We start from the raw sequence: 243,793 nt of genomic DNA on the forward strand, positions 1-243,793 counted from the left end.
ATGCTGATTTAGAACTCTAAAGTGTAAAGTCTAATGTTGATTTAGACCCTAAAGTGTAATGTCTAATGCTGGTTTAGACCCTAAAGTATAACATCTAATGCTGATTTTGACTCTGAAGTGTAACTTCTAATGCTGATTTAGACCTTAAAGTGTAACATCTAATGCTGATGTTGACCCTAAAGTGTAACGTCTAATGCTGATTTAGACCTTAAAGTGTAACATCTAATGCTGATGTTGACCCTAAAGTGTAACGTCTAATGCTGATTTAGACCCTAAAGTGTAACATCTAATGCTGATTTAGAGCCTAATGTATAACGTCTAATGCTGACTTAGACTCTAAAATGTAACATCTAATGCTGATTTAGACCCTAAAGTGTAATGTCTGATGCTGATTTAGACTTTTGATGCTGACTTAGACCCTAAAGTGTAACGTCTAATGCTGATTTAGACCCTAAAATGTAACATCTAATGCTGATTTAGACCCTAAAGTGAAACGTCTAATGCTGATTTAGACCCTAATGTATAACGTCTAATGCTGACTTAGACCTTAAAATTTAACATCTAATGCTGATTTAGACCCTAAAATGTAACATCTAATGCTGACTTAGACCCTAAAGTGTAACGTCTAATGCTGATTTAGACCCTAAAATGTAACGTCTAATGCTGATTTAGACCCTAAAGTGAAACGTCTAATGCTGATTTAGACTCTAAAGTGTAAATTCTAATGCTGATTTAGACTCTAAAGTGTAACGTCTAATGCTGACTTAGACCTTAAAGTGTAACGTCTAATGCTGATTTAGACCCTAAAGTGTAAATTCTAATGCTGATTTAGACTCTAAAGTGTAACGTCTAATGCTGACTTAGACCTTAAAATGTAACATCTAATGCTGATTTAGACCCTAAAGTGTAACGTCTAATGCTGACTTAGACTCTAAAATGTAACGTCTAATGCTGATTTAGACTCTAAAGTGTAACGTCTAATGCTGATTTAGACTCTAAAGTGTAATGTCTAATGCTGATTTTGACTCTAAAGTGTAACATCTAATGCTGATTTAGGCCCTAAAGTGCAACATCTAATGCTGATTTAGACTCTAAAGTGTAACTTCTAATGTTGATTTATGTTCTAAAGTATAACTTTTATTGCTGACTTAGATTCTTAAACTGTAATAATTTAGATTCAAACACTGTAATTTCTTATAATTTTACTCTAAATCTGTAACATCTGTTGCTAATTTTGACTTGAAACTGTGACATCCAATGTTGATTCTAATTAGTTATGATTATTTAGGCTCTAAAACACTGAATTCTAATGATTTTTACACTGAAACTGTATTGTCTAGAGATGACTTAGGCTCTACAACTTTAACTTCTAATAATGATTTAAATGCTAAAACTGTATCTTCTAGTGATGGCTTGGGCTCTACAACACTAACATCTAATGATTAAAACTTTAAATTGTAAGTTCTCTTGATGATATAGGCTCTAAAACTAATTTCTAATGACAAATTATGCTCTAAAATAATGCTGGTTTAGACTCTAAAGGTACTGCCTGTACTTCAGTAAAATTAATAATTTTAATTAATTTAATAATAGTTGTCTGAGTGCATAATTTTACAAGTCTGTAATTATTTCTCAAAATTCTTATATTTGTTTTGGAATTAATCTCACATATTAGACTACTCTTACATGTTTATTTAAATCATGCCTACCTCTGTTTTGCATCGGCAATTGTCATATTAGTCATAATTGTATTTTTTTCAAATCTAACGTAGCTTGTGCTTTCAGGCTGCATTGCATTGCAGCTAAATGTATACTTTGTCCATGAACTGTGATCTCAGACTCTAAAACCCTAATTTTATAACTTATTGTAATGCTATATTTATAAGCATTTTCCAACACTTTCTTTGGTGACTCAAGAGGCTTATAAGAAACTAAGCATATTGTATTATTTGTTTTTGATTGAGAAACTGGCATTGAACACTATGGAGACACTCAAAAAGCGCTTACTTATGTTCTCTGACGAGGCTGAAGTCAGCTTTTTATTTGCTAGTTCTTGTTCATATTTTCCCGTTCCACCTTAAATGGTGTGGCTGTTATTAGTGCCAGAATGTAACTGTTGCACCATTTAAGGCGGAATGTGCATATGAACAAGAAGCTGGCAAATAGGAAACTGACTTCAGCCTTGTTGTTCTGTGGCTAAAATCAGGCCGATATTTAACATGTACTGTCCTGTCTAACGTAGAAATTACAGACAAAAACTGATTTTATGCAGTGAAGTTGGCTGTTTGCTGTAAATTCCCAAGCTAATGGTGACGCTAATAATGCACTGAATTCACTTTAGACAGAGATTAAATTATTAGTGTAAACAAAATGAGGGCTAAATTAAATGTTTTAAACATTACAGATGTCCTGAGTTAAACTGGCATGAACACACCTAACTATGAAAAACTAATCCTGCCCGAATAGGGCTTAAGGCTACTCATAAAAAAAAATAAATAAATAAATAAAAAAATGTTGTGTCCTGTGAATGTTTTATTTACCTTTTTTGGTGGCATTTTTCTGAAATGAAATGACCAAACAAATGACACACTTTGGAACTTTACATGCTGCACTACTGAAAGCACTTCTCATAGTGGTATACTATTTTTTACATACTATTTAGTGCGGCAGTATGCATTTTGGGACTTTGGGCCAGAGGCTAATGTTACCAAATGTTTCAGGGTGTTTTTTGATCACTGGAGCAAGGGGTGTAAAGAGTACTGTAAATCCCTACTCAAGTACAAGTACTGTTACTGTAGTGATAATTTACTCAAGTACAAGTAAAAGTATTAGTAAATAAAATTACTCAAGTAAGAGTAAATGAATAGTTCATTAAAAACTACTTAAGTACTGAGTTACTTAGTTACTTTTTCGTATTTCCGCTGTCACAACCTGAACATATTTCTGAGCTGACTTGGCTACATCACTGGAAATAATCTGTACAGAAAAACACTAAAGCAAAACATGATAATATGTGGGGAAAAAAGTTCTGCGAGCTGAGATTGATCACAGTCCACTCTGCTAGTGCACATTTACACACCTTTCTGTGACCTGTGTAAGGAACAAGGTTTACATTAAACTGCATGCATTTCATGGTTAGATGATTATATAAAACAAAATTATGAGTAGATTGCTTAATTAATAGTCTAATTTTAGTGAGAGTCCTGCTGCCCATCAACTCCCTGGACTCTAGCTTACGTTAACAGGTATGACCCTCTACAGATAGTAAACACATTCACAGCCTTCCAACTGTATATTTTCACTGATCTCTGTTAAGAACATTTCTACCGTTAAAATCAACAGCAACATCAGCAATTTACCCAGCTTCGATTTTTTACTGTAATATATTTCACCAGTCATCGAGCTGATCACTTCATACAGAATCAGAGATTATTGCTGCATTTCACAGTTACACAGCTACACAGCTTCTCACAGTTAAAGACAAACACCAAGGCAGAGAGAGACAGACAAACAGAGAGAGAGGAAGAGAGAAAGGAGGGGGGGGGTAGATAGATAGAGGAAGAGAGAGAGAGAAAGAGAGGAAGAGAGAGACAGAGAGAGAGGAAGAGAATGGGGGAGAGGGAGAGAGAGAGAGAGTACGACAGTGTTTTAGGGCCACTGTTAATAAAAATAAAAATAGTAGACTTCGAGAATAAAGTCGTAATATTTTGAAAAAAAAATTGTAATATTTAGAGAAAAAAGTTGTACGGTACGATATTTCGAGAATGAAGTTGTAATATTTCGAGAATAAAGCCGTACTATTTTGAGAAAAAGGTCATACGATTACAACATTAAAGTGGCATTAATACCAGGAAAGGTCGCAATATTGTGGCCAAAGGCTTTGCAAAGGGAAGGCAGCACCTCACCATGTTAAAACAAGGGGTGTTGAGGAGTTGGTGGAGTTATACTTTCATATAGATTTCATCCATAAAGAAATACTCAGTCTCCCTGTCTCTCCTGGCACATCAGCACGAGCCTGTTATTAGTATAAGAAGTGGCTGAAACTGTGCAGGAAACTGTGTTTATTTAGAATAAAGAGCAAGACAGACTCGGAGGAAACTGTCTGTCTGTTTTGTTGAAGGAGAATCGCAGGCAGGGTAGTCTACACAGCAATCGGTGGCTACATCTCCGCGCCATTTCAAAGAGGGCATGAAGTTTCACAGACAGTGAGAATGATAATCAAAATTAGCGATCTACAAAGAGACTGGAGTGAGTGGAAGTCCGGCGTGCCAGAATAGCAACCGAGACCCCAACGCGTTATGGCAGCCCCCCTACAGTTAGCCTCCAAATATTATGATTTTTTTCTTGAAATATTACGACCTTTTTCTTGAAATATTACGACTTTATTCTCGAAGTCTACTGTTTTTATTTTTATTAACAGTGGCCCTAAAACGCCATCATAGAGAGAGAGAAAGAGAGAGAGAGAGAGAGAGAGAAGACGGGAAGAGATCAGATCAGGCCAGTCGACAGCACAACAGAATCACTGTGCAGAGTTTACGAAGAGCCTGTATTAGACTAGATTTCTATCTCAGCCGTTCACAACCGTTTATCTACAAAACAGCAGCTAAACTAGGCTATAAATGTACGCAACAGATTTTAAGTTTAATAAACAGAAGCATTACAAAAGAAAGAAGAAACCTATAAACACAGTACCTATTTAGCTCAGATCAGCTAGCTCGGCTAATGCTGCCTCAGGCTTGAGTCGAGTTGTGAAAGTGGATCTCAGGAGATTTTGTGTTTGGCGGCTGATAATAATTCATGTGAAAATGAATACAGATAACCGTTTGGATGCGGTCTGTGCCTTGTGTGTGCTGGTTTAGGTCTCCTCTGTCCTTGTCCACTAAATTGGACATCTCTGTAGTGTTTTTCTTGCCGGAGCTGCTGTTTTTTGATTGTTGAATCCTTTAAATTTAACAGCGCTTTGTTATTATTGGGTGATAAGCTGATACGCTCATCATGTATTTTTACTCTGTAACGTTATGAAAATTAATGTAGAAAAATACAAGTATTTCATTAAACATGAACTCAAGTAAGAGTAAAAGTACTATGATTTAATTCTACTCCAAAAAGTACCGTTACAGGGACAATTGTACTCAATTACAGTAACGAGAGTAAATGTAATTCGTTACTTACACCTCTGACTGGAGCATAGGTAACATTAAGGTTAGTTAACCCAAATCTTTACTGATCTCAAGTTCAAAGACGCTCATCGAGGTGAAAGCTGAGGATAGTGAGGCTGGTGATTGGAGGATACAAACACAGCATGATTTTTTTAGGCAAATGCTCCTTATTTTTGAATGGGCACCTCAACACAAGCATTAACAAAGGCTAAAAGAAGGCCCAGAGCCATTTAACACACAACAGGGTTATCTAATTTGCTGGCAAAACACATTACCCTCAGTGTCGCACTTTCATAATAATTTTTTTCTCCCCCAAACGGTATAATTTTTGGGTGGGGAAATATTGGATGGGCCAAATCCCACCCATCCCACCTGGTTCCCATGCCAATGGTTTGGTTTGCTTCTTAGTCAAAAGGCTCTTACTGTTAGCCAGTTCTTTGACATGTTAAGTGGCCAAACCAAGATTTTCTGACTCTTAATGTTAGCTTACTACATTCATTACTGTATGCATTACTACTATATCATCACTTCTAGTTCTTAGGTACTAAGGTTTTTTCAATATTTAGTTGTTTTTCAGTGTTGTTCTTCAGATTCTGCAGATACTGAAATAAATATAAAATAGCCCGTATGGCTAAAACTTATTTGAAATGTATGCCAGACTGTAAAATGTAACAAATATCAAAAGGCTACATAATAAATAACCTGCACATTTTTCTTAACTTTTTTTTTTTTAAGTTTAACTTTAAATTTTTTTAAGAACTGCATTTATGAACTCATATGAACTTTCATCTTATGAATGTTCTTTTTTTCTTATGTTGTCAGAATCTGGCTGTTCTGTTCACCTGAAATACACATGAGGTCCAGACCCCTCTATCCAACTCTAATGGCTTTCCAAACTCATTAGTGCTTATTACTGATGGGTTTAATGTGACAGACAGCAGGCAGACAGGTCACCCAGTAACCCCCGGCAATGCCTACTTCCAAGAACCAGCAGAATATGGAGAAAAGTAAAAGCATATTAATCAAGCTGTCTAGAGGGTGATTAGGTTCAGTTTGTTCAAGTGTATAAAACTGTTTTTTTTTCTTTAAGGTAGAGAGTAAATAAATACTGTATAATTCATGAAACTGTGTTTGTGTATATGCCTGTGTGTTTGTGTGTGTGCATATGTCTGTGTGCGTATCTGTGCATTAAAAAATGTGCGTCTATGTGTGCTTACATGTATGTGTGTGTGTGTGTGTGTGTGGTTGTTAGCGGAAGTTTAGCTTGGCTGTGCCTGCAGCCCGGGTGTTAATTATTAAGCGCGCGTGCTCCCTCAGCCTGTGGAGATTCAGTGGAGTATTCTCCTCTCAGTTCCTCAGAGAGCACACGCGCCTCTCCCTCGCGCGCACAAGGACACGCGCTGAATTTTTATGACGTTGTTTTTCCCCTCGCCTTTGTCAGGGCGGCGCGAGCTGCAGAGCGCGTGGTAATTGCAGCTCGTTTGTAAACAACAGCGGCACACGTGACAATGCTCCAGCACCTCTAATCAAACCGCGCAATTATCATCACGTCAGAACGAGTTATCGCTCAGAATTTCAATGGAAATCACATCCAGGAGCAGCCTTTACACAATTTAAACACATTTCCTGCTGCCTGCGCTCATTTCAGCTCTGTCTCTTTGGCACTAGAGGCCAGGGGGGAGAAGGTGCCTCCTCGTTTTTCGTTAGATGTTGCTTTATATATATATATATATATATATATATATATATATATATATATATATATATATATAATGTAGCTATAACATGCTGTTTAAGGTTATAACCTCTGACCTCATGATGACCTCATTTGATTAGGAGTCTGTAGGGAAAGGTTTAATCAAGACAAAATCTCAATTTGTCTTGAATATGTTGCTATGTTTCAGAACTATTTTTAAAAATACAATCAACACTCAAATGTAACTCAAGGAGTAGTCGATACATACATACATCATCTAAACCACTTATCCTTCTGGGTCGCGGTGGGGTGCTGGAGCCTATCCCAGCTGTCATTGGGCGGAAGGCAGGATACACCGCACACACACATTCACACCTAGGGGCAATTTTGCATGTTTTTGGACTGTGGGAGGAAATCGGAGTACCCGGAGGAAACCCACGCAGACACAGGGAGAACATGCAAACTCCACACAGAAATGACCCTGGTCGCCTGGCCGGGAATCGAACCCAGGCCATTCTTGCTGTGAGGCGACAGTGCTGCCCACTGCGCCACCGTGCCGCCCGAGTAGTCCATAGACAATGCTATTTCTAGATAAAGTTGTATTTTTGCACTTATATAGTCCCCTTTTTCATTTTGCTCAACAAAAGGATATATGCTTTATTGAATATTGTTAAAGTTGATTAAAAGCAATACTAATGTCCCAAAATTAACACAGTTGAATTGCCACCTTCAGATCAATGCAGTTATACACATAAAAAACACATTCTAATCAGTTTACACATTTAACCAATAATGGTCAGCTTAGCACTGCTTACTCTCACTGTTAATTACCACACACACCAAGACTCAAAGGAAACACTCCCTCAGAGCATGTAGAGGAAGCACTGGGAGGAACCAAGACTCAAATGGAAAAACTCCTTAAGAGCATGAGGAAGAGCCACTGAAAGGAACCAACACTCAAAAGAAAAACTCCCAAAAGCACAAGGAAGACCACTGAGAGGAACCAAGACTCAAAAGGAAACAGTCCCTAAGAACATGTGTAAGAAAAACTGGTAAGTCAGCTAGCAGGTCCACTACCTGCTACACTGGATTACATGGTTTCACAGGCATTTTTTTATTTAGCACTACAATTACTGTGAGTCCTGTGAACACTAAACTGAAATTGTTTATAAAACAATAAGAGAAACAAAACGTGACGTTTCTCAACTCAGAACAGACATTATGACAGAGATTTTGTGTTCTCCAGCAGCTCTTTTATATTTTTATGTTCCCACCGTCTTTCTGCTGACAGACAGGGAGAGGTCCTTGTCTTAATTAAGCTGTACATTATGCCTTAATTAAACTGTAAGTTGTACCTTTAATAAGCCGTAGTTGACTCATAAAAAGCTGTAGCTGTATCTTAATTAAGCTGTACTTGTATCTTAATTCAGTAAAAGATGATCACAAGTCAAAGCCACTAACTCTTTTAAATCATTTTAGGGTTGGTTCAGCTGAGTCACACTGAGTTGCACTGCGCTGAGTGGAATTTAAGATTAAGAGACCCTTATTAGTCCCACAACAGGGAAATTTCACTTTCACTTAAAGCTGAGTTTAGTTTAATCGACTTGAGTTTGAGCTGTGCTGAGCAGAGCTGAGTTTGAATGGAGCTGAGCTGAGATGAAATTAATTGAGTTCAGTTCAGTTTAGCTGAGTTGATTATAATTGAGCTGAGTTTAGTTGAGTTGACAAACAGCTGGAAAAGAAGACCCTTCCGTATTTTAACATAATTTATGCTTAGGCCGAATTTTGGAAAATAGTTTAAGATAACATGACTTAGCTCAAGCTGGTAAATGGTGGTGTAGTGTATTAGAGTTATGCACGTTACCTGAAAATGTGCTGCCCTCACCCCTACTTTAACTAGAGTTTTTCTCTCTTGAATCTGTGTGATTGCTGGTAAAAGTGTTGTTTATACACATCAGCAAAGTAAATAAATTGTAACATAATTCATTATTATATTTCTTTGTACTTGCTTAGTCCATGCCTGTCCACTTATTCATAAAAGTTCCATGACCAAAAATATAAGACAGCAGAATAAACCACACATGAGTATCACTCTGCTTGGCTGTGCTTGGTATGTGGAGGCTGTTTGTGCTGAAAGTCGATACGGCCAGCCTTAGCAGTGTTTCAACCTGGTCCTCTTTAACACGGCTAGTCAAGGGCACTTAATGCTTCTCTGACCTTTCTTTACCTCGCTCTCCCTCTCTCTATTTCTTTTTTCTTTCTTTTTATCTCTCTCTGCCACTCTCTCCATTTGTCTCTCTCTTTTTCTCTCTCTCTATCTCTTACTTTCTTTCTCTACCTCTCTCTCCTACTTTCTCTCTTACTGTCTCATGTTCTCTTTCTTCCCTTTCTCCCTTCCTCTCTTTCTCTCTCTCTCTCTCTCTCTCTCTCTCCCTCTCCCTCTCCCTCTCCCCCTTTCTCCCTCTGGGGATGTTATGGTTCAGGAACATAAGAAAATCCTCCATGTGGATCATCACCCCTCTCTCTCTTTCTCTCTCTCTCTCAGTCTCTCTCTGTCTCTCTCTCTCTCTCTCCATCTCTTGATCGTATTTTAATGGGCTAGAAGAGTCTCAGTCTGAGTGGAATATCTGGGTCACACGTTCCATTTACACCGTCCACACACAGGCGCACACACACCCACACGGGCACAGTGTGTGCCTGAGTGGCAGGGCTGTATTGTGTAGATGATGAAGCAGTACAAGAGGTCAAAGGTTATCTGTCACCTCCTGCCAGAGGGAGCACACACAACCCTGCTGGCCTTAGCTCTTTAAAAGTGATCTGAGATCAGCCTCTGTCAAACCCCACACACTGCTGACTGCACACCCACTAACCACACACACTGCTAGCTCCAAAACACTACTGACCACACACCCACTAAACACACACCTTGCCAACCCTCACACAATACTGAATGCTACTGACCACACACCCACTAACCACACACACTGCTAACTACTACACATTACTGACCACACCCACTGCTAACCGCACACACTCCTGACCCCACACCTACTAACCACACACATTACTAAATCCCACGCACACACATAGTTAACCCCAACACACTACTGACCACACAGGCACTTACAATACATACTGCTAATCTCCACGCACTACTGACCGCACACCCACTAATCTCACACACTGCTATCCCCACAAAAAACTAAGCTCACTTACACTAATTACACACGGCCTTAGGAGTCTGTGGCCCGAAATTCTTGTTACTAGCAGAAGCTGCTTCACCAACAGTTTTTCCCCACTGTACGTCCTGCTACACACAGCTAAACCCCACATGCTGCTGACTGCATACCTGCTACCCAACCACACTGCTAAACCCCACATGCCACTGATTGCACACCCACTAACGGACCACGCTGCTACGCCACACATTCACTAACCACACCCATTGCTAAACTCCACACACTGACCAACACCCACTAACCACACACACTGCTAATGGCCACCTACATGTAGCCTAATATGTATATCATATGTACCCCCAAATGTAGCCTAACATGATGACAATGGGATTGTATGTTTCTAGCATCGTATGTTTCCAGGGTCCAATGCTCTGAAGGTCTAAAGTTCCAAGAGCTGTACATTCTCTCAGCTCTTTAGATGATACATCATTCAGTATGATACATTACAGAAACTTATGAAATGTCACCAAAGGTCACATAGGGGCCAAGCAGGACTGTATTTTTCAAGTGTGTTAGTTAGCAATGTCATAGTTTTTAAATATTAATGGTGCAGTCCATTCAGGAGGCAGCTGTCTACTAAGTAGGCAGCATTTTAAGGCAGCATTTGCATGCTCCTGAGACAAAGGCTGTCCCATTAAGAAGGTAGCATAAGTCAGCTGTCTTCTAAGATTTTTCTAAATAAATGCAGCAAATGCTTATTTTTGACTGCCCTTTTTTGTTTTGTATGCTATGCTTATCACAGTCACATCAGCATAAGTGAATGGTGGAAGCTAAATTTTACACTAGGTACACAGAAATCAGACAAAGCTGGATGAAAAACGTTATAAAATGCATACTAGCCAGCTTAGCTGATTGTGTGTGATCCTTTTTTTCCTGGGTGCATTTTGTACAAAATTAAAGCAGTTTTATCTTAATCCTTATTCACTGAGGTAAACATTTAACTTTAAAATTGGCCTTAACTGTAAGCTACTAAGTGACTGCGAATAAGCAGATATTACCTGCGTAGTGCAGTAAAAGTTATGATGTGTGATGCTTCTGAAGAGTGTGCCGAATGCGATGCCTACTGAGGTTCCTTTTCAGTTAAAATGCTGCCCAACAAGAGAGGAACCTTAGAAAGCAGTGAATAGTAAGGAAGTTGTCTCCAGAATGGAACACACTATAAGTAATGGACAAAATGGATATTGGGTCAAATGGCCATGATTTTTGAGCAAGCTGTTCTCCTGAAGTCTATATTTATATTGACACAATCCCTTGCTGCTCAATGGGGCCACTTGAGCTGATATAGTAATGGAACAGCCCATGAGATGGCATCTGGGCTTCTCCAAAGAGGAAATGGTGTAAGTAAATTGATGATGATATGCTTAAAACAGTACAGAACTGGATGATAGATATAGATGTTCTCAGTGATGATGTGGTCAAATATTCTATTGCTAGCATGATTGCCAACTTAAGTAATATTTGGCAGAAAAACACTAATCACTGAATAGATCCTGAATAGATGTTGTTTAACCACAGTGTGTTTGGAAGCAGCATGTACAAAACCTAATTTCAGATGTTATTTACTAAGCATGTGTAACTATATGTTTAAATTTGTAAATGTGTAAATATGTAGATATAGAGATATGGATGCTAATCTACTTAATCATGTTGAAGAGATATGATGGGCTGAAACCTGGAGTAATGCAGCCTTGTTTCACCAAAAATATCAAGGAATATAGGGCCCTGGGAACATAGGACAACATCTAAAATTACACAGAGGGAACACCAGAAAGAAGAGGGGCCTAGGAAAAAGAGGGCCCTGGAAACATAAGGCTGTTTCCTACAAATGTAAATTAGCAAATAAGAACATAGGACCCTGGGAACATAGGTCCCCATTACAATAATGCTGTTGGTACACATGCATCATCATTCATACAAATAAAGTTAGATAGAGTGACAGTGTAAAGTATATTTGCCATCACCAATTATATGTTTATGTACCAAAAGGCCAAACGAGACATACCTTATGTAAGAAAATTATTTGCACCAATTATAAGCTTAAAATGCTTGCAATTAGCAGTAATTTAACGATTATAAAGCCTACTAAGGTTTTTTTCATGCTTTTTTATGACGACAAAGGATAACAGCTAGATGATCTGCACAATATGGTGGCTCCATCTGAACATTCCACGCAGTGTGATTTAACTTCACATTCCCTACTGGGCATTTCAGATGCCTTAATCATGCCGTTTTAATGCACATTTGGGTATTAGTGGCAAAGACCTGATGTAGGTGACTAAAGTGAGTGGGTGTTGGGATGAAGCTGGGTCACAGTCTGGTCTTACTGTTTGTACAACGCTGAGAATCACCAAATGCTTCCAATTCTTATGCACTTGATGATTTCAGTCATGAAACCCAAAGGACTTGCTGCTAATGAGTCATGCATCAAAATCCCCAGTGCTGAATTAACACTTTAAATGTTCATTATAGTCCAGCTGGAATATTGTAGGTGTTAATTCAACATTGTAAGCATTAATATGATACTGTAGCTGTTAATGCAATGCTGGGGATTTTGCTGTGTGGCTATTCTGATGAACAGATACTGTAAGAGTGTATGTAGAAAGTCAGACTGAAGTTGACTGTCAGTGGCTTTTTATGAGATTATGTGGCAAATGCATTCAGACTATCCAGATTTACATAGTCCAGGGCTATTGAGATGGAACAACACTTTTTTTTAAAGAACTAAGTTAAGATAAAGTAAAAGTTGAGCGATGGGGCATCATTTTTCTGCTAATTTTAGTGCACAATTAAATTTTTTTTAACACGTTGAATAAAAAAAAAGACATAAAATTTGAGATGTGCCATAACACATAACACATTTACACAGGCCGTGTTTTATTTTTCCCCAGTATGTTAAATTCAGCAACAGTGATTGTGCATTAAAATGTACAGATGTTCGTTGCCTGTAGAGAATGTGTGCTTTATTTCTCTTAGAAAATCAACAAAACGTATTTTGACCAGGAGCTCCCAGAAGTGTGTTCAAAATTCACCAAAACTAAATTCAAAGCAAAACTTTCTTCGCTACTGTAGCCCACAATGCAAAATCCTTGATTGTGATGATTTCCATTATAATGAATGTAATTTCGTACATGACATTTTTTTGTTGTCAAAACGTTAGTGTGACTGGGCCTTGATTCCCTCAGACCTGCTGATTGTGTAGAGGCAGACAGCAGTATCTGACTGGAGGAATATATTAATTTTCTGGGCGTCTGCTGAGGCTGATTAATTACTCAGTGATGGTCCGGCTCTAAGTGATCCGAGAATATCAAGGGAATTTCCTTCAGCACACAGTAAACACTCACCCACCAATCAAAACTGCCCTTGTCCACCCTGTGTGTGTGAGAGCAAATGCTTAAACCTCCTCATTCATCAATTACCCAGAATCCCCTGGTCTGTCAGGATGAGCAGGAGGTACTGACGCTCACGCTTCGGGCACCACAGCGACGGCACCTGGAAAACCAATCAATCAACACACACGATCTGCCAGAGCCATCCCCATTGAGACATATAAGCATATTCACACACACACATCTCACAGGAACTGCCAGAGCCGTCCCCACTGAGACACGCACACACAGGTTTGTTTTTATATCTTGTCAGTATGTGGGGACATACATATGTCCCCTATGTATTATATATATCTTCATATCTCCAAACATATCTACATATCTCCAAAATGATCCAAAAAATAAAATAAAATACAATAATAAAAATTTGTTAAGTTATAATGGAAGTTAATGTAAAAGATTTCTTTTCAAGTAATTATGGACCATTTCTATCAGTTCATTGAAAGATGTTCACATAGGTGTAGTTGTGTCTTGAATAGGTAAAAGTGATTATAAACAAGTCAAAGCTGCTGTTTTCTTTAAGATGTTCAAGTTGAATTGAGATAAGCTGAGTGGATTTGAGTTCAGTTGTGCTAAGTTTAGTTGGGTTCATCTGAAATGAGTTCAGTTTCAGTTCATTTAAGTTCAGATCAGTTTAACTCAGTTCAGTTCAGAGTTGAAATGAGTTGAGGGGAACTGAGTTGAGTTGCATCTGTGGAGTTGAGTTGAATTAAGATGAGCTCAGTTAATTTGAATTGAGTTTGTTGAGTCTGGTTCAGTTTCGTTGAACTAATGTGCATTGGGCAATGTTCAGTTAGCTGAGTTGAGTTAAAGTGAGTTCAATTTAGTTGATGCTCATTATGAGATTAGCTCAGCTGAACTAGTTGAAGTCCCTCCATATATCTCTATCTCTCTCTCTCTCAGTTCAGTTTGGAATATTTCAAGTTGCAGTTGTAAGCAGTTAACAATAAACTGAAATAAGAATGAAAAACAGAAATAGAAATATATATAAAATACGATATAAGATATTTACAATGTCAATAGACATCAACAGTTTTTTCCTGGTCTCTCTCTCTCTCTCTCTCTCCTCAGACTCTGAGCTGGTGCAGCGTGTTTTCCAACCAGATGTCCTGTGTGTGTGTGTGTGTGTGTGTGTGTGTGTGTGTGTGTATGTGAGAGGCCATGTCCTCTCTCCATTCCCCATGTTACCTGCCTGTGTGTGTGTGTGTGTGTGTGTGAGAGAGAGAGAGAGAGTGAGTGTGTGCTGCTCAGCCTGTCACACTGCATCAGCGCTCTGCTGATTACTTCCAGCTCGTCTCCTTCGTCAGGAAATGATTCTGACACACACTCACACCCTGCTCTCCGCACATCAATATGCGTGCCGAGAAAAAAAACGCCAGACAGGAAATAAATAATGAAAAAGGGGGTGAGCTTCAGCTCTTCCCTCTCTCTCTCTCCCTCTCTGTCTCTCTCTCACACACGCACACACACACACACACACACAAACACTTTTCTGTCTCTTTCTACAGTTATCTTTGTATCACCTCTGTGTCTCTATCACTGTCGTTTATCTGACTGGGTAGGAGGATATTTTAACTTTAGAACTGAATAGAGTTTGAAAGGGTGAGAGTTTATTTTGAATTTGGAAGTGAACAGAGTGTTTTTTGACTGGCTAAAGCAAAGTTTTATGTTTTCAATTGAATGGTGTGTATCTGAATGCTCAGAAGAACTTTGAAGGTGAATAGAGTTTATCTTACTAGATAAGAGGAAACTGAGTGACTGGGAGAGGGAAAAAATAACTTTGGAATTAAAGAGAGTTTATCTGACCAGGCTAGAGGAAACTTTAGAATTAAATAGAGAGTACTGGACCGGATGAGAGGAACTTTTTACTTTAGAACTGAATAAAGTGAATCTGACTGAGTGAGAGGAAATTTCAATTTTGGACTTGGGTTCTCATCACTGTCAGCAAAAAGTCCTGCTTTTAAAACCACTCAGAGTGTCTATCACTCAAACAAGCCCCTGTAGTAAGTGGCGATGTAGTTTGCTAGCTTGCTATGTTTCTCGGATACATAAAATGGACATTAGAGAGAATGGGCCTCATTTACCAACTGTTCTTAAGAAGAAATTTATTCATAAAAAAACCCACTTACAGAGTTTTCACAAAGATTCTGACATTCACCAATGTTTTTTTTTATTTGTTCTTAGGTAAGAACAGAATCTACACACACTCAAGAGCACAAAGTCACATTATTTTTCTAATACTGTACATCTCTACCCTCTGTCTGTTAGGGCTCCTGGGGCTTTAAGCCCTCTCCTGATAAGCCTAGTGCTCTGACTGGTCAGCGCTCCCTCTCTGTTCTGACTGGTCAGCTGCCAGAGCGGGCAAAAGTGGTAGGGGCATGCTGCTACAGGCGGCCAATAAGGATTGTGTTATAAGATTGCATCATCTTGTAACAAAGGAAAAGGGTAGCTGAAAGACGTAGTTTGTGTGTGAGAGAGTCCCTCTGGCGTGTACTTTGAGCTCTGTAACTTTGCAGACTGTACAAAAAGCAACATAACACATTGAAGGAAAGGGAAAAAACAGAAAAGCATAATAAGAGCCCTTTAAAGGTACGGCAGAGTCATTCCATTCATTCAAACCATTTAACAAAAAGCATGAATCCTGTATCAGCTGCCTCCTGTTTTTGAACTAGATTTTAGAATTGTATTTTGCCAATAAATAAATAATGCACAATTTTTTTAACTTTACTATAAATAATTATAATATATATAATTATAACATTACAATTCTGATGCAATTGAATCACCACCTTCAGATCGCTGCATCACCATGCATATTTACGCCCCTATTGCATTGTTATCTATTTCTTTCTTTCTTTCTCTCTCTCTCTCTCTCTCTCTGCTAAGAGAGGGCTGAATGTGTCAGAGCTAAATGATGGAGGAAAGTGTACTGCATTCCATTCAGTGAATGAAAGAGAAATCTTCAAATCACATCACTGTTTCTGGCCTCGTCTCTAAATGCTGCTGCCTTTCTGCCTGTTTTATACAATAGGACCATGATATTATGATAATGAAAAGCGCGGTAAATTAATTAAACTGATTTACCAAATCTGATAATCCACACACAGACAATACGACAGACGACAGAAGCCCAACACACACACACACTTCTGTACAATGAGGATTCACACACACACACACACACACACACACACACATACACACACGACAGATTTCTTCCTTCCTCTTTTTTCTGTCTTTGTTTCTGCCCAAAACCTCCCTAGAGGCTGTGTGAGTGTGTGTGTGCGTGTGTGTGTGTGTGTGTGTGTTTGTATGTGTGTGTTTGTGTGAGTGTGTCGGGGAAATGCCATCACATGGCTCTGTTCCAGCTCCAGCAGTGTGAGCTCTCTCCCTGAAGGGATTAGTGAGAGAAAGCCATGTACCTGCAGAGGGATTCACCTTACAAATTCACCTTTACCTCATTCTACACCCTCACCTCCACCTCACCTTACCAACTCACCTTTACCTCACTTTATACCCTCACCTCTACCTCACCTCACATTCATCTCACTTTTACACCCTCACCTCTACCTCACCTTACAGACTCACCTTCATCTCACTTTACACCCTCACCTCCACCTCACCTTTCCAACTTCCTTTACCTCACTCTACACCCTCACCTCCACCTCAACTTACAGACTCCACCCCCACCTCACCTTTCCAACGTCCTTTACCTCACTTTACACCTTCACCTCTACCTCACCTTTCTAACTTACCTTCATCTCTCTTTACACCCTCATCTCCACTTCACCTTACCAACTCACCTTTACCTCACTTTACACCCCACCTCTGCCTCACCTTACAAACTCACCTTCATCTTATTTACACCCTCAACTCTACCTCACTTTCATCTCTCTTCACACTCTCACCTCTACCTCACCTTACCAAGTCACCTTTTCCTCACTTTATACCCTCACCTCTACCTTACCTTACAGACTCACCTTCATCTCACTTTATACCCCCACCTCCACCTCACCTTCTCAACTCACCTTTACCTCACTTTACACCCTCACCTCTAGCTCACCTTACAAACTCAACTTTACCACACTTTACACCCTCACCTCTACCTCATCTTACAAATTCACCTTTATTTCACTTTACACCCCCACCTCTACCTCACCTTCTTAACTCACCTTTATTTCACTTTACACCCTCACTTCTACCTCACCTTACAAACTCACTTTATTTCACTTTACACCCTCACTTCTACCTCACCTTACAAACTCACTTTTATCTCACTTTACACCCTCACCTCCACCTCACCTTACAAACTCACTTTTATCTCACTTTACACCCTCACCTCCACCTCACTTTACCAACTCACCTTTACCTCACTTTACACCCTCACCTCCACCTCACCTTACCAACTCACTTTACCTCAACAGTTGTTTTTTAACAGCCTAGAAACTCTAACTATGGTCTGGATGTCTTTAAAAAACTTAATAAGCCACAGCATATTTGTAAACCTGAAACTTGAGATTGGTGGAAATTGTTACTAAACCAAATATTTTGTTTCCATTGAAGCTAGCATCAGCACCACTAAGGCAAGTGAGTTAGCAGCCAGCCAGCCCTGGAGTAGCCAGCCAATATCGGACCCCCCGAATACCAAGAGATATTTCACACACTCGATCTTATCTTACAGCCTCACCTCTACTTCACTTTATAAACTCACATTTCTCACCTTACAGCCTCACCTCCACTTTACAAACTCAACTTTATCTCACCTTATAGCCCCACCTCTACCTCATATATACCTCGCCTCTATTTCACCTCACAGACTCACCTCTACCTCAGATAGTCATCATTATCTCATTTTAAAGCCTCACCTTTACCTCACCTTCTAGCCTTACTTTACAGCCTCACTTCTTCCTCATGTTATAGCTTCACCTATAAGTCACCACACAAACTACCTCTACCTCAACTTATAGCCTCACCTTTATCTCACCTTATAAAAATATACTTTTACCTCACCGTACAAACCCACCTAAAATCCTCACCTCTAGCTCTCCTTATGGCCTCATCTCTGCCTAGCGACAGCAAAAGACAAATACAGCACCTAGCTATGTAGCGTAAGTTAACATTGCTGTTTACTGTGTAAATGGCCAATCACACAACTCTAACGGTTATGTTATAGTCTCTCAAACACACAGCAGTAGGCCTACTTGTTAATTTGTTTTATGTTGAGCTTTTAATGTAATCTTCTGTAGAGTTTTATTTTTAACAGAGTGTTCCAGGGGGCCTTTGGCTGGGAAATGGGAAAGATAGGAAAACTTTCCCTGGATAGTTCTCTGAATTTTGAGTATTGGTATTACAAGTCCACCAACTATACATTTTCACCATGATGCATAAGCTACAGGTCATTTAATTACACAACAGCATTCTATAGAGCTTGCCCAACCTCACAGTAGTTATGAAAGAACACATTTTTGGGCAGAGCATCAATGGGGAATTGGTGTAAACTTCCATTATTTGTTAGCTACATTAGCCTCGTAGCTCCAATGCAAAAACAACAGAAGAAAACTTAAGACACCAAACATGTCTTGGCTGATTGACTACATTTGGGCTAAGGGGGGGGATGATTTTTCACCAAACTGTTGCATGTGTGTGTGTGTGTGGAGGCTTATGGTGTCTCTGATGTTCTCTAATCCGAGTGTCCTGTGCATTCCTGATGCTTTTATCAACTTGCCATCGGCCCCAACACAACCTCAAACACCTTGCTACTCATCTTCCTTCACGTCCTCTTCTCCACATCATTTTCTGCTTTTCTTTTCACAGAAAACAGTGATTTAAAAGTCTACTGTAACCTGTATTTGAATGAAAACAGTAAAAGATATGTGATGTTTCATCTTATCAACTTCATTGATTTTTATAGACATATACTCATTCTTAAACTGATGCCTGCAACATGTTGCAAAAAAGTTGAGATGGGCATTTTAGACTAGGAACAATTTGAAATGTTCAAGAAACATCCTAAACAGGAAATGCAATCATGCTTAGGTATAAAAGGCTGAGTATTTTATGAGTGAGGATGGGTCAAGGCTTGTCACTTTCCCAAGCCAATATTAACAATTTTAAGAACTTCTGCCGACTTCTCAGGGTTCATCTGAAATGGACTGGTATACAGTTGAAAACATGTTTTGTGGTCAGATGAGTCAACATTTCAGATGGAAACATGGACATCATGTTCTCCAGGCAAAAGAAGTAAAGGACCATCCAGACTGTTATCAGCGTAAAGTTCAAAAGCTAGGGTTTTTCATGGTATGGGAGCTATTATTGGGTAACATCTGAAGGCACAATTAACTCTGAACACATTTTGAGCACCATGTTCTGCCTTCTAGACGACGTCTTTTTCAGGGACGTCAATGTTTATTTTAACATCATAACTCCAAGCCCTTCAGCACTGGATTGATGGCCAATGGTGCCAGAGATTTTAGTACTTTGTCCAATTGAAAAATGTCCAGAATTTGAATTGACCATGGTTGTTACATCACAACCATGAAAATAGTTCATATGACTATGACTATGACTGCATATGACCACCTATTTAGCTTACAGCAGTTTTGCCCCACCTATTCAACCTATGGCAGTTTAGCCCCATTCTGTCCCCCTACAGCAGTTTAGCCCCTCCCATTCCTGTTGAATTGTTGTTCCTGCAGACGGTCTGTAGCAGAGTTTGTAGAAGTTAGTGGAAGAGTGGAAATTGTGGGAAAATGATTAAATGTTGTCCTGATCCTTGCTGTCCGGAAGCAAATGGATCATTGCAGCCTTCCAAAGAATCCACACTTCTGAAAGGAGTAGCTAAACTTAATTTTTTCCTGTGTCTCTGAGGAGTTCAGTCCCAACTTAACAGTTTGTTCCACATTTCAATTTTCACTGCTTTTTGAACAAGACACAATATAGGACAGCCAATTAGAACATATCACTGTTGTAAGAAGAAACCCTCGTATCTCCAAAATGGTAACTACTTTTTATGTAAGTCAATGGAACCAGACTTTTTACGAAGTCATTTTGGGCCGTTTCTTTTAGTCCATTCTTCATTAAATTTACACACAATGTAAAGAGCAATAGGCATTTTCAAATTATGTCAAAAACTTAAAAAAAAAGATTTTCTTCAGACAGCAGCGATATGACATATGATATATTTTACATATCAGTCTTAAAGACACAGTAACACAAATAGCCTGTTTAACTGTAATGGGTAAAGAGACTTCAGAAATGGCAAAGAAAAATGAATTATGACTGTTTTTGGTACATAAAACCATATAAAAGCTATAAGTGGAGCTGGAAGAAATAAAATACAGAAAGATTTAGGATATGTGCCCTATAAATCTCATTACTGAATATGAGTCTACTAATGAGTTGGTACACACACACACACACACAAACACAAATCACTGCACATGTTCAGTCCTTCATATAGTCACTGTCCAAACTAAAATAAATAAATAAATAAATAGTACATCCATCTTTGTAATTCTCCCTTGTTCTACATTATTTGTGGAAAGATTTTCTGTTGGAATTAAACCTCTTTAGATTAACTTGCACAAAAAGCAGAATGTTTTTGCCTTCTCCTGTAAAGCTTTTCGTTGGACAGTGATGATATGTATGTAGTATTATTTTGATTCTAAATACCCAGTTACATGCACACAATTTACACACAAACACCCTCAGGCAGCTCTCGTACACACACACAGACACACACACACACAGACACACACACACACACACACACACACACACACACACAAACACACTTTCTGGCCTCTTTGTCCCCTTCCCCCCTCACATCATTCAGAAAACAACCTCTCTCTCTCTCTCTCTCTCTCTCTCTCTCTCTCTTTCTCTCTCTCCCCTTCTCTGTCTCTCTTTCTTTCTCTTCCCCTTCCTCCATCCTTGGAGCATCTCGCTCGTCTCGGTTAACCCCCCCTCGTTTATTCCAGCGTGACGAACCGCAGGGGGATTTGAGTTTCTCTCTTTAAAGGCGTGTGCCTGTGGGAGCCGCTGGCGTCTCCAGCCTGTGCTTTAGTATTCCACAGGAAAACCAGGCTGAGGACGGCGCGCATGCTTTTGCTGCCTTTACTCCCTCTCTCTCACTTCTCTTTTACTTCCTCCCCCCCTCTTCGCCTTCATCACTTAGAAAAGTGACATCCCTGCAAGTGAAATCTTCTTAAACCTCAACATATATTTCTCATTATGAAAAATGGTACACAATTATTTGACTGATTTATAGACATTTTTACTGAAGTAGAGAAATGATCTTCCACTGGCAGATAATTTATTTAGAAATAAAGCATGAGGAGAACTAAATTATCTAGATATGGAATTTGATATTTCTCCACATATAGAAATATAGACTAATTAAAGGACCTTGCATTTTTCCTGTTTTTTCTTTTGTATGTTTATGCATCAGATGTCATAATTCATTTTTACACATACCACTTACAATTAAACAGGCTGTTTTTGTGCATTTAAGCCTGAGTTGTTTTCATTGGCTGCCCTATATTATGTCCTATTCAAAAAGCAGTCAAGGCTGAAACGCTCTGTGTAACTTCTGCATGAGTGAGTAACTGATGTTTATGAGTAAATGTGTTGTTTTTTGTGACATCACAAATTCACAAATTATAGTGTTCACAAATTACATCAACATTCATTTCAGAAAAATGTAAATTACTATTCACAAGTCTGGAATCATTTGCCATATTAATAGTTTTAACTTCTCATATAATAATATTCTAGACATTGGAACTTTAGTCTGAATACTAATTTTATTGCAACTTCATTCTTGGTTTTCTACAGCTTTCTCAGTCGTTTTGCAATCTTCCACAGCTCTGTTCATCATTCTGGACACTTCTAACGCTTCTGCAGCAAAACTGTATTGAAAATAGTTATTCCAAACATGATATGAATTAATGTCTAGAAATAATATTGTGATAATCTGATAATGAGAAATAATTGATATATTGACTAGATTTAAGGTGATTTCCCTTGTAGATATATTCTAGTGTGGATGGTTTGCATTATAAGTGAAATCGAGGCTGAGACGCACACGCAGGTGATCATAATGTTTAATTTTACAAGTGAGAATAATAAAAATTATTCCATTATTCGATGACATCAAATTTTTTTTTGCACACTTTTTTGTCTTTTTTAATTTGAACACATAAAAGCATCACAACAACAATATACAAATTCTCAGTAATCTTTAAAACCAAAAACACATTTACACATGCAACATTAGGGCTTATGACTGTGAGTAATTATTGAATTCTCCAGGTTGGAATGTGTCAATCTGCTCTTATTCTAATAGACTAATGCAGATTTACTTTATGCGTTCATTTCTCCTGTTGAGACTTTCCCAGACACTTTACGCTTGAAAATGCTGAATTCAGATGTTTTACTGTTAACGAGAATTTCTTTACTGGTACCTCTATTTACCTTAAGACAGCTTTTGTTGGAAAAAAAACATTTCAACACAAAAATAAGAAAATAAGCAGTACAAATGATCATTGAAGGGGAATTTCACCAATTAAGTATTTTGCTATATAATACTATGCACTGCATGCACCTCTTCACGCTGAATGGGTAACCATTTCTTGTAATGACTTTCTGTGAGGGACTTTTAGAGGCATTAAACTCTTCAGATATCTGGTTCCTATCACCACCACGGTGTACAATTCTGACTCTGCTTCTCTAGAATCGAGTTTCACATCAAACCACTCTGAATGTTTTTGTTCACATCTTAACATTTAATTTTGCAGAAATTAAAGAAAAATCTGTGAAATTCCCCTTTAAATGGTCAGTAGTACCGAACCAGTGTAAATCAGAATATTACATTACAAAAATTAGGAACATGTAAGACAATATGTTCTTCCTTTTATCATGAAACCCAAAATATAAACAGTCTGGAAAAAATAACAGAAAAATCTAAGCGTATTATGGTGCCTAAATTAAGAAAATCTGGGAAAAAAATGGCTGTTTTTTCTACTGCATCCATTCTGAAATTCGGAGGAAGTGGAGGCCGCTGGACTTTGTGGTCAGATAAAATCACTCAAGAAAGAAACTTTACGGAACAAAACAAGGCATAATCACCTTCCCGATTATTGCTGCAGGTCTAAAAGCTCTGTGTGGTGGTGTTGGGGATGGGTGCCGCCCCGCTGGCCTCCATTGGTATTGTTTATTTATTCCAGGTGGTAATGATTGTCTACTGAGTCCATTACATAAGAACGGCTGTAACTGGCACAGCCACGACACTGAAACACATTCATAGACACCGAAAAATATACATTATGATACTGTCGAAAGGTACAATAATTACACAGGAAAAGAAATTACAGAGTTAAACCAACACCATTTTGTCGCTTATCTTTTCCCTTCGGCTCTCTCTCAATTTCTCTCTCTCTCTCTCTTTCGCCCACTACTGGGGTTTGGTTTCACGTTCTGGGAGCCCCACAGGAGTTTTTAGCAGAGAGTCAGAAGATGGCCTGGTGTCTCCTGGGTTTGGGCCTAAAAGAACCACCGGAACGCTTCCCCATTACTCACCGGCGTCCTCTAGAGGAAGAGCAGAGAAAGCAGAAAGTCACGTTACTACGGCGAGGAAAATGGACACTTTGCAAATAGTTCAGATACCAGTGACAATGTATGCTGCTGACCACAAATGTGTTCTTTAATAGTTACTGATGCAAAAATGGACAAGCTTTACAGAATGCTAAGTTAATGAGAAACTGTAATCAATTTTTATAGGTATTTCTATTACAATACCTACAATTAGAGTGTGTTATTAATTTTAAATGCTATTAATTTGTACACATGTGAAGGGTCACACTGTTGTTGGGTAATTGAAATATTGATTGATATCAGAAAGTTCAGTGCTGTTTTAACATCACTACCTATTTAAGCCTCTGTTTGTCTCTCCTTCTGTCACTGTCACCGAGTTATTAGACTTTACTGATGTGGCCTGAGGCTAAGTTACATATTATCATGCTTTCTGTTCATCCTCCAATATTGGTATAGATGGCAGTTCAACAGGCAAAATTATTGCAAATCTCTTGCAGTAGCTGGTGGAATAGACTGCACTTAACTTAGCTAACAACATAGCCTATTTAACAATGAGATGTTTATCCCTAAAAACCTCGAGTACACAACAAACTACACTGGAACAGTGTGACCTTTCACACACATACAAATATAACTTGAAATTAATAACACACTCTAAATGTAGGCATTAGGACAAAAACATCATTAGGTTGATTGGAATTTTTGAGGGCATTCTGTAAAGCCAACCTCACAACAGGAGCCAGAAAAACATCTGTTGGAGAAGTAAGACTAAGTATTTATACCTGGTTGGCACTTTCATCTTTATTTAAATATAAATAGAAAATTCATTTAAAAATGCATATTAATTCCTATATGTGTTAAGGTACATGTTAATGTATGTGGCCAAAAATGTGATTCTGATAAGAGTCTTTATAAACCTGGTTTGCAAAACCCTATATAGGTTTTAGTGAAACGATTTTCTGCCGCGAGTCACGAACAGAATCCCATTTTGAGCCGATTTAATTCACTCTGCCATAGACCTGAGGAGCCGAGGACTTGCAGACGCACCAAAATAATAATTACCGCACGGCAGCGACTCGCCGTCAATTCCCAAAGAGCGACAATGAGGCGTTTAATTACAGCGTCTCCATCTGCGGCAGAGAGGAACAGCGTCTCCATCCGAGCTAAAGACACCCCCCACCAACTCTCCACCAACCCCCACCGCCTGCTTCTCTCTCTCCAAACTCATTTGGCAGTCAGCACATAAAATACTGAGGTTCCTGGCAATCTCCGTGACCAATTAGCACACCGGGGGATTATTTGTGCGACGGAGGGAATTACTGTACGCTGATCAGAACCGAAATCACTCCAACCTGCTTACGAACGCGCTAACGTCTCTTTCTGCAGCTGATGGAACTTAAAGCGGATGGCTAATGGTGTAGCAATGGGCTTTTAAACCATATTTGCTATCTGAATATCTGCATTTTTAAAAAGTACTACTGGAAAAACAGAACAAGAAAAAATATTTTTTCAGTTCAGAATATAAAATGAAAACATGAAAAGTTTAGCATTGTTTTATTGCATGCTGCTAGCATGCAGATGTGATGCCTACAGAAAAATAGCTTAGCATAAAACATTACACTCTACAAATTCACACTTCCTGTAGTGCACTGTAATCTGTCTGAGAGAGCGCAGGCATCGTATGAACATTATAGAGTTTTACAGAATGCTTTTTAAATGAAACAGCAGAAGCCATATCGCCCTCTACACTTCCTGTGATGTATTACAATCTGTCAACATGTCCGTGTGTGTGGTATGAGCATTATAGAGTGCTTTTAGAATGAAACAATAGAAGCCATATCGCCCCCTACACTTTCCGTACTGAATTATGAGTCAGAATAACCACATGGATCATATGAACATTAAAGAACATTACAGTAAACAACACATCAAAAAAAATCATGTTAAATGTTCAAATCAACATTACCAACATTTCACTTTTCATGTCAATTACCAAAATGATTCTTCAAAGAAGCACCATCGCCTTTATTTCTAAGACTGTATTTGCAGCAGAACAATAGATATTTGTTAAAAATACTGTGCACATGCAAATTTCCCCTCTACCCCAGCCAGCTTTTCCCAGCATGCTGTGAGTGGGAGGTGAAATTCATCAGCACATGGAAGTAAAATCGCAAGTAAGAAAGGGACTTTTTCAGGTGGCGTCTGGAGCTTGGAGCTGAGCCTTATGATAATCTAGACCAGAGTAACAGTAATATGGTCTAATGGAGGGATGATGATGGACAAACATAGCTTAGCAGTTATGCCATTTATCGAACATAACTATATATAATCAAAGACAAAGAAGACGTTAACAGTACACAAAACAGGCCGGCAACCAGTTTAGAACGACATTCACCATCACTGTGCTAGTAGTCTGCACTGAAAGAAAAGTTGTTGAATTTGCAAGATTCAAATGTGTTCATCAGCTCCACACAAATAAAATATATTACATCAACTTAAGTTATATTAAGTACTTACATATAGTAATTATGTTGATGTAACATATTTCACTCATATTGGGTCAATCTGAATGACATACATTTAAAGTAACCTTTAAGCAACTTTATTTTTCAGTGTAGTCATAACTGTATACTGAACACTACTGCTGCAAAAAATGGCCAAAATATATTACTGCAGTTAAACCGCTGCGTGAAAACTTGTGCTCTCACATGATGTGATAGGCTATTGCAAACATTACCTATTGCATATCTGCAAGTAGCCTAAATATAAAACTCTTCGGTATAATCAAAGACAAAGAAGATGTTAACAGTACACAAAACAGGCCGGCAACCAGTTTAGAAGGACAGTCACCATCACAGTTCATCACAGCCTTTGTAAATGAGCAGCATTGTGGTCGTTTGGACAAAAAATTAATTTTCCTATTACCCTAAACGTAGTCAATCAACCAAGACATGTTTGTTGACAGAACTTCTTTAGTTTTACACTAGAGCTACAAAGGTAATGTAACTAACAAGTAATGGAAGCTTATACTGTGCCAGTTAGCACTGGTCAAATAACAGATAGCAGTACAGATAGCAGTCATACAGTGTCAAAAACCACATAAGCAAGTCTATTTCAGATTACTTAACAACTGGACATGGTTTGAAGCAAGTATGCAATGGTTTAAGCATGCAGTTAGCACCATGCTAATTGGTGAGGTCTGTGCTTTCATCACTTATTAGCTGTATTAGCCTTATAGCTCCAGTGCTGAAAGAAGCAAACTTCAGACACCAGACATGTCTTGGCTGATTGACTACTAGGGGAATGAGATTTTTCACCTGAATATTGCTTTAAGCAGGCATGTGCCACTGCGTTAAAGTGTATTTATGTGTTGGTGTGTTCAGCAAAAACTTCTCTACGCCAGCCGTTGAGCTTTACGTTCAGATCTGAAGTTTGAGGCCGCCCCCACAGTAACGAGAGCAAGAGCACAATTAGCCACTTAAGCAGCCCTGAGCCGCTAATGGGGTCATTATTCAATTACCCCAGCTAGTTCGTTACAACCGCTTATTTGTTCTTTCCACTTAATTAATGGAGTTTTGGTTATACTCTGCTTGTGTGGAGTGCTTTGTTTGTGTGTTTAAATGCTCTGTTCATGCATGATGCTGAATTATTTGGCACAAGAATAACCCAGAAAAATGGGTGTAACATTGCATTCATCTGAAGGTGGTGATTCAACTGCATCGATTTTAGAATCTTACAATCAATTATGATCAATTCTAATATTTATCAATGAAGCATGTGTTCAACTTATCACATCATCAAACTTTGTTTTTATTGCCTATATTTCAAACATTGTTTTTGTTGTCTACATTCCTCTAGTATGTAAATAGTTCCTTGCGTCAAATTTACATAGTATATTCTTTAAAATGATTCAGAATTTTACCAAAATAATCAAATCGAATCTAATCAAGGCAAAATTTGATATTTCATGATAATGGATAATTCCTTAAGAATTGTAATCAAATTGCATCACTACGAGGTCAGAGAGTTGCACCCTTACATGTTACTGATCGGGGAAACCCTAAGGCAGTTACGCAAATAGAAAACTGCAACATTTCACACACAATATTTATATCCATTGCACAGCCAGAGCAAAACTAACTTTCCAACTTGCACTGAAGTCCCCCAAAACTGAATGTTGAAAATTTGCCACTTCAGAACCCTTCCATCAAGTACTATAAAGAAAAATGTACACATTCTATGTGTGCATCCTGAGGTCGAACAGCTCTTTCTGTTTGGTCTGTTTTACAAACAGGATTTATGTAATTAATTTTATTTATTTATTTAAGTTCTATTATACAAATGCATTTATATGTTTGTAATAGCTGTTTGAATTGATGTCGGAGCTGCTATTACACATGTTGCAACGTTTACTATGTATGAATTTACTAAGTACACATTGCTCTTTCCAAATTAACTATGTTGAGGAAGATTAAGTTCACATTTAATCAAGAATCATACGGTTCTACTTCTAACAGACATTAACATACTTTACCTTCCATGCATATCTGAAGCCTGGTAAGACTACAGTTTATTTAAACAGTCAGTGAGGTATCTAGGACTTCCAGGAATCCTAGAGTGACCTTTTCTTCCCCACAATAGTCAGGTCAAGTCAAGTCAAATTTATTTGTATAGCGCTTTTTACAACTGATGTTGTCACAAAGCAGCTTCACAGAAATCCATTAAGGACAAACATGAAATGTAAATCCTCCAGGTGAGCAAGCCAGTGGCGACAGTGGCAAGGAAAAACTCCCTCAGAGCTGGGGAAGAAACCTTGGGAGGAACCAAGGCTCACAAGGGGGACCCATCCTCCTCTGGTCAAACTACCTACAAAATTATTATACTACTAATATTAATAGTAATAGTAGTAGTAATAGTTAGGAGTTAGTAATAGTAGTAGTAATAGTTACTAGTCTCACCCAGGAATCAACCAATCAAAACATGACTGGTTGATTCTTCTGTCACCTAATTATGTTGGTAGTTAATCTAATATTTAAGGCCTTCAATCCAGCTCCTGAAATCCTAACCAATGGGAAAGCTTCTTGACAGTATCTACCTAGATATCACAGCAATAAAAATGCTGATTGGAAAATTTTCTGTTGAGCATTTCAAGCTTTTAACCTTTTTGTTTCCAACAAAAACTTCACAATGAAATAAGAGTATTATCATGATACTTGCAGAGTTTAAATACAAAAGTGTTACAAAAGTTTAATACAAAATGATCATATTAAATAAATGGGTATTAAAAATTACAGATACATATTTTTTGTTCCCAGAAATCGTTCACATCAAAGAAGGCCTAAAGAGGTCCCCCACTGTGTTTATACACACACACACACACACACACACACACACACAATTAATATCAATGAGATGAAGCCATTACATGTGCAATGGGAGAAAATAAGAAGTCTGACCGAATTAATCTAAGCTGGCACATTTCAGCACAATATGGGCCATTAAGCACTAAAACCACTGTTTAAAGTGTTAAAGCCATAGTTCAGAGAAAAATCTGTAACCCAGTTGAGTTTCCTGAAATACATTTAATCAGCCAAGACATGGTTAGTGTCTGATTTTTGCTTCTTCAGTTTTACACTGGAGCTACAAGGGTAATGCAGCAAACAAGTCACATAAGCTTCTTTTTCTGTCCTTCTTGGTTTCTTTCCTTCTTTTATTCTTCTTTTGTTCTTTCCTTCTTTCTTTTTTCATTTCCTTCTTTCTTTCTCCCTTCTCTTGCTTTCTGTCTATCCTTTCTTAAACACCAGTAGAGAGTGTTTAGGTAGATGTGTACGTTTAGTTATTGATCAGTGTGTGGTTTATGTTTAGATATCGATCAGTACGCGGTGGCCGCGTGGCTGGCCGTTGGTGGTAATAGACGGCCGCTGTTTAGGTGTTGAGTTAAAGGCTGCAGTATTGATTAAGCTGAGGCTTCCTGAGATGCTTCTGCTGCCTTTCACTGCTACTCTATTTCCCTCCATTCTCCTTCCTCTGCTTTTCTTTCTTCTGTTTTTCCCCACTCTTCTCCTCCTCTCTGCTTTTTTTCACTGCAGTGACCAGCACAAAGAAGGCTCAATTAGCACGGCTCTCTGCCAGCTGCACACACACACCCAGGACCCATCACAGTCACTCCATCAGCCGTGTGTGTGTATGAGAGAGTGAGAGAGAGAGAGAGAGAGAGAGAGAGAGAGAGAGAGAGAGAGAACTTAAAGAGAGAGAGAAGGGAAAAGCTAGATAAATAAAGAGAGAGAGAGAGAGAGAGAGAGAGAGAGAGGTAAAGGAGAAAGAGATTTCATCTAATTTGAGAGCAGTTACACACTGATCACAGTTACGGCCTTACCACATTAACAGCTTAACCAGTTATACCTTGACCACAGTAACAGCCTGACTAGTTATACTCTCACCACATTAACAGCCTGACCAGTTATATTCTGACCACATTTACAGCCTGACCAGTTGCACCCTGACCACAGTAACAGCCTGGGCTGGGTTTCCCAAAAGCAGGGCTGCACAATATGGACATAAAATGAAATGTTCCATAAAGCTGTTGGATATCACTCTATGATATGAGAAGCCATAAATTAAGTTTTCAATAGTGTGCCTCCGACAAGAGGCGATGCAAGCACAGACTTTTTTGCTGTGTAAACAAAAATCTACCTAACCTCTCCTTTATTTAAATAGCAAAATTAGAAAAGCCCATTCACTACTGTGCAAAATAAAAGAAATGAAATACTAACAGTTACATTAGAACTGCAAGCACATTTTTGTGCACTTAAAGGCAACACAGCATTATCTCAACAGCCTTTTCTCCTTTTCTATAAAGACTACAAAAGTACACACACACACACAAACATTCTAAGCCACTTATCGCCCTGGGTCGCAAGGGGTACTTGAGCCTATCCCAGTGATCATTGGGTGGAAGGCAGGAAACACCCTGGACAGGTCACCAGTCCATCGCAGGGCAGACAGACAGACACATACATTCACACCTAGGGGCAACTTAGTATCTCCAATTGGCCTCACTGCATGTCTTTGGACAGTGGGAGGAAAACCCACACAGACACGGGAAGAACATGCAAACTCCACACAGAAAGGACCTGGTCGCCCAGCCAGGGAATCGAGGCCACAATAATAAATAAATATATTTATCTTTTATATAGACACATAAAAATGAATACATATTTTTGTTTAATTTATTGTTATTATTAGTTTTTAATTATTATTAAATATGCTCATTGTGACAGTAGCCATTACTGCCTCGCACACATTTTGCATGTGTGTTTTGTAATTAGTCGTTTAGCTGAATGCTTAAGCTATTCGTTCCCTATGTGGGACAGCAGGGCTTTTGGCACTCATTAGGCTTCTAACAGTTTGTGCTGGCAAAGAGATGACATGTATGAGGCAATTTGATCTGTTCTGTCATCACAGCTCTTAAAGATGTATTTATCGTGAAAACTCATATCACGATAACAACAAAAATGAAGTTTATCATGCAGCCCTATCTACCAGTTAAGATGATCTTAACACTAAGATGCTTTTGTGGAAACTAATTACACCCTGATCACATTAACAGCCTGACCAGTTACAACTTGACCAAAGCTACATCCTGACCACAGGTAGAGCCTGATCACAGTTACAGTCTGACCAGTTACAGCCTGAGCAGTTACACTCTGACCACAATTAGAGCCCAAACAATTAGGGCCCAGACACAGCAAAGCAACAAGGAAGAAACAGTGACAACTAAGGCCAACTGCTGATCGCCTTCCATCAGCTCACCATCGCCTCTCGTCTCCTGCACACACCACAGAGACTGCAGCTGACAACCGACATGCACAAACTTAATGTGCCTGTGCAAAAGAGATCAACTCTCTATAGCAGGAGCTGTCAGTAATCTGTAAAACTGTAAAATCGCAACATGCAAAGTAAAGAATATATAGGCACTGTGTAGGTAAAACAGCCACATAAAAGTGAACGATTGTACATTATACATTAAACCGTGAAGTACAATATGCAATTGGTACATATTAATACTTATATGAAAAAGTAGAAAAAAAAGTCAATGACATGAGTGAGTGTCTCATGCGTTAGGTTATGTTAATGTGTTATCTGTCACAGCCTAAACACAGTTACTGCCCGAGCAGAGCTACAGCCTGATCATGGCTACAGCTTTGCCACTCGGGGTGGGCAATATGGCAAATTCGTCTCTTTAATTCAGTATTTGTAAAAATAAAAAAAAAATGTAAAAATAAACAAGAGAACATAAGTTCATGGCTGATGATCCAGTTCAAAGAATTTGTACTTAATTGGACCATGAAAGAGTAAAATGAACCAATTTATAATGATATCATCGTATCACCAGCCACCCCCACCCAACCCACTGACCACCGACATTCCTATATCAGCCCTAGAGCCGGCACATCAGAACCACAAATCAGTCTGACTGATTGAGGCCCACAAAAAAAAATCCTAAAGAGCAAAGACAGACTCAGACAGCAGCATTGAAATCAGACAGAGCGTGTGTGTGTGTGTGTGGGGAGGGGGGGTTGCTGGGGTCTTGATAGCCATTGACACTGATTGGGGGTGGCAGGTGCACTTAATGGCGAGGCCTTGCGTGTCCTGCGCTGATTGAGGTGTGTGTGTGTGTGTGTGGAAAGATGCTGCTGACTCATAATCAAGCCCTAATCCCAATGTCTATAAGTCCCCACAGCTGCTTTATACACAGAGCTGTATTTTTATCAGTATATTGTTGATATCAGGGGGGCCAAAGTTAAAAAAAAAAATAAAACATACAAAGTAAAAAGGATTCAGAACAACTGTGCACGTACTGGTAGACCAAAACTGTCACCGTTAGATACACATTACTAAAAGCTTTTATGTTTGAGAGATTCAAGCTCCACTCTTGCTTTGTCTGAAAAATTCCACGGGTGTTTCTAGCCATTGTTTCACTTTGAGAAGACAACTTAACACTATGAGTCTGAAAGGATGTGTAGCTGTCAAGACGCTGTTACTGAGAAAAATGAAGAAAACTGACAAATTAAACAAAGAAATGGCTGGTGTTCTCAGAACAATGGATTGACCACCCAGAGCCTAGACCTCAACATCACTGAATGTATTTGGGATATTTGGATCATGAGAAGCAGGAAATGCAACCAACTTTAAGACTAAACTTTGGAGATGTGGAAAAATATTCCTGTAGATTTCTTTGAAAAATTGAAAGAAAGAAAAAAAAAAGAATGGAAGTTGTAATAAAGGGAAACCGTAGACACAATAAATAATAAGAATACTAAGGATATGATATTATATTTAGTTGCTGAGACTTCTGTGTAAATGTTCTTTTAAATTGATGTTTTCTGCGTTTTTCTTGACAGTGACAAATGAATGACCTGTGCCAAATGGATATTTTGAGTGTGAACTTTGACTGCAAAGTATAGTATCTATCTATCTATCTATCTATCTATCTAGCTAGCTAGCTAGCTAGCTACAGTGCCCTCCACAAACACTGGCACCCCTGGAAATCATAAGCAAAGTGAGATGTAAAAAATATTCTTAGTTACTTATCCTTTTCATGTTTAATTCAAAATAGCAAAAATCTAACCTTATTTGAGGTAAAATAATTAAAAGAAAAAAGTAAATCTTGCCATGAAAAAAATATTTCTCTTAAATCTATATGTGCCATATATATATAGTTTCCACCCCTAGAAATTCTTAAAAGTGAAATATAACTGAAGTATGTTCCCATTTATATTTCATGTTCAAAAAAAGTTCGCCTGAGTTATTAGGAACATTTACATGGTCTGCCATAACTTCCTGATTCACTGAGCAACATAAATGAATATATATGAAACACAGGCCAAATTCCCTCAGTTTTTGGTCATTATGAGAAAGACCAAACAAAACAGCACAAACTGCACAAATCAGGAATTGGCCACAACAACAACCAAAAAATGCCATTCCACTATCAGGGCAATAACTAAGAAGCTTAAAACAACTGGAGGTGTTAAGGATCAATCTACCAGGAAAAGGACATGACTATATTGACCCAAAGCACAGTGAGGAGGCTGGTTCGAGTGGACAAAGAATCTCCAAGGATCACAGCTAGAGCGCTGTAGACATTAATTAGGTCTTGGGGTCACAACGTCTCCCAAACTACAAATACCACCTATTTAACTGTAAGTTTTTTGGGGGAGTTGCCAGAGGAAAGCCTCCGGTGTCAGGCAAACTCCAGCGCCTACAGTTTGCCAAATGTTACTGGAATTTTCAGTGGGACTGTGTTCTATGGTCAGATGAAAACAAGCCAGGAAGATTAAACTGGGCCATAGTTTGTATCTTCCAGTTGGTTAATGATCTAAAGCACACCTCAATATTAACACAAGAATGACTCACTGATAACAGAATTGAGGTTTTGCCATGGTCACCCCAGTTCCCTGAACTGAACCTCATAAAAAACTGTGGGATGAGCTGAAGGGGATAGTCCACATTGTACCTCAAATAAAAGTTAGACGGTCACCATCTCTCTCTCTCTTTCTCTCTCTCTCTCTCTCTCTCTCTCTATATATATATATATATATATATATGGTGTGGCTAACAACGCTGATGAGAATAAAACTGAAAACAATCCCCCCACTGCATGCCAGAGGCAGAAAGGAGGACAAAAACGAGCTGTAGAAAATAAATAAAAAAAACAACTGACAAGAGTGAAGAAGAAAAAAAAGAAAAAAAAAGGCATGCTGTGAATTCCCAGTGTACAGTGTGCTGTAGACCCCCACAGCCGGAGAATAAATTAGCCTTATGAACTCAGGGCTGACAGGCCGCAGCGCTGGAGACTCGTCTGCAGCTACGCTCTCTCTCCATCACTCCATCCCTGCCTCCAACAGCCTCTCTCTCCCTCCATCAGCCTCCCTCGCTCATCCCCCCACAATCAGGCTCTAATCTGCCCTCATCACACCCGTGAGCCGCAGGGGAACCGGGTTATTCTCCGATCAGAGAACGCTCAGGAGCCTCCACCAGAGGAGAGAGAGAGAGAGAGAGAGAGAGAGAGAGAGAAAAGAGTAAGGAAAGTAAGGAACAGAGGGAGTGAAAGATGGAAAAAGAAAGAGAGAGAGACAGACAGATTCAAAAAAGACGTGTTACAATGCACTGGTGCTGGTTGAAAATGAATGAGGGGGAGAGAAATAGAAAGAAAGACACTGAGAGAAGAAAGAAAGCAAGAGAGAAGAAAGAAAGAGAAAGAGAGAGGACAGAGGGAAGAGATTAGTCAGTGACAGTGGCTCATTTGGAATGAGTCTCTGTCTCTCTGACTCAAATTCAAATGGCTTTATTTGTATGAACTAGAATTTCCCTCTCCAGCCTCCGCCCATAAACGTGTCCTTTCGTAGCTACTGTTGTGAGGTTGGACAAGCTGTGTGAAAGGTCAGAGTGGTAGTACAAATCAGGTGTAGCTTTTTGTAGTGTAATCAAGGTCTTTTGGGCACAAAAACTGAACACTTAGTATTAGTCTTAAGGTGGCACTGTACCACTTTCTTTTTTCCAACACAACATTGAAACCTTGGGTACTGCCTGATACTGAACCATTTTTTTAAGCTTTAAATTGAGCTATTTTTAATGGAAACACTTCAGTTAATAGGTAATTCTACATATTTTTCAAAATTTATGTATAATTTAATCATTGAGATGTAAAAAAAGTCATTCATGATGTCAAATGGTTCACCATAGAGAAAGTTTGAATTTTTTTTACAGTGGTGGTGATAGAAACCAGGGGTTGTAACGTCTACGACGCAAATATTTTATTTACTATCCAAAACAATTAGTGAATCTACATGTGTCTCCTGAGTCTTCAGAGGTAATGCTGATAATGGTAAAAGTGTGGTATACCTGAAAAAAAAATCTATTTTGCCTTACAATGCTCTGCATGCACCTCTTTGCCATGAATAAATGAAAAAAAATACATTCCAGGCCAAACTCCTATCTTAAAACTTACTTAAACCATGTAATAGGCAGCGTATTTGTAACATTTCATGTACTAACTTTCTGTAAGGTAGCTTCTAGAGGCATTCAACTCTTCAGATATCTTTTCCTTATCACCACCCTGAATAATTTCTCTACAATGTAGCATCTCACATCAAACCACTCTAAATGACTTTTTTACACCTTAACCGTTCAATTATGCAGAAATTTTGAGAAATCGGTGGCATTCCCCTTTAAGACGATCTACTACTCAAACACTCCACTACCCACGTAGGAATACACAATACACAGCTAACTGACAGTACAAAATCACACAGTGTGAGTGTTATTTCTGGATTTTCAAATCCAGAAAGTTTTAAAAAATGATTAGTAAATCAGGACTTTTATAAGCAAGTTTTGAGTTCATAAGCACGTTTCTTAAACATTATAAGTTCCCATGTTGAAAACCATTAAGATGCCTGAACTCTATACTCGGAGGGAAGCGTAGAGCCTGTGTCTTACAAGTGCCGATGAACATCAAGCTGAAGCTCATTTTACACACTATTCATATAGATTTAATGAAATTAAACTTTCAACATCATTTAGTTCATTTGTCACGTTTGATAACTAACTCTTCAAAATCTCACTGTTTTCCAGCTAAAATTTACTGTAGCTAAAATATGTTTGTAAACCATTAGCATGTTGATGTAACCTCTAATCATCTACTACTGCAGAGAGGGAAAAGTGTCTTTGAATATTTTTCAAATAATGCCTTATAAATTTGAGAGATTTGTTACAGAATTGGATCAAATTCATTCATTTCTCCCCACCAAAGAAATCAGCATCCAAACCAGCATTTATTGATCCTGTTATTGGATCAGTGCCTTCTCTAATTTAACATAGCCAATATTATCAGTTATTGAAATGCTCAGTTATTTACAAGAAAGATTGCAAAATATCACAGCATATTTATACCGGTCAGGCCCTAGCATACACAGTCATACGGACATATATATTAACATAGCAACAGCATGAGATACCGCTTCTCTCTATCTCTCTCTCTCTCTCTCTCTCTCTCTCATTATAACGCTCAGCCCATACGTTACTCTGACACACAGGCATTATTTATTAATGTATGGACGCAGATCCAGGCCACCTTCCACAACCGCATCGCTTTGGAGCAAATTCTGACAGGTCTTTTCAGAAATAAATAAATAATGCTCTCTTTCTCTCTCCCTCTCTCTCTATCCATCGCTCTCCCTCTATGTCCTTCTCTCTGTCTCCCTAACATACACGCACGTTTTCTCTCTCCCTTTCTCTTTTCTCTCTCTTTCTCTCTGACACAGAACTCTCCGTTTCTCCTCCTCCTTCTCCTCTCCCGCCGTAATTGCAAACACATTTCACACTCCGGCATGGCCGAAGCCCGGCCAAAAAAAAAAAAGCCCTGAAAAACTCAAGAACACCGTAAGGTCAGCCAATCCAGCTCAGTTTTCCCTCCTTTACGCGCTCCGTTGCTGCGTTTTCAGGTTTTCGGCCTCTTCGCCACCACTACGACTGATCTATTTTAAATTTAAACATCTTGAGGTACAAAAAAACATAAAATGGCCTTGTGATTCCCTGTTGGTGGAGAGAGACAAAAAAATCTGAGGTTGAGCAGGTTAGAGCTCTCAGACACTCGGGCCATAATAAATTCAGGTCCAATATGAATTTTGTTTCTGACGTCAAGATTTTATTAAATTTTCAAAATTTTATTAGACATGTCCATTCTGACTAGTTCTGATATTTGAGTATCTGTAAGACTTACTGAACTCATATTCAGTTAATTTTGGAGAACAAATATATCAGTTTTGCCTGAATTTAATGTGTCTTGATACAAAAACAAACTGGTGATAGCAGGGTGAAAAGTAGCTCAAGTACATTTGAGAATGTCTTGTTCAAAAAAAGTCAGGGGAAAATGTTTTAATCACTGCAGCAGAGTAACAGGAGCTGCTCCTTCAGCTGCGCTAATGAGCTAACACTAGACCTAACTAGTGTAGCAGTAGACTCGTCATCTTCCACACAGTGTTTTCTCCTCAGTGGATGATGTGATGACATTAAAGCTGCAACTATTTAATATTTTCATTTTCAAATATTCAATCAAATATTATTTCAAATATTCAAATATTCTATACAAATAAAAAAAAGCAAAAGCTAATTATTATTTTTATTATTATTATTATTATTTTACCTGGCACAGCTTGCAAGACTCCATTCTTAACTATATCAAGTGACAATATCAGTCTTAAATAGTAATTCCACTTTTTTTCCAATTTTCCTGATGATTTAGAGCTCGGCGATGACCAAAGATTTGTCACGATAAACAAAATTCATATTGTTCAATATCGATACATATCGCAATAAATGTCAAATCACTGATTCTTTCAAGATTGAAGGCTGATTTTTGCTCCTGAGTGCTTAATTACTGTTTTAAACTATCCTTTATGGTCAGAACATGACGAACGCTTGCCAACATTTCACAAATCTGTCGTGGGAGAGCGGGAGAAAGTTTCTGGTGAGCTGTTTTTATCAGCTGGAAAAGCATGGCCACAATTTTCGTAATAGTCATAATTTAAGAAAGAAAACATTATTTTTAGCTGTCTGGTGACGAGTGCTAGGCTATCCCATTACAAATGCTAAACAAGTGGCCAACAACAGTGCTAAACTGTTTAGTTTCTCAACAACGTCAGCTTAGTACGAACAACACGCACCAGTACGCACCACACAAACAGAGTCCTACTTTTAGGTATGTTTAAACTGAAAGCGGTACTTTTGTGTCTTGTTTGATCTACAATATCATCAATTCACCATGTTGTGCAAGCGAAGCAGCACTGCTTCAAGTTAGCCAGCTGCTAAAAACAGCTAGCGTGGGAAGCTAGCATTCTACCGCTCTCCAATGCCACACAGCATCCTCAGTTCACTTTCGTTTAAATCAGAGCTGTATCTTAAATGAACCCATTTCTTTCTTTCACTTTTGTTGCTTGTGAATGCACTAACACTAAAAACTGTTCGAGCACTGTAACAGCACTGTAGTTGAGAGGAGCAGAGATGATTTAATACTTCTAAAGCTTGTTAGGATGTTAGGAAAGATGCTTGGATCCTATCACCACCACTGCGAACAATTTTGACTCTGTAAGTTTCTCTAGCACAAAGTATTTTATATGAAACAAATCTGAATGCGGAATGCGACAGAAGTAAGGGTAGCACTTTATTTGAATATCCCCCAGTAGATTATATATAGATGCTGAATTTATTAACAAACTATCTGTTGAAAGTCAGTTGTTTCTCAACAGTGTTAAGGTGAGGATTAATACCAGGAATAGGTGTAGAACCAGGGTGAGGGTTAGGTTCAGGTTTTGGGTTGAGGCTAAAGTTAGGGTTAGCGTTACCCAAAATAAGTTTCTTACTGCTCCAGATTGCTAACTCGCTAGCATGTTCTTAGTTGTATTTATTGCTGAGAATAAGTGACAGCCTACAGGCCAGCTGGTTTTCCATTGTAGGAAAATTACTCTGCACTGCAATTTTAAAGCACTGAGTTTAGTGTAAGCACCCGTGTAAAGCGTTTTTAGCAGCTTCCCCTGTTTATCGACGAGAGCAAAATCACTAGAAGCAGTCACAAAATTTTCATATCACTCAGGCCCTAATTGACAAAGACCACCAAAGACTGTAAAATAAAAATGTAAAAAAAAAAAAAAGAGTGGTCTTTGGCCATGCAGTTTTATTTTAACGTACACGGCTTCACACGTTCACTTTTACAATTTTTCAATACTGTATTGAAATCGTTACACCCTTATCAAAGATGGCCAAAAAATTCCAGCTTAGCCCTCCAAGCTAGAGGGAAAAAAGAGAAAAGTTTAGTGTGTGCAGTGGGCCCTAACTGATGGCTTATATATTGCCTGTCACTCCATTCTGCGGGAATATTGGGGCGTTGCCGAGCTCAAACCTGGAAGGTAGAGCAATCCATCACCAAACACACGCTGGGGGAGATCTCATCACACAGCCGCCAGCCAATATCCCCCCGAATAACACGGCCAAGGCCAGAACCCAGACATTCCGCTCATCTATCCGCTCACAGACGCGATTGCTTTAGCCTTGCATCCTGCACACACATACCTATAAAAAAGTGTGTGTGTGTATATATATATATATATATATATATATATATATAAAATAAAATGTGTATATACATGTATATAAATAAAATATATAAAACATCTAGACAGATGAAATTTGTCTAATGTTTTTTTGTAATTTGTAAATTTTGTACATTTTAACAGTACACCTGGATTAGCCACCCACACACACACATGAACAATACTGTAAACCCTGCTGACCCAACCACACAACCAATCCATTATTAGAAAATAAATAAATAAATAAATTTTTCAGGTTAATACCCTGTCGAGTACACATAAACGCTACTGCTTGGTTCTGACTGAAACACAAAAAACTAGTGTGGGGGATGTTTACAAGCAGATTTCAATGATTGCACTTTTCAATGATTGCACCTTTGTAGCTCCTTACTGGTGTACAGTTACATGCTGTAGCCTTTCTGGTGATTTACAATTTTGTGTTAGTCATCCACTAGCACTTCATTAGTGGTCAGTTTCTGACCACAGAGCCTCTCTTGGCTGGATGTTCTTGGGTGGCAGATCACTCTCAGCCTAGCAGTGACACTGATCTTTGTAAAAGCTCCAGCTGTACCTGATACACTCTACCTGATACTAGCAGTAGCATGCTGCTACCATGTCAGTGTCACTGTTGTGCAGAGCATGGTCCACCACACAAATAATATCTGGTCAACAGAGTTGTGCATTGCCAATCAGTCCAGGCTGAAATGTGGAACAAACTATTAGGTTGAGACTGAAATCCTAAGGGCCGTGGGATAAAATAAATTTCAGTCGCTCTATTTGGACCCTTTGAAAAGGTCTTCCCACATTTTCCACCCCAGTAACTCAGCTAACTCGGTCTGCAGGAACAACACTCTGCATCACTTCAGCAGGAACTGGGGGTCTGAACTGCTGTAGGTTGAATAGTTATGGCTAAAGTCCCATAGGCTGAATGTGCAGAGCTAAACTACTGTAGACTGGATGGGTCGGGCTAAACTGCTGTAGACTGAATCAGGCCTATGTACGAACTGTATGTACTGGGGAGTTTTACCAATTTACCACTTGACCAATGTGTATACACTACATAAAACTCTATTCAAACTCTTTTAGACAATACAATATGCATCCATAGCTTATGATATACAAAAACAAAGTAAAATAAGTAACAATTTGACACATTTCAATTCACTGATTGAGTGCCAATATGGTTCTAATGTGATGCAATTAATGTTCAATTCAACATACATTGATGTGTCCAGGTTTTTACTCTGTAAGGAACCATTTCAAAACAATTCTTAACTGTCTTTATTTTGTTTGAGAATTTCCCATTGTATTTACTCTGTATTGCATTAACTCATTAAAAAAAAAGAATGGTGTGGTTGTCATATTCTCTTATGACAGCTATCATAAGTTCTCTATTTCTGCCCTAATGGGCTGTGTGTGCAAAGCGGGTTATCTATTAGGAGCATTGTAATGTGTTGTAATTGTAATATAAAGACCTGACAGGTTGTGCTCGACTAGATAGTGAATCTTCCTTTCCAATCTGCTTTTCTTGATTTTACATCATCTGCTACCACTAAACATATTAGCAGTGCTGACTAGCACGTGGAACTGACTGCCACATCATGCAAAATCAAGGAAAACGGAAAGGACTTCCTCACAATACTAAATAACTTAAAATTACTAAATGCTGCCAACTTGGTATTGTGTATCTGGATTCCAACATAGCTAGCATTTGCCTGAATGTGTCTTGTATAGGGAACATGTCCTTGCAAATAATTTATTGCTTCAGTTAGTGCCTTCAACAAGCTAGAAGTGTGAGGTAGCAAGGTCTGAAATATGATGTTAACATTAGAGTTACCTGTTCCATTTTTAGCTGCAGGCTCCCTTTCAATTAACATTAACACTTTGGTTAACCTAGACACTGTCATCTCTCTGACTCATCTCTCATTTCTCACTCCCTCACACACATAAGTGAATTGTGGAGTGCACTGATTTTTGATGGTCACATCAGTTTTTAGTCATTTTTCTTTTAGATTCAAACCGGATCAGAGCTTGTAACTTAACGCAGCTGTATTGTGGACAGCTGGACCGATTTCAAGCAGTTTTTTCCATACACGGTTAATATATTGTATTTCCAGGTGAAAGAAGCTGAGCTGATGGCTCTGGAAAGAGTGTGTTCACGGTTTTGGTGATGAGAGTAAACTCAGTGTTTGCACTGTGCAGCTGCTGTACGTGGGTTTTTCCCAGAGAAACACACTGACTCTTTAGAGTGTGATTAGTGTGTGTTCTGGGAAAAGGCACTGATTTAAGGAGTTTATTAGCACCTGTGTGAGGGATGTGCTTTGGTGAATTCAGGTACAGTGAAACGACACACAGCATCTTAGTCTCCCTCTCTGTTAAAACAATCACCATCCCAATTCAAACAAAACACCAAGCATGGACAAATTCACAGGCAGAGCTTACATGATCCAGTCACTGTATAAAATCCACATCTATCTTGCATGTATATCTTCTCAGTATGAATGTACTACACAATCTGTTCTGTTTCATAAAAACAGAACGTTATTTACGTTATTTACAGATCTACAGGCTATACTCTTTAATATTTGACATTAGCCTAGAAGTGTTAGCCTAGCACTATAGTATGTTATCATATTGAGAAGTGAGAATGACAAAATTGTCTACGTAAACAAATACTTTGGATCGAAGCATTTCGTGGACCTGGCTTGTAATTAATTCATAAATTATTTGACTCACTACTCACTCACTCATGTTTAGCAGACTAAAGACTCCTTATAAGGAGGAGCTAACAGCACGCCAGTAGCTTTAATGCTTTGTCAGGGTGGTGCTTGTGCTTTACATCAACAAGACTGTCCTTTTATTCTAAATAAACTTGTTGCATACACAGATGTTTTATATTCAGCAAATGACCACTGTTTCATGGACTAATTATTCACAAAATGATAAATGGCCTCAGCTTACATTTTAGTAAATTATTATTTTCAAAAACAGTTTAGAACACTGTAGAAAGTAAAAGTGTGTAATTTGACCTGATCTCTATTGAGTTCACGCTTCATTTGTGTGCCGGTGGAAAAAAAGACTTTATGCATAAAAATGCAACAGGACAAAACAGCTCACGTTTGGACAGACATAAGAGACACATCTAGCACAGCCTTTGTGGACTGAAATGCAGATTAGAATGGACGTGTCTGTTATGAATGACAAAAACCCCTCAGAAACACTTTCAGTGTGAACTGGCCTTAAGATTACCTGTTTAGGCCCCTCCTGGTCTGAAAACCTGGCAACACTATTGATTTGTGTGTGTAAGTGTGAGTTTTTGGAGGTGGGGGCTGTATGTGTTGATGTCTGGATCCATGAATCAAAAATATGTTCCACAGTCCATGTGACCAATGCAGCAGGCTTGTGCTTGCAGAGCTTAAGACCCTTCACATCGGTTCAGCTCATCAGTTAATTATCAGCCCATTATTAGCATGCCACGAGCTGACTTTTACTCAGACATGCCCTCTCTGTGCCCTCTGAGTGCCAATGCTAACACCTACACATTCACATCCAGGCCTGGAGAGCCAGCTGCTGCAGCCCAGCAGATCAAAATAAACCGATAGTTTGGTGAAAAACAATTTCTAGTTTGGTGAAAAATGATTTCTTATCCCTACATGAAGTTGATTAGCCAAGACAGATTTGGTGTCTGAAGTTTGCTTCTTTATTTTTTCACAGGAGCTATGAAGCTAACATAGACAACAAGTAATGGAAGCTTATGTGTAGGGTTTAAGCACTTCACACCATGCCAACTTCCAATGCTTGTCAGCTACATTAGCCACATTGGTACAGTGTAAATAAACAAAGTAAACTTCAGAGACCAAAAAGGTGAGGTGTTTGGGGGGGCATTGCTGCTGTAGACGAGAAAAGGGTTTTGTAAACTTTGAAGAAAGAGAAAGGGAGAAAGAGAGAGAGGGAGAGAGAGAGAGAGAGAGAGAGAGATAAATCATGAACTTCAAAAAAAAATATCCAGCTCTTTCTTAAAGTGCATTCAAAAGATGATCGCCATGTCTGGAGATAGAAATACAAAGAGTTAAAAAGGAGACCAAGAATGTTGTGTGTGTGTATGTGTGTGTGTGTGTGTGTGCACTCCTCTGACTCTGATATTTGACCTTCTGAGAGCAGGCTGCCAAAACACAGCCAAGTGGTCCAGGCCACCATATGGCTTTGTGCCACTGGGGGCAGCGCAGCGTGTCCCTCACAGGCTCCCGTATGCTAATGCGGGGAATGTAATTACAGTACAGTATTCCTGACGGAATTCCAGATACAATTCTCCTACACAAACCTGCCAACACTAGCACACCATCGCAGATTCAGCCCAAATCTCTAATTCATCACCATACATACATTACATACACAGAGGTAGAGCTTTTAATTTTATTTTAAACACTCAGAATTGTTGTTGTTTATTGTATATTATATATTAATGTTGCATTTGCAATAGATTTATATTCTGTACCAACAGGTTTGAGTTTGTCAACTTTCTTCTGTTTGTTTTGATGTCAGAAAACTGACAAACTATAAAGAATAATTTTTCTTTCCTCAACACAAGACTCAACGAAAACGTTTCACCAAATTTGAAGCATAATACAACACATCCTCTTCTACTTGCAAACACAAATTTAATGGAACGTGCACTTTCCACACAATTTCTCTGCTTGTTTTGGTGAGCTATGAGTGAAAAATAATTCAACACAACAAGATGGTTAAACACTCTGTTGCTGGACTAATGACTTTCTAAGCAATGGAGCACTACCCCAGAAATAGCTTTTGTGCAAAAGTAATGCAAAATTCGGTCCTCCCAAATTTGGTCCTCCCTGCTTCTACTGATCTTTAAAGTGCTATGAGAGCTGATAGACTTTCTCTAAGCTGAACCAGAACAAGTCATTGCCAGGCTACTGTGCTAAAATATCTGCATTTTATTCATTTTGTAACCTGATAGAAATATATATTGTATTTCTTTGTTGCTAATCCAGGAAGATTTACTCCCAACCTCTACATTTTATAAATGTATGTATGGTGTATGGATATGTATGTACCAACGTATGCATCTGCATCAGTATGGTATTTGGTTCAATTTTGAACATGCTTCTAGAGTGGCAATCTGTAAAGCTGTAGTTTGCGTGCACAGCTGCACATCTTACATGCATTCCCTGTTTAAAAGGCTGTGATTGGCTATCCATACATCTGTGAGCATGCACTTCCGAGCAGTTTTTATCAGTCTGACGGGAAACACAATTTTGCAAGCAGTTATTATGCATGCTATGAAAACAATGAATCCTTCAGAGCAGGATGTTTACCTTATACGCCGAAGAAACATGGCCGCCCCCATCTTGTTAATTTTATTTTTTAAACCTCAAATTATCAGCAGTGACCGTTGGCTTTGGCGTATCACTGGAGTAGTTTAATTTTATTTTAAAATTCAACTGTTTAATGCTGTACTTATTAAAGAATTTTACACATACTAACTGCATTGATTTGTGTTATCTTGGCGTGTTTAGTGTTAGACTGTTAGTACCTTAAAAACATTTTCGCTCTTAAAGACTTTGTTTAAGTTTTAGACATTTAATTGTGCAGATGTTTTCTAAACAGGCTCTGGCTTAACGCTGGTGAAAACGTCTGCATACGGAGCATTGCACATTAGAAATAACATGTCTCAAATTCTTACACATGCGTCTTCCATTCTCGTGTTCTTGCAAGTTCGTTCTGGCAAGGTAAACTATCAAGAACAAGGTAACAGCAAGTCCATTCTTCCCGTTCTTGGTACTGAAAAAACACTCACTGTTTTTAACAGCAGACAGTATAGAGAGGAAGTTATAGGATTGTTAAAAGTTAAAGGATAAAAAGAGCCACTTCCTTTAAATGGCCAGGCCTGAATACGGTGAATAGTCACTGTGCTGAAAACAGTTTACGAAATTCATGGCATCGCATCTATAAAAGTTATTCAGGGGTTGGAACCTTTTAGTAGCTAGTAAACGAGATATCCTCTGCATTTTGCATGTCAGTCAAATGGCCCTTTCCTTTCAAAATAGGTGCTTTTTGAGCACAATACGTAACAAACCTCAAGTTTTAGCATCTAACTCAAATGGCTTTTTTCCCCACTGTGTAACAGCAGGCTACAGCAGACTGAGCAGTAATTGAAATTCAAGCATGCGCAGAAAAGTTTTTTCCCAGCTGCCACAGCTGTCCTTGTTGTTTGCTTAAATGCTCCACCCATAAATGTGGACAAGCTTTACAGAACACTGGTAAATATTCCATTCAATTTAATGAGGGATTGTAGCAACACTGTAAGAACCACAGCGAATCTTTACCATACAGAACCTCAATGAAATAGTTTTGCCTGAACTGTTTCCCTACAGAGATGCCTGAAGACAGGTGTAACTGAAACACACAGTCAGCCTTTGGTGAATCACTCAGTATTTCACTCCGTTTTTGAGGTCAGATATTTTGCAGCAACAATATTCTAAGGACACTTTCTCTTCTTCCAGTGTGAGCAGCTGCTGAACAAAGAAAAAAGGTGGTGCCTCAGTCTGAGAAACGTTCAACGATGTCTTAAAGTACAACAGCCATCATTTCACATCTTCACATCAGGCGTGTGATGAGAAAGCGCATGTTCCCAATAAATCTACAGTAAGAAACAAGATCTGTCTAGATTCAAACTCATTACTGACCTTACAGAACCATTTGTCAGAATCACAGTATTTCATCAAACACAATATGTACAAATGTACATATTGCTCCACCCACAAATGTGTTTTCATAGCCACTCTTGTGAGGCTGGACAAGCTTTACAGAATGCTAGTAAAAATCACATTCAACCAAATAAGAAACCATAACACACAACTTATATTTAGAGTGTTTTTTTCAAATGGTATTTATTTTGTATGTATGTGAAAGGTCACACTGTTAGGATAGTTCAGATGTAATAGTGTAGCTTTTAGGGATAAATATCTGACTAATAGTCTAAGCAGCTTCAGCTGTTTTAGCTTTGTTAGCTAGCTAAGTTAGCATTGTGCCCTACATCGCAAGCTATGCTAGCATGTCTAAAATTATTCTAAGGTTTTGTGGCCCAAATCCGATCTTTTTCTTCATATGTTACACAGGTGTGTCATCTGTGTGTCAGTGTGAACAGCAAAAAACGCATTGAATCTGACATTTTCAATTCCGATTTGAGACGCTTTCATATGAGGTTCTGAAATCCGATACGCATCCGATATGCAGCAATGTGACTCAGTCTGACCAGCCAGATCGGAATTCATGCGGCTTTTATGTCAATCCAACTCAACATTCGTCAGAATTTCGTACTGCTGAGACCTCCTAAACATTTGGGGTGATGTTTGTGTACAATAGAAGAGATTTATTCAAAACCCCTCCGTGTCTGAAGAGATTTTGAAAGAAATGGCTGAACGCAGCCGCAGGAAAACGAGGCGGCAGCATCAAGGAAAAGTTACAAGTCTGAAAGCAAAAAGTGGCCCAAATCTGATTTTATCACCAAATCCGTTCACAATATTTTTTAAATGTGACCTATATGTGACATTAGACTGAACAGATCACGCCCCTAAACTGACCTGCATGCACAAAAGAACAATGCTTCACGTTGCTTCACGTGGTGCGCTCATCCAGAGGTAAACAATCATTTCTTTAAAAGAATCTGAGGACACGAACCAAAGAAGTGACCGTGGCCTTTTTACAGCGAACCCAAACACATTCTGGTGATGAGTCCAGCTGTCAGTCACCGAAGCTTCATAATCGCTCCTGTGATGCTGGAGAAGATGAAACTGAAACCTCTGGGAGCAACTTGCGTTCATTGGAAATCATGATTGTTTACCTCTGGATGAGCGCACCACGTGAAACAACGTGAAGCATTGTTCTTTTGTGCGTACAGGTCAGTTTAGGGGCGTGATCTGTTCAGTCTAATGTCACTTACAGGTCACATTTAAAAGATATTGTGAACGGATTTGGTGATAAAATCAGATTTGGGCCAATTTTACCTGCTGTGTCAACACAGCCTAAGAGATTTATTCACAAAGTATTTCCCAAGTTGTTTTCAGCTACTGCCATTGTGAATCTGTTTATCACTGAAATGCATCCAATCATAAGCATCATTTGCAAGCAAATCTCACCACCGATGCTGGTAGTACCAGTAATTACAGTAACATTAGCACTGGAGGATGCCTTCAGCTGACTATACCGGAAAGTGTTTGCGGAAGAACTACAGATAGGTCCATATGCAGCAAACTGGTAAGCTACAGTTTCCTACAAAACAAGACATAATGTAGTGAAAGCAAAGGAGTTGCAACACTCAGCCACTGTTCTTGACACTGGACATCAGTGATGAAAATTGGAAAACTAAATTCACATGATTTTCATATGAACGTTTTAATCACACAATGAAAAAATTGTTACTGAATTACTGAAAGTAATAAATACTTTCTGTTGAAGCTTATTTTGTACACTTATATAACTATACCAAAATGAGCTGCTGTTAAAATGGAAAAATATTTTTTTAAGGTCAAATTTGAGAAAATAAGACTAAAAAGTGATTAATAACGATTAAATATACAAAACATTGCAATTAATTATTTCAGTCATTTGACAGCCCTAGTTTTTACAATTACCACAGCATCATCACAATCCACATCCAGTAATTATAAACAAGCACCATCTAAGGAAGTCATCAGACTGACTGACAAAACAGCGGAAGCCTTATAAGAAGTTCAATAAAAGAAAACACTAGAAAGCTCTATAACAGGGTGATGTGTCCCCAGTGCCCTGTAAAAAATCAAATAATAAGTTAACAGAATGTGAGACACTTACCATTTGCAGTTCAGAGAACTCAAAATTTAAAGACAGCCTTCTTATTTTTTAAACACATTTAATTTATGTTGAGTTTACTGCGCCTAGGCTTTATTTAGACGTCACTGGCATCAAAATAACCAAATGTCTGCCACTGCTAAACTAGTTGGCCCTTACAATAGCAAAGACAATTTCATTGCTGATTTGGAAATTAGCCTAATGGAATGCTGAATGGAGTGAGGAATTTTAGTCCTCCCTTGCCAACGCCATATCTGCTCCCCCACACCAAGCTGAAGTGAAGTTGTGCTGGAGGAATGAGTTAATGTAAACATAAATTTCTGCCATAAACTATGGATGTTAGTGATTTACTGATTTACCATTAAATAACATACATGTACACACACCTTCAACAAATGATTTCCGTTCAAAATTCAGTTTAATTTCTGATCATTTGTGGTAGCCCTACTTAATGATGCACAACTCTGGGTCTTCTGGAGTTAACTCCTACTCTCAGCTCCTGCTGGTGGATGACCACCTAATATTTACTGATGGCGCCAGAGCCACTGATAAAGGGATACAGCAGAGATTGAACCATCATTTAATCACCAACTAATGGTTGATTATCGGTCAAAAGAATCTGCCAAAATTCACATCCCTAGAACAAACATTTCAGCATCTAGTAGTGGGCGATAGATTGGTTCATACTGTGTACTAACTGAAATTGTTCTTAAGGTATTAGTTTTGTCATAATACCGGCATGCAAATAAATGCAGACAATACGACGTACAAACAATGCACAATATGCTGATTCCCTTATGTAGTGAGCTGCAGCCAGATGTAAAATAGCCAAGTTTATTATAAAAGAAGCAACATCAGATTGTAGTGAATTAATGAGTTAACAGGGGAAAAGAAAGTGCAAGGAAAAGCCAGTCTCTTGGGGTAAGCCGTTAGACATCAGCCTAGCATGAAGACTAGCCAGCTATCTGTGTGTATGCCTATGGCGCTCCTTGCTCAGCCAGCTGCTTTAGGTGAAACAGGCTAATAACGGGCTACAATAAAAAGAAAGCAAAACACTTATTTATGTCGATTGCTGAGTTTACTTTTACTTATTTAAACGTTAGTTAATATTTGTTTCAAAATGCAGTGATGCCAGCTTTCCTTGAAGAACAGCACACATTTGGATACGTTTTGGAATTTACACATGCTTTACGAATGCAGGAGCAGGAGAACATTTTGCTTAAATCACAAACGATTTGAGACTACGAAAACTTTCATGAATGCAAAAATTTACGTTAAAAAAGTGTTTTAGAAATGATTTGTGCACAAATTTGTTCTGCTCACGTTTCATGAATGAGGCCTTACGTCTCTCTTTTTTCAGTTTTTCCTTTCTATCTCTCTCTTCCCCATTCTCTTTCTCCTTCTCTCTCTCTCTTGTTCTCTCTCTGTCTCTCTCTCTTTCTCCTGGGGGGATAGCCTCACTTCCTGTGCCAGTGTTCTGGGCTTTGAGGCGTGGCGGGCGGCGAGAGACCGTGTGGGTGTATCGGAGCGCTAACACGCTAACGCTAGCGCAGAGAGAGCAGATTGCCGGCTCTCTGAAATGTTAAATCAAAATGCAAAACAGCAGCGGGGCCGCCCGCCTGCTCTCGACAGATTCTCCAACATATGTGTGTGAGCCGCACACTTCTCGGGGGCCTAAATTAGGAGCGCTGATATTTTAAGGCAGTAAAGAGCGCTCGCCCTGTCTCCCTTCTGTCTGTAAAACTCCTGCTTCGTGCTGCGCTGTAAATCGCATGCTATCTGTCTAAAGCCTCCTAAACAGATGTAATCTAACTGGCCCATGTACAGACAGCATGAGTTCATATAACGTCCATGCACTGACCCTGAAAGCGATACAAATACAAATATATTTTTTAAAAATACAAAAAACATCTAATTTATCTAATACAGTTTGGTCCTTTACTCCAAATGTAGTCAATCAGACAAGACATGTTTGGCTTTACACGAGAAGCACGAGGCTAATGAAGCTAACAAGTAATGTAAGATTATACCCCACCAATTGGCAGAGGGCTAATAGTATTCCTAAATCACCACACATTTGCTTCAAACCGTGTCAAGTTTGGCTATTAACACCGTTTTTAGATACGTAATGTACTATTTATCCATGCTTAATTAGCCAGTGCTAACTGGCGAGGTATACACTTCTATTACTTGTTATATACATTATCCACACAGCTGAAATGTAAACCTAAAGAAGCAAACCTACCAATATGTAACAATATAATTTCAATACCAGTACCTTTGCAACATGTCACAATATTATCGCAGTACATAGAAATATTAGTTATTATTAATATCACAACACTAGTAATTCTGCAATAGCTAGCAATATTATCACAATATCTATCATTATAATCACAACATGTAGCAATATAATCACAATAATTAGTACTTTGTCCATATCATGCAGCCCTATCTGCTGCTAATGACAGTAGGGCTCCCACCAGGCTTAACATGCACTTTATTTGATTTGACAAAAGCCGTTAACCCTTCCTGCTGGCTGTGGACCCCTGGTAGCCACGGGTTTTCCAGCCTGGTGCTACGCCTGCAGGCAGGATTCCAGTAACCCTGCAGCTCCGGCCTCAACACACTACCACACAACAGCTCACAGCACCACCTCACACTGGCTATAAAATATTCACACCTGAACACACACAAAGAAAAAGAGGAATGGAGCCGGATAGGGCCAAAACTAACACAAATCACAATGGCACTGTGCATTGTACTTTATGATATCGCAATAGTCTGAAATGATTCTCGTATTTCTGTAGTTACACATTAATATGATGCTATTCTCACCATCTCATATATGTATAGTATGTTGTATCTTGCAATTTGTTTTTTATTCCACGTAACATGTTATGGCTTGCATATCAGCTCATGCCTAGAGCAATCTGGGTTAGCATATTAACTTGTGACTAGTGAGATAGCTAAGCTATAACTGAAACTGGAATCTATAACATATTACCATTTACATATTAACATAAGTTACATTTTCAGACACTCCTTATTGCTGCTTCGAAAAAAAATGTATTGAATATGAGACACCACCAGTATATTGTGTCGCTAACAAATGGGCCTTTCTTTGCTCGCAAAACAGCCTCAATTCTTCGTAGCTTGGATTCATCAAGAAAAACATTCCTTTGAGATTCTGGTCCATGTTGACATGACTGCATCATGTAATTCCTGCAGATTTTTTCAGGTGCACTTTCATGCTGCAAATCCCTCATTGTACAACATACCAAAGGTGTTCTGAGAAGGCCACCGAACAATTTTAAACTCATTGTTAAATTCAAGGTTCATGAAACAGGTTTGAGATGACTGTTGCTTTATGAAATTATGCATTATCTTGCTGGAAGTAGCCATTAGAAGATGAGTAAATTGTGGCCATGAAGGGACGGTCAGCAACAATACTCAAATAGAGTTTGGCATTCAAGCAATGAATGACTGTTATTAAAGGGCTCAGAATGTGCCAAGAAAACATTCCCCACACCATTACACCACCTCCACCAGCCTGGACTGTTGACACAAGGCAGGCTGGGTCCATGGATTCATGATTCATGAGACCAAGCTGTGTTTTTCCGGTCTTTCACTGTCCAGTGTAATACTCTAACATCTGGCATCAACAGAAATTTCAAAGTCTAAATCACTGAGATTACATTTTTCCCCCATTCTCAAGGTTGATGTGTACGTTACCTGATGCTGCTGGCACATGTCTGCATGATTTTATGCACTGCACTGCTGCCACATGATTAGATGATTGCATGAATGTGTAGGTATACAGGTGTTCCTAAGAAAGTGCTCACTGAGTGTGTATATATGTAAACACATATTCATATACAGTACATATGAATACATTTATGTGTACATACACACGTATATACATGAGGGACATCTTGCGGTCAGTGTGCTGTGTCAGAAATGATTGGTACAGTGCATTCTCAATATATTTTACTCACTTTGTTCTGACCAGGTAAGTTTCTCCTGCAGACAGAGCATTTTTCCAGTGCTGGGAGAGGAGCTTTCTCCCATGAGGAGACAGTAAAATCTCACACAGTTAAATTTTCTGGATTTGAGAGGTTTGAAGCTAAAGAAGACACCACACATATCTTGGCTGATTGACTAGAGTTGGGGTAAGGAGAAGCAACTGAGGGAATTTATTATTACATTTTTGTTAAACTCTCGCTTTAATCAGCCACGCAGCATCAGCTTGCTAACCTGTTAACTCACTGCTCTGTCCTACTGACCGTAACTAGCAGAAATAAATTAATACAGTATTCCTTAGAAAGTGCTCAGTGAGTGTATGTATTAACATGCTTTTAAATTAGTTTTAAGACAGAAGCTTTCTGGAACGCATGAGATTTGAAAGATTTAGTGTGAGACCAAGAGATCTGGCTCCAATGTGGGAGGTTTACAGTGTGAAAGGAATGTAGTTTTATACTGGAGCTATGAGGCTTATGTAGCTAAGAAGTAATGGAAGCTTATACTCCAAAAATGTCAGTATACTATTTTTATCTATGTTCCATACCTTTGTCCATTTTAATAGATAACAGTATGTCATACAGTGTCAGAAACCACATAAGCAAATTTATTTGAGATTACATGATTTGAGGAAAATTGGAAAACTGTGCATCATTACTAAATGAAAACTAATGAATGGTTCTAAATCAAATATTATGCTCTATGAATCACTCACCATAACGTCATAAATGTTCTAGACATTACATTTCAACTGCATTTTGAAAACACAATGTTTTCCAAGAGCTGTATAATACAGTATGCTACAGCATTATCATGTGACCCCTTACTGACTGTCCTGCTGACCTGACAATTATACAATGATATTTCACAGCACTTTCAAGAATGGAGATAAAAGGGTTTGGAGGATAACAGCATTTATTTTATAATAAATTAACGTTAACTCAACACTGTGAAAAGAACGTGGAAATGGTTAGGTCTTTGACATTAGTTTAACTCTGAACACACAAGCTAATGAGCTACATGGCATCTTATTAGCGTCAGTGTGTCTGAGGCCAACATCAGACGTTGTTAGAGAACACTGTAATTTTCCTATATTATCTCAGTTCACATTAATGTTTAACCGTACAGCAGGGCTACACGATATGTATATGTACACATCTACATATTTTATTGCTAAATTTAACACATTGGAGAAAAAAAAGAATAAAATGTGGCCTGTGCAAACGTTATGGCACATAATTCTCATTTTATTTATTACCTAATGTTAAATGTAGCAAATAAATACAAACCGTGCACTAAAAATGCAGAAAAAATGCCATATTTAACCCCCTCAGGTTCTATATGTTTCTCTGTCTTTGTGATAATGCAGCGCATAAATACATCTTATCGCAAGATCATACATGACTCACATCTGGAGTTATGAGGCTATAAAGAGATGCTGAGATACAACATCAGCTGCCTCTAACTGTGTGTAATAGGTGGATATGTGTGTCTGTCCACATGTTGTGTGAAACTGACCAATGGACTTAGGAAATCGCTGAGAACTTCATTCTTCATTCAGTTGACATCAGAGACACACAATGTCAACAAGTAGCAATGAAGATAACAGAGCATTTTGATATGAAACATATGGGTATCATGTTATATGCAAGTGCCTTTAAGGCTGAATTTAAGAAGATAGGCAAAAAATTGAGAAAATGCCCTTTGACCTAGGAGATGATGTCAAATGAACAAAATATGCAATTTTGCATATACACATATAAACTAGGCAGTCAAAGTTTTCACATAATGAAAATAATGTTACTGAATAACTGAAAATACTAAATATGTTTTGAATACGTCTTTTGCCCACTCATACAGCTATAACAAAATACACTGCTTTACAATGGTGTTTTATCATGTTTAACCACACAAAATTATGTGATTAATCATAATTAATTATTGTCATCATTTGAGAGCCCTAAAGGTATATAAATGCCCATTTGGCTCTGTTTCTTACTGTAATAAAGAGCAGTATAAGAATTTAAAATATGCAGTCTCATGCAAATCATGCAAACTGGTCTAAACTAACTAACTAAACTGAACTAAATCACTGCCCTTTCGTCCAGAAGGTCAATTTTAACTGTGATTTTTTTAAATCGAGTTTAATCAAGTATTCCTGACAGCTCTAGTGATTACTCTGCCTTACACCACAATCACAGTTTATAGCAATTTGATCACAATATGACATTTGTCCATCTTACACAACCTTAATTTAAAACATCTGTTCCATAAATGATGTGGCACTGCAAAATGTGATGTGTGTAGGTTGTTAAAATAAACCTGTCTTAGTTTATTATTACAAAGATAACATCACATTTTCAGAACTATTCATCCAGAAATCCAGATAATTTGCTAGCTTGCTAATCTTCGCCTTACTGCAGGGTTCACTAGGCAACATCATACTGACAGACTGTGGCATTTTTCTTCATTTTAATGTTGTTGCTTACTGGTCATAAAAACAATTGCATTCTGGCCCTTGGGCCATTTTAGACAGTTTTACTTCCATTGTTTTAAAACTGTTGTGTTTTTTACACTTAGTGTTATTTTTTATGTCATACCAGCTGCCAACAGAAAATAAAACTATAACTATAATCTACACTAGAATGTTTCGAACCAGGTTTTCATTTTATTTCATTGATCGAATTCCACCGATTTTTAAAATTTTTCTGCTTCTGCTCTAGAGAAAATGTTCTGAGACAACTGTTCATTGCAGTGGTGATAGGAACCAGACAAATGAAGAAAGAGAAGCCTCTAAAAGCTCCCTCACAGAAAGTTATTACGAAATGGTTATTACAAATGTGTTATATTGTGAAATGGTAACAAATACGTTGCCTGATACCTAAGACTTTGTTTAATGAACACTTGGAGAGAAGGTTTCAGCCTAAAACGCATTTTTATAACCCGTTCATGGCAGAGTGGTACATGAAGGGCATTGTAAATCAAAACAGTCTCCAATGAAAACTTACTTTTTCAGATTTCCCACTATTTTACAGTTGTCAACATTACACATAAAAACTCAGACAACACGTGTGGGGCCACTCACGGTTTTGGATAGCAAATAAAATGGCTATATATGTGTTGAAGACATTGCAATACCTGGTTCCTATGACCACCACTGTAAAGATATTTGACATCACACTACTCTGGCTATCTAGGTCACTAGCCTGTTTTTCTAACTGTCCGTGCAGGCTAAAACGGTCCAGAAGAAAAAGCATGATAGCTTAAAAAAACTGTCCACCATCAACAATGGATAGTTACGTCAACTAGTGCATGAAATCATGCAGCATTATGTGTAATTTAATAAAATTCTGCGATTCCAAATTGAGTTGAGGTGATATTTCAGCGTCTGGCTAAATCACTAAGACTGGCTCAGAGCTCAGCGTGTTTTTCTTTTTTTTTTTTTTTAACAGGTTCTCTGTAATGACGAGATACCTTTTAACTTCTCAGCCAGAGCCGGCATCAATTATTTACAGTCATCTGTTTAAAATTTAAAGCGCCACACATTAGCGTTCACTGCACCTGCACTTTCACACTGTCCACCCCCTCACACTCTCTCACACACACACACACAGCGTCCAGCGACAGGCAGCTGGTTGGCTTTCCCAGCTGAACCGGAGATGTTAAATCAGACCTGGGCCGAAAAGACGACAGGCGGCGGCCTGTAAGGTCAAAGGTCATCCGTCTCCGATTACACTCCGGCCTTAATTGGTGGCAGCGGCTAAAGGCGATAAATCCTTTAACAGCCATACTTCACCGTGGGGGGCGGGGTGTATTATATCTCCACAAATGGAAGCTGACAGAAAATCCACCGCGCACAACACTCGCAAAAAAAAAAGTCAACGGCTCTCAGAGGCATGCTGGGAAATGGGCATAATTAAGAGATCTGCTTTACCGCTCACTTCTGCCAAATCACACTGTCCTGACAGCAGCTTAAGGTCAGCCTTTAGGAGCCAGGCTTAACGCTAGACAAGGGTATTTACTCTCCTTCTCCCTCTCTACCTTTCTCCCTCTGTCTCCCTTCATTTATCTGTTTCTCTCTCTTTATCTCTGTTTCTCTCCCTCTGTTTCTGTCTCCCAATGCTTCTCTTTTTCCTTTATGTATCTTTTTTCTCACTCTCTCTTTTTCCCTCTTTCTTTTTCCTTATCTACATTGTTTCTTTGTCTCACTTCGTCTATCTCTCTCTTTACTTCCTTTGTCTCTTTCTATCTTTTCCTCTCTCTCTTTATATCTCTACCCTTTCCTTTGCTCTCACCTCTCTTTCCTCTCTCTCTCTATACCTCTCCCTTTTTCTTTGCTTTCCCCCTCCATCTTTCATGACCTTTCATTCTGTTTCTCTCCCTTTCTTTCTTTGCATTCTTTCTCTCATTCCTTTCTTCTTTTCCTCTTTCACTCTCTTTGCTTTCTTTTGTTCTGTCCTTTCTCTTGCCCTCTCTCTGGCCTTCTTTTCTTTCTCTTTCCCTGTACTTCTCTCTTTCCTTCTATTTCTGCCTCTTTCCTCCTCTCTTTATTTTCTTTTCACTTTCCCTTGCTTTCACTCTTCTGTTTCTCCCCTCTGTCTCTCTTCTCCTGTATTTCTATATTTTTCTTCTCCCTTTGTCTTTCTTCATCTTTCTTGTCCATGTATCTGTCTCAATCTCTTTCCTTTCTTTCTCTCTTTTGTCTTTCTGTCTCTCTCTATGTCTCTCTTCCTGCCTTGCTTCTTTTCTTCTCTCTCTTTCCATTTTATTTCTCTCCATTTGTCTCCCTCTTTCCTCTCTCTCTCTCTCTCTCTCTCTCTCTCTCTCTCTCTTTCTGACAGATTAACCTGCAGTTTAAAGCTTGAATAAATCCAGTACGGCGCTGGAGATCGGCACATCTATAAGGAGGCCTGTCCCTCAGGCCCTTTCTTTCATTTTTTTTCTTCTTCTTCCCTCCTCTCTCTCCTCTCTCAACCCCCCCCCCGCTGAGATTGGCTGTGAGCGCTCTGCGTTATCTCCAGGGAAGCAAAGGTTGCGGTGGGGGAAGGAGGGAGGGGGGGAAGGCCACACATTCGTCCTTATCTATTCTGAGCACACCTAAAACAAATTAGAGCTGCCCGGCACTGCCGCCGCCGCCGCTTATTTGGCCCCCTTGCTCTCATTAAGCTGCGGCTCCTGCCCGCTCTTCAAGGTCCTGCCACCAACCATTTTGCGGTGGGTGGTGGGGTGGGGGTTTGGAGGGGGTCGTTTCTTTAAAGCTCAGCGCTGGGAGAGCGCGGTACAATGGCTGAGCAACCTTTTCATTACACCGCTTCTAACCGCGGCACCAGCGTGAGGACAAAAGCAAAGAGCATCTCCCACGTCTCCTCCAGCTCCATGCCTTTCTTCCCCCTGACATCAGCCCAAAGCCCGCGGAGACCGCTAATTGTGCTGCCTTTTTCAGGGTCTTCTATTCAGTTACCCAGAATTAGCGGTCGCACAGCTATTAATTTTTACTGCTCAAATGGCTACTCAAAAACACAGCTGATCAGTCATCATTTACCATAATTTAAAAAATTAGATTCCACACATCAATGAAAAGTGTTTCATTGCTAGCTTCTGGCAGCAACCATTAATTTAAAAAGCTACTCGTCATTTGCTGAAGATTCAAGAAAAAAACACAATGAAAGAAAATGAAGGACAAAGAAAAGTTTTAAATTACTAGCTTCCTACTAGTCATTATTTACTGTAGTTTTAAAAAAATGCTCTGAACATCAAAGAAAAGTGTTTTATTGCTTGTTTTCTGGATCCTCATCTTGCATGCTAACTACTGCTAACAATAGCCACCATATTGTTTTACTAAAATTAGCTGTTCCTGACCCATCTGCTGTCCACAGCGCCAACTAGTGGATGTATTAGTGAACACTTCTAGACGCCCCCACACAGCAGGAGTCTAACTCTCTGACTTTTCAATCGGTTTATGATTCTTTAATTACAAAATTTACACATTAAAAACAATACACCAAGTCTTTTTTTGAAATATGTTTGAGTGCATGCTGTTTTGAATATTATTATAATTGATTATAATGAATTATAATATCCGAAATAGATGTCCTTGAATCACAACCATCAGATGCATTTTTACACCCAGAATGGTTTCTATCCAGAGTGCTTAGTACCCAGAATGCTTTCTTTTCCTGTTTCTTTGTTCACCTCACTCTAGAACTCTGTCAATCATATCACAGATCCCCCACCCCTCCCCCACTCGTGGCCTGTCAAGGCCAAGCCATTGCGTCCTCTGAGGCTACTGTGTGCCTGGTTAAATGCAGCAGTGTTTTCCACTACAATCACCACCCCCCTCCACACACACACACACTCCGAAAACCTGAAGAGCGATCTCAAATACTCGCCTCATTGTCTCTTGGACAAGTGACAGCGACGCTTGTGCAGATTTCCGTTCTGTCTACATCTGACAGCAGGAGGACTGAGTGGAACGTCAGCATCTTACAGCCAGAATCCTATCAGCATTAGGGAGGTAACCAAGATTACTGCTTGTCATGGAATTAGGTAGAACTCGGAGTATGCAATACGGTAAAAATATATCATGACACTTGAAGATGATACTCAATAGGAATGTGGATTCTGACTGATTTTGATGTTTGAGTTAAGAGTTAGAAAACATATTTGTTTAATTGCAGCAAAGAAAACAAAAAAACACACTGATGTTTATGCCTGAATCATACAAAATAATCTTAAAAAATAATCATACAAAATAATCTCACAGCATAATCAATTGAAATATTGAACACATAGCAAAATAAGATGTTACCTCTTTTTTTTAACACTATGTTTTCCCCTAACTTCCTATGATGCAACTGGAAGTCAGGGATTTCAGTATTTAAATACTGGCACCGTCAGTGGCGTAAATACACTGTCAGAAAAAAAGGTACTATGCAGGTACATTTGTCTTTCATCAAGGTACAAACAATGTAAATGTACCCTTAACGGTACAACAATCATTTTAAGTTATAGCTTGGTCCTTCACATAGGTTTGTCATAACCTAATATTTTAAAACAGAACGATGAAATAGAAAGACAGGAGACAAGATGGGGTGTGTGGAGCCAATAAACTTCAAATTATATCATTTCAATGGAACATGGTACAATTATGTTCCCTAACTGAAGGTAGTGAAGACGTACCCTCGAGGGTACCACCCTAGTGACAATAGGGGTACCGTCCCAGTGATAGTTTTGTATTTTTTTCTGAGAGTGTAGGAACTTACAAGCCCCAGTACAAAAAAAAATTAATGGGTCTCCGCTTAAAAACTACTTTCAATTAATAAAAAATGACAATGTAATTTGCATGTTTATTCTTTTGTTATGGTTCAAAAGAGTTAAAGCTCTCAAGGCATGCCACTCAGTAACATCTAACGATAGACAGATAGATAGCTAGATAGCTAGATAGATAGATAGATAGATAGATTTGTTAGTAGTTATTTATTACTATGTAGGTTAGATGAATACAGTTTGAAGAACATAGGTTCTTCCATCACATGGATTTGTTCAGTTCCACTAGCAGCACAACTGTATTAGTTCATTGAAGGATGGACTATATAAAATAGATATTGGATAGTAACTGTAAATACTGGAAGTCTTTAAGGAGAGGTCTGGAAATGGCTAAACTAGCACACATTAAATCAAAATGGACAGTTTTTTTTGTATATATTCTAATGTTAGTGTTTTCATAACAGATAACACTTTCTTTCCAGACAAATGGCTTTACAGATCACTTTCTCAGATGCCTGAAACTTCTGCACAGTAGTATGTACATTATGGTTTTATTGTTTTTTTGCAATAAGAAGTGATTTTTGAACTGTATGAATGTATCATGTGACACCAAACAGCCAACCCTAATTACCAGCGAACCCAGTGTAAATAATACAATTATATTTTTAATACTTGGAAACATGTGATGATAACTCCTTTCAACTCCTTTCACATTGCCTCATTCTAATTTTTATTTTATTTGTCCCTTTGTTCATTATTTGTCAACAGTCTGTGTGCTTGTCTGATCTGTTCAGTATGTTACATGTCATACATGTGTGCACTCACCAAAACAAATTTCTTGTAGGTGTAGCATACTTAGCAAAAAAAAAAAAAGATTCTGATTCTGACTCTACAAATTTAAGTTTGTATGCACAAAAGGGTTACACATGATTCAAGACAGTTCTGTTCCTAATCCAAACACTGAACATAAATGACATTGGTAAGCTAGAGTCTGTAAATCAATAACAGAGATCATCTTGGTCGGTGGTGGATTAATGAGATATTCACTGATGGAGGGAAGCAGCCTACACCGATAACCAGCTAGAGATCAGGTGAGTACAGGAGGCTAAAGACTGATCTGTTGCTCTGTTGTTGAATTAGTTGTTCTCATCACACTTTCTCTTTCCCTCTCAACTCCACCCTCCTGTTTTCATTCATTTTTTTGAGTTGTAAACACAAACCGCGATGCTGTAGGCTAGTTAACTAACTAAGCTAGCTCGCCAGCTATTTCTAATGCACGTCTTCGATCTAATACCGTTTATTATACTGTGTCAGAAGACCATGTCAAAACATTAATCATGTGAGAGATTAGGGGCAGAGGGGAAGGGGAGGGTCTTCTTCACAGATTAATGGATGTTGCTGCACAATACTCTAGTTTCTTTCATCTTTAGTTGAGCTGGCCTGGACGGTCCAACTGACAGGTTCCGATAGGCAGTTTGAGCCTGAAGGGGCCCAAGGGGCTGGTCGCCGCAGGCCCCCCTCCACCATGAGCACCAGTGCAACTGCCCCACCCTCCATCCCCTCAGTAGTTACGGCACTGTGTACATCACTAAGGCATGATACGTATTGCAATACTGTGTTTTTCTGTGGTTTGAAAAGTTGGAATGGACAAAATTCTACAGCAAAACAGTAGTCACACTTATAAACGCTATGAGCACAATGATTTTTTTTACTTTTATTCAATATTTCATAGCATCACTGCATCCAATTAAATGCAATCAACTCTCATCTCTCGACAGTAGGGAGAAACTATAGACAGCTACAGCATTTTGGAGCCCCATCTAAATCTGTTTTTTATGATGTCTGTAGTCATTCAGTCTTCCAGAAGTACTGACAATGCCCATACTTAGAAAAGTAGACTGTGTACATACTTTACTGCGATCAATAAAATATCACCATATCAGCCACCCCTATGTAAAGTTATAGATGAAACCTTGCAGTTCGTCACATGCCACTTTCTCTACATTGGAGCAGCACTGCTTGGCCAGAGCTTGGAGATTCTGTAGAGATTATGGACTGACCCTGGAGATATACAGACCCCTAAAGAGTACAACACGGTAAGTTTAATTTACATCAAAGGCATCAATCCCCAAATCTGTGTGGGCTAAATGGGGCGGCATGCATTTTTAATGCTCATCGATGGCAGGCCAGACTGTACCAGGCACATTAAACCCTTCTCTTTAGACACGTGCTATGTCCGGTAAATGGATAATTTGTGAGTGACACATTGCTATATTGAAGATATACTATGTACAATTTTATTACACCTTTTAAAAGTAAGGAATTGTGCAATAAACCAAAGCAATATTTCACTGCACAAAGTAGTTTCTGATCCTTTTCTATACATATCTATGTTCTAACTGTATAACACCTAAGGGTCATATACACAGACACTTTCACAGAGGATTTTGTTCTGTGATATGATTAATCATACAGTAGAACTTTTCAAAACACGTTTTTAATGCTCAAAATCTCACCCAGCATGTCTTTAGGCAATTTCAGCTTAAATAATGAAGTCTGTTTGCAACGTACGTCAATTCAAGGGAATATGTGCTGGTCACAGGGAAAAACAGCAGACTAAGGCACAGGTACATAACAGAGCAAATATTATTTAGCTGGACTACATAATGTTTTTAAACATTTTATAATGTGTGTAGTCTTCCTTATTCATAAAGAGTTGTGGGATCTCTCAGAATTCCACTGTATGAATCTTGAGATTCTCTCCAAAACAGTAACACAAAAAAGACATACAATGCCTTACAACTGGTGTTCCTCAGGGCTATATTCTAGGAGCACTCTTTTTCTCTATGTATAATAACGAATTGGGATCAGTGATAAGCTCACAAAGATTTTCATACACTTACTACATGGAGGATACACAATTCGCCTTGCTTGTCTTTCAGTGGATAAACTGATTTCTTTCTGACATCTCCTCCTGGAAGGAGAAATTCAACCATGACAAGACAGAACCGATCTACATAACCGTAACACATTCTCAACACTGGACCTTTCAAAAACCATTGATGTCCTCAGTGTTGATCCTTTATATACTGCTAATTCGCACAGTTTCCATAAACTTGAGAATTTTCATGATTAACACAAGGAAACTGCACTCAAATTGCTGACAGAAGTCGTAATACAGTCAGTAAACTTCCATGTTCCATGTTACCCACGTTTATGAGTATATAAATCCTGTATACTTGAGAAATTTACCAGTTTCAAACGCAAACATCCTAGGGGTAATTAACCTCTTGGACCCCCTGAATGCCTCAAAAACAAAACTGGTTCTGGAAATAAAGTTATGCTATCTATTAGGAGAAAAATAGACGCTTAAATATAAATTCAGGGAAAGGTCATTGTTTAGCCTGCTTCACTTGCAGTCTGTCTCTGAAACCTGATCTGATACCTCTGATACCTCTGAAAAACTTTAAAGCTTGCCCAGTTTCCCAAGAGTTTGGTAGAAAGAGCGAATTGTTACTCAATTCTAAAACTGAAGACAAAAGAGGAGATGTGTAAGATTTAGTTAATGTGTGGAAGAGTGCACTAACAAACTAGAAAAGAGCATTTTCAAAAGAAGAACTGTTGAACCAAATATTTTGTTGCCATTGAAGCTAGCACCAACACAGCTATGGTAAGTAAGTAGCCAGGCAACCAACATGGGAACCCCAAATACCAGGGTGTATTTCGTACACTATGGTGATGTCATAGTTTTCTTGGTTTCTGAATGTTACAACTTGACACATGCTGTTCAAACACAAAACAAGAACCTTGGGGTGATTCTGTACAACCACTTAACCAGCTTGGAACATGATTTTCACAACCAGATCCTGCAGATTCCTATAGCACAATATTTAAAGAATACGATTCTTCTTGTAAACAGATGCTGCCCAAGTTCAAGAAACTCTACTGGCTGGTTTTCCTTTGCTCCCCACCACACTTTTACAAAGTGTCCAGCTCTCAGCTATTGGCCAAGGTTCTCTCAAGTCACCACCTTACTGAAATTATTCCACTGTCTCCCTGAAGCAGAAAAGATCAAATACAAAACTTGTCATCTAATTTCAAGCCTTGAAAGGCCCAGTTCCACACCATCATATACAAAGCAATCTTCAGAAATAAACCTCAGCATGACAACTTCATTCTCCACTTCAGGACACCTAGCGTGGCATTCCTAAAAATCTAAACATGCTTGCAAGGAAAAATCATGCTGCTTTATAGTCCATACACAGACAAGCCCCATCTCTGAACACCTTAGGCTCTGAACTCATTAAGCCTGAATCACTACTTTTTTCTGTTCTTCTCCAGGTTTAGGTTTAATCTGGGTCTAGGAAATTGGCCACTTTTATCATTATCTTACCTACTGAACTCACTTCTGCTGCCCCCTGGCCAATCTTGACCTATGAATCAAACATAATGGGCTGTTTTTTTGGACATGGATCAAACCTTCAACTTAGGGTTGGTTTCCCATACAGGGATTAAGCCTGGTCATGGACTATCTTTTCCTCTTAATGGAAAACCTCCATTCAAAATCATGCGTCATCCAAAACTAGGCATGACCCCTGTCCAAGAAACCAGCTCTATATTGCAATGCCAATGGAGTCCTACTAATAAAATTCTATGTAGTCTACGTTTATGCTTAATCTGGGTCTCGGAAGCCAGCCACTCATGTATGATCTATATACTTTTGGAAATGCACATGCATTTATAGAGTATTTAGGCATTTACAAATGTATCCACATACTATGAGGTCCTCATTTAGTAAATGTAAATGAGACTTGCTGTTGCTGTACCATTTTCCTTGGTCTATTGTTGCCTTTGTGTTTTCTCATTTATATCTCTTTACCATAAATTATAATTGCTGTTGATCTTGGTAAGATAAGACACTTGCATTGTCTTATAAATTGCGTTATAAATATTTCAGATTCTTTATGTTCTTTCTATAACTTGTCCTTATACTGGATGCACATGTTTTTTGTAAATCACTCTGGATTTTGTCTGCCAAGATTAAGGAGCAGTTTCCCAGCCTGCTCAGATTAAGCCTGCATGGAAAAAGAATTTTAATGAGGAATCATCATCGGCATTAGGACTAGGCATGAACCAGTATAGTGGTATGTATCACGGTTTCTGGGCAACGGTAACGGTACGGTTTTGGTATTTTTGTTTTAAAGAACAACATAAAAACACGTTTTAAACAACAAATTCTTTATTTTGCCTATAAACAAATACAACTTTCAATTCAGCATGACTGACTAGGCCTGGTTTCCATCTCTACTGTAAGAAATCAAGGCAAGAGAAATATTAAATTTGTGATGTGATGTTTTATGGAGATCGGGAATTACTTAGCTGCTGAAAGAGCGGGAGAGGACACTATAAAGGCCACCAAAAATCAGAAAGCTGCGTCACGTAGCGCCATGTAGAGGAGCACTGCTGTAGAACACCCGTAGGAAGAGCCAATAAAAAGCTAGTTTCAAGTTTATTTTTTACACCCTACTCGTATAAACTGAATAAAACAAAGCGTTTAATAGCATTTATCATGCTTGGCATCCGTTTTCTACCTCTTCACAAACTGGCTGTTTTCAAGCTGAAAAAGGCTAGGCTAGTATTGTAAGCTGAGGTAATTTATCATTAGTTGGCTGGCTGCCAGATTTTCTGAGCACCTCCGCATCAGTGCTAGTGTGCGGAACTTCATTAAAAATTAATCATTAATATTTGGACACCGCGTGATGCAGCACATTCATGTGTGTGTATTGAACCAACTAAACTATAAGGGACATAGTGAAGGGTTCGACATCTTACCGTGTACCATTGCATCCCTAATTAGGAGTGTGTTTGGAATATAGATATGATAATATATCATGGATAGGCCTGTATAAACACAGGCCGTATTGACATTTACAAAAGTCATTTTCATGCCATCTGTATTCACAAGTAACATTTCAACATTTACAAGCTCAACAAGCTCAACATTTACAATATCCAGCGTGGTAAACATTTGTTAATTTTGGTTTTAGTTTTAATTGAGTTTACTCTTTATTTATTTTTTATTATTTGTGCAAAAAACCTGTGTAGTAGAAAGAAGGCTCCTGTCCACTCCAGTTTCACTCTGGTCCCTTCTGCATGTTCATTCATAAGTGACTTTCATTCATTAGTTCATTGTCTGTTAATGTGTATGTGTGTGTGTGAATTAAGTGAGTATCCTTTCTGTTGCTAATGGCCTTTATTACTTATGTGCAAGTTAGTTTCACTTTTACAGACATGGTTTAGTTTGTGGTTGTAGTGAGTTATTAGTTTGTTGCCTGCTGTGAGCATTTTGGTCACATGTTCGTAGAGCTGTTTCGTGATGGTTGTATTATAAAACTTATCATATTATGAAGTAACTGACAATAGCCAGCCCTAACTGGCATTTATATATAGTCTACAGACTACACTTATTGTGTGTTGTAAGCCTAGTGTTTTCAGGTTTTCCAGGTTTTCTTTGGACACAGCAATACTGCATGTGCAAAATTTGCACAAGTGCTACATGGTTTACAATGACACATATCAAAGTGTTCAAAAAATTAGAGATAAATACAAGACCGGTACATTCTTATACCTAAAGCACACCCAGTCTTAATAAAAACAAAAATAAGCAAGCAACAATGCACTCATATCTGTATACATCTGTGTACAGGTATCTGGACGACAGCCCTGATTATGATGCAAAAGATGATGAAAAAACTATTCATATATATACACACACACAAACTTGTGCGTCTCAGCACCGCCGTGCATTGTGTGCAGTAAGCGGAGACTAACCTCAGGCAGACAAAGGTAAAAGCTCAGGAAATGTTAGCTTAGATGAGATGCCTCAGCTAGACTAATCCATTCTACAGAGAGAGACAGGGAGGGAGAAAGAGAGAGAGAGAGAAAGAGAGAGAGAGAGAAAGGGTAAAGCTAGAGAGGTAGAGAGAGGGTAAAGCTAAAGAGAGAGAGAAAAAGCGTAAAGCAAAAGAGAGAGAAAGAGAGAGAGAGAGAGAGAAATGGTAAAGCGAGAGAGAGAGTGCAGCTAGAGAGAGAGAGAGAGAGAGAGAGAGAGAGAGAGAGAAAGAGAGAGATGGTGAATGGTGGAGCGGTGACACGGGGCAATCCTCCAGGGTCCTGCATTAGCGCGCTAAATTAAAGGGGGTATTAGATTAAATTGGCTCCCCGATTTCAGGGGTGTGAGTAAAATTCTGATTTGCATTTTCCTCCGCTGCTTAAGATATAATTAGTTCAGGGTGATTCCCATGTGGAAAACACTGACAGCCAAAATCGAAGTGACTGCCTTTATCCCCCCTGCTCCAGACTGCAGGCACAATCTGCTAATGTTTACACGTGTGTGTGTGGTGGTTTGAAGCAGTGTGACTGCATATAGGTGTACCAACATGTTACTCATGCATATGGTACTCATGTGTTAGCATGTGAATATTAGCTGTGTAGAAACTGCAACTCCATTGATTTTAATAATAATAATAATGTAAGCCATTTGTTGCGACAAAATCTTATTAAAATCTCTTTCTCTTTTTAAAATCCATTAAAAAAAAGTTTGCATATTGTTTTTATTGTCTATATACTTCTACTCTGTAAACAGTTCTTTAAGTCATATTTGTGTACTATAGGGATGTCAAATGGCTGAGATAATTCATTGTGATTAATTGCATTTCTGTGTAGTTTATCGCGATTAATCACTTTAGCTGATTTGCTGAAATTACACCCTAAAGAAAGATTTTTTTCTTTTAAAAAGCAGTGCACATTATAGCTATTTGAGTGAACAAAATAAAATATATAATTCAATAACATTCATTTCCATTGTGTGAATGCAGGGTTCACAAGAACTGAGCATGAAACTCACGTGAATGAACACATGGTTTACATGGTGATCATGAAAACAGGGTGAATGCAGCAACCACTTTTCTTCACAAACTTTTCATCACTAACTTGGTTTTGTTTTGTTTTCAGGGAAATTTGAGTTTTATACTTTGCTATTGCTTTGTTAGTCCAGCACAGTCTGACAAATCAGCAATAAATTTTGCTTGTAAATGTTACTTCAGACTTGATGTACTTCGGTGACAAATAAATTCATAAGGGAAACATTTAAAGCTGTATTGGAATGAGAAACCTACAGCCATGGGATCATAACAACAACATGCAACATAGCATGGAAAAAACTATGTGCAATCAGCTGGGTGTTAGGGTGGAAGTGTCAAACTAGGAAAATGTGTTAAATGTGTTAGGATTCTGAAATTGTAGTGCTGTTAATGATTTATCATTTTATCTATTTTTTTAATAATTCAGATTTTCTCCAAAGTAATTAGTTATGCACCGAAATTTCAGCCACCAAAACATTTTGGCAGAAAATTGTCAATAACAGTACTCGGTTTTCGGCTGAAAGAGATTTTTAACCGAAATTTTAAACAGAAAATAATAAAGATTAAATAGGCATACGATAAAGTGTCAAAATCTAAGTCTTTATTATATAATAGCATTATGCATCGTTTAATGGAAACTAAGTTGAGATATACTGATTAAAAATGCTGTTTGCGCTCTTTGCTCTTCTGCGCCGATCAGCACAAACGCGTAACAGACTGAAAACATCAGCCATGTGGATCTATTTGTTTCTATGAGGGACATCAGACAAGCAATTTTTAATCACCATTCTTGCAAAGTATCAAGAGGGGATACAACACCCAAGAACTTCTCCACTGCTGGCTTGTCACCTCTTGAAAACATAACAACCCGCTCCAGAAACAACAGAAGTAGAAAGGAAAATTTATCCTAGAATGCTAACGTAGCCACCTGTATCCTCAGTTTTGAAAACTCACAAACAACAGTGGCAAAGTGCAAAGTTTGACTAAAAAAACAATGGAATTCATTGCCTTGGATGATCCGTCATTCTCTGTCACCAAGGTCAGATTTTGTGACACATACTGTAGTCTACGTACTATAATAATTTTAGCATGTTCATTGAACGTAAACCACTTTTATTTATTTATTGCTTTTTTTGCTTTTTGACCAATTGTGTGAATTGTGGTTTCAGTTTATTTTCATTTCAGTGGCTCGTTAACATTAGTTAAATCAAATTAAACTGATTTCATTACCTTCGTAATGAATCATAATTAAACCGAATCATTACGAGGTGAGATATGTACAGCAGTGGTGGATGTGCTTTATCTAGGAGTATACCATAGTAATCTAACATGCAAGGAAATCCAAAGATTTCGTTTATTTATTATTTATGATCTGTGCAGCAATTTCACAACATAAGTAATGTGAATCAGTGAAGTTCAGATGTGCTACGTTTGAATCGACTGAAATTATCCACCAGTCTGCATGTTGCACATCAGCGGGTTCATTTAGCCCACAAAATACACAGTAGCTAGGTTTTCGTCCAGCTGTCAAATTAAATTCAAGCATATATCTGAAATGTCATAATAAAATGTGCTCATTTGGCTGCATTTCCATCAGCTCTGACAAGACAATAAAAGTCTCTATGTCACATTTGTAAAAAAACATTTACTGATAATATGGAGTTTACAGAGAAATCTTTAATGTTGAGCAGCTTCTCGTCACTGTTGTTTTTAATTTTACTGTTGTATTTAAAGCAACTAGGCTGTAAGAGCACAAAGACAGAACACACTGGCCTTAGCGGTTCTATAAAAACAACTGTCAATAAGCAGCAGCACCTTTGGTCTATTTATTGTCCAATAAATTTATTTTTTATTTTTTAATAAGACGTGTTTGAATTTCTTAAGTTCACTAGAATCTGCTGACTTCTGTCAGGTTTCACAGCTCTAGCTACAAAAACGTAAACACATATTACACTTGCTTTTTATCACCAAAAAGTTTAATCACGTCAGGTGTTTTTATTCAAAATGTTAAAACGTGCATAAAAATATGCAGATGAAAACCTAGCTGGTGTTTCTGCCAGTTTATTGTCTGTCAATTTGAAAACTTTTCTGATAAAACAGCCAGTTTAGCTGTAAAGACATCAGAATTGGAATTGGCAGTAAAAAAAATCATGATACAGCTGTATACAAATTACAAGTTTTGTTGATTTTCTAAGTGTAAATAATTTTCTGCTTTACAGAGAACAAACATTTTGCAAATGTTAGCACACAATTTCATTTATTTGCTAAATTTAAGTAAAACAGAAAAGTATAAAATGTGCCATTACTTTTGCACAGACCCCATTTTATGTTTATTTTTTCCAATACGTTTAATTCAGCAAATAAACAATAATTGTGCAATAAAATCAGCAGCAGTGTGTTCCCTGTAGAGGGTGTGTACTTATTTTCACAAAATCAACAAAACATCTAATTTTTCCAGGGGCACCCAAACTTTTGCTAGTGTTGCTGTCTAGAGCACATTTGCTCGGGGTGCTCTTTTGTTTGTGTACGACCATAAGAACACCCAAAATCGTAATCGTGTGACCATACGTACACCACTATTCATAATCGTCTGAAGGTGTGGTGGTCCGTTCCTGTGTGTTTTCTTGGCTATGTGTGGGGGCAGATGCAAATCAGCCCTGTGGAAAACGGCACTGAACACCTTCTGATTTTTAGCAAATGAACACACACACACACACAAACACACACAAAACACGTTTGTGTTGCAAGGTGGAGGCCTCATTTCTGAGAATAGTTCACACTCTTCCAGACCAGGTAAATGCAGAAAGCTTCTGATTCCTCTCTGTATCTCAACCACGCTTCAGTTCATAATTACAGAGCAAAGACAAAAATAATAATTACAGCAGGATCCCAGCGTGTGAATTACACAAATAAGTCTGCAGACATACTTCAAAAAGTAGTCTCTATTTGGGTTTTTGTTTTTTTTCCTTCCCTCTCCACCACACCCCTATTCAGCTCTTTTAGAGAAACGGATGTTTTCCAACATAGAGTCCAACCGCGTATTAGCTGTGCAGCGCTATCTTCCTGGACACCTGTTTGAAACACCTGTTAGTACACGATACATGAAGTAAACATCCACCGACGGCCCTCATGGCAAAAGAATTCCACCTTAAACTACCTGAAACACTTCCCATATAAAAAACTCAGGGCTGTTTTTGAAAGTGCACCTCTTCCACATGTTTCAGTCAACAAAATCAGGCCTCCTCTTCTTAAAGGAATACTCTGGTGTTTTTCAATCTAATCTCGATTAGATGCTCTTCTGCATCTGTAACATACAGTTGACTACCATAGGCAATAATTTCAACACACTTTCCTGTACTTAGAAAAGTACAGAAAACCCACAGACTCAAAACTCAGTTAGAAGCCAATGGGCAGCTGCTGAATTCTTGAATAAAAAGTTGGAATACGTGACTGACTAGCAGGGTAATAATTAGGGATTTACTGTTCATGAATTATGGCCGATTATGATTTCTTTACAGTCAAATTAAACATATACAGTGATTTTTATTAGCCAGACAATAAAAAAACACTATTTGATCTTTATTAGGCCAAATTCGCATTTTAAATGGTTCAATTTTAAATCAGTCGCCTTCTTAAATGAGTCGACTAGCTACTCTAGCTATTTGGAACAAAGAGTCATGTATAATTATACTATGACATATAAGAGTTGTAGCAGCATTCAAATTAAAAAGTGCACTACTTATTATTATTTCTGTCACAACACAAATCTGCCAAAATAAAAAAAGAATCTGATCTTCCCTGATTCCATCTCTACTCACAATGCATCGTGAGACTGTGATATCGAAATTCAAAAACAAGACACTGTGCATCATAGGATTGTGACAATACATTGTGGAGAACTGGCTAGTTCTAGTTGTTATGCCGTCTTATGTAACTGCATTGTTGGAACACCTAAGGTTGCAAATTCAGAGCATTATTCAACAACTCACTCCATCACTTCTGCCTCCCAGCACTAGTAAAGCATGCGACAACAGGATAATAGTTATCATAATTCTTCATTAAGATTTGGTGAAGCCAGTATCATATATCGAATCAAACTGCGGGCGAATCAAAAGTATATCATTACATTCCTATCAACCAGTTCCATTTACACATATCCATGTACTCAAGCAAATGTAGATGGGTTTGTACTTTCCTGAGTATTTTCAAATGATAATACTTTTAACTCTACTCAAGGGTATTAGTGAGTGAAGTAATCTGCTTTTTCCTCTGTTCCCTTTAGTTGCAGATACACATGTAAACTAATTCTAACGTTGTGCTAGGGCTATAAAACTTAATGTCTCAAAAAATAAGTAAGAATAAACATCAAAAAAGTCATGATAAGGTCAATATTCAAAATGCATCATATTTCAAAACTAGTAATTGAATTTTAAGGCAACTTGATAACTTGACATTTGACAAGAAATAACTGTCTATTTATAATTACAGTATATTTTCATCAGTTAAAACATCATATTCCCAAAACTTAAAATACTAACTAAAAAATACTAAAATATGTCTTTGTTTATAAAATATTTGCTTAAAATATGTACACTATAATAGTAAACTTGAAAATAAAGTTTGCATATAACTTGCAGTAAACTTGGAATAAAAGTTGTTGTATGTATAATATAACAGCGATATGAGATGGCAAACAGACATATGGTGCCTGCTGCTGACATTTCCTGAGCCATTATGTTTTCCAGTGGATTTTGTCTTGCTGCTTTGACGATGTAAAATACAGCCATAAAATTAAACATGGCTGCTGACTACGTAGAACGATGACACGACTTCTGACTGGACAAGCAGTGTTGCTCTCAGTGGTCAAATCAAAATCAAGCACAGACACAGCACAGACATATCTTTTTCTTGTTTTAGGTGGGTATGCATTAAATCATTGCTTTTAGTGCTATACGCACCTCTACACTACTCACTACTGGGTTTAGGGCATTCTACATACGTCTAAGCACTAATAGGCCTCTCACTCTCTTCTGAGCATTTCTCTTTAACCGGCTTTGATTGAAACCACTGCCAATGCACAAAACTAGGCATCTGGGTGCCTCCTAGCAGAGCAATGTTGGATGATGAAGGCGGGGCTTAAGCTTGCACACCCACACTCAAATAACAGACTAATCTGTACAATATGATGAGAGATCTGCAGAATCAAGACTTTTTCAGTTAACACTTTAGTACGAGGGTCCAAAGTAGATACTTCGCAGACACGGAGCTTGTCTTTAACTAACATTCAACTAAATGTCAATGAAATGCAACTGAACTTTAAGCTGAATGTATCTGATTCTATTAAATCTAAACCTAAACCTAATCCTAACATTATCTTCCACTCAAAAGCTAATACTAATCCTAGCCCTAACCTTACACTGTCAAAAAATGTACTGAATACGTTTAGGTACACTGTTCATTGTTCAGGTACATTAAGGTACAAACAATGTAAATGTATCCTCAAAGATACAAAAATGCTTTTAATCTCCAATTGTGTATCTTCATTAAGTTTTACAGGTACACTACATTCACCTTCCCAGGGGAAAAAGGCATTATTCTACCTTTTTAAAATGCACTGAAATCAGCCGTGATGTATTACATGTAGCCTACCAAGTGGTACTTGAATAAGGATCACTATACTTACATTTTTAAGTGGAATCACTCAAATAAACTTGTCATGCCTCCATGGTATGCAAACCTATTACTGTAAATTTTGCATTTTATCGTCTGATAATTTAAAGTGTTTTCTCAAGCATATCTACTCTTTCAGCTTCAATGGCCATGCAGAAAGCAGTGTGCTTTCTACATGGCCATTGAGGAGTGAGGAGAGGTGACATCAATGTCTGGCCTGATTTTGTTCTGTCTAAAGGTGTTTGCCAATGAAATATGTTGTAGTTTTTTATATTAAAAAGAAGTAAACAGAGAAGTTAACACCAACGCAATGGACAAATACTTGAGTATTCTGATTATTTGGGCCAGTGCTAGACTGTAGCACTGGAGTATTCCTTTAGGAAAAAGCTTTTAAAAAAGATAAGTTTCTGAATAGATAAATAAATACCGACGTAGCAGACAAATACTTAAGTATTCAGATTATATGGGACAGCCCTAGACCGTACGCTATACATACCGAATCAGACTTGAAAAATGCCGGAGTATACCTTTAAGGATAAAGCCAAGCATTGACCAACCCTTCGTGCAAAACCCTCAAATACTGCAACTCCTCCTGCCCAGTTGAGCCTGCAGCATGTGCCTGCACAGGTGTTTTGTATTGTGTGCAGCAGTGACCTGTAATTATTTAGCAGGTTATCTGTGTTAAGTGGGGCTTTCTACACAGGAAATAAAAGTCACGTGAATTAGAACGAGACAAAAATCACTAGGAACATGAGAAATCAGCATTAAACCAAAGACCGCTGGAAAAAACAACCTTATACATCTGCTACAGACCCAAAGCTAGAGCTTAGCAAAACGCAACAATATTACATTTTTCCACTTCTTACCCATACACAGCACAGCCAAGCAGAATAACACTGAGAGCGTTTTAGCCCAGAGAGAATACACGCTGCCACTCAGATTAAACCTAATCTGGACTAACTGCACTCTGTTCAGCTTTAATCTGTACACCAATATGTAAAAACAGCCTCGGTGCTCATTTACACATGCAGCACAACCATCATTTCTCATTATTTTCTCCTTTCCATACAGTCAAGTGACAGAAAGAGTGCACTGCAGTAGAAAATTAGCTAATTAAATTGCTTAAGAAGGCAATATTAATTGATATTTGGAAATATAAATTCTGATAACAAGATAACAAATGTGTGTCTATTTTGTACATCCTATATATATATATATATATATATATATATATATATATATATATATATATATATATATAAATATATATATATATTGTTCTGTAATTCATGCTCTTTATCCAAATAGAGATGCCTATTATTGATGTACTGCTTGACAGAATTCATCATTTGGTTAGATATGATACGGTGATGTCTTGATTCAAAGTGTTTTTGTGACAGAAAAAACAAGGAGTGCCTGAAAATTTTAATTATGTTAATTTGTTAATGTTAGTATGTTAAATGTTCCCATTTTCAATGTACTAGAACTTGCAACATTATAATAGTATAATACTTGAAACCTTAACATGGCACAGTGGAGTTTAGCCTGATCCATCAGATTTCCTTTCAGAGTGTTTATATGCTGCAAAGAAACCAGTAATGTATCAAACGTCATATCCACAAGTTAATACGTTAGCTCTGATGTAATGCACTAGCCACAAGCTAACACGCTAGCCACAATATGACACAATACACTACATTATCATACACTTCAGTAAAAGGTGATACAATATGATGTGCGATACGCTGTATTATTAAACAGTTTCAAAAGTTTGGGTTCCTGGAGGCACTGTAATCAATCGTATGAAACATTTAGTGAAATACTGGTAAAGGCTCTTGAAACAGAAAAAATGTAAAAAAATGTTAATGTAGCATTTTACCCTGAATTAGCTACCAAATGCAATTAATGAATGAACGCCAACATTTCCAATAATATGTTATTTCACAGATTGTACAGTAAAAGATAAAGAAAGAAATCTTCTCTTTGTGTGTGTGTGCGTGTGTGCCTTTGTGGCCGGCCTCTCTGATCTCTCTGTCTCTCTCTCATCGTCTTTGCTGCAGCAGGGGCTCGTGGGATATCGATTGGCTCTGTCCAGAGATGGTTTCCATAATTGGTTAAAATGACCAAGTGCAGAGAGGGACGATCTCTCTCTCTTTCTCTCTCTTTCTCTCTCTCTCTCTCTCTCTCTCTGCTGAAAACCATTTCCCAGCTCAGCTTGGACTGGAGCCAAGCCCGAGGTTTGTTCGGATGCGTTCCAGCCGCAGCCTGACTGGCAGCAATTAGGGGTGTCTGAGCCAAGCTCAGCTTGCGCTCCACACAAACACCCCTAATTACTGCCAATTAGGCTAGGCGGGTAGGCAGATTGGAGAAGCCGGGGGGATGTTCAGGCATGGGTGGGCATGGAAACAATTTTCAAGGGCTTAGAAACGTGACTGGAAGGAAAGGTTAATGCTCTGGAGTGTGTGTGTCTCTGTATGTGTGTGTGTGTATAGGGTGGGTGGGGGTTTCGGGGGAGGAGAGGTCTGATTAAAAAAAAAAGGTTAAGAGACTTCCAGACCAATTTTTTTTAAACCCCAATTCTGATCAAATTTGTTTAACATTGAATATTTGAATCCAAGTTTATAATTTTTTTATACATACAGCATCCGATCCAATATGTATTTTGGATCGGATGCATTATTTTCGCAAATAACGCATCCTATCTGATATTCGTATTTTTGTAGATAACACTTACATACATACATACATACATCATCTAAACCGCTTATCCTTCTGGGTCGCGGTGGGGTGCTGGAGCCTATCCCAGCTGTCATTGGGCGGAAGGCAGGATACACCCTGGACAGGTCGCCAGTCCATCGCAGGGCTAGATAACACTTATGATCCAATATGTATTTTCGCAAATAATGCATCCTATCTGATGTTCGTATTTTCTTAGATAACACTTATGATCCAATGTGTATTTTCGCAAATAACGCATCCCATCTGATATTCGTATTTTCGTAGATAACACTCGCGGTCCAATGTGTATTTTCGCAAATAACGCATCCTATCTGATGTTCGTATTTTCGTAGATAACACTTACAATCCAATGTGTATTTTCGCAGATAATGCAGTCAATCTGATATTTGCATTTTCGTAGATAATGCATTGATTCAGTATTTGTATTTTTGTAGATAATGTCTCCAATTTGTTATTTGTATTCTCACAGATAATGCATATATAACAGATCTAATGTGTTATTTCTATTTTGGTAGATATCGCATTAGATCTGATGTGTGTATTTTTGTACATAATGCATCCAGTCTGATATTTAGATTTTCTTAGATAACACATCCCATCTGATATTATGTATTTCCGATACAATATTTGTATTTTTGCAATACAAACAATTCAATATTTGTATTTTTGTAGATAACACATTCAACCCAACATTTGTACTTTTTCACACATTGAAGATGCTACATAAAAATAAATTCATTGTTGTAGAGTCTGTAATGTGACAATAAAAAAGTTCAGTTAAGATAAGCCAGGCTGTTTAGCTAAGATATGCTAGGCTGCCATTACTTTAACATGAAAAAGGCACATCATTACTTTTCGTGCATGTATTATCCACATGTAAATACAGTGCAAATAATAAGATGGATCGGGCTTAATATAGCTTTATAAAGGGTTGGGCGATATGAACAAAAATTTATATCATAATATTTTCCAGTACTTTAACTATAATAATATAAAATCATAAATAAATAATAATATATTTAGAGTGAAAAAGACCCCTAACGTCTGCAACAAACTAATAAGCTGCACCAGTGACATAATATGTAACAAGGAAATTTTATACTATTATGTACTAACTAATTTATTAAAATATGCCTTAGTCTGCTCTGATACCAGACTTTCTGATCAGATCAAGACATCCTAAAAAAGGGAAGAGGCTTGTGGGGGACGAACGGGGTGTTAGTTTTACCTCCAGTGACGATCCAGGCTTTTTCTTGAGCTCTTCACATTTGCGGAATTTGCAGATTTGGTGTCCGGTCTTGCGGTTCCGACAGCTGCTGCAGACGCCACAGTTGATGAGCCTCCTGCAGGGGGCGCACACCCCACACCTTTTCCTCTTCTTCTTGGCCGGGTTCCCAGCGGACGCGGAGGAGGAGGAATTATTCTGCGGGCAGTCTGCCAGATTGGCAATTTGAAACGCACTGTCTGTAACGGCGGCGGAGGCAGCGGGGGAGTGAAGGGCTGTCATGACGATGACCCCGGGAGGTAATGAGATGCCCCCTAGAGCCGGGATGGCGGAAAAAGTCCCGACGCGTTCAGGGAGATTCATTATCTCTGCTTCGGCGGCGCCGCATTTCAGCTTGTTCATGCATTCCCCCGCTAAAGGCCGGCAGTGTTCCGGGGATAAGGTAGAGAGGAAATTATTATTTGCCATTTGCAGCGTCTCCGGCTTCCCCGGCCTCGGGGATTCGTTCCGATGCACACCGGTCCTGTTGGGGTTTATTGCGGCCGATTTCCTCCCCCATAGCATGGCGTTGTCACAGTTCCACGGGGACACACCGATCCGGGCGCTGGGGAAGATAGGCGTCGTGATCCGGGCGATTTTGGCAGTCTGTGGGAACCCGCCGTTGGTTTTGTAAAAGTTTGCAAAAGACCTGTACCGCTCTATTTCCGCATTATAATCCAAAAGCTGGTTTAATCCACCATCCTGGAGGCTGTCCTTCTGTAAAAGAGAAACGTCCGCGTTCTGTCCACTCTCAATGCAAAGCGCATTGTTTAAATTCGACATGACTAGAGCAGTTTTTGTCACAACTTCAGTAAGAAATGTCTGGAGATTTTTAGAGGTAGGGCTTCTTCAACACCGAGCTGGTTAGAGACAATGAGTTACCATCCTGGTTCCAGTACTAAAACAAGAAAACAACAATTACACATGCATCCATTGTGGCCTTTACTTTCATGTTGCCAATTCATTTCTTTTCATTCATTCTTTCTCACTGCACCTTTATGGGATATCTCTCCCATTCTTTCATTTCTTTTCATTCATTCATTCTGATTGCACCTTTATGGGATATCTCTCCCATTCCTTATCTGTTGACCCTAATGTGAAAGCTCCAGCACTGTTATCCAATATACAATCACAGCAAACAAAAATCAGATGTGGTCAATAACAGCCATCACTGAAAATGTTGAACGTTGAGATTAAAAAAACTTTCTGCAAGTAGCCGAAAGCTTGATAAAACATTTAGAAAGAAACACAACAAAAGATACACCGCAAAACTCCACTATTTTGTTGACATTACAGCACAATATCAAATCAATCCAAAAGATCCAAATCCTGTCAAAATTGTATAAGCTACCAAACCCCAAGCAGAGCAGCATCCTGTTTGCACTAGAACAAAACTGCACAAGCCTTTTTACAGATCAAGCCAAAAAAAACAGCATCCATTATATGCATTTTATTTGCTGCAAGTTTTTTTTTTTTATCAAGGACAGTGCCTTTCGATAAACAGTTTCAACAGAACTCTAATTTTCATCAGACCAAATGTTAAAAGGCATCCTAAAACAGCTTATACTTAAATATACCAAACACAACACAGCAAACACAGATGCCTTAATCAGACAACAATAATACATTAATAATAACATAATAATAATAATAATTAAGGATGTGCAATGATATCGGAATCATATTGGTACCAGAAAATAATTGCTTTTAAAAAATGATCACCATCAGACAGTTGTTCATTTGACCAATGTTTAAAGCCAACACTTGCTTGAGCATGGAAGAGCATGATGTTCAGGTGACGCCGGGCCACTGTGCTAAAAATATCAGTTTCTTATTCATTTTACTGCATGCCTATTCCTACAGAAATAAATCTTACATTTCTCTGTAACGCTCACCCAAGTAGCAACAATTTATACACTTTATAATGCACAGTATATCAGTATTGGTATCAGCAGCTATCATATGATATCGGCATCAGCCCAGAATTCCCATATCAGTTCATCCCTAATTTCTATGATTTACTGTACTACTTTATTTATCAGGGACAGTGCCTATTAATAAACAATATCAACAGAATTGTAAATGAGCCAAAAAATTCAAAAGATAGTAGATGTTAAAAGGTGCCCTAAAATAGCTTACATTTACAGCATTTAAGCAGAGAAATAAACCAGCATAACCCAGATGGACCAACATATAGTTAAAGTAGATCTAAGCATAAAATAAAGCTGTAAAGATGATGAAGTTGTGTGAATTCTGGTTATGCATTGTCTGCTGTTTCACATTCAACCAATGACACAAAGACAGCCGAACGCAAGCCAAGTCTTAGACCTTGACAACTGTAGTGTCAGCTGCCTGGAGGGAGGAGGTGGGGGGGGGTGTCCATTTCCTCGCTTTCTCTCTCTCTCTCTCTCCCTCTCTCTCCCTCTCTCTCTCACTCCGTCTGGGTTTCGTTTCCACAGATAAAAGCCCATTAGACACATCTCCATCTCCCCCCTCTCCTTACATTACCTTTCCTCTGGCCTCTCCTCTGTTTAATTACCCCGAAAGCCGTCCGTCCATTGCGTACAAAAAAAAAATCACTTCAAATTCTCAGGCTCAGAAATGAATCAGAAATAAAAAGGCACAGTGGAGAAAGAGACTGGGTGGCCTTTGGAGCTCACACTGAACACTAAAGCACATGCAAGACAGAAATAAATGATGATAAATTACAATTTAAATGGAAAATTATCTGGAATTAAACAGTTAAGCATGCCTGATACTTTTTTCTATACATTTTCTCTAAGAAACACTTTATTTGACACATGCATATACAATTTCCAAACTATAACTTGCAATGTGAATGCAAAACATGCCACCATTCCAAACTAAACCAATAAAACAGTAAGAATATCATGCTAATAATACACCTAACTTATGTTAACCTATGTATGTTAACTGTTAGACTTTTCTCGGTTTGTTTATCACTTTATCATTATCAACACAGCTCAATGAACCAAATGCTCCAGTCCGGGCTATCGATTATCAAACTTTACAGCAACAGCACGATATTGGCTAACTGTCGGGGGGCACGAGAAGAGATACAGCCCACCCGAGGACTGCTCCAAGCATCCCAACAACCCCAAGAGCTTTCGCCTAGCCAGTATTCGGAGCAAGAAGAGCAAAAGGTCAGAAACACTGAGAGATTTTAGCGTCACAACTCTGGTCTAAAACCCAGGACACAGACAGAGAGAGAGAAAGAGAGACAGACAGATGGAGAGAAAAGGCTGCAGCTTTCACGCTAAGACTAAGAAAGAAAAAATGGAAGAAGAAAAAGAAGAAGAGGAGCATCACCTACCTCCCCTCGATTCCCTCTGAGAATCCAAACCAGCGGCTCACTACAAAACCCGCATTTTCACTAATTTCACACTTCCGCCAGTCACGAGAGATAAAAAACAAAAACAAAAAAAAACAATAAACACATACAGAAAACCACACGCGACCAGCCGAGCAGCTAGCGCGCGAGCAGACACGGAGCACAGGGAGCTAGCTGCTGTTTCCTGGTCCGGGGTGTGTGTGTGTTTGTGTGTGAGAGAGTGTGTGTGTGCGTGTGTGAGCGCGTGGATGTGTGAAAGAGGGTGTTTGTGCGCGCGCGGGTGTCCGTGTCCGTGTGTGTGTGCGTGTGTGTTCCAGCGCTGTGTGTGGCTGATTGGCGCTGCGCTGGGGACGCTGGGATGCGCACACCTACCGATCATTGGCTGGAAATGACTGGAGAGATGAGGCGGGGGGGTGGCGAGGGGCGAGAAAGTGAGAGAGAGAGAGAGAGACAGACAGACAGACAGACAGACAGAGAGAGAGAGAGAGAGAGAGAGAGAGAGAGAGAGATGGGAAAGCTAAAGAAATAGAGAAAGAGTGGGACAGAGAAAATAGGGGAGATAAAGAAAGAGAAAGAGGGAGATGGGAAAGCTAGAGAGAGAAAGGGGAAAGCCAGTCAAAGATAACGATAAAGAGGAAGGAAGGGAAAGAAAGGAAGAAAAAGATGGGGTAAGAAAAAAGAAATAAAGATGGAAAGAAAGAAAGGGAGAGGGAGAGAAAGCAGGGAGCTAAAGAGGGAGATGTGAAAGCTAAAGAAATAGAGGGAAAGAGAGAAAGGGGTGAAGAGTGAAAAGGGAAAGCTCAAGGGAGAGGGAGAGAGAGAACACTAAAGGAGAGAGAGTGGTAGACAGAGAGGCTAAAGATATATGTATATATATTTATACATATATATATATATATAGAGAGAGAGAGAGAGAGAGAGAGAGGAAAGCTAAATATTCTCTCTCTCCCTCTCTCTCTCTCTCTCTCTCTCTCTCTCTCTCTTCTATCCACTGGTTCCTGTTGGTGTGGTACTCAGATTGTGTTCCTAATAGAGATTCTAGAAAGAAAAATGTAAAATTAATTGAAGTGGAGACGTCATTAAGATAAAATAATTCAGTAATAATAATGATTTTTTCTGTCTCATCAGCACGTGCATGTCATCTTTTCTCCCTCTCTCTCTCTCTCTCTCTCTCCCTCTCCCTCTTTCTGGTGCAACCATTTATTCTGATTGCCCTTTTAATTTGAAATGACCTGTAGAATAAGATTTGTGATCCCATGGGTGAGTTTTAAAAATATATATTTTTGAAGAAAAAATAATAAACAACAACTGAATATTCAGGTTGGTTCAGATCAAATTTAGGCAACTTAAAACCACCAAATATTGGCAATTTCTATCTTTTTCATAATCTTACAATTATATTATTATTTTTCAGGGTTAGGTAATAAATGCTGTAAACCCCTTTTGTCTCATTAAAGACAAATTAAAGACATTAAAGACATTCATGAAACTTCTGCACAATAATGTAGCAAACTTATTTCAGTTTTATGTGTTTTTTTTACCACTAAATGCTGATGTCCTCAAATCCCTTGTCATTTCTGTAACACCAAAGGTTTTAGAGAACAACACAATTTTTTTAAACAACTTTTTAAATAAAAGTTTATGTGGTTACCATGGAAATGAGAGGTGCCGAAGCAACACATGGCTGCAGTGGCAGTGACGATTTATGTTCTAATAGTTGATCCACTTACAAGGGAAAATGGTCATCTCTTTGCTTAATGCCCTAAATCTCTGGACTCTGGACCTGTGGACTCTCTGTGGACTCTGACTTTGGACTCACATTCTGTGACATTCTCTGATGTGCTCAATGTCATCATGTTGAAAATGCAAAGTCACACAGCTCGACTTACTTCCATGGACGATGTTTTGTTTATCATTATTTTCCAAGAAATTCTAATGATGTTGTCATGTGTGTTTTGCTATGAATTTAACGTAATTCCACAGCTCCACAGTCCACAGTTCGGGATTCTATTTAATTCAATTATTTATTTCCACAGCGCTTTTTGTCATGAAGCAACTTCACAGAATTCCAGGTCCAAGCCCCCAGTGAGCAAGTCAAGGGTGATAGTGACAAGGAAAAACTCTGAAAACAATAACAATGTAAAAGAATGACAATGAAAATATAATTTATGGCTGCCATAATGAGAACATATAAGTATGAACAGGTAAGAAGGTCAGCATATTGTGAGATAGGCGTACAATGTTTATGAATGAGTTGTTTAAGTAAAAGTTCATGCCAGGATCAGCCAACACCAGCCCAGCAGTCCAGGGAAGTGAAAGACATAATGGGCCATTCACTAGTCGCCATGTCATCCAGCCAAGGTTTTCAGTCTTAAGAGGAGGTTGAAGGGGCATGCAGGTGAGGCTTTTGGCATCGGTCACACGCACATGCAGGAGACTCCATAGTGGTCTAACTGGCCAGAGGGCAAGCAAGCAGGTGCACCCAATCAAACCAGACAGGAGAAGCAATGGCAGTTAGAGATTCTGAAGACAGTTATGTGTCTCATTGGAAATCCTGCTGCACCAGCAGGCGTTAGAACATCTCAGAAAATGGGAGAGAACAGAGAAAATTAAAGAATATAGATAAATGATTAAGCCTTGTACGCAGTAAATAATAGCATCAACAGGTCTGCAGATATAGTTCTGGATTTGTGAAGGTCTGGGGATGTGAAGCACTGTTGTGAAGTTGTGACTTTGTGGAATTATGGAATTCTGCGATTCAGAAGTTCTGGAGTTGAGGACTTGTAAAGGTATAGGGTTCTAGAGTTGTGGAGATACAGGGATCAGGAGTTGTGAGGTTGTGGAATTGTAGTGTTTTGAGGTTGTGGATTTCTAGGATTCTAAAGTTGTAGAGTTTTGTGGTTCTGGAGTTCTGAGGTTGTGGAGTTAAGGAGCTTTCACTGGGCATTTCTGGAGTTCCAGAGTGGTGGAGTTCTGGACTAATGAGCTCTTTCTGAGATTCAGGATTTGTGCAGTTCTGTAAATTTGGAATGGTGGAGTTCTGGAGTACTGGGTTTCTTTGGGGTTTTGGACTCATAAAGTTGTGAAGCTGTGAAGTCCTGGGCTTCTGGAGTTCTGGTTGTGGAGTTGTCGAGCTCTCTGTAGGGCCTAGATTTGTGCAGTTCAGGAGTTTCGTAGTGGTTAAGTTCAGAATTGTGAAATTGTGCAGATGTGGAGTTATGGGGTTCTGTTTTAGTTGGATTTTGGTTTGTGTGTGTCTAAAAGCATTTAAGAGAACTCCAAGGAGTTATTAATATCAGGCTGAGTTAAGCACAGCCAGCATTTAGTCTGCAGGAATCAGATCCAGCAAAAGTATGTTTAGGAGACAGAGGGAGAGAACTGTGGCCTGGTGCTACTGATTAAGTCCACTTGAGACTATATGAGCATGTGTGTGCATGTGTGTGTGTGTCACTCTTTCTTTAATTTTCTCCATACATTTCTTTCTTATTTGTGCAGGAAACCAGATCCTTTTTAATAGAGGCATGTATTATGTGAATTACTCTAGACTTCTAATTGCTATTTGCTATACACTAACTTTACATTACAACTTGCATTTTTAATTGAATTACTAAATAAACACACTGGACAGCTCATTTGCTGACAGTGAGAAGTATGAAATGTGATATGATGTAAATGGTAAATAGCTGCAGTTGAGAATGACCAGTATGTGAGCAGTGAGCTGAGGTTAAAGAAATATTTCAGCAAATAATCAAATTCTCCTAGTTTTCCTCCTTATGCCAAATGTTGCTAATCAGCCAAGACAGGTTTGGTGTCTGAAGTTTAGTTCTTTATTTTTCATACTACAAGGAATGGACGCTTACACCCCACCAATTAGCACTGTACTAATTGCATGCCCAAATCATCATATACTTGCATCAAACTGTATTGAGTAGCTAAGTCATCTCAAATAGACTTAATAATAATAATAATAATAATAATAATAATAATGAATCTATTATTACTTCATATTTATTTTAATCATTTCCTGACTTCAGGGACAGAATACAGACTGTAAAAAATAGCATCTTCCATTCTCCATTTTTGCTGGCTGTTCAGTCACCAGTGTGTGTGAGCCAAGTGAGGAGTGTGAGACTGCACTGCTGAAGGATCCTCACTCTAATCTGAGAGGAGTGTGTAAACACATAAGGTAAAGAACACAAACAATATTGGAAAAGGTTCCTCAGAGAAATGAGGAGATTTTGGGGGGGACTGACAGAAGGGATTGTTTTGGATTCTACAATACATGGAGGAGATCATCCTAAGAAAGAGAGAGAGAGAGAGAGAGTTGATCAATCGAAAGCGAGTAATACTTTCTTTCCTCATGTAACAGATATGAAGACCTTAGAGAAAATTCTTTCAACTCAGTTAAAACTTATATCCCATCATTTAAGGAGAAAACACAAAACACAAAGTTTGAACACAAGGATGTTCACAAGTGTACTTGACACAAGAGCTCCTTGGGTCAAAGGTCAATGATCGACCTGTTGATGTTGTTTCATCTCATTGGGACTACATGATCTGGACTGGACATGTTCGGGTGAAGAGAAGTGCTGAGCTGTCAACTGATCACCATCTGGTGGTGAGTTGGATCAGATGGCAGGGAATGACTGGCAGTCAGACCTGTTAGACCCAAGTGAACAGTGAGGGTGTGCTGGGAACGACTGGCAGAGGCCCCTGTCCAGAATGATTTTAACTCCCGAAGGAGGTAGAGGACATGGAGTCTGAATGGACCCTTTTCAAAACCTCCATTGTGGAAGCTGCCAGGTGTAGCTGTGACCAAAAGCTTGTTGGTGCTTCTCAGAGTGGCAACCCAAGAACCCACTAGTGAACACTCAGCAAAGGCAGAGAAACTCTGATTTCAAATGAGGATATTGTTGGTTGGTGGAACTTCTAAACGCAAGAGACATACCTTCCTCATGGGAGTCAAGGCCAGAGGTTTCTGGGGTGTCACTCCATTTCCCTGGTAGAGGCCACTGAGATAGTTGGCAAGGCACCAAGGGTGGATGAGATTCGCCCAGAATTGCTTAAGGCTCTGGATTTTGTGGGGCTGTCATGGCTGACACGCTTCTGTATACGTTAGGTGTATGTCACATGGACCTTGGAAACAGTTCCCTTCGACTGGCTGGCTGGGACGGTGGTCCCTATTTTTAATAAAGGGGACCAGAAAGTATGTGCCAATTACCAGTGTATCACAATGCTTAGCCTCCCTGGAAACATTTATGCCAAGGTGCTGGAAAAAGACTCAATACCAATAGTTAAACCTCGTACTGAGGAGGAACAATGCAAGTTCGATCCTGGCCATGGAACAATGAACCAGCTTTTTTGTGGATTGTTGAGGGGCATGGGAGTTTGTCAATCCAGTCTACATGTGCTTTGTGAACTTGGAGAAGACTTATGGTGTTCCCTGAGAAATTCTGTGGGATGTCCTCCAGGTGTGTGAGACCAATCGGTCTCTGTATGCCTGGAGTGAGAGCTGTGTCCATATACTCAGCATTAAGTCAAGCTCATTCAGTGTTGGACTCTGCCAAAGTTGTGCCTTGTCTCCACTCCTGTTCATGATATTCATGGACAGGGTGTCATGGCATAGCCAAGGTCATGAAAGCATTATGCGTGGAGGCCGTAAGGTGGCATCTCTGCTTTTTACGGATAATGTTGTTGTTTTGGCTCCATCACATGTATGCCTCCAGCGTGCACTGGAGCAGTTTGCAGTTGAACATGAAATGGTTGGTATGGTATGGATGCTTTCTGTATTGCAACCATGACCCTAGTTGTATCAGGTGGGTTAAGAAGATGAAGATGAAGATGAAGAAAGCATAAAGAGAAAGGAGAGAAAAGGTGAAGAGAAACAGAAGGAAAGTAGAAAAAAGAGGGAAAGCAAAAAGAGCATGAGAAAGAGAATAGATAAAATGAGACAGACAGGGAGAGAAAGAAATAGAGAGAGAGACGGAGAGGAGAGAGACAGAGAAGAGAAAGGGAGGTAAGAGAAAAAGACAAGGAGGAGGGAGACATGTGGAGAGAAAGAGGGAAGAGAGAGAAAGAAAGTGAGAAGGAGAGAGAAAGGGAAGAAGGACAAAGAAGAGGAGAAAAACAAGAGAGGAGAACCATAGAGGAGAAGAAAGGGAAAGAAAAATAATAGATTGATAAAAAGGAGAAGGGTGAAAGCAACATGAGAAAGTGAGAAAGACAGAAAAGGGAAATAGAGAGAAATAGAAAGACACAAAAAGGAAGGAGACAGAGAGAGACAAGGAGGGGAAAAGAGAAAGAGGAGAGAGAGAGAAGCATGAAAAGAAGGGAGAGAAAGGGAAGAAGGATGAGGAGGTGGAGAAAAGCAGAAGAAGAGAGAGGAGAGAGAACAGGGAAAGAGAGAGGGAAAGATGAAGAAGGGAGACAGTAGATGGAAAAAGAGAAACAGAAGGGAAAGAGAAAAGTGATAGGGGATAGCAAAAAAGAGTGAGAAAGACAGAGAGCAAGAAAGAGAGAGACAGAGAAATGCAGAGGCAGATTACACTCGTCTTTCAGTGTGTCGTCCTCAGGGCTGTTTATTTAGAACGCTGCCTCATTTCCTCTTGCTGCCTGAGCCGATACACACACCGCCTCACCTAGCGCATTAGCCGTTAGCCCTCCACCACGTCTCACACACTTGCACACACACACATACACACTAGTACACACTTTCCCCCTTCCATCCTGCTCTAATTGGAGTGAGCACACATACTTCCTGCCAAACTGACTGCTAACCAGCCCTGCTGCTGTCACCCCACACACACACACACACACACACACACACACACACAAAGCAGCCCACACACTCTCCTGTTGCATCACCGTGCTGTATGTGTGTGTGTGTAGTGCAGTGTGAGTGAGCGGGAGATAAATTAGAGGCAGTAATGGAGACGGATGCGGCCCCGAGCGGAGCGGAGAGGGATTTATCGAGGCCCGGGAGCGTCATCCCTCACAGCCATCCACAGGCTAATTGTCCAGCTTTATACTGGTGTGTAATGGAACTGTGACGGTCAGCGTTGTCATATTTATCTGTCTTAATGTTAGGTGCTTTCTCTCTGTATTACTTTCAGTCTTACTCCATCACATCACATCACAGCAGGCTGCATGATTTACACACAGATCTTTAAACTGTTCATGTAACTTACACAAATTCATGAATTGATATTCATTCATCTTTATTACAATTCTTTGATTCTTTAACCTGTTTGCATAATAGCAATGTACTGTGTGTGATCCCAAAGTTATGAATCAGACCACTCAGTGTCCAGGTACGGTGCAGGGAAGAGAAGGAGAAGAGCAATAGACAAAAGGAGGAGAAGAGGAGAGAAACAGGAGGATGTGCGAGATGAAGAGAAAAGTAGACAGAGAAAGGAGGACACACACACACACACACACACACACACACACACATACATACATACATACACAGATTCACACCCCGCTAAAGCCAGAAGGTAGATTCCCAGATGCCGCCAGCAGTTTTAGTATTCAGTAAAACATCCTAAAGGAGGATTTGGAAGCTGCTGCCTTAAGGTAGCGAGATAAAGTCTAAAACATTTATCATTATATTTGTATTATTATAATATACCCCTTTTAGTTCCCCAAGCCATGAGAATAGAACAGTGAAAATTAAACAACATAGTTTGGGTACAGTGACAATAACACACAGGTATATGTGCACAGTACCCAGCACAGTACAGCGCATGACCTAAGGCCTGTCTCGTGAAGCATGTTCAACTGAATGATGGCTATGATAACCTGTTCAATGGCTAACTAACTAGACAATCATCACATTGCATTGTGCAAATTAATCAGCTAGCTAACTTGACATTGTCACACTGCACTGAACAATTTGCTTTTTTCTGGTCACGTGTAGCAACACCACCGGTAACCACTAGACGGCAAAGAAACAATTAGTGCATTCCACTCTGGAGGCAGCTGCCTAACTAGTCACTGCCTTCAAAGGCACCTCTCTTGTTGGGCAGCACTTTAACCAAACAGGAACTTTAGCAGGCATCGCATTTGGGACAGTGCTTCAGAATCATCATACGTCATAACTGTGTTGTACACATTTTATCTGTTTACTCGCAGTCTCTTGTTAGCTTACACTCACCTCAGTGCATAAGAAAAGCTCTGAACCTGCAGCAGCTGTTTTCCTGCATTGACACAGTTGTGAAAATTTGTATATGAAGAACAGGCTGCTTTAAGGAGTCGTATCTGTTGTTATATACTGTACTCAGCTTCCCAGATAAATACAGATAATCGTACTAGTTTGTAAATCATTTCAATTCCTTCACTGTCCTCATCCATCATAATGAATCTACTTTATTTCTAACACACAAAAGGATAAAAACTACGTATAAAAAAGGACTGCACACAAACTGTTCAGCTGGCTAAAATGCATTCTATTTTATGCATTCTCATCTGATATATGAGCTCTTAGTCTGAAATTTAGCTGTCATCATAAACACTGATGTGACTGTGATAAGAACAGCAATACAAGACAAGCAGAGCAGGCAAAAATAAGTATTTGTGGTATTTATTTTAAAAACACTTTATTTCTGAACCTCTGCATCATCCAGTATGTTAAAGTATTTTTCGTCGATTAGGGGGAATGTCAGTCTACAGCGCTGGTTCTGCCGTGTTTCCCCTCCACCACATGCTGGGCAAGTGAACTGCTTTTAGTCGTTCAGCTCGGTTTCCTCCCTGTGACCGCTCCTCTTCCTCAGCCCCTCAGACAGCGCCTCTCTGCTGCTGTAATGTTAGTTCCTGATAACAGAAAAAATCTCAGAGTATTGAATCAAATTGATTATTATTTACATACAAAAACCGCTACTAAACAGTGAACAGCCAATATTTTAAACTGGACTCTCTCTTTTGAAGAGCCAGCGTGTTTACACAGCTAGCCCATTAGCTAAGCTAACTAACGTTAGCTTTACCCAACGAGTTACAAACGCAGCCTATCGGGTCTGACAAGCTAACTGCTTTACACAAATACAACAATCAATCAAAACAGTAAAGACAGAAGCCAAGGAATAACTTACATTTGCAGACTCCTCAGTCAACAAAAAACAGCCACTTCGTCCGCCATGTTCATCAAACTGAAGCGATTGAACTCTCGGCGAGTAGGGTCTGACTGCAGAACAGGAGGCAGCAGTTCCAGGAGCGCAGTTTCAGGACCGCAATTCCAGGACCCTATGTTTTCGCGACACTGCTCCCTAGCGAGGTGGATATAAGGACCGCGTTTAACGCGTGTAAAAGATGGATGATGACAGTCGGAGTGTGAGCACAGAACGTGAATCAAGTTTTATGTAATTTACGTTAAAATGTTCTGATGTTTTGAATTAGACAGCAAAATTAACGTTAACTAGCAAACTACATAGTAAAGGCACTATACGCAGTTATCTGTTAGCTAGATTGCTTCAAAACGAACTGTTAGCCTGCTTTTTTTGGAACCATATACTAATGGTATCATATACTAATTATTACCGTAATGGTTATGATAATGAATTCTACCCAGCACATTAATTAGAACTCAAAATACGATAAAAGAATGTCCATATAATATATGTCTGTCCACTGCATTAAATCAGCGTAGCTTTTTGTCTTCAGTGTAAATACTTAATACTTACTGTTCTACCATTTTAATTAAGCTTAAATAGTCTTACTAATTAAACTGTCCTGACTGTCTGTTTACCCCACTATACGTGGTGTTCATTCTTAATAGTCATTATATCAAAATGTGTACAGACCTATGACCTATGACAAAGACTTGCTGTTCTGTATTCTGTATTGGTATAACAGTATATTTAAAAAATATTGTTTAAAAATTATACTTTTTCCTTTGGTAAGCCATCATATATGGCCTAGCTGTGCTGAAGAATTTATCCGTGCAGCAGGCTGAGCAGGTCTTCCTCTGTGCTCCAGTTTATCACCACAGGTAAGAGTAGAGAATGTAACTGTTTTTACATAATGCTATAAAATATTGGTCAATGCTTTAAATTAAAAAGTATTAACGTCAATTAATGTACCATTTTTTAAATTTGTTTCTGTTAAGTGAGCAGTGGTTATGTTGTCTTCTTACTATTTCAGTGAAGTGGAGGAATTTAACAGAGTGATAGATAAACAATTGAAGAAAGAAGGGAGACCATTCCATTGGTAGGTAGTGCTGTAACCTAATTCACAAAGTGAGGTCTGAGTATTGAAATTGAAACATCAAATGCCAATAACATTAGGTTTTCTCGCATCTCTCTCTCTTGCAGGAGTCGTTGAGAAACGATCCCAGTTTTAAATGTCTCTTTTTAACCCATTTGCTTTTTTTGTCTGTGTGTGATTGAGGGGGATTATGTCTAACTTGTTGAATCTTGTTGGTTGGTATTGTTGATATATTAAATAAATATTATGGCACCAAAGGCTTTCTTGTGTCTCAAATATCTGGTTGAGATTTAGTGACTGTAAAAGCAATATGTGCAATTGATTGTATATTTATTTTTACACAATTACACAAAATGCAACTCTTAATAAACAAGTTTCATTCTGAGACAAAGTAGTATTTGGATGCAGTAAGCCTTTAAAACCATAAGTTAGATAAAGTAGTAGTATTTGGGTGGAATAAGCCTTTAAAACTATACATTAGATAAAATAGTAATATTTGGGTAAAATAAGCCTTTAAAACTATAAGTTAGATAAAGTAGTAGTGTTTGGGTGGAATAAGCCTTTAAAACTATACGTTAGATAAAGTAGTAATATTTGGGTGGAATAAGCCTTTAAAACTGTAAGTCAGGTAAAGTAGTAGTATTTGGGTGAAATAAGCCTTTAAAACTATAAGTTAGATAAAGTTGTAGTATTTGGGTGGAACAAGCCTTTAAAACTGTAAGTCATGTAAAGTTGTGGTATTTGGGTGGAACAAGCCTTTAAAACTGTAAGTTAGATAAAGTTGTAGTATTTGGGTGGAAGAAGCCTTTAAAACTGTAAGTATTTATGTAGACAGGAAGGAGCATTGGTCATCCACTTTGCTTGGGGGCAGTGTCGCAAAAATATATGTCCTGGAATTGCAGTCCTGAAACTGCTGCCTCCTGTTCTGCAAGAATATAGTATAGGCTCTCGGCCAGTGAGCAGGTGAACAGTATTGTGGGATTGCCTTCGCTGAGAAGGATACATGCTATGCCGCCTTCATATTTTCTCAAAATAATGCACCTTTAGAAGACAGTGGCCTTATGCTGCCTTCCGAATGGGACAGGCTTAGTCTCGCAAGCGTGCAAATCCTGCCTTAAAATGCTGCCTACTTAGACAGGTGCCTCTCTATTGGAACGCACCAAAAGACTTCTCTTTAAGCTACATACTGTACAGTATTTGTGGATAGCTACATCCAGGAGTCCATTGTAATGTCTTCTTGCATAAATTTATTTTGACTGATCAACTGTGGTCAACAGATAAACTATAATCTATTAGTTTTCCTCCACAAATACCTTTGAACATGAAGAAAGAGAGATCAGCTTTACCATTTATCAAATAAAATTAAGGAAAGTCTTCATTCTCACAATTGGATTCAGTCATCATCAGATAACATTTTATTGTTAACATTTTTATATAAATAAATATAAAAACTTATATATGTTTCATATATGATTATATTAATAATCTAGAAATGATTTTGTAGCTAGTTGTGTTCTGGTTAAACAAAGACATGAATAAGGGCATAGCCTAGTAGTACTTAATACAGTTTCAGTGCACATCACATAGTAACCACTAGATCGCTAGCTGCCCAGTTATCCCTACAATCTCAAAACATTGTGCACCGTTTTGTTACAGTGTGCAGGTTGAATGATATGTTTTGTTGAAACGGTGTGAAACAGTGTGCAATTGGCTTTGAGGTACGTTTTCTCTCATTTGATGGGCGTGTCAGAGTGTCGCTGGTGTTACCCAATCAGCAGCAACGTGTATATAAACCTCACCGTATTAAAAGGCAGTGCACACAATGGAATCTAATGAAGTCCTCTTCAAATGTGTCTGCTACAGCTTGGTGTATACAACATTTGTAGACGCAGAAGATGTATTCTGAAGTATTAAACATGTATTTAAACCCATTTCAACAGGCTCCGAAAATTCTTTGAAAAAGACGCAAAGAATGGCCGCCTCAGCTTCCATAGTTGCAGCATTTGCGTAACACTGCAGGGTATTCAATGCACTACTGTTTCCATTTAAATAAATGTTATGTTTTGTTGAAGCTTAATGCATCCCAGGTTACGTATGACAAAAGCATGCTAGTGCTAGCCCTCCTGGAACCCATACACATTGCATTGCATTGCCTACAATTAGAAAAAAATAAATATGAGAGTCCAGAGCAATCTGGCTGATTTTTAACCAGACAGAAATTGGCTAAAAGAATTGGTACTGTGCGGAACACAACTTGGTGCTGATTAGATTATGATATTCGGAGACATGGCAAACTGTCTAGAACAGTCACAGCTAATGTAACACTAGCTGTGTTTACATGCAAAGATTTTTGCCAATCTGATTGAATACATGCCGATTACAGATTTAGACTGAGGTGTTTATATGCACACTCTACTCAACAATCTGATGGAAAATCTCCGTTCACATGCACACTACAAGCAGTCAGATCCAAAATGACACGCATGCGTAGAGTACCACTTAGTGTAAACGTTATTATGACAGCGAGCATCACGTGAGGTCCTGTTAGAGTGAGACAAGTTTTCAGCTGGCATGCTTGTGGTTTTAATTGCTTTAAAACTATGGCAGAAAACGTACTTCACATGTATTAAGGAACCGGCGAGAGGAAGAGGTCATGTTCTGAGACATAAGCTGGATGCCTGTCCCACTGCCGTCTTTTAAAGTTCAGAGTATAAACTTCGTCTCCTCTGCAGACCAATTTCTCCTCGCACCATGCTGAACATTCTAAACTTTCGCAATGATGCGAACACACATGCACAGAATGTACTTAAACTTTCCGATTGGGAATGTAATCGGATACAGGGATTTACATGTTTATTATTCTTCTATTTAACGGATTATTTACAGGATTACCCACCTCGTTCAATAGAATAGAAATTGTATTCCTCATTATTAGGCTACATGTAAACATAGCTACTGTGGTAGAAAAATTCTCCTCTTTTCCCCCTTTGATGGTGCATCATCCAATCGTGTACAGTCTTGTATTGCAGACAGAAAAAACATCCTTTATTTTATTATTATTTATTTTTCACACTTTCTCACATTTAAACAAACTGAAAAGTCAAATGTACAGACTGGAAATACAGAAGGAAAATTGAATTATTTAACTATTTAACTGTAATCAGGTTGATAAGCGTGATTAAAGAGAGTAACAACTCCAGACTTCTCAGGGTTAAATTGAACACTGGGGTTAAACTGATCCATGTGATCCATTACACTATCCACCCCCAAGTGGGCTGTGTGCAGCAGGCTATAGAACTCTCTTGGTTTATGTGCGTCCTGTGAGTGATTCACATCTGCACTCTGAACTTTTTCCTAATAGGGACAGCATCCTTTTTATCATTTTTCTGTTTTTTCCATTTTATAGAAGAGACATGTTTGAGGCAGAGTCCAGAGGGACACACAGAGATAAAACATTACTGCACTTTCCATCCACGGAATTAGGACAAATACCAATTCCACAACCACCCTCTCCCCACTCAAAAACAGTGTTTGAGTGTTTTTATCAGTCCTTTTTAACCCCTTAAAATCCTAGACTTATTGCATATTAAGGATTATTATTCAGTAACTAGGACTTCAATGCAAACTGGCTGAGCTATTCATAGGTTATTGAAGTGTGTGCCTGATGTTTGGGCCTGATGGTGGGCCCTGGCCATTTAAGGGGTTAATACCCTTGATTTCAGAGGGAAATGCTGGAGGAGCAGGTGTCTAAAACATTGGACCATATACTTTCTGCTTTTTCTGTGAGCCCAAGAAAACACACTAGCTACCATGCTTCAACCTGCATCTCCTGCATTGGAAGGTATGACGAACTCAGTAGAAAAATGGTCAAAAAAAAAGGGTAGAGTGAATAATGACGCTGAATGTAGGAATGTGCTGGAGATGTTTTACAGAGCCATCAGTCAAGCTTTATTCCAGCATTCAGCCTGACCAGAGACAATTTGCTCTGCTCAACTGATTGTCCTGAAATGTCTCTCTGAATCGGAAGGGTTTTCTACAAATACTGTTGTTTATGTGCGTAGTAAATATTAAAGCAATAGCTTCACAAAAATCTAATTACACAGATCCCCGCCTTATCCTAAATATAGTCAATCAGTCAAGACACATTTGGTGTCTGAAGTTTGCTTCTTTAGTTTTGCCCTGGAGCTAACAAGCCAGTGTAGCTAACAAGTAATGGAAGCTTATACCCCAATTAGCATGGTGTTAACCGCACGCCTAAATCATTACACACTAACTTCGTGTTAAGTTGGTACATCATCTCAAATAGACTTGCTTATGAGGTTTCTGACACTGTATGATGTACTGTTATCTATACAAATGGACAAAAGTACATTAGCATAGCTAAAAAACAGTATTAGCAATCTTGAAGCTGGATTTTTTTCTATTTTGTCTTTTTTATTGATAACCAGCAACTGCACATTGAAATTAACCCAAAAAGCCTGTAAATTTGAATGAATTATTTCCTACTCATCACTCATGAAGACAAACAGCAAAACTGCATGGGATCGCAGATTCTGGACTCTTTTCTACTCTTCTGGGATTTGATTGCATTTAGCCACAAGAGTAATAGTCAGGTCAGGTAGTGATGTTGAATGATCAAGGGTTTAAGGGCTCTGTATCATGAACCCTACTCTAGCTGATTCCAAAAATATTGGATGGAGCTCCATCACTTCACAGAATGCAGTTCCACTGCTCCACAGCCCAATGCTGGGGCCTTTAAATCAATGCTTGACATTGGGCATGGTGACCTTATACCCATATATGGCTGTTGCAGAGCATCCTCTTCTATTGCAATGCTGTTTTATATTAGTGGAGTAGTGTCCCCCACATTCAGCTTCATTCTCTCAGTAGATAAGTTGCTGTTGTGTTTGTATAATTCAGTTCACTTTAGTTTTATTTAAATATGGTGTTTTGCACAAGAAATCCCAATGATTTCTAATAAAAGGTTATGAGCTGATGATTCTCGGTTACATCACTGTCACTCTAACAATGAACACACTCTTTGAAAGCATTACTCACATTTATCCGTGTTATTACTGTAGCACCATTAATCGAGCTCAGTCAAGTGTCTTTTGACAGCCTCGACCAATTTGAGCTACTGAAACTAATTTACACGTTCTCTCTATTTTAGAATTGTAGCACAAAATGCGAATAAACTAAGCAGTAATGCCATTTTTTTATAAATGATACGATTACCTCAATTAATGTGAGCCATCATGGTAGAACAAAATGTACGGCTGAACTGTCTGTCTACTTTTCAAAATTACCTACCTTTTGGCGACAGCACCCTGCTTTTTAATCCCATAAACATGTGGATGTTTAGTCCTTCAATCCATGGGTGGTTAGCTCTAAAATGTGTGGGCATTTAATCTTTAAAGGCATGGATGTTTGATTCTTAAATGTACGGGTGCCTAAGCCCTTAAACACCCAGGTGATTAACCCTTCAATACATTGGCATTTTTAACCTTTAAATGTAAAAGTGTTTAACCTGTAAATGCACTGGTGTTTAACCCTTAAATATATGGAGTTGAACCTCTTAATGCATGAAAGTGTAAAACTGTAAAGTTGTATCGACAACATCAAAGAAATATGATGTTATATTTTGAAACTTTGTTATTCTGAAGAAATAAATGAGGAACAAAAAGAAGAATCATGGGTTATTAGTGACCTGAAGTATGTATTTAACCCTAAGGGCTAAACATCTACGCACTTAAAGGGTCTAGACACCCATGTATTAATGTATTATTTAAATACATTTAAGAGTTAAACACTTATGTATTTAAGCGTTAAACACCATTGGTTTAAGGGTTAAATATCCTTGCACTTAAGGTTTAAACACCCTTTAAATTTAAGGGTTAAATACACATGCATTTAAATGGTTAAATACTTTTATATTTCACGTTAAAAAACACTTATGCATTCAAGGGTTAAACTCTGACACACTTAACTGTAAAACACTTTTGTATTTAAAGGTTGAACATCCATGCATTTGAGGGGATGAAACACCAATACATTTAAGGATTTATATCTAGGCATTTAAAGGTCAAACACCTATGTATTCTAGGATTAAATACTCATGCATATAATGGTTAAACATTCATTTAATAGTTAAACAATTTTTGTATTTAAGGGTTAAACATCCATGTGTTTAAGGTTTAAAAAATCACGGTTAACAGTGTATTTAAGTGTTAAATACTGATGTGTTTAAATGTTAAACACTAATTCATTTAAGGGATAAAACACCCATGTTATTATTATTTAAATATTTATGCATTTAACAGTTCACCATTCTTGCATTTAAGGGTTCAACACTCATGCTGTAACTGTCCAGATGTATGCGGTTAAAATCAGAGAACGAGGCTTTACTTGTTTGAACATAATCCAAAATCATGGTCATACAACAGGCAGAGGTCAAATACAAAAACGAAAAACATAACAGGGACAGGATTCAGCAAACAGGGTTCGAAAATACAGAAGCGCAGTACACAGTAAGGCAACGATAACAGGAATGACCGCTCAGTAGCTCTAAAGACATAAGCAATACCTCACACAGATCTCGTCCAAAGTCCGGGCTTATATGCTAACTAGGTATGATCACATGATACAGAGAACAGGTGAAACAGATCAATATTCAGGTGAGGATGAGCGCTGACTGGTGGATGGTGGTGGAGCCACAGCCACATGATCTCCCAGGGAGTTCTGGGAAATGTTCATAAGAGAGTACTGAGCCGGAGGGTGCATGACACATTTTTAAGAACTAAACACCCAATGATTTTAGGGTTTAACATCCATGCATTTAAGGGTTAAACATTCACACGTTTAAAGGTTCAAAAGATATTTTGTCATATATACATACTGGACTAAATACAAAACTTATATCACGATTACAAAGTTATACATTTCACTAATTTGCTGCAATGATTTGTATACAAGTACTGCCATTTATAACTTCTGTACAGTTTTAAGTTCTGATTAATGATTAATGATTGGTTCACGGCCATTAATGGTCAGTTAATGGTTTATTAAATTTATTATTATAAAGTGTTACCATAAAATGTAGAAATTGGGACTAGATCTACATTACTTAGCATTACAGAGAAATTTAATATTTTTACCTTTAGGGTCATAAATGTAGTGAAATAAATAAAAAGCAGATGTTTTGGCAGAGAAGCCCAGCATCTCCCAAACATTCTCTGGTTCCAGAGTACAATACATATATCGGCAGGAATCAGTTTGAAATTAAACGTGTTTAAGTGTTGAACACCCCTGTGTTTAAGGGTTAAACACCCATGTATCTAGGGGTTAAACATTAATTCATTTTAGGGTTTAACATCCATCCCTTTAGGGTTAAACTTTTGTGCATTTAATGGTTCAACATTCAGCATTTGACAGTTAAACACCCATGCATTTAAAGGTAAAACACCCATGCATTTAAGGGTTAAACACCTATTAATTTAAGGCTGAAACACCCGTGCATTTAAAGGTTAAACATTCATTCATTTAATAGTTAGAGTTAAACACTCATACACGTAAGGGTTAGCCACCCATGTGTTTAAGGGTTAAACATCTAGGCATTTAAAGGTTAAACACCCACATATTTAAGGGTTAAGTACCCATGCATTTAAGGGTTAAACACCCATGCATTTAAGGGTTAAACATTCTTGCATTAAAGAGTTAAACACTCAGGCATGTAAGGGTTAAACACCCATGTGTTTAAGGGTTAAATATCTAGGCAGTTAAAGGTTAAACACTCACGTATTTAAGGGTTAAACACCCATGTGTTTAAGGTTTAAATATCTAGGCATTTAAAGGTTAACCACCCATGCATTTAAGGGTAAAATACTCACTCAGTTAAGAGTTAAATACCCATGCTTTTAAGAGCTAAACGCTCATGCCTTTAATAGCTAATCACCCATGCATATAAAGGGTAAATAAGCATGCATTTCAGGGGTTGTATGAGGATACAAGAGGCAGCGGCTTATAAACTCTGTAAAGTTAAGATCAGTTCAGTAGCTGTAGCTGGGATTAAGAGATGCAGCAGGAAGCCCAAGTGTGCGTGTCACCTTCAACCACTGCTGGGTACAGAGACCAAATTAGAACTTCCACGACACAGTAATATTTATACACACTGTAGAATCTGTTTGTGTGTGTGTGTTGTGAGTGTTTTGAGGGAGAAAGGGCTAGGCCTGAAGCAGTGTGGTGTCAGTCAGTGGTGAGGGATGACAAGCTAATCTACAGGGGAAACCCACACACACACACTGCAGCACAGACAGTAGTCAGAAAACACACGGCAGCAGTAGAGACTTGTATGTGTGAACATGTGCGCATTTGGTCTGTGTGTGTAAGCGTGTATGAACTACCATATCAAAAGTTTGGAACCACTTGCCAGATTAATAATAATCAACAACAGTTTATTTATTCAGTCTAGATACTAATGTTATAAACTAGACACCAAAATAAAAACCAATGCTTTAATCACAACATAACGTATTTTGGGAATAAGTTATGGCACGGTTAAAATTGGTGAATCTTCTTAAATAATAAACTGCGATTATATATTCATAGTAATCTCTTGTCATAAAATTACTATAAACAGCTATTTGTTTAGCAAGATTTGGTGACCACTTTTCAATTATGAGGTATTCACATTATTTTGGTATTTTGACACTATAGAGCTTTCTCAATTAAAGTGGAGTCATCTACAATTCTGTTCATCTTCAAAAAAGTCTCACAGCATTCTACAAATTATTTGAAATCTACAGAAGATTAACATCATGCTGCAATCATTTTATGCATACATATGCATCAAAATGATTTTATGTTTTTCACAATAGTGATTCAACCCTGTAAAGGTAGTGTATGTGTATATATGTGTGAGTGTGTATGTGTATATACAGTGGCCCCAAATATTATGTCTGTGGACGTCTGTGGCATACTTGACGTGTATTCAGTTCAAGTCCAATTGGGCATCATTTTAAAAAGAACATTTCATAATTTTCATTTTTGGCAATTATTCCTTAAAATTTGCATCTGTTGTGTTTCGGGTCATTATTGTTCGAGCAATTTCTTTCTACGGTTTTTTAGAAAGAAATCCAAAATGCCTTTGTACACTTCTCAGTTCAGAATCCCATCGATGAACACGAGCTCACCAACACCACTGTTAGAAATGCAGCCTCAGACTTTGATGATTTTGCTTCTGTGCTTTACAGAACTCTCTGTGCAGTCTGGTTGGAATTCCTCTTGAGGCTTCCTCTACACAAAAAACTAATGCCATTTTGTTACACATTTTACAAAATAACCTAAATGACTTCATTAAAGGTTAACCATACTCAATGTGTCCAAATACTTTTGTGGCCACCGTGTATATATACCGTGTCTGCGTGTGTGTGCGCAGGTATAAAGCTGTGTGCTCTGCACTGTAATATAATGAGAAGACTCACTCTCTCCTTTTTCTTTTTTTCTTCTTTCTTTTGCACAGTGGCAATTAATTGCGAGTGCGATGATGGCGGGTCATTACCGCTCGGCTCCTGCAGGAGCGCCGCGGGGCGCAAGGGAACAGCCAGCTATTCCCAACCTCCCAGCACACACACACACTCACACTCTCTCTCTCTCTTTGTGAGGAGGCTAGGACAGTTTCGGCTTTTCAATTAGCGGATGGAAATTGCACTTCCGCTCGGCCCCTCCGGAGCGATTAGGTATTCGGAATCTTTCGTGCGGTAAGTGCCAGATATCCTGATAGCTCAGGATTACGGCAGGCCGCTTATTAGGGTGAAAGAGCAGCAGCTGGGGGGACAAGGGAGGGGGAACCAGACCACCAGGAATGTAAAAATACATCGATTTGAAAAAGGGGATTCAATTGCATCAATTTTGGTCTGTATCTCTTTTTATCAATTATGATAACATGCAGTATTGAAGTACGTGCTACTTTTTGGAGATCTATCCGTCTATATCTATATATACATAAACATCTTGGATTGGCTCATTCCGGCTCCGCTTCACCACGACTACACCTATTCATAACCAAACTTATTAGCTTATTCTGGACCTATAAACCTTATTTCCAAAAAGTTGGGAAAGTATGTGAAATTCAAATAAAAACAGAATACAATGACTTGTAAATCCACTTTGACCTGTATTTAAATGTAAACAGTACAAAAACAAGATACTCATTGTTTTATCTTATTAAGTGCAGTTTTCCTACATTCTGAAATTGATATCTGAAACACATTTCAAAAAAGTTGAGAAATGGACAATTTACACTGTGAAATGTTCAAAAACATCTTAAGTGACAACCAAGAAGGTTCTAGTTTTTTGAGCATGGATTAGTCAAGCCTTTGCAAAACAAAATGCACCAGAACAACAGAACAAGAACCTTGAGGCACTTTAAAGCTAAGGCTGTATTATGCACAGCGGAAGCCATTGTCAACAATGCCCAGAAACGCCACAAACTTCTCTGGGCTTGTGCTCATCTGAAATTCACTGACAAATAATTGAAATGTGCAATGTGGTCTGATGGGGAATACAGTAGAGTCAAGTTTGTCTCACTCACTTATACCAACCCTGGTATGTTTTTATGGTCTTTTATTCCATTGTGTAAATAGTTCTTCCAGTTCCAGTTAATTCTGACTAGTAACCAAATACAGTTGTATACAAAAGTTACCTCTGGCCAAATTACATGTTTTGTTTATTTTTATAGTGGGAAGATGTAAACACAACTTCTGCAGGAAACAATTTAAAAAATAACATTTTTGCAAGGAAATCTGCACACAGTTATGCTGGCATGCTGCGTGTATGCTGGGCAGAAAGGCAAAGCAAAACTCCTATATGTATTATAAGTATTATTTATTTGACAAGACTAGGCAAGCCTAGTTTTGCTGGACGGCCATTAACTGCACAACGTTCACCACTCAATTGTACATGGTACAGGATCAAAAAAAAACTTGAATTATGCACAGGGTGGCAAATTAGTGTTTAATCCATATGTCCACAGTGTCTGGCAGATTCGCAAATTGTACAAGCCGTGTACACAATTATTCTACCAACATATTACTACTTGCTCAACTACTACTACTACTACTACTACTAATAATAATAATAATAATAATAACTAATAAGTTATTAGAACATATAAACCCCATTCCAAAAAGGTTGGGACAGTATGTGAAATGCAACTAAAACAGCAGTGATTTATAAATGTACTTTCAACTGTATTTAAATAAAACAGTACAAAGACAAGATATTTGATGCTTCATTGTATTTTTGTAAATATAAGTTCATTCTGAAATTGATGCCTGTATCATGCTCCGCAAAGTTGGGACAAGGCAACGTAAGTCTATTAACATGGTTAAGTGTTGAGAAAAAAAATTAAAAGAGGAGATGCTAGGGGATGAGGAATTACCACAATACTGAGAAAGTTAAAACACAAAGTTGTCAGAACTTGTTCCACTAACATTATCCTCATCAAAACCTGTGCAATTAGAAAATTAAAGAAAAACATAGACTCTAATAATTTTATTCATGTACCCCCCAAAAAAAGGCCCCAACACATAGGGTAGTGAGCAGTAAATTAAACCTTGCTTTACTCAGTGTAAGGTCACTAAATAACAAAACACTTCTTATTCAAGATCTTATTACAGAGCATAAGCTTGATTTTGTGTTTCTGTCACAAACGTGGTTAACTGAAAATGGCACAGCAACTGAAGCTGCTTCTGAAAACTACAGATTTCTGCATACAGCAAGACAGGACAGACAAGGAAGAGTGACAGGTATTTATAATAGTGACTTTAACTGCAAAAATACCTCTATTGGTAAAATTTTGTCTTTTGGATATGCTTCAATCAACCTTTTTAGTGACATTTCCATGTCACTAATTGTAATATATAGCCCTCCCAAGCGAAATAGTAATATTTTGGCAGAAATTGTGGAATTAATATCAGCTATAGCCACAAGCTATGATAAAATTCTTCTCTCCGGGGACATTAACTTACATTCTGATAATCCATCACAGAGTATTGCAATAGAAAGGATCTCCACCTACAATAATGCTATGAAAATATCCAGTCACACCTCTATAGTTTAATTAATAAACACTAAACAAACACAATACCAAAGTATTTTTTCCCACCATAAACTGACCAATTAAGCCAAACTTTTCTGCTAGTGTGCCTCATGGTGATTTATCTTCTAAAACTTGTGAAGAGTTTGCAATTCATTTCCAAAATAAAATAGCCTTGATAAGACAGTGTAGCTCAGCCAGCTGAAACAAGCTCTGTAACCTTCCTGATAAGCCTCCTACATCAGTAATGACATCTTTCTCTGTTATCAATTATCAGGAGATTACAACTGCTATAAACAAATTAAGTTCATCCACATGTCATCTTGACCCTGTTCCTACTTCTCTGCTTAAGATGGTTTTTGATTGTGTTCAAAGTGATGTTTTAACTATTGTAAAGTGTTTTCTGTCAACAGGTGCTTTTTCAGACACTACTAGCACTGCCTTGGTGAGGTCTCTGCTAAAAAAGAGTAGCATGGATCCTTCCATATTAAATAATTTTAGATCAATTTCAAACCTACCTTTTTTAAGTCTTGGAAAAAGTTGTTTTCAAACAATTGAATGCATATCTATTATCAAACAACTTACATGAGAAGTTTCAATCAAGGTTTCCATTCAAACCATAGCACTGAGACAGCATGTTCATGTTCATGTTGGTTCATGTTGTGAATGACTACAGGTTCAGCGCTGATGTACAAAATCCTTCTATTCTGGTTTTATTATCTTAATGCAGTTTTTGATACTGTTGATCACAAGATCCCAATTCACTGTATTCAATCCTGGGTAGGCCTCTCAGGCACAGTTTTAGAATGATTTAAATCATATTTAGTTGATAGACAGCTCATGGTTTCACTGGGAAATTATTTATCAAAAATATTTTAGATTTCTTGTGGAGTCCCACAAGGTTCAGTTTTAGGGCCTTTGTTTTTCTCTTTGTACATGCTACCTCTAGGTAATGTCATTAGGAAACATCAATTTTCATAGTTATGCTGACGACACACAATTACACATTTCCATTCCTTTCTGAAGACTCTGTTAACAGGCTTACTACCTGTGTGTCAGATACTAGATCAGATCAGACTGTCAGATAGTAGATAACACAAAAAAGAAAAAAAAAAAGAAAAAACTGAAACACTGAAATACTCTTTTTACTGATCTGCCTAAGAACGCAACACAGCCGCTACAAAAAATACATAAATTGTTCAACTTTTTAAAAACAACATTCTTTAACTAGCTTTCGCAAAGATTTTAGGTATTTCATCAAAAGACTCAGGGAATCTGGAAAAATCCAAGAAAGTCCAAAAAACACAATTAAATGCCTGTGTCCTTCTACCACTCAGATGGCACTGCATTAAAAACCGGCATATTTATGCGATGGATATCACCACACAGGCTGCGGAATGCCAATAAACACTATCTTTCGCTGCATCCACAAATGCAAGTTATGAATGTGCATATACAAAATCATTTTACACTTGATGACGAAGATGAATTCAAGGACGTGAACAACTTACATTTTAAACAAACTCTGCTTCAACAGCTTTGTTTTCCATCATTTGGAACAGCTTTCTATGATGTAGCGGCCGAGAAATGCAGCCTACCTCGGCTGCAGCCTATAGGCTTTGAAATGCAGTTAGTGTGAATATATGCAACTCTTATTATAACAGCAGCGGCATTCCAGCCTGAATGGGATGAAGCTCTCCAATATGCTGTGCAGGAATCCTATATAGCAGGGGTATTTAATTAAAATTCAATAAGGTCCAGTTAGAGAAAATTTCCTCAAGCAAAGGTCCGGAACATCATAATATCTAACTTGCATCATAACTTGCAATTATGCGTAATTTTTCAACATTTATTGTCAGTTTTCTCTTTTTAGAGCACACCATGTGAAATAACCTCCCTCTGGCTCACTTTCTTCTCCGATTTCTGTCTCTCACCTCGTCCCTCGCGTGGTTCCCTCCCCTGTGTGTGCGACACTCACACTCGAGTCTCAGTGTTCATCGTAGTGCACAGATCTGATTGGCTGAGTAGCGTCATGTGACATTTACAATGCATGCGATTGGTCTGTGAGTTTCCCGTTTACATGACGATGGTTTTCCGGAGGCTGAGGTCTGACAATGTCCTAAAATGTACCCCTTAGCCCCGCTTAGTGTTAATTAACATATATGTACATGTTGATCAACTTGAAAACAAAAAAGCAACGTGGGGAATGAAAAGTAAGTCACCAGCAGATGGTGCCTGTGTTCGTTTGCATTTGCCTTTTTATTCTGAGATTTGAAACGCTTCCAGAGAATTTGTAGACATGAGAATTACCACTCTGCAATGTCAAACGCTAGAGGGAGCTCCCGAGTGAGTCCAAAATGAATGAGTTGATATGGAGCATTTGAGCAAAATCATAGTTTATAAATGCTTAAACATTTTTAATGTAAAAGAATGCAATCATTTCCTGAACACTGAATGTCATAAAACATTTTAACACTGCTGTTATAATTTTTTAGGAGCTTTAAAACTCGAGTTATAGAAGTTTAAAATGGCACCTTATGTATGTTCATGACGTCTGTGAGCGCCAACAGCCAATGAGCTGCTCCACTCGCCAATCAATCATCACGCTCTAGCACTAATGCCCGCCTTCTGCTGCCCAAAACCCGTTTGCTGTAGAAAAAAGGAAACATATAGGTAAGATTTTTTTGTTTTTTTAGTGAAATACATCCTTCTACTTTCTAAAATTAAAGAAACGTTCTGGGCGAATAATTAGAAACTATTTTAACTTTTCGTTTTTAGCCGTTGAGCGCCATTTACTCCCATTCATTGAGGACTCACTCGCGGGCGCCCTCTGCTGTTTAGAAGTCCTGTTTTTGATATAACAGGGGGAATAGGAAGTGGCCAGGTTCCTCATAAACCAGCTCTGACGCGTCCACACCAAAAACCGAATCGCAAACTGTCACTTTGCTGTTGATTTATCCATTTTGCATTTTCATTTTGTCAGATATGCAGCCTATTGCTATGAAAAAGAAATAACAACGTAAACACTGTATTTTGATTTTAGTTTTGACACATATTATGCATTTCATGAAGAAAAGTCAAAGCCAAAGTGAAGCTTGGATTTTCTTTTCTCTGTTAGCTTTTGTATTTTAGATATGGCCATGAAATACCAGAATAATGACTAAAATTAAATGACAAATAGCTGTTTTAAATGTATTTTAATTTTTGTCACAAATGACTCATGCTTATGTAAAAAATTAAATTGTAAGTGTAGTTATTTAATTTTATTTGTGCAGATGTTTGGGAAAAGAAGTGGCAAAAGAGGTTTACATTTACATTTTATTATTTTAATCATAATTTCTTTTTTCCCTCCTATAGCAACGGTTGCTGTACAATGATAGGAGGTGTGTTGTAATAGCAGGGTGCGACCTGGGGGATGCCTCTGCAGTACTACCGATGTAAAGTTCAGCCAATGATATGAAACCTCGTACAACGTAAGCCAATCATATCAGGCCTGGGGGCGGGTCTCTGGTTATGCACTGCAAAGCAATCGGTAGCCGAGTTGAAGACCGAATTTTGGCTAAATGTTCACTAAAAGAAGCATTAGACCTTATTCAAAACCTGTAATACAACGAGTGAAACAATGTTAAACAGAGTGAATAAATCAACCTACAATATGCATTTGCGGCAAATTATGGTCAGTATAGCTGGATATGTGTTTTTTACTTGGTTGCTTGTTAACTCTAGCTAGCTAACTAGTTACCTTTATGTTAAAGTGAGATAAAGAAAAGTGGCTAGGCTAACACTAACATCAACTAGCTAGCTAACTAGCGGACAAGCCAACAAGTTTATCCTCACTTCATAGTGAGTGCTAGAGTGTGAACGAACAAGCGGGACAGAAATATCGTTACTGACAACTTTTTATTCTCTTTGTTTTTAGGTTTATCTTCAGTATTTGGAAACAAAGATACCAGTATTTGCCATATAATGGTGTTTACAGTACGTTAACGTCAGTGAAAAGGACGAGGCTGAAGTTTTCTGAGCTTCCTATACGCCAGATTCTTATCCGAGCTTTCCCGCTGTGAAGCGCCTAAATGTAACTGCTGCAGCATTTAAGCTGAAAAATCCAAACAAGAAACTGATTTCAACTGTGTGAAAAGGTCATCATAACACAGTTTTATATCCCTCAATTCCTCAACCTGTAGATGGAAATTAAGAGGCAGCAGCTCCGTCGAAGGCCAGTCAGATGAGAAGATTTTTAGCAGGTTAAACAAAAAATACATTTATTATTATTTATCATTATTTCCTTGAGTTCTTGTAAATCTGAGTTTAATACAATAATGTATTACTAAACACAGGAAGAGAGAGAGAGAGAAAGAAAGCTGAAGGAGACTGACAGGACTGGACTGATGGAGCAGATTTGATGGAGGTTAGTAATCAAGAAGAAAGCGAGGGAGAGTTGTATAAGATTTTGGTTAAAATTAATACTGAATTTAATTTAACCTAACTGAGAAGATATATTATTTGTCACCATGACCATGAAATTCTGTCACCTAGCTTATTAAACATGCCTACAGTAAAATCACGCTCTTTCTGATTGCACTGAGGCTGAGCTAATCTATAATCTGTGTGTTTGAATAATATATTTAGGACCTTGCAGCTTGTCTAAGAGAGAAGAGAGAGCATTGCTTGACTTCAGTACTTTTGCTTGATCTGTGCCTGTTCTAAGTGGATAGATATAGTCATTGTTATACTAGCTCTGTGCTTAATACAAACTACTAAGAGACAGATCTACTGTGTGCCAATTTGACCAAATAACCAGTTTTTGATATACATAACACGGCTGACGTACTTAACATTTTTGGCTGTTGCTACTCTAAAAGTGCATTATAAAAATTTAGGGGGACCATGCCCCCACACTCCCCGATCCATGAACCTCTAGTGACGCCTTTATGTATATCTAAATTTATGATTTTAAATATTATCTGACGTGATATCTTTGTAAGAGTTATTTTCAGGGGTTAATCAGAAACAGGATCACTTTTGTTATAAAGTACACTTGCAGGTGTAAGGAATTTGTCTGAAATGTGAAAACTGGTGTTCACGAAAGTGGACAATACAGAATAATAGTAAACAGATAAATACAATAGACGAGAGGTATCACAAATAATAGATCAAACAAACAGGGTATTTATAACAGTATAGATCAAATAAGCTAAGTGAGGTGTGTTGGGTTTCTCTCATTTTATAATTAGTCAGAAAGCTTTGACTTAAGAGTAATTTTAGACTATTTTTTTAGTTCAGTATTATAGTTAATTATTTTAGTTCAGTATTATGTTAAGGAGGCCAAAGCCATCAGGTCATTTCAATTAAATAGGCATTTTCTGCTTTTCACCCACCTTTGTTTCCTGTGCTCTGTGTGTGTGTGTGTGTGTGTGTGTGTGTGTGTGTGTGTGTGTGTGTGTGTGTGTGTGTGTGTGTGTGTGTGTGTGTGTGTGTTCTTTACCCTGCATGATGCTCCTCCAAGATTTCCTTTGTGTTGAATTTCTTTTTCTTCACCGCTTGGCTGTGAACGCAGTGACCACATTGCCCTCTAGTGGTCAACTGTATTAACGCATGTGTGGACGTCACTTTGTTTCCATTCTACTCACACTGCTAACAATTCAAACACAAAATCCCAGTTAAACATTATTATTCATATTTTTATTCTTGTTTTGATTATGATTATTTTATTATTATTTCATTCATTTTAATTCATTTTAGTTTGCTTTTTTATCTTATTCTCATTTTGTTTTATTTGTCTTCTTTTGATTTTATTAACTTTTACATTTTAGCTACACTTTAATTATTGTTTTATAATTTCTACTGTTTTTATGTATTTTTATTATTGATGTTTAATTTTTTTATACTTACCTAATTTGAGTCATTTTTATTATTAAATTTACTTTTATTATTTGATATGTTCCTACACATTATCAGCCCCTTTGTCCTGTATCAACTCTTCAACATTGTAAATGAGGGTGACCGTCAGTGTTCTCCGAGGTTAAATAAAGGTTGATTGATTGATTGATTGATCATATATTTCACAGGGGTTTGCACACTCACAGACGAGCACAGTCAGTGCAGTGATTGTGCTAAATACAAGGGGGGTTCCAAGATACCAAAATCTGTCAACTCACAAACATACCTGCTGTCATTTGAATCAAATTTAGTCTAGTTTAACGCTATTACTAAGCCTTTAATGCTCAATCTTCAGATTGATAGAGAATGTGTTGTATGTGATTCAATATAGCACCTTTTTGAAAATGGTTCTATGTAGCACCAAAAAGCGTACTTCTATTGTTACATTGTAAGAAGAACGCTTTTTGGTGCTATATTTAGCCATTTTCAAAAAGGTTCTAGCCTATATAGAACCATATACAACACATTCTCCATCAATCTCATGACTGATTCATGGTTCATTTACTTTACCTAAGAACCCTTGAAGAGCCATCTTTTTAAAGAGTGTATAATCAGTAGTTCTGTGTGGTTTCTGGGTCTTTTTTTTACTATTTTTGAATCATTCTTATTTTATATGATATTTACTTTGTGTCATATAGCTAAAATAAACTTTTTTGTTGTTTTTATTTATTTTTTGCTGCTTCGTGTTAGCCTGTTAGCTGGGGCTTTAATTTTTCTTACACATGCTTGCTATACACTCCTTCCCTGTATTTAGCATTATGGTGGATATTGGAATGACTAAGATATGCTGTTTCGCTCACACAGGTATAACCATGCTAGCAAGTTTTTGAAGTCAAATTTATTTTGTGCATGTAGTGCCGTAAGAGTCTGTAATGTTTCTAGAACCTTGTTTGACAATGTTGCATTAAACCGGTGAAGGTAAATGTAACTGATCTTAGAGATGTTGGTGATCACTAATTAGCAAAATATGTTTGCACATATTAGAGAATTACAGAGGGAGATGATGCCTCATGCTTTTTGTCCAAAGTGTATAAACACTTTGAATGGTTTCAATTTTAATGCTGATTTCCAAATCTGTTTAATTTACTGTGTACAAATCTCTGATAAATGGCCATATATTACACTGAAGTAGATATATTACTTTACATGTGAGTTACTTATTTACATAAACAAACTCAAATAAGAATATTACAATCTGTGTCATGTTAAATTTAGCTCAGTTTGTCCTGGACAAATACATTTATTTGAAGAAGAGACACAAAGCCTAAATACATGTACACTAATTTTGCAGTGAGAAGCAAAAATGTTGCGGCAGTGAGGTGAAATTATTCATGTTATGTATTCATGAAATTTGTTTTCCAGTTCAAAAGATGGGCATCAGACTAAAGTGCACAATGTCAGATTTTATTTCCGGGCACTATTTTCTGCACAAAATAAACCATATAGGAAATGAGGTAATTTGCTGTGTAAAATCCAATTTTAACTAAGCATAAGTATTGGGACAAATAAATGTAAAACAAAATGAAGTTAAAGTTAGCACTTGGTCTTTTAAATGCAATAACTGCCTCAAATTGGCAACCCACTGGCATCACCAGACTCTTGATAACTCCATTTGAAATGCTCTACCAAGCCTTTAAGGCAGCCTCTTTCACTTGGTGCTTGTTTTGGGAGTGTTCTGACTTAAGCTTCCTCTTTAACAGGTGAAATTCATGCTCACCTGGGTTTAAATCAGGAGACTTGACTGGACCAGTGTAAAACTTTCATGTTTTCTTTCTGATGAACTTCTTAGTTACGCATGAAGTATGCTTCAAGGGATTTGCTTGGACATGGGAACATGTTTAGGTACATTTCAGAAAGCATTATGTAGTTACATCAGGGGTGGTTTGGTAGTTGGGTAGTTGTCCTACTCACCTACACACCCACTAAACCTGGCAATTAACAAATCAGATGTGTTTGAGCAGGTAAAATCACCAAACTGTCCTGGACACCGACCCTCCAGGACTGAAGTTGTGCACCCCTGAGTTGGATCAATGAAGACCAATGATCCAGTTCCAGAAACAGATGTGCATGCCCAAACCATGACCCTGCCTCCTTAATGCTTAACAGATGAAGTGGTGTGTTTGGGATCATTTGTAATCCCTCTCTTTCTTCACATTTCCCCCTTCCCATTACTTTGATGAAGATTAATCTTTATCTCATCTCTCCAAAAAACCTCAGAACTTTTCCGGCTGATCTTTGTACTTCTTTGTGAATTCCAGTCTGACCTTTCTGTTCTTGGTAGTGATGAGAGGTTTGCATCTTGTAGTATAGTTTCTGTATTCTGCACTTTGAAGACTGTTTATTTCTTCTTTTATTTCTTTGAATGTTGTTTTGTCATTTTTTACAATGTCATCAGCTGCTGTGGTGTTTTCTTTTTCAGACTATTCCACACTGTTGGTTTTGGAATGCAATGTTGGTTGCAGTGGTTCCGATTAGAGATGGAAGGATAGATCGGCTGTGTATTGGTCTTGGGCAGTTTTCAGCCCAAATATGCGATTGGGAATCAGACAATATTTGTCTAACTTAGCTGATACTATGAGCTGATCAGTGACATTAAACATATGAGCCCCATTTTGTGAGTTAAGGTTTGCTGCAGCCCTGTGTGAGGCCCCTTGGTCACAGGACCCTGCAGTTCCTTGTTCAAACACGTATATTAATACAGTCTTTCACACCAAGTCCGAAACTGATGGACTGCGACATTACGTGGTTTTGTTAATCGAAGCCTGCCCTGTTTTCAGTAGTGTACGGATGTGTTAAAATCAGGCTCACAAATCAGAGCTCCGTTGTCAAACAAATGTGCATCAGGATGGTGGCAGAACTCTTCCTTGTAACAGAGCACAAGAGCTTATATGACAGGCAAACACTTGACTAAAACAATGTGGAGGTTGCAGATAGTATATGGGAGACAAGAGCTGAAAGGCTATGAGTGACAGTGCGTAAATTACAGCGATTATATTTAACCGTAGTTCATTTGCTCCTTTTTATGAAGGGGAGCTTCAGCTAGCTCTTCTACGGAGCGTAGTGTATGCATTAGTTGCAGTGCTTAAAGGAAAAACGTTTTCAGAGTGTTTGGACAGAATAATGCTTCAGACTTTGTGTGAAGGTCCAACTAAGTTAAAACACATCCGTTTCGTCATTTTTCGTCAGAAAAAAAAAAACGTACTTGGTGTGAATACAGCTTAATAGTTAAGTCCTGCCCTTGATTGGTATCAGCTATTGTGCTGAAAAGCAATCGGAAATCAGTATCAGCCCAAAAACACTGACTGTCCATCTCTAGTTCTAATAAATATTTGCTTTAATCTCATTTTCAAAGCTGCTTTTCTATTATAGTCAACTCTACAATTCTGCAACCAACTCTACACATTCACAGCTCTTGTATGTGTTAACAATTAAAGGAACAGTGTTTAAGATTTAGTGGTGTCGGGACCAAGAGCTATTTTCTTCCTTGCCCAAAGCCCTGACATATGATGGTTTTTAAAATCTAAAATATTCTGTGCTGTGGTTTTGTTCTAATTATTGTCTTAATCACTTACAAAAATAAACAAAAATAAAAAGGGTATTCAAGCAAAAATAAAAGAAAGTAGAATAAAAGACTTCACCCGCTGAGTTCTTGTGGAAGGGAGAAAAAGTCTTCTTCTTTATTTCAGCATCAGGTGGCACAGGGTCTCGAGAGACCCAACTGCGCAAATACAATGTTCCAAGCAACAGTTTATATACCATTTATCTGGGGTAATGTGATATCCCCCCGCCTTACTTCTCAAATTTTGATATTAGCTCATTCTCTAATAGGTGCATCTCTTCGTCCATCAATTTGGCCATCGCATGATGAGCTCACTCCTGAAAACTGGTTTCAACAGGTTTTTACCAGCCTGCTTTACCTCAAGGTCAACTTGCCCCTCTCTTCACTGGGTCAGTAGGTACACACAGGCCTCTCTGTGAACCCAGAGGCTTTCTAGTGTCTAGAATCTCCTATGCAGGCAGTCTAAGGCCTACCCTTTGTGAGAAAATTAATATTCTCTGTTAGGCAATACTTCCTATTTGGTTATTGATTACAACATCTAATCTATTTGATTACTGATTAAGGGAATATTTATTCAAACCTTTTCACGGTTTACTGTGAACCTTATAATTGATTAATATGTTCAACATGCCAAACAGTGAGTAATGCTGAATTACATATTATAAATGTTGAAAGAGTAAAATAATGAAAATAAAAGAAAATGAATAAAATCAAAGAGTAAATAGTTAAAAAACAAACCAAAAATCAAATCCATTAGCAAAGTAGTTCAAAGTAAAAGAAAAACAAAATAAAAACCCAAATAGTCATTTCCCTCCTAAATCATCATTGTTTGTGTATTGGAACCAGGCAGTGTAAATTATACTGCTAAACTCACTACAAATTTATTAGCCCAATTATCAGTCTGGTGAACTTTTTGTATAGGGGGTGAGCATAGCTGCATAAGACACAGCAAATCCGGGTCTTCCTGGTTATAAAGCTCCTCAGAGCTACTATAGAGTTTCTTACATACCAGGTGTCCCAAGAAAGTCAATAAGCCCAAAAAGCCACAATTGGACCATTCCAGTCCCAGCTCTCAACCACAAAGAGGCAACTGGTGTCTTGAACCCAACTTCTTGGATGTCAGTAGCCAACATCAGCCTGAAAAGCAAACCAGACCCTTGAAATAGTTAACAAACATATTTACTTGCCAATGTGTTATAACATTTCCCAAAACACAAACTAATGTCACTAAAGGATAGAATGAAACACCAAAATATAAAGAAAACGTGAAAAAAGAATACACAGATTAATAGGCCATCACTCAGTCCTAATTAATTCCTTGAGCTGGGGCAACACGGCAAGTCACATGAAACTTGTTACTAGCTGTAGGCGTTTCAACTTGTAACCCAGGAAAATATCCCATAATATTTCCCACAATTTTGATAATCATGCTGCATACCAAAGGTGTAACACAACACTCCAAAAATAATAAAACCACAGGAATAACCAATAGAATCATAACCATTCTTAATAAGATAGCTGTCCACTGACTAGAGAATAACCTTTTAAAATACCCCCCCAGCAAATAGAGAAGGACCTTTAGTATTTGTCACATGTTCATTCCTAAGTGCTCTTAATTTATCCATTACATTTATGAAATTACCTTTTACTGCTGTACGTATTGGAATGTAACCACAGCATTCATTCCCAAAAGGAACATATACACCCTAATCAGCAACTCTCATAATGTCAATTGCAATCTGATTTTGTAGTGCCATATGAGAAGTAGCATCTAGTTGCTGAGCCAGCAATTCTAAAGCTTTGATAGTGTAATTAATTTGTTGATTATACCAAATATAATTTATCCACTTGGCATTTTGTGATGTTTGAATACTTGGTAAAAACACAGATAAATCTCCTTTGCTCTCATCTGACATGGCTTTAAACTCTGGTGGTACATTAACAGGAACAACTGCCCAATTAAGTGTTGGTTTGTTTTCTTGCCAAGTAATGTCTTTTTTATGTCTAGTTGTTATTTCTCCCTGTGCAAATATAAGAACAATCCCACTAAGAGTAAATGGAGCACAATTATCTGATAAACATTGTAGTAGTTCTTTTCCTTCTTTACAAATCCTAAATATGTCTGCTACCGAGTTAGATCCTACAGTAAAATCTATGTCAAAGGTAACATTCCCTTTATTGTTTATTTGAATAGTGGCATTTAACTTTCTATCATATCTAATAGCAAAGCTATTAATCTCATTACCTTCTTCTAGACATAAACAAAAAGGATAATTTAATCTACCATCCTTAATTACCAGAGGTGGAGCTGTAAAAGGTTTGCTCATAGCTGTACAATTGTCAAAACACTTGTTTCTAAAAAACTTTGGGCTTAAACTATCCAGTAAACAGAGTAAAGGCAGATTGTAACACTTTCCCAACACTCTTCTAATCCTCCTATAGCCACTATAGTTGGTACATGTTTGGAATGGAAAGTTATACAATCTTAATGTTGATTTCAGCAGTATAGCGTAAGTAATGATACAGTATATTTTGGGAAACATATTCTGTGACAACCATCCCTTTTTCGTCAGATTAGTCTCATCTAATATGTTTTCTAATTTTTTGTCCTATTTTCATCATCTCATGTGCCTTCCATTTTTGAACAACAACTCCTTTGGAATTATTTCTATTAATTGTCTTATAACAGATGATTGGTTCACACTTATATCCTGGACAGAGGACTAACTCACACCTTGCTCCTACTGTCATTCTTATTGAAACTTTACATCGATCAGCTTTTAAAATCCCTGTTCTTCTTATTTTCCCTTTAATGTCTTTTAAATATGCTTTGGTACCGTGCTCCTATATGTTACATAGGAATCACCTGCTGGCAGTGAGTGATTATTACTAAGGAGTAATGTAAGAGATAACACACATTGTAGCCCTTTGTTTTTCCTGCTAGGTGTAACACTTAGTCCAACACAATTAGGCTCTTGTGTACAATTGGAAATACCTGGAAACCATTGACAACAGCAAGATTGATTTGCATTTGCATGTCCCTTCTGTCACTGTCCATTCATGCAACACCTTGAACTCATTCTGTGTCTCACGCAATCCTTGGCAAACTCTTTGGCCAGTAATTGGACAGTACTGTTGACAGTGCATGCCATTAGTCAAGTTCCAGGTTTGACACTCAAGAAAGTATTTCGGTTCCGCTCTTTTCATTCACTCATGAGAGTTCTGGATCTGATTGTCTGCACGTGAGTCATTTTTCAGACAGTGTGGAGAGTTGTGTCTCATGTAGAACATGCACACTGCCAGTCCCAGCAGAACACAAGTGATGAAAAAAGCAAATTACAACAGCAAGAGGTTGACGATTGTGTTTTCATGTTTCCTCACTTCAGTCATCCATGTCCGAGTCCACGTCATCACCATCCAGTGGTGCCAGTGGTGTCTCTCAATGGGCTTGGGCTCTTGTTCTTGGTCTGGAAGTTCCACTTGGTCCAGGCTCTTGGGAGTCATCATCCTTGTGGATGTGTTCTTCTTGTTGTGCTGATGGTTGTTCAGTCACTGGTCTCAACGCAGGCGTTGCTCTGGAACAACGGTTTAGATGGACCCACACCTTTCGTCCTTCCACTTTAATTGCAGTTGGAGTTGCTAGGACCATCTAGTGGCATCTAGCAGTGAAGTTACAAATGGCAACCAACTAAATACCCCTCCCTCATGCCTCCCTTTCCAAGCATGTAGTATAGGCATGTCAAGCTGGGGATCTTCTGGGCTAAAGTGCTACGAAGATTCGCTCTTCAGTTCACAAGGCCTTGCTAATTAGCTGATGAGCTGAATCAGGTGTGTTTAATGAGGCATTGTGCTGAAGTCTCCTGTGTTTTGGCCCGCAAGGACTGAAGTCTGACACATTGGTGTAGTAGACCCTATGGTGGCCATCAGGTTTTTTCTTCTTTGACAATGAGGATTCACCCTTCCTTGCTTTTTCTTGTGCTGAATAATTAGTATGATCCTCTATTTGTCAAAATTTGAGTTCTCAAACTTCTCACAACATGGTGCTATAGCATCACCAAATTAAAGCTGCTGCTCCAACATAAAAAGCAAAAGGCACTCTCCAGAGCCAGTGTTTGGTTTGTCTGTTCTGGGCAGAAACATGGCAGCTCAATATGGAGGCCTCTGTTAGAAGAGGACACGCTCCCAATGTAGATACGAAGGACTCGTTAAATGAAAATACAATGATAGCAGGGTTTTGTATACTATATTCCATTTCTGCTAATGGATCCTCCTAAATCTTAAACACTGCATCTTTAAGTGAACATGGAACACCTTAGCAATCAGAATCACCTGTCATTTAGGCTCTCACACAACTAATTACATTTTTTTTCTTGTATGATTTATGTTGTATAGAAAGCATTGCCCAGAAATATAAGCTGATATTCTGTAAATCTACATTTTCAAGTCAAGACAAGTCAGATTAATTTTATTATCCATATAGGAAATTCATGTCAGTCGTGCAAACTACACAAAACCACTATACAAAGTAACCCCTGCACTAAAAGTATATAAAAAACTTGAAACTACCACAAAAAATACAAAAACGTCTTTGACCACAAAGATGTAGCCAAGCAACTAAAGTTCCAAAACATGTTCCATTGTATTCTTGAATATATTTATAGCAGCAGGAACAAAAGACCATTTGAACCTGGTTGTTTTAATTCTGCCTTGCAACATTCTACCCCTTTAACTCGTTTTATATTGTTGATATAAAGAATGGGTGGAATATTTGATAATACATTGAAGCTTATTTAAGAGAAGTTCAGTATAAAACAGTAAGTGGCAACTGCTCAGTTCCTGTAATCTTACTTGCTGTCTTCCATTCCATTTTTATGTTGAGACTGTCTCTACTAATTCACCATCAACATGGAATAAAAAGTACATCACATAGTTAAAAACAGTAGCAGCCATCTTGAAGCCTGAATCTTATTTGTACTTTAGTCCATTTTTATGTGAGAAGAACTGTAGTAGTGGTTTGCTTAAAATCAATGACCATACCATCTGACCTTGTTCTCAGAGTAGCAGTCTGCAGTTCTCATGCATTTACGCAGTCTATATAGTAAACCAATATACTGTCATATACTGTCATGTTGTTTTTCATATGGGATATAAATAAAGCTGCTGTAGTAAGTTTGTTACTTTTATACAAACGTAGACATACTTTTTTTCCATACAGAAGCCCTATGCCATTTATAACTAGGATATCAGACTATGTAAATCATTAAAAAATGAATTAAAATTAAATATTGTGATATCTGTTTCATTGTGTGTAAATAAGCTAGTGATTACTGTAGTATCACTGTATTGTTACCATAGTTCAATATGTTCTGCATGCATTTCTGATCATTCTCCATGTGTGCGTCATTTTCTTTATGTCTTCCAGGCTGAAGCATCAGATTGGTGTTGAATTCGAAAAAGGATGAAAATGAAGAGCTTCAGAGAAGGTGGAGGTGTGTGTGGGTGTGTGTCAGCCTGTAACAGGTAAGGAAATGATTTAGTGTCAGTGCTGTGTGAAGCTATTCTGCAGATCACAACATTTAGAGTGAGTTGATTTGATGAATTTGAAGTTTTTGTGTTATTTAAGTTTAAAATATTTAAATTTAATATAATAAAAATCAATAGATTTGCCACCCTGATGTAAAAATAGAAGTAGAATAGCTTTATTGTCTAATTATGTTGGTCTCTGTCTATCACAGTAAACAGCTGTAAACATTCCGTCATGTGCCAAATTTTCGGTGCCCTGGTCAAATTACCTTTTGATGATGTTAAGACATCGTCTATAGAGAACACACTTGTACACATTTTAATAGACATTGTTTATTTGCTGAATTTAACATATTGAGAAAAATCAAACAAAATATGATCAGATGCATTTTATATTTAATGTTGTATTTTTTCCTTGATGTTAATTCAGCTAATAAAAAGAAATTGTGCAGTAAAATAGGCAATTCTCAAGTACATATGTAGCATATATGGTGAGCTACATGCCCATATAAAAAAACAAGCATTACATTAAGAATGATCGGGGTTGGGGCTCGCAAAGTGGTGCAATAGTGTCACAGTCTAAGCATTGTGTGTGACATGGTTTCTGACACTGTCTGACGTACTGTTATCTAAACATTTTTTGTCTCTACTTTAGTCCATTTTTATATGTAACAGTCTGTCACACAGTGTCAGGGGTTTTTTGTTTGATTTGTTTTTTGAATCAGATTGTCACTTCAAAAGTCTTAGATGTGATAAACTAAAGAGACAATATTTTAGTCAAGCTGGCTTTTTATTGTTTCAGTTTACTCTGGGTTATCTCATATGACCCTTTGACCTTTGGCTGTGGTGGTGATTATTTACAGGCCGCCAGTAGGGGGCGTTTTCCCTCCCTGCTCTTCTTAAATCCACACAGTGGCTTGAGGTCTTGTAGAACACAATGCCCTTAGGACCACTCTGCTGTGAAGAAGTTAAACAGTAATCCTCCCTCCCTTAGTAACCCGCAGGGTCGTTAAAACTCCTCTTGTACTCGTGTAAATAACAGGGAGAATTATCCTTGTGCTGCTCCCGATGGCATGAAAATACCAGCTCTGACCAGTTAAGCCAGAAAGACTCAGAAGTTAATCAACGGTTATTTGTTTGCACTGATCTGGAGCCTCAGGTGTTTCTCCTATAGAACAGCAAGGCATCTAATCTATGCTGCTGTCTGAATTTAGCTTTCTTTATTTCTCACACAGAAGAGTATATTGTAAAAAAGCTTCTCTTAAAATATAGTAAAAAAGTGCTGCAGTAAATGAAACTGCAAAAGAAATTTCTGTATTATTAAATGTTTAAGATGTAAACAAAGTTATTCAGAGTGGTTTGGTGTGAGGTGCTCTGTTCTAGATAATAGTCGAGTCATAATTGTTCACAGTGATGATAGAAACCAGACGTTTGAAGAGCTGCATGTCTCTAAAAGCTCCCACACAGAAAGTTATTATGCGAAATGGTTACAAATACACTGCCCAATGCCTGAGACATTGTTTTATGATAGCTTTGAGTTTTTGGAGAGGTACATACAGGGTGCTCTAAGGCAAAATTCTCTTCAAATAAAACTTCTTTTTCAGATTTACTACTATTTTACCATAATCAACATTACATATAAAAACTCAAAAGACACATGTAGGTTCACTGGTTGTTTTGGATAGTAAACTTACTTGCTTGAATAAGTAACATAGTAAATGATGCCTGGTTCCTATCACCACCACTGTAAAGAAATCCAAGTTGGGAAGTTTCTCGAACCATTTCGCATCAAACCACTCTGAATGACATTGTTAACATCTCAGCCACTGAATTATTAAATTAAATTTTGGAAAATTATGCAGAAATTAGTGGAATTTCTCCTTAAATTGCTTTATACTTCCATAAGTGCAATTACAGTTTTAAGCACAGTACCTTACCATTTTAAAAGCACTTTTCATTGCATTTCCCAGACATGACAGCACAAGAAAAGTTTTCCATTTTGTCACATTTACCATTTATTACTATTATTTTTTGAGAAATAGGAGAAAAAGAGAAAATCATGTGTAATTCACACACTTGTACCTATAAAACATCTTTTTCACAATGTATAACTGAATTTCATCTGTTTTCTTATTTCGTCTGTTGTGTGTAACACTATAGATCTGATATAAGGACATTAGTAAGTGTAGTTCTTACTTTAGTTGTGTTAGACTAAACATGCACAGTCAGGTGAAATCATACTGTAGTTTTATATGAATTATTTCTCATTCACAGCTCATTGAAACAAGTGAAGAAATTGTTTGGACAGTAAAAAAAGTAAGAGTGTAAAAGGAATGAACTACATAACTAATTGTGTAATGAATGATATAATTATACAAGTATATGTAATTACATAATTCAAATTGAATATATTGTAAATGACAATAATAATAAGGTTATAGTAAGGCTAAAAAAGTGAATAGTAAGATATAATTACACAGCAGGCTCCTCAACTTCTGTACTCTGCTTTCTAGAAACTGAGCCAAACCTTTACCCTGTATGTGTGTGTTGGTGGGTGGTGGGGGTTGGTGGGTGGGTGGACGAGAAAGGGGTCACGGGAAAAGAGGGATGTTGCTATGGCTGCAGCCCTTATGCCCTGAAGGTCTGTGGATTTGAGTGCGTGTGTGTGTGTGAGTGTGTGTGGCGGAAGTATAATAGGCAGTGTGTGAGTGTGTGAAAGGAGCCTCATAAAGCACAGCATCTCTCCTCACGGCTGGCAGCAGGCACCTGCATCCTGAATGCGGGAAAACACTCTGGAACACAAAGAGAAAAGTTTATTCATTGGGTTTAATAAGTCTTATGCAGGTTTGGGCACCCACAGTCATGCTATGTGTTTAATTTGTTTTCTAAGTAAACTCCTATTCTACGGAAAACACACAAAACTGTGATGCACACAGCACATTTTATGTGTATATATCTCAATATCTTAAAATTCAGCAGATAAACAGAAATTGTGCACTAAAATTTGCAGAAATGTGTCATATTAAAAGATGAATTCCACAGATTTTTTCAGTGGTCGAGATGTAAACAAAGCCATTCAGAGTGGTTTGATTTAATATGGACTACTGTAGAGAAACTAATAGAGAGTCTGATTTCTTTACAGTGGTGGTTGGAACCAAGGGTCACAATGTCTACAGCACAAATAAAGCCATTTTATTTCTAATCCAGTACAACCAGTGAACATACATATGTTTTCTTTGTTTTTACATGTAACGTTGATAATGGTAAAATAATGGTAAATCTGAAAAATAAGTTTCCCACATGTACCCCTAGATTTATAAAACATGTTTCAAAGTCAAAACCTTATCTAAAAATTATCTGAAAACAAGTGCTTAGGCATCAGGCAGCGAATTCATAATAATTTTATGTAATATCTTTTCTGTACCGCAGATTTTAGAGCAGCAATTCTTAGACTGTGGTACACGTACCCCAGGGGTATGCCAAATGATGATGGGGGAATGTCAAAAAACATTTAATCTTCATTTATGCTGGTGCTTCTCCAATATGGATGACACAAACAGCTTTGCCACCCCTGCACACCACTCACCAACTCCTGAGCAAGAGATCATCACTGTAATCTATGCATGGATCCCTGAATACTAACTTTAACCAAAATCAAATGCCAGACTTCTTAATTATGTTGCGTACTTTTATACATAGCATGTATGCACGAGTGTGATTTTCAAAACATCATGCACGTGTAAAAGCAAGGCTCAAGTAGTTATAGATATTTTGCTCTATATTTTTTTTCTCTCTCTGGTTCTATCTGTTCTGGAAAAACAGATGACAGTATAGTTAATTACTTAATTATTTATTCATTAAATATTTTATTATGTGCTTTTGTCTGAATGAAGTAAATATCATTTACTAACTGTTGTTAGGGTATGTATGATCCTTTTCAGTTGTGTATTCGAGTTAGTTTTACTTTCATAGATGTGGTTTATTTTGTAGTGAGTGAATTGGTTGTACATTGCAACTAACTGAATACCCCTCCCTCACCCCTCCCTTTCCAAGCGTGTAGTAGAACATACAGTGGCCATCAGGTTTTCTGCTGTTGCCTGTCCCGAGTCCATGTTTTAGTTTATTTAACGTCGAGGATTCTCACTCCCTTGCTTTTTATTGTGCTAAGTAATAAGTATGATCCATAGTTGTCAAAAGTGGAGTTCCTAAACTTCTCACAACAGAAAATGGTTAGTCAGCACCGGCAGCAACCACTGATTAAACAAACATAGAGACAGCAGAATCTGCAGAAAGCGACAGCGTCAAGCCAGTGCTTAATACAGACAGTGAGTCTGAAATAAATTCATGGCCTCACTCAATCCTGCAGTGGGTTATTGGGAGAGTCGGGAGAATTCCTGGTGGGTCGATAAAGTTTCGGGTCTGTTACTGCAAGTTAATGAATAAACTCACAGCACAAGAATGCTCAAACTGTGTACCTCTAACTCTCAGTAGAAAGACATCCTGTTTAAAATTTGAATTAGAAATGATTTTAAAGAAATACTTTTTACTTTAAATATATTCATAAGCATGTACTCTTACTACTCTTACTACTTGAGTCATACTCAGTCTAAGCTAATAAAAACACAGCAAGTTATAGTTACAAGTGATTATGCACTAATGGTTTTGCATACTATATTCTATTTCTGCTAATAGATCCCTCTAAATTTTACACACTGCACCTTTAAGCTGCACGTTTGTAGCGCTGCTTTGTGTTGCTAAGTGGATGATATTACTGTCATGTATATGATCTGTGGCACACTCTCATAAACATTTTGTGGTTCTGGGTTTTATGGCTGTAGATTCTCTCACACGCTCATGTGTGCCATCATTTTGAACACTTCCTTTCCTGCTGCCTTTGTGATTACAAATGAAGAAAGTTCATTTCTCCTCCTCATCCCTGCTCTGACCAGCACTCCAGAGTGAACCACTATAATACAGGCCTTAGTAGCATCTCCAACATTATTTATTTATTAAGTATTTTTCAGTACATCTTGTGTGATGTGTAATCGCATCAAACATGTTTGATATGCGGTCTGAGGGAGTACAGGACTGTACAAAATTTTAAGTCTTCCATACAGAGGATGTGTTAACTTACTTGCAATTAGAAAATCAACAAAACATGTAATTTGACCAGGGGTGCCCAAACGTTTCCATAAGACTGTAGGAGTGTTTTACCACAATTTCACAATGATTAGATTTTACGATTCTTTAAAAATGATTTAATGATCATCGATTCATTTAATTAGTATGATTCAGAATAATGTTAAAAAATACACTGAATATAACAAAAATTCAAATGTAACTGGATGAGTAGTGCATTATAGACAGTAAAAAACAATGCTTCACGTTTTTTGTTTTGATACGTACATTTTTGTCCAAAGAGAAACAAGTATCTCCAAAATAGTAACTTTTCAGGAGAGGGCAAAAATGTTCTTTACTTTCAGCGCAAGTTAATGTAAAGAGATCTGACTTTGGAGCAGTTTAGGAACATCTGTATTGGTCTATTCATCGTGAAATTGTCACACAGTGTAAAGGACAGCTGGCATTCTCAAATAATGTTGAAAAGAAAAAATCAGAAAAAATGGATAGCTGCTTTTCTTTGGATAGCAATGATTTGAAAATAGCCTAAGACTTTTATTTTGGCCAAGAAAGACTCTATTAAAATTATTATAATCGATTATAATCAATAAAAACACTCCAAAATTGATGCATTTGAATAACCACCTTGAGGTCAATGTAGTTTTACACCCATAGGGTTTAGTCCTGTCCTGTTGAGTAGGGGGAGAGGCTGAGCTAATGATTAACTGTCACTCAGAATGAGGCTCCACCCGCTGCTGCTTTCTGTATTCACACACCAAGTAGCTTGATTTTACTGATGTAGGCAGCTTTGTTGTGCTTTCTGTTTTTGCTGTAATGTCGGCATATATGGCCATACGGCAGGAGAATGTTTTGGCTAAATCTCTCAGAGTAACTTGGGGCTGGAGGGAGTGTCGATATATCATTTTTCCATGCTTGTTATGTTGTTGACCTTTTGTCCGTTTATGTTAAGGGAATTCCCTGATTTCTGCAAAATTTGATGGTTAAGATGTAAACAATATCACTTACTTGTTTAATGTAAAATGCTCTGCTTTAGAGAAACTTAGCAAGTCAGAATTCTTCAGCGTTGTTGATGATAAAATTTCTGCATCACAGTATTTTAGGGACTGTGGAAGTAGAGTGTGAGTGCCATGGTGGGGTGGGGTGTGGGGTTGGTCAGCTGCACCTATGCCACCCTGTATACCCACTCCTGTTCCTGTGGTGACTGTGAGGAGAGGGGTGTGTTTGTAGATGTTGAGATATCCAGAAGCTGCTGTCTGTGAGTGAGCGGGGGTTTTAAACAGCAGCAAAAGGAAAAATGGCCTGGGCTAATCCCACAGAACCCCCCTAAACATACTCACACACACTCACCCTCCACTTTACACACACACACACAGCCCTCCTGCTGGGACAGTAGTAATTAGGCCCGCATTAACGACATCTAGTTAGAGAAGGACCCTGTGGTCAGTGTGTATTCACTCATGGGGTGTGCTGTAATGGTGTGGATGTGTGTATGTGTGTGTATGTGTCAGCTATAGTGTTAACTACTGTCAGTGAGCTGTGGGAATTTTCAGTTGTAAATGTGACAGCAGTACATGCTCTGTTTCATGGTCTTCTGTATGAATGTGTGTAAATGTTGCTGTGCTAGTGTGTATTGGTGTGTGTATGGTGTTTCTATGGTGTCAGGGCCAGGTTTAGACTCTAGGAAGCCCTAGGCAAGATTATACTTTGGGGGCACCCTCCAGGTAAATCTGATCTACTCATCTTTACTTAATCTGGTATAACATATTATCCTGTAAAGTTTTTGTTTAGTATACAATATGATTTGTTATGCTTTTAATGCTCACATAAAGCCAAATGGCCATATCAAAGCAGAGATACAGTTCAGATTTGTCTGGATTACAAATGACACTGATATTTTGAGCTGTCATATTTTATTTCAAAAGATAGACCCTCAAAATTAAATATTTTAAAGTGATATTTAATAAAGACAATATTCTGTGACAAAAATTACTAACTGAAAAATGCTGTTTGCATAAATATTCATCTCTGAGCTGTGTAAACGAGGACACATTTGGCTTACAATTGGCCTCCACGTGTGAATCATTAAAAAAGTTTATCTTTTCTGGATAAAGTACCTCCTTAATGACCTCCTTAATCCAAGTGCAATTGGTCAGACTGTAAATCTGAAGCAAAATTATAGACATGCATACAGTAGGAAACGGCTACAAAATAATATTGAAGTGTTTGGATATCCCAGTGAGCACTGTTGGATCAATTGTGAGGAAAAGGAAACTGCATCATACCACCCAGGTACTGCCTAGACAAGGCCGTCCCTCAAAACTCAGCATCAGAGCAAGAAAGGGACTTGTGAGGGAAACTAAAGAGAGGCCAGTCATTGTGAAAGAGCTACAGATTTCAGTGGCTGAGACTGAAATGAAGGTGCACCAGTCAACAATATGAAAAGCTCTGCATATAACTGGCCTGTATGGGAGTTTGGCAAGAATTAAGCCATTACTGAAGATAAACACATCAAATTATGTCTGCAGTTTGAAAGCACCAGAGTGACTCAGTTTAAATAATGGATGAGGTTTTGAGGTCAGGTGAGACAAAAATGGAACGTTCTAATTACGAACAAAAATGGAAAATTCAAAATGCAAAAAAAAAAAAAATGTATGGCACAAACCCAATACTGCCCATTCCTCAACAAACACTATCCCAGTAGTGAAGGATGAAGGTGGCAACTAATGCTTGAAAGAAACTTCACCTTTCAGCAGGACAGTGATCACAAGCACAAGGCCAAAGCAACACATGAGTGGCTGAACAACAAAAATATGAATGTTCTACAATGGCCAGATTTCAAGAAGTCCAGATCTCAATCTAGTCGAGAATCTGTATTACTATTTGAAAATCACGGTCACAAGTGTAACCTAAACAACCTGGAGCAAATCTGCTAGGAAGAATGGGATGAACTCCTAACAGACTTTAAATCTGTACAATTGTCATTTGTAATCCAGATGAATCTGATTACTTTTAATGGGGTTGAATGTTTTTGCAAGGCAGCATATATACAGCATTTTACATGAAAATATAAAAAATTGTACAATGGTACAAATGTTGCATATCCCTGGTCAAATGTTTATTTTCTAAGTGAAAATAATTTCTAAATACTCCTACAGTCTTAAATGTGGCAAATTTCTGACAATTTTAAAGCACAATTTCTTCTCTTTTTTTGCTTAATTTGACATATTGGAAAAAAATAAAAATAACATTAAATTTGCCTGTCACGCATTCGGCTAGTCAGCCAACAAACTACATTCCCCAGAATACACTGGGGAATCAGGAGACGGAGCTATTTCCTTCGCTGGCCAGTAATGACTCAGACTCCATTTCCCAGAATCCTCAGCCAGCTCACATGACTCCGCAGAGATGCTCATCATCCTATCACCGTTCAACATCACCTGAATACTAATGCTGTGCACCTGTGTATTTGTCACATGACTCAGATAGATAGTATTTTAGCCCAGGCTATAACTAGAATCATTGCGAGGTATTGCTTTCCTTAGAGAAACTACTGAGCGTTCTTCCTGTTATCTATCATGTGTATGACCTTCTGCTTTCCGTTTTCTCTAACTCCGTTTTTGGATTTGCCCCTGTGTACTTTTGCCTGGTTTATTGGATATATGGTTTTGACCCATCGCCTGTTTTTTGGACTTCACTCTGTTTTCCCCTTGTCTGTTATGGTAGCCATTTCTCTACTACTGTTTATATTGGAACTGACCCATGCCTGTTTGCTGACTACGTTATACTTGCCTGGATCCACAAGTAAAACTTTGTTTGTGTTTTTTAACCGCGAGCGTCTGCTGACTGGTCATATGTTACATTGCCATTTTAAAATGTGTATTAAAATGTGCAGAAGCGTGTTCTGTGAAGTGGATGTAAGCTTATTTTTATATTATTTATATTTTATTTTTATTTTATTTATCAGCCAAAACACTTACATAGCTGCTGCAATTTGTGTTTTGTCTTTGCTACAGTAAATGAGTTAGTGTATTTGAGGTGTTAGCACAGGTATTTGATACTTACATTGAGCAACATTAGTACACGGTCACTGTTTGATCTGCCACTCTTTATCCTTTATTATTGTATTGGACAATAAAAATTGAGTGTTGCCAAACAGGAGATGAATTTGCAGATGATTTTGCTTGTTCCAGCTCAAGCTTGCTCTCTCTGTTTGTTGTTAACGTCTGTGATTATCACTTTTAAAAATATTATGGATCATGTTAACCCCTTAAATCCCAGGCGTCTTACATACTAAGGCTTATTATTCGGTAACTACAGGGACTTAAGTGCGACTGGCTGAGCTATTCTTAGGTTAAGGTAATAAAACGCTGAGCCCGCCGGTGGCCCTGGCCATTTAAGGGGTTAAATAGAACTATGGAAACCATTCCAGATATCATGCATTTCATAGCATGAAATCTAAATGTATTGCCGTCACAATGTGTATCACCTCATGACCCCTGTATGGAAAAAAATGACTATGAATATGCATATCAAGACACCCCTAGTAGCTGCATGCAATTAACAAATGTTAAACCTTTCTCATTTTGACTTAAGATCTGACAGGTCAGTTGCATCACACACTGCAACACACACCACTACATCACACACCACTGCTCTGCACACACCCTTGTACCACACACCACTACATCACCCACTGCCTCACGCATCCACCGCACCATATACCACTGCATCACTATACCACACACCATCACATCACACACACCACCACATCACCCACCACCGCACCATGCACTGCACCACATACAGTTGCATCACACACCACACCACACACATTACCCACCACCGCACCGCACACCATTGCATTACACTGCACCACACACCACCACATCACAGTGCCACACCGCACAACATACCACCACATCACACACCACTGCACCACATACACTTCACCCACCAACACACCACACACCGCACTACCAAGTATGCAATTACAGTCATTTGTAGAGTTTTTCTGGATTTTTTCTTAAAAGTGAAAAAAGCAACGCTTATTCTGCTAACAAACACATTAAAAACACAAGAACTAATTAATTAAACAAGCATCACTTGTGCTGCCCTTGAAGCAAGTTAAAAGTTTTCAAAAGACCCATGACGTGTTTCAACGAGTGCTTTCACTGCTTTCTTTTAATTACATTTATTTTCCTCAACCCAGCAGATCCAATTCACGTTCTGCTGATGGTTGTATTATATGATTGTGGAATCTACTCAAACAGCACATTAAGGCTGATAAAGTACATAGAATATGCATTAAAAGAAAACATTCTGAGAGAAAACTGATTTACTGTAGCACATCTTAAAGCTGCGGATAGTGCTTTTAAAACGTCCAGCCCTCTCAGTGATTCATGATCCTTTTGTTGGTCTGCTGAAGCCTAATTCCACATGCTAATACATTTCACTATGGCCAACATAGATACATAAGTGAGCCAACTATTCTGGGCGCTGAATTTAATGTGTTAAAAGGGGAAAACACTTTGAATGGAAACACTCTGAAGGTTTGATAGGGTTAAAGAGAAAAGCAGTGAAAGTGCACAAACAGACATTTTTCCCTGAGCTTAGCTCCCTAAGCTAGTGACCCTCTCTAAATTGCTGGGATTTTTCTCCAGCGCCCCTGAAGGTCAACCTGACTGTGACAATCCAGTTAACCCAAGTCAAGCCCTCAACGTCTGCGCTCCTACATTCACTCTGACCAGCATGACTGCTGCACTTTCCCAGTGGGACTGTGATATCTGTCACTTATGATTCCTGCTAATGGGATTTAGATAGCAATTACGTCAATTATTGAGCAACACTTTCTCAGCAACCCTATCTTTGCCTTATCGGATGCTAATGGGTAAAGAACTCATGGTTGGTAGTGAGAAATATGTATTTGGCTAGCAGTAGCATGGCTAGCTGAACCCTAGCAGGGCTTGCCGAGAGGTGTGAGGAGTGACCTTGCAGATGAAAGTGAAAGAAAACCTCCCCAACTGCTAAGACGTCACACACATCATGCGAGTGGTTTCACACCTCTGCAGGCATTGTGGTGGATTAGAGCTAACATTATTCTGGAGGTGGAGAGGTCAGGGCCTGGCTAATGCTCTTCACACTTTCACACTGTCATTGAGGCTAACATCACATGTCACAGGTTTACCTCAGCTCAGTTTAGCCATAGCTTCAGCACAGAATGCTCAGAAACCTGTCTGGTCATTGGAAGATATGGCCATGCATAATAAACAACACATATGGCTTCAAAGGTGCAGCAGTGTTTTACTAACAGCAGACGTCTGCGCATCAGTAGTATATTATGTAAGGTTATGTGTAAATGCTAACATTGATACACTGCGTTCATTTTGATGGCAAAGATAGGCTATGTGAAGAAATCATAGATTGCTTTTTGTAAGGTACTAAGCCACACATGCAGGCCAATTAGTTTTAGAGTGGATTAGTCGTGGAGGAGCATGAGGAGGTATTTTCTGGCTTTACTCAGAGAATCATTGGCTACATTGAGCTAGTTGATTTTCCATGGTAATTTAGCTCGTTTGAATAGTTTGCTAGTTCAGTTGCACAAGTAAGGGATGACACTGTGGATTCTGATGGTAATGTGGGGTCGCAACCCAAATGTTAATAAGAGTCATTTTGTCCTTTCAACAAAAATCAAACCACCTTTGGAGCCACAACATTTTGAGTCCATTTTACCATCTTGGCTGTACATGTGTCTCAGCACCTGCTAATGTCCTAGTGTAGGCACTTCAGTGATTATGAATGCAAATAAGTCTATTTGCCTCCAAATTATGGATGTTCAGCTTAAATATTTCTCTTTGCTTTTTTGTTAGCTACAAGCTAGGTGAACTAGCAGTTATGGGCTACATTAATTCCAGCGTTTAAGATCATTTATTGTTGAAACTGTGTTTGAACGATAAGCAGAGCTTTATTTTATTTTAAATGAGGATTATTTTATTTTTACCTAGAAATCTAACTCTGATGTGGAGCCACACCAGGTCAGTAAAAGAGCTGCAGGTTGCCAACCCTTGAGCTAGCGTATGGAAGCACTTTGGCTTCTGCGGAGCATATTACATGTTTCCGCCCATTTTCCGCGCAGTTGTAGTTGCTGCCAACCAGGGGACCATCAATCAAGCGATGTCAGAGCTTCCACCCAAATCGAAAAGGATGAAGCGAACTACAAACTCTTTCACAACTTTTATTGCCAAGGATTTGCATGAAATCACTGAAGAAAATGGGTATAATCTGCTGCATGGACACCCATTGCCATAGGATCTTATTTCACCGTAACTGAGCATTTTATCGCAGATGAGTGGCAGCCTGCGTCTCCAAGCAAGAGCAGTGAATGAGAGCCTTCCAGTTGACTTGCCACATCGCTTCCATTTGATTTATTAATAAAAGATATTGGAAGTAAATTCATCATGGATCATTACAAATACTTTGAAAGTTCGAAATTGTCACAGTGAGAAAAAAGAAATCCTGTATAAAAAAAAAGATGCATCAAGATGCACTGATAATCGTTTTATAATTGCATCGCAGCCCTCTGAGTATACACATACATATATATATATATATATAACACATATATACATATGTACATATATATATATATATATATAACACATATATACATATGTACATATATATATATATATATATATATATATGTATTATAGAATCTTTGGAGATTTTGGAGAAAGTTATTTTTATAATTATTATTTTATAGTTATTATTCTAAGTCTAAGGTCCATTCATAATGAAAATTTTTACACAATTTAAAGAGTGACTGACATTTATTGTTCAAGTGAAAGAATGAAAAACGATAATGCCTTTTCTGCTCTTTACATGTCATGATGAATGAACAAATGGCAATGGTCCAAAGTTACTTCAATAAAATTTCTTTACATCAATATACATTAAAAGTTAAGAACACTTTTACTTTTTCTGTAAATTATCATTTTGAAGATATACTAAGACGATATATACAAAATATGTAGGATACACTTATCAGAGCATATCATTCTTAGTTTTATTCCAGAGGACTTAGTGTCACACTACTGATTTATTTGTAATAGCTGTAGCTATGTAGTAGCTACTAGTAACATGTAGCTAGATCAGAGTGTGTTTCTGTCCTGAAAAGGCTAGGGAGTCACCAGCAGGTACACAGTGTTCCATTTTGCATTCCTAAACTGTAGAAAATAACTATTGGTTTATCTCAAAAAGTTAGGGTTGGGTTGCCTTAAAATTTTTAGTTAATTGAATTTTGAATGGTAAGTTAACAGAACAACAGTCTGTGTTTTATTGTTGACGTTCAAATTACTAAAAATTTTAAGACAGCCTGGACACTTTTTTAAGTTTTTAAGTTAAAACCCCCAAATGTTCACTTCTGACTTCTATAGCTTAGACTTCTTTTTTTTTGCTCATAACATCTTGTGGTAAACTGGCATAATCCCACCTCCACCTGGAGAACTAATTCCATCCAAACAGTGCTTTAGACCTCCATTGAGGTCACTCATATAATTTCATATTATACCACTCCTCATAACTTACTTACATTCCACACTCCTGTAATGTAGACCTCTTCTTCACTCCTGTGACATAGACTTACATTCTTCACTCTTCAGACATTTCTCTTTCCTATAACTTTGACTTACGTTGCTCACTTCTGTAATTTCTATTCCTTACTCTTATAACATAATTTATTTTCCTCACTCCCCTAACACAGACTTCCATTCCTCATTCCTTTATGTTAGATTTACATTCCTTGTTGTTATAACTTGACCTTTTTATTCCTCACTCCTATACTCATAGATTCATAGACTATAAGCTAGATTTCCATTCCTCACTCCTATAACTTTGATTTCCATTCTTCACTTAGACTTATATTACTCTTTCCAAAAGCTTAGACTTACATTCCTCACTTCTGTAACTTAAATTTGCACATTTTTTCCATGCAGTTGAAATTTAAAGGCTAAAATGTTATCTCCTGGTCTTTTCTTCCATGCTCTGCTGTTTTTGAGCTGCTGCTTAAATTCTCTCTCCCCCCTCCCCCACCCTGCTGTAACAGAGTCTCCTTTCTGCTCCCAACCTCCGACTATTGAGTCAACACACGTCACTGCAGCCGGGCAGGAAGGGCTCCGCCTTTCAGAAGCCCACTGCAGTCAAAGGCAGATTACTCTCAGACAAGAACCACCTGTTAGACTGCAGCCAGAGCAGCAAAGCGAGCTTTCTGAGAGAAGGACAGGGAAAATGGGAAAGAAAAAAGGAGAGGGGGAGTCACTGTGGCTTTCCAAATTTGCAACTACAAAACAGAACAGCAAACACACTGAGGACAGACTGAGATCTAAGTGCATTTACTGTCTCTCTCACAAACACACACTGCCTATTGACAGCGATTTCAAAAGGAATTAAATGTAGTTATAATAATATTAATTATTATTATTATTATTCCTTAAATCTGTTTTTACAGAGCACTTTATGTTTTATAGGAAGACTAAAGTACATTTTTGTCACCATGAAACAAACAGTACGATGTACAACTTGATCCTTAAGGTCCAACTGTGTACCTTAAATTACTTAAAGGTATACAACATTAACTTTCCCTTGGTAAAGGTGTATAGAAAAAATAGAAAAGTAAATTAAAAAGTTTGGAGTTGCAGTTGGAGGGGGTATGGAGTCTTAAAATATATAACATGAAATAATATGCTCCCTAACTACTAATTACTACCGTTTATGACTTGAAAGGTACAGTTTAGTAGCTTTTTTCTGGAGACTGCACGACTTACAGAGAGAGAGAAGTGAGCTAGTGAATGCGTGTAAAAACAAGTGCGTCCTCTTCAATGTCCACTCTGTGTTATTTGCATTGTTCCATATCGTCAGCAGGACTGAATCCATAGCTAAAATCCAGCTGTTCTTCACACTCATGGCTATGCGTATGTGCCACTGGTGGATTTGTCTTTGCAAACAGCTTCTCAGTCCACGTGGCCAGTGTAAACAGGGCGATGGGTTTTGGCACACGCACCATCCGGAATAAGCCATCTGGAGCTACGAGGCTACTAACTTGCTTAAGTTAGTAAGCAAGTTAGCTTAAATCATCACACAGATGCCTCAAATTGTGTTAAACTGTGAAGTAGCTGTTAACTCTGGAGTGATTTTAATCCAGTATCAATCTGCAGTGTGTGTAGTTTTTACATTCTGACTAATAATTGTGGAGTGATTTTAATCTAGTATGAATCTGCAGTGTGGGTAATTTTTACAGTTTGACAGTAATAACTATGAAGTGAATGGCCTAATGGAATAACAAACCTTTCTAATAGACTTTCAGACCTTATTACTGAGTGTGGCGTCTATGGCATATTGCTCATGATTTTATGTAATTTAGGAAAAATACACAGCTGTACTTTATCCTGTATGAATCGGCAAATCAAACCCTTTACACAAATAAAAGTAATCCAGGACTAATAGGACTAAAGACATGCAACAAAAGAACGGAGAGAAAAAGAGGGAACCAATGAGAAACAGAAAGAGAGAGAGAGACAGAACTAAAGAGTGAGTAAAGCAAGAGAGATAACTATACAGCTATAGAATGAAAATAGAGAGAAAGAGGGGAACTGGGAACTAAAGAGGACGTAGAGAGAAAGAAGGAGAAAGAGTGGTGGGAGAGACAGAGAGAAAAGAGGAGAGGCAAAAGAAAAGCAATAAGAAGTGAGGAAAAAGAGGGTACTAAAAAGCAAGAAAGGAGACCAAATGTAAAAAGAAGGAGGAGAAGACCACTATAAATAGAAAAAGAGAGAGAGAGATTCTTGCACTCACTTCCTTTTTCCTGACTGTGAGGGTTGGTGGGTGTGTTTTTCTCTCTCACTCTTTTTTTCTTCAGGGGTTTTCCCTCCCTCCTCTCAGTGCTGGAGCCGCACACACTCCACTCCACTGCTTCCAACCAGCCAATACTGTGTGTGTGTGTGTGTGTGTGTGTGTGTGTGTGTGTGCGCACTATTGTGTGCGGCTGAAAAAAAAAGAGAAAGGAGGGGGGGAAGAGAGAAGAAGAAAAAAAGAAGAAACTCCGGCTCTTTGTGCTAGGGGAGTCTCAGCAGGAAAAGAGAGATTTTGCAGTTTAGTTCGGCTTCTGTTCTTCACACACACACACACACACACACACACACACACACACACACACACTGGACCGGACTGGACTGCATTTGCATGGCTGTGACCATTGCTGGCTGCATATGTGTGTATTTGCAGCAGTGTGTGCGAGCTTGTGTGTATTTTCTTCGCGCAGACGGCAGTGCGGACGATCGAGGACGTCACACACTCAGCCCATGAATATTGATGTGGACGACGGTGTGTTTCAGACAGAAGAAACAAGATGGCTGCGCTTTAGGAGTTGTTTAATAGTGAGACGCCGTTCTGCTGGGACTCTACAGAGTGGAGGGAGTCAGAACAAGGTGAGAACGGACTCTGTGTGTGTGTGTATGTGTGTGTGTGTGTGAGTGTGTGTTTTCCCTCTGTAGTATGAGTGTGTCTGGAGGGAAAGCAGCTCAAACGGAGAGTCACCAGGATTTTACTTCTTGCTTTAGCCAACATGGCTGACATGTCGCTCTCTCTTTTCTTTTTGTACACCTCTCTCTCCCTCTCTCTACTCTTTTTACGTCTCCTCTCTCGCCAATCCTGATAGTATACTCCTTGGACGTTGGTTCTTTAGCCTTTGATGTTGTGCAGTGGACGCTGCTACGCTGTGCTGGAGGAATGTGTGCGCTGTGTAAAAAAAGAGGGTGACCTTTGAAAGGCTTTATTTACCAAGCACACATTGGTCAGAGAGAGTCCAGCGCAGAAAGAAACAGCTTAATTCTAAAAGCTTTTACTCTCCTCCATTTGGGCATACACTCCAACAATTTGGTAGAAGAAATTAGCATATTTTATGTGTGTGTGTGTGTGTTTCACATGAAAATATGTAATATATGTGATATATTTTAGAAGCCAGTTAGCATGATTTGCACTGTTTTCTCTAGTTATGTTCAGTGTTTTTTATTGTTTCTTTTTTTGTGGAAGAAATCAGTCACTGTTGTCCATGAAGCTTAAGATGTGGAAATATAGGAGCATTATGGGTGAAAATTCCATGTGGAACTGAATTAGTGTGAAATCAGTTCGAGCTTTTTTTCTTGTGTTTGTGTGCTTTGTTAGAGCACACAAACACAAGAAAACACAAGAGCACACTTCATATTCATACGTGAAGTTTTTCTTCTGGAGATGTTTTTTTTTTTTTTAATTCATCTGCAACCGAGGTACCCAAGCTTTTCTCAGAGGCTTTTGTTCACTGTGACAGACTTTGTGTTGCTTTTGTGCTGGGTATTTGGAATAGCTTTCTTGGTTCCCTGGTGTAGTCTAGTTTATTAGAGGATAGCGACAGCTTGGGGCTTTGTATATCTCCTGAATCAGCTTTCATTACAGTGAGTTCTGAGTGACAGCAAAAACACAAAGGAAGAGATGAAGAGTCCAGAGAGCATGAAACACTATCCTGCAGCTCCATTAAGAGAAACAGAGAGAGAGAGATAGTGAGAGAGAGAGAGAGAGAGAGAGAGAGAGAGAGAGAGAGTACTAAAGGAGATTTTTCATTGTTTTTTCCCTCCACTATACATTGTGTGTTTGTGAGCCTTGTCAGCTTTGTGTAGAATATTTTCAAAACAAGCAAAAACATATAACTGTTTGGATGACATTCTTTGCTGACCAAGCATTTTTCCTATGTGTCAGAGGCACAAGTGATGTGTCCGGAGGTATTTCTTACGTCTAACCATGTTGGGTCAGATAGTATACGCTCATACTGAAGCTACTCAATTTACTGAAATTGCTTTAACTGAAATGTACAAAAAAATACAACAAAAAAAAATAACATATATAAATATTTCCAAACAATCATATCATGGTTGTAAATGGTTTCCATATGTTTTTTTTTTTTTTTGGCTAATGGGGTCATAAAAATATAAAATTAAAGATAAAAGTTTAAAAAATCTTTAAATGTTTATTTAAGTACAGTGCACTGTTTTTCAACCTCTCTTTCTCTTGTAAATTAATTGTAAATGACCCCATGCTTTTTTCTGAACCTCCTGTATGTATTAACTGACAGCGTTAGGATTTGCATGTTAATTAGCTGCTGAAATATGGCAGATAAAGGCTCAGGGTTTTTCCTACTGTTTCTAGATTTGGCTTTGTGTATTCCGCCTCTTTGCCTTTCAGTGCCACCATCTAAATAACAGAGAAATGGAAGGATGCCTGGGAGCTACAGCTAATGGGATGTTGTAAATAAACAACGTAGAGAGAGAGGGGAGGTGGTGCAGATGCTAATGTAATGCACTGGGGGAATCTGGCCAGAATGCAGCATTACTGCAATGAGCACAGCTCTGTTGCTAGCGCTAATAAGTGTTTAACCTGAGATTTTTGCTCATTTATAAAGATAGTGGGCAAATTGCTCTGATCCTCTGCCTGGAGCTGATAGATACATCAGGATATTTATTAGGATTGGGTACTGCTAACTAGCTAAGCTCTAATAATCTAAGCATCTCAGTGTTAGCAGTTGTTTATAAAGATAGTAAATAGTGGGCTCTGATCCATTAGGTACAGAGATACACCAAACTGTTCATTAGGGTTAAGTATTGCTAACTAACTCACAACACGATAATTAATAGATAGATAGATAGATGTAGAGAGATGAAAACTTGCTGGAATTGTTACTGCACAGTTACTACCACAAAATGACGTGCTATACGGAGCTATTGAAACACAGTGAAAATGGTAATGTTTTGGTAGTCAAAAAATGCTGATGTTGGTAACATTGAATGAAGGCACATACCTGTGAGTTAGAATTATGCAAATGGTAGCATGCTAACTGGTGGCCACCAGGTTAGCTATTTCTTCAGTAAAGCCAAACTGAGTCCACAGATCAGACACGAACACTGCAGAAACTGCTTGTATCTATGCCATGGCAAACATGTTAGAAAGAACTGATCTTCATGACATTTACAAGCATGTCTAGTGATAAGTACTACTTCATACACACTGACTGAACTAGCGCAGTAGGTAAACAGAATCAAAGTTCCATGATTAGTTGAATTTTTAGTATCAGTGCAGCTGTAATATTTATGTTAGACTAGCGTCAAACGTAAAACAGTCCATTTTGATATGGTGAGTAGTGTCAACATGACCCAAGTAGAGTTTGTATATGTGTGTGTGTGTGTGTGTGTGTGTGTGTGTGTGTCTGTTTTGGCTGCTGGAGATTGGCTGGCCATTGGCACCCTTACTCAGCATGGCCTGTTATCATGTTTAATGATTCCTCACAGGCTGGAGATTATTTTTACAGCAGCAGAGCTGCTTTAATTCTAGACAATCATTTTGTAATGAATCTCAGTCTGATGATAAGGAAGTCTTTTTATATAATGTAGCTGAGGACTGTTTTGGTTTGACCAGTACTACTGTCACTATTACTATTACTGTAAATAAAATATTTAACTCCTTAAAAACTCCTTAACTCCTGAAAACTTATTATTCAGTTATTCAAGGTTTATTATTTAGTAACTACCATGAATTATTAAGTAACGACAGTTAATTATTTGAACTCTACTATGAATTATATAGTATCTGTATCAGTACGAATGAATTAATCAATAACTGCTATGAGTTACTTAATAATTAGTGTGAAGTATTCAGTATTATTACAGCGTTTTTATGTTGGAAATATAAAATAATGTCCACTAATAGTTTTAGGGCTGCAAATACAATGGAAATGATACTGAAAAATGTTAAAGAGCCTTGTGTTTAGCACTGTTTATTTATCCAGAAATAGTTTTTTAGGATTTTTTTGTAAAATAGGCACATGGATATGGAAGGACTTTGCTTATTTACACACATAAACACACAGAGGGTCCTGGCTGTATTTTCAATCCCCCAACATGCTAAAAAAAGCATACCTCAGTAATCATCACTCCCACATATTCATCCAAAAGAAGCCCTCTGTTGTGGTCAGTGCTCCTGGGGTCTAGGAGAGCAGGGGATGTTCCAGATTTGGGCACTCTCCCATGGAGTACAGAGAATCTACTCTAAAAGAGATGATGGGGGGTAAAAACAGATCAATGATGAGGATTTACTGCCATTCTGCTTTTTTTTTAAAGTGATAGTTCAGAGAAAAATCAAATTTACACAAGTTGGACAAAATTCAGGCTCCAAAACGGCTGTGACCACTGCGTCTGTATTTATAGTGTTGAACAGTGCGAGAGACGACCTAAGTCTGACATTACTTAACAACTCAACATAGTTTGAGGCAAACGTGACGATTTAGGCATGCACTATGCTAAATGGTGGGGTGGAAGGTTTTCATTACTTGATAGCTATGTTAGTCTCAGAACTCCAGGGCTAAAAATAAACTTCAGACACCAAACATGTTGACAACATTTGGGGTAAAGAGGGGCGCTCTGTAAATTTTCTACCTCCTTTGGTGACTCACATGGTCTCCATGGCATTCTGCAGGAATGCTAAAGCTCTAGTGCTAGGGCTCTAACCTGTGACCTCAGCTCTAGACTGTGTTGCATTTCTAGCCCAAGGCTGTTTGGAGGACGACGTGGTGGAACAGGTTTGGAGGAGCTGCTCTGTTGCCGCTCCCTCTAAAAGCAGGAGATCAAGGCAAGAGTCAGGAAGAGATTTATCATCTCACCCAAATACACACACGTATATATAAAAGCAACATAAAGTGTCTAAGTAAGTCTCTTGAACTGTCCTGGTGGAATGGAACACCATTCTTTCAAACAATATTTTGATGATGGTTGTGGAGAGCGCTCCTGAACACATCAGTCCAAAATCTCCCGTAGGTGTTTAACTGGGCTGGGATGTGGTGACTTTGAAGGCCAAAACATATAATTCACATCATTTTTATACTCTTCAAACCATTCAGTGAACCCTCATGCCCTGTGGATGAAGGCCTTGTCATCCTGGAAGAGACCAGGATAGAAATGTTTCACTATAGCTTAAAGGTGATCAATCAGAATAACATTGTGTCGATGTGCAGTGACACTTCCCTCTAAAAGCATAAGTGGACCTACCAAAACAGAGCCACTGGACCTCCTCACTGTAGGGGTCAAACATTCAGTCCTGTACTGTTCTCTTGGTGTACACCACACATGGTGTTTGATGGTTTCCGTTTTTTTTCCATAATGTAAATCCAATGCAAATGTAACACATTATGTAACTAGCTATGTAAATACATCCAAATACTTTTGTAAAGTAAGTGGAATATAGCAAAACAGTAATGACTCCAGACCTGTAAGTTAATGTCTATGTTAGAATATGCTGAGGAGGGAAGAGGCGTGGTCTTGTTTTTGAAACACAAACGCTAGTTCTCTCTCTTCTTGGGAGCTGCTGTTGCACAACTATCTTAGCATTTAGCACTAGCAGTAGCGGACACCAAGAGCCTATAGTAGGGAGCGTGAGGGATTTTGGAGTGTATATCAATATCAGGCTTTGCCCAGTCTTCCATGTGGGCCCTTGCACGTGGCGGCTGTGTTTACAAACATATCCCATCATTCCTTGGGCCAGCGTTACGTAACTCAGCCCAAAGAAAGTGCCGCCTCGCTCTCGGGCGCCTGCTCTAAATATGCCAGGCTGGCCGGGCATGGCTGCATTCGGGCAGTAGGTTCGGACCATGCCAGTGTAGACTTCCTGTAAACCTCCAATACAACAGCTATTTTTTAATTTCGAAATGGTTAAATTAGTATTTTGTGAAAGGTTTTTTATAGCTTTTGCCTTACTTATGAAGGTCAACAATTGACATTTTTAATAATAATAATAATAACAATAATAATAATAATTATGATCATTATTATGATATTTGCACAGCAGTTTTCAAAAGCCCAAAGACAGCTGTTTGTAATTGTTGACAATTAAAGGCATCAATAAAACACACACACACACACACACACACACACACACATATATATATATATATATATATATATACCTAACATATAACATATGTCCTCCTTAAAAAATTTCTCCCATAGTGTTTGATTTCTCCCATATTTTTAGTGTAAAAGCAATCCACACACTTTGGCTACAGCCAACCTTATGCAGGTGAAAAATGTGAACATGTGAGCGTAGTGTATGCATGTTAGCATAGTAGCACATGGCTCGGAATGTTTATGCCAGCTTTACATGCCACACTACCAGGACACCTACACACTGTTTAAAAACAGATTAATTCCTGTTTGAGCTGTGGGGCTGTAGGATGACGGTCTACATTTAAACTTATATTTCTGCCCTCTGTAAACAGCTATATCAAAGCCTGTATTTTGTCCATACTCCTGTCCATTTCTTTAGATAACAGTGTGCAATACAGTCTCAGCAACCACATAAAATCTATTTGAGATTATTTAATAATTATTTAGTAATTATTTAACAGTTTTAAGGTGCAATGTGTAAGATTTAGTAGATCTAGCAGTGAGGTCAAAGACTGCAACCAACTAAATACCCCTCCCTTTCCAAGAGTGTAGTACAATCTACAGTGGCCATCAGGTTTTCTGCCATTGCCTGTCCCTATTTTGTTTTGCATCTTCATGTTTTTGTTTCTTTGACAATGAGAATTCACTCTCCTTTGCTTTTCTTTTTCTTGTGCTAAATAATAAGAATGATCCTCTATTTGTCTCACACTGGTCTTTCAACTGGTGCTAAAGCATCACCAAATCCAAGCTGCCACTTCAATGTAAAACTGTGAAAGTCACTCTGTACAGTAGAAAATGCCAGTCTCTGTAAGTAGATATAAAGGACTTGTTCTAAGATAACAGAAACACAGTGATTCGTAGTTAGAGGTGATTGTTTACCAGTGAAAGCATTGTTTTGTATACTATATTCCATTTCTGCTAATAGATCCGCATTATTCTTACACATTACACATTTAATTCAAATGTTTGCAGTTAGCAATTGCTGGGGTATAAACTTACTTGTTAGCTACATTAGCTAACTAGCATCGTAGCTCCCACTATTTTATGTTTTTAGTGTTCAAGGAAATCAAGCTGTCCATCTCCATGGCAGCAGCAAGCTTCTGGAAAGTGACATCAGCTAAAGTTAGCATAGCAGTTAGCACAGTAGCATGTGTATCTGTTTGTTTATGCCAGCTTTTTACACTGCACTGCCAGGACACCTACACAATGTTTAAAAACAAGCACCAGGTTAATTCTTATTTGAGCTGTAAAGTGGAACAGCGTATGTTTACAGAGATTAGTTTAAAGCAACTACGTTTCTTTGCGCTGTAGAGCATGACTTATTACTCACACTCAAGTGTAACAGCCGTTCATTGAAGAGGTACTAATATGTTGGCTAAATGCAGTTAGCAGAAATCTCAGGGGGATTCTTGCTGCTTCAGTCTTCTAAGATGTTTTTAATGTAGGTTGTGTAGATTGTTGGGATAGCAACAGACAGAAAAAGAAACAGCACAAGTGTGACCTCTGAATAGAAGAAAATATGTTATGAAGCTTTTGTATCACATGCCCTACAGGAAGAGAAACCATGTGCCATTTCAAAGCAGCACTGATATCATCATTGGGTTGTGAGGGGATTTTTCATTACACATACATGAGGGTGTGCATTCATTAATCGACCAAATCTCCCCAAGTTGTTTGCCAGATCTGCGTCCTTACTGCTGATTAGTTGTCCCTGGGGTGTGGTGACTGTGTGTATGTATGTGTTGGAGTGTTTTACATACACCCCTCCTGAGTTTGGTTCTGCTTTGGCCACTCTAAACGTTCTCATGAACTTCCCAGAAAAAAAATACAATAAATAAGACATATCTCTCTACTTTTTTTTCAGAGAAAAGTACCCTTCAGTAAAGGCTTAACACAAAATTACTGGGAGGATTTGATTGCATTCAGCCACAAAACTGTTATTGTCTTTGAACTGTGTGTGTGTGTGTGTGTGTGTGTGTGTGTGTGTCTATCGCTAAAAAGCTGTGTGTGTGTGTGTGTTAGTTGTTAATTTTCATTCCAGCTGCTTCAAACGTCCTTCACGGCTGAAACTGTACACATGTCCAGCCGTGACGTCACCGAGCCTGTGGGGTTCAGGTGTCTAGAGTGTATGGAATTTGATCTGAGGAATGTGCAGGCCAAGCAGCTGCTGGACACATACACACACACACACTGTCTGTTTGCTTTGAAGTGTATGCTGGAGCTGTGCAATATAACATTTGTTAATCTTTGCAATACTGATACTGCAGAAAGCTGCAGTATGCAAATAAGCCCTCTAACCAATCACAGTGTGCTGTGAGCATCCTGACCATTCACAGTTTTTGTGAATCAAGGATTTCAGATAATCTAATAAAGCGTAATGATTTTGGTCAAAATAATGCAGGTCAATCTTTAACAACGTTATATTATTGATTTACCAATGTGTTTTAACCCTTAAATGGCCAGGGTTTTAAAAGTTTTATTACACACTTCTGTTACCTAAGAATAGCTCAGCCAGTTTAATGTCCCTGTAGTTACTGGATAATAAGACTTAGTATGTAATAAGCCTCGGATTTTGAGGGGTTTAATATATTGTATGCCGTACTGCAGCCCTTTCTGCCCTAGTGTATATATTGAGGCCTGACCAATACGGAAATTTCATGGCCAAAGCTGGTTTTAGGGGATTAACATTCAGATAATATCGGAAGATATAATTGTATATTTATATATTAGATTTTAATTTTATACTCCAATAGATTTAGTTAAAAGGGATTTACTGGCTGATATACTTGTCAGTTTTCACCTGTCACATTTCTTTAACAACAGAAACTCAGTCTTAAATAATATAAATATTGCAGCCCTGGGGTCTGAGATACCCAGCATGATTTGTGCTTTTGGCTTCTGCTCATCCCCTCTTATTCTCCTCTTATTTTTATCATTACTTCTTTTCATTAACATTTTTTTCATGTTATTTCATGTTATACTCATGATAAAAGTGAAGTTTGCAAACACAGCTGCAGTCAGAGAAATATACTATGTTGATTTTCAATTTCTCCCTTTTCTACTGAGCCTATAAAACAGAACTATTGGCACCCTTCATTAACTTCCCTCTTAAAATACAAGAGAAGCATCAAAGGGTAAGATAAAAAAGACATTTAAACAAAGCCACTCCTTGTTTAACTTTATCAGTTTTAAAGGGCTTTTTTACATTTTTCTTGTATTTACATTTATTTTTTTCCTGTGTTTTTTGACCGTTCTTTATCCTTTAGAATTACACAGGCTGTTTTTGTTACTGTGCATTTAAGATTGATATATGTAAATGGTCTCTGCTCTAAATGGTTGCCTTGCCCTGTTTTGTGCCTCACTGAAATAAAAACATCCAGGCTGAAACACTGCTTATATCTTCAGCATGAATGGGCATCGCTAAACTGCCGTAAGCTGAATAGGCAGATATATGAAATGGTGTTGGTTTTTAAGACATCAGAAAATTATAAATTGAGAATGGGCAGAACGGGCAGTTCTGGAGCAGTTGGAATTCTAAAAGTGGGCAGTTGGAATTCTAAAAGTGTTAGATTATAAACTCTGTAACAGTGTCTGCCACCTCATATGCTGATTAAAGAGCAAGAGAGAGAGAGAGAAATGTGTCCTCCAGTGCATGAGTGTTAATACAAATGAAAAGAGCCACTGAGCTAAATGATGAAATTGGAGTAAAATATCCTCCTTTTAATGTCATTCAAAGTCCGTATTAGAGGAAGATATTTGTTGAAGAGAAATGGTGTATGACTCAAGGAGCCACATCTGCTGAAAAAACGTCCGAGCGTGCATGTGTGTGTAAGGAGCCCACGTGCCTCTGACACCATAGCAACAGTCTCCGAGGTCAGCCTGCCTGAAGACCAATGAAAAGGAAGATATTGTTAATTTCCAGCAAAAATGAAGCATGTGGCTACAGCAAGACAACATGAGCTGCTGTGTGTAAATATATTTTACAGACAAAGCTGAGCAGAGATTTAGAGGTCTAGAGTTATTACTGTCACTTTACTAAACTATTTTATTATAATTACATATACGGATAACGGAGAAGCATTCTGTTTAAACTTCTGTTAAAGTTGGTCAGTATCTATCTCTGTCCACCTCCGTTTGTGGTTTGACTGATTCAATCACAGTCGGATCACAGTGCATTTACACCTGACTTTTAATGTGGTCAAGTGAAATCTTAACATGATCAATATGTAAACCCGGCCCTGAGTGTCTTACTGTTGCTCTGTGGTCCAGTTAAAATGTTCCGCTGCACTGTTTACTTCACACCTCCTACTACTGAGCTTCATCCTTAGGCAGGTCCAGTTTTCTTTACTCTCACTCTTTTCCCTTTCCTCCTCCCCTCACCCAAACTTCATTCATGTAGCGGTCAAATTCAAGCACGTTTAACTGAAATAGATGCTCAACATTTCTTTAAATGGTCGAAATATACTTTGGCAGGTGTCCATCTGCCTTGATGCAATGTATGTGTGGGAAACACTGCAATTACAGATTGCAACTCAATTTGTCAGATTACACATTGAAGCACAATTTATCAGCCTCCCTCTACACCAGTCATCATTGGTCAGTTTCTGGCCACACAGCCACGCTTGGCTGAATATTTTGGAGTCCTGGACTGATCTTAGATTAGGGCTGTTAAACTGTGCAGCAGCAGAGGGGCTGCAATCTGTAATGGCCAAAGACACTCTTTCTATCCATCTCTCTCATTTCTCCACTTTCCCTCTTTTATTTCTGTCTTTTCTATCTCTCTTTCTCTATATATACCACTTTCTACAAAGTGCACCCATGGTAAGTGTTTCTGATAACATAACCAGAGATTGTAGCTACAAAGTAGGTGGACATAAACTGGACACGCAGTGTGATGTCATTCAGAATTATGAGGAACCAGAACAATGTTTGTGCCTCGGAAAGGCCACTGTTCCATCATTCAGCATAACACTCTAAATATTATATCTTATTGTCTTCAGTAAAAGAGCTTATGATGTCCTGCTGTCAGTCCAGTGGCAGTGCACAGGTCAGAGAAATCTAAATGCGAAAGCTGGAGTTTCTGAGAGGAAATAAACAGAATCTAAAGCTCGAAAGCTTTGAGTGCATTTATGGATGCGACCTGAATGAGCTGTGTATTGGTCCAGCACAATCAATACACAGAGCTCCCCCTCTCTCTCTCCTTCTCTTTTCCTCTCTTTTCTATTTCTCTGTCTCTGTCTCTCTTCCTTTCTTTCTGTTTATATTTCTAGCAATCTTTCTCTCTCCCTCACTTTCCAACACTCTCTGTGCAACACTTCTTCCCTCTCTGACACTCTCTTACATATTTCCCTCTGTCTGTCTCTTTCCCCTTTCCTCTCTCTCTCTCTTTTTCCATCCACATTTTTTTTCTTATTTCCCTTTTTCTTTCTGTTGCGCTTTCTGTCCATCCCTCTATCTCTTTCGATCTGTTCTGTCTCTCTTTGCCTATCTATCCCCCTTTTTTTTCTTTTATCTCTCTCTTTCGTCCAGGTTAACTTTCAGAGCAGATGGCCGTTCAGGAATAATGAAGTGGTCGCCATGGTTACGCTGCGCACTGAAAGAAATTAACTTTGCACTGCGCTCAGTTCATCAGGTTTAGTCTGATATATCGACCTAACGCAGACAAAGGCAGAGTAAGGAGGAAGTGTATTGTGGGGGATGGGGGTTGCCGTGGTGGCAGACGCCGTGCTGTGCCGTGTGTGTTCTCACAAACCTCTTCTTAATTAGAGCCTGAGTGTGATGTGCACTCTTCACACACACACTGGCCTTCACCTAACCCATTGATGATAATAATATTTTATTCTTCTCTATATATTTGTGAAGTTTGGGGATCGTATGAACATTATAGAGCATTATTCTTCTGTCTCGTGATGTCACTGTATGACCATGCCTCCACTTTCTTGACCGGAAGAAGCAAAATATATTCTGTGTGCTGTACAGATGGATTTTTCAGAATCACAGTGCATTTTTTCACCAAGTATATAATACATACAAGGAATTTGTCTTTGTGAGTGCACACATGTACGACATACTAACCAGAGCAGACAAGTACACAGACTATAACAAATATTCAAAAGAACATACGTCTATTAACTAAGAGACAAATAGAATAAAATGAGAATAGACAAAATAAAGACAAAGAGAGTAGATATAACAGAGCCAATGTGAAAGGAGCTAAAAGAGATAAATATGTGAATATGTACATACGTGTAGGGTTTGAGGAGACATAGGACACTGAGCAAAATCTTGTGCCAAAAAAGCACATTGTTTAAAACCATTTATTTGGGCAGCAAGCGTGTTTTACTTGTAAAATCACCATAAATCATTAGAACAGAGGCAGATAAATATAAATACAGTAGAAAAAGAGTTGAAACAAAGTTTGTGGCCTCCAGACATAGTCACATAACTCACTGGATTTATGTTCACTGGAACATAATGAAGCACTGATTAGCCAAACCAGGTACTGGATAATAACTGGGCTGCCATGGGAAGAGATTTGTGAATGGTAAAATGAACACATTGAAATATGTAAAATTACTGCTTATTGTATTAATATTACTTTATTTATCTTTATTTATTTATCTATTTATTTTAGTATTTTTCAGCAAATTAATGGCTACTAAAAAGCTTTTTAATTGCAATTTTCTCTGGTGCCTAAAACCTTTGCTTAATATTGTATAACAACTATTAATTACAGTACATTTCAGAATGCTATGAGCATTTGGTACAGAAGAGTTATGCAGCTATACAGTAAGGGGGGTTTGCTAGATTCAGTTTAAAATTTAACCTCTTAAATGGCCAGAGCCCAACAAGGGGCCCACAGTTTTAATGCACGTTTCTATAACCTAAGAAAAGCTCAACCAGTTTGCACTGAAGTCCCTGTAGTTACTGAATAATAAGCCTTAGTATCTACTAAGCCTGGGATTTTAGGGGGTTGAAAAACAATGATGTGAAGATCAAAGTTTAGTTCCTTCCAGTGTTTGAGCAGTAATGTCACTAGCATTAATGTTTAAAGCTTTCTAAACATACTCATCAACACAATCGGCACACAAAAACCTGCAGCCGGTCCACACAATTGAGTAAGTAATCTATTTAACCCCTCAAAATCCCAGGCTTATTACATACTAAGGCATATTATTCAGTAACTACAGAGACTTCAATGCAGACTGGCTGAGCTAGTATTAAGTTATAGAAGTGTGTCTTAAGGGGTTAACAAACTAAGGCAATACCACCAGTTATTATTTTATTTGTAGATATCATCGCACATTATCTCTCCCATTTACATACAGCCATTGTCTTCCTTAAAGCCCATCCAGCGCAGAAGCAACAGTGCCAGCAGCCTTTTAATACTTTTAATAACGTTCAGTCTTTCGCCAGAGCACAGGGATGGATTGTGTTAGTGTTGTAGTTAAGACCATTAAAGGTGAGTCTGAGTGATCAAGACCTGGACACATTGAGTCTAAGTCAAGACTAAGACTTTGTAGTAGTCGAGTTCGAGTCAAAACCAAGACCAGGACTAGCTGAGACTGAGACCAGATTAAGATTTCTTTCAGAAGATAAAAATTACAAAAAAGGAAAAACATAAATTTGTTTGTAGTTCATTGTACATTCATTAAACATTATATGCATTTATAAATAATGTATTTTATCAGTCTTGTAAAATATAACATTAAAAAATATATAGCTCAAACATGTCATTAATTGATATTAAATTATAGTCTTAGTTCAACTTTGTATTGTAACTATGGAAGCAGATGATGGTGAGGTTATTCTCTGTCCTTTTTTCTTTAAAACTCAGATTCATTCAGATTCAGATTCATTACATAAAGACACCTAAAGACAACTGAAAAAAGAAAGCATGCATCTGTTATTATTGCTAAATAAAAACATAGTAATAAGACAGAGAGATAGAGACCAGACTTGATTACTACAATGCTAGATTGTGTTCTAAATTCACATATTTATCTGTAAATATTACAGAGCACTTTTTAAATGAAACAATAGAAGCCATATCACCCCCTACACTTCTTGTAGTGTATTACAGTCTGTCAGAATGAATGCATAGAACGTTGTAAAGTGTTAAAGAGCACCTTCGTTTTTAAGTAAACAGCTCATCTACAATAAAACATCAACAGGTTTTTATGATTAGCATTGTTGTTTACTAATAGCTGCAGCTCCAATTCTGGGGACATTCAGTTCCAAGTAGCTAAATACCAAAAAACGCAAGCACACTCGAGCACACACGTAAACACAGCATGCATTCCCTTCAGCATTCTGTTGCACTCACTCAGACTGACACTGAAGCGCCATCAGCATTAGCAAGCTTTATGCTACTGTCCCTATAAAGCTCTCATCCTATCAGTGTGTCACTGCCTGTGTGTGTGCTGGGGTCAGCTGGTTCGGCTGCCGGTCACACACTCAACACTACAGTAATCGTTAGCCAGTCACATACTGCCAACACATGCTGAGAGATCAGTGAAAAGAGTTATGCCATTAGCAGGTGAGCCAGAGCTGAGTGTGATAACACACACAAATAAACCAGAGAAATTTCTCTCTCTTACACACACACACACACACATATGCAAAGGCTACTCTAGCACAGTGACTGAAGCAGGCCAAACAGCATAAATTTGTTACTACTTTTTTTCCTTTTGTGTTCTACTACTTTTGTTTAAATGCAAACATAATTTAATTTACCCCTCTTACACTAAATGTGATCGATCAGCCAGACATGTCAGAAGTTTGCTTCCTTAGTTTTAGCACTGGAGTAACAAGGCTGTTGTAGCTAGCAAGTAATGGAAGCTTGTGTACATTAATTTGTGTGGTGCTGACTGCATCCCTAAATCATCTTGTTCTTGCCTCAAAACATGCAGAGTTGTTCAGTAATCTCAAAAAAAGAAAAAGTAAATTGCTCACCAATATACTTGTGTAGATGTAAAAATATTATCATTTGAAATTACTGTGAAAAGATATTACAAATCCATCAAAATGTGATTGGAGTACATGTAACTGAGTAAACATACTTCATAGTATAGTTCACAATGTACTTCACACCTCTGTAAGCAATAAAAATGGACAGGAAGCCTGAATTTTTCCAGTTTTCCTTTACTTACTGTTTAGCCTGATAGCTCGAGTGCTAAAACTAAATAAGCTAATTTCAGGTACCAGACATGTCTTGGCTGATTGACTGTATACACACACGCAAGGAGATGAAAATTAAGCTACAAAGCTGCTTTTATCTCTGCTGTGATGACACAGCTCATTAAGGCGGACCTTCGCAGTCAAAGATGCATCAAGACACTTTAGCATTCACCCTACAGTCATATGCGTCCCTGACCACCAAGGTGGTTAGAGTGATCGCATTACAATATGTCTCCAAGACACACTGTACACCCTTCATACCTGTACTTAGCTTTGTCTATGTATGAACGGATCACCCAGGATGCATGTTAATGCCAAGTGTGAACAGGGCCTGTGACATACTGTTCTCAGAGAGAGTATTTCAAATCCATCCTCCAGTAAAAGTATTGTTACTGCTGTGAAATAATGACTGGTAGTTTGGTCTAAAACAAATTGCTTAAGCTCCAAAGTGAGAGGTGTGAGCAATAGTAAAGCAGCCTAGTAGCAGAACCAACACAACAGAATGAAATTAAACCCCAAAAAAGAATCAGGGACTACATGTTAAAGGAGACATTCAGTTAAGTATAAGACCACTATGAAGAATATAAAACAAAACCTTAATTCAGTCTATATATGTTTTAGCCTGTCATTTCCTCCTCTTTGAAAAAAAGGTCATTTTGTTGTTTTGGATGCTAATCACCATTGCTCTCTTTGGCTGTCCCAGTAGAAGGTGTGGGGATAGGGTAGTGAGGTCACTGTGCTATGCTGGAGAGCTCAACAAGGGCTGCAGTGAAGCACAGTATAGAGAGACCACTTAAAAGCTGTATGCCAGATATAGTCACTAAATCATGGTCATGAGCTAATTAAGCATGTCATTACATTATGCAGCAATGTTTAATGCAGAAACCTTTGTAAGCAGCCTTGCTTATTTATTTTGGCACTGCTACGCTAATTTCCTTACTCTTTACTTTGGATAGTTAGTTTGGATGTTGACTCCTTCAGTTCAGCCCGACTATAAATGTTATTGGAGCCCGTCATCAATTTGATGCACAAACAGGCTAACAGCCTATAGAATCACATTTTCTGTTACAGGGAAATACCCCAAAGCGGCAGTGGCTTCACGATTAAGAATTTCTTGGATGGTTGATACAGTGACAAATAATATACACGTAAAATGGCAAGGAAAGTGCAATTTTGTTTATTTTGTTGCCTTGAATGACTAAAATGGAACTGATGAAAAAGTATCGCACTAATATATTTGTGTAGATGTAAAGATATTATCGTTTAAAAATACTAAAGATATTACTAATCTATCAAAATGGGACTTGTATGTGAGTAAACAGGGGTATACTGCACACCTCTGTAATCGATAAAAACATACCATCTAGAAGCCTGAACTTTTCCATTTTTCCTTTACTTGCTACTTTAATCTTGTAGATCCAGTTTAACACTAAAGAAGCACATTTCAGACATCAAATATGTCTTGGCTGACTGACTACATCTGAGGTGTGTGGGTGGGGGGTATGTGAACTGAACTGTTCTTTTAACTGGGATAGCTAACTATTCCTTTAACTGGGGTAGCTGCTAAAGTTGATATTTTTTTTTTACACTGGTATAAATAATCCAGTCCTGCAGATTGTAACTGGAAATAAAACATGAGTAAAGGTTTTCTGTGTGTATGTGTGTGTATGTGTGTGACTGTGTTGGCTGTTTGAGTTGTTGCGTTAGTGAATTCCAGCTGAACTGGTTGTGGAGGAAGTAGGCGATTGCAGCAGGAAGTGGCTGAGGGGGCAGAGGGAGTGGTAAATGCAGTGGAATCTGCATTACTGAACGAACCAGACTGTCTGTCAGTTCTTAGAACAATGAGAAGAACACTTAAATCTAAGCATGTGTGTGCACTCTGACTCTATGTCGACTTCTGTTGTTTTGCACAAAGCTGTTTCAGTGAATGCGTTTAGCTGCAGTTGGATTCAGAGGCATCACAGAGACCAGATTAGAGCAATAGTCTGGCAAAAAGTCAAATTCATACAGTTTCTCCCCTTCGCACAAGTGTAGTCAATCAGCCAAGACATGTTTAATGTCTAAAGTTTGCTTCTTTAGTTTTAGCGGCTACAAGGCTAATGTAGCTAACAAGTAATGGAACCTTACCCAATGGAAGTAATGGAAGCTTAACACTGTGCAAACTTCATGCCTAAATTGCATAAATGAATTAAGTAATCTCAAACAGACTAGTTTATGTGGTTTCTAACTCTGTTAACTATAAATATGAATTAAAGTACATCACATAGCCGAAAACAGTATCAGCCATTGAAGTATGAATTTGTTTGTACTTTTGTCCATTTCTGTAGATAGCAGTATGTCATACTGTGTCAGAACCTACATGGTTTGAGGGGAGTATGTGATGATTTAGTCATGCAGTTAGCACAATGCTAAATGGTGAGGGTATTTAGGTACATTAGCCTCTTAGCTGCAGTTAAAATGTAAATAAAGGTGCAAACTTCAGACGCTAAACAGCTTGGCTTATCGTCTACATTTGTGGGAAGGGATAGGAGTATGGGTAAACTGGATTTTCTGCCAAACTATTGCTTCAAATGGCATCAGGAAGATGTCAAAGCCAGGCTGTCCGATGATCTTTAATGATCAGAGGACCTGCAGCTGAACCACATCTGCCTCTGATTACTCACACAGCCCAGCGGCCCCACTGATCGGAGGGGGTTTCACCAAGACTGAAATTACAAACAGGAGTAGATCTGCAGCTGCAGTTTGAGCTAGTCTGTTAATCTGGCCAGCATTCACTCTGGCTCCAGCAGAATGTGCGTGCATTTCCATTTGCCTGAAAAATTCAAAAGAGCAGTGGAGAAACAGTGTTAGATAGCATATAGAATTATTTGACGCCTAGAAGAAACACATATAAGACTGCATATTTATACAGAACTTACAACAGTTGGTCGTTCACCTAAGCCACTTTTCCACCGCATGGTACTGGTTCTACTCAGGTACCTGGTACTATTTTTGGTATCATCACCTCTGTTGAGGTTCCAAGCGAGCCGAGCCAGTACCAAAAATGGTGACATGGAAAAACTGCAGACTGATTGGTCAGAAAGAATCATCAACCTAAACACATATGCTAACATTAGCTACCAGGTTAGCGTACTCTCTTGTATTGCCTTTGAGCAACCAGTATCGTCTCATCGTCTGAACTCAGACGATGAGACGATACTGGTTGCTTTCCCAAACTGTCCTGTTTTTTTTTTTGAGCAGTCTTTTGTCTTGCGGCCATCAGCATCTTCTGAGCAAAATTTGTTTCCTTCACGTCACGGCAGCTATGATGACCAGCTATATTGCGTGGGTCCTATATCTGCAGTGGAAAACAAAGTAGCTAGTACCAAAAGCCCGTAGAGTCGAGTTGAGCTGTACAATGCGATAGAAAAGCATCACTAGACTTATGTTTTTCTAACATCATTAAGAGACCAACAGGTTCTTTGTTAATGCTAATGCTAGCCTGCTGGTAGCCTGCTGATCACTTGTGTGTGCTGAAGTATATTTTGCAGTTGTTGAAAGCAACTTGGAGGGTTTAGTCCACTTAAAGCACTGGCTGCGCATACAGAAATGGGCAACAGTACTACCTCAGTGCTGGAAAAAGCAGAAGAGTAGTAAGGTTTGCTGCAGTGAAGAACTTTCACTTCTTCTCCCTTCATGTGCTGATAGCAAAATTGTACCTCGTGGAGTGACTACAGCTGCAGCAGAAACAAGTTAGAAGTCTTATAAAAAACTCTTCAAACATTTCTGTAAAAGTGCTACATTTCTGGATCATAGATAGATAGACTGATAGGTGGATAGGTAGACAGTTAGTTAAACTTATATACAAACAGATGCTAGGGGATCTCCTTCTCCTCACTGCCTCCAGTCAGTCTGGAATATACCCTATAACTGAACCGGTCTTTTATCTTCTATCATAGCCTCGTGGAATGTGAGGAGACAAATTCAAACATATATTAAAGATCAGGGCCTCCTGAGGAAAAGAGTCTGCTCTGTCTTTTCTTGTTCAGTGCCTCAGGGTTCATAGCTTGGTGTTGGTGTTGACTTCTGGTTCTTTTGTGAGTCCAGCACCTCCAACTCCTGGGACTAAACAGTTATACTGCAAAATAAAACTCCATCCATTGTAGCTGTCCAGTGGCTTTTATTTAGCAGCATCAACTGTTGGCTAAGGCTATTATAGCTAGCCAGGCTAACTTAGGCCCAATTCCATTTCTTCTTTTTACACCCTAACCCCTTGGAACTGAGTTACAAGGGGTAGTGGTTAAAAACTTGCCCTACGAAATGGGACAACCCTCAAATAAAAAAAAACATTACTTCATTAACAGGCTACTAGCGGTGTTCTGCAGGCAACCCAGTCCAACTTCAGTGATAGCAGAGAAGGGAAAAGTTCAGCGACCTCGCCGCTGGGCTTTAGTTACATTTAGGGCATCGTATGCTTTCAAAGAGGGGGTATAAGACAATTATTTATTATCGGTCACTGCACCGCTAATTCATTGGTGATACAAAGCTGAAGTCAGCTATTCGCCAGCTTCTTCCACCTTAAATGGAGCAGCAGTTACATTCTGGCGCTTCAGGCGTCGACACTGCTGGACTATTTAAGGTGGAATGGGAAAGTTAGCTAGCTAGCTACCGAGACATTAGCATGCTATTAGTGATTTTTTATGTTAGGAAGAAAACGACCATAATACATTGAAATTACATTAAACTAAGAAAATACAATGGTTATCGTAATTTTTTAACTGAGAAAATACTTACATTTGTGGGTTTCTTTGGTCGCTCCTGCCGGTTTTTCTTTTTTTCTCATAACACTCCTTTTGGAGTGTGCCTCTGAAAAACTTCAGTTTGGAGGGCCATGTTTGCCCTACTTTGCCCTACCCCTCTATCTCAAGAAAAATTGGGACATCCTAACAACCCTGTTGTCTACCTAATTGCTAAAGCCAAATGCTAAAGGATATGTCAGCTTGGCAAGGCAAAACCAAGTTTGAATTAATTTTTTAAAACTGAAAATATGAATTAGATACTTTTTTAACAAAAAGTCAATTCAGTGAAAATGAGTACGTAAATTTTGGATACATCGGCCAAAACCTTGTTCTTCCAAAATGCTAAGTGTACAGGAGAAAGAAAAACATTCTTACCTTAGAATTGAGACCATTAGGACCATTTCTATTGGTCCATTCATCATGAAATTTTCACATACTATAAAAATTTTTAAATGTATAAGGTGTTTACAAACACAATTGGACACAGCTAAGCACAGAAAACTACAAAAATGGAGAACCAAAGTGGGCGCCCAAACTTGCGGATCACTGCTGTAAAGAAACATAACTGTCTTACCCAAACTTTATAACTTTAACCTAAAGTCTAAGCCTAACCCTAATCAGTAGGGTGCAGTAGGCCACAGGCAAACAGAGCTTTAGCAGCAACTGCTAAAGACAGACACAGACAGACACACGCACACGCTTATTCACACACACACACAGGGTCTTTTGTATAGCCAGATGCCGTTTGGTATGTCACATGTTGCTGCTGCTGCTCTGCCCTGTTCTGCATAGCTGGAGGCGGCTGGCTGAGGTGTGTTACTGCTGCTGCACACACACACACACACACACACACAACTCTGATTACTAGTCTGATGGACTAGTAATTCAGTGTGTAGGAGTGAAAATAAAATTTACTGCACTTACCCCAAAAGTAGTCAGTCAGCCAAGACAGGTTTGGGGTCTACAAGGTTATAAGTTACGGAGGCTTATTGCCCACCAGTTAGCATTATGCTGCCTGCATGCCTAAATTATTGCGTCAGACTGTGTTGCATTGCTAATTAATCTCATATGGTAATCTTATGTGGTCTAAGATTCTGTACGACATGGATAAAAGTGGAACCAAAACTCAGAATGGCTGCTACTACTGTTTTAGCTACAAAAAGTATTTGGACACTTTAAACATTTACACAGTGGTAAATTCAGTTAAGTTCTTTAGGTCACTTCATACAAAATCAAACTGATGATATATTTGAGTGGAGAAAGCCTGGATTGCAATGAGGGTCTAACCAGATTGCATTGAGAGTCCTTTAAAGCACAAAAGTGGAAATGTCAAAGTCTTTGGTTATTTTTCTTGCAGTGTTGTCAGTGAGTTTGTATTCACTGATGCGATCTTGAAGTCAGAAGTGTGCAAATGCATTTTAGATGAAAACCTGCGTAAGCCTACAAAGAATTTGCTCAAACAATACTGATTCGAAACACACCAGGTGCCTTCTGAAGGAATACCTTGCTTAAAAGAAAATTAACATCTTGGAATGATCTGTTTAAAACAACTGCCTCTTGGTTTGACATTTTGTTTCCTAACACAATGAACTTGAAACATTTTAGGTATGTCACAAATGTCCAAATACTTTTTGGGGCTACTGTATGCTAATGTACTTTTGTCCATGTTAGATGTCCTTCAGTGTCGGAAACCACATAAGCAAGTCTATGAATGATTTAGATACTACGTTAGCACAATGCTAATATGTGCTGCTAGTAGCTAGTGTTTCTGTAGCACTGTTTCCAGGTGTTCTCCATACGGCACAGATATGACTCTGAATAAAGCAAGTGGAAGCAGTAAGGATTATTTATTATAATGGAGGCTAGTGTGAAAAGGCACAGAGCCAGAGAGAGGGGGAGGGAGTGGTGAATAACACAGCGTTAGCTGAGCTGCACAAGGGATTTAAAGCACAGCAGCCATCTGACCCACTTTCAGCAGGGAGGAGCCACAAGGGGAAGGTTACACTACACACACACACACACACACACACACAGCACAGCACAGAACAACCAAACACACAGCTACACACACATTCTCACAAGACAGTCCAAGGCAAACAGCAATAAATAGGACAACACCTGCTAACACACAGTGCACTGACATGTAGTGGATCTAAAAGCACTATAAAAAATATACCACAGCTGTGTTTCTGCAATGACATGCAGTGAATTTATTTTCTTTTTACAGCAAATCCTCTAACATGGGAATCAGCCTTTGTAGGAATTATCCTACTTTAATTCCTGGAGTTTCCAAATATATTCAATAGTTAATCAAATTATTTATTTCAATATTTGAACCCTTCTGACAAAAAAACGTATATTAACCATTCCACACTTTTTTTTTTTTTTGGATTATTAGTTGTTCTGTTTTCTTTTTAATGTTGTACAGCCTTTTAGATTAAAAAGCCAATTTATTTATGTTTTAGTGATCCCTTTATTTGAAATACAGGGCAGCAAACAATGCCATTCAATGCCTATATGATGTTTAGAAAAAAGGCGTTTCAAGGGCTACATTTACAACCACCGTTTAGAAATCCAGACAAGAAACTGCAGTCCAGTTTATTAGAGGCTTGTTTTGTTCTGCAGGCATTGCTGAAATCACCCAGAATTTGTCAGGTCTTTATCTTATGACTTTAGACTGGGGGTGGCAAACTCCAGTCCTGGAGGGCTGTAGTCCTGCAGAGTTTGGTGGTTTTCCTACTGTAATACACCTGATTCAACTCAGCAGCCAATTGCCAGGTTCAGTGGGTCTGTTAAGAGCAGGAAAATCACCAAACAGTCCTGGATACCGGCTCTCCAGGACTTCAGTTAGCCACTCCGGTTTAGACATTGATTCCTTACTGCAGAAGGATTTAGAGGCTGCATGTACTGAAGGCCAGAGGCTGCTTAATATTAGCATAAAACCCATCCATGTTTACTATCCTCCCCTTTTTTCTAAAAAGATGGGGTTGTAGGTATAAACATCTGATAGGCTAAGCAGAATGTTCCCCGCTGCAATAATGTTACTAGCTAGCTAAGGTAGCATTATAGCCTGCATCACTAGCTACTGTAGCATAGCTTAAGTTACTCTAAGGCAGTGGTCTATTATCCATTTTTCTGGTCCTGGATTTTGTAATCACTGGTAGTTAATTAAACAGTTGGCCGTTCAGTGTCAAAGTTACCAGGTACTACAAAATTGGATTTCAAGACCTCTGCTCTTAGGGATTTACCCATTTTTCCTGTAAAACTTATCATACCAACATTACAGAACAAACAGAAAGTACAACACTACGTGTTCTTGAGTTACATCAGTAAAGTCAAACTTCTCACGGACAGCAGTTGACAGACAAATAGGGGCTTAGCTAGCTAGCAGTGCTAAAACTTTCTGCTTAGCTTATCAATCAGATGGTTATCCATAAAAACCTTGACTACACAAAAATGTGATTCCACGAGTGTGACCTTTCAAACATACACAAAATGAAATCAAAATGAATAACACTCTCAGTTTACGTATTTTGACTAGCTGAGTTGTGTGTGAAAGTTTTTCATTGAATGGGGATTTTTTACCAGTGTTCTGTAAAACTTGTCCAATTCTCTCTGCGAAAGAATGTAGAGCGTGTTTAGAGCAATTAGAGCACTGTGTTTATGAGCATGTGTTCCTAAAGAAATACTACACAATAAAACATAGGGCCTTGAAGGTCATGAATTAGCCTATTATGGCTGTAATGGCTGCTACTACTGTTGAAAAGCTATGGGATATACGCTAATTATGTGAATTACACAAGATTGAATGTAAGTGCTAGAGTTATTCATTCCTCAGAAGAATAATTTAGGGTCCTGCCGTGTGCCTCTGCTGCAGACACACACTCAACCAGCTGCAGCAGAGGAAATTTACACTTGAGATAATTCAGCCCAATTCAGACCCAAACAGCAGCTCACAGGCAGATTTATGGACACACACACACACACACTTCATGTGTTCAGGGAAGGAGTAATTAAGAGAGAGCAGGTCCACTCAGAGGACTTGAGTGAAACCCTCATCTCTATCCCATCAGCGCAAATGTTGATTGGTAATTATGAATATAAAATTAAAATGATGAATTAGTGAAATTAGCAGAAATGTGAAGCCAATAAATTCTTGATTTGCTGCTTCGTCAGTCGATTCCACAAAATACACATACTTTTGTTTTGATAGGTTTTTAAAGCATTCAGAGAAAAAAAATGTAAAACTTGTATAAAATTTATGAATGTATTGACAATTTTGGTGTCTAAAGTTTGCTTCTATAGTTTTGCCCTGGAGCTACAAGACTAGTTACCTACTAGCATGATGCTAACTGCATGCCTAAATAATCACACACTCACCATGCTTGGTGTTGTTAAGTAATCTCAAATAGACTTGCTTATGTGGTTTATGACACTGTATGACACAGTTAACTATAAACAAGGACAAAAGTATGTGCTTCAAGATGTCTGGTGTTGTTAGCTATGCTACTTTTGCTTGCTTTTGTGTGTGCTCTTTTAGTCATGCAGTTTTGTATGCTAACTGGTTACCATAGGCTACATAAGCCTTGTAGCCATAGCCATATTACACTTTAATGCCACAGTCCAAAAGAGACCAACACTCTAAACTGTCTTTAAACCCCACTGACCCACTGTGTGTCCTGCCCCACCCTCAGGCTGAGGAGCTGTTAGCCCCGTCAGTGGCTATAAATACCAGCACACACTCTGTGAACCCTCTGTACACTCTACGGGACTCCAGGCTTTTATTACAGCACAAATAAATGATAGATATGCAAGTGATAACATTTTACATATAGGCAGCATATATAACGTTTCTCATTATTAGATTACTTGAAGAGGACCAAGTTGGGAAGTGCTGCTTTTCATGCCTGCCTAAGACTTTCGCACAGTATTGTGTATATATTTCTGTCAGATTATATTCTTACACCAGTCTGATGTGTAATGTAGTTCAAAGAGAGGGGGTATGTGTTTCTGGTGGTCACCACAGGAAGTGGGCAGTAGCTGAGAAAATTAAAGAGCTTCTCTAACTACAGGCTGGCTAAGAACGAGCCAGTAGAAAAGGAGGGAATGTAAAAAACAGGACAGATGAGGCAATAAAATCAAAACTGCACCCCACTGCAAGAATACTTGAGGAACTGGATGAAGAAATAAACCATAGTGAGTGTTAAAATGGGTTGTTTAAGTCTGTTTATAGTCAATAGTTTTGTTCACTATTGAAAACAGACCATTTACAAATGAATGTGGGAGAATGTCATCTGAATATCTAGTACTAAAGATAAATATACTGGATGAATAAAACCTTTTTCATTGAATGTACAAGATATATATTTAAAAAATGAAGGGACTTATAGTCAATAGTTTTTGTTCAGTATTGAAAATAGACCAGTTACTAATGATTAAATGCAGAAATACTCCAATAAAAAATATGCTGAATGTGTGGGAAATGCAGTGCAAGTATTATTTGAGCATTGAAACAGTTGCCTAGTGGTAAAAATAAAGATCCTGGATAAATGATTCCTTTTAATTAAACATACAGGATGCGGCTAATGCATTCTTATTGTCTCCAAGTTAATGCTGTCATTACGAGCAGGGTGTGTTGCGTGTGTGTGTGTGTGTGTATGGCTCTCAGCTGGGCTCTCTCGCCTTTGTTATCCTCCACTCTCAGAGATTTTTTTTGTTTTCGATGTGGGTGTATCCAACTGTGGCAGCTGCTGGGCTGGAAGGAAACTACGGAGTGGCTTTAGGTGAAGAGATTGGGAATGGGCTGGGTAATGTCATTCTGGAGCAGAAGAGGGATAGCCCCGACAACTGTAGCCTGAAGTCAACTTAAATTAGGACTTCATGACTTTTCTAAACACATCAGACCATTTTCCAGTCTTCCGAGATATTCCAAAACCGTGCAGAACAGACTTTATTGTATTCGAGAGAGAGAGAGAGAGAGAGAGAGAGAGAGAGAGAGAGTTGCATTTGCAGGAGGTGACAACAGTGTTTGAGGTTCATGGTCTCCTTATTGTGCCAATGTAGTTTTCAATTCTATGGCACCTTTCAACTCCAAAGAACTCCTTCTTAGCAACAACAGCGTGTTTCATAACAACATTCAGAAACAGCTTTCAGCTCTCAGCTCTGCAGGTGGTCCACAGTCACTCATTAAGAGAAGATTTAGCACTTTAACACCAGAGGTGTGTGAGTGGTGGTGAAGGACATCACCTCATTAAGCAGCCAAGAAGGTGTGTGTGTGTGTGTGTGTGTGTGTGTGTGTGTGAAAAAACAATAAAACAGGGTTAAACTATAGGACCAACAAACTCGTCCCAACATGTTTGTGTGTGTATGTGTTTTCTGTCCTGCTTTCGTTTATATTCCAGAGACAAACACACTCGCTCCAGGATGGACCTCATTAAATATTTTTAGGAGAGGAAAAAGAGAGAGAATGGATTTTTTTTGTTTGGAACAATTAAACATCCGTGCACATTCATAAATATTCATAAAACATCCACAAATAAACACTAAGTAAGATAAAGAATGTTAGACTAGATAAAAATACTAAATAGCGGTCTTTATACACTGAGTGCATGAATAAACAACAGGAAAATGTGAAATACGTTCACTATTTTTTTAATATTAAAATCATGCACATTGGACAAACTGGCAAACAATTACATGCACTGGCCACTTTCCATTTTTACTTTCTGTACATTTTTGTTTTCGAAAAGTGAAAGGAGCTCAGACAGCAGAGACAAAGTGATTGGTCAGTGAATTCACGTGTTCGGTGAATGGTCTCAAAAAATGCAACAGGATGAATAAAATGAATGTTGCATTTTTGCCATTCAAAACATCATGTTTGGAGTGGAAAAGTTAATTTGTTGTTGCTGAATAACTAGTGCTTGGTGTGTAAAGACATTTATTCATGGGGTTTTACAACAATAAATTAACTGGCGCACATGTATAACTGATGATATCTTGCACACCAAATGTGATTTTTCAAAAATGCAAGATTATTTTATTCACCCTCTGTTGGATTTTTGCAAATGTGTGCAGAGAGCAATGACTCTCCTCTCTGGCGTTGACATCGCAAAAACCAAGCTGATAGATCAACAGTGTCCCAACAACTAGCACTAGAATTTTTTGATAAACAGCAGCAGGATTTTTTTTCTGCCCTGTCCTGGATGATGTTAGCATCTCCAAAAGCAGCCCAAAGGGGGTCAAACATGGTTACAGACATCCAAGCCACGTCAAAAGTTCTCAAAAAGTCTAAGGTCCTGAATGAAATGATGAAGCTCTCCACACTACTTTCACTTTTCAACCTGCCCATGGACTGTAGATGAAATTTAGCCATCTGGCTAAATCTGGCATATTTACAATATGAAATAGTGATGCTGATTAATGTTTATTGATGTATATACCAAGTGTCTCTGGTAAATAAACAAATACAAGTAAAATGGAAATCAGACTGTCCACATGTCCACATTTGTCTGTTATGTGAAGAGCAAAGGATATGCTTTTGCATTTCAAGGCATTCTGCCCATTTGTTTGTTTTTGTTGCAGCAAGAACACAGTGAAAATCCAAAAACATGTGAAGCATCAGTTTAGTTTTAATGTAAAAAGTTGTGTCTGAATATTTCACATTTTGGTGTTGGATATGCGAATCACGTCAGGTGTGTAATGGCCTCAAGTCTGAACATAGTTTTTAATGTGGCTTTCAGTGTCGACATTGCATTCGGCAGCTCCTCATTTTCACAGCACACCACAGCATGCCACCCAGTATTTTGCCATTTCTATGTTAAATTAAATTAATTGTCACAGAAAGTGATAGTAGATGACTTGGCTTGAAAATCACACAGAGAAAGACAGACAGTCTTTAAGATAAGCAGCAATGCTAAATGTATATTTCCCCAATTAATGTTTATAGCCTAGTCTTTTTTTCATCTTCAACACATGCCAGCTCACCTCTGCCACACACTAAAACATCTCAGCCAAGAAGTGTAAACTCACAGAGCACGGTAGTGCATAAAATCACATTTCCACCATTGCATCTTTTTACTACAAAGTTCCAAACTGCCTCTAGAAGCAACATCTGCACAAGAACTGTGCATCGGGAGCTTCATGAAATGGGTTCCCATGGCTGAGCAGCTGTACACAAGCCTAAGATGTGCAATGCCAAGAGTAGGCTGGAGTGGTGTAAAGCATGTAGCCAGTGGACTCTGAAGCAGTGGAAACTTATTCTCTGTGATGAATCACACTTCACTGTCTGGCAGTGTGATGGATGAATCTGGGTCTGGCGAATGCCAAGAGAATAGTACCAACATTAACGTGTGGAGGAGGGATAATGGTCTGGGGCTGTTTTTCAGGGTTTAGTTTCGGCCCCTTAGTTCCAGTGAAGGGTGATGTTAATGCTACAGTATACAAAGACATTTAAGACAGTTATATACTTCCAACTTTCTAGCAACAGTTTGGGGAAGGCCCTTTCCTGTTCCAGCATGATTGTGCCCCGGTGCACAAAGCAAGGTCCATAAAGACATGGTTTAACTCATCAAACCATGTCTTTATGGTTTAACTCATCAAACCATAAATACATGGTTTGATGAGTTAAGTGTGGAAGAACTCCAGCGACACTACATTGCAGCTATGTAGCTGCCTGGGCCGGCCATTAGGGTGATGCTCAGCAGCTATGAGGCTGCCTGGATTAGTAGTGTTAAGCTGCATGAGCAGCGCTTCGCTGCAGCCACGAGGCCTAGATAACAGTTATCCATAACATGGGATGGTCATTTTAATTGTTTTTACTATTTTTGTATATTTGTATTTTAAATAAATAGTACACACCATTACATATACTCGACAGTATCTCTACAGTATCTCTAGTATAGATACTGTAGTAATACTATAGATGCTGTATAGATACAGTAATAATTAATACAAAAATCTGTAATAATACTTGCTACATCTACAGGATTAGTACCTATATATCACTGTTGTCGGAAGAGAACCTCGTATCTCCAAAATGGTAACTTTACAGGAAAAAGAAAAAAACTACTTTACATTTAATGTAAGTCAATGGAACCAGACTTTTTTCCAAGTCATTTTGAGCCATTTCTATTCGTCCATTCATCATGAAATTTACACAGAATTTACACAGAATCTAAAGGACCTGTTGTTTATTTAAGGACGTTCTTTGGCTGTGTGATTTGAGACCAACTGAGGCTTCCAGATGTGTGTAACAGCAATAGTGACAGTCTCTCACCGCCAAACCAAACTTGCCACAGCACTCCACTCACTTTTTCAGCCTCTTCAACATCTATTACCATATTCTTTCTCCTTCTGCTTTGCCTTTCTTTCCTCTTCTTTCCTTTCTGTTCTGACAGAACACACTCTGCATCTAGGCAGAACTGTGGAGCACGCTTTTGTGGGAATTAAATTTCTGGCTTCAATTATGGCCGTGTTTTTCTTATCTCCCCATGGCATCGGGCCCCGCAGACCGGAGGACATGATTTATGCTCCTCAAGTCTAGCGAAATAAACTCTGCTGACTGCAGACACACAAATGGGCCCAATGAACCAAATTTCAAAATGGAGGAGCACACTGTTTCTAATACCACTTTGAAAATGATCTCAACATGGACTGGGCTTTGAATATTGGGACATCCAGACTCATCTTAGTACATTTGTTAGTTACATATAATTTGGAAATAAAAATTTTAATAAATGGTGTATTAAGCTGTAATGTGTGAACAGGTTTTAGGCCGTGTGCGTATGAGTGTGTATCATTTATTTTAAAATGTAAATATAATAGTGAACACAGTTAAAATGACCATCCCATGTTATTGATGACACGCTTCTATAAAAATGAGACAATTCAGGCTGGCTACTACTACTGTTTTAGCTATGTGTTTTTGTCTATGTTTATAGATAACAGCGTGTCATACCCTAGAAACCAAATAAGCAAGTTTATTTGAGATTTCAAGGCGAATCTGTTGATGATTAGATGATTTAGACATGCATTTAGCACCATGCTATTTTTGGGATATAAGCTTCCATTATTTTCATCCGTAATGCATATAGCATTGGTATGGCCCCTGTACGGTACTGGACAAGAGTAGATGCAAACTAATGCAGGGTAAAATGTGGCATTGATATTTAGGTTCAAGTAGAACATGGTTTTAGTAACATTTCTTATATTCTCATAGCAATGTAATGATTTTGCTGAGTTGTGTGTATAAATCATATGAATCACGCCTATATTATTTTAATCACCAATTTTGAAATATGTACATCTCACAGTGAGAGCTAGCCAACCTAAAGTACAGCTGCCACAAGGTGGGGTTAGTAACGCAGTGTTACAACTAAGTGTCCCAAGAGAAAAAGTGATGGAAGCCCATATCCCCACCTATAACTTCAAAACAGTTAATTAATTGAAACGTACACTGTATGTCCTATATATATGATGTCTATTCATGATATGTATAATGTCTACATACATGTATGCATGTGGGTGTGTGTATGTGTGTTTGCTGCAGTAACAGCCTCTTTTGGGAAGGCTTAACAATAAATGTTAGAACATGACTGCAAGGATTTGATTGCATTCAGCCACGTGAGCATTAATGAGGTCAGGTACTGATGTTGGATGGATGATTAGTTCTAGATCACAAATACCACTCAAACTCATCCCAGAGGTATTGGATGGAGCTCCACCACTCCAGAGAACGCAGTTCCACTGCTCCACAGTGTAATGCTGGGGTACTTTATACCACTCTAGCTGACGTTGGGCATGGTGACTTTAGTCTCAAGTACGGCTCCCCCAGAGCATTGGTCAATGCTTTCCTATGGAGATCTGTGTGTGTGTGTGTAGTTGAATGCCTGTGAAGGCCTCTGCAGTGGGTGCACCATAAAGTAGCTGATTTCACTAATTGGAAGGGCTGTCTGGATACTTTTGGACATATAGCATACATCAAAAAAGTTAAATATATTTCACTTTTATTGTGCTGCTATTCACTCTTCTTTTTGTGATCAAAACTAAACTTGTTTGACAGTCCTTTTTACATATATTTCTTTTGATGCAGATATGTAGGTTAGAAAGTTCATTTGGTTTGAACTCATTAGTGACTTACTAAAATTTTTAGCAACTGTTACAATTAGTCCCCCCACATGTTACAGTTAACCCCACTTAGGGGGTTAGTTGTAAAGTTTGCTCTAATGCCACTTTCAACTGAATTGTTCACAAATGATAGGTACTGGAAACAAACTTTACAATTTCATTTGTAGTAGCAACGTGAAATTATTAAGCAAAAAGCAAAATGTGTTGTGCACTGCATCTACACACTATAGACATCTATAGTCTATAATCTATAGTGTAGTTTTATAAGTCTGGACCAAAGTGAGGGTCCAGAGTAACTACACTGCAAGCATACTACTGCCCCAGTGTTTTCACACAGAGGAAGGAAATGGCAGAGCCAAGCTGAGTGTGTTTAAAACAGCAGCAGTATACAGTAGAGCCACTGTGTTTAGAGGCTCCAGAAGGATTCCGTCATTTCAGTCCACTTCATTTTCCCCTTTAAAGTGATAGTTTAGATAAAATGTACATGATCTGCCAAGACATGTTTGGTGCCTGAAGTTTGCGGTTTTAGTTTTGCACTGGAGCTACGAGGCTTATGTAGCTAACCAGTCTTGGAAGCTTAGCCACCAGGTTAGCATTGTGCAAAATGCATGCCTATATGCAGATGTGACATGAGCATCATACAGTGACATAAGCATCAATTAACATGATGCTAACTGCAAGCCTAAATCATTACATGCTTGCCTCAAACCATTGTTGTTATATATTTAAAATTGACAATATACAGACACAATTTAGGCTTAAAGATAGCTGGCATAGCTAAAAACAGTAGCAGCAAGCCTGAACTTTGTCTGTGCTTTTATCCTTTTTTTATTGATATCAGTATATCACAGCTGTCTTACAGTGCTAGCTATCCTATGTATCACAAGCTAAAGCAGTTATGGGGACATTTTGCAGAAATCTTTAGAGAGCGCTTCACCTCCTTTTCAAAGAGAGCCTTGCTGCAGCATCTGCAGAGAGAATTCATAATTATGATGGATTAGACTGCGGCTACGTTTGGCCCAGCGCAGTGTAATTGTTTCGCAGATGCTGCGGATGTGACATACATTAATAATCATGTCTGGCAGACAGAAATCAATGCCATCATTGGAATCTTTATCTGCTCCGCTCTCTGTGCAGTATGGGGGAGGGGAAGCGATCTCCTGCTGTGCCTTTGCCAAGACACTTTTCTTTGTTGTAGAAATAACAGTAATATTCTGCTCCCGTTGCCTAGAGAGTAGAAACGGATAGACTGAGACAGAAATAGTGAGTAGTGGGGCTGCACAATATGGACAAAATACTAGCATTGAGATTGTATTTCTACATTCTAGCAATATGTATAAAGAAATACACTGGTGGATCAGTAATGTGACAGTTAAATACTGGCCTGCATTATCTGGATCAAAATAATTTACCTTTTTTTGAGTTACATGAATACCTTGACTTATCAAAGCACCCAGGGAACTGACCTGGAACTCACAGTACACTGTGATTGGTTAGAAGGTTCATTTGTATACTGTAGTCGTCTGCAATATCAGTAGTAAAAAGGCCAAATACTGTCATACTGATTAATACACAATATATTGTGAGTAGGTTTGACCAAAAATACTTGGTGAGAATTCCTGTTAACTTTTCTGTGCCACTTTCACTGGTCTAGGGATTTCATCAAGTAATAGTTTTAGTGCTGCTATATAAATCTAAACACCGTGAACGCCTTAGTCAGTGTCCAACTACTAAACAGTTTTGGGGTATATTAAGACAGTTTGTTGCTGTCATTATATAGGCATTAAAATGAATGAACGTGTCATTCCTGATTTTCTTGTTGCCCTTGTTGACAGTAATGTATAGTTACTATGCATATCTTAACAAGCTTAATTATAGTGTTCTCAAGACCCCCTGTGTTTAGTGTCTAATTCAATTACTAAAATGCTATACCATTTGCAGGGCTAGCTCTTTTAAAGCATTAAATGGTATCATTAACTGTCCAGAGTAATCTCCGTTCATCACCATAAGGTTGGAGTGGAAAATAAGGAATGACCCTCAGAGGACAGCTGAAGTGCTCCAGTCACTAATACTTATATTGCACCTATAAATATCATCTTAATCCAACAGACATTGCAAGTATAAGTAGTTTACAGGACTGCACCAGTCAGGTAACAAATAAATGAAAGGTTTTCTGACCACTGACAAGACAGGTAAGAGCGTGATTTGAAGACATTTTTAAAAGTGAAACCTGAGCCCAAAACCTGGGTATTGTAGTTCCTTGTAAAGACTCCAGGCCTTTTGGGGATCTCACCAGCAGACAAAATGAGGTCAGTGTCTAGCCATTAGATCCAGACACCATCCTTTGTTTGGTGCATCTGCTTCAAAAGAAGCAAGAGGCCCATGGCATGCATGGCCACAAAGGCCCAGTCTCCGTCTGTAAACAAGTACCGCCACAAGGACAGCTGGTGAGGTTCGTTTGTGTGTTGGGAAAATGCTGAGCACGCAAAGAATGTGGCCTGAGCTTTTTTTTTCTTCTCTACGGAGACCCCGTAAAGGTTTTTATGAGATAGTTGCAACTACTCTTCTGAGGAGTAGGAGACTGACTGCAGAGTAAATAACAAGAAGGTTGTGTTCTATGCACTTCATATTCATGTTGGAGTAGCAGTTTTAAAATTACTTCTATTACTTGTACAGTTTTAGACATGTTGTAAAACTAATTCTGGACGCGTTTCTGTCAATGTGAATAGCAATCTCCAATGCACTTAATTTAGAGACTTCATGGACTAAAGACAGCAGGCAGTTTTAGAATCGTTTCTAACACTGGTAATTAATAATGTTGCATTCATGCCCACTTTTATTCACAGCTCTTGATTTATATGAAGGAGAGGTAGACAAAAACTTCTTAGCTTTATTATTAGTGACTTGGCATAGGTTTTCAAAAGGTAGTACAAATGCTGCTTCTTGTGTAGCATCACATCATACTGATCCTTAAACACACCCACACACTGACAACAGACACTGTACTCAAATAACCTTCAGCTCTTATCGTTCCCTTTTCAGTCAAGGTGCTTCTAAATTTCTCACTTTGATGCTGTGTTTCACCTACTAAGCCAAACAAGACCACCACACCACTCCAATGCCGTGTTAATAATGAATACCCATTAATACAACAGTACATTGCAAATAATAATAGAAAGCTGTGCTTAAAATGTTTGAATGACAACATATTAATCAAATTGCTTTACTAACTTTGGATCTCTGTGTGTGCTCTTGCTTACTTTCTGGTTGTTTTATGTTGCAGGACGAAGAGAGGGCAGCCTTGTGAATGGACTCAGAGCAGGCCAGATGGAAACAGAAAAGGCCAGGCATGAGACGGAAGAAAGTCTGACACTCAAACAGCTCAGTGCCACTCACCAGGTGAATCCTGTTCCTGTCAAGCTGCAGAATGGAAACCAGTCACCTGAAATGTCCCCTCAGCAACTCAATGGGGATACCAGTTGGAGCCACTGCAAGCCCAGTGCAGGAGTCAACTCAATGAAACGACACCGGGACAACTGTTCAAGCCCTGGCATTATGCAGGGCATATTTGATCAGGGCCCATATGGGATGAACGGTGAGATGAAACATGCTCTTAGCCAACAGTCATTACTCAGCCTTCACCAGGCCAAAAAACTCTGCACTAATTCTGAGGTGAACCGGGATGAGGAGCTGAGTGTGTGGGGCATCAAAGAAACAGACACAGAAGGCCATTTGGACAGGATTCCTGAGCTGAACAAGCCGGAACTGGATAAGAGAAACTGTAATTATCCTAATGGAGACATCTTCTCACTGTCAAGGAACAAGCAGGTGCTAACATCCAATGGTGCTACAGTGACTCCTCCTTCAGTGGAGGGTCCAGCTGGTGACCTCTTAGAGAAAACTTTGTCACAGTATTACCCAGAGCATGTGTCCATCGCACCGCAGACCAGCTCAATTCAAGCAGACAGGGTCACCAGCAATCTGCATGAGCAGGCCATCCCCTCACCCTCACTTACCTCAGGTTTTCCCAATTCAGCCTCTGAGCCACTTGCCAAGACACCCCAAGAGGTGCACAGCAGCAATGGATATGAAACAGCGCTCATGCTGAATGGGTACTCGGGTAGCTTTGGAGCAGAGCAGCAGCAGCAGAAGCCACCGCCTTACCCCCTTGCAGATGTACCAGCCCTGGAAGTGCACTCACAGAGTGAGATGGGCAAGGGGCCTGGTATGGCCCCTCAAACAAGCATCACTGACTGTTCACAGGCACAAAATAGCACAGAGTGCTTTCCCAGTAACCCAGAAGGTTTAAACATGTTTTCTAAGTCCAGCCAGGATTTCAGCCAGGAGTCTTATCCACTACCCCCACCACAGGCAGGGACTCCAACACAGGCTGAGGGGGCTGGCACATTTAGTTCATTCGGCAGCCAAGCTGGCGATCAAGTCCCCAGCCCTCTCACAGGCCAGCATCACTTACAGTATGGAATGCAGCAGCACCAGTCAGACATTTCCTGCTCAGCTGATGGAAGCCCCCAGGGTCCCAAAGTGTCTGCTGTTCCTCCTCCTCCTCCTCCTCCAGCGCAGCAAAGTGTGGAACCTCAGACAGAAGGCAGCAGGCTGGACCCCCAGGCCAGCCCAGCAACTCTACAGAATCAGTGCAGTGAGCTAGAAAACAAATTGTCTCTCCCACGCCAGGCTGAGCAAATGTCAGAGAAAGCAGCTCCAGGCCAAGAGATGGGTTGGATTGATCTGAACTCTGCTCGAGGTCCACAGCGCCCTGCCAGCCAGCCACAGATGTGGAAGGATTTCCCTCCAGATGAGAGCAAAGCCCCACAAAATCAAGGCAGTCTGCTAGACCCTGACCCCTCTCACAACTTTCAGATGCAGGGTTTCAGTCAGCCCACCTTCCCTCCACAGCAAGACTGTCAGATGCAAAATGGCTACAAACTTGCTACGCCTCCTACACAGCCTCAGCGCAATGCTGCCCCAGAGTGGCAGCCTGGAAACTCTAATACTCCTGGTATGCAAGCCCAGCCTAACATGCATCTCAGCAAATTTCAGCGCTTGTCCCAACAGTGTAATGTCCCTCAACAGCAGGTGAATCAGCAGTTTTGCCTACAAATTCAAGATCAGTTATGCAAAAACGATCAAGACTTGCAGCAGATACTTTCCCCTGGCTTCCTGCTTCAACAACCACCACAGACCCACCAGCAGTATGAAACCCATCAGCAGAAAGCCAGGACCCTGCACTGTCAGGAGGCACAGTCACAGGATCCCTCTCAAGGCCAGGTGGATTCCCAAGTAAAAAACAGGCAGAAACTGGAGCGCTACATAAACTCAGAGGTGTCATCTCCAACACACAGGTCACCTAAGGCACCTGGTCAAGTCCAGACAGGGTCCAATCCATCCATGAGAGCTAATTTCACATTTTCTCACTCTTCTCGGCCCAATTCGCAACCTTTGCCTAATGACATGGCATCCATGTTTGGCTTCAGTGATTCAGCAGAGATGCAAAAGCAGCAACAGAGGCAGTACACCCCAGGTTCCAACACGCAAAAGCAATATACCCAGCAGCCTCTCAATCACAGGCTGCCCAGCCATTTGAATTTTCAGCAGTTGCCACGTTCACAACCACAACCTCAGATACCAGATGGTGCTCATGGTCCACATATGCCAGCCCAGATGTTTCCTAAAGCTGAAACACAGGAGTCCTGTGCCCAGGTCCAGGGACAGCCTCTTCAAAGCCCTGGTGCACAAGCAGACTTTCAGAAGCATGCTGCCCTGCAAATGCATCCCTTACACAAGCAGGAAAGGCCAAACCATCCTCAGAGCCCCAACCACATCAGACCTGACTTTCAGTATATTAAACGTGAGAATGGCCCACAATTTGAGGCCCCAGTCCAAATGCCAACCCCATATATGCAGCGACAGGACAGAAATCTAGTTAGCACCATGCTAGCTACAGTAAAGCAGGAGCAGCCATCCTCCTCCTGCGAGGAGAACCAGCATAGGAGCATCTTGGCCACCATGGAGCAGCAGTTACAACAGTATCAGCTGTCCCCTGTCTTTGAGAAGAAGTCTCTAGTCATCAAGTCCCCTAGTAAGGTGAAGGTGGAGATGTCTGGAGGGGTGACTGTGGTTTCTACCAATTTTGAAGGCAGTGAGGAACAGCGTAAACTTCCAGATTCCACTTTCAAAAAGATGGAACCAGGGCTACAGAGTTTTCTAGATTCACCAATGAAACTGCTAGATACTCCCATCAAAAATTTGCTGGACACACCATTGAAGACTCAGTATGATATTGCTCCATGTCATTGTGTTGGTAAGGCAAACTATTTAAAATAACTCAGTTACTGCAGAGATTTCCACAGTTAATGTTATTTACTTTACTTTTATTTACCTTGTGAGTACAATATGCAAACTGACACTGTAGTTAATCCAATGGGAAAACTTTAAAATGTCTTGACATGATGTCTGATTCCGTTAACTTGAGCATTTGACAAAGTAATTATCCAAGCAGTGCAATTTCTGTGGAAACCAGATCACCTTCATTAACGGTGCTGATTCTGTTACACCTTACATTGTATTCTCCTCAGAACAAATCAGTGAAAAGGATGAAGGCCCATATTACACTCATCTGGGAGCCGCTCCGAATATTAAGGGTATCCGAGAAATCATGGAGAAGAGGTAAAACCATCCCATCCTAATTCCTCAACAACACACCATGTTGTCCAATTGTATTTGTACGACTTGGATTTCAATTTGTTTTTTGTTTTTTTTTCAAGGACCGGGCTGAGTGGTAGTGCCATAAGGATTGAAAAAGTGGTATATACAGGCAAGGAAGGCAAAAGCACACAGGGTTGCCCAATTGCCAAATGGGTAAGTCATTTATTGGCTTCTTACGAATGCTGTGCTGAACGCTTTTGCATATGTACACCACCCTCTATGGTAAAATGATGACACAACACTTGTACAGATGGGTAATGAGTCATGTTATGGGCGTTTGTGACGTTTAGGTAATACGGCGGGCCAGCGTGGATGAGAAGCTCCTGGTGCTAGTTCGAGAGCGACCTGATCACTCTTGTGAGACATCATGCATTGTGGTGGTGATCCTGATATGGGAGGGTATCCCCACCAGCGTGGCCGACCGCCTCTATGTGGAGCTCAGCGATACTCTGACGAAGCATGGTGCCCTGACCAATCGTAGATGTGCTCTCAATGAGGAGTAAGGACAAGACCACACCACAATAAACATACACTGTAGAATAGTTACTACATTAATGATTAATTAATAATGAAGCACTTCCACAGGCACTGTCTTACATAAGACCATAGCCTTTAGGTCACTAGTCAGAGTTTGTGTTTTTTCACTTGTGTAGTAGCCTTATCTAATGATATATCTTAGTCTTAATTCTGCTCCTGGGGACCCACATCACAGCACACTTTCAGCTATTCCCTAACTAAGACATTGTGTACATTTCACACTACCTTGACCATTATTTGGCCTTGGTTCAGTGAAAAAACCTTTGCATGGTGTGTCACATATACTGTTTATCATCTGCAACAGGAGAACATGTGCATGTCAGGGTCTGAACCCAGAGGCCTGCGGGGCTTCCTTCTCCTTTGGCTGCTCCTGGAGTATGTACTACAATGGCTGCAAGTTCGCCAGGAGTAAAGTCCCAAGAAAGTTCAAACTGCTTGGTGATGATCCCAAAGAGGTAAGAAAGAGCTTCCTAACCAACAAGTAACAAAGACACAAAGGCTTTAATTTTTTGACAGCACCCATTGTAAAAAGCAATATATGTTAGAATAAGTTAGAATTGAGCTTAAATGAATTTCAGATGCTGGCTAACACAAGTCACTTGATTATTCCACAGGAGGAGAAACTGGAGAGGAATCTTCAAGGCCTCGCAACGTTAATTGCTCCAGTGTATAAGAAATTAGCACCTGATGCTTATGGCAACCAGGTACACATCTCAATTGATGTAATCATTTTATAAAAAGTACATTATGATGTTGAAGTTCTCATCCCAATCCTTAAGGATTGTCTGACTCCACAGTTTAGTTCAATTCTAAACTCCCAACACACTTGAGTCAGGGAGTCAAGTGCTAATCTCCTAATTCAGGTGAGCAGGGAGCTGGAATAGAACCAAAATTTGTCTAGGGATCCTATAGTACCAATGAAACCAATGGTACAGTGGTTCATTTCTCACTCTGTCAGAGCTTTAATGTAAGTATTTAAATCATTAGATCTTTTAAAAACAGCATGCCCCCAGTTGTGCCAGGTTATAGGTATACTACCCAACTCAGACCTAAGCATGTTCAGCTTATTTGTCAGTTGTTATAGACACTGCTGTCCTCACGAACCTTAGGTGGAGCATGAACACAGAGCCCCGGACTGCCGTCTGGGCCTGAAAGAAGGCCGTCCATTTTCTGGAGTCACGGCCTGTCTTGACTTCTGTGCCCACGCCCACAGAGATCTCCATAACATGCCAGGAGGCAGTACTGTGGTAAGTCAAGCAGACTATACTAAACATCTAAGTGGTCACGACACAAGTTTAATAATCTCTATAATGCTCACACCAAACAATGTAGAGGAAGGCACACTACACAAGCAATAGCACTCTAAACAATCTTTTACCTGTAGAGATCTGTGACTGGAGCCAGAGAAACTTGCTGCAGTTATTAAAAAGAAAGAAGACAAAATGGTCTCTTTTTAATTATTTTCAAACAAGGAACTATGTGTTTCATAGCCCTATAGCCTCTTTTCTGTTTCCTGGACCCATACAAAACACATGTGGGCATTGTCAGCACAGAGGGTGCTCCAAACCCAGTCATAACAGTGGGTCAACCTCTTTGCCGTGTTTGTTATTATTTTGGTTGCTCTCATTGGCTACTGTTCATCGCTGCATTTACTACTCGTTGCAGAGGTGCTTACACTACACAGAAAATTTCAAACATGCTTGAAAATATTGGGGGGTCTACGACAGCTTTCCATAACTGGCAATGTCTGATTAATCAATACATCAATAATCTAGTAACGAACAGTATGAACTGCATGTCATTCATGAAGAAATTGCATAGTCTTAAGTCTTTCTTTCTGTGCTAGGTCTGCACACTAACACGAGAGGACAATCGAGAGATCGGGAAGATTCCTGAGGATGAGCAGCTGCATGTGCTGCCACTTTACAAGGCTGCATCCACCGATGAGTTTGGCAGCGCAGAAGCTCAGCTGGAAAAGACCAGGACTGGAGCCATCCAAGTGCTCAGTGTTTTCCGTCGGCAGGTACGCATGCTTGCAGAGCCGGCCAAGTCCTGCCGCCAGAAGAAACTGGACGCCAAGAAGGCTGCAGCTAACAAGCCCTCTCAAGCCAACATGCACAACAGCAAGATGGACAGCACCCAGCAAGTGAAGCAACAAAAGCAAAGCCTATATGACAATATGGGCCAGACCACACCTGCATCAGGTATAATCAAAAGTCTACCCAACTGCATTAAACTAGCTGCAGCGGGGCTCCCGAGTGGCGCAACCGTCTAAGCGTTGGCCCTATCATCAGGAGATCGCGAGTTCGATCCCTGGTGATGCTACAGCCATCCGTAGCCGGGAGTCCGAGAGAGCACAATTGGACTCGCTCTCTCTGGGTGGGTAGGATGGCCCCTCCTTCTCCCCCCATCACTCAGCGCGATGCTAGTCAGCGCAGGCGTCTGTTAGCTGACGTAGCAGATCTGGCGGTTGGCGCTTTCCTCCGAGCGCGTTCGGCTGTCCAGTGACGTTGCGTGAGCGGCAGTTCGAAAAGAAGCGGTGGTTGGCTTCACAGGTCTCGGAGGAAGCCCGTGTTAGCCTTCACCCTCCTAGCGTTGATAGCATCGTGTGATTGGGGGAGTCCTAACTAGCGGGTGGAATTGGAGACGGCTAAATTGGGGAGAAAAATCGGGTAAAACTAGCTGCAGTGTTTATGATTAGAAAAGTTTTATACAACCACACACCTACAATGGTTTAAGAGAGTACAGGCATTGGCTTTGCTTGCAAATACATACTGCATGATTATGCATACTTATGAACTATAGCAAAACTAACATATCATTAACATTCAGTATTTGTCAATTATATTGAGTAATATGAGTAACCTTGTTCTCTTCAGGTGCAGATTCAGGTCACAGAGGTGTACCCCTTCAGTCTGGGCATCACCTTCTAGCTGCCCAAAATCAGCCTCAACAACAGCAGCCACAGCCTCCTTTGCCTTTCTCCAGCTCCCCATCTCCTGCCAACTACCCCAGATTCCCCAATACTCCAGGATCTTTTCCTAGCACTTCTAAACCAGCCAACATTTTCCCTCAGCCACCTGGCTCAGCTAGCCCTTACCACTCCCCTTTAACAGTCCCCAGCTCCTACATGAATGGGTCAAATGCACCAAGCACCTACCCTGGGTCTCTGACACCTAACAACCTGTACCCTGGTTACCAGTGTAATGGAGGTATGCCCATGGACAACTACCACCCTTTTTACTCCAATCCAAAGCACCTAGACATGTACAGGCAACAAAGGCCACCTGTGTACCCTGACCAACAGTTTGGGCCCCACCAACGTTACAGTGTTGAATATGCTCCACGCTATGGTGAGCCAAGCTTACCTGTCAATGGTTATGGCAGCTGCAACATGAGACCCAGCATGCATCACATGGGGCACTATCCTGGCTACAGTCCTAATGGGGGCCCTGATCCACAGTTTGTAGATGTTATCTCCAGACCTCCCTCAGCCCACTCAAGCCTGGACTATGCAGCTGCAAATAAATGCAGCCAGTTTGGAAGATACCCCAATCCCTACTTGGCCCAAAACCCTCAGATGTTCCCCCCAAATCTGAATCCATTAAGTATGCAAAACAAGCCAGATATGAGCTTGCACAGAGCAAACGGAATCCCTCAGGTGCTTCCCCCTTTGAGCAGTGATTGCCTAAATCCCAGCCAACCTGCAGGCATGGGTCTGCCCAATGGAAATCTCCCATCCCCTATGGTCAAACAGGAGCCAGGCATTCTGACGCCTGCCCCTAAGGAGGAGGAGGATGTGTGGTCAGACAATGAACACAATTTCCTTGATCCAGAGATTGGTGGGGTAGCAGTGGCACCAAGCCATGGCTCAATCCTCATAGAGTGCGCCAAACGTGAGCTGCACGCAACCACACCACTCAAGAAACCTGATCGTAACCACCCAACCCGCATCTCATTGGTCTTCTACCAGCATAAGAACATGAATGAAGCAAAACATGGGCTGGCATTATGGGAGGCCAAGATGGCAGAGAAGGCGCGGGAAAAGGAGGAGGACGCTGAGAAGCATGGTGCTGACAGCACACACAGCAAGAGTGGTGGCAAGAAGGTGAAGAGAGAACATCCAGAACCTTCAGAAACCTCGGAGCCACCGTATAAGCGTTTCATCCAGATGCTCACTGAAAAATCAATGTCCCGCACCACCAACACTTACATCAGCTCAGCTCCCTATGCCTTTACCAAGGTCACTGGGCCTTACAACTGCTTCCTGTAGGGACCTACTTTTGGTTTACATCATCCTCACTTGGAAGGACAAAAAGTGTCAGCCAAGTGAAATGGTGCTACAGTATTGTGTTGCTGACCTCAGTGCCACTGGCTGTATTTGATCCAGAAATCGTTCAGCTTCAATTTCTATGATGTAAGTGATGACAGATCCACACTATGAGAAACAGCAGAATGGACGATCAGCAAGGTTACACATCAGGTCTGTCAGCTCGTGAAAGATCAAGCTTTACTGGTTGACCTTTAAAAGTATTTATTTATTGTATGGTTATTCTTTCAAGATAACACACTGTACTTCTTTGGTGCTTCAAATCTTCTGGACATATATTACTGGAAACAGAGTTTCATCTTTGGTGGCTTTAATTTTACAGTAAAACATCATTTATCATGACCTAAAGGTAAAATCTTGGCATAAAAACACTGACTTTGTGGCTAATCACTTTCAAGGTGCTAAGTGAACAGTGTCTTGAATATACACTTCTTGTTTCAATGCCTTCATAAAACAGTTTATTAATGTGTTACCTCAAAGAGTAAGCAATTATTTTCATGATTTATGTCATTCATAGCCATTTAGAAAATAACTTAAAGGAACAGATTTGTAGTGTTTTTAAAAGCACTTTTGAAGATGAGGGTTTTGTTCCTCACCCTCTGTTCAGAAAGCTGATCTAAGTAATTATTTAGGATGCCATTCAATCAGTGAAAGACTACATTCATTTTTTTCAGTTTTCCTAAAATAATGACGGTTGTAAAAGTTTGCAAAAGAAATGTGAACATCATGCAAAAGATTTTTTTTTTTAACAAAAGTATATTTCCCTGGTGCTTTCAATTTCACAGTCCTTTATATGTGCTTTGTATTTACTGTATATTGAGCCATTCTCAAGGTGCATTTTTGAAACAGTAATATTTTAGAGACAAAGCACAGTAATGGGGAACCTCGCCCATTAGTGCTATTTTACTGTCCACTATGATTTCAGAGTGATGGACCACAGGTCCATAACATATGCGTGGAGTCTGGGAATTACAGTTGTCACAGTGGAAATCATGTCCTCATTGCATTTGTTAAGGAACATATAACAGGGTTAGCTGTTTGTCAGTTACACAGTTTCCAAGGCAGCTGGCTTGCTGTGGGGGTCCTTTAATAATTGTAATCTAGATGTATGATAAAAAGGTGAGATTTGTACAGTAAATTAATTCCTCTCTTTTCTGAAACTGCTTTAGATTTTAGTACTGTAAAGGAGAGTAATATTTCTTTGGGGTTGAACTGATTTTATTTCAAAATGGTGCTACTTGACCTGCTATAAACATATAATGTGAGAATCTCTATGGGTGGTGAGAAGGCTTATAAATGATGTACAGAACCTACTTGTCATATACCTCAGAACATTTTTGGCAATAGGATTATACCAAGGTGTCTCTTTCTTTTTTTGTTCTTCTGCATTCAGAACTCTTTTCAAACACTTTCAGCAAAGGTAACCCAAACCTTTAGGTCATCGCAATGCTTAGTTCATCACTTACTTTCTTCACACTTGATCTATTAGAAAGTACTACTTGAACTTCAGGCTTCGATGTTATAGCAGAATCAGGGATATTTCAGCTAATTTCTGTGCTTACACCCATCGCCTGTGTCGTCTCCTCTCGTTCAGGGATCGATTTTTGTATCTTGAATCCCTATGATTTACTTGTACATACTAAAAACACAGAAACTAACTTTGTAAAAACATTGAAATTACCTGCATTTTTGTACTTATGTTTTAAGTGGATAGTTGGTGAACCGTTTTAGAAGTAATTTGACGTACATTAATATGCACTGAGTTGACTAAAGGGAAGGTATGGCATTGACAAATACACAGAAAGGCATTTGCTTTTTAATAAAAATTCAAACCAGGGCAGTTAAAATGTTGGATGCACATCTGGGTGCATGTGTATAGTTTAAAGCAAAATGTATTTATAACCACTAAGCATTTGAAAAGATTTTAATGATTTTTCTTCCCTCCCTCTAATTCAACTAACTGCGACGTTTGCTGGCATATTGTTAATAAATTAGACAACTTGCCCTGCTAGCATTTGTAGAATAATTTTCTGAAAGCACTTCATTTCTTTTTTATGAAAAAGCAATGAATTAAGAATACAAAGAATACATTTATTTAAATTGAAAAAAGATTACTGTAAATGTGTTCAGAAATAAATTATGCCATGTTGTATATACAAATCCATTATTGTTCATTTTAAGTTCCAATATTGTAATGTCAAACAGTTTATGTGTGTAGTTTGTTAAATGTATCCATGAGCTTCTTTTCATTTAGCCATCAAAGGTTTTCCCCTTCAGATTTTACCTTCTGTGGTATAATCAGGTGTAACTGAAAGCAGTTCCCTCTCCCTTAATAGATTGGTCGCATAGCTACCACGCTTTCAGAAACCCTTTCAGTACCAGATTCCTTGTTAGCTGAATTATTTAGATAATTTGAGTAGTTTGGTAAAAGATTCCAATTTTGTAAATGAAATTAGTACGTTGAATTTTGGTGTACAGGACCCAGCTTGAGTAGCAGGTTGTGGAAAAGAGAAGCGAAAGAGGGTAGTTAGGACATAGCAGGTGAAAAGCATAGCCATACTTGAAGACGCTTCAGAGTGTTTGAGTGGAGTCAACTTTACTTGAATGACTTTCTGACTTTGACTAACACACACGGGGTGCACGGCTCTTACGTTAAGCTAGCGGTTTATGTACACGTGTTTTGCAGTTAGACACTAAAGTTTTAAATTGTGTTTTTTTTCTGCCTCTGTCCTGTTTTTTTACCGCTTCCCTTGTTCCTTCAAAGTTTGGTATGCTTAAAACGGAATTAAGGATGGATATACATACTGTAAGTATTGTAATGTACTGAAGTACTGAATGCAGTTTATTTGAAAGCTGTTTATTATATCATTCCTGATATTGCTGAGATGTGGGTGTTTTTAATAAAATTTATATTTATTTCAAGCATTTCAATTGTCATTTCTTTTGTAACTAATAAGTGTTCTGATTCCAACAGCAGCTTAAACTATGTGACAAAGACAAGAGAAGGACATGTAGATTCTATTTATTTATCAAAATAAAAAGTTATATGCATTTGGAACACTGAATAGTTAACACTAATTTCTGCCTTTGACATGCTTTTGGAAAACAAAACTTCATTGTGTGTTGTAACACCTGGCACAAAATTAAATGCACTTCTGTTTGGCTGTATATTGAAAAATTATTTGTTGAAGCAATGCAGAGCAAATTTGAGACAACAGTATGTAATAAAATATAGTATATCACTAGGGAAACAAAACTCCTTTGTTGGGGAATACAAAGAAATTATGATCCTCTAAAATTATATGCACCCATTTAAAACAAAAGAAAACTGTTTAAGTTAAAGACTGTGTCAGAGATCATACAGTACAAAACCTTTGGACTAATCAGTGTTTTAATGCAAGTGCTTTATACTCAATGTCTGTGAGAGGGTTGTGGTAACACCTTCACCTTTCGTCTACGATCACTGTGTCAGGAAATGCCAGTTATCCACTGTGGAAAAAACAAAAAATGAACAATGCTGATCATTTACATTGTCCTGGTTAAGCTTGACAGAAGTTAAAAATGTGTAAAACTTGAATTCAAGAGAGGAATGTAACGTTACCTTCTGCAGGAAGTGACAGAGCTTCTCCATATTCAGGAGCCTGTGACCAGAAAAAAAGTCTCAATGTATACATTTTACAGGCAGAAACTCAATTCCAAAGCATAAGCAGTGACTGTACTTCACTGAGGTTTGATAAGTTCGAACAAATGAAAACACTACTTGTGCTACAGTTAAACAATATTATCAAAAATATCCAGTGTTTCAAATACTGCAATTCACTAACTCCAATTAAACAGGTCTACTTATGCTCTTTTATAATGAAACATAGTTTATTAGCGTTCTTTAAATACTGACAATATCCACAATAAGCTCAGAAAAGTATATTGTGACATGATTTATCATCATTTAATATTATAATGATAAAATATTGCTCACCCTAGGCTAGAGCTGAAATTGCTTTACCATGGTAAAATTATATCAATTGCAAAGAATAAAATGTCTCTTTTTTCTGTGTAAGCTGGAAGAATGGTGAAATTATGGGGAAAATAATGTGGTGTTTATTTTTCTGAAACCCCTCCACCTAGAAGTGACACTGATTTGTGTAAAAAAAAAAAACCCTCTGCCTGATGCACTCGTACCAGTCCTTAATGTTTTAAATGCTTACCGCATTGACTATTGCGGCGGCCTCTGCATCACTGCACTGAAACGGGCTGTCGCATACTGCTGAGTTCTGACTACAGAGAAAAGAAGAATAAAAGTTAACTTTTAGTTACTGCTCTTAGTTTCCAGAATCAAAATTGCTTATTACCACAGCCAAGTAAGTTTTGACACACACCCTTAAGCTAAATAAAAAAAATATATAATTTTTTAAAAAAATGATAAACCAAATGATTCTTTGGAGCAATACCACAGACCACTTTTGGCTCCCTAAATATCCTTTCAGTGAATAGTTCCTCAAATTATTTTTTGTAAAAGAGATGTGTCAGTGTGAAGTTTACAGAACATCTACCTAATGTAAAGATTTTTTACCAGAACTTTACGTTTGCATATAACTAGCTCGTCTACTGTTACTAGAGTTTACATGGTTACTGAATAAGTGAATAGTGAACATTCGGGATACATCAATACCAGTTTTTGCAGATCGAGTACACACAGAGTACTGAGCAAAGAGAAACTTAGCAGCGCTGCTAACTCTGCTAATTGTGCAATGACGTTTAAAGGTACGTGGTGATAGACCGTATAGTCCTACTGTGTACATGTGTCCTGTTTTACCAAAAAAATCACAGTATTAATGTTTATACCTTGCTATCATATTTACTCAAACTGATTAAAGTTGGCATAGAGGGATTTTAGGAAAGCAGCAGTCAGTGTGTTTAACAACAGGCTAAAATCAAACAATGTACTCCTAACGAGAATCTGCCAAGGAGGAACGTTTAAAGTGACCAACAGCTTTGTATCAGACTGAAACTGAGTCAGTAACTTTTCTCTGTGTGAGCAGATACTGTGTTTGATCATTAGTGCGGCAGCGTACACTCAGATACACTCTGATGAAGTGCGAATAAATGAGCACGTTATCTGACTGATTATATACATATGTACATATGAAACATATATATATATATATATATACACACACACACACACACACACAAATATCAAAAATGTACATTAATCTAAAGCTTCAGGTTTAATGAAAGCTGTGCAAAACACAAAATATGTGAATACGAATGAACAGATAAAGTGTATGGGTGCAATTATTACCTAGTAAGTACAGACACTGCAACACAAACAAAGGTATGATATGTACACAGTAATTCCAGCTCATAAGGAACGTTTTGACATGTTAAATTAGTGACAGCAGTGAAAGGAAACTCACCAGATTATTTCTCCACATTTTGTCTGTTTGTGCACCAGGGCTTTCCAATAGTTGTGCGTTGATTTAATCACTTCCATGGCAAAGTCCTGTAACACACACAGTGGATAACCATGTAATTATAACCAAGCAGCTTAAACAAAAAAGCACTCTGGGGCTGAAACTTCAGTGAGTTTGATGTGCCACCCAGTTCAAAAGTCAATAACACAAAACCAAATTTGTTACAAACGTATAAAAGTATTCTTAATTAAGTGCTAATAAAAGTAATATCCAGAAGTTCTTGCAATATGAATATCTGGAATGAAGTTCTCATAAAATTAATTTACAGAACAACATTAAACTGAAACCAAGAAAGAAGTTATAATACAATTAATATCCAGATGGCCTGTATTTCCAAGTGGAGTTCAGATCTCAAGGCAAACAACTTTGCAAACATTACCACAAATACAAAGTCATGGTATGTAATTTATTAACTTCTTAATGTTCTCAAAAAGTTTATTATCTATTTCTAATATTTCACATTACGTGAGACATTATTCAGCTTTTGAATGTGTATTTTTTAGTGAGTTAGAGGCCATTTTTGACATGTTGCTTCATCATTAATTCTGTGGAATGCTGTATTGGATATTAATGTGTTCTTGTACCTTGTCTTTAAATTGACCGTTGAAAGCAAACTGGTTCTCTGGCTTGCCGTCTGGTATTTTATATTTTCTAAACCAGTCCACCGTGGCCTCCAGGTGACCTGGTCTGCTCAGACGAACATCTTCAATACCTAAAACAGTAGAAATAAAGCAATGTATTAACTGTTCCATTGAGATTATTGGACTATGTGACAATTACATATTAGAGCTGTAAAACTGACTTCACAGTGATTCACTTTGATTTGTTAGGAAACAGTTCAGTGCATCATGAAATCTCAAATTTCACCCTGAAGAGATTTAATTTAATTATTCTAGTTTGTATACACATTACAGAGACAATTATATGTAAAGCCATTTTGTCTGGTCAGAGAACAATTATTTCTGAAAACTAATGGTCAAAAAACATTAACATGAGAAAAACAAACACACCTAATTTAAAAGCTTTAGATTCTGGTTGATGCGTGTCCGCACAGTTCACAGTCAGTAAACTTACTGTTTAATTTGGAAGCATCTGGGTCATCAGTGTTGATGGCTATGACCTTCCAGTCAGTCTCTCCTTCATCAATCAGAGCCAAAATACCCAGAACTTTCACCTGAATCACTTGCCCAGCAGAGCACACCTGCACAACACAGGTACACATGAACACATGAAAAAAAACACACGCGCAGCAGGTGAAATGGGAAATACATTAAATTAATATTTAGTTTTACAGTACAGCCATGTTGTCAGCTAGTTTAGTAGGTTAGTTCTGTACTATGATCACTGTTACTTTTGGCATAATGATCAGTGGAACTACACTGGGAAATAACCCATTATGAGCGTACTTTTTAAACATTTCTAAGGACAGGCAGCTCATAGCAAGCAGCAGAAAACAGACTCAAAACACAGCAACAGCAAGTTCTGTCCGTTGTTGTTTGTACGACACTTGCTAGCTGGTTGCTTTGTGCACACACAAAAAGCAACACTAATAACAGAGTGGCACTTTGAAAGAGGCACTACTACAGAAACAGAGTGCTTCCAGCTTAGGCATCAAAAATACACCCTGATACAGCTCCCACATAACCCACTCATCCTCACACCAGTTTGAAAACCATTGGTCCAGGTTACCACACATACAGCAGTTATTTGCGCAACAAGTGGGCTTGAGTCATTTTAGAAGCTAGGTAGGTTTAATCAGTCCTACCTTGGAACCAATATCGCACACATCTATTGGGTCGTTGTCTCCACAGCAGTTGGTGTCTTTATCTGTGTGACTGGGATCCTCCCAAGTCTGTGAAGTGGAGGGGGGCATATTCTGAGCTTTTGATGAACAGACAAAATATTTCTGCACTGATGTAGTACTCTAAAGTACTCTGCAAAAGTCTTAGGCAGCCAAGACCATTGTTTAAAACTACTTATAAATAACAGCTTTCTCTGATGCCCTAAGAATTTTGCATAGTGTGTTTATTACTGGCTACAGATGTTAAAAACACCATGTTTCAGACCAAACTTACCTGCGGCAGTGCACCATAGTTCCAGATGTAGCCTTTATGTGGGAAAACATTTGCCACATAGCGAAGCTTGCCTTTCTTCATGTCCTGTTTGATGGGGTTCAGCACTTCCTTAGTGGCGATCTGCAATCATAGAGTTTTTAAAGTGGGATCTAACCAAAGCCATAATTCTTTACAATAACAGAAACATAACTGTGTTTACAGAGTAGCATGACTGTTACATTACAACTGATTAAACACCAGGAGTGAATATAAGAGTTAGCAGTGAGAGTTAGCAGCTGGGACTCGCACTACCATTAATATAAATTATTTAAAATATGCAAATATTTTGAATTCATCTTCAGACTTCTTCCAGTGACTGATCATTTAGATTAAAAAAAAACGTCGGCATCTCCTCGTTTTTACATAAAGTTATTTTATTTGCATAAATAGTTATTGTATACAGAATTATAACAGTGTAGATTTATATACTATAATCTCAACACCAAAAGGAATGTTTAATTTTATACAGGATATCAGGTATTTGGGGAGAACAAGAAGTCTGTTAAATAAAACTTTGTAAATAAGCTTGTAAATGTTCAATGACACACTGTAATAATCTATTCACCATTTTTTTACTTTAATTCAAGGCACTCTGGATGTTAAGATTATTATAACTGGTTTAATATTATTGACAGCATTGAACCCAACCATTCCAAACAGCAATGTTTATTCTCTTTAACTTACCTCCATCTTGGCATTTGACCAGCGGGGAACTTCTACAACCATATTTAAGAGAAGCTGCAGAGTCAAGACAAACACAATCTCAGTATTTACATTGAAATATTCTGCTGTCAAAGTCAACCTGAAATCAAAAATGTACCTTTTTACCTTGTAAGTTCAAATTTCTGGTCATATCAAGATGAAACGTTTGCTTTTCTGTAATCTTCAATCTAAATGTAATGACTTTTGCTGTGCCTCTAAAATGTCTTGTGATTTTTTTATTACGTCACCATGCACAAAAAAATATTAGAGGCCAACTTTGCCAATTTAACTTAGCAACACAGAGCAATGAATCTAAATTAAGATGCATGACTTTCCTTCCAGTCATGCACACCAACTAGGTCAATTGATAAATTGTGGGTAAAAATCCCATTCACCATAATGAGAAACTGTATCACACAACTCAGCTTTTACCACAATACCTACATTTAGAGCATATTACTAATTTCTAATTATATATCTTTTGTATGTGTGTGAAAGATCACATTGATAGATTTTTTTTGTCATTCAATTAAGCTAACGTTAGCACGTTTGCTAATTCATTGTTGTTTTTTCAACCTACTTAGATTCGTTTTGTTGCAGCAACACATTCCAACAAGGTAATGCAGCATTTTAAACTATAAAATTATATATTAAAAAATGTAGCAATTCTAAACTCCAAACTAAATTCATTTAGATAAATGGAACCACTACCAGAGTTCTGTAAAGCTTCTCCAATCTCTCAATAGCAGCTATCAAATAGCACATTTGTGGGTGGAGTATGGACAGTAGCTACTAGACACCACCAATTAATGTAAAAACATAATTAAGTGTTTACATGAAAAATTATCGATCGGTTGTAAAGTTCAAGCAAACCTCATTGTCATCTCTTTTCTGCTTCTTTGTTGGTACATCATTATCCTGAAATAAGATAAATGAAGTTAATTTAGAAAATATTTGTAGAATGTATAACAAGCATGATAGTCTGCAATGAAGATAAACATAACAATGTTTAAGAAGAACTTAATCTCAACATAATATCTGAGTCCAGGTGTAATAGTACACTTTGTCACTCTATATGAAAACACACCTGTTGATCAGCTGCATACAGGGGGATGTCGTGAAAGGGTGAAATGTATTTACCACTGGAAGTTTCTGTGGAGTAAGAGTGACACAGTTTTAGCTGACATGGAAAGTACCCAAAAGAAAAGGGTCATGGAAAGTACCCCAAGAATTTAGCAGCGTACATCATTTTAAATGACGACCAAGAGAAGCTGAAGACAATATAGACTAATAGTGTTCAAGACTGTGTTGATGTTGGCTGTGTTTAGGTCCAAACTACCGTGCGGATCCTATGATATGGTACTAATCAGCGATGTGAAGGTTGGTGAGCAAAACTGCCTGAAACTTGTATTAACATACTCAACTCTTATATATCTACATCTTAAGTGTTACATTTCCTTCGGTCCAGATGTTCATTAAGTTTGAGCAAAAATATTAAATGTAGTCTTTTAGTCAAGCGGGATCACTAATTTAAAACATAATAATAAGAAAATCCAAACATGATTGTGAATAAAAGTATGAAAATGACAAAATCAAATCATAACATTTTAAAGATGTTAATTCAAGGTGTAACTATAGAAAATCTCGTCACTTTACACAATTCAGAACAAGCTCTGTTGTATGTTTTCTCATCTCACTAAATGTAGCTTTTGGACCTGAATGGGTTAAATCTGCAGTATACATTCAGAGCCTCTACAAACCTGCAGCAACTTCTCGATCTGTTTACTGGCAATGTGTTGTTTATGGTTCTATATAGCACCAAAAAAGGTTCTGCTACTGTTACAATGTCAAGTTTGTAACAACAGAAGAAGCTTTTTGGTGCTATATAGAATCATAACCACAACACATTCTCCATCAATCTGAATAACCTTTTCACCATGTAAAGAACCATTTTAGCATGAAATAGAGAGCTCGTTGTTTTATTTAGAGCCATTCCGTTTACTAAAGAACCTTTAAAGAGTGTATATTTATAAGTACACAAACCTTCATCACTTTAAAACCATCACAGCAAGCTCTGCGGCATTTTTTCTCATCATAGTAAACCTAACTGTTGCTGATGGGCATTAATGGATTAAAAGGTTTAGTTAAATGGCTGTGTGAATGGCTACCACAGATTATTTATATATATATATATATATATATATATATATATGGTAAACCTGCATGTCTCCTCTCACTGAACGCTACAGCTAGAACCGTTGGTCTCGCGAGACATCAGCGTGAACGGTCCGTTCCAATCCGCTCACTTGACTCTACTACACTTAGCGATAGCAACGACAGTAGCGTACTTGCGTTCTACAATACTTAGCTCGTGCTTGTATTCTAAACCAAAACGTTTCCGACAAGTACCTGGTGTAGCAGGTTAAAGGACGATTTTAGGCGCACTAAGCAGTGGCGCACTAGTAGGTTTACAGCAGTGTTAGTGCAGGAGTGTACTAGGTAGTGTACAATCGAAACTCAAAACACAGCAATCGGAATTCAGCCAGCGTCAAGTCTCGTTACAAGCGAAGTTGCACGTGATGATTCTGCTTCCTCCAAACCCTTATCATCTTTTCCTTCCATAAGTTGCTGAATTTTCCAGCAGCATCTATTAGTGCACTGTTTCTCAATCTCTACACAGTTTAGTGCTCTCCTGCTGTCATATTCTACATTTTACGTTTCAACCTGATGCGCGTACAGCTCAGTGCAGCCGGCTACAGGACTGAGAACTCTGCCCATTATTGACCTTTCTGTTTGTTTGCTGCTCAAGCCGTGCGCAGCTCACTTACTAAAGTAAATCCTGTAGTCGGCTGAGTGCGGGCGGCCCCTCTCCTCTGTCCGGTAATGCAGCATTTTAACAGTACCGACCCCACTAAAGCCACTAAAACCTCCCAAACTGCCCACACCGGCAGGACGGAGAATCTCAGCTCCGAGGCGCGCGGACCAACGGAACAGCGCGCGCATTATCTTCCCGTGCGTCGCTTCCTGCTCGCGTGGCAAGCGGTAGAAGGGCCACTTTTTTATTTACACCCGTTTTCGACCGCTCCTGTGCTGGGATTGGCTAGGAAAACCGGAACATGCTCAGCACCCCCAGCGCCGGGATTGGCTTGCAGTTTATTCTCGCGCTCTCAAAAAGACGTGTTAAAAACATTTTTTGAGATGACTTATCTAAAAAAAACTGCTCTAAATGATCTTACAAATTGTGCTATCATGGAGTGCCGGTCGAAAGTCTTTATTTTTGTTCTCCTTCACTTACCCTTTTTTGTCTTACTCTTTGTCTGCTATGCAAACATAGAACAACGTTCTTTTGTACACTGAACTCTAGAACACGAAGCAAAGCATTCTGGATTGCTATATTCAAAGATGGTTCTTCAACGGTTCTTTTTTGAAAATGGTTCTATATAGCACCAAAAAGGGTTGGTCTATTGTTATAGGCTTGAAATTATAACAATTGAAGAACCCCTTTTGGTGCCATACAGCACTATTTCCGAAAAAAAAATTATAAAGAACCATAGGCCTAAGATGGACTGGCAGCCTGTCCAGGGTGTTTCCTGCCTTCCGAACAATGAACGCTGGGATAGGCGCCAGCTCCCCCCGCGACCCATAAGGATAAGCGGCTTAGTGTGTGTGTGTGTGTGTGTCTGTGTGTGTGTGTGTGTGTGTGTGTAGTACCATATACAGCATATTCTCTACCGATCTGAAGAACCATTTCATGTTTAAAGGGTTCTTTGCATGTTGCGTGTCTATATAGAACGCATGGTTCTAAGTAGAGCCAGTGCCTTTCCTAAAGAACCCCTAAAGAACCATCCTTTTGAGTGCGTAATATAGACCACTAGCCATCCTTGCGAAATAACGTGAATAACGTGAACGTCAATCCTCGAGCAGGGAACACAGTTAGCCAATCCGAGCACAGGAGGTGGGGCTTGTCGGAATACAGGTGGGAATAAATTCATTCGTTGTGTCGCTCTGCCATCTATTGGTCTGTAAAGGTACGGAGTTCCGTAAATGGAGAACATGGAGAACAAAATGGCTGCAGGAATATGATACAGAACACAAAGTGGCCGAATTTAAGAAATACACTTTTTTTGTTAGTGGTCAGACTTGTTCTTCATAAGTATTATGTCAGTTTGCTAATGTTTTGTCTGTTTATGGGTGTGTTGTATGTTGTGATCTTTCTGCATTTATTATGATGATCTCTGCTGAGCAATTAAGACTAAAATAAAAGTCTAAATTCCTTGTTAAAAAACTGTGGAGAGTTTCAATTTACATTTATTTAGAGAATATTTAGCCAGGACAATGATATTGTTTTTCCCACATTCATCTCCACTAATACTAATTGATCGCTCAGAAGTCTAAATGAACTAAGTCAACATTCTTCGAGGAGAACCAAATTATTCCAAAAAGTACAAGAACAAGCGCAACTAAAAATACGTCACAAAATGTGTAATATTAAGAATTCTTTAGAGGGAAAGATGTCATTTAACATCTGAAGCGGAAGCAGAATGAACTGGTCAAAGACGACAGTGGATCCACCGGAGGTTCCACTACAGGTTTAAAGTTTAAACAGCTAGAAAAGGAATCAACACCGGACCTGCTCCTTTAAAGTTTAATAATACCTGGAAGCGTAAACAGCCTCAGTGTTTACAGTGTGTATTTTAGGATTTTGTTGAAATGTATGTGGAGGCTTTTGGAGTTGAGAGGTAGGTGGATCTTAAAAGGACATTTTTTTTCTACATTTTTTTTGTTTTTGCGTGATTTAATGTTTGAGATGTAAACAGGCATTCGGAGTACTTTGATGTGAAATGATTCACTGTAAAGAAACTTTTTTTGGATTTTGGATTTCCCTACAGTGGTGATAGGAACCAGGGTCATAATGTCTACAACACAAATACAACTCTGAATGACTTTATTTACAGCTTATCCTTTTAATTACACACAGATTTAGAACAAAAATGATAAAAAGCCCTTTTAAAAAAAAGGATATAATTCATCAGAATCATTTTCCAAACTCTCCCTTTAATTATACCTAAACTAGGCATAATCTACACTCTCAGAAAAAACAGTACTAAACTGTCACTGAGGTGGTACCACTCCCCTCACAACTGCAGCATCCTGTTTTGGCTCTAGACTTTTTATTTTTATTTTTTTTTAAAGATTGGGTTATGAAAGTACAAATATACTTTCAGTGAAAAATCTATTTAAGCTACACTGTTGGACCTAAAACCATTGTTGTGTAAGGCTACATTTACATTGTTTGTACCTTGATGAAAGACAAATGTACTTTCTGACAGTATACAGTCATATTTCTTTGGAAAATTGTGTTGTATTACATCACTTTAATAAATTCCTTTTTTATTTAATAAAATTATTGAGTGGTGCAGTTACAGTTTCTCTTCTGCAGGTCGTTTATGGGTTCTGTAAGTTTAGCAATGTCACCTCCACTGCATTTTTGGTTTGTTTCTGGACTTGCTGCTGTTTACACACCAGCCTGTGTGTGCCGAGCCTTTGTTTGCTTTTACACACACGCTGGAGCTGGAGCTTTAGAAAGAGCCAACACCACACACACCAGCATGCAGGCTGTTTAGTGGCTGATCCATAAACACCAACATACCTGTTCCAGGTTCCAAAACACTTCTCTTTCATTCACTCTTCAGCAGAGCAGAGGTGTGTAGAGGAGTCTAAACCTATACTGCAGTTAACATATTGCTACTTCAATTAAATAATGACTGCTGTAAAGGGAAAAGTAGCAAAAAACAACTTGTGTGCTGGTGTGCAGAACTGCAGTAAGAGTGCCTTCCACAAATACTGGCACCCCTGGTAAAGCAAAACAGGCTGGAAAAAAAACATTCTTTATTGCTTATCATTATATCATTTTGACCTTCCATTCAAAATATTAACAAAAATCTAACCTTTATTTGAAGTAAAGTGATAAAAAAAACACTAAATCAGAAACTAAATACTTTTCTCAAATCTGTGTGTGCCACAGTTGTTGGCGCCCCTTCATTTAGTACTTTGTGCAGCCTCCCTTTGCAAAGATAACAGCTCTGAGTCTTCTCCTATTACATTAATGAGACTGCAGAACACAGGCAAAGGATCTGAGACCAGATACAGAACCTCTCCAGATCCTTCAGATTCTGAATTTTACAGTGTGGACTCTCCTCTTCAGCTCATCACACAGGTTTTCTATGGGGTTCAGGTCAGGAGACTGGGGTGGCCATTGCAAAACCTTAATTCTGTTACCAGCAAGCCATGTTTATTTTGATTTTGAGCTGTGCTTTGGATCACTGTCCTGCTGGAAGATCCAGACTGTTACCCAGTTTAAGCTTCCAGGCTGAGACAGTCAGGTTTTGATTTTGTTTTTGCTGGTACTTGAATGAGTCTGTGATACCACATATCTGAATAAACTGTCCAGGGCCTGTGGAAGAAAAACAGCCCCACAGTATCACAGATCCACCACCATACTTCACAGTGGGGATGATGTACTTTTCTGCGTGGGCTGCAGCTCACAGTTTTTACTGCAATACACAAACTAATGCACTCTGTCATAGTTTGAATTTATTAATTGTCGATTTAAATTTCTTCTATACTTCGGACGCTGTCGTACCTACCTTGTTTGGTGCAGCCTCTCAAACTTCTTTAGTTTCTTTAGTTTGGTTTGTTTTAGCATGTGAACACTCCACTTGTATTCCGTGCTGCACCAAACAACCCAAACATGAACCCCTGATTCAGTTCACTGCTGATGGGAGCTCATTTTTACAATGGTGCACACCAGACGACAGAATTCAACACCAGACTGTGCTTTTCTCAGTGCACATCAGCACTGTACTGACATTTAAATAGTGTAATATAGTTCCTGCAGTGTGAGCTTCTGATAATAACGACAGATGAGCAATAAAATAAAAGCAAAGATACACTTTTAATTTTGGCACATGAATCGCAAAACACATTTTTGGCCAAGAATCAGCGACCTAATTGGTTCAAAGTGGTAAATCAATCAGAAACAGATATCAAGTATAGTTTATTATTGCTCCTATATTTTGTAATACACATAGAAAATACACATCTCTGTTTTATGTGGTGTTAATAATTTATCTCATTAATGCATTATTATCATGTTCAAACTAAGACAGGGCTAAATCAAACAAAAAAGTGATGATACTTGCAATATTCTCAGAAAAGTGTATCATAACATAATTTGGCAATTTAGATGATTTAATCCTGTTGCCGACCCCTAAAAAGTACATTACTTTATTCACTGATATACTTGAATAGAAGTAAAGAAATTACCACCTGAAAGTACCAACTTATCAAAACTGTATTTCAGTACCTGGAACAGAGTAAATAAAACTAGGTACTACACACGTCTGCTCTTCATACCAGATCAAATCTATGACATCTTTTATTTATGCCCTAAAGGCCTTCTGACGTTCTAGTAAGCTGTTATAGAGACTGTGTCTAAATGAGGCTCATTTCAGCCTCTATTCTTTGTCCGCTGCTCCTCCCCATCTTCTTCTCAGTCTCCATGGTAACGCGCCCAGCACTTTTGTCAGTCTCCTTTTTTGTGTCTTCTTTTCTGGATTGTCCTGAAGGCTGTGGATTCGCAGCAGTAATTAAAGCCATCACTCTTCATCTGCTACCTCATCTCAGTGCTAAGAAAACACCAAATCTGATTCAGATACACTGCCTGACTGTCAAAAGATCCAGCTTTTCACAATGTTTATAATACAAATGATCACATTGATTTGCAGAAACTGGCCATATTAAGAAGAGATCTGTGGTTAGTATTGGGACAAAGTTTAAATTTACGATCAGAGGTAGGGTTAGGAATAGAACAAGGGTTAAACTTACGGCCAGAGCTAGGGTTAGGGTTAAGAAAATGGTTAAATGTGGGTCCAAAATGAGGGTTGGGATTAGGTATCGATTTTTTTAAGAAGAGATTTGTGTTTATTATTGGGACAAGGCTTACATTTAGACTTAGGTTTAGGTAAATCACAAGGGTTACACTCGAGGCCAGAGCTATGGTTAGGGTTAGGGAAATAGTTAAATGTATGTCCAAAATGAGTGTTGAGATTAGGTTTTGGATTGATTTTAACAAGAGATTTCTGGTTAATATTGGGACAAAGTTTCAATTTATGATCAGAGTTAGGGTTAGGAATAGGACAAGGGTTAAACTTAAGGCCAGAGCTAGGGTTAAGTTTAGGAAAATGGTTAAATGTAGGTCCAAAATGAGTGTTTGGATTAGGTTTTGGATTGATTTTAAGAATAGATTTGTGGTCAGTATTGGGACAAGGCCTAAATTTAGGACAAGAGGTAGGGTTAGGAATAGGACAAGGGTTAAAATCAATTCACAAGCTGGCCTAGGGTTAGGAATAGGACAAGGGTTAAATTTAAGGCCAGAGCTAGGGTTAAGGTTAGGACAATGGTTAAATGTGGGTCCAAAATGAGGGTTTTGGATTAATTTTAAGAAGACATTTGTGGTTAGTATTGGGACAAAGTTTATATTTATGATCAGAGTTTAGGAATAGGACAAGGGTTTCAGTCAAGGCCAGATCTACCGTTAGGATTAGGAATATGGTTAAAAATAGATCCAAAATGAGGGTTGGGATAAGGTTTTGGATTGATTTTAAGAAGAGATTTGTGGTTAGTATTGGGACAAAGTTTAAAGTTACAATCAGAGCTAGGGTTCGGTATAGGACAAGGGTTATAATCAAGGCCAGAGCTAGGGTTAAGGTTAGGAAAATAGTTAAATGTATGTCCAAAATGAAGGTTGGCATTAGGTTTTGGATTGATTTTAAGAAGAGGTTTGTGGTTAATATTGGGACAAAGTTTAAATTTACGATCAGAAATAGGGATAGGTATAGGACAAGGGTTTCAGTCAAGGCCAGAGCTAGGATTAGGTGTAGGAAAATGGTTAAATGTATGTCCAAAATGAGGCTTGGGATTAGGTTTTGGATTGATTCTGAGAAGAGATTACTTTATCGTATTGGGACAAAGTTTAAATTTACAATCAGAAATAGGGAAAGGTATAGGACAAGGGTTACAGTCAAGGCCAGAACTACAGTTAGGATTAGGAAAATGGTTAAATGTAGGTCCAAAATGAGGGTTGGGATTAGGTTTTGGATTGATTTTAAGAAGAGATTTGTGGTTAGTATTCGGACAAAGTTTAAATTTACGATCAGTACTAGGATTAGGAATAGGACAAGGGTTAAATTTAAGGCCAGAGCTAGGATTAGGTTTAGGAAAATAGTTAAATGTATGTCCAAAGTGAGAATTGGGATTAGGTTTTGGATTGATTCTAAGAAGAGATTATGTTTTTGTATTGGGATAAAGTTTAAATTTAGGATCAAGGGTAGGGTTAGGTATAGGACAAGGGTTACACTCAAGGCCAGAGCTAGGGTTAGGTTTAGGAAAATGATTAAATGTAGGACCAAAATGACGGTTGGGATTAGGTTTCGGATTGATTATAAGAAGAGATTTGTGGTTAGTATTGGGTCAAGGCTTAAATTTATGATTAAAGGTAGGGTTGGGAATATGACCAGGGTTAAACTTAAGGCCAGAGCTAGGGTTGGCATTACGTTTTGGATTGATTTTAAAAAGAGATTTGTGGTTAGTATTGGGACAAAGTTTAAAATTATGATCAGAGCTAGGGTTCGGTATAGGACAAGGGTTACAGTCAAGGCCAGAGCTAGGGTTAAGGTTAGAAAAATAGTTAAATGTAGGTCCAAAATGAGGATTGGGATTAGGTTTTGGATTGATTATAAGAAGAGATTTGTGGTTAGTATTGGGTCAAGGCTTAAATTTATGATTAAAGATAGGATTAGGAATAGGACAAGGGTTAAATTTAAGGCCAGAGCTAGGGTTGGCATTAGGTTTTGGATTGATTTTAAGAAGAGATTTGTGGTTAGTATTGGGACAAAGTTTCAATTTATGATCAGAAATAGGGATAGGTATAGGACCAGGGTTTCAGTCAAGGCCAGAGGTAGGATTAGGTTTAGGAAAATGGTTAAATGTATGTCCAAAATGAGAATTGGGATTAGGTTTTGGATTGATTTTAAGAAGAGATTGGTTTTTCGTATTGGGATGAAGTTTAAATTTACGATCAGAAATAGGGATAGGTATAGGACAAGGGTATCAGTCAAGGCCAGAGCTACAGTTAGGGTTAGGAAAATGGTTAAATATAGATCCCAAATGAGGGTTGGGATTAGGTTTTGGATTGATTTTAGGAAGAGATTTGTAGTTAGTATTGGGACAAAGTTTAAATTTACGATCAGAGCTAGGGTTAGGAATAGGACCAGGGTTAAACTTAAGGCCAGAGCTAGGTTTAGGGTTAGGAAAATAGTTAAATGTAGGTCCAAAATGAGGGTTGGGATGAGGTTTTGGATTGATTTTATAGACTAATCAGATGTATTTAGCAGCAAAATATCATACGTAAATATTTGTGTCAATATTAGTGACAGTGCTGCTTTGGAAATAAAGCTGAAGGCTACACATTTTATCCCCTTATTGTAATATCAGCACTCATCAGCACTCAACCCTTTCAGGTGGCTGGGCCAAAAGAGTTTCAATATGTGCTTTTAACAATACGTTAGAAATTAAATCAAATCATCATTTAGGCAAAACCTGCTCTTCATACCACAGAAGACACTTTGAGACTTTGCAAGGATGTCTTTTCTTACTTCACTGAAAAGTAACAGCAAGAAAATCCTAATTTCAAAAGAAGGTGAAGCGTCTCATAGTTTTGAATGGCAGTCTCTCTCTCTCTCTCTCTCTCTCTCTCTCTCTCTATTGTTCTGCATCTCCTAGGATTTTTGTTCAAACAAAACGGGGCAATGTCAAAGTCCATAAACCAACCTGTGTGATGTGTGCTGTGTGAGATTTGCTACAATCTCAATGTGCTGTTTTACAAATGTGTGTGCGTGTGTGTGTGTCTTTGCACATTTTTTATACAAAAACATCCAGACTGTGGGAAACTCAGGACTAATCAGGACTAATCAGGACATTTTCAGTGTCAGGTAGAATACAGAAACACATATTTAACAGACAATTACACCGGAGCCGTAATAACTAAATATAATATTGGTTGTTTGGGTATTTAGTGTGTCCACTCTTTGACTTTTTTACAGCTTTCATTCTTTTCAGGAGACTTGTTTTCATTTTTTTTTAAAGAAATCTGCAGGGGTATTTTTGGTGCATTCTAAGAAGTTGGTTGCATTTTCTGCTTCTCACAACCTACGTAATCCAAACACATTCAGTGATGTTGAGGTCTGGACTCTTGGGTGGACAGTCCATTGTTCTGAGAACACCAGCAGCTTCTGTGTTTTTGTCTGTTTACTTTTCTCAGCAATGGCTTCCACTCAGACGCATAGTGTTGAGGTGTCCTCTCACAGTGGAAGGATAGACAGAAACATCTGTGGATTTTTTCCGAACTAAAGCATGAGTGGGTCTTGATTTCTTCTCTCCTTCAAAGATTTAAGTACTGTTTATCTGATGGTGACCTACCAGGGGTTTTGGTGGTCTACCAGGTCTTGTATGGTTGTTCAGAGTCCCACTTTCTCTTGTATATTTAATTAATTTTTGCACTCCAGTGTTGAAACCTCTTGTTTTTTTCACTCATTTTCCTGTGACGTTCCCATTCTCTATGCAAGTAGAATATCTTATAATGAATCTATCTGAAATATCTCCTAAAATCAATAACTTTAATTAAATAAATGAAGTGTGGACTCTGGATTAGGAACAGTACTATGTATAATATGGGACATATTAGTGTGTGTGCATGCATATATATTAGGGGCTTATTATTATTATATCATCTGTAGACACTTACGTATGCAGCACATACTTATACAGTTTTGGTGTAACACATACAGAAGGGCATAGGGCCATGAATAAAAATGTGTGTGTGTTTGTTTCATGTTGGTGAAACTCCCACATCATCAGCTGTTTCACTCTGCCAGAGTAGATTTGCACTGTTTAATGCACAATATTGACTGGTGTAGGCGTGTGTGATTACAGTCAGGATCACATGTCTTATACACGAACACTGTGTCCTGTTATTGACAGAGGAGTAAAGGAAACAGACAGAGTATGCAGTGTCTGTTCGACTACGCTGATGAGTTAGCCCCACTGTTATGAAAAAGACTATCCAGTGCTAAGATATGTTAGCTATAATCGTTTGTCATGTTGACTATAATTAACATGTAAGGTACTTTTTATTAATTTTTTTGTTTTACTATGCATACTAGACTCTATCTGAGTAAAGTCCCACGCAGAGTGGTTTGCGCTGGCGCTAAGTAGGGTAGCCTGTCACGCACCACAATATCATGATGCTACCGTATGCTGCACTGTCTGGTTAGCGCCAATCATTAGGCTTTGATATTTTGATGATTAGGTGGGAAGGACTGGGAAGTTTGCTACTTCCAAGTGAAAAAAGCCCAGTTGAATGAATTCCAACTATTTTCTCAGGAGCCTCAACTTTTGAAATTTGCAATTATGTGATGTCAGCCAAAGAAGAAGGAGTAAAAGGATGATTTAAGCTTTTTAGCAGACTTTAAAGCTTCTGTTTGAGAATGATATGCTAAACACAGAGCAACACTTGGAAAACTGAGCTTTCATTTTCCGGGCTACATTGTCATAGCCTACATCTGTTTTTAGAATAAACTAAGTACTAACATAACCACTTTCTTGTTCTTCCAGAGCTTTTTATTACACACACAGCAACCAAACAATTACTAACTTAAAAGGAGTGTCCATTTTTTCCAGGCTCAACCAGCTGAGGTGGGAATTTGGAGGTTCCAGGTTGGAAAATTCTGAATTCCTCGGTGTCATGAATGCAGAATGAAGCTGCACATGGGGACGAGGAACGATGGAGAAGGAATTTTTTATGTTGTTGAACTTATATTGTTTCTGTTCAGACTGTTCCAAAAGAAGAAGCATCTCTTTAATTCATCCCTGGACATCCCTGGAAAGTTTATTGTTGAAGAATATTGTTAATACTATTGTTAATAATTCATAGCAGTTACTGCATAATTCATAGTAGATATTAAATAATTCATTCTTAGCTAATTTTACAGTGCTAAAAGGTGTGGCATGGTGTGGATTCTGGAATTAAGGAGTTTCATTCCACAACGCTGTATATCCATATGTAACAATTTTGGGTAATAGGTTTTGAAAAGAATAACAGCTGACATAAAATAGAAAACACCTTTTTATTACTCTTATAAAAGTGGTATTACTCATAATGTAAGATTGCAATTTATTGTAAGTGTAAAGCCCACTCCCAACAACATATATCATGAAAAAAAGGAAAATTCTTGAAAGTGCTTTATAATGCGTTTTGGAATGAAACCCTTTAATTGTCTTACACCCAATGTGTTAGTAAATTCCTACTTTGGGGTGCAATCTATCTGGAGACTGGTAGAAGTGTGTATAACCTCTCCAAGGTCTTCCAAAAGAGAGATTAGGCATTTCAGAACCGACTGATCAGTACAATGTTAAGTGATGAAAACTGTTGTAATTAACTTTAGGATACCGAACCAATAACAAAAGGGTACAATAAACACCAATTAAGTGCACTGTGAAAATAAGACCAGTGCTGCAAACAGTGCACACTTTTTGGTGTAGTGAGTAGCATCTGAGTGGTGTTACAAATTTTATAACAAAAACAAAAATCTTAACAACTGCAAAAACAACTTATAGCAGTTCTTGAGTAATTCTATGCAGTTCCCGAGTAGTTAATAGTACTAGGAATGCACCAATCCACATTTTCCTCTCTTGGTACCAGGATATCTGAACTCTGTTAAGGGCTAATACTGATGCAATACCAGTACCCTGTTAAGGCAAAACACAGAAAATGATTGCAATTCTGAAATGATATGCATTGTTACAGTTTTATAATAACCATGAAGAGGAAACATTATTAAACATAGATCCATCCATTTACCAATGCTGATCCAGTAGGTCAGATCTGTGCATTACTAGTAGTTCCTGAATAATTCGTGGTAATAACTGAGTACTAAGTCTTACAATGAAAGCAGTTTGATAGTAATTCAGTTTGAGATTACTCTCTTCATTCTAGATGTAAATGTGTGAGCTGTTGTGTGTTCAAACACAACAACAGAAACCCAATCTGGTCCTGTACGGTGTGTGTCGCTCTGAGCAGTCTTTATTAGCACAGCCCTGCCATGCTAGAGTATCACTGTCACTGCCCTTACAGCAGGTGACCATTCCAGAATAACCTGAACGAAATTTGTCCCTCATGAAAGTAGAGCTAATGCAGCCTGACCAGAGAAGTTACTATAGCTGTGCATAGAGCATAATAGACCGATAAAAATTTCAAAAGAAGACAATTACTGTTTATTTGTTAAATTTAGTCCTGTGCAAAAGTGCAGCATATTTTATATTTTCCTATATGTTAAACTCAGCAAACATATATATAAATGGTGCACTAATTTGTGGAAAAATGCCACATTTTACTTTATTCCCGGTAAAGTATGTGTTCAGTTAAATTTACTTTGAAAATCAGTAAAAGATACAACTTGACCTAAACTTTTTACACATGACAGAACATCACTGTTTAAATTTTGCATACAATTGCATATTGTTGTATAAAAATGCATGTGATGTCATGTCAGTTCTGGTCGGATCACATTTTCTTTGATCACATTTTTACTGACAAAAGTGGTGAAACTAGCATATGCAGAAATGTTTATTAATGTGTTTTGTCCCTGTATACCTAAACTGAAAACAGTAAATTATTGACCTGTACATATGTGTACAGAAGGCAAGTGTGTTTTTGCTGTTCTTAGTCAGCTAAAGTTCTTGTTTGCTTTGCTCTTTCCCTCAAGGACGCAGCCTTTTTAACTGCAGCCAACTCAAGCTTAATGCCCTGATAACTAGGAGGCCCTTATATGACCTTATATGGCAGGCTATGGATGACCCTGACTATATGAATGAAATTATACTATTATAATACCACTGCTGTCTGAGGACTTTGCACTGTATGTCCAAGTGTTTGTGGGCATGGTGAGCTTAGGATCATCTGTGGCTCCATCAGAGAGTCTCTTTCTGTGTATGTGCAGTTGAACATCTAAATCAGCAATGACTGCACTTTAAAGTTGCTGAATTCACTAATTAGAAGGGTTGTCTGGATGCTTTTGGACAGGGAATCTATAAGACGAATAGAAAGAAAATGATAGTTTAATACATAAAATTTATTGAGTTATTTAAAAGTTCTCAAATCAAAGTCTCTTTTCTCTTGATGACCCGTTTCCCACACTGCTTTTTCACAGCCAATTTAGTAGTTTTAATATTGATTTTACTGAGTCACTGTAAAACTACATACAAGGTAAAATATAAGTTAATATCAGTAGAAACTTCAAATAAAGTATTTGTTTAATATTTATAACCTTTGTTTGGCCTTTTTCTTCTGCTCTTGAAGTCCTAAACAAAAGGTGAACTTAGCTATACCCCCATAAATACGAAAGAGAAAAGCAAGTTCTGATTGGCCAATTTTCCACTTGGCTTTTCAAGAACTGAACCCTTTTGTTTCCATCCAGATCTTAACAATCAAATGAGAGTAGTACTCGAATACTTGTAGAGTTTAAATAAAGCATGATTTTATTGACTATAAATGAGCTAAAAATTATAGACACATATTTTTAAAATCCCACAAATCATGCCACCTTCTCTGAAGGCCTTGAAGGGCCTAAGAGGAATTTCCCTCTAACAACATCCTAACAGCACAAGTAGAAATTAGCATTATCATAGAGGTGCCATGGCAACCATCTTTTTCTTTTACCAGACTCAATATATTCTGTAATTAAAACACCTAAAGCAGAGATTGTGTAGAGAGGAGAATTGCCGATCAATAATGTGTTCTGGGTTTGTCAAAACCTAGAGGGCGCTCCTGAGCGAGTGTAAGATGAATGGGTTCCAAAGGAGCATTTTTTTGAGCAATTTCTTGAACACAGAACAACACAGAATATTTCAACATTGCTGTTATGTTTTTGAATGCTTTTGAACTCCAATTACAGGACTTTTGAACAGCATGTAAGTTCATACATCATCAGTGAGTGTGAAACGCTTTACTCAGCCAATCAGCTGCTCCACTCGCCAAACAATAATCTTCCAGTAGAAGTAAAGTTAGTGTTTCTACTGCCCCATACCTGTTTGCTTTAGAGACAAGTATGTTTTCTTAGATTTTAAATGGAATACATCCTCCTACTTTTCAAAACTGAAGGAAAGTCCCAAACAAATGGTTAGAAAAAAGTTCATTTTTTCATTTTCAGTCATTTAGCTCCATTCACCCCAATTCATTGAGGAGTTGCTCGTGGGTGCTTTATGAAGTCATGTTTTTGATGTGATGGGATAAATAGGAAAAGGCCTGGCTCCCTTTAATCTGGCTCTGCTCTAAAGCTGGTCTAAGAGTCCTGCATAAACATAATGTAAATAATGCTATCCACATTGGCCATACTACACTGTAGCTAATATGATCATATACTGCATAAAAATAAAAAAGCGAGATATGTTTGTGGCTGTGATTTTGTGTTTCATTTTGACCATGACTATCAAGACTAAAGACTTCATACTTGTCTAACCACAAACCAAATAATTAGCATGCACTATGTGTTATGAATTTTTTACGTTTTCTCCTGGTGTTGTTTTTTCCTGTCATTGTGCTAAAATCACATTTACATTTACTCATCTTTCTGTGTAGACTGAGAGAGAGAGAGAGAGGGGGAGAGAGAGAGAGAGAGAGAGAGAGAGAGAAAGAGATAGCAGAGTCAGGCAGCATTCTGTGATGAACTGACAAGACAAAGTCTCTAATGATGTAGATCAAGGGGCAAATGTATCTTTGCTGATGTATTTTTAAGTAAATTGCGCTCCAGACATGGTAACTTTCATGTTTTTTCTATGAAATAATGATCTAAAAATTACATCAGAACACTTTTTAAAGTTTCCGCTGGAGTGACGCTCTGATGTCTTGGCTCACTTCATGTGAGGGGATGTATGTTTTGTCCATGTACAGCATCAGCGTGACAAAAGAACTTGGCATAAATCAGTATACCTGCTCATACCCCACCACTCACATTCTGATCAGATCACTTTGAAATTCTCAAAAAACAGAAAGTGAAAAACAATGACAGAATTATTGACCAGAGTTTATGGGGAAACTGTATAAGACTATAAGCTTATTTTACATATCACAGCCTTATACAGCCAGATAGGCTACCTCCACAACTGCAACAAAACAGTGTTTTATATGGGTAAACAGTAGGCTGTGGGTTCACACTTACGCTAACTACAGAAGCTCGCTGAGAGGCTTACTATAAAACATATGCAACAACTTTATATTTTTTTAATCTGCCACCAAGTTGAGTTGTGAAAAGCAGAGACTTTGGAAAGCAGATTTGGCAGCTGATAATAATGAGCCTGACATTCAGACATTCATCAATGTTTCCTTATTTGGGATTTGTTCTTACGTAAGAACAGAATCTACACACACTCAAGAGCACAAAGTTGTGAGCAATTCTGTGGCTTAAGAACATATCATGAGTCTGATTTAATTAGTTCAAGAGGTGATTTATTCTTATTATACTCTGTAACGTTCCGGTAAAACTTCAGTGCAAGTAAAAAATTAAAGTAGCAAAGTAAAAGGACTTTATTAGAAATGTGCTGAGCCCTTAAAGTGCCACTGTGAAAAAAATATTTGACACAGCATTGCATTCACTTGCAATAATTTTGTGTTTGCTTGCAAAATATTTGCCTTCCCTTGAAAACGTTTTGCGTTTCTCCCTCAAGGAAACGCAAAAAAATTATTGTTAAGTAACGCAATGTCTCTAGAGAAATTAACATATAAAATTCTATAAAATTATAAAAAACATTAAAAGTTTCTGTTGGTTTCTAGTGGTGTTCATTAGTCACTAATGGTATTTTGTGTTTTCCTGAGGGGTTGATATCACAGTGTAAAGGACCCTAATGGTTTAACAGGTGTTCTTGGCCTGATTCCAGAAGCATTTGATACTTTCCTAAAGGAATCTGAAGGTGTTCTACAGGAAACTAGGGGTTGCTAATGGGAACTGTCTTAATGGTTACCATTTGGGACCACTAGTTTCCTGAAAGCGAAACCATCAGGTTTTAATCCTAATAGTCTTTTTTCAGCATTAAAGTAACAGCACTATGATTTAATTCTACCATTAGAGGGAAAAATGTACTCTAACGAGAGTAAATGTCATTCACTGCCTTTCACCTCAGGAGGCCAGTGAGTGGAAGCATAAGGTAGGGGTTTCTAATTAAGTGGCCAGTCAGTCTAAGTATAAGGTAGGGGTTTCTAATAAAGTGTCCAGTCAGTCTAAGTGTAAGGTAGGTCTCTGCTCCATTTTCTGTGTTGATGGTAATAAAATCCTCCATCACAGATAAGGCTTTCCTTTATGTTTGGCTTGTTGTAACATTGACTCTGACGCACAGTGGCTTGCATATTTTTCCAGTGTTGACACAGGCATCAAGAAACTTTATGATGTCATTGAGCTGTAAGGTTTTTCTTCTACAGAATAACCCCAACCCCACCCTTCTGTTACACAGTTACAGCAAAATGAACATCCAGAATGCTTCATATTTCACAAGTTGTGATCAAATCTTGAAGCAGTTAAAAAAAAGACAATGAATCAATGTTTACAGCATTTATACTATTCTATTTATCTAATAAGATGTTCTTGTCCCCAAAAAATGAATATTGTGTTAAATAAATGCTAATAATTCATACATCAATAACATTATGTAACTTATTATTGTATATTAGTGTGTGTGTTTGCTGAGAGTTTAGTAAGATCACATGAGTCTCCATGGCTTGTATTCCTGTTGCCTCTTGGCCTCTGTTGTTAGGTTACCAATCTTGTGGTCATTCACCTTCAACACCAACAGACCCAAAGGATGTGGTTTCAAGAGAGCACTCTCACCCTGACACACATACATACACATGTACACACACATACACACACACATAGAACCCAGAACCTAACCTAACATTAAGTTAGCTGGTTGGCTAATGTTAGACACATTATTATTCACATGATAGCAATAATTTTTACAGCAGTAAGTTTTACACTGAATTGCATTTACTTGATTCAGATGTGTGATTCAGTTCCACATAAATGAAATACATTACATCAACACAGTTTTGCCAAAAGTAAGTTAAATAAACAAGTGTAACTGCATTGATCTAATATATCGCTACTGTCGGAACAAACCTTATATCTCCAAAATGATAACTTTATAAGAGAAGGACAAAACATGCTTTAAAAACATGCTTTAATTTCAATGGAAGTGTGTTATTTCTTTTGGTCCATTCATCATGAAATTTTCAAATTTTCAAATTATGTTAAAAACTGAAAAACGGCAAAAATGGAGATATACGGTTTTATCCTGACAACTTTTTTTCAGTCTGCTGCAAATGTTTACTAAGACTCTAAGAGGCACAATAAAGGATTCTTACAGCAACAACATTTCCATTATTTTGAGATATCTTTAAACTTTAAAACAGTTCTTCACACTCATATATCTCATTTCCAGCCAATGAAAGGTTTTTAGTAAAGCAAACTTCTAGGCGTCGTTCCAAAAAATTATTTTTGGCAACTTTATTTTTAGGAGTGTAGGCTAGCATCGTTTTGCACAAAATGAAGTTCTGTATGATAATGGAAAGTTTTAATGCTAATGACAACTAATGTTAGCTGACTAAGTCACTCCATTTCACTATTTATTTGGTAATGCAGAGCTAGAGAACTGTAAAGTTGCTGATTCTCATTAAATGCCATGAGTCGAATGCAAAGGTTTGGGCAGCCCTTGTTAGATTATATGTTTTGTTGATTTTATGAAAAAAAATTAAATAAAAAAAAAATAAAAATTTTACCTGCATGCAAGCCTTACATCACCAAGCACAATACCAAGCATCGGATGGAGTGGTGTAAAGCACGCTGCCACTAAACTCTGGAGCAGTGGAAACATATTCTGTGGAGTGACAAATCACGCTTCTCTATCTGGCAGTCTGACAGACGAGTCTGGGTTTGGCGAATGCCAGGAGAACGTTACTTGTCACAACTGCATTGTGCCAACTGTAAAGTTTGGTGGAGGTGGGATAATGCTAAAGGGTTGTTTTTCAGGGGTTGCCCTAGGTCCCTTAGTTCCAGTGAAGGAAAATCTTAATGCTGTAGCACACAAAGACATTTTGAACAATTGTATGCTTCTTTATAAGAACTTTGTGAGAACAGGTTGGGGAAGGCCCTTTTCTGTTCCCGCATGACTGAGCCCCAGTGCACAAAGCAAGGTCAATAAAGACATGGCTGGTTGACTTTGGCGTAGAAGAACTTGACTGGCCCACACAGAGCCCTGACCTCAACCCCCTCAAACACCTTTGGGATGAACTAGAATGGAAATTGCAAGCCAGGCCCTCTCGTCCGACATCAGTGTCTGACCTCACAAATGCTCTTTTGGATGAATGGACAAAAATTCCCACAGACACACTCCAAAAATGTGTAGAAAACCTTGAAGAGTGTAAGCTGTTATAGCTGCAAAGGGGGGGACCAACTCCATATTAATGGATTCCTATGGATTTGGAATGGGATATCAACAAAGCTCCTGTAGATGTAACGTGCAGGTGTCCCAATACTCCATATAGTGTATATTAAAGTTTGTTCCCTGTAGAGGATGTGTTAACTTATTTTCACTTAGAAAATCAACAAAAACGCAATTTGACTTAGACAGTTCCATCTCTTTTCTTCTTTTACTGCTCCACATTTTGGAATATTTCTGATATATTTATTTGCATTAGCATTTTGCCAGTAATGATGTGTGATTGCTCAGAGCTCGTTGCCAACTGATTAGCAATGTCTAATACAACAATGAATCGTTCATTTCAATGAACCAGTTCGACTGACTCATGAGCCCAAATGAATGAAAGCTCTCTGTATAATCTTCGCAACATTTATGTCCAAAATGTTGACTGACCTTTAAAAAATTTCTTCACACTCAAACATCCTATTTCCATCAATTCAAAGGCTCTTTAGGAAAGCAAAAGCTGTTCTTCTACGGCATTGCTCTTTTTGGCACCTTTGTTGAATAATAACTTTTCATAAAATCACAACACAAAGGCACCATATTGTAACAAATAAAATTAAGAACATTATCTTTGTATGAGGATATGATAATAAAACTGAATATGACTTGTGCATAAATGAATTGTTCCAAATGTTTGATTCATTGAATTGAACAGTTAATAAGAATCAGTTCAGTAAACTGAATTCTTTTTCCCATCAACAATCATCTGTTAAACTCTCCCAGACAAACACAGATCTTCTGAATGGAGCAGCACAGGCTTTACCTCTGGGGCAAATTCCACAGCGTAACTGCTACCAATCCTGAGCTTGGGAAAAAGACACCATATAAATAAAATACGTTATTTATTGATTTATTTTCCTGGTTATACAGCACTCTAACAAGGTAGCACTAAAGTAAGTTAATTATTTTTAAAGCTTCCCAAATGCATTAATTAGAAAAAACAATAGGAATACACAAACTGAACTGGAAAATTGTAGTTTCTTTTTGGGTTCTTCAGGTTTTGTGTGACAGTCGGAAAAACTTTTACTGTTCTCTATTGCTTACTGTACACCGAGTGCACTGAAAAAACTGACATATTTAATTTTTTGAAATATCAATGTGTGCAATTATTTCCATAAGAAAAATATATTACATAAAAATACTTTTGTCTCACTTTTGGCAGTAATTTTGTGCTTGTCATATATTTTATATATTAAGACATTATGTACACATTTCAATGCTGCACTCTTACAGTGACAGTCAGATACACTTTAACTTTACATGATTTTACCACTTAAGTAAATGTACATTTTAGGTGCATTGACAAAAGTCCTGCACTGTCACTGTACTACTGTAAACTTCTCTCATTCTGTCTCTTTCTTTCTCTCTCTCTCTCTCTCTCTCTCTCTCTCTCTCTCTCTCTTCTCTTATTCTCACTCCTCTTTCTGTTTTTCTTGATCTTTTTTCTTTTTCTCTTTCTCTCAATCTCTCTCTCTGTGTCTTTCTCTCCTCTTTCTCCTTCTTTTTTCTATCATTCTTTTTTTCTCACTCCCATCTCCCTTTCTCTTTCCCTCTTTCTCTATCTCTTTTTCTGTCACCCTCTGTCCCTCTATCTCACTCTTTCTCTCTCCTTCCCTCTCTGTCTCTCTATCTATCTCTCGTTCTTTCTCTCTTCCTTGCACTCTCTTTCTTTCTCTTGCTCCCTTTCGCCCCCTACCACCTCTTTCTCTCTCTCTCTCCCTCCAGTGAGCAGGTAGCAGGGCAGGTGAGTGGGTGGAGCCTCTGGTCTCTCCTGAGGCAGGTAAACCAGCAAGGGGGGCGGGGTTACCTGAGCTGACAGTGTGTGTGAGTGTGTGTACACGGCAGCAACAGTGCTGCACCTGTTCCTCTTCTCAGCAAACTCTCTCTCTTTCTCACTCTCTCTCTTTCTCTCTCTCTCACTCCCCTATCAGAACAGAGGGATTGTAGGTCAATATGGATCCTAAAGAACCCGGCGGGAATGAGCGAGAGAATGAAAAAGAGGAGAAAAAAGAGAAAGAGAGAGGACTAAAGCGGAGAAACCGTCTGTTCCTCAGGTATCTGGAGAGGAGGAGAACCGACACCATCGTGGATGAAGATTCAGGTAAAGGAGACGTCAGCATCAACACACTGGTGAGGAGAAGCCAGTCCGATAAGACCGAATACAGCGCTAAACTTAAAGGTAAGTGCAGTCGCCACGGTAATGGCTCACCTTCGAACCACTGTCATTTATCAGAGACCAATAATGCTGTTTATGGAAAGGTTTTGTTCAAGTGAAGCTGATTAGAAATCACCTTTAAACATTATGTGAATCCACACTTTATATATCATAATAATAAATCAATTATTTGTATTGATTTAAAGTAGTTACTGAATAATCACCTTCGAATTCAGATGTCCATGAAGTTTAGGGGGTTAAATTACAGTCTCATATTCAGTCATATTAAACTGTACTACCCAGTAACAATGAAACTAATAAATAAGTAATGTAGCTAATAGCATAAGTGAGCAACTGAAGTGCCATAGTTTCTTTGGAGTTTAAAGGGTTAAATGCTGTGGTTAGCATAAACCTCTTGGCTTTTTCCTCATATCTGCTGCTGCTGCCGCACTGTAGTATTGAGTTTCTCTGAGTGTCATTGTCCTGTAACAAGCCTTCAGTGTAGATTCCACTGAAGTTTAGAGTTCAGAGTTTAGAGTGAGTGAGTGAAAGCTGGAGAGTTTGCAGATGCTAAGCACCTGTTGCGTTGTTACAGAGCTATTCCCACAGGGATGATGTCACACATGCAAAACAGAGTGGAGCAGAACTCCGTAAACAAGAGAGAGAGAGAGAGAGAGAGAGAGAGAGAGAAAGATAGCATGCTTTTATATTTATACTTTTATACTTATACTATAAGTAAATTTCTATTTCTGTAAGAATATGCAGGTATATATGTATATAATCATACACACACACGCATAAAACATATATGTATATATATATATATATATATGTGTGTGTGTGTGTGTGTGGGTGTGTGTGTGTTTGTGTTTATTTTTATGTGTTTGTTTTTGGTATTATCATATAACATCATATCATTATAGTACTAAGGATCCCTTTAATTGATTCAGCAACAGTTTTGATAACATTTCAAATTAGCCTAAGAGAAGAGACAGAGAGAAAGAGGCGAGACTTAAAGAGAGAGAGAGAGAGAGATACACAGAGAGAGAGACTCCACCGAACTACAGCAGCTCGCTGTATGAGGAAGTTTAGTGGAGTTAACGTTTAATGAATGTATGACTCTGTTTGCTGCAGCAGTTTTGCATATTCCACACTTGCAGCAAATGCATGTAGCGATGTTACATTGAACATACATATTATAATAATAATTATTATTAATTATAATAATAACATTTTAAACAGTGATTCTGAAAGTGCTGATCGGATGTGTTTGTGTGTGTATGATGTCATTGGTGACAGCTTCATCAGACAGGAAAACTAGTCCTGCCTCTTTCTCCATTACTGCTGACTGTGTGTGTAAGACCTATTGTCTCTCGCTGTACACCAAGGAAATCTGTGGCCCATTATGCAAGTGTGAGTGAGTGTGTATGTGTGTGTGTGAGAGAGAGAGAGAGAGAGAGAGAGAGAAAAAGGGAGAATGCAGACAGGCAGCAATTCCAGGTGAGTGTCAGTAATGAGGTCAGTCTGGCGCTGCAGGTTTGATTGGTTTAAAATATTTGCCATGAACACTTACTTTCAGGAAATTATCTGATGACGAATCGTTCTGTACCTGTAAACTAACAAAGAGGAGACTGTGTCTCATATTGTTAATGTGCTAAATGGCACACACACACACACACACACACACACACTCACACCCTACCTACCTTTGACCTTAACCTCAGTAACTAAAAGATCATCCTCTTTTACTTTTATAAGAAAAGCAGCAGGTTGTTTTTCTTGAAGAGGGAGCATTTTTTCTTGTGGAGGAATTATGGTTACTATCCTGTGCAAAGCTGTTTCTTGCTATGTGCTAAAACTGAACTATGAACTATAACACTGAAAATTTATTTCGCATTCATACATTATTTGCATATAAGTCACATGATTAGAGTGGAGAGGGCCTCAAGTAGGACGTTGGCTAGGGCCCCGAAAATGTCAAGAAATAACAAACACACTTGTCTCAGTGGGTAGTTTATTTGAAACCGTAGCAGTAATATATCATTTAGTCTGTAAATGTGTCCCTATTAGCCTCTACTAATATTTGATTTTGCTTTATTGCTCCAAGCAGTTATTGTCTGATTTTCTGACTTTTATTTTCTTGCTTTAACTCCATTCAGTTGAGCCATTCTTGAATCAGGCCCTTGATCAACCGTTCCATGTTCCACCCATAAAAGTATACTTTGTAGCCCACACCACAAGCTACTGTAGCATGATGAGATTTACCCACACTTCTCCATCATGCTGCCCCACATTATGATATTCAAGAACAGAGAGACAATATCAATCTACATCAGTGACATCAAGCTAATCAGTCAGTGATATGAAAAAATTATAAGCCAGATTTACTAAAAGAGATGCTAACAAGCGACAGTGTACAGACATTTTGCACTGGCAGGAGTGGTCAATTTGGTGAGTTATCTTCTAAGAACTTTCGTGACACAAACACAACTTCAAAATTAACATATGACCAGCACAATATAAACCCCTGTTTTACTCATCCTTTTATTATGGAAGTATATAGCACATGTAATTACTAAGATTAAGTCTGTTTTTTAGCCTTGGTAAGTCAGAATAGGTGCTTCAGGCTAATAATCTCCTTCCAGTATACAGTCTCCATACTGCACAATTCTCTGTAATGTTGCATTTTCACTTATTATCACATTGAGGATGCCTATATGACTATATTTGCACTTGTCTAAAAATTTGCACTCTTTGATAAACTGATTGAAGAATATGTGAGGCTGATTGCACCTTGCATCAACATCCATTTTTAATAATGGATCACGTTTGGATTTCACTTGACCACATGAAAAATACAACGTAAACACACACAACACACTGTAATTCGATTACGATCGGATCAATGAAACTACATTTGGAGGTGCAAGCAGTATGGGTGAGCAGACGTCTCGCCCTCCCTCACCCTCGGCAGTGGAGCCCCACAGGGTTGTGTTCCAAGCCCCTTGCTGTATTCGTTGTACACTAATGACAGTGTGGCCACTCCCAGCTCTACCACCATCGTCAAGTTTGCTGATGACCTTGTTGTGGTGGGTCTGATCTCTGAGAATGACAAGAAGGCCTACATGGAGAAGATTAAGCACCAGGAGAACCACCTCCTACTGAATGTCAGCAAGACAAAGCAGTTGATAATGGACTTTAGCAAGAAACAGCGAAGAAGCTACCACCCTTCAGGATTAACAGTGCCCCAGTGGAGCAAGCTGACAGTTTGCAGTACCTTGGTGTACTCATCATGCAGGACTTGTCATTGGTCCTGCCACATCAATACCCAGGTAAACAAGGTCCTTCAGGTTCTTTACCACCTTAGATGCTAGAACATTTACACCAGCACCATTGAGAGCACAGCTAGAGGGTGGTGCGATCACATGAGCACATCATTCAAATGGAGCTCCTTGACCTGCAGTCCATCTACAGCAAGCGATGCTGGACCAAAGCCAGGAAGGTAGTGAAAGATCTCAGCCAGCTCAACAATGGAGTCTTCTCTCTACTGTGATCAGGGAAACACTTACACTCCCTGAAGGCCAACACAGAGAGAATGAGAAGGGGCTTAGTCCCACAGGCCATTCAGGCCCTGACAACATCTTAGACTACTTACACATGCACACACATAACTGGACCACTGCACAACACCAAGCACCCTACATAAACATACATGCTGTTATATTTATAAATATTTATAACATTTATTAAGCCCTTCTTAATACATCACTAGTAGATCTGCTCCATAGTCTCTGGAGATCTTTGTCACAGATGCACGCTGTAGCTGTAAGACAATAAAAAAGAAACTACTCTCGATCTCCCTTAATAGTGCGACCTTTACACACATACAAAATACAGATCATTTTAAAAGGATAACACATTCTGAAAGTACGACCCCATTTCCAAAAAAGTTAGGGCGCTGTGAAAAAAGTAAATAAAAACTAAATGCAATGATGTGCAAATCATTTAAACCCTATATTTCATTGAAAATGCTTCAAAGACAACATATCAAATGTTGAAACTGAGAAATTTTATTGTTTTTTGAAAAATATATGCACATTTTGAATTTGATGCCAGCCACACGTTCCAAAAAAGTTGGGATGGGGGCAACAAAAGGCTGGTAAAGTTATGTAATGCTTAAAAAAACACTTGGTGGTTAATTGGCAACAGATCATTAACACGATTAGTTATAAAATGAGCGTCCAAGAGAGGCTGAGTCTTTCAGAAATAAAGATGGAGAGGGGTTCACCTATCTGGGAAAGACTGCACGATCAAATAGTGCAACAATTCAAAAATAAATTTTCTCAACATAAAATGGCAAAGAACTTTTGCTTTTCATCATCTACGGTACATAATAACATTTAAAAGATTTAGAGAATATGGAGAAATCTCTGTATGTAAGGGACAGGGCCAAAAAAACAGTATTTGCTGGCCATGATCTTTGGGCCTTCAGACAGCACTGCATTAAAATAGACATAATTCTGTAGTGGAAATCACTGGATGGGCTCAGAAAAACTTCTGAAAATGTAAACAGTTTGGCACTGCATCCACAAATGCTAATTAAAACTCTTAAACACAAAGAAGAAACCATATATAAACAGGACCCAGAAATGTTGCCACCTTCTCTGGGCCTGAGCTCATTTAAAATGGACTGAGACAAAGTGGAAAAGTGTCCTGTGGTCCGATGAATCAACATTTGAAATTCTTTTTGGAAATCATGGACACTGTGTCCTCCGGACTAAAGACCACTCAGCTTGTTATCAGCACACAATTCAAAAGACAGTATTCATGATGGTATAGGGGTGCATTAGTGCACATGGCATGGGTGACCTGCACATGTGTTAAGGCACCATTAATGCTGAATGATATATACATGTTTTGGCAACATATGCTGCCACCCAGACCACATCCTTTTCAGAGAAGGCCCTGCTTATATTAGCAAGACAATGTCAAACCACATTCTACACGTATTACAGCAGCATTGCTCCTTATTAAAAAAGTCTGGGTCCTAAACTGGCCTGCTTGCTGTCCAGACCTGTCAACACTGAAAACATTTGGCACATTATAAAATGAAAAATACGGCAAAGGAGACCCTGAATTGTTGAGCAGCTGAAATCCTATGTTAAGCGAAAATGGGAAAACAATTTACTTTCAAAACTACAGCAGTCGGTCTCCTCAGTCCCCAACGCTTACAGAGTGTTGTTAAAAGAGGAGGTGATGAAAGTGGTAAACATGCACACGTTTTTGGAACGTGTTGTTGGCATCAAATTCAAAATGGGCATATGTTTTTCAAAAAACAACAACATTTCTCAGTTTCAACATTTGATTTGTTGTCTTTGCACTATTTTGAAATATAGGGTTTTTATTTTTACTTTCATTTTGCACAGCGTCCCAACTTTTTTGGAAATGGGGTTGTAGTTTACCAGCATTCTGCAAATCTTGTCCAACTCCATATTTGTGGGAGGATCATGAATAGAATAATTGTCTGTAGTTAATTGTCCATCAGCTGGTGATGGTCTAACAAGTTGAACATGATGATTTATCTGAATGAGGAAGTGTCACTTCCTGATTAGAGTTCCTATTAAACCAGTCATTCAGGTCAGAGTGACTCACGCACATGATATGATCAATATTACAGCATCAGACAGCAGACTGGCTGCTAGTTTTGAACACTCCTTTTCACTTCTACATGTCTTACCCTCTTAATCCTGAACTGAACTACAGAACAGCTTCAGTGGGATGTTCAGAAACAGAATTGTCTTTGAATCAGCATTTTCAAAGATTTAGTTTTTTTTATTGTCGGCATGTTTTCTTCAGTCAGTATTGTCTCTCTGATAGCCAGCATGCATTATGCAAAAATACCGTACAGCTATCGGGAATACATACTGTGCTTATGAAATCCTGATAGCTAATCACAGATCTATAGGCTTACAAATAATAATTCCAGCTAGAATTAGCGGTGTAGCATTTACTTCAATTAGTTGTGGAACAAGACATGATTTTTTTTCAGAGATAGAAAGACTACTAAGTTACGTGTGAAGAGCAGCATATACCCAGGTGAGGAAAATATGAAAGGTGAAAGCTAGCTTCACCATTTCCCCAAAAAAGGGTGAATTCATGATGGCTTGATAAGGTCGGCACCCCACTCACTGTATGCCGTTGCTGGTGCAAAAGTACTCTGCTTAAACACCAGTGGGCCACCTGAAAAAAGCAGAGCAAAAAGCTGGTGGGCCGTCAGCATTGCCATCACTGGGCCAACAGTGACCCACTGTCCTCTTGGAATACACTTCAGAAAAGTTTTACATTTTCAGAAGTGGGTAAAAAGATGACTAGAGAGATCTGGAAGCTGAATTACTAGGATATCCACCAAAGGATATTGTGAAAAAAAACTTCTATTTTTATTTAACACAACGCAGATGCAAGTGAAAAAGGAGATGATCTGAGGTGTCTAGTTAGTAAAGTTGCTAACTTGGTATCTTGACTGTTTAGCTTGATTTCCTCCTCTGATGAGTCATTTCTTTTTGAGTAATCCACGCTCGCAACTGTAAGGATGATTTGAAGACAATTAGTTATACAACTGTAATAAGATATTCAGCATTAGCTATCTGACTTCTGTCTGCATAGCCCAAAGGCAAAATTTGGTATGCTAGCTAGTGAACAGAAACAGCCACCCAGGAGCCCATGTTATCCTTGAAAATTCTACCTTCAAAATACGTCATCAAAATTGGGGTTCTCAAAATTCAAACTGGGAAATATCACCTTCAGAGGCTACGGCTCCACTAGGAGGCTATTTGACATGTTTAGAACAGAAAAGCAGCAATGAGAATTTCTTTTATTTTGGACAGAGTGTCTCTAATTACACAATAAGGTAATTACATCAAATACATAGTAAAATACACACACACACACACACACACACACATCTTCTAAGCCGCTTATCCTTCTGGGTCGCGGGGGGGTGCTGGAGCCTATCCCAGCAGTCATTGGGCGGAAGGTAGGAAACACCCTGGAAAGGTTGCCAGTCCATCGCAGGGCCATATTAAAATAATACAACTAAATTAAATTAAGGGTCACTTCACCATGGAAACTTAATTTATTTGACCCGGCTCTGTTACTGCATGGCTAATGTACATTCAACAAACTTAACATAGGTCATCTGAAAATATGATGTGTCCAGTCTGTTGCTTTTCATTGAGTGTACTTGCAGAACAAGTTTTTGTGTTTGCTGACTTGTTGTGTTTGTTCTGTGTTATGGCTAAAGTGAGCAGAGAATACACATCAAAGCCCCTGTATTGTGTTTCAGACCCTAACCCTACCTGTAAGTACTAACAACAAGTATTGTGTAAGTGGTAAGCTACTGTATGTGTTAAAACTGTGGTTAAAGGAGAATGAGAGAATGCTGTTAAAGGAGAATGAGAGAATGAAAAAAAAACATTAATTATTTGAAAGAAGTTCCAAGATTCTCTACTTTTATCCTTTGCTCACATCACCTCCCACTGTGCCCTGAGCAGGACTGCTGCCTGTGGGACACTTTTTGGTAAAGCACAAGAGGGCCCTCATAATAGCTATATTTTCATCTCTTTTGTGTTTTTGTGAGTTGTCACAAGCCTCCTAAATACTTCTACTTGTTGTCAGTTTTATTCAAATGCGTATTGTCCCATTTTGCTAAACTCACCATACTTTTAAAAACAATTCGCCCTATCCCAGTGGCTAAATCTTGCAAATTTGACTAAAGGGTGTAGCTAAGTTCACATAATGGTGTATGTTTGTATGAACGTTGCACATACAGATCCACACCACTGCTAAGTTAACAGTCGAGAACATGTCTGCTGAGGAGACAGTTCATCCTTCAAAGGAGCTCAGTAACACTGAGATAAATAACTGACTCATCACACAGATTTATCAGTCTACTCATGCTTTAGCAGGAACGTCAGTGTTTATAAAGAATCTGTTTGTTGAATTCCATCTAACGAGTGTGTTTACCCACGCTGTGCACTGATTTTTAAACATAAAAACAAGCAATCTTCTAAAGATTGTATGATTTATTTATTGCGTAAATATTCTAAAGAAATTTCCTAAAATATTACAAGCAACTGTAACGTGTATACTGCATTTTCAAAATGTAATGCAGACTGAAGGCAAACACTTCATTTTTGTACTTTGAAGATGTATTCATGCGAACTTTACAGCGGCTTTGCACATGGCTCAGCCAATCAGATTTTAGAAACAGAATTATTTGTTTATAACAGCAGTTTAAAGTACAATGTTAAGCAGTGTACAACAGGTCCATTACTCAAGTAAGATCAGGTTAGTGGTGGTCCTATGGTGGTCCCTTTCTACTGATGGGCAGAAGAAACAGGGCTAATAAATTGTGTAGCAACATAAACTGGCAACTTAGGGTAAAGTTTGTGATACCTTTTGTGTTTCTATCTTGTATTTATTTGTGTAGTATTTGTACTCTATAGTGTCCATTTGCATAAGCACCAATTGCACTAAAACAATTTTTTTACATGCAAGTGTACTCAGCCAGTAATCTGATGTAAATATTCTCAGTGTCAGCACAGCGCAGTTAAGTCAGTGAGAAACTCCCTCTGCTCTTTGTCATTCCTAGCAGCTCTCACCAACCCCCTCGTGTCAATTTTCGGCTGCAGTAATGCGATCCTGTGGATTCAGGCTGGTTCCCATTAGGCCCCTTTCAGAGCCCACAGCAGGGAGACGTGTGTGTATCCCCTTTCATGGGAAATACACATACACTGTAAGGCCCAGCAGCAGGCAGGTGTACCGGCACAGCTTTAAAGCGATAGTTCAGCAATATTTCAAATGTACTCATTTTACCTCTTTGCCAAATGTAGCTGCTCAGCCAATATATATTTTTGTTTCTTTAGTTTCGCACTGGAGCTGTGAGGCTAATGTGGCGTGCAAGTAATGGAAGCTTATTATTATGCTATTAAGCATGGTGCAAACTGCACTTGCCTCAAACCATGTTGAGTTGTAAAGTAATCGCAAATACACTTGCTTATGTGGTTTCTGACACTCTATGGCACAGGTACTCAATCCTGGTCCTAGAGATCTACCACCCTGAAGAGCCTGGATCCAACACACCTGACTCTAATGTTTAGATGCCCCTGAAGACCTTCATTACCTGGGTCCAGTGTGTTAAATTAGGGTGAGCTAAAGTCTGCAGGGTGATAGATCTCCAGGAGCAAGACTGAGCACTCTGCTGTTATCTATAAACTTGGAAAAAAGTACAGACAAAATATAGTAGATGGCTGCTACTAGTGTTTCAGCTATGCTAATGTACTGTTTTTATGTACTATATTTATTGACAACAGTAAGTCATACAGTGTCAGAAACCATGAGCAAGTCAGGATCTAAGCATCAGAGTGGTTGGGTATGAGCTTCCAACACTTGTTAGCTACGTTAGCCTTATAGATCTAGTGTAAAACTTGAGAGGCTTCAGACACCAAAGATGTCCTGGCTGATCAATTACATTTGTGGGGGGAGAACAATGTAAGATAGTGGGTTATTATAGGTCTGAGTTTTGTTATACATAACTGCTTTTTGTGACATCATAAAAGCAATGAATTCATGAAAGTCAGGCTGTTTTTGCAGCTTGGATTCCATATATTACCTGGGGAGTGAACAATATGTTTAAAAATTTATCTTTACAGTACCCCAGGGGTGCCCAATCTTGGTCCTGGAGATCTACCACCCTGTAGATTTCAGATCCAACACAGCTAACCCTGATATTCAAATGCCCCTGAAGCCCTTCTTGTCTGGATCAGGTGCGTTAGACAAAGATTGGAGCTAAACTCTGTAGAGTGGTAGATCTCCAGGAGCAGGAGTGGGTACCATTGCACAACACCATACCATTTAAAATAGCTCCACAATATAGGCCCTTGAAGATGTGCTTCTTTACTTTTGACTTGCAGTGTAGCTGCACTCAGGAATAGTAATATATGTTGAGCAGAGCTCTATATTAGCAGATTTCATTACGCTGATAGTCAGGCTGATTTGTTTCATCCCTTAAAGAATCTCCGCCTTTCTGCTTTTGTTAGTCAGGGTATAAATCTTATCCCAAAGTCACAATAAATCACACAGTCTGCTTTTAAAACATGAGAGCTCACAAGAGCAGAGCAAATGTTCAGCAGATGAAGACTACCTGATTTGAATGTGCTGAGTCAGAATATTTGAGGGCAGAAACTGAATGTAATTTACTATGAACAACATTTCTGCCCTCTCAGCAACAGAAAACCGTCCAAGCATGTAGTTGTTGTGGGTATAAGAGCAGGAACAGTCAAATGTGCTTTTGCAGCTGTACACAAGTTATTTGTGCAGTTCTGAATTCTACTAAACATTATTTAACTGGCCAGTGTATTTGCTCAGAAAAATGCTAGCATTAGAAACATTAAAACAATAAATTGTAAATTTATGCCTGTCATTGTGGTATCTTAAACTAACATACTCTACTGATTTTTCAACATTACTGCATAATTCAGTGGTCAAGATCTAAACAAAAGTCATCCAGAGTGGTTTGATGTGAAATGGTAGAGAAACCTCAGATTTCTTTATAGTGGTGACAGTAACCAGTAGTCACAATGTCTACAATGTAAATATAGCCATTTTTTTACTATCCAAAACCTTCAGTAAACCTATGTTTTTGTATGTAATGTTGATAACGGCAAACTAGCAGTAAATCCAATAGAATGTTTTGTTTGGGGCTATTTTGCCTTACCCTGCAAGTAACAGTCCACCATAAATGGATACTAAAAAAATACATTTCAGGCCAAAGTCTTCTCTCAGAACTATTGTAGAACAATGTTTCAGGCAAAAGGCAGCACATTCATAAGCATTTCTTGCTATGAATTTCTGTGAGAAAACTTTTGGAGGCATTAAACCCTTCAGATATGTGAACATTTCATCATGAATGGACTAACAGAAAAGATCCAGAGTTACTTGTAACAAATGTTGTTACATTAACATACATAATTTTTTTTTTCTACTGTAAACTTACCAATTCTTAGATATAAGTTTTGTTCCAACAGTGATAATCTTTTGGTTAGGTGCTTCCCCAAACCAGAACAGTTGTAGAAAACTCCCAGAAGGTGGAACCTTACATCACACCTGACTGTGTGTGTGTGTGTGTGTGTGTGTGTGTGTGTGTGTGTGTGTGTGTGTGTGCGTGTCATGGGGAAGCGCAGTAGTTCCCTGTTCATGCAAAGTGCAGTGGCTGCAGACAGATTAGTGCCTCAGAGCCAAAACAAAAAGTTCCAATAAGAGGAGAGTCAACTGGCAGTCGGTGTTACTCCATCCTTTAAAGTGATAGCTACAGGTAGTGAATCTATTTATTGCTGCATCCAAAACTACATGTTACTATACTGAATAGTACGTCAAAATGGTGCACCACTATCTATCTATCTATCTATCTATCTATCTATCTATCTATCTATCTATCTATCTATCTATCAATCAGTCTATCAGTCTATCTGTCTATCTATCTCTAATAATTCCTGTTGGTTCCTCAGAGAAAATGGCTCCACATGATCTGTTGTCGCCCACCTCCCCTTCCCTGGACCCCGAGGAGATCCGCCAGCGCAAGATGGTGAAAAGGTCAAAGGTCATAGATGAGCTGGTGAGGACAGAGGGGGATTACCTGACTGATCTGGAGCTCTGTATTAGAGAGGTGCTGCAGCCGCTCCGCAACACACAGGTACAACATGCAAACCACAAACAGGGACTATATAAAATATTATTATTATTTTTTTATTACTATTATTATTGTTGTTTTTATTAATAATAATAATAATAGTAATACTGTTATGTCACTCTTAAGCGCAGAGTCAGCATAGAAGTGAGCTCAGTCCTATAACAGCATGAAGGAAAACAGGTGTGTGTGTGTGTGTGTGTGTGTGTGTGTGTGTGTGTAGGTGGTGGATGTGGAGCGCCTGTTTACCAATATGGAAAGTGTGTGTGCTGTGTCTGGAGAGCTGCTGCACAGGCTGCAGGAGGCCACTTCAGAACCTGATCCAGAAACACAGCTGATAGGTAACACACACACACACACACACACACAAACACAGTCTGAAAGAAAGTCTGATTCAGCAATTCTCATTTCCCAACAAACAAAAATAATGCTGTTGGTTCTCTAATGTTGAAGAATGAACTACAAAACCAGATAAACAGTAAAATAGGGAAGACACTGTAAAGCCCACCTGGCTGAATTTGAGTGTGTCAGTGTTTGGTGAGTTGGGTGTATACTGGACTGCAAGGATTAAACTCTCAATCTTCTACAGAGCCGTCAGCCTCGCTCTCTCAACAAACCCACTGAGCTTCTGTCCCGCGGGCATAGTTTGCACTTTTTCAGTTTTGTCCCACAGATTGTTCAGTTTTGTGATCTTCAGTTTGTGTGTGAAATTTGTAAACAGTGCTGGTCTACTCACTGCCCAGCTGTCATAACCCAGATGATTGTAATTTAATTGTAGCATGGGCTAACTGATAAAAATCCATAGTACAACTAACATGAAGTAGATCTATACATTTAGCAGTAGGATAAATGTCGGTTTTATCAACATTTCCAAAGTTATGCTACACACCGTTTCCACGGTTACACGTTTATATTGTTATGCTGCACCTGTTTCCATGTTTTTGTTAAGAGTTTTGCTGCCTGTCTTGGCCAGGATCCTCCTGTAAAAGAAATCGCAGTGAGATTTTTTCATGGTTAAATAAAGGTAAATAAAATTTAAGTTATGCTACACCCGTTCCTATGAATACACTACACCCCACTACACTCAGTTCTGCACAACTTCTGCAGGTTTCTAGAAGGCCCCTGTTCATTTGAGATCGAGTGCAGGCGCGAGAAAGAGCAGTAGAAGGGGAGGTCATGGGTGCGAAATTTCGTCATAAGAAGAAGGAGTTTCATGAGTGGTCTTTCCTCAAATTTCAGTTATTCCATAAATCCATTCTATCAACAGTAATGTGAGACTAAAAACCCAGAGGTTTTTGCTTAAATGTTGCTCTTTGATGTCTCAGGAAACCTCATGTTGATTCTCCTTAAATTTCCTCAGGAGAACTAGCATTAGACCAATGAGACATGAGTTATAAGAGAGATACAGAAGAAGATAAACATGGACATTAATATCCTGGCAAATCTGAGGACAGTGTGTGACTTTACTGAGATCTCTACTAAAACTCAAAAGGAGACACGTGAGATCACTGGGCTCAGGAGAAATATCTCTGTAGCAGAAGACTTTAGCAAATTCTTTTTCCATGTGATCTCATTGTTGTCTAGGGGAAACTACAGCAAGATTAAAGAGATTTCTTTTTTTTATTTTTCTTTCCTATGGGAACAACTAACACAGGATGTGAATATATAACATAGGCTAGCTGCCTAACTTCATATAGTTGTCTTCTGAAGCCCAAACTATGCCCTCTTTTCCATCCATAGGGGAGGTTTTTATTCAGGCCAAAGCAGCTGTGGAGGAGGTCTATAAGATCTACTGTTACCACCATGATGAAGCTAGCGCACTGCTAAAGACTTATGAGAAACAGGAGGAAATACAGCAGCATTTCAAGACCTGCATATCTGCACTAAAGTAAGCCCATCTATAATATTATGATGATATCACATCAGCATCAGCAGACAAATGCTTAAAAATGTATTGGCATCAGACAAGTGTTTTATAAATATTCATATCACTATTGGCAGATATGTACAAAATATCAGATATCAGCACCAGATCACAATATTGGTACATCCCTGAACACTGCATGCCTCCAATCTATTAAAGTGACAGTTTGGTTGCACAATGTTGCTTTGTTAAAGAGTAGGTGATCTTTTGTAAGCTTATTTTTTTGGAAAAAAAACGTGCACGTATGTGGGCAGGTTGTGAGGTAGACAGGCAGGTAGGCCATCCAATCATTATCTGTATCATCAAAGCTGTATAGTGTAAGATGTTTTTGTTAAAACTGAGAGAAGTAGCATTTCTAAGTCAGGTGAAAAAAACACAGTTAAGTATGGTGTCCGTGTGCAGGCGCAGGTTGCTCTGTAAAGCCTGAGTATAGTAATTTATAGGGGGTTGGGAATTTTGCTGGAAATTTGATTTTAGGGGGTTGTGTTGGAGTGGGAGGTCACTTTGGTTATAGTTCGCTGGTCTAGACAAAAGCCCAGGGCTAAATTTAGTTCCCAGTCTAGCCCTGTCAGAAGACATGTCCTTCACCAAGTTGTGACCGAGTTCTCTTTGAATACTTTTTCAACACACTCACAACAATCAGATTCATCCACTTGAGGAAGGGGTCTGAAACACAAATAATGTTTTTAGGCACCATGCGTGCAATCACACATAATTTTGCTTTGTTTCTGACATCCATAAAAATGGACAAAAGATTACTGCTACTGTTTAGCGATGTGACAAACTTGTCCATCTTTATTGTTAACAGTATGTCATATAGTGTCAGAAACCACATAAGCAAGTTGATTTAAGATTACTAAAGAAACAACTCCGTTTGATGCAAGTGTGATGATTTTGTCATGCTGTTTGCACAATGTCAATTGGTGGGAAGCAAATAAAAGAAACAAATAAACAAGACACTAAACATGTCTTGCCTGATAAGCTATGTTTGGAGTAAAGGGGAAATATTGTTTCAGTGCTATTGTAAAAGTGATATACTAAACCTGTGAAATTTTTAAAATAATAATTTGTCATCTTTCTTCTTACAGGCAGATTTATGAAAAACAGTAAGTACACCTTTTCTGACGTATGAAACAGTTTAAATGTTTGTGTGTGATCAGGAGTAATGTGGGTATTTAGGGCTTGTGTGTGTGTGTTCGGCAGAGGGAAGCCCAATCTGCTGGACATGGGGTCATTAATCATTAAGCCTGTCCAGCGTGTGATGAAATACCCACTCCTATTGGCTGAACTGTGGCAGGCCACACCCACTGACCACCCTGACCACCGCCCCCTGCAGGAGGCGCTGACTGCAGCAAAGATCATTAACATTAATATCAATGAGTTCAAGCGGCGGAAAGACATCGGTGAGATCATCCTCCATAACACAACCCATAACGCTGATTTGATTTTAATTTGATACTAAGTAATATGAAAGCTTGTGTATACTACTGCTGATACTGATACAAGGTTTTTGTGCACAAGAAAAAAGGAATAATTTCTATATTTGACACCCACATATATATATCAAGCCTTTTGGGGACAACAAAAAGATATCAAATGATAAAATGATAATTAATATGCTGTAATTATTTATTTACAATAAATTCTTAATAAATTATCTACCTTGAGATTATGCCAGTACTTCTCAAATAATGCTATACAGATTTCTTAATCAATTTAGAATCATGTACATCTCTGTCCATCATTCTGCAAACATCAAACATGTCTTCATGTTGTACAGCGTCATACTAAATATTGGACACCAATAAATTTGAGGAGTAACATTACATTTCTGTTTATTTTATTATTTAAACACATCGGGGAAAAACATATGTACAACAACTGTTACACAGGTCAAATTTTATGTATTTTTCCAATATGTTAAATTCACTAAATAAAAAGATATTTTTCTAAGCCGCTTGTCCTTCTGGGTCATGGGGGGAAGTGGAGCCTATCTCAGCTATCATTGGGCAGAAGGCAGGATATACCCTGGACAGGCTGCTAGTCCATCACAGGGTAGACACACAGACATATACATTTACACACACCTAGGGGCAATTTAGCATGTCCAATTGGCCAGCTGTATGTCTTTGGACTGTGGGAGGAAACCGACACAGACACAGGGGAGAACATGCAAACTCCACATAGAAAGGACTCTGGTCGCCCAGCCAGGGAACCGAACCCCGGCCCTTCTTGCTGTAAGGCAACAGCCAGTACCTGTAACAAAGTTGGTTTTATTTAAGTCAAACAGTGTCTCCTATCTTTTTAATTGTAGCACATAAATATAAGGGAAAACTGTGTAAATTTGATTTTTGGCTGAACTTCCAGTCTATAATCAGATAATATGAAGAACATTGTGTTTTGTTTATGTTTACAGTGTTGAAGTACAAGAGGAGTGATGATGAAGGTACCCTGAAGGGCAAGTTGAACAAGTTCAGCATTCACTCTCTCAGGAAAAAATCTGACCGTATCACCGGCTACTTCAAAATCCTCACTGGAGTGGAGCCGCAGGTATTACACACCCTGCAGCCGTGCAAGTCTTATTTTCATTCCCAGCATTTGTTTGAGGATTTACACTCCTTGGCCATATTATTAGAAACCCCACCCTTTAAGCTCCACCTGGCTGGTGTACAGTTAAAGACTGTAGCCCATCTGTTGACACACAGTTTGTGTTAGCCATCCTCTAGCCCTTCATCAGTCTTCAGTTTCTGACCACAAAGTCACTCTTGGCTGGATATTTTTGGGTGGTGGACCACTTTCACCATAGAGTGGACATACAAGGCAGGGGTTTCTGATAAAGTCAACTAATCAACTGCATGAATCATAAAAAAGACAGATTTAGACAAATTAAAGAGGACCTGTAAACAACAACCAGTGTATAGTAACTGCATAAAATGTATAGTAACGGGTAGTTAATTGCAGCCTAGTGTGCCACTGTCTTATTCATTCATTTTCCTGATTTTACTTTGTTCTTTCTTACATAATTTGTAATCATAATACTTCATAGCCTTTTTAAAATGTGGTACTGTTGTTTTGCTAGTACATTTTGTCAGTTCATTTTGTTGCTCTCTCTCTCAGGTGCGTGATGAGGTGTTTGATAAAGAAGAGAAGCAGTTCCGCAACCTGGAGAAAGCCATTAGACAGCTGGTGAAGAACATCAGCCTCTTACAGCTATATGCACAGGTACACTGTTAGAGAATCAGAGAATTTGCTCTTCATTCCAAACCCTGCATAGATTCAATTTAGTATATTATGCTATCATTTTAATATCCTATTTTAAAGCGATCAAATTTACACAGTTTCTACCCTTAGTCCAAATGCAGTCAATCAGCCAAGACATGTTAATGGCTAATCTAGTTAACAAGTAATGGAAGCTTGTAGCTCACCAATTAGCATGGTGCTAACTGCATGCCTAAATCATCACACATGTGCTTCAAACCGTGTGGAGTTGTTAAGTAATTATAAATAGACTTGCATGTGTGGATTCTGACACTATATGACACACTGCAATCTACAAAACATGGTACCAAAAGTACACCACATAGCCAAAAACAATAACAACCATCTTGAAGCATGAAACTTTGTCCATACTTGTGTCTATGTTTGTAGATTACAGTACATCATACAGTGTCAAAAACACATAAACAAGTCTACTTTACATCTAAACACAGCTTGAGGCAATTGTGTTTCAAAGTTTGCACAGTGGTAATGTATGCTTTCATTAGTAGCCAAACTATTGCTTTAAATACAGCTAGTAGTTAATGTGAACATTGCTAAAAACATTGGATGTTTTTTCCTTGTGTTATAGGAGATGATATCCGTTGCAGTCCGGAATGTGGAAGACTTGGATGCCATTGTGAAGGATCCTGATAAAATAGACACCAATGGCTATCAGCACAGGAGGAATGGCCACGACCCTTATAAACAATTGGTGAGAGGTCTGATAGCTACAATAGAAAGGAGAAAAATCATAACAATGATAATAATAATAATAATAATACTAATAATAATAATAATAATAATAATAAGCTGATGCAGGAGAACTTTATATCAGTCATGCCTTGACTTTATCCTTTAACTGCACCTTTATTTTACGTTTTACAAGCAACACCTGTGTCTTGTTTTAGAACAGGTAGACGAAAAACACACTGTTATAAATATGATAATGGTTAATTTTCAGTATGTATAAACCCCCAAACTTCAGATATTATTGTCTTCAAGGGAACTGAAATCTCTTTTGGAGGAACTTAGCTCTTCTTGGATCCCAGTAACTTAAACTTTTGGTAGCTTTTGTAGGAAAATATCTTGACAGTGAGACCAAGGGATGATCTCCCCCCCGCAGAATCATCCAGCCAATGTGGTCGTCCTGTTATGGAATCAATGAGTGCGAGTTCACCCACACTGCTAGTTCACCATATGCATTTAACTGGCTGTGAAACAGAGTGTTGTAAAACTGATGGACAACAAACGAACCAAACAAGATGAAGAATTAAGAATCTCTGAAAGAACAAAACACACAGAATGTGCATTGGATTAAATGCTTTTACAGTGTAACGAGAATGCAAAGTACTATAAGTGTTTTCTTCTTACAAGGATAGTCAATAAAGAGTATCAAGTATTCGCTATTAAAACAAGATTTAGGATTAAGGTTTAAGGGCTTGAAGTAATTGTAACAGCAATTGTATCGCATTACTACCCACCTCTGATGTTAACATATTCCTCTCTGGTCTCCTGCAGAGTGATCGTCTCGAGAGGCTGGTGTTGGCCCCTCTCTCTGCACTGCAAGCCATGTTCTCCGCTCCTCAGAAGCTTATCCAGAAGCGCTATGATAAACTGCTGGACTGCTGCAGCTGCCCTGAGGAAGCGTCCTCCTGCAGTGAGGAGCAGCTCCAGGCCCAGAGAGACTACCAGGCCTTGAACGCCCAGCTTGGGGAGGAGCTACAGTGCTTTAACAGGGCAGCCAGCACCATCCTCACCAACAGCCTGCTGTGTATGGTGGGGTTGTTGAGGGGGCTGATGGAGGCGGCTAGACCACGAGTTCAACAGCTGCCTGTAAGTGTAGGAATGATGAAATAAAAGGATCAGCTAGGTTTAGAATAGGTCAGTATGAATGTAATCAAGTGTACACAATTTTCCTCTTTATTTTTAAATAATATTTTTGCTATTATGTTAAAACACTATGGCAATATGACTATTACTTAAGAACTCCACACGGTTTGAGGTGGGTGTGTGATGATTTAAACATTTAACTTGATCTATGCTAATTGATGGGGTGCAAACTTTTACTACTTGTTGGCTATTTTAGCCTCGTAGCTCCAGTATAAAACTGAAGAAGCAAACTTCAGACTAAACATGTTTTGGCTAGTCAACTGCATTTCAATTAAAAAGGGGAAAATTAGTATATTTGATTTTTCTCAAAGCTATTACTTTAAGATGCAGTGTCAGTAGACCCTGTCTGCACATAGTGCAACCTATAATATAGATAACAATGGAAATCTAGTCTAGTCCTTCTGTTAATTGCTATCATGATTTTGCTGTTGCTGGAAAAAGAAGCAATATGCAAATAAGCCTTCTAACCAATCAGAAGGTTTAATGTACTGTGTGTTTTGAGCATATCCAGATAAGTTTCTGTGGGTGTTTTGATGAATCAAAGTATTCATGTAATAAAACAAACAGAAACTTCAACTGTGCCACACCAAAGGGTCACCAATATATTTTTAACACATTAAAAGGCTAACCACAATTGCAATATCTAACAATGTAACTGCAGTAAGGTATTTTGTCCACATTGTGGTGCCCTACTGTTGCCGTGTTTTACGTTTTGTCTTTCTGCTGTGTCCAGGCTCCCCTGTCAAACATCAGTGAGGTCCAGAACAGCATTATGGAGGAGATCAATAACCTGGCCTTTGTCAGAGACAACTCTCAGAAGCTAATGGAACGCAAAGTCAGCTTTGAGAAAAGAGAAAGGAAGAACCTGGTAAGAGACAAGAAGTATACTGGACTTGAGCTTAAACATGATACAAAAAAACTTAGAAAAAAATTAGCACTTGCTCTTTAAATGGCTTGATTCAGTCTGAGTGGTGTGTTTGTGTTTAGCCTTATTGTGGAAAACTGAATTTTGCACTCAGAAACTTTTACAAATGACCACCCATTCAGCCTACAGCAGTGAAGAACTGCCTGTTCATTCTACAGCAGTGTAGCCACGCCCATTCATGTTACAGCAGTGTAGCCCAGCCCATTCCTCCTACATTGGCGTAGCCCCACCTACTGATCCTTCAGATGTTTAACCCTGCTTATTCATCCTGCAGCAGTATAGCCCCACCTATTCATCCCGCAGCATTTTAGCTCCGCCTATTAATCCTGCAGCAGTTTAGCCACGCCAATTCACCCTGTCCATTCTCGTTTAAGTAATTCTAGGTGTTGTTACTGCAGACAGCATATAGCATAGTTATTGAAGTGAAAGATGTAGGAAAAGAGTTAAATGGTGTGCTGTTCCTGGCTGTCAGGGAGCAAATGGGTCACTGCAGCCTTTCAGAGAATCCACACATCTGAAAGAAGTGGCTGGAGTTTATTGTTCTCCATGTCCCTGACAATTGTAGCCACGAGTTAAAGGGGAATTCCACCGATTTTTCAAAATTTCTGCATAACTCAGTGGTTGTAAGTCATTCAGAGTGGTTTGATGTGAAATGATTCGTGTAGAGAAACTTTTCTTTGATTATATAGTGATTTTATTTACTATCCAAAACCACAAGTGAACCTGTCACAAGTTTTATATGTAATGTTGATAATGAAAAAATAGTGGTAAGTCTGAAAAAAGAAGTTTGGGGACTATTTTCACTCACAACACCCTGCATGTACGTCTCTGACATAAATAGATAAAAAAAAAACATTTCAGGTCAAAATCTTCTCAAAACTATCTCAAAACAGTTTCTTATGCATCAGACAGGCATCTGTGAGGGAACTGATGCATTGAACTCTTCTATGCTGGTTCCTATTACCAATACTGTAAACAATTTGACTCTGTATGTGGAGCATTTCACATCAAACCACTCTTAATGACTTCGTTTACATTTTAATGACTGAATTTTGCAACGGTTTTGTAAAAATCAGCGGAATTCCCCTTTACCAGTTCCACATTTCAGCCTGGACTGCTTTTTGAGCAAGGCACAATACAGGGCAGCCAATCAAACTAGAGCTCGCTTACATATATCATTATATGCATGAAAGTATATTAATGACAAAGTAACAGAAACAGCTTGTTTAATTCTAAGAGATACAGAGAGTTTGGAAAACGGTCATGTAAAAAAGAATTCCAACACAACCACACAAACATTATAAGTACCCAGTCTTATCTGAAAAGTCCCAGCGTGGCTGCAGGATTTCATTCCAATCAAGCAGGGGGACTTCTGATTTTTCTAGCTGTACTTGTCTCAGTGAAACAACTGATCGTGTGAGCTCCTTCCATGGCTTGCATGAGATTGATCCTACTCCTGTTAAGTGGACTTCGGTTGAAAGGATTAAAATGCAAGAAATATATAAAATATAAGCCCTTAAAATGCCTTAATTTAATCTGATTTCCCTTAGGTATGCAAACAAGATGCAGAGTGAGGTCAAATAGACAGGAATACCCCTCCAAACACACACACACACACACCCCTTAGCACCTTCCTCTGTTTAATTGATCCAATTAAAACCTAATTAAAGATATTGAGGAATCTTCCTGAGCTCATACACATGCAACACACATCACAACTTAGCAGGTCCCCCCCACAGGGTCTCCAGTTTAAGCTGGACCTCTGGGGGGCTCGTTAGTAACTCCCTTCCTCACCTTGAATGTCGGTGTAACACTTCATTATCCCACCAGTATCATCCCCCCAGGAATTCTGAGATTACTTAACAACTCAGTATGATTTGAAGGTGAGACGATTTATGCTAAATGACTTCCATTAAGTCTTCATTACATTAGCCTAATAGCTCCAGTGCTAAAATTAAAGAAGCAAACTTCAGACACCAAACATATTTCGGCTGATCAGCTACATTTGGGGTAAGGGGGGAAATTCATTATTGTGCCAAACCGTTGCTTTAACAAGCCGACCAAGTCTGGTTTTAATTACTACATACAATTTTCTCTGCTCTCATGGTCTGTGCTGCGTATACAGGCTCCAGAGGTCCAGCGACAGACAGAGGCCCACAGGGCACGGCTTCTGGCGCAGTACCCACAAGATCGCCTCTACCAGCTGAAGAGAAACTGTAATGCCTGCCAAGATCAGGACATTTCCCTGCTGGAGGGGGAGCTGGTGGCCCTGCTGGAGGACTACGACCCACTGGGCAGCACTAGCCGCTGGCTAGTGGACACTGGAGGTAAGTGTGTGTGTGTGTTTTTTTCCCACACATTTCCATGACAAAAGGGTCTTGACCGTGTGGGAAAATCTGAGAAAAACACAAGTGACCTGTGTTGTCAGTACCAGCATTTTGTGACGTTTCCTCCCTCAAGATATCTAAACCTGATGCTAAGGAAAAGTCTCTCTGCAATGACAAGTTTCTCACTGTTTTTTACTCACTGGCTGCGTAATTGGCCAACCACCCAAAATCCACAAGTGGCTCTGTGTTCAGAAACTGACCACTGATGAAGGGGCTAGAGGATGGCTAACACAAACTGATCAACAGATGAGCTACAGTCTGTAATGGTACACTAGCAGTAGCGTATGTGAAGAAGTTTGTTTTGTATGTGTGATATCTAAGCCCCGAAGAAAGGGGCTGAATTTTGGTACTGCTTTTAGCCTTTTTAGACAGTTCACACTGTTAATCTAACAAACTGCAGCATTTTCACTTCAGTTACACAGCTCAGTGCCCTTTAGCGTTTTTTTTTAAAGTAGTGACATTTTAAGATTGTCCATGCGAGCAGCTCCAGCACACAAAGCAGCTATTCACCTCCCTCTGCTCCTATATTACAGCCCTTCTCCTCTTTCATTCTTTATACTCCATCTCACAGACTCTCTTTGTGTGTGCAGGTATGCAGGGCTACGTGTACTCCACCTTCCTGAAGGCGTATAACCCCCAGCGAGATGTTAGCGAGCGTCCTGATGATTTTGATAATCTGAGCCTGTTTGTGTCAGGCAGCAGAAGCAGCAGCCTGTACAGCTTCAACCAGCAGGGGGAACCAGAAAGCACACAGGAGCAGCTGGACATTGCTGAAGAGCAACATGTAAGACAGCTAATTGCTAGTAAAGTCCTTATAGGAAAGTGTTCAGAGCCGGTTTATGAGGAGTCTGGCCTCTTCCTATTTCCCCTGTTATATTAAAAACATGACAGCAAAAAGCCAGAGGACACCCGCAAGCAAGTCCTTAATGAATGGGGGTGAATGGAGCTACACGGATAAAAACAAAATGTTAAAATAGTTTCTAATCACTTGCCCAGAACTTTCATTTAACTTTTGTAAGTAGAAGGATGTATTTCACTAAAAAAGAAAAGTTACCTGTATGTTCCCTTTTTCTACAGCAAACGAGTTCTGGGCAGCAGGATGCTGACATTACTGCTACTAAGTGCTGATTGGCTGGTGAGCGGAGCAGCTCTTTGGCTGTTTGCGCTCACTGACATCATAGACGTACATGTGGCGCCGTTTTAAACTCTTATGACTCGAGTTTAAAAGCGCTCAAAAATATAATAGTGGTGTTAAAATATTTTATGCTGTTCTGTGTTCAGGAAATAAATATATTCTTTTATATTAAAATCTTAAACATTTATGAGCTATAAGTCTACTCAAATGCTCCCTGCAATTACCCACAAGCTACCTACCTACCCGTCATGATCATGAAAAATAATGATTAAAAAAAATGATTAATTGGCATAAAAATAATTCTAACTAAATATTTAATTCTCTTTATTTGTTAACTGTTTGCAGCTATAAAAGTAGCTGATTAGCTATCTTGCTTCTTATCATTACTGTGACAAATTCTGTTATTGTGATAAACAATATGTTTTTGTGAGCACATTTGTGGATATTGTCCATACTTAAAGAACCATGACCAACTGCATGTTTCATTACAGACCATAATTAATCCTGTTTAAATTCATTTAGTGCTGCACTGTATGCAAAACATTGTATTAAAATCATTGTTTTTGAAGTCTACTCGAATGCTCCATCTTAACCCATTCATTTTGGACTCGCTCTGGAGCGCACTATAGCGTTTCAGAAATCCGGAAGACATTACAGAGTGGTAATGTTCACTTGGTGGCCATCTTTTCAATGCCGCCAACAAGCTTTGCAAAGCAGCCATACAAGACCAGACTTCTATCTCTTTGAATGGGGAGGGAAAAATACTCAAAACTGAAGGTCAAATTACCATTTGAAATACATATTTGAACTCACTGATAAAATCTAACAAAAATCTCATAAATAGTTTGCAGCGTTTGGCTTAGTAAAACACAAAAAAGGTATTTTTTGGGGTTGTTCTGGCTACTGCTATTGCTACTACTTGTTTTGGCTGTCTCCACCAGAGGGTTTGGGTGTGGGATTTTGGGCATGGGGGGCTTTCCCCATTTGCAGCATAACCAGCAAGATTGGCTCATTTTCTTGAAGGGAAGGACTTTCTCCGCAAACAGACACCATGTTGAGCATTACAAGCTTTCCCGTTCATATTTCAACCAGTGACCGGACTCCTCCTTTATAACTTCTCTATAGCACACAGAAATAGACATGCAGAAGTTAACAATAAGATGTCAGCATTTTTATGTCATGGTTTTCAAATATCTCCACCCTGAGGAGCATTTTTTAGAAACTTGCACATTGTCTCCCGTCCGCCGTGTAAATGACTAAGAATTATAGCAAGGTTGTCAAGCTCAACCACTAAAAGGACTATATTAAAAAATCTCAACAAATTTGTAGGCCAGCTGGGTTTTGGACTAGACACCTGGTATTGAACTAGAACTAGACACCTGGTATTTTTTTGTTTTGTTTTGTTGTTGTGGTGCAGTCCCATGTATCGTTGTTGAGGAGGAAAAGGGAGCACACATTATCTTGCAGTGCATGCAGGGAACTGTGGGAAAATATTAATAAAAAATGAAAATAATATTTCAATAGGATTGTGCCACAGGCCTGACTTGGCCCACAGGCCTTGTGTTTGACACATGGGGATTATAGGATGTGCAAGGCAGGCACTAAGGTTAATGTAAGCTAAAAAGTAATAGAAGCTTATTTCCCACAAATTAGCATGGTGTTAACAGCGTGTCTAAATCATAACACACTTGCCTCAAACCATGTGGAGTTGTTAAGCAATCTAAAACAGACACGTGGTTTCTGACACTGCATGACACACTGTTATCAATAAACAAAAGTACACCATATTGCATAAGCCTGAATTCTCTATGTACTTTAGTCCATGTTTATACATAACAATGTTATACAATCACAGACGCCACATAAGCAAGTCTACTTGAGACACCAATTTCCATCAGTCTTAAACAGTCCACACTGCCACCTGCTGGTGGTTTTACATTACATTAATTGCTTAAGTTTAAATTGCTAAAACTAATTTGCTGTTTCTCTTAGGCTGTGGCTCACTCACTGGCTACAGTATTTTACTGATCTGTGTTTGGATTTATTATGTGAACTCTTGTAAAAAAGGTAATGGTTATAAATGACAAATAATCATCTCAACGCTGACATTTTTTCATGGTTAAATATTTTTTTGTGATGGAGAACCTACTGAATATGATTCTTTACAGAATCTTTTAAAGTGATTCTACATAGCACCAAGAAGGGTTCCACTATTGTTCCTTTATGATTCTAAAATATGGTTCTATATTCCAACTGAACACTTGCATGGTTGTGTGCATGGATGATGATTCTTCACCATGAAGGAAAACATTTTTTTAAAAAAAAATGATTCTTTGTAGCACCAAGGATCGTGCTGTTGCTCCACCATGGTTCTACACTCTATTCCATTTGAATGCTTACATGGTTCTATACATGATGAAATGTTTTTTCCTCCATGGAGAACCTTTTGTATATGGTTCTTTACAGAATCTTTTTTAAATAGTTTAAATAGTTAGCACCAAGAAGGATTGCACTTTGTATCTATAACATAGTTTTATATTGTATTCCATTTGAATGCTTAGATGGATCTTCTCTATGAAGAAAAATCTGTTGTATATATTTCTTTAAAATTATTCTGCAGAGCCCCCAAAAGGGTTCTGCTGTCATCATGTGATAGAACCTTTTTTGCCAAGAGTGTAGTTGTTATTGTGTTTGTTGCATCTGTACAGTATGAAAGTCTCTATAAAAGCAAGTGTATTATTATTATTAGTAGTAGTAGTATTAACCATGACTCTCTTTTGTCTCAGTTCTATGCAGTGTATGCATTCCAGGCGCGCTGTGAGCAGGAGCTGACCCTGCAGGAGTACCAGCCTGTCCGAATCCTGCAGTTCTCTGACCTCGGGGGTAATAAAGACTGGTGGCTGGCTGAAGCCAATGGTCAGCGAGGCTACGTCCCAGCTAATTACCTTGGCAAGATGTCCTATGCCTGAAGAAAGACACCAAAGCACCTCTGACCTTTATTTTTCCATCAACACTTCTGTTTTTAAACACAGATTATGCTTTAATGAAGGCCAAAACTTGCACTAAGAGATGACCACTCTTAGCACTTTGTATTTCTACCTACAGTGTTTCATTTTCTACACTGATGAAGGGTATAATAATATGTGAAGTCGCCAGAGAACTTATAGATTATATATAGATATATATATTGTCACAGCATATGAAGAAAATTTATTGAGACTGTAATAATTTTATAAAATTAGAAGTGAAAGCTGTAACTTAATTGTCTGCTTCCTGATGAATAAATATATTGTAAGACAAACTGCATTTCTTTTTTTTCCTCAGAGGGCAAAAAATAATCATATTCCATCTATGTTTTTTTTTGAAAAGGTGTTATTTATTAAAGGTGTCTTTAAAAGCATTAGTTTATCAGTGCTGTCATTTTAGACCAGATGAGGCACACATCCACCACAGAGAAGCATTTCATCACTCAGCAGCGTCTATACAGCAAGATTCAAGTACTAGTTCAGAATTTGGGCATTGCACTGCAAAAAATGATACTTCTGCAACTGAAAACATCTTAAATCTAGTCTATATATATATATATTAATTTTCATTATGGGGCTGTTATTAAATTTCCTATTTTTTTAGTTTTAAGCAATTTTATCCAGTGAAATGACATTTGGCAGATGTTTCCTTCCATTATAGTATCTTTTCTTTAAATGCCAAAATGATTTGCCAATGGAATAAGATTATTACATAAAACAAGGGGAAAAAAAATCATGAAATAGGTTGGATCATCTTATAATTTCTTCCTAAGCTCATAATGAGAAATTTTACATATATTCAAGAGACTTAACATGATTTCACTTGCCAACATTATCCTTCTTTGCAAAGTGTGTTTATTGAACACTATTCAGTCTTATTTCTTTAGTTTCCTCTGCGCTGCTTTTTTCTTCACCATCTGCAGACGCTTCATGGCATTTAGCTGGGACTCCTGTGATGTTGGTGTTTTTCCGTCAGCTGAAGCTTTAGCCGCATTGTTGCTGTTATTGTTATTATTGCTGCTAGCACTGCTGCTGCCAGCGCTACTGCTACTATTACCTCCATTTCCACCTCCGTTTCCAGATCCTCCGTTGCCCCCCAAATTGCTGGAGGAGGATGCCCCTGGTGACGAGGACCCAGTTACAGTCAGTTTCCCCAGGCTGTCTCCACTGGAGGAGCGGCTCAGTACCTGTTTGCCAAGTGTTAGTGGAGGTGGAGACTTCAGCGGTGCTGATCCAGAACCGTTATTTCCATTGTTCCCACTTCCACTGCTGCCCGGAGCTTTAGCACCCGGCTTCACACTGGCCAGAGCGGACAGACCCATGGGTTTGGATCCTGGGGGTGCCTGGGGGGGCTTCGCAGCCCCTGGCTGGCTGCTACCCCCAAGCTTACTGCTGGACGCCCCCGCTGTGGAGGTTTTGGTGAAAGCAGCCCAGCCTGTGAGACCACTGCCTGAGGGTAGAGACGAACCGCCGCCAGACGAATTCCCTGATGCTGCTGTGGACACCTGAGAGAGAAAAGCAAATACATAATAATATCTCAGACTTAGAAAACATACGTATTATTATATCAGGCCAAAAACAAGCTTGGATGAAGGAAGAGAGTGACATAATGAAAAAGGACAGTCTTAAGTCATCCACCTCAACCAGAATTAATGTTATGATGATGTTGCTTTATGTCATTTTTAATCCGACCTGATAAAATTTTTGCTTAAAAATCTTCTTCCCAACACATTTCCCCTCGATTTTTTTTTCACATCAGGAGGTAGGCCCTTCAAAGCTACCAGAGTTGTTGCATGTACATGATGTCATCAAACACATGTGGAGTCAAAGTGATACAACAGAGAATCACAGCGAATACACTGTATATGTGAATAAACTAAATTTTTGCGACCCCTTACTTCACCTTTCCCCCCATCTTCCCGAAGGAAACAGCACCAGACTGTGTGGAAATACCCAGTACCTGACTGAACAAATTTATCTCATCAGAAAAGTGTGTTTAGGCTCAAAGTAGTCACAAATCCCTAGCAATCACAAAAATGGACAGAGGTTTGCAGAATATTTCAGCTTGCAGAAAAAATTAGTTTCTTTAAGGACCATGAAATTCATGAAATTTCATTAGTATCTACTGTGACCAAGTTTACATTAGAATTGCACTACGGAGGCTAGCTAGACAACGCTCTGCTGGCATAACCCAGCTCATCTCTGCCACTGCTATATCCCCTATATAAATGATCAGATCTGTGCCAGACTTTGGATCTGAATTTAGAGCATCTTTTCATTTAAGAATCAACAGGCCAAACGCTAACCAAAAGCTAGGAAGCAAACATTAGCCTGCTAGTTCAATCATAAAATCTGTACATCCAGCCAGGTGGCACGTGATTTTGGTTGGGGGGCCACCCCAACCCCTTTGATGATAGGGGAAATCACTGTGTCTGGTGTCTGAAGTTTGCTTTTTTAGTTTTAGCACTAGAGCTATGAGATTAATATAGCTAACAAGTAATTTAAGCTTATATCCCACAAATTAGTATGGTGCTAACTGCATGCCGAAATCATTGCACATTTGTCTCAAACCATGCCAAGTTGTTAAGCAATCTTAAATAGGCTTGCATATGTGGTTTCTGGCACTGTATGACACACTATTGCTTATAAACACGGACAAAAGTACAAATACAACTCAACGAAGTTATTTACATAATTAATAACATAATTTTGTCAATTTTTCAACTGTTCAGGTATGAGGTCTGCTTAATGTTAAATGGGGGTATAAGCTTCCTTTACTTGTTAGCTACATTATAAGCTAAGATGCAGTTGTAAAACTAGAGGAGCAAACTTCTGGCTGAACTATGAAGAACTATGACTTTAAATAGACGGTGCATCAATATACATCTGTCTCATTAATCTGATGATGGGCTTTTGGACAGGCGAGGATTTTATGGATTGGTTCTTCTGGACTGACCTTAACCTCCGTTCTCTTGAAGGCCTGGAAGGACCCTGCAGTTTCGGGTTTCAGTTTCATCTCCGGCTTCTTCACCAGCGGGTCTTTCACCACCGGAGCCGCAGACGTCACTGCAGCTGCCGGCTTCTGGGGGGGTTTCTGGGTCTTCTGAGCCTGAAACACATCTTAGTATAAACACTATATCCAGACTCAAACACAGTGTACTATAGCGTTTTTAACTACTGAGGATATCCACAATATGCTCAGAAAAGCATATCACAATACTAAATTTTATAACGATAACGATGAAATATCATTTTTCCCACCTTTAATGCACGATGTGTACCACAATATTCACTATATGTTTTTCCGAGGTTTGTAAAGACATTTGAAGGGACAAAATGATCCAGCAAAAAAGTGGATGCAACATTTAAAAAGGCTATAAATATTAAATGTCTTTTTATAATACCTGCAGTTGTTCAGTATTCTAAAAGTACTGATCATACCCATCATATATTAAGAAAAACATAATGTAACGTAATTTAATCACAATAACAGTAACATTGTCATATTGCCCACCCCAACCAGCCCTGCTACTGAGGATATCCAATTTCACCACTGCTAATTTCATTATCATTGCCTAACCAATGCATTATGTAAAAGCACTCCAAATTCAATATCTCACCATGCGCTTCATTTGTCTGGTACAGCGGGCGCAGTACCACACCAGCCGTGGGTCATTAACATCCTTATCCGTAACCTGAGGTTTGTGACATTCCTGATGATACAGATTGTGACACTCTTGACACTCCACCAGCTGATTGCCTGAAGAGACATTCATCTGTCTGCGGTTAAGAAAGAAGAGATTTTTGAGCAACTGAAGGACATCGAAATCAGAATGTAATTATGTATAATATAATATATTATACAACAGTTAGTTCGGGCCACGCAAGCTGATTGGTTGAGAAGCATTCTAACCGTGCTGATATTTGACCATTACATCACGGGTTTTTCACAAACATTGTATCACTCCGCTAAGACGCCGTTGCTAAGCAACGAGTTTGACAGCTGTAGGACACGCTCAAGCCATTTGAACGTTTTTACTTTTTACTTTGCGCACAAACAGAAAATGGATAACATTACATTTGACCTACAGCCGATTTGGTAAGACTCTGAAGATGAGACCACACTAAACTCCCAAACTGTCACCACCACTGAGCAAGCTTTTCAGTCGGCAGCTGTGACAGAAGAAAACCTAAACAACCTTGAATTAGCCAGAAACGAACCAAATACCATTCACCAAACGTGTAGTCTCATCTTGATGAGACTACGCCTTCGGCCCGTGCCTGCGACCACATCACAGCCGTGATGTTATTTCGCAATAACACACTCCCTCTCGTGTTCTATTGCTTAAATATATAATGTGTTTGAAGACTGCAAAACAACTGCATTGATTTTGGAATGTTAGAATCAACCTTCCATGTTCCATTTAAAGACATAATACACTGTGCTTTTGTTTTATACTACTGACACTGCTCAAAAGCTAAAATATACAAAACACAGCCAGTGCAGAAGCATCTCATACATTGCAATAATGCAGTGTTTAATTATATTATTTTAGGAAAAGTCACTCATTCTTTGTTTATTTCACACTTTATTCTTTCCAGTCACATTAATTTTAACATTATAAAGTTTGGTCAGTAGGGGGAGCAGTGCACCCAGTTCTTAACCTCAAACTCTACCTATGATCACAGCCATTGGCTCACAAGCTGCTGAATGCTATTGCTTTATTGGCCTTCTGCTGAAGCATCTGCATTAATGTGGGTGTGCTTCATATAAATAATATGTTTATGAGGTGCTGGTAGGCTGGCACTCAAAATTTTCAGTCTATTTTATAATCAATCAACAAAAAAGGCTTGGGATAGTGTCTTTATTGTCTATATTCAATTACTATGTAAACAGCTTCTACAGTTACATAGGTTCTATTTTTTTTTCTTTTCATAATTGCATCATGCTGAATCGTCTTCTGAAGAATCAACTTAATCAATGTGTGATACACTTAACAACTACTTACTATTTGCCGTACATACAGGCATACACTGTATACCAAGTTTATGTGTTTAATATGATGTACCTGCAGACGACACAGACAAGGCCCATCTCCATGGCAAAGTCGTCAGCATTGGTTTCGTCACTGTAGCTGAAGTCTGAGATGGGGATGTCTTTGGGTTGGAAGGCAATGGGAGAAGAGCGGTTTTCGGGTTTGTCGATGCGCGGCTTCTTTGGCAGATCTCCTCCATCTCCAGATTCAACTCTTACCTGCATTAAATAAGAAACCACGGGGATCATTTAACATCCTGTAGCCAAGTAATATTACTTATTAGTAAGGTTTCCACCACAGAAATAGATGTTAATAGAGACATCGAAAGAGATTTAATTCTTTTTGTTTCATCGATGCTTTAGCAATACCCAGCAACTAAATATGGTCATGCTAATAAAGCTTTCTGAATTTAACTGAAATGATAGAGAGACTGATAGAGTGACAGACAGACAAAGCAACAGACAGATATATAGATAGATTTCATATTAATTCATGTCATTAACTGTAAAAATGAACTGGAAGAACTTAAATCAGATCTAATGAAAATACATCACTCACCTTCTCAGCAGATCTTTTTTCTCCTTCTTTCTTGCCTTTCTCTGAGCCGCCAGACTTGCTACTGCTGCTACTAGAGGACGATGAACTAGACGATGATTTGGAGTCCTGTTTGTTTATTTTTGATACTGACACCTTTGTCACCTCAGCTTCCTATGGAAAATAAGTGGAACCTCACGTTAGAGCTGGACAGTACTGATAACCAATATTACAATACATATGTATCAAGATACCACTGTATTTTATAATATTTAATTAGGTATTAATAAAGGTAATAAGTTAGCATTAATAAGGGTAATATGTTAGCATTAATAAAGCTGATGAGTCAGCATTCAGAAAGTTATATAATAAAGTCCATGCATCCTGAGTGCTGCAATTGAATGTTAAAATAATGTCTCACAAACTTGATGTATTTTGTCACAAACCGGCTTATTTTATTGGAATGTTTTGTTCTGTTTTCATCTCTCAAAATTACACCAAAGATAACCTCATAGAGAACCAGATAAAAGAAGTGTTCTTAAACTGCAGAACAGTTTTGTAAATGTTAACCACAAAGAAAGAACATTAACAGAACTTACTACTTATCTATTATTAATTTCAAACCAACCTGAAGCTCCCAGTAACACACACTGCAGTCTCAAAATTTCTGCATAATGAAATGGTTAAGTTGTAACTAAAGTCATTTAGAGTGGTTTCATGTGAAATTATCCTTTTTAGAGAAACTTAAATCAGAATTGTTCACAGTGTCGGTGAAAGGAACCAGATGTCTGAAGAGTTGAATGCATCTACAAGCTCCCTCACATTTAGTTATTCCATGAAATGGTTACAAATACACTGTCTGATGCAAGACAATGGACATCATTCACCAATATCTTCTACTAGCACTACTTTTGGTAAATGCAGAAAAGCACAAAAGTCTACAGTGTGATTGTAGTAGATCCTAGTGATGCCCAGACTGAGCCAAAATTAATCAATTACTCCAATCGCTTTCGAAGTTTCAGAGCCTGTGTTTTGCAAATTTAAGTTTGATGTGTCTTGATTTAAAAAGGCATAAAAACAGACAAGCCTACTAAACGCAGTATATGATGAATTATTTATTCATTAATTATATTTATTCATATCATTCAACTGCTGTTGAGAATTCATCTTAAAAAGCGAAATATCATTAAGTTTGAGGCCAAAAAGGGTTGTAATTCCAAAACCCTTTCTCGTTTACAGATGCTTTCCTAAATGGTAATGAAAAAATGCTTTCGTTTCATGTTGTTTTTAGCAGAGCTCTGGAGTATGATCATTATTTTATACACAAGAATAAGACCCATCTAACTGGTTTCCAAAAGCAGCAGAGGCACAATAACTCTGATAGGAGCGAGCAGAATCCAGTGTGTAATGATGTAGAGAATGTGCAGTGTGAACTGTTTCAAAACCTCTGTCTTGAGCTCAAAAAGAATCCAAATGTTTGTCTCCCTTGTTTCTACCACCACCAGTCAAGCCTCACCTTCAGAGAAGTCCTGTAGGCTGAATCACTTCCTCTGGCCAAAGACTCATCCAGCAGAGCCTTGAGTTTCTCTGCAGAGTCTTTGCTTTTGGAGTGAAGGTATCCAAGCCCTTTGAGGAAGATTGGGTCTAATTCTAGGCTCACAGGTCCAGCCATAGCTATAGAGAAAATGAAGACAGGAACATCCAGTGAGGTGTTTATTAAGGACACACCAATATGGTAATTGTGGGCTGATGCTGACAGCTGACATTTTTCATGTAGGCCGACATATCTGCTGATGCCAGTACCGATACATAAACATTTATAAAATGTAGAAATTGGCACTTGATCTACTTAGATTAGAATTATAGAGAAATATAAAATTACTTCTATAGGGATACAAATGCAGTAAAACTGAACAAAGTGCAGATATTTCAGCAGAATAGCCCAGCATCACCTAAACATTCTGCTATTGTGGAATACAATGAACACATCATTATAAACTACTTTTTTTTTAACATCATCAAACATCCCTAAAATGTACTGAAAACAGAGCCACACACTGCAACAATAAAACAAAAAAGATTTACAGTAATACTACAAGAAATTGTAAGACCTCTATTAGGCGTGCATGACATCAGAACCATATCAGTATCGGCAGATAACCATTCATGTGATAAGATATATGATTAACGACCGATATTTGATGACATATTTATCATACTGCGAAGAGCAGAACATTTAGTTGATGATGGGCTTGTATGCTTTTTGCATTACATTCATTTGACTACATTTGTAACCCTCCACAAATAAATGTTAAATTTACCCATAATGCCAAACGAGATGGATTTAATTCCAGTTTCTACATATTAAAATGTTAATGTATCAGCACCTACATCTATAGATATGTAAATGAAAAATATAAGACATCAGCATTCGCCTCAAATTAGTGCATCCCTAATATATACAGTGCTGTATAATAATGTGTAACGTTTTCTCCTAGGTATGTTACTGCAGAGCCGTCTATCTGTAATTTATAATACTCGTGTAGCACAATGTAATAAACTATAGTAAGTTTGAATAATAATCTATAATATTTTCTCCTCTGTATAATATTCCTGTAGTACTATCTTATTGTAATCTTTAATAAGTGTGCAGTATGCTGTAATAAACTATAGTCAACTCGAGCAACTGCCTGACTTTATCTTATAGAAACTGCTGCAGTATTCATTCAGATCATTTTCTCAAATGTTGTTTAATTGTTGTAACTGTTTCCAAATAATCTGACGAAAACTGCATATAAAGTACATGAAATTAACATGTAAAGTATCTCCAAGGCCTGATTTTCTCCCCCTCTAACTACATGTACATCTATCAGGCTCTGAAATTAAAAACTAAATCTCTTTCATTTACAAAGTTACTAACGTCACCAGCGAGCAGCGCAGACACTGAACAGAAAAGAGCTGACTAGCCCGCTAAAAGCTAACTGAGCCTGACTCTGTTTTTGGGTACTTGCCTTGAATTTTGGTACTTAATCTTCTTTACATGCGTATACAGAGCGTTTAGACACTCGTCAGGCTTTTATAATGAACACAAATAAAAAACAAAATCAGTTTAAAACAGTCACGGTTGAATTAGAGGATTTTCTCTCAACACACGAAGCTGGTCCGTCCGCTAAAACAGCCGGGCGGAAACAAGCGCCTTACTTCTCTAAGCTTCAACGTTTTGAGAAAAGGGGATGAAAAGGACATTTAATTAACACTAATAATAAAAATTAACGCGTTTGTCCTGAAATCCAACGAATGAAAAGCTATTCTAACAACTGCAAAGATGTCACTCTGTAAAAAGAAGGGACGAATGAATTTAGAGTTTAGAGAATTTCTTTCATGTTATTGTTGTAAAATTAGGTTGT

At 38.5% G+C, this 243,793-nt stretch overlaps 5 protein-coding genes and 1 long non-coding RNA gene across 7 annotated transcripts; 3 read left to right on the top strand and 3 right to left on the bottom strand.

Annotated features, from left to right (window-relative positions):
* Nucleotides 1-23,320: 23,320 nt before the first annotated feature.
* cxxc4 (CXXC finger 4) lies at nt 23,321-81,540 on the bottom strand. Its single transcript, XM_036573484.1, has 3 exons — nt 81,287-81,540; nt 77,917-78,850; nt 23,321-24,067 (listed from the first exon to the last, which is right to left on the bottom strand). The coding sequence occupies exons 2-3, from the start codon at nt 78,733-78,735 to the stop codon at nt 24,023-24,025; spliced, it is 864 nt and encodes a 287-aa protein (XP_036429377.1). The 5' UTR covers nt 78,736-78,850; nt 81,287-81,540; the 3' UTR covers nt 23,321-24,022.
* A 53,164-nt stretch (nt 81,541-134,704) lies between these two features.
* tet2 (tet methylcytosine dioxygenase 2) lies at nt 134,705-180,359 on the top strand. The gene is made up of 10 exons (XM_036574785.1): nt 134,705-135,233; nt 169,131-172,166; nt 172,441-172,531; nt 172,630-172,723; nt 172,861-173,069; nt 173,412-173,562; nt 173,722-173,811; nt 174,217-174,354; nt 174,954-175,311; nt 175,987-180,359. Exons 2-10 carry the CDS (start codon nt 169,175-169,177, stop codon nt 177,378-177,380), a joined length of 5,517 nt encoding a protein of 1,838 aa, XP_036430678.1. The 5' UTR covers nt 134,705-135,233; nt 169,131-169,174; the 3' UTR covers nt 177,381-180,359.
* Nucleotides 144,507-188,771, bottom strand: ppa2 (inorganic pyrophosphatase 2). Of its 2 annotated transcripts, XM_036574787.1 has the most exons (13): nt 188,556-188,771; nt 186,815-186,879; nt 186,601-186,645; nt 185,710-185,763; nt 184,987-185,106; nt 184,677-184,763; nt 183,986-184,112; nt 183,496-183,623; nt 182,855-182,940; nt 181,643-181,712; nt 181,039-181,078; nt 180,885-180,926; nt 144,507-144,648 (listed from the first exon to the last, which is right to left on the bottom strand). In XM_036574787.1, the coding sequence occupies exons 1-12, from the start codon at nt 188,728-188,730 to the stop codon at nt 180,898-180,900; spliced, it is 1,026 nt and encodes a 341-aa protein (XP_036430680.1). In that variant the 5' UTR covers nt 188,731-188,771; the 3' UTR covers nt 144,507-144,648; nt 180,885-180,897. The 2 variants fall into 2 exon arrangements, with proteins under 2 accessions (XP_036430680.1, XP_036430679.1); XM_036574786.1 differs by lacking the exon at nt 144,507-144,648 and having other exon boundaries at nt 180,444-180,926.
* Nucleotides 188,772-196,670: 7,899 nt separating this feature from the next.
* On the top strand, nt 196,671-201,166 carry LOC118810757. The gene is made up of 2 exons (XR_005007443.1): nt 196,671-196,778; nt 198,526-201,166. It is a non-coding gene; the product is annotated as an uncharacterized LOC118810757 (long non-coding RNA).
* Nucleotides 201,167-208,179: 7,013 nt separating this feature from the next.
* On the top strand, nt 208,180-235,091 carry arhgef38 (Rho guanine nucleotide exchange factor (GEF) 38). The gene is made up of 14 exons (XM_036574788.1): nt 208,180-208,552; nt 220,093-220,277; nt 220,495-220,612; nt 222,012-222,159; nt 223,284-223,301; nt 223,399-223,598; nt 224,612-224,745; nt 225,313-225,417; nt 226,043-226,165; nt 226,972-227,286; nt 228,077-228,211; nt 230,394-230,595; nt 231,246-231,439; nt 234,577-235,091. Exons 1-14 carry the CDS (start codon nt 208,327-208,329, stop codon nt 234,757-234,759), a joined length of 2,286 nt encoding a protein of 761 aa, XP_036430681.1. The 5' UTR covers nt 208,180-208,326; the 3' UTR covers nt 234,760-235,091.
* A 30-nt stretch (nt 235,092-235,121) lies between these two features.
* Nucleotides 235,122-243,556, bottom strand: ints12 (integrator complex subunit 12). Its single transcript, XM_036574789.1, has 7 exons — nt 243,398-243,556; nt 241,903-242,060; nt 240,411-240,560; nt 239,886-240,070; nt 238,437-238,596; nt 237,773-237,925; nt 235,122-236,321 (listed from the first exon to the last, which is right to left on the bottom strand). Exons 2-7 carry the CDS (start codon nt 242,056-242,058, stop codon nt 235,692-235,694), a joined length of 1,434 nt encoding a protein of 477 aa, XP_036430682.1. The 5' UTR covers nt 242,059-242,060; nt 243,398-243,556; the 3' UTR covers nt 235,122-235,691.
* Nucleotides 243,557-243,793: the final 237 nt, after the last annotated feature.

Source organism: Colossoma macropomum, unplaced genomic scaffold (assembly GCF_904425465.1).
Source record: "Colossoma macropomum unplaced genomic scaffold, Colossoma_macropomum, whole genome shotgun sequence".
In the NCBI taxonomy this organism is placed as follows: Eukaryota; Metazoa; Chordata; class Actinopteri; order Characiformes; family Serrasalmidae; genus Colossoma; species Colossoma macropomum.

Excerpts from the sequence above, each read along its gene's own strand:
- arhgef38 (XM_036574788.1), top strand. The coding sequence starts at position 208,327 with ATGGATCCTAAAGAACCCGGCGGGAATGAGCGAGAGAATGAAAAAGAG. Across the intron at positions 224,746-225,312 it reads TCACTGGAGTGGAGCCGCAG|GTGCGTGATGAGGTGTTTGA; the intron begins GTATTACACACC and ends TCTCTCTCTCAG. Across the intron at positions 231,440-234,576 it reads ACATTGCTGAAGAGCAACAT|TTCTATGCAGTGTATGCATT; the intron begins GTAAGACAGCTA and ends CTTTTGTCTCAG.
- ppa2 (XM_036574787.1), bottom strand. The coding sequence starts at position 188,730 with ATGCGCGCGCTGTTCCGTTGGTCCGCGCGCCTCGGAGCTGAGATTCTC. Across the intron at positions 184,113-184,676 it reads TGTGCGATATTGGTTCCAAG|GTGTGCTCTGCTGGGCAAGT; the intron begins GTAGGACTGATT and ends TGTGTTGTGCAG. Across the intron at positions 181,079-181,642 it reads CCGCCGCAATAGTCAATGCG|GCTCCTGAATATGGAGAAGC; the intron begins GTAAGCATTTAA and ends TTCTGGTCACAG.
- cxxc4 (XM_036573484.1), bottom strand. The coding sequence starts at position 78,735 with ATGTCGAATTTAAACAATGCGCTTTGCATTGAGAGTGGACAGAACGCG. Across the intron at positions 24,068-77,916 it reads AGCCTGGATCGTCACTGGAG|AGGACGCCGGTGAGTAATGG; the intron begins GTAAAACTAACA and ends CTCTTCCTCTAG.
- tet2 (XM_036574785.1), top strand. The coding sequence starts at position 169,175 with ATGGAAACAGAAAAGGCCAGGCATGAGACGGAAGAAAGTCTGACACTC. Across the intron at positions 172,724-172,860 it reads GTTGCCCAATTGCCAAATGG|GTAATACGGCGGGCCAGCGT; the intron begins GTAAGTCATTTA and ends TGTGACGTTTAG. Across the intron at positions 173,812-174,216 it reads CTGATGCTTATGGCAACCAG|GTGGAGCATGAACACAGAGC; the intron begins GTACACATCTCA and ends CACGAACCTTAG.
- ints12 (XM_036574789.1), bottom strand. The coding sequence starts at position 242,058 with ATGGCTGGACCTGTGAGCCTAGAATTAGACCCAATCTTCCTCAAAGGG. Across the intron at positions 240,561-241,902 it reads CCTACAGGACTTCTCTGAAG|GAAGCTGAGGTGACAAAGGT; the intron begins GTGAGGCTTGAC and ends TATTTTCCATAG. Across the intron at positions 236,322-237,772 it reads TCAAGAGAACGGAGGTTAAG|GTGTCCACAGCAGCATCAGG; the intron begins GTCAGTCCAGAA and ends TTTCTCTCTCAG.